The 254,351-nt window shown below is 43.4% G+C and overlaps 4 protein-coding genes and 1 non-coding gene across 8 annotated transcripts; 1 reads left to right on the top strand and 4 right to left on the bottom strand.

The window, feature by feature from the left end:
- Positions 1-15,603: 15,603 nt before the first annotated feature.
- WHAMM (WASP homolog associated with actin, golgi membranes and microtubules) lies at positions 15,604-39,082 on the bottom strand. The gene is made up of 10 exons (XM_070953310.1): positions 38,299-39,082; positions 35,209-35,382; positions 34,349-34,499; positions 32,644-32,813; positions 29,705-29,870; positions 28,635-28,822; positions 26,804-26,890; positions 25,333-25,428; positions 23,206-23,665; positions 15,604-19,440 (listed from the first exon to the last, which is right to left on the bottom strand). Exons 1-10 carry the CDS (start codon positions 38,929-38,931, stop codon positions 19,142-19,144), a joined length of 2,424 nt encoding a protein of 807 aa, XP_070809411.1. The 5' UTR covers positions 38,932-39,082; the 3' UTR covers positions 15,604-19,141.
- FSD2 (fibronectin type III and SPRY domain containing 2) lies at positions 38,385-64,926 on the top strand. Of its 3 annotated transcripts, none has more exons than XM_070953313.1 (15): positions 38,385-38,457; positions 41,078-41,188; positions 42,552-42,590; positions 43,531-43,990; positions 44,417-44,512; positions 45,207-45,440; positions 48,019-48,041; positions 49,688-49,809; positions 50,988-51,152; positions 51,962-52,096; positions 52,878-53,031; positions 61,770-61,876; positions 62,503-62,635; positions 63,698-63,874; positions 64,149-64,926. In XM_070953313.1, exons 4-15 carry the CDS (start codon positions 43,601-43,603, stop codon positions 64,396-64,398), a joined length of 1,986 nt encoding a protein of 661 aa, XP_070809414.1. In that variant the 5' UTR covers positions 38,385-38,457; positions 41,078-41,188; positions 42,552-42,590; positions 43,531-43,600; the 3' UTR covers positions 64,399-64,926. The 3 variants fall into 3 exon arrangements, with proteins under 3 accessions (XP_070809414.1, XP_070809412.1, XP_070809413.1); XM_070953311.1 differs by having other exon boundaries at positions 38,386-38,457; positions 61,770-61,903; XM_070953312.1 differs by lacking the exon at positions 38,385-38,457 and having other exon boundaries at positions 41,061-41,188; positions 61,770-61,903.
- Positions 64,927-81,037: 16,111 nt separating this feature from the next.
- On the bottom strand, positions 81,038-181,800 carry PDE8A (phosphodiesterase 8A). Of its 2 annotated transcripts, none has more exons than XM_070953935.1 (22): positions 181,093-181,800; positions 115,027-115,083; positions 113,897-114,087; positions 112,414-112,470; positions 108,788-108,845; positions 106,142-106,230; positions 105,298-105,367; positions 101,792-101,929; positions 99,189-99,277; positions 96,764-96,815; positions 96,327-96,369; positions 94,772-94,849; positions 94,084-94,154; positions 93,320-93,484; positions 92,263-92,311; positions 90,792-90,927; positions 90,440-90,638; positions 89,779-89,996; positions 88,811-88,943; positions 85,841-86,008; positions 84,552-84,681; positions 81,038-82,575 (listed from the first exon to the last, which is right to left on the bottom strand). In XM_070953935.1, the coding sequence occupies exons 1-22, from the start codon at positions 181,312-181,314 to the stop codon at positions 82,469-82,471; spliced, it is 2,520 nt and encodes an 839-aa protein (XP_070810036.1). In that variant the 5' UTR covers positions 181,315-181,800; the 3' UTR covers positions 81,038-82,468. The 2 variants fall into 2 exon arrangements, with proteins under 2 accessions (XP_070810036.1, XP_070810035.1); XM_070953934.1 differs by having other exon boundaries at positions 81,039-82,575; positions 105,289-105,367.
- Positions 181,801-220,359: 38,559 nt separating this feature from the next.
- GATM (glycine amidinotransferase) lies at positions 220,360-239,279 on the bottom strand. Its single transcript, XM_070953639.1, has 9 exons — positions 239,164-239,279; positions 232,956-233,186; positions 230,309-230,504; positions 226,827-227,017; positions 225,969-226,106; positions 224,077-224,241; positions 221,827-221,890; positions 221,598-221,714; positions 220,360-220,472 (listed from the first exon to the last, which is right to left on the bottom strand). The coding sequence occupies exons 1-9, from the start codon at positions 239,230-239,232 to the stop codon at positions 220,360-220,362; spliced, it is 1,284 nt and encodes a 427-aa protein (XP_070809740.1). The 5' UTR covers positions 239,233-239,279.
- TRNAH-GUG (transfer RNA histidin (anticodon GUG)) lies at positions 228,062-228,133 on the bottom strand. The gene has a single exon. It is a non-coding gene; the product is annotated as a tRNA-His (tRNA).
- Positions 239,280-254,351: the final 15,072 nt, after the last annotated feature.

The following is a 254,351-nucleotide window of genomic DNA, read 5'->3' on the forward strand; positions in this document are numbered from 1 at the left end:
AACTGCTGGCAGTGGATAGTGAGTTAGCCAGCAATACTGCATTCTAACCACTGCGCCACTACGGCAGTCATTAAGCGAGTCACACCCAATTTTATTATCTTTTTGCCACAGATGTTAAGCAAATCAGCGTAGTTGTTAATTGAAAAATGTAATTAAGTGAATCCGGCTTTCCCAGTTGCCTTTCCTTGTCAGAAGTCCCCTAAGAAGGTTGACAGATAGTGATGGTGTGATCCGGGATGCTACATCTTGTCTATTGTATACAATATTATACATATTGTAAATACGGTCCACTCCGGTTGCCAAATAACAGAATTTTGTTCACAAAATCACAGGGGTGCTGCAGCAGTCGTAAATAGGAGGACTGATTGTTAGTCACTTTTTCAGTGCTGTTGAAACTTCAGTTTTAAGAAGAGATTGGACAACCGTTTGTCTGAAATGGTATAGAGCCGTGACGGCGAACCTATGGCACGGGTGCCACAGGTGGCACGTGGAGCCATTTTGGTGGGCACATGAATATTGCCCTAGCTCAGCTCCAGCGTGCATGCGCGCACCGGCCAACTAATTTTCAGGCCTACCAGTCCCACTGGAAGTCAGGAAACTGGCAGTTTCCGGCCTCCGGAAGGCCTCCAGGAGGATGGGGAAGGCTGTTTTTGCCCTCCCCAGGCTCCTAGAAAGTCTCTGGAGCCTGGGGAGAGGGAAAAGTCACCTTCTTAGGGGACTTCTGACAAGGAAAGGCAACTGGGAAAGCCGGATTCACTTAATTACATTTTTCAATTAACAACTACGCTGATTTGCTTAACATCTGTGGCAAAAAGGTAATAAAATTGGGTGTGACTCGCTTAATGACTGCCATAGTGGCGCAGTGGTTAGAATGCAGTATTGCTGGCTAACTCACTATCCACTGCCAGCAGTTCGATCCTGACCGACTCAAGGTTGACTCAGCCTTCCATCCTTCCGAGTTCGGGCCGGGCCATCATGTGCCAAAAGCAGGGGGGAGTGGGGGGGTCCCATGCGCATGCACGGGAGGGCGGGGCACATTGAATTATGGATGTGGGCACCGCGACCCCCCCACGCTCCCTCCGCTTTTGGCACGCGACGGCAAAAAGGTTAGCCATCACTGGTATAGGGTTTCCTGCTTGAGAAGGGGTTGGACTCACTAGAAGACCTCCAAGGTCCCTTCCAGCTCTGTTATTCTGCTCAGTCACTAAATGAATGGTTGTAAGTCAAGGACTCCCTATATATAACTTTAGTAATCAATTTAGAACATGCTTTACTTTTTACTGTTCAGAATAAAGTTTAGTCAATAGCAAATTAATTGACTGTAAGGGAAAATACTATTGAATAAAGCGTATTTTTATCCAGATATATAAAATACGATTAATCAACCTGAAGAAATTATTTCAGGTTTATTGGAGTGAAATTGTCTTATCTTGTTATCTGTTTGTTGTAAGCAAGGTTTTTTTTCTCCCCCATTCCATATTATTAATTATGGAAATTAATTAATTTTGAGCACAAATTTGATCTCTGACTTTCCTATGGTAGCAGTAAATCCTGGGGTTTTATATATTTGAAAAAGCAAAATGTAAGAAAAAAAAATAACCTTTTCTGATTTTTATCTGATTTTATTGTATTATAGAGTTGTTTATGTAAATATATATCTATATAGTTTAAGTTAAAAAAAACAAACAAACTCGTGTATTTATTCTGTCCTGGTTTCATCACTTTTCGGTTTCCTGAATTACACATTCTTGGTTTAACGCAAGTTGGGGAATTCTCTCTTTCTTTTCTTATTAGGAAATCTAAACTAGGGTTTGGCTCAGTGGCTAAGACACTAAGCTTGTCAATCAAAAGGTCGGCAGTTCAGCGGGTCGAATCCCGAATGTTGGGTAACGGGGTGAGCTCCTGTTACTTGTCCCAGCTTCTGCCAACTTAGCAGTTCGAAAGTATGTTAAAATTGCAAGTAGAAAAATAGGGACCATCTTTGGTGGGAAGGTAACAGCGTTCCGTGCGCCTTTGGCATTTAGTCATGCCGGCCACATGATGACCTCTTCAGACAGCGCTGGCTCTTCAGCTTTGAAACAGAGATGAGCACCCCCCTTTGAGTCGGGAACGACTAGCATATATGTGGGAGGGGAACCTTTACCTTTACCTTTATAATATAGTATAATATAATATTATTATATTATAATATAATATAGAACATTGATACCACTGCTGCATTTTTTTGTCCTGGAAAAGTTCTTCGCCATAAGCAGCTCCTTAGCAAGAAAATAGCCTTCGGTGGAAGGAGCTTTTATAGGGAAGACCTGTCTATTTGATCCAGGCTGTGGATCTCTGATGGCTAGTCTAGTGGAGAGAAGGACCAGGGGAGACATGAGCGCAGTGTTCCAAATATTTGAGGGGTTACCACAGAGAGGAGGGGGGTCAAGCTACTTTCCAAAGCACCCAAAGACAAGGAATAATGGATGGAAACTGATCAAGGAGAGATTCAACCTGGAAATAAGGAGAAATTTCCTGACAGTGAGAACAATCAACCCATGGAACAGAAGTTGCCTTCAGAAGTGGTGGGAGGTTCATCACTGGAAGCTTTCAAGAAGAGACTGGACTGCCATCTGTCAGAAATGGTGTAGGGTCTGCTTGGACGGGGGGTTGGACTAGATGACCTACAGAGTCCCTTCCAACTCCGGTGCTTACGGGACCGCCTACTACCATCAATAGCCTCCCACCAACCAGTACGCTCCCACAGAGAGGGGCTCCTCCAGGTGCCGTCGGCCAAACAATGTCGGCTGTCGGCCCCTAGGGGGAGAGCCTTCTCTGTGGGGGCACCGACGATCTGGAACGAGCTCCCCCCAGAGATACGGAGGATTCCGGATCTGCGCACCTTCCGCCACAAGCTGAAGACTCTGTTATTTCATCAAGCTGGCCTCACCTAAATCTTCTCCCTTTTAAGTGCAAATTTTAAATTTTAATGTATTTTAAAATATGGGTATTTTAAATTATGGGTATTAATTCAGCCAAATTTATTTAATTCATTTTATTCGATTTTAAATTTTGTATATGTATGTGTTTTATTTTATGGCTGTTCACCGCCCTGAGTCCTTCGGGAGTAGGGCGGTATAGAAATTCAATAAAATAAATAAATAAATAAATAAATAAATAATCTGTTAATGTGGATTATCCAGTGTGTTACACAGATAGCCCTTGATTTAAAACATGCAATTGAGGGCCAAAGGTGATTTTTGCAAGAGGCAACAGGACTTTCTGGTTTTTCTTTGAAGACCTTTTCTTCTCATCCAAGAAGTTTCATCAGCTCTGAGAAGAACTGAAGAAGCTTCTTGGATAAGAAATGAAACATCTTCAAAGAAAAACCAGAAAGCCCAGTTGCCTCTTGAAGAAGCACCTCTGGGACAACCATGACCTGGATGATGGAGAATCTCCATAGACATAGAACCCAGTCTTCGGTGAGTTTTGAGATTATCCAAACATGTTGTACTGTAGATATACAAAGGTGTGGTCGTGTCAGGTTCTTGGATCAAGTTCTAATTAGTGGTGTATATGCCATCTATGCTAGGGGTGACATGATAGCAGTCTTCCAACATCTCAAGGGCTGACAGGGAGAAGAGGGAGTCAAGCTATTCTTCAAAGCACCTGAGGGCAGGACAAGAAGCAATGGGTGGAAACCAATCAAGGAGAGAAGCAACCTAGAACTAAGGAGAAATTTCCTGACGGTTAGAACAATTAATCAGTGGAACAACTTGCCCCCAGAAGTTGTGAAGGCTCCAACACTGGAAGTTTTTAAGAAGATGTTTATTTATTTATTTATTTATTTAAATTTCTATACCGCCCTTCTCCAGAATAGGACTCAGGGCGGTGAACAGCCAGAGTAAAAAACAATACATACAAAATTTAAAAACAATTTAAAATAATTAAATATTATTGGCCGTAAATTAAAATAACCCAATTTAAAATCAATTTAAAATTAACTCAGGCCAGCCCCGCTAGTTGAAATAAATGGGTTTTCAGGGCCCGACGAAAAATCCGGAGCTCTGTTATTGTACGTATCTCTGGGGGGAGGTTGTTCCAGAGGGTGGGCGCCGCCACAGAGAAGGCTCTCCCCCTGGGGGTCGTCAGCCGACATTGTCTGGCGGACGGCACCCTGAGGAGGCCCACTCTGTGCGAGCGTACTGGCCGGTGGGAGGCTATTGGTGGCAGAATGTTGGATAACCATTTGTCTGAAGTGGTGTAGGGTTTCCTGCCTAGGCAGGGGGTTGGACTAGAAGACCTCCAAGGTCCCTTCCAACTCTGTTATCCTATCAGTCTTGCTGGCTAGGTAGCTGAAAGTTGTACTCTTCAGCAATGTCAGGGAGAAGGGGAATGCAGTGTGTCCCCAAACCTTAAAATTTACCTTAAGATCATTCTTTTGGAGAAATAAAATCCTTGCCAAGGTGTGTGATGTGTGCTGGACAATGCTTTCAAATTTCATTCTACGTATCCAAGGACAGTGCGTGTTTCACAACAGGGGATTGCCTCACATGCCAAACTTTTGCCCAGTACTAAGGCTGGAAGTTCAGTCTGGTATATCTGGCTACGTGGTGGAGCCACCAACTGAAGGAGAAGGAGCCCCTCTAGGGATAGTAAAGAGGCATTCCAGTTTAGAGTTGGTTTAGGAGAGCAAATGTCTGGGGTCAAATCATTAGGCGTGTATCTATCATTTCTCTCGAGAGAAAGCAGACAGTCTGACAAGATTCTTGTAAAATAGGCGATCAGCAATAAACTGTTCAAAAAGTGGTACTGGTTACTTGCACTTGACAGGATGGTCTTGCACCTTTTTTTAAAAAAAAAGGTTTTTTTATTTTTGTTTTCATAAACATATTTAAATATACAGTCTCTTATCCATCATTAATCATTAATCATTAATCATTAATCATTCATCTTATCCTTTTACTTTCATTTGTTAATTGTTCAGGACTGCTCTTTTACCATTTCCTCTTCTTTATTATACCACAATCTTTCCTCTTCCTCTTCCTTTCTCTTCCTTCTTCTATCTCTTTCTACTTTCCTCATTCCTCCTCTCCTTCCCTTTTCTACTTCCTCTCCCCTTTCCCCACTCCTCTCTCCTACTCTTCTTTCCCCTCCCTTTTCTTCCTCTCCTTTTCCCTCTCTTCTATCCCTCTCTCTCCTTTCCTCCCTACTCCTCTCCTTCCCTCTCTCTACTCCTCTCTCCTTTTCCACTCCCTTGTTGTTTCCATTTTCAATTCAATCTAGAATGGTATACGAGCAGCCCCGATTTTCTATTTACATACATCTTCATTTCAAATTCTTGTTTGCTTTATAATTACATCTCTTCTATCATTCCTGTATATCATTAATCATTCCGTGTATCATCTGGGTACAACATTTTTGCAAGTCTTGCACCTTAGGTCAGCAGTGTGTAGTTGTCTGTGTTCACAAGCCTTCCATGCAAATACAGTAAATTGTGGAAACCTTTTGGGAAAAGTGTATTTTCTAAAACTAGCTAATAACACCCCCCCTTTTTTTTTTTGGAGTAGTACGATAAAATGATATATCAATGGAAAGATAATTTAATCAAGAATGTAATGCAATAACTTTTATGAAGGATTTGCTATTGGGATAGCAATTACAGTCTAAAGAAGAAAAGTGAAACACATAGAAAAAATGAGATATACAAAAATTGTCACCATAGAAAAAATGAGATATGCAAAAATTATCACCATGTCAGTTAATCCTTAGTTGGGTAACCTTTAAGCACGAATGACGACCTTATAACGTCTTCCCATGGAGCGAACCAAGTCTTTTAGTTCTGCAGCTGTTCCAATGTGAAACCAAAATTGAAGGATTGCTTCTATTAACTGGGTTTTATTGCTGGGTCGCTTCTGACTAACAAGTTTCTTTAGTCGGCTCCATAGATTTTCAATTGGGTTAAGGTCTGGGCTATTCCCAGGCCATTCCAGCAGTGGACTAGGATTATCTTGAAACTCCAAAAAAAAAAAAAGTGGTGTTATTAGCCATCAAACCTCAAAAATACACTTTCCTCAAAAGGTTTCCACAATTTTGACCACTACTGTATGGCGTGTATCCAGGAAGCCATTCTCTGCCATTTCTCCCTGCCAAATGTTGCGTGGTTGAGAGTTGCCCATTTTAGCCTCCCCAAGTGCTGCATGCACATCTGGATGAACAGTGGGGTTTGCCCATCAGTTGCCTAGGTGTGATGAGGAAAGAGAGTTAGAAGTGCTTTTTTTCCCTTATTTGGTGCCCGCTGATATCTTCTCTTGGATCAAGCATCTTCTGGCTGCTGTCACCGAGTCAGGAATTGCCTTGTGGGGAGGGAAACACTGCTTCAGGAAGAGCCCCCTAAAGCAGTGTTTCTCAACCTTGGTAGCTTGAAGATGGGTGGACTTCAACTCCCAGAATCCCCCAGCCAGCAGCTCCTAATTAGAGAGTATTGCAGGAGGAATCCAGGCAACCACTGTTGCTATGGCTACATCCTACTGGGCGATGGTGTAGGCCTCAGGAACAGTTCTGAAACCGTCTCCTAATTATAGGATGCTAAGTCACCCCCTCAGAACAACAGCTACTCAGTAAGTTTGACAGACAGAAGTCAGTCTGTCAAACAGCCTCCAAGGCAGAAGCCCTGCTCTCCAAACCACTCACATCGTTGATGACATGGATGTGTCATTGGAGAAGACCCAGCAGCCGTATGGCCAGACGCATCCTTTGCTAAACTATGCTCCTGGGCTGTTTTTTCCTCTCTGAAGGGGGCATGTCTTTTCCCATCCCTGTCACAGAATGTATGCGGCATTTGGAGAAGACACAAGAGCTATGCCAATGCCGAAGAAGTGGGCCTATGCTACCTGCAGAGTCAGGTCTAAAAAGTGACTTCAGTCCATGGTTCTAATCAAGTTGCATGCTAGTTACTGTTACTATTACTATTAGTCTTCTCATCGTTCCTATCACCCATCTCCTCCCACTTATGACTGTATGACTGTAACTTGTTGCTTTATATCCTTACGATTTATATTGACTGTTTCCTAGTATGATTCGATTGCTTAGTTGTACCCTATGACTATCATTAAGTGTTGTACCTTATGATTTTTGATGAATGTATCTCGTCTTTTTATGTACACTGAGAGCATATGCACCAAAGACAAATTCCTTGTGTGTCCAATCACACTTGGCCAATAAAGAATTCTATCTATCTATCTATCTATCTATCTATCTATCTATCTATCTATCTATCATCTATCTATCTATCTATCTATCTATCTATCTATCTATCTGTCTATCATCTATCTATCTATCTATTATCTCTATCGATATATTATCTATCTATTATCTCCTCTTATCTATCATCTATCTATCTATCTATCTATCTATCTATCTATCTATCTATCTATCATCATCTATTTCTCTCTCTCTTATCTTTCTCTCTCTCTGTCTCTTATCTCTCTCTCTCTTATCTATCTATCTATTATCTATTATCTCCTTCTCTCTTATCTATCATCTATCTATCATCTCTATATCATCTCTCTATTATCTCTCTCTTCTATCTATCTATCATCTATCTACCTATTATCTCTCTCTATCTCTCTATCTATTATCTCCCTCTCTCTTATCTATCTATCATCTATCTACCTATTATCTCTCTCTCTCTATCTATTATCTCCCTCTCTCTTATCTATCTATCATCTATCTATCTATCTATCTATCTATCTATCTATCTATCTATCTATCATTTATCTATCTATCTATCTATCTATCTATCTATCTATCTATCTATCTATCTATCTATCTATCTATCGCTAGACTTCACTGAATTCCTAGCTTGCAATACAAGCGCTTCAGGAAAAAAAAGAAAAAGAAAGTCCAAACCAAATGGTATTCAGGTTGTTCTGTGCCTCTCAATCAATTATAGCTCTTTAGAAAGGCCTTCTCGCTGTGTACTCCGATGCTAATTTTAATTGGCTTTTTGGGAAGAGGAGGTGAAAGAGGCTGTGTAGGTGAGGAAAGCAGAGGAGCTGATAATTTGCAGTTGCTTCTTCTACCGCTCTTGGGTACCGTTATTAGAGCCGGGTCTGAAGAGGAAGGCAAGGCTGCCATGACTCACCCTTTAATAATATTGATTGGAACTAGAGCCAGCTGTAGCTTTGTAATGAAGAGCAGGAAAGATTGGGTTCCCTACTTGACAGGACTCAAAATCTCTTCCTCCCACTTTGGAGCCCAACTGTACAGTTTCCCCCAAGTCTGATTGATGATTTGAGTAGGATTGTGCGGTATATAAATTTGAAATAAAATAAAATAAATAAAAATTGTTTTCTTGGGTAAACACCAAATCGGGTAGCTCCTTCTGGATGAATAAACCTTCTAGATTGTTAGAGCTTTTATGATATGCCAGATTACTTGCTTCTGTTTTCTTGAATGGTACAGTGGCCTAGAGGTGGAGTTCTCACCCTCACAATGAAGGAGGCTGTGAGTTCGATCCTAGGTAGAGGCTGATATTTCTCTCTCTGGACACAATGAGAATATATCTGCTGAACAAAACTCCGCATTGGTGACAGGAAGGGCATCTGGCCAGTAAACATTCAGCTCCATTCAGTTGCCCTGACTCTACCCCGCAAGGGATTACGGCAGTGGTGGAATTCAATTTTTTTTACTACTGGTTCTGTGGGTGTGACTTGGTGGGCTTGGTGTGGCTTGGTGGGCATGGCTTGGTGGGCATGGCAGGGGAAGGATACTGTAAAATCTCCATTCCCACCCCACTCCAGGGGAAGGATACTGCAAAATCCCCATTCTCTTCCCGCTCCTGGGGAAGGATATTGCAAAATCTCCATTCCAGGGCTGAAATCTACTTACCTTCCCTACTGGTTTGGAAGTGCGCACTCCGTGCGCGCTTGGACCCTCTGCGGATGCGCAGAAGGTCAAAAACAGGTCCGGGCAGGTGGGCAGAGCCTTATGTTGCTGCCGCTACTGGTTCTCCGAACCACCCGCCACCGCAACTACCGGTTCAGCTGACGGTCCAAACCAGTAGCATTTCACTTCTGCTCCATTCCCACCCCACTCTGGGGCCAGCCAGAGGTGGTATTTGCTGATTCTCCAAACTACTCAAAATTTCTGCTACCTGTTCGCCAGAACCTGTCAGAACCTGCTGAATTTCACCCCTGGATTACTGGGTCATTAAACGACAAACAACAGCAACAGCAACTTGCTTCTGTTTTCTTGCAGAAATGAGGCTTCTTCTCTTCCTGGTGTTGGATTCCTGTTGCTGTCTAGGTGGGACTGAGGTGTTCACAGGTCATAAGAGTTCGTCCAGTTTACCCTTTTGTTCCAAAGCTATTCTCTTTGTAGATCAATATGCGGCTTTCATTTTCAAGACATATTTTCTTCCCCTTGAGCAGGCAAGTCTGATTCACTGCTAATCCACTCTCACTGCAAGAAGCTATTTCTAATCCTGTCTGAGCTATTTCCAAGTCATGCCACAGGAAACAGCCTTCAGGATCTTTTTATCATCCGTTTTGATGCAGATTCCCCTGGGATTTGGCAGATGGTAATCCGGTTGGTTGCCTTCAGAAGGTGTGGGTGCCCTGGAGTTTGGCGGAAATGGCCAAACTGACCACTTTGATTAAAGAAAAGAACATATAAGTACTTTCGTGTCCACAAGCAAACCACTTCCGAACTTCGTGCTTGATGTGGAAAAGAATGAAACTCCGACTTTGGATTTTACAGATTAGATCGATAGATCTTTATAGAAAGGACTTGTTCATACGATTATGGAAAAGCAAAAAGCTGTGATTCGATGATAATGCCTTATTTTAATGTAACAGAGAAGTCAACGCTTTTTTTTCTTCTCCCCCTCCCCTATCTTTCCTCACTTCACTTCTCCCTTCCCCCCACTGTTCTTCTATTTACTTTTGTATTTTGTATTTTATAATACTCTATAACCAGGGGTGGGGGTTCGCAGGGGTTTGGGAGAACCTCTAGCTAAGATTCTGTGCAGTTCGGAGAACCCCCAAATCCCACTCTTGGCTGGCCCCGCCCACCCCATACCACCCCTCCCAGGAGTCCCCACGTGGCCCGTTTTGGATGCAGGTAAGTAGAGGGCATGCACAGAGGCTCAGGGAGGGCGAAAAACGGGCCTACCGGAAGTTCAGTAGGGTCCATTTCTGGCCCCCAGAGGGCCTCCGGAGCCTGGGGAGGCCATTTTCGTCCTCCTGGAGCCTTGAGAAAAGCCTCCGGAGCCCGGGGAGGGCAAAAATGCACACACACACACACACACACACACACCCCACTGTGGTGCAGGAGGCCAACTAGGCCACGCCTACCATGGGCACGCCCACCCAGCAACTGGGCAGAAAACCTCTTGCTAAAATTTTTGAAGCCCATCTATAACTTAATTAAAAAATTGATTCGAAAGAAGTTGTAGGTGCCCCATGACTGGAGGTTTTTTTTTTTTTTTTTTTTTTTAAATTTGATTTATATGCCGCCCTTCTCCGGAGACTCAGGGCGGCTTACAATGTGCTAAGCAATAGCCTTCATCCTTTTGTATATATTTATACAAAGTCAGCTTATTGCCCCCACAACTGGGTCCTCAATTTACCTACCTTAGAAAGGATGGAAGGCTGAGTCAACCTTGAGCCTGGCAAGATTCGAACCTGCAGTAATTGCAGGCAGCTGGTCTTAATAACTGGGTGCTTTAGACCACTGTACTACCAAGACTCCTACCAAGGTTTTTAAGAAGAGACTGGACAACTGTTTATCTGAAATGGTATAGGGCCATGATGGTGAATCTATGGCATGTGTGCCAGAGGTGGCACGCTAAGCCCTCTCTGTGGGCATGCGCACCGGCCAGCTGCTCTCTTCCGGGTTCCGGTGCTCCAGCGTGCACGCTCCAGTTTTGGCACTCGGTGCCGAAAAGATTAACCATCACTGGTATAGGGTTAGATTAGAAGACCTCCAAGGTCCCTTCCAATTCTGTTATTCTGGCATAAGAAACAACCAGACACAAAGAGATGCTATCACTCTGTTAAACAACTAATTCCCACAATGCTGTCTATGCACTGGGATGTCAAACCACCTAGTAGGACTGTAGTACTAATTATCCTTCTCACCTGTCCTATTACCTATGTCCTTAGATTCTTAGGACTATAACTTGTTGTATCTCGTGATTTATGTTGATTGCTTTTATTTAGTATACTATTCTGATTTATGTGGATTGCTTTATTATGACTATCATTGAGTGTTGTATCTATGATTTACGATTATTGTATTTTATGATGATGGTTATCACTTGTTGCTTGTATGTACGCCTGAGAGCTTATGCACCGGAGACAAAATTCCTTGTGCGTGTGTGTGTGTGTCCAACCATACTTGGCCAATAAAGATTTAGAATAGAATAGAATAGAATAGAATAGAATAGAATAGAATAGAATAGAATAGAATAGAATAGAATAGAATAGAATAGAATAGAACAGAAAATATGGAATGGAATGGAATGGAATAGAATAGAATAGAATAGAATAGAATAGAATAGAATAGAATAGAATAGAATAGAATAGAATAGAATAGAATAGAATAGGAGAGTTGGAAGGGACCTTGGAGGTCTTCTAGTCCAACCCCCTGCTTAGGCAGGAAAGCCTACACCACTTCAGACAAATGGTTATCCGACATCTTCTTAAAAACTTCCAGTGTTGGAGCATTCGCAACTTCTGGAGGCAAGTTGTTCCACTGATTAATGGTTCTCACTGTCAGGAAATTTCTCCTGAGTTCTAAGTTGCTTCTCTCCTTAATTAATTTCTAGAAATTGCTGCCATATTTTTAAATTTACAAGACCCACTTTACAAGACATATATTTACAAGGCCCACTTCTAGTTTTAGCAATGACATGAAGACATTTCAAGCTTAATCAAATGTTTTACTCATGAGAAGACTAATAGCTTTGTGAAATGTTCTGGCAATGGTTTGGTCTTTCATAACTGTTTTCATTCTTTAGGTTTCAGTTTAGATTTCCCCTGCTTTATTCTAGTTTTACTCAGAGCCACTCGGGGGTTGCCTCAAACTGCTAATGGGAGGCATATAAATTTAATAACTAATAATAAAAAATTAATAGTTACAGTAGCCATTATTCAGTAGCCGCGTCTGAAGCTATGATTTGGAGCTCAGAATGAATGTGATGGTTCATAAAATAATAAAAACAGCGATAACCTATGCAGACATGTGTTTTTCTTCAAATGACACTGAACTGTGGAGTGCAGCATTTTAAAATCACCTCATTTCTCATTAGAAGTTCCAGTATAAGTATTTTTGACCCAATGTATATTCAGGGAAATGGCAGAGTTAAAATCCTAAGGGTCAGCCAGAAAGTATGGAACAAAATTGCTTTTTTCAAAAGGGTTTAATGCTCATATTCCTTAGTCTATCTCCTGTATGATTAATTCAGTATTTTTGCTTCTATCAACAGGAGGTTAAATAAGGCTACAGTTTGTTCTGTATTCTCTGTTTTGGCTATGATGTGTTTCCTAAAAAAACTGATTTACTTCTCAGAGTTGGAGAAATGATTTACATTCTTCATAACCAGAGATGGGTTTCAGCAGGTTCTGACCAGTTCTGGAGAACCGGTAGCGGAAATTTTGAGTAGTTTGGAGAACCGATAAATACCACCTGTGACTGGCCCTGCCCCCATCTATTCTCTTCCTCCTGAGTCCCAGCTGATTGGGAGGAAATGGGGATTTTGCAGTAACCTTCCCCTGGAGTGGGGAGGGAATGGGGACTTTGCAGTAACCTTCCCATGGAGTGGTGTGGGAATGGAGATTTTATACTATCCTTCTCCTGGAGTAGGGTGGGAATGGAGATTTTACAGTATCCTTCCCCTGCCATGCCCACCAAGCCATGCCCACCAAGCTAAGACATACCACGCCCACCAAGCCACGCCCACAGAACCGGTAGTAAAAAAAATTTGAATCCCACCACTGTTCATAACTACCCTCCCAACGTTGTCACTGAATTTAAAAAAAAATAGCTGATCTTCCAGCAGGATATTCTGAGAACTTTCTTATGGTACCTCTGCAGAGTTTTGGGGATACCAAGGAAGGAAACAACTTTCTGTAGTAAAACAACTTTTTATATGGAAACTGACTTTTCTGTAAGTGCAGAGAAGAGCAATAAAAATGATTAGGGGGACTGAAGGCTAAAACAGAGGAACAATGGTTGCAGGAACTGGGCATGGCTAGTTTAATGAAGAGAAGGACTAGGGGAGACATGATAGCAGTCTTCCAATATCTCAGGGGCTGCCCCAGAGAAGAGGGAGTCAAGCTATTCTCCAAAGCACCTGAGGGCAGGACAAGAAGCAATGGGTGGAAACTCATCAAGGAGAGAAGAAACTTAGAACTAAGGAGAAATTCCCTGACAGTTAGAACAATTACTGTATTTTTTGGAGTATAAGACGCACCTCCCCCCCAAAAGGGGGTAAAAATTTAGGTGCATCTTATACACCAAATGTAGCCCTGCCCATCCACTGGCCCCCACCCTTTGGCCTCTGTCTCGCAGCAGTTACCTCCTTTTTTTTTTTTTTTTAAATTGATTTATATGCTGCCCTTCTCCAGAGATTCAGGGCGGCTTACAATGCGCTAAGCAATAGCCTTCATCCTTTTGTATAGTTATACAAAGCCAGCTTATTGCCCCCACAAACTGGGTCCTCAATTTACCTACCTTAGAAAGGATGGAAGGCTGAGTCAACCTTGAGCCTGGCGAGATTCGAACCTGCAGTAATTGCAGGCAGCTAGTCTTAATAACAGGGTACTTTAGACCACTGTACTACCAAGGCTCTTGGTAGCAAACAGCAAGAAAAAAACAGCTCCTTTCAGCTTCAGCACAGCTAATTAGCACAAGTTGATTAGATCGGCCTCTTGACTCTCAGCTGATTTGCTCTCGGCTGTTTTGCGCAGGGCTCTGCTGCTTGCTGCAAAGAGGTAAATTGCTGGAGCAGATTTTTTTTTCCCCTTGTGCTAATCAAGCTATGCTGAAACTGAAACTGAAAGTAAAGCAGGCTGTTTGCTGCAACGAGGCAAAATTGCTCAGAGGCAGAGGGAGATTTCTTTTTCTTCTTTTCCTCACCAAAAAAGGTAGGTGCGTCTTATACTCCGGTGCATCTTATACTCCGAAAAATGCAGTAATCAGTGGAACAACTTGCCTCCAGAAGTTGTGAATGCTCCAACATTGGATGTTTTTAAGACGAGATTGGACAACCATTTGTCTGAAATGGTATAAGGTTTCCTGCCTGAGTAGGAAGAGTTGGATTAGAAGACCTCCAAAGTCTCTTCCATCTCCGTTATTCTGTTATTCCGAATAGCTGCTGGAGTTTCAACCCCATCCTGGGTTTCTACCAATGACTTTTAAGGCTGTTTCGCTTCTATTTTAAACCCTTAACTTAAATAACCTCGGCCCTTACTTCTGTCACTGCTATCCTTCTCGAAAATTGTACTAGGCACTCATTTCTCTGAACCAAAATCCCAGACAAGCAAAACAAGAAGAATGGATGGATGTAGACCAACGGCGGTGGAAGGAAAATCTTGTGAATGCATCACCGAACTTGCCAGGGTGAGTGAATAAAATATTTTTAGAGCTACTCCATCTCCGAGTTCTACAAAGAAAAAAAATCAGCAAGCGGCAGCAGTTTCGTGAATACAGAAGAAAGATTTGCAATGGAGCAAACCGGAGCTTATTTTTTCACATATATCTAATGATGCTAGCTACACACCAGGTTTGATCATATGTTTATCCACCCCTGGAGATGCCCTAAAAATGCCAGTCCTATCATCCACCTGGTTGGAAAGGCAGGGAATGCTTTGCTGGCCTACCCAACCTCTTGCACAAGAATTCCAGTGCTGTTTTCTGACCACCTACAATCTTTGGACCGATTCCTAATGAAGGTAAGTCACTATGAAAAGTAGCATACGTTGAGTAAATACATCGAGTAGTACATGCAACAAGTAAAATGACTAAGCAGCTGCCAATAATTCCCAAGACGTTTATTGGTGCTTACTTTTCAGTAGATACAAGCAGGGGTGGGCTGCTGAGGGTTCGCGGGGGTTCGGGAGAACCTCTAGCTAAGATTCTGTGCAGTTTGGAGAACCCCCAAATCCCACACCTGGATGGTCCTGCCCACCCTGCCCCGCCCCTCCCAGGTGTCCCCACGCAGCCCATTTTGGATGCAGGTAAGTGCAGGGCACGCACAGAGGATTGGGGAGGGTGAAAAACAGGCATACTGGAAGTTCGGGAAGACTGGAAATGGGCCTGTTTCCAGCCTCCAGAGGGCCTCCAGAGCCTGGGGAGGCCATTTTCGCACTCCCAGAGGCTCGACGAAAACCTCCGGAGCCCAGGGAGGGTAACCCCCCTCCCCCTGCCGTGGTGCAGGAGGCCAACTAGGCCACGCCCACCATGGCCATGCCTACCCAGCAACTGGGCAGAGAACCCCTTGCTAAAATTTTTGAAGCCCACCCCTGGATACAAGTACAGTATTTCTTCATCTGAGCATTGTTTGAAAACGACTATGCTGAGAACAACATAACACCGCATTATTCTAGGGTCTTCAAAGATGAAAGTTTATCACCAACGATGTAAAAGAGCATCAAATTAATATGTTTTAACCATATTGGATCTTAAAAGTGATTATTGGTGTACATTTTTTTTTTGTAAATTTAGAAACAAATAACATTATCCTGCACATTATGAACAGGGGGGGAAAGTTTACATTTGCAAAGATCTGAAAGGATTTTCTATCCAAGTTAAATTGGAAAGCTAAATATTTATTACAAGACAAATCCTTTAAAATTAACTTTAAAACCCATGTCTGTTTTAGAAAGTGGTCAAAGAGAATTTTTTCCTCCCCATTATTGCTATCTCCACGTTTTTAGCTAAAGAGATTATGAGAGCTACAGTTGAAATCTCAAGGTCTCGCAATACAGTAGTCCCTCTTATAGATGAGAATACTTGATGGATACAAACAGACCTGTGTTAGAACACTCTGTTGGAAAATGGTTAGTTTTACAACCATTGGCATTTTTTTGGGATGCATTAGAAATTCTGCTAATTTAAAAAAGGATTAAGAATCCATTTTAAGCCTTCTGGTACAAGTTAACACTGGCATTGCAAACAGATGGAAAGCCACAGATCCCGTACAAAAGTCTCAACACAATCGTGTTTGGAACATCCTGACACCGATCAAGAATATATTTAAACAAATAAAAGAGATTTCATGACTGGCACACCGGCAGGGCCACAAGAAATATACAGAAATTTGGCACATGGCAAAAGAGATGAGGTCTGCCGTCTATTCTGACATGGACTGAAGTTGAAGTTCATTTTGGACACGGCCGGAGGTGAAATCCAGCAGGTTCTGGAGAACCGGTAGAGGAAATTTTGAGTAGTTCGGAGAACTGACAAATACCACCTCTGGCTGACCCCAGAATGGGGAGGGAATGGGGATTTTGCAGTATCCTTCCCCTGGAGTGGGGTGAGAATGGAGATTTTGCAATATCCTTCCTCCAGGATTGGGGAGGGAATGGGGATTTTGCAGTATGCTTCCCCTGGAGTGGGGTGGAACTGGAGATTTTGCAGTATCTTTCCCCTGCCATGCCCACCAAGCCACACCCACAGAACCGGTAGTAAAAAAATTTGAATTTCACCACTGGACACAGCTCATTTAAGACTCTGGCCATGGCAAACAATATGTTCTTTCTTATCTCAGCCAATATTCTTAGTCAGTGGGATGGCAGTGAAGGTAATGAAAATGGAATCTGGCAAATGCAATCAGCCTAATGCAAATAAGACCCCTTATTCCTAGGACCCCAATGTTCCTTCATTGAGGCAGCCACGTATAACGTGGAGACACTTCCAGCAGGGTTCCTGGTGTGGTAACATCGAGGTCCATCACCCAGCTCAGGATGCCTTGCTCTCAGCAGCACAAGTGGGTCCTGGAACTCATCCTCTCGATAGCTCTCCTGATCTATTATTTTTCATGATCTGAACTTTATGCTGCAACAAATCAGTGCTTTTCTTTTTACGGATGCAGATCCTAGGTCAGGGTTGGCGAAGATTTTCGGGACTAAGTGCCGAAACGGGGGGCGCATGCCGGAAACCAGAAGAGCAGCTACCCGGTGTGCATGCGCATGCTGGAAAGATGATTTTCTGGTTTCCAGCGCGCACATTTGCACCGGCCACCTGGTCTTCCGGTTTCTGGCACACATGCGAGCGTGAAGAGCAGCTGGCCTGTGCGCATGTGATTGGCGGAAACCAGAAGAGTAGCCGCCTGGCGCACGCATGCGCACTGGGCAGCTGCTGTTCCGGTTTCCTGCGCTCCTGCATGTGTGAAGACCAACTGGTCGGCACGCCGGAACCCGGAAGAGCAACGAGCGATGGCTCTGCATGCCACTTCCAGCACGCGTGCTATAGGTTCGCCATCACGGTCCTAGGTAGAGGCAGATATTTCTCTCTCTGGGCACACTGAGAGTATCTGCTGAACAAAACTCTGCGCTGGCAACAGGAAGAGCATCCGGCCAGTAAACACTCTGCTAGCTTCATTCAGTTGCCCAGACTCCCCCCGGCAAGGGATTGTGGGGTCATTAAATGATGATGATGATCACACTGCTGGCTCATATTTTCCTTGTGGTTGACAAGGGCTCCCAATCCCTCCCACATATATTACCAACAACTCAGGCCTCTCTGTCTTGGCAGTGTTGAAAGAAGCCATTTCTATTTAAACTAAAACCCTTCTAGTCAGCAAATATTCAGTGTAACCAGGACCATAGTTTCGTAGAACAGGTTATTCAATGTGCTCACCTTTCACTGGTCTAAGACTACTCAAAAGAGTTGTTGTTGTTCTTTAAAAAATGTATCCCACAGAGATGATTTATCTCTGTCCAAAGCACCCGAGGAGCAATTTCTGAGGAGTAATCCATTCTCCTGGGACAATTTTAATAATGGTTTTGGAACAGGCTTAATCAAAAGAATAGTGTTTCCATATACCCTGTTTCCCCCAAAATAAGACATCCCCTGATAATAAGCCCAATCCGGCTTTGGAGCACATGGCAATAAGGCCAAGCGCTTTTTATTTTTAATTTGATTTATATGCCGCCCTTTTCCAGAGACTCAGGGTGGCTTACAATGCGTTAAGCAATAGCCTTCATACTTTTGTATATTTATACAAAGTCAGTTTATTGCCCCCACAAACTGGGTCCTCAATTTACCCACCTTAGAAAGGATGGAAGGCTGAGTCAACCTTGAGCCTGGGGAGATTCGAACTAGCAGTAATTGCAGGCAGCTGAATGATAATAACAGGCTATTAGTCTGCTGTGCCACCAGGCTCTTATTTCAGGGTTCAAAAAAATATAAGACAGGGTCTTATTTTTGGGGAAACACGGTAGTAGTGTAAGTTTGGGGTGGAATCAAGAGGGATTTTTAAATTAAATTGTCACTATCCCTGATCCCCCAAGGCAGTGTTTCCCAATGTTTCCGGCTTTGTGGACCGGGGGTGGGTGGGCGGAAGGGATGGTTCATACAAGCAGCTGGCAAGCATGTGTGCGCAGTTGCATTTGGCGAGTGGCGTGCACGTTTGCATGCAAATGGAGCCCACACACATGCACATGTGTGCGCTTGCCCACTGCTCGTGCAAGTGAGGATATGGGTGCGCGCGCATATGCTTGCCGGCTGTTTCTGCAGCCCAGTTGCAAACTCCTCACGGCCCACTCGTGGTCCTCAGCCCACTCAGGTTGCGGACCCCTGCCCTAAGGAGTGCCGATTCCCTTGCAAAAAAAAAAAGAGAGAGAAGGAAAGAAACATGTGCAAACTTCAAAGCATAAAACTCGGTGTCGAGTAAAAGACTTGTCCTAAATTTTTCTTGACAGCTTGGAAACTTCTGACGTCGATCAAGGAGCATTTCCCACACTTCTCCAGCTGCCCCCAAACACCCAGAGTGTTGCTAAGAATTCTGGGATGCCCGATTCATGCAGGACGTTAGCCAACCTGTTGGGCTCCAGACCACGCTTCCTGTTTGGCACTCCTTTACAGTTAGCTGTCTTCTCACTGAAGAATCCTCATGAGCTTCTGAGGAGCTCTTAACCGGTCAACTGCTCTGTTAACTGTTCCATTCTTCATTGCTGCAGTCTCCATTTTCATCATCGTCGGAGTCAGCGGAGACCTTCTTAATCCTCTGGATGGCTGCCTTGATGCTTTGCTCCAGTTCACTGCCCAAACCCTTCGTGACACTTTCCTTGGGCTCTTGACTGACCTTCCGCAGTTTAACTCCCTGCCTAATGGCGGCAAGAATGCTGTCGTTGAGAGAGTTGCCACCGGAGGTTGCCTGTTGGGTCAGGTCCACTTTGCGAAGGAGGACTTCGCCACGCTTGAGGGAAGCCAAGACCTCATCCATGGACCCTGAGGTGGAACAAGTGAAAACAACGTCATTCTTGGATGAAAAGAAAATCCAAGGAGAAAGCTACCTCAGGTGGCCTCAGGTTGACTTACAGACCTGGGTTTTGTCTATGTGGCTGCTTCTTGGTCTATCATTTCCCAGATGTAGCGTTTTTGTTTTATTTCACAGCCAATTATTATGGAATATATTTTTATTTGTTGTTTCTTTTGATGATCTATTTTTTTTTGTATGCCTCCCAGAGTCACCTTCATGAGATGAGTGGCTACATGGATGAATGAATGAATGAGTGAGTGAGTGAGTGAGTGAGTGAGTGAGTGAGTGAGTGAGTGAGTGAATGGGTGAATGACATCCCACCCTCATCCCAAACAACTCTGGGCAGCATGCAACACCAAACAAACATTATCCTCCACCTCATTATGTACATATGCATCTGAATCAGAATAATATCAAAAAATAATTACCAGAGAAAGCAAAGAAAAACCCCAAATAAGCCCCTAAATAGGTAGCCACCATCAGTCAGCTAGCACCAAACCCCAATGGTTTAACCTGGCTTAGAGAATTGCAGTAAAGATGGCCCTGCATGTACTTCTGGGAGAAGGATAGCAGAAAGGATAGTAAAGGTAAAGGTTCCCCTCGCACATATGTGCTAATTGTTCCCAACTCTAGGGGGCGGTGCTCATCTCCGTTTCTAAGCCAAAGAGCCAGCACTGTCTGAAGACGTCTCTGTGGTCATGTGGCCGGCATGACTAAATGCCAAAGGTGCACGGAACGCTGTTCCCTTCCCACCAAAGCTGGTCCCTATTTTTCTACTTGCATTTTTACGTGCTTTCGAACTGCTAGGTTGGCAGAACCTGGGACAAGTAACGGGAGCTCACCCGTTATGCGGCACTAGGGATTCGAACCGCTGAACTGCCAACCTTTCGATTGTCAAGCTCAGCATCTTAGCCACTGAGCCACCGCGTCCCATAGCAGCAAGGCAGGGGCCATTAAAGAAAAGACTCTCTTTTCTGTAATATCATAAGGGATTTTATTCCCTTCAAAAAGCTACAAAAAAAGGTTCTTAAGATACCCGAGGAAATGTTGTGAAGTGTTAATACCACTTTATAATGCCTTGCTAAAGCCACACTTGGAATACTGCATTCAGTTTTGGTCGCCACGATGTAAAAAAGATGTGGAGACTCTAGAAAGAGTGCAGAGAAGAGCAACAAAGACGATTAGGGGACTGGAGGCTAAAACATGTGTAGAACGGTTGCAGGAACTGGGTATGTCTAGTCTGATGAAAAGAAGGACCAGGGGAGACATGATAGCAGCCTTCCAATATCTCAGGGGTTGCCACAAAGACGAGGGAGTCAAGCTATTCTCCAAAGCACCAGAGGGTAGGACAAGAAGCGATGGGTGGAAACTAATCAAGGAGAGAAGCAACCTAGAACTAAGGAGAAAGTTAGACAGTTAGAACAATTAACCAGTGGAACAACTTGCCTCCAGAAGTTGTGAATGCTCCAACACTGAAGTTTTTAAGAAGAGATTGGACAACTGTTTTTCTGAAATAGTATAGTGTTTCCTGCCTGGGCAGGGGGTTGGACTAGAAGACCTCCAAGGTCCCTTCCAACTCTGTTATTCTATTCTATTCTATTCTATTCTATTCTATTCTATTCTATTCTATTCTATTCTATTCTATTCTATTCTATTCTATTCTATTCTATTCTATTTCTATTTCTATTCTACTCCACTCTACTCCTCTACTCTACTCTACTCTACTCTACTCTACTCTACTCTACTCTACTCTATTCTATTCTTCTCTCCAGCTTTTCAGCATGCACTCCCGTTTCCAGAGGCCTTGATCAACATATCCTTTACATTCTCTTTGGGATGCAAGAATGACAGAAAAAGGCTTCGTCTCTGCGCAAGGCCTGCAGCTGCATAATAAAGGCCGTATCTTACATGCAAAGAAGTTCACCTCTCCAAACAGAGCTGGGGAAAAAATCTGTGTGCCACTCAAGGTTGACCACTTCGGAGGGCATCACAGGCAGGAGACGCCGGGTTGCATTCAAATGCAGCCGTGTCAACTGAATCTCTGCATGTTAGTTGTTATGCAGCAAAGTACGCTGGATCTGTAGCTCTTCTAACTTCATTGTCTTTCAATGAGAACTCAAGGACACATTTTTTTTTCCGGATATTATTTGATAGAATATAATATCCTCTAATGCAGGGGTCTCCAACCTTGGGAACTTTAAGACTTGGGGACTTCAACTCCCAGTATTCCTCAACCAGCAAAGCTGAAGAGTTGAAGTCCACAAGTCTTAAAAGTTCCCAAGGTTGGAGACCCCTGCTCTAATGTTACTACAGGTACAGTGGTGGATTGCTCCCGATTCTTTCCGGTTCTTGAGAACCGGTAGTAAAAATGGTGGGAGGCTCCACCCACCCGCCCTGACGTCACATTTGGTGATCTGCGCCCACGTTGCGAACCGGTAGTAAAGATAAGTAGAGCCCAACCCTTGTTGTGGCCCGTCAGCGGCCTGTGCAGCTAGTAGCTGATTCCGACAGCGAGGAGGCTGGTGTGGTGCTGCGCCAGCAGCCTGTGCACGTGGCGCTCGAGTCAGACAATGAGGAGGCTGGAGAAGATGTGGTGCCAGAGGCGGGGATTCAGCCAGGGCCTTCAGAACCTCCAGAAACTCCCATAAGTGAAGAGGAAGAAGAGGAGGAGCCTTTTCTCGATGCACAGGCACGCAGAGCTGCCAAAAGGCAGGAGTGGCTCCTCAGGAGGAGGTCTCCTTGAGAGTAAGGCTTGGGGATAATTGGCCACTCCCTTAGCCTATTTAAGGAGGAACACCGATTGAAGCAATTTGCAGGGAACAACTTAGTTCACTCTCCTTCATGCCTTGATCTTAGTTCTCTGCAAATTGCTTCTGGGCTTTCTGCCAACCATAGTAAGATTACGATTATTTATTCTTTGGATTCTTGCAGGCTGTTAAGAAAGTTAATTAACAGCCTTTGTTTGAAAAAAACTGATTTAATTTAGTAAACTAAGGTTTGTACAGACTTTGTGTGCGCTGCATTCTTTGGGGTCCATAGCTGGGGCAGAACACCCCTGTACAGGTAGTCCTCAACTTACAACAGTTCTGTTTAGTGACCATTAGAAGATACAACGGCATTGAAAAAAAGTGACTTATGGCCACTTGTCACACTTATGACCGTTGCAGCATCCCTCGTGGTCACATGATTGATAGTCGGATGCTCGACTAGCGACTCACATTTATGTTGCCGGATTCCTGTGATCCCCTCTTTGAGGCCTTCTGACCAGCGAAGTCTGGGGGGGGAGCCAGATTTGCTTAATGACCATATTACTCATTTAAGAACCACAGTGATTCCCTTAACAAAAATGTGGCAAGAAAAATTGTAAAACGGGGCAAAGCTCACTTTGTCTCACTTAACAATATACATTTTGGGCTCAGTTGTGGTCGTAAGTTGAGGGAGAGAGAGAGGCAGAGAGAGAGAGAGAAAGAGAGGGAGGGGGAGAGAGAGGGAGGGAGGGAGAGAGAGAGAGGGAGGGAGAGAGAGGGAGGGAGAGAGAGAGGAGGGAGAGAGAGAGGGAGGGAGGGAGAAAGAGAGGGAGGGAGGGAGAGAGAGAGAGGGAGGGAGGGAGAGGGAGGGAGGGAGAGAGAGGAAGAGAGGGGGGGGAGAGAGAGGGGGAGGGAGGGAGAGAGAGAGAGGGAGAGGTGTGTGCGTTTGAGTATGCATGGAAGAAAAAGAGCGCTCCATCTCTTTACCTGTGTAATTCTTGGTGGGACACCTGGACGCAGCTTCTGCTTTCTCCAAGGAAGTAGTTCCTTTAGCCGAGCTGTCACATACAAGAGGCCGTGCCTTATCTTGGGCTCCTGTGCTTTTTAGGCAAACAGTCTGGACACTTGGGGGTGGGGGTGGGGGTGGAAGAGGAGGTGGAGGTGGAGGTGGGGGCACAGATAGTGGTGCCCCCACGCCTTCCTTGGGAGGCTCCGGCCCATGCGGTGGTACAAAAATCTGGACGGGAACATCTCTAGGAGGCTTCTGAGACGGTGCTTTGGAAGTCCTGACTTGTGTCGGATGGAGATTTCTGGATTGTTTGGCAGCTGGACCTTTTCTGATTGAACCAGCCTGTGGGGGAACCGTTGCAGGTCGTCTTGGTCCAGCCTGCTTGGAGTTGACGGGCCGAGAGCGGGAAGTCTTCAGCACAAACTGCGCAGGACATTTCTGCAAGGTGAGAGAAGGCATCCATTTTGAAAACGGCAGGTGAGCTGACTACAATTCATCCCCCATGGCTGTCAAACCCTTGGACACCCCCAAAGGTCCTTTTTCAAAAGACAATTGGAACTTTCTGTGGTTTTTTTTTTCCCCTTGAAAACATTTTGCTTCTCATCCAAGAAGGTTCTTCATGAACTGAAGACTTGAGAACTGAAGAATCTTCTCGGATGAGAACCAAAACATTTTCAGGGGGAAAAAAAATCCCCAAGAAAGTCCAGTTGCCATTTTGGAAAAGCACCTATGGGACAACCATAATCTGGCTGATTGAGAATCTCCATAAAGGTAAAAGGTAAAGGTTCCCCTCGCACATATGTGCTAGTCGTTCCTGACTCTAGGGGGTGGTACTCATCTCTGTTTCAAAGCCGAAGAGCCAGTGCTGTCCAAAGACTTCTCCATGGTCATGTGGCTGGCATGACTCAACACCAAAGGCGCACGGAACGCTGTTACCTTCCCACCAAAGGTGGTCCCTATTTTTCTACTTGCATTTTTTTTACGTGCTTCCGAACTGCTAGGTTGGCAGAAGCTGGGACAAGGAACGGGAGCTCTAGCCATTACGCAGCACTAGGGATTCGAACCGTTGAACTGCCGACCTTCTGATCGACAAGCTCAGCATCTTAGCCACTGAGCCATTGCATCCCTATGGTCCATGGAGAATCTCCATAGACAAACCCATAGGCATGTTTTCCGTATCATGATGTCTTCACATAACGTGTTCAGCCAGCTCAACGAAAGGCCTAACAGTGTCATTTGTTTCAACATGCGAAGCTGGATGAATGTTAACCTTGGGGAGATTTCTCTCTAGCTTCTATGATTCTTTCTCTTTGGTTTATGACTTGATGTACATAACAGTAAAACTAGGTGGAGCTTCAATCTGTTCTAGCAAGTCTCTTTATTTAGATTTATATCTAGAGGGTGTGACAGCAATCCTGCAGCAACTAGTAAAGAGCTCATTTCCCACTACCACTGTTATAGGTAAAGGTAAAGGTTCCCTTTGCACATATGTGCTAGTCCTTCCCAACTCTAGGGGGTGGTGCTCATCTCCGTTTCAAAGCCGAAGAGCCAGCGCTGTCCAAAGACATCTCCGTGGTCATGTGGCCGGCATGACTAAACGCCAAAGGCGCACAGAACACTGTTACCTTCCCACCAAAGGTGGTCCCTATTTTTCTACTTGCATTTTTTACATGCTTTTGAACTGCTAGGTTGGCAGAAGCTGGGACAAGGAACGGGAGCTCCCCCCGTTACGCGGCACTAGGGATTCGAACCGTTGAACTGCCGACCTTTCAATCGACAAGCTCAGCGTCTTAGCCACTGAGCCACCGCATCCCGCTGTTATAAAGCAGCAGTTCTTGTAGAAAGATGACCTTCATCAATTTCCTGTACATGCCACTTCCATTGTCCTTTCATTCTCTTCCAGACCACAAGGACAGAAGTTGTGTCAAGGTGACACTGATTAAATTCTGTGCAAAACCTCCTGGTGCCCCTCCTTGTGGTTTCTAAATCCAGAGTTGTTATCTCATGATTGATGCTGGACCAATAATAATCAATCCTTGTTTCTATTTTGCAAAGCAAAATATTCTGCGAGAGGGCTGAGGAACAAGATAAATGGTGATACTTGCCTCCTTGAACGATTTAAGCCTCTCCAGAGTTTTCTGCCGCTCTTCCTTGATCCAGGCTTTTTTCTTCTTCTCATCTTCTTTTCTCTTCTCTCTTTTCTGCAGTTTGAAGGACAAGCCTTAATGCACACATAGAGGAGTCTGCTTACAGTGGAACTAAATAGCTTCGAACATTGCAAAAATGGTTGGGGGCCTGATAACAGATTGCCTAACTTATGGAATGGGAACGGAGACATGGAAGGGGGAAGGGAAGAGAAAAAAGAGGGGAGGAGAGGAGAGGAGAGGAGAGGGAGGACGACGGGAGAGGAGAGGGGAGGAGGGGAGAGGAGAGGAGAGGAGACGAGGAGAGGAGAGGAGAGGAGAGAAGAGAAGAGGAAAAACTTAAGAGTATTGTGCAGTATTTCTGATCTGAGTCTCAACTCCAATGTGCCACACCTCAACCCGAGTGCCACACCTGAAAGCAGCTGTGAAAGGCAGATGTGCAATCCCAGGAAAAGATGTGGCTGTTTTAAGGAGTTATAGACAGTTGCTATATTTGCAATCTTGCATGAAGCATTTTTTTTTTAAAAAAAAATAAGTGCTGCCCAGCCACAGAATTTATATAGAATTAATTATGAGCCCTTCCTTTAACGGTTGGTTACCTTGTTTAGATTATCGTTTATTGGTCTGGGACCATAAATAAATGTTATCTTTATGATGGTGTTGTTAGAATTTCCCATGAGATTCACCCATTCATAAGCAATCCCAATGTATATTTGCTTGGAGAAAACCAAAGCACACACAATGAAGCTTGCTTACAAATGGACATGAAATAAGATTGTGTTCTTAGCTCCAAATTCCAGGAAACTCGAAGTCTATAACTAAGAGCAACATATAAATGGAACCAACCTAAAAGCGTAAAGGTTTTCCCTGTCCAGTTGTATCCTACTCTAAGGTGCAGTCCCCATCTCCGTTTCTTGGCTAAGGGAGCCAGCGTTGTCTGAAAACATTTCCGTGGTCATGTGACCAGCATGACTACGGTTCCCACCGAAATGGTACCTATTTATCTGCTCGCATTTGCATGCTTTCAAAGTGCTAGGTGAGCAGGAGCAAGGAACGGAAGCTCACCCGTCATGCGGTGCTCGGGTCTCAAACCTGGGCTGCCAGCTCCAGCTGACAAGCTCAGCATCTTTAACAGCTGAACCAGTATGCCAATCTACTGTGTACCCCATATATACCTGTCTGTACCAATCTACACCTCATGAATTTGTGGGGTACTACAGCTTTCAACTAATAGGTGTCTTTCTGGTTTTGAAATAGCAGTAGCCCTCCCTTATTATGAGGGCTACCTAGACTGCCTTCAAAATAAACTAAGATTCTGGGAATGAAGAACAATTCTGCATATTATTGGGTTTTTTGCACACTGACCCACAGCCCTGGAAACAGAACGCTCTCTCTCTCTCTCTCTCTCTACTTTCCACTTCTTAATACGTACAATCTGGATGTTATGATGCTGTTGGAAGTAGCGTGTGGTTTCCTGTGCCTCCTGGATCCTCAAACGCCGGCTCTCTTCACATTGATCCTAAGAGGAAAGAAACCAGTGTAAAAATCCCACTAGCCGGAATCTGAAGATTCAGGCAGAAATCAAATCCACTGAATCGGAATATTGGATTCATAGCTTTTCCACTTTCTGCTGAACTTTCTAAAAAAAAAAATGCAATTCAAGCCCCCGTGCAAAGGATTGTGGGGGAAAAGTCATAATTTAGCATCCTTGGCAAACCAAGTTATTCTAACCCTAAAGGTAAAGGTTCCCCTTGCACATATATGCTAGTTGTTCCCAACTCTAGGGGGCAGTGCTCATCTCCGTTTCAAAGCCGAAGAGCCAGCGCTGTCCAAAGACGTCTCCGGGGTCATGTGGCCGGCATGACTCAACGGCAAAGGCTCACGGAATGCTGTTACCTTCCCACCAAAGGTGGTCCCTATTTTTCTACTTGCATATTTTTACATGATTTCGAACTGCTAGGTTGGCAGAAGCTGGGACAAGGAACGGGAGCTCACCCCATTACACGGCACTAGGGATTCGAACCACTGAAGTGCTGACCTTTCAGTCGACAAGCTCAGCTTCTTAGCCACCGAGCCACCACATCCCCTTTGTTCTAACCCTAAGACCTGCCATCTCCAGGTAGGGTTGTAATTCTGGAGAGTTTCTCCCAACTGATGACAATAAGAAGCTCGGTGGGCCAGCATCATTTTTAGGGGGAAAAGATCTACTGAATCTCTAATGGTCACTTCCAACCAAGAAAAACAGATTCTCAACTGATTCTCATTATTTAGATCTATTGCATGGGGAAAGGGGTTAGATTATGTACAGATTCTTGCTAACTGGTTATATGTACTTTAACCCGTTTATCAGCAGTATGTTAAGCCTTGATGCCTTTGATCCTCTCTCCTGACCCAAGGGAGACGCTGCCCCCTGCCCCCACTTGGCTTAATAATTATTCCTTAATTAAAGGAGTAATTGTACAACCATCCCCAAGGCCAGGCCAAGAGAAATCCAACAAGCCTTCTTTTGCAAAACACATACATTACAGCTCTATAAATTCCATTCAGAAAGAATCAACAATTCCCAAGCCCATATTTTTAGATCGTTTTCTAATGTATGGAACTGAACAATTTGGAACTGAATACACTCGAAACCGTAGAAATGGTGGTAGACTTTAGGAGAAACCCTCCCATACTACCACCTCTTACAATGCTAGACAACAGTATCAACAGTAGAGACCTTCAAATTTCTAGGATCTATCATATCTCAAGACCTAAAATGGACACCTAACATCAAAAACGTCATCAAAAAAAGCACAACAAAGAATGTTCTTCCTGTACCAACTCAGGAAGCTCAAACTGCCCAAGAAGCTGCTGATCCAGTTCTACAGAGGAATGATTGAGTCGGTCATCTGCACCTCTATAACTGTCTGGTTTGGTTCTGCAACCCAACAAGACAGACACAGACTTCAACGGATAGTTAGAACTGCAGAAAAAAACATGGCTACCAACCTGCCTTCCATGGAGGACCTCTATATTGCATGAGTCAAAAAGAGGGCTGTGAAAATATTTGACCAGATTGATGATTCTCACAAAGGGGAATGGTCCTAAAAACTTAGGACCTAGTTTCTTGCACGGCAATTTTAGCTTTTAAGAATTTGGTAGAGAGGTAGAACTTCTCTCCCCTTCCCCCCCTCCCAACATGGAATGGTTTCTGAGACCGGCTGAGGTGGCGTATAACAATGCACACAAACCTCATAAAAGACTTTTCTGGAACTAATTACCTTCTTGTTCCTGAGATAAGCTCTTCTGGAGCAGATAATCCCCCGCTTTGTCTCCAGCTGCTGAGTCTTCTGCCTGAGCTGTGCCACTTCAGAAGAAGAGGCACAGCTTGTTTCCAGGGCCCGATCCATGGCTTCTAATTCCTCAGAGTTTTCACAGGTGTCGTAATAAATGACTTCATTCTGGATCTCTATGGAAGGGGGCAAAAGGATTTCAAGTGAGTAAAATAGGCAACCCATCTCTCCTACCAGCTTTACTGCCTCGCTAGAAAACTCAAGACATTTGCTGATAGTTGTGGTCCTTTAACTCTTGGAGAAACATCAGTTGAAGACTTGGGGTGTAGGGTAAGCAACCAGAAGTCTTGAAGATCAGAGGTGGGCTTCAGATACTGGAGCAACCCATTCGCCCAGCACCGGAAATGCGTGGGCGCGCCATCCACATGTGTGTGGTGTCACAAAACACGGCAATTTACATGCGCATGCTGTCCGCACATGCCTGTGACGTCAAACAACACGGCGATATAGGAAGGAATTGGGTTTTTTTTAAGCCTTTATCCTCTCTCCTCAATAAATACATTTATTGCATCGCAGAACTTGGAGAAATGCAGCAAAGGAAGAATCCTCCTGTTTTAATCCAGTGCCAACATGAAATTTATTTATTTATTTATTATTCATTCATTCATTCATTCATTCATTCATTTATTGGTTCGATTTATATGCCGCCCTTCTCCAGAGACTCAGGGCGGCTTACAATGGGTTAAGCAATAGCCTTCATACTTTTGTATATACCTGCTTAGTAGGGCTTTCGGGCCCCCCTAAGCGGTGTTCTTTTTTATACAAAGTCAGCTTATTGCCCCCACAATCCGGGTCCTCATTTTACCTACCTCGGAAGGATGGAAGGCTGAGTCAACCTTGAGCCTAGTGAGATTTGAATTTGCAGTAATTGCAGGCAGCTGGTGCTACTTAACAGCACTTTAGTCCGCTGCACCACCAAGGCTCTGGTTCGGATTAAAATCACCTGGTTCAGATGAAAATGCAAAGTGCAGCCAATATATCCTGTCTCCAGTCCTCACCCTTGATTTGCCTCTTCAACGTCTCCAGCTGTGTCACCAGCAACATTTCTTCATTTTTCAGGATTTCAAACTGTACCTCGTACAGCTCCAGCTGGGTTTCGTAATATTCTAGCTCCAGTTTTTCCACTTGAGCCATGTCAGTCTTCTGCTCGCTGAGTGTCTCCATCTTGGGGAGATCCCAAACAAAACAGGAAATGTTATTTAAGGCCACAAATATTACATGCAAAAAAATGAGGCATTTTGGAGGAAAGATGGTTGAGATAATAACGGTGTCAGCCCCAGCCCTGCGATCGGTGGTGGGTTGCCCCCGGTTCAGACCGGTTCTATAGAACCGGTAGTAAAACCGGCGGGAGGCTCCGCCCACTGACCCTGACGTCATAAGAAGCGAACTGCGCAGGCGATCTTGTTGCGAATCGGTAGTAAAGGTAAGTAGAACCCACCCCTGCCTGTGATGGTACTTGGGGGCCGCCATTCATGTGGGGATCGCCATTCCGCTGCGGCACACTTTTGCCGACGTCCCTTCCTGTGTGCCTGCTCCCTTGGGTCGGCATGCCTCTCCCTTCGACTTCCCAGACGCATGCTAGATGACGTCAGGGTCATACACTGAAGCAGTTTATCACCACCTATCACTTTAAGGAAAGACGGAGCAGCACGGAACAACTGAAGTGGCTTGTGATGGATTGAGGAGGGAGAGGGAGGATACGGGGTAATTGGATAACTGAGTAATTGCACTGGGGTGTGGCTGTACACTGATTAAAAGGTGATGGGGAGCATGGAGCGTCAGCTCCAACGAAGATTCCTTTCTGTAACAATTTAAGGTGGTCACTTAGTACCGATATTAGGATAAACAGACTTGGTTACTGCTTTTGCGTCCTGAGTTTAGCTTTGTAGCACTCGAGAAGAAATGGGGTGACGGGTTCCTTTACAGTAAGGAACTAGATTCAGGTATAGGACAGAAGTGGCTTTGGGTGCTCCGACATTGTTGGGACCTGAATGGAGGTAGCACATTTCTTCTGCTCCTTTTAGGCTTCTTGATGGTTTTTGATACCATCAACCATGGTATTGTCAAGTTTCGAGGTCGTCTCAAATAAATTGCATTTCAAACAAAGTCTTTGATGAAAAACGTCCATTTATTAAGCACGACATTCTAACTCCGACTCCATCGTAGTCAACACTGGCTTCCTGACCCAAAACCCTCCTTTTCCTTTCCCCACTCCTCTGCACTCATTGGCCATCTTCCAAGTCACTCTACCCCTAATCTACTGCTCCAGCTCAAAGGAATTTCCCCCCTCCCGTCCATCTCCTAGGGGATATTATCTCCAGGGAAAATAAGTAGGTGAAAAATCAAACATCCCTTTCCAGATGCCTCCGCTTCTCCTTCTTATGTCAGCACTAGAGTAAATGCAGCTTGAAGTGCTGACAGGTATCTTGCTGGACTGCCTAGGGCAGATATGTCAAACTCAATTTCATTGAGGGCCACATCAGGGCAGTGGTTGACCTTGGGGGCCTGGAGGGGTGTGGCCAACTGGGTGAGTGTGGCTGACTGGGTGGGCATGGCCAGCTTGACACTATACTCCCCAAACATGTTGAGAGTTGGCTTTTCTCTCCTTTCCTTTTAAGACCTGTATAAGGGAGGTCATCTGGCATGTTGAAGTATGTTGATGACCCTCAATTTTTTTCCAAGAAAGTTTTTTATTTTTATAAACAAACAAACATACAATACATAATCAATCAATCAGTGTATCATCTGAGTACCTCTTTTGTGTCTTCTCCCTACTCCTCAATTGTTTCACATATCCTAATATTTATCATTTCATTTATTATGCCATTTCTCCCACCTTTCTTTACACTATTATTCTATATACAGTATGTATCTTTTCCAACCAATAATAAAATTGCCCCCATATCTTAAAATATTCCGATTCCTCTCTTTCTTTAAGTGTCAAAGTCAATCTATTCATTTCTGCACAATCCAATATTTTCTTAATTATTTCTCCCTCCATAGGGATTTTCTCTGCTTTCCATCTTTGCACAAATACTATCCTCGCTGCAGTTATAACATGTACAATCAAATATCTATTTTTCCTTACTAAATTTCTCTGGTAAGATACCCAATAGGAACAGTCCAGGTTTTAAATCTATATGTTTTTGTATCATTTCTTCTAACCATGTTTTGATTTGATGACCCTCAAATTTATATTGCAATTCTAGGCTGTGAGAAGAGGTGCTCTGAAATAAGTTTCCCGATGGAAATCAGATTGACCTTCTTATTGAGTTTCAAGAAGACCTCTCGTTATTAGGCAATAAATCCCCAGAAATTTCAAAGAAGATGGCGGGATATTAATCCATCGTGAACGCAATAAGGAAAGCTCCTGAGTAATTAAGCTCTGTTATATTATCCCAGATGTACTTTTCTAATATTTTACTGCACCGGTTGTTGTCGATGTTTTATATTGGATTTTGGTCCATGGCCATAAATAAATCTGAATGTAGAGTATTCTCAAGAGAGCATCTGAACATGCTTTTCCTGAGCAATTAATTTTAGCTTAGCAAATCTGTCATTTTTTTTTCACTTTCAATGCCAATACAGCGAGTGGACACTCTCTCTCTGTCTACCACAAAGCCAGAGCAGGGATGCATATGACAGAGTGGTGCGGTGGCCTAGAGGTGGAGCTCTTGCCTCACAATCAGGAGGCTGTGAGTTCGATCCTAGGTAGAGGCTGATATTTCTCTCTCTCTGGGCACACTGAGAATAGATCTGCTGAAAAAAACCTCCGCATCGGCGACAGGAAAGGCATCTGGCCAATAAACACTCTGCTAGCTCCATTCAGTTGCCCAGACTCCACCCTGCAAGGGATTATGGAGTCATTAAAAGATGATGAGGATGAGGATGGATGCATATGACGGAGGGGAACAGGGAGTGGGAGAAATAACCTTACCTGCTTTCTGATGTCGACTCTTTTGTGCTTCAGGCACAATTCTCTGGCTCTCATATGCTGAAGGGTTTCTTTTGCTAGCAGATATTTTAAGTTTTCTAATCTTGGAGAAGCGGAGGCCCAGGCAGCTTGGCCAAATCGCTTTTGATCTTGCTCCATCTGTTTGTGCATTGCTGGTGAACAAGGAAGAAACAAAAAATGAAGCACAGTCTCGAAGTGGCTAAGAAGAATCTTGAAGTTCCTTCTCCGGGAAGAGGAAAGAATGTTTGAGATATATAAAATAGAAGAGGATATGGCCCAATAACTATTCTAAACAACTCTAAGAATTCATTTTAAAAGTCAGGCATGAAGGGAATAGACAAAAAGAGAAGGTCGAAGAACAGGAGGCCGACCCAGAAGAAGATGGAAAGTCAACCTCAAAGAGACACTACGACGGCGTCGATTAACAATGGTTGAGGCTGCAAGAAGGGCAAGAACCAGAACATTGTATTGAGGAGGAAGAGGAGGAGGAAGGAGGAAGAGGAAGGAGAAGGTGGAAGAGGGAGGAGGAGGAGGAGGAAGAAGAGAAGAGGAGGAGGAGAAAAGAAGGAGAAGAAGAAGAAGGAGAGGAGGAGAAGGAGAAGGACGAGAAGAAAGGAGGAAGAGGAAGGTGGAAGAGGGAGGTTTAGGTTTAGGTTTAGGTTTATTTGATTTGTATACCGCCCTACTCCCGAAGGACTCAGGGCGGTGAACAGCCAACAATAAAATACATAAATACAAAAAATTTAAAAACCAGATAAAATCAAATTAAATCATTTTGGCCCAGACAGATTAAAACACCCCAATAATTTAAAAACAGATTAAAATTTACATATTTAAAAAGGGAAGAAATTAGGCCAAGCCCGCTTGATGGAATAAAAAGGTCTTCACAGCACGGCGGAAGGAGCGCAGATCCGGGATCCTCCGTATCTCCGGGGGGAGCTCATTCCAGATGGTAGGTGCCCCCACAGAGAAGGCTCTCCCCCTAGGGGCCGCCAGTCGACACTGTTTGGCTGACGGCACCCGGAGGAGTCCCTCTCTATGAGAGCGTACTGGCCGGTGGGAGGCTATTGGTGGTAGTAGGTGGTCCCGTAAATAACCAGGTCCTAAGCCATGGGGAGGAGGAGGAGGAAGAAGAGAAGGAGGAGAAAAGGAGAAGAAGAGAAGGAGGAGGAGGAGGAAGGAAGGAAGAGAAAAGAAGGAGGAGAAAAAGAGGAGGAGGAGGAAGAAAGAGGAGGAAGGAGGAGAAGGAGAAAGAGAAAAGGAGGAGAAGAAGAAGAAGGAGAGGAGGAGGAAGGAGGAGGAGGAAGAGGAAGGAGAAGGAGGAAGGAGGAGGAAGGAGAAGAAGAGAAGGAGGAGGAGAAAAGAAGAAGGAGAAGAAGAAGAGAAAGAGGAGGAGGGAGGAGGAGAAGGAGGGAGGAAGAAGGAGGAGGGGGAAGAAGAGAAGAGGAGGAGGAGAATGGAACTAGGAGTTGCTGAGGAAAGGAATTATTACAAGTTGCTAAGGAATGAAGCATCTCTTGATTTTAATATATTTAGGAGAAGGTAGCCAACAGATTCAAAAAGCACTGATTTCTCCATATACCATATTTTGGGTTGTACCCACTCTTCCACCCTGGCCTATACTGCCCCCAGGGCCACCCCTTTAGATTTTCTCAATGAAAGTCTCTTTTGCTTATGTCTGGCTCACCCGCGAGCGCAGTCACAGTTTCCTTGAAGTAGCCAACTGTGATGTTTTGAATGGAGCACACGGCTTCCTCCGCCTGATCTGTCCACTCCTTGGCCTCTTTCTGCAAAGCTTCTATCCTCCTGGGACCCAGCCGGTCGGCTTGCAAGGATTTCTGCAAGGAGACACATTTTAACACCCGCCTACCGGAGTGTTGAACAGCTCAGTAAATCATGTGCCGGCAGGTGTCGCACATTGGTGGTTGTTGACGCATATTTTGAGTGACAGGGAGCCGGAGAAGAGAGGTGAAAGAGCCACATGCAGCTCCAGAGCCGCAGATTGCTGACTCCTGGTCTAGTTTGATGAAAAGAAGGACCAGGGGAGACATGATATGTTCCAATATCTCAGGGGCTGCCACAAAGAAGAGGGAGTCAAGCTATTCTGCAAAGCACCTGAGGGTAGGACAAGAAGCAATGGGTGGAAACTAATCAAGGAGAGAAGCAACTTAGAACTAAGGAGGAATTTCCTGACAGTGAGAACAATTAACCAGTGGAACAACTTGCCTCCAGAAGTTGTGAATGCTCCAACACTGGAAGTTTTTAAGAAGATGTTGGATAACCATTTGTCTGAAGTGGTGTAGGGTTTCCTGCCTAAGCAGGGGGTTGGACTAGAAGACCTCCAAGGTCCCTTCCAACTCTGTTTTCTGTTCTGTTCTATTCTATTCTATTCTATTCTATTCTATTCTATTCTATTCTATTCTATTCTATTCTATTCTATTCTATTCTATTCTATTCTATTCTATTCTAAATCCGTACATCCTTAAGTCTTGGGATACGGTTTGTTTTTCTTTTTGTTTTTTTGAAAGAGTAGAAAAAGAAACTTACCAGAATCTCAAGTCTATATAACGTGGCCAGTTCTCTCATGTCTCGGAACGGTAACAATAAATATTGATAGAATTCAGTTGCCACGGTCACCAGCTCCCAATAAGCTTCATCTTCCTCCTTGTACAGCTCCATTAAATCTACCAGCTTATCAGCATCTTTGTGCTTGTGAAGAACCTACCAAGACGATAATAAAGAGAGTTTATTTTGAGAATTAGCCAACAAGTTTTCGTCTTTGCAAGGGAGGCCGGATACTGAGGTTTAAGGAGAAAGACCGTTTACTGTGGTCTTCCTGCCTTTGCTAACTTTTCACAGGCATGGAAAATCTAACAGGGAGAAGATACCAGAGAAGTTCAAATAAAGCTATGCTCAAAGTAACGTTTCTCCCTCATTCTCGCTCATCCCTTCCCCGAGAATTTTGCCTCATGTGTTGAAAACTGGCAAGAGACTCCAGACTAGGGATCGGCAACCTTAAACACTGAAAGAGCCACAAAGGTCCTAACCGGAAGCCCCCGTTCAATTCTGGAACCGACCGGAAGTCCAGTTCCCCCATCATAGTCTCCTCTTAGCGCGGCGTCCTTTTTCCTCTGCTGACCAGAAGTCTGGTTCTTCCATCATAGAGTGTCCTCCTAGCACGGCATCCTTTTTCCTCTACCTGTCCTAACTGAAAACCCTATCAATTGCGGAGCCGACCAGCAACAAGGAGCCGCAGCAGAGGGATGAAAGAGCCACATGCGGCTCCAGAGCCGCGGGGTGCTAACCCCTGCTCCAGACAGTAATAGAATCTTTTGACATGAGCCAAGATGGGGTGCTTGCCAGCAAAGAGAAGGGACTGTCCACTGAAAGAACCAATGATGTTCATGGTTTATAGCAGGGGTCTCCAATCTTGGCAACTTGAAGACTTGTGGACTTCAACTCCCAGAGTTCCTCAGCCAGCAAAGCAAAGCTGGCTGAGGAATTCTGGGAGTTGAAGTCCACAAGTCTTCAAGTTGCCAAGGTTGGAGACTCCTGGTTTATAGGGACTCCTGGCGTAGGAAGTTAGCACCCACCCCTCCTAGAAAAATAAAATATTTGAGGAAATATTAAAAAAGGCAGAATATTATATTTCCTTGGATGAGAAATGGAGAAATGTTTTTTTAGGCAGGAAGCAGACTCACTCTTAATAGCCCCCATCATCCTCAATAGCTCACAGCAGATGTCCCCACTTAAGAGATAAAGAGATAGCTAGGTCTATTCACCCAAGATCCAACAAAGGTAGGATTAGCCCACTACCCACCTAGCAACAGAGTTCACCACATGGCACCTGGGGAGATTGCATCACCCAGCAAGATTCAACCATGCTTGGGACTCAGGACAGCCTACAGAGTTGCCCCTGCATGGCCCCACAGGAGTCTGACAACCAATCAGAACACAAGCTCAAATTCAAAGCCCAACAGAGGGCATAAAACGCAAGCACTCTCAGCATCTCTGCCCCTTTTTCTCCTTCACCCAACATCATCAAGGCATGTCATCCTGTCCACCATTAAAAAGCATCTTTCCAAGCGGTCTCCATGTTTCCAGTGTCTTTTCCCCCACACTTGGAACTGAACCCAGATGGACATTTCTTCCAACACTGGTTTATAGGTTCAAGAGCAGACCACAAAGCTCCAGAGAAACGTTGCTGTTCCAGGAGAGGTTCAAAACATCGCTACATCCAAACCAATCTTCCGTCAGATTTAGTTGAGGGTAAGCCTATCCGCTGATAGCTGCAAGGCGCTTTTCTCTTCCCAAATACTATGCTCTCCCCACAAATGCATGGGGATACTGATTAAGAGGAATTCAAAGTCCAAAGGAACCTGTCAATCAGGGAGGCTTGGACTATGCTCTTAACTAAAGACTTTGACAGGGTCAAAGTCCTGTCCTTTCTTTTTGCTGTGGCTTAGCGTCTGCTTCGTAAAGGTGGTTTATGGCTCATAACCAGTGGTGGGATTCAAGTAATTTAACAACCGGTTCTCTGCCCTAATGATTTCTTCCAACAACCAGTTTGCCAAACTGCTCAGAAAGTTAACAGCCAGTTCTCCCGAAGTGGTGCAAACTGGCTGAATCCCATCACTGCTCATAACCCCCACAGTTTCAACCCTAAACTGTCTACCGTGGACCTCACCCCATTCCTAAGAGGTCCGTAAAGAGGGCGTGCATAAGCGCACCAGCGTGCCTACCGTCCCGGTCCTTCTGTCCCCATTTATTTGTATTCATTTCCTTCGGTCATGTCCATGTTCATATTTAAACCTGTTATCTTGTACATGTTTGACAAACTAATAAAAAACAAGCAAACAAACAAATAAATAAATAATCACAGTGTTTCTCAAGCTTAGGAATTTTAAGAACGGTGGACTTCAACTTTCACCGCCTGGGGGAATCCTGGGAGTTGAAGTCCCACTCCTTATCTAGACTTCCCAAAAGCTGAGAAACTCTTGGCAAGCGCACTAGCGTGCCTACCATCCCGGTCCTACTGTCCCCATTTCTTTGTATTCATTTCCTTCGTTCATGTCCATGTTCATATTCATACCTGCTATCTTGTACATGTTTGACAAACTAACAAACAAACAAATAAATAAATAAATAATCACAGTGTTTCTCAAGCTTAGGAATTTTAAGAACGGCGGACTTCAACTTCCACCGCTGGGGGAATCCTGGGAGTTGAAGTCCCACTCCTTAGCTAGACTTCCCAAAAGCTGAGAAACTCTTGGCAAGAAAGCAAGGGCAAACCGGTAGCACTCCAGACAGAGGTTGCTAAACTACAACTGCTGGCGTCTCTCCGCATTACTCACCATTCCTAAGGATGCCGGGAACTGTAGTTCACAGGTCGGGAAAAGGGCTATACTTGTGCAGCTCGACTCTCCCTCCCCCCCCCACACACACAACAATCTCAGCTGGTTTACTTTCAGCCTGGGTTAACTTTATAGCCTATCTGGGTAGGGAAACCAAAGGCCCCCTCCCACCAAAGCCCCCTACTCCAAGCCTCCTCCTTAAGCCCCTTTTGCAAGGGATGCCTTGTGAAATCATTAACCCTCCTTCCCTCCCCCTCCCTCTTCGTCCTTCAAATTGCCGTACCCCTCTCAAGGTCTCCTTGCCCGCCGTCAGCTGCCCCTTGAGACTTTTCCTGCGGAACTCCTGCAGGTTTTCGAAATACTCCTCTTCCTCCTGCTGATCGTGGGCGAAGAGCGAATCCAGGAGCGTCTTCCGTCCGCAGGCTTCCAAGGCCCAGCCGAAGTAGGCTTCCAAGCGCCGGCACAGGGTCTCCAGCTCCGTCTCCCCCAAAACCGGGCAGCTGGGGAAGAGCAGCGCCCAGAAACCGCTGGGTCCGCTCAGCGCGGGGGGCAAGGCGGGGAAGCAGGGCTCCAGCTGCTGGTTCAAAGCCGCCAGCTGCCGGTGGACCCCCACCAAGGCCTGCGGGGAATACAAGCCGGCCCAGCTCAGCCGCTGCTCATCGCCGGCCTCTTCTTCTTCTTCTTCTTCATCCTCATCATCCTCCTCATCTTCCTCATCCTTCCCTCCCTCCTTCTCCCCGCCGGCTCGTTCTTGTAAAGTCCGGTTGTGACAAGTCACCGCGAATTTGCTCTCCACGCCGTTCCAAGCCACCAAGAAGCGCAGCTTGTGGGGCGGCTCGGGCTGGCCGAAGATGTTTTCCTTGATGGCCACCCAACCTTCCAGGCTGTCCGGCTGGATCTCCTCCACCAGCTCCATGGGCAGGCGAGCCCCCCGTGGGATGCGCGCTTCAGCTGGGGGGGAGAGAGAAAAAAAGGAAAGCGCTTTCCCACGCGCGCCCAGGGAACTTCAAAGCGGCGGCGGGGCGGCGGGGGGTCTCCCAGCGTTCTAGAACGCTGGGAAAACTTTGCCTCCCTTCGAACGAAAGGGAAAGTGTCGGGGTGACAGCCCCGCTGGTTGGCTGGTTGGTTGGCTTCCTTCTCTGACGTCACGCGAGGCTGTCTGGATTCTTCATTGGCTGGCCGGCTTTCGGAGGTGGGGGGTGGGGTTGGGGTGGGGGTGGAGAGAAGCGAGCTTTGAACTCGTGGGGATGCGTGACTCCGCATTTGGTCAGCAAATCACGAGGGTTCAGGCAGGGCTTAGCCTTGGAGGTCTGCCTTTCGGGAGGACTGCCAAAAATGCCTCTTTCTCTCCCCCCCACCTTTTTTTGGGGGGGGGGCTATGATTTTAGGAGGGGGAAGATTTTTTATTTATGATGATGATGATGTATTTGTCAAGCCTGTATAAGATAACAGATATAAGTATAAACATGAATGTGAATACATGAATTCAGAGGTGGGTTTCAGCGGGTTCTGACCAGTTCTGGGGAACCGGTAGTGGAAATTTTGAGTAGTTCAGAGAACCGATAAATACCACCTCTGACTGGCCCCGCCCCCATCTATTCTCTGCCTCCCAAGTCCCAGCTGATTGGGAGGAAATGGGGATTTTGCAGTAACCTTCCCCTGGAGTGGGGAGGGAATGGAGATTGTACAGTATGCTTCCCTTGCCATGCCCACCAAGCCATGCCACGCCCACCAAGCCACACCCACAGAACCGGTAGTAAAATTCTTTGAAACCCACCACTGCATGAACTGGATACGAATAAATGGGGACAGTAGGACAGGGATGGTAGATCTTTAAGATCTTTAAAGTTTAAGATCTTTAAGGATCTCAGTAACAACCCCAGAAATTGTGAAGAACTGGGAAGTAGAGATTTTTCATTCTTTGCTATCAGTTCGTATTTAATGCTCAAATTGGAAATTGGTTCCATTGGGGTCTTGGATCAGATTGGCAGGAAGTGGAAAATATATACCCTCCAACCTTAATTGCAACGGCAGCGCTGAATAAATCAGAAAAGAAACACACCGCTTTTAATGTGCTGGTGTGTCACAGGTGCGTCCCCCTGGCTGTAAAAAATACTCATTTTGGATTCCGTTAATAATGCCAAGCAACTCGATTTTCCAGTGTTAGAAAATGCAAGTTTTTCCACCGTGTCTAGAGGATTTTAAACATTGTCCCCAAAATAGTTTGTAAATTGTAGATGAGTCTAGTAAGATTGTAACATAGAAAATAAGCAAACAATAATAGCTTTTAAAAGCCCAATTGAAATAGAGATACAGTTTTACACAGAGGTTTGTGATACTTTATAGCTTCTCTGGGGAAGGGTTGTGTTTGCTCAAGATCAGACACGGGTACCCCTAGCTTGTGTTAATACAAATATAAAATTGTGGGATCTTTGCTAGTCGCCCACAAATAGAATTCTTCCTCATTGGCCAAGTGGATTGGAATTTGCCTCCGGTGCATAAGTTCTCAGTGTACATACAAACAACAAAGTGATAAATCATAAATCATAAGATATAATAATAAATCATGAGATGCAAAAAACAAAGTGATAAATCATAAAATACCAATTGGAGAAGGAAATAGGAAAGATAAGCCGGATAACAGCAATACAGCCCTACTACATGAATAAATAGAAGATCAGAACCATATATATATATATATATATATATTATATAAATGGCATTCTGTATATAGCCATTCTGACTTTGTCCTCAAAATATGGAGTGTATTAATTCCCAATTCTCTCCATCTTCACAGTTGGCAATTGATGCTACTATACACTCTTTCTTCCAGAAAGGTTTAAAGAAGACATTTTTTAAACGGGTCTCTCTGGGATTCAAAACTTTCAGGCCTCGATGTTTTCGTTAGGATTTGGATGTGACATTTTCTGCCATGACATTTAAGGGAGCTTTAGAGACAGGTGCTGATCTATCTTTGCTCCCTTGCTAATAGCTGGCATGCTATTCATGGGGTAGGTGGTGGTGGGGAAATCTTGTCTAATGTTACAGCACTAAGTTTTCAGTTACAGAAAGATGGCAAGGTTTGGAAAATCAAGTTTGTGATACGGAGGAACCGAAATGCGTCACGATCATTTGACCGTAAGAAGAACTGATGGATCCTTAAACAGAAAAAGGCAAGTATTCTTTTTAAGAACAAAAGGATTCCTCACTTTCAAAACTTTTAAGCTGCTTGAAAGTGCTGCCTCTGCGTTTGCATGTAGTTGTTCCCAGCGCACAATTTTTCCTTAAGATCTCATTGCTGATCAATTTCAATTAGGGGCGATCAAACAGCTGTGGTTTCCTTTACAATGCTACACACAGAGACACACGCATTTTCCCACATGCCTGTAGGAGAGATTTTGAAATCTCCTTGGTGTTTATGTTTAATAAATCAAACGGAAACAAATATATATAGTATGTATAATATACATATTTGTTTCTGTTCGATTATATAGTATAATATATAGTACATATATACTATATATACTATATATTATACTATATATACCAGTGGTGAAATCTGAACTGGTTTACTACCAGTTTAAAAGCATTGCTTTTAAAAGTAAAAAAAAAAAAAAACTCTGACGATCGCACTGGTCAGCTGTCATCGTCAGAGGCTTTTTTTTTACCTTTTAAAAGCATTTCTTTTACAACTTCTTCGGCCGAAGAGGTTGTAGAAAAAAATGCTTTTAAAAGGCTCTGATGATCCCAGCTGAGTTGCCTGATTGTCAGAGGCTTTTTTTTTTTTTTTTTACTTTTAAAAGCATTTTTTCGGCCAAAGAGGTTGTAGAAAAAATGCTTTTAAAAGTAAAAGAAAAAAAGCCTCTGATGATCGCGCAGCTCAGCTGGGCATGTGGGGGTGGGCAGGGATTTTTGCTACTGGTTCTCTGAACCACCCGCCACCATCGCTATCGGATCTGGCGATTTCTTTGACAGCCTGATAGGAGCAACCTTTAATGGAAGGCTACTTGAAAAAGAAGAAGGAAATTTTGCTCTCTATTTCAAACCTGTTTTAAAAATTTATATTATTGGATTCTGTCCCTTGCTGTTGTTATTTACTCTTATTGGTTTTATTTTTCCCGTTGGTCTGAGCAGGGATAGGAGTGCTATGAGATTGCATTCAAAGGTCTCAGACCTCAGTCTTTGTCACACTAAGTTAGTATGCAAAGTTCGGTCAGAAGGAAAGGTTAGCCATATGCTTTCAGCCCTTAAGAGCAAACAAAGTTCTGAGATCACATTGGCTTAGAACTGGTAACCTGGTTTTCTATCATTTCTCTGAAAGAGAAAAGCTACACTGGAAGCCCAAAATGATATGTTTTTTTAAAGGAAAGGAAATTAACCCAAAAAGGAAAAGGGGCTAAAAATACCAAGTCTATCTGCATATATGATAGAACTTCACCTACATAATATCATTGTCCCAACCCAGCAACCTCTGGCTATCAGGAAATTAACAGGGATGTCTGTGGTTTTTTTTGTTCCTGATTATCTGTTTCCTAGGCATCTAATTCTTCCATGGTGCATCCTGATAACTTCCAGGTACTTCTATGCATTTTTCTTGGCAAAAGAATGGAAGTGGCTTGGTGTTTCCAAATGTTATGTCCAGTTCCCAGTATTTCCAATCTCGTTGGATTTCTTGGGATCTCCTGATATCAATCAACTTGAACTGGGGGGGGGGCTTCAAAAATTTTAGCAAGGGGTTCTCTGCCCAGTTGCTGGGTGGGCGTGGCCTAATCGGCCTCCTGCACTACGGCGGGGAGGCGTTTTTGCCCTTCCCGGGCTCTAGAGGCTTTCCTCAAGCTTCTGGGAGTGAGAAAACGGCCTCCCCAGGCTCTGGAGGCCCTCTAGAGGCTGGAAACGGGCCCATTTCCATCCTTCCCGAACTTCCGGTAGGCCGTTTTTTCGCTCTCCCCGAGCCTCCGCGCACGCCCTGCACTTACCTGCACTATCTGGAACGAGCTCCCCCCGGAGATACGGAGGATCCCGGATCTGCGCACTTTCCGCAGTGCTCTTAAGACCCTCCTATTCCAGCAAGCCAGCCTGGCCTAATTTTCTCCCCTTTCTTTTAAATTTTTAAATTGGAATTTTAATTTGTTTTAAATTATTGGGATTTTTAATTGTCTTGGGCTAAATTATTTAATTTGGTTTTAATTATGTTTTTAACTTTTGTATTTATGTATTTTATTTTGTGCCTGTTCACCGCCCTGAGTCCTTCGGGAGTAGGGCGTATATAAATTTAATAAAACAAACAAACAAACAAACCTGCATCCAAAACAGGCTGTGTGGGGACTCCTGGGAGGGGAGGGAAGGGGAGGGGTGGGCAGGAGTGGGATTTGGGGATACTCCAAACTGCACAGAATCTTAGCTAGAGATTCTCCCGAACCCCCAGCAGCCCACCTCTGACTTGAACCTTCTTGGCTTTTTGAGACGTTAAGCATAAATTCCATTGCATGTTGTACTTTTATTGTTTTCTTAACAGGAAGGTGGGAAGCAGCACGCAAGACCTTTTCTTGGCCTGTTGACTTGGTGTCCAATACTCCTTCTCCACCATGGACTCTCCACTGAAAAGGGACGAGCCAGACAGTCCCAGGTTTTATCATTTGGAACTTTACGACTCCCTTGAAGATTTCTTTCCCGAGGAACCGTTTCGAAGGCGAGATCTATCTCCGTGTGAAAAGAGGGCAACCCAAGATGCAGAGAAGGAACCCGCACCTCCTGAGGAGTGTCGGGATCAGCAACCCACAGACCATGAGGGAGAAAATAATGAGAAGGGTGACAGTGATGTTCTTGAGGATAAGGAGGCAAGCCGACAGTCCTACCAAGAGAAAGAACTGTATTGCATTACTTGCTGTGTTCCAGTGACCCCTTTCAATAGCAAGAAGGAGGACCATCAAGAGCACGAAGTCATGTCTCTCGCGGCTGTGGTGTATATCGCAAAGGTGAGGACCGATCGTAAAGCCGATCCAGGTAGGGAAGCAGGATGTCAGGTTTCGATGTCATCTCAAATAAATTGCATTTCCAAACAATTAATCTTTGCTGAAATCTTCCATTTATTGAGTACGACAAATCCGGCCCCGACTTCATCATAGCCGATACTAACCCTCTGACCCCAAACCCTTCCCTTTCCGTTTCCCAATTCTCAGCGTCTCATTGGCCACCTTCCAAGTCAGTCTCCCCACCTCCTGACTTCAACCCACAGGAATGTCCCCCCTCCCTTCCCATCTCCTAGGGGATATTATCTACAGAGAAAATAAGTAGGTGAAAAGTCAAGCCTCTTCGTCTTCTCTTTATGGCAGCATTAGAATGCTGACACAGGACACGTTTGGCTAGGCTGCAAGACTCTGAACCACTTTTTGTTTTGAAAGGATGCGCTCCAGAAAAATATCGGCCAATTGGAAGACCAAATCGCTCACCTGGAGAGTTTTGCTAGCCACTTGGAGGAAATTTTTATTACGGTAGAGGTAAGATGCTCTCGTGAGTTAAGTTCAGGGGGTGGGCTTCAAAAATTTTAGCAAGATGTTCTCTGCCCAGTTGCTGGGTGGGCGTGGCCTAGTCGGCCTCCTGCACCATGGTGTGGGGGCGTTTTTGCCCTTCCCGGGCTCCGAAGGCTATATTAATCAGTGGAACAACTTGCCTCCAGAAGTTGTGAATGCTCCAACACTGGAGGTTTTTAAGAAGATGTTGGATAACCATTTGTTTGAAGTGGTGTAGGGTTTCCTGCCTGGGCAGGGGGTTGGACTAGAAGACCTCCAAAGTCCCTTCCAACTCTGTTATTCTATTCTATTCTAGTAGTGGGATTGAAATAATTTAACAACCAGTTCTCTGCCCTAATGACCTCCCTGAAGCCTCCTGGGAGCGAAAACAGGCCGCAGGGGGGGCACTGCTCCCCCATGCCCCATTTTGGGCCTAGTAGGCCTCCCTGCACTTAGCTGGGAGCCAAAATGGGGCACGTGGGGACTCCTGGAAGGGGCAGGGAGGGGAGGGGCAGCAACTTAACTACCGGTTCATCCAAACCAGCCCAAACCGGCTGAACCCCACCACTTGTATTGGATAAATAAAAGTACATAAAACCTTTTCTTTTCTTAGAGCAATCTCCACATTTGATTGCCAACACTTGTGAGTGTGCTCAACTGAACCCAAAATATTTCCTTCCAGGAGAATTTTACCAGGCAGCAGCAAAACTTCGAGAAGCGTTACGATGACATCATACGGATCCTCGAGCAGCGATACGAAGAAAATATGCAGGCTTTGGGGGAAGAGAAGAAAGAGAAACTGGAAGCTTTGTACAAAGAACTGGTCAACTGTGGGGAGAATCTGGATACTTGCAAAGATCTGATGGAAACCATCGAAAATCTTGACCAGGGTGAAAAAAAATTAGAAGCCCTCAAGGTAAAGGACAGAAAGAATCCAGGAGGAAATGTGACCTCAAATGGGCTCAAAACCATTGCTTTAGGGATTGCTGAAAAATATAAAGGAAGATAACATTGGTGATGTTAGGAGTACACTTATTTGGTAAAAAAAAAAAAAAAAGTTCAGTTACAAGAATGAATATTCAGTGGTACCAGAAATGGTATTCAGTTCCTTGCAGACAGCTGGTCATCTTCATTCATTCATTCATTCATTCATTCATTCATTCATTCATTCATTCATTTATTGGTTCGACTTATATGCCGCCCTTCTCTGGAGACTCAGGGCGGCTTACAATGCGTTAAGCAATAGCCTTCATACTTATGTATATACCTGCTTAGTAGGGCTTTTGCCCCCCCCCAAGCGGTGTTCTTTTTTTTATACAAAGTCAGCTTATTGCCCCCACAATCCGGGTCCTCATTTTAACTACCTCAAAAGGATGGAAGGCTGAGTCAACCTTGAGCCTGGGGAGATTTGAACTCGCAGTAATTGCAGGCAGCTGGCAGCTAAGTGCTACTTAAGTGCTACGTAACAGCGCTTTAGTCCACTGCTCCACCGAGGCTCCTATATCTATATCTAGAGAGTCATTGAGACCACTTGGAGGTCCTCCTGTGTCCTCAGGGTCACCTGAGTAGTGCAAATGGGTGTGGAGCCTCCTTGGAACTGCTGAAAGGACTGTTGTAGACTGGAGATAGATGACGTCATATCCCTCCCCCTCTGTTGAGTGAGGGCTGTTCAATTTAGACATAAATGTCCCTCTTCAACAGAGGGGAAGGGATATGACGTCATCTATCTCCAGTCTACAACACAGTCCTTTCAGCAGTTCCAAGGAGGCTTCACACCCATTTGCACTACTCAGGTGGCCCTGAGGCCACAGATAAAACTCCAAGTGGCCTCAACGTCTCTCTATGAGAATGCAAATGACCAGCTGTCTGCAAGGAACATAAATCCTTCCATTCCCCACCATTCAGTCAGAGCTGAAGAAGCTTCTTGGATGAGAAGCAAAACGTCTTCAAAGAAAAAAGTAGAAACAGTTGCCTCTTGAAAAAGCACCTTTGGGACAATGTTTGTTTGGTACTCAACACAAATGCTAGAACTTGTTGCTGTCAGCTGCCTTGTGACTCACTATATTATTCCTTGTGGGAAAAAATTGTTGGGTACTCATCATTTTTTGTACTCATCATGCCTCCCAGAACCAATGAGTACCAAGGTACCAGTGTAGATCCACAGGTTATTTAGGATTGCATCTAACTTTCAGTATAGAATGAGCTTTTGTTGTATAGGTAATCCTCGATTTACGACCACAATTATGATCAGAGTGATCCAGAGCACCTCCCCTAAACCAGTGGGTCTCTGTAGGAGTCCCAGTTCTGGATTCTCCGCTGAAAGGGCTACAATTTTGTAATTATGAAATTGTTATTATGAAATTATTACCATTATACCTTGCTGTTTAAAAAGGGATGCGGTGCCTCAGTGGCTAAAATGCTGAGGTTGTCGATCGAAAGGTCGGCAGTTCAGCGGTTCGAATCCCTAGTGCCGTGTAACGGGGTGAGCTACCGTTCCTTGTCCCAGCTTCTGCCAACCTAGCAGTTCGAAAGCACGTAAAAAATGCAAGTAGAAAAATAGGGACCACCTTTGGTGGGAAGGCAACAGCGTTCCGTGTGCCTTTGGTGTTGAGTCATGCCGGCTACATGATCACGGAGACGTCTTCGGACAGCGCTGGCTCTTTGGCTTTGAAACAGAGATGAACACCGCTCCCCTAGAGTCAGGAACGACTAGCACATATGTGCGAGGAGAACCTTTATCTTTACTTTTACCTTGCTGTTTGCAGTGGGCTTCTTTTGTCATTTTGCCCCCTTTGGGTTTGCGATGCAAGAGATCTATTCTGCCATTTGATGAGACGACTCGTGACATTTATGAAGACATTATTTCAATCTCTGCTTTGAGATTTCAATTCTTTCTTTTTTTAAAAATTTTTTTTATTGAAAATTATTAAAAAATAACAGAAAAAAAAGTATGACAATATGGATAGAATTGCAGAGAGTAATATAATATATATAGAGCTTTAAAGTATCAATTTTCGCCTAGAGAAAGTACAAACCTCCATTAAACCAACTCATCAAAAGAAATAAAAGTTTATCCAGAAGAAAAAATTCTCAACTGCCATGCAATGCTCCTATAAATATTTACCCACATTCACATTAAGGTTAATATTTTCATTCTTCTTAAGATTTCTTTTTTTGCAGCCAAGCATACCACCTGTCCCAGCTCCTATATAACCCCGATTCTTGTCTATCTCGCAAAAGTCCAGTAAGCTTGTCTGCTTCTGCACAAAGATCATGGACTGTGCAGAGATTTCAATTCTCTAAGGCAATTACTTTGTTCAACGTATTAGGATATACTTTTGAGGAAAGATGCAGAGGCCTTTGCCATGAGGATAACAGCCATTTTAATTGGAGAAAAAAAAGTCAGTACATCATTATTAGACTTGTGTGCGTGCATATATCCGTGTACATATGTAATATGTTAGTGGAATCATCAATTTCTCTTTCTTCAACAGACTGCAGTTGCAACAATTCACAGGTAATACCGAAATACGTATTGTTAAGAGCGTTCCTTTCTGTTGTCATCCCTCTGTAGTCATCCTTTTTGTAGTCATTTCGTCACAAATGTTAACATTGGGCCTTAACGTTAGTTTATTCAGCATACTACTGTTGGGAGCAATAAATATAATTTTGCCTATATAAAATTGTGAAAAGATTTTTCTTAGTCTGGTTTGGTACTAATTTGACTTTCATTTCAGGGCCAAGCAGCTGGGTTTCCATTTTCTTGTCATCTAGCATATTGTTTTTAATTTCTGTTAATAATTATATTGCATTCTGGGGGTAGGGGTTACGTAAATAAATTCAAACATGCTGGTGACAGATTTGCTAGGAGGCTCAATCAACAGGATCTTTTCCAGTTTTTAAGCATTTATTACTGGGCTATGTTATGTTTGGGATAATTAGCTCCATATCAACCTTATGTAAGTTTTTTTTTTTTTAATTTGATTTATATGCTGCCCTTCTCTGGAGATTCAGGGCGGCTTACAATGCGTTAAGCAATAGCCTTCATACTTTTGTATATTTATACAAAGTCAGCTTATTGCCCCCACAAACTGGGTCCTCAATTTACCTACCTTAGAAAGGATGGAAGGCTGAGTCAACCTTGAGCCTGGGGAGATTCAAACTTGCAGTAATTGCAGGCAGCTGAATGTTAATTACAGGCTATTTAGTCTGCTGCGCCACCAGGCTCCTGTTAAAGTTTTAACATTACCAAGGATGTATTGCAACCAGCTGAGCAAATGGGTATATGGGATATGAGGACCCAGATTGTTGGGGGCAATATGCTATTTAGTATACTGTCTTTGGTGTAAGCCGCCCAGAGTCTTCGGAGAGTGGGCGGCATAGAAATATGAATAATAAAAAATAATAATAAATAAAATATGGTGGTCTTGGTGAAGATGCATGCTGTAACAGAATAACAAAATAACAGAGTTGGAAGGGACCTTGGAGGTCTTCTGGTCTAACCCCCAAACCCTATATATTTTCAGACAAATGGTTGCCTAATCTCTTCTTAAAAACTTCCAGTGTTGGAGCATTCACAACTTCTGGAGGCAAGTTGTTCCACTGATTCATTGTTCTAACTGTCAGGAAATTTCTTCTTAGTTTTAGGTTGCTTTTCTCCTTGATTAGTTTCCATCCATTGCCTCTTGTCCTGCCTTCAGGTGGTGCTGTAGAAACTTTTCCATATAATCTTTTAAATAGAAATCAGAAATATTCTTTCCTGTAGTTGTGGAAGGCTCAAACCGTTCAGGATAAAGTGGTCAACAATAGATTAAAAGAACACAGTTTCTGTAGGAAAAGAAGAGACAGAATTGACAGCCGCTTGTCTGAAAGGTATAGGATCTCCTGCTTGAGATGGGGGTTGGACTAGAAGATCTCGAAGGCTCCCTCCCTCTATTCTATGAATCACTGCCTATTGCTTGGAAGTCTGCAATTCTTAATGAACATGTTTAACTTGGGATTTTGATACTGTCTTTACTGAATATTTTTTTTGTAAACAGATTCTGTATAGAATTGAAGGGTGCAGTCCATGCATTAAATGTATAATATAGTAGAAATGTTTGGGAGTAGCATAAAGCTCAACACAAGCCATCTAATGCTGATTTTTTTTGGTGGCATTTTCAGAGTACATGCCTTCTTGAAAAAGGATGTGAGTGTAGACCTATCAACTCCAGCAGAGTTTGAAAACCGAATCATTCATTTCTCAGACATTCAGGAACAAATGGAGTCTGTTAGCTCTTTCCCAAGTAAGTCCGTTAGAGTACCAAATAAGTAGGTTGAGATGGAAGCTGATGACTTTATTTCCTAGACGATGTGCTTTTAATGCATGGTTTAGAACAGGGGTCTCCAACCTTGGCAACTTGGAGACTTGTGGACTTCAACTTTGCTGGCTGAGGAATTCTGGGAGTTGAAGTCCACAAGTCTCCAAATTGCCAAGTTTGGAGACCTCTGGTTTAGAATACTCAAACCTCTCCAGAGAAGAAACACGCCCAAATATATCATTATATATTTGGAAGAGTTTCTTCTGCATGAGTGACTACTGCAGAATTTATATTATGGTTGCTCTAACTTCCTACGCCCATGGCTTACATCATTCTCAACATATCAGCAAATGGGGACAAATCCATCAATTTGCAAAAAGAAAAAGAAAAAGATGAGATCTCCATAAATGAAATCTCCATGCGCTCAGTTGGCTGCAGAATTCTATCAGGCAAGGAAAGGAATGTCAGGGATAAGCAGCATGTTTCATCTGAAAGCCACAGTAGGCTTTTGAGGATGCGATGGAAGCCATGCTTCAAAAAGTAGGCTTAGCCAATCAAGTAACTCTGGCCAAGCAAAAAGTAGACTTGGTCAAGAAAAATCAAGTAGGTCTGGTCAAGACAAGAAAAAAATGATTTGATTTAATGGACGCTGAAGTTGGATGAAACATAGTAAAATAGAGTAGAGTAGAGTAGAGTAGAGTAGAGTAGAGTAGAGTAGAGTAGAGTAGAGTAGAGTAGAGTAGAGTAGAGTAGAGTAGAGTAGAAAAGAGTGGGGAGGTTGGGTAGGGTTGGGTTGGGTTGGGTAGGGTAGGTTAGGGTGGAATAGAATAATAATAGAATAGAATAGAATAGAATAGAATAGAATAGAATAGAATAGAATAGAATAGAATAGAATAGAATAGAATACTTTATTTGGTCAAGTGTGATTAGATACACAAGGAATTTGTCTCCTTGTAACAAATGTAGCTACTAAGATTTCTAGCTCTCAAAATGCATTTCTCCCAAATGTAATATTGATTTTGGTAGAAAAGGAAGTCCATCTTCTCGGTTAAATTCCATCCTGGTGCACGGCAGTTTTCACCAAGGAGTAAATACCCAAGTCTGGAAGTTTCCTGTCCTCTTTTGCAAAATCTTACAACTGATTTCTCCCTTTCTGATTGTAGTTTTTACACCTCCTTGTGCACCAGTGATGAATGCTCAAGATCCCAACTCAGCTACGGGGACATCTGTGAAGGTTTGCTGGAGCTTTTTCTCAGACGATATTGTGGAGAGCTACCAACTCTATTACAAGCGAGTGAGCAATGATGCATCAAGCAAGGAGGAAGAAGGTAAAGAGACTAAAGCCAGATCAGGTAGAATGGGGGGAAAAAACCACGTCTCTAACTAAACTCTTAATGACAACATCCGCCTGGAGGCAGATCTGGCAAGAGAGAAATGAAGGTGGCATTTCCATCCTGGCAACCTGCTGAATTTATGGTGATTTTATCTGCTGCTTTTCTTCTAAGCATCCTGATTGCCCTAATTAAGGTTCCCCTCGCATATATGTGCTAGTCGTTACCAACTCTAGGGGGCGGTGCTCATCTCCGTTTCAAAGCCAAAGAGCCAACACTGTCCGAAGACGTCTCCGTGGTCATGTGGCCGGCATGACTAAATGCCAAAGGTGCATGGAACGCTGTTACCTTCCCACCAAAGGTGGTCCCTATTTTTTCTACTTGCATTTTTTACCTGCTTTCGAACTGCTAGGTTGGCAGAAGCTGAGACAAGTCACGGGAGCTCACCCCATTATGCGGCACTAAGGATTCGAACCACTGAACTGCCGACCTTTCGATCGACAAGCTCAGCATCGTAGCCACTGAGCCACCACATCTCTTTTTTGCTCTAATTAGTAGAAGTTTAATAAATTTTACTTCTTATTTTGCCCTCAGGCCATTAAATCTTTAGAACGTGAGCTCTGGAAATTAGCAAAGAGTCTATCTGGGAACTACCCTCAATTTGTGGCTTGTTTACTCCAAACCAAGTTTAAAAGAGAAAGACCACAACGTAATATGCTGTTACTCTGGCATGAAATAAGCTATGACTTAAGAATCTGTTGCAATTTCAAAGAACTCCTTATAATCGTTGTACTTTCCAATTGCAGAGTTTAAACTAAATGTGAAAGAAACCTACTGCACAGTTGCTCAGCTGATGCCCAACACACAATACGAATTTTGGGTAAAGGCAGTTAACAGAGCTGGGGTCAGCTCAGAGAGCGAAAGAGCCGTGTATATGACAGGTATAAATGGCTTCTGATATTATGTTTTGGTTTAGGAAAACAATAACGTTTTATTGACATTGGCAAAGTGGGAACCAGTCTGTCCAAAGCTAATTTTTTTGTGTGTAAACTGAGAGATTAAGATCACAATCCTATCCTTGAAGGTTTATCCAGATGATGTTGACTTTTGGTACTAATATTTCTCAAAAAGTCAGGTTATTTAATTTTTTAACTGATAGTGTTTTTTTTTAAAAAAAGTTTCACCTTAATTATATAATAAAAATGATCTACATCCTCTACTGTTAGAATAGAATAGAATAGCAGAGTTGGAAGGGACCTTGGAGGTCTTCTAGTCCAACCCCCTGCCCAGGCAGGAAACTCTACACCACTTCAGACAAATGGTTATCCAACATCTTCTTAAAAACTTCCAGTGTTGGAGCATTCACAACTTCTGGAGGCAAGTTGTTCCACTGATTAATTGTTCTAACTGTTGTCTTCCTTTAGTTCTATTAAAAGGTGGAGAAGAAGTTTAAATCAATATTGTCATTTTGTTCGTGGCTTTTAAACAGAGTTTGCTAAATTTCTACTTAAGTCGTTTTAGGATGTCTTTTGGGTTGTTGATTGCCTTGAATTCTCTTCCCAGCTGAAAAGGCAACCCAGAAATCCAAGGCCCAATATTTTATTAATGATCCGAGTCTTCGCAACTTATTGTCTAGATTTTCACTCAACCAAAAAAACCCCAACAAAACAGCTTTCATTTTTTTAATGCTTCAAAAGACTCTTGTACGGTCTACGTTTTCAGCTCCTTTGCCACCTGTTATCAAAGAGAAGGCGATTCAGAGTTGTGAATACTCGGCACTGGTGCGATGGAAATGTGGAAATAGTAATCCTGTGGAATCCTACACTGTTGAATTATCTAAAATGGCCGATGGAGATGGAAGCAAAGTTCTCACTGAGTAAGTTGCACGGGGTTTCATCTTCACGTATCGTACCATATCATGAGTTCATGGCAGTGCTGGGTTTCAAATTTTTTTACTACCGGTTCTGTGGGTGTGGCTTGGTGGGCGTGGCATGGCTTGGTGGGCATGGCAGGGAAAGGATACTGTAAAATCTCCATTCCCACCCCACTCCAGGGGAAGGATACTGTAAAATCTCCATTCCCTCCCCACTCCAGGGGAAGGTTACTGCAAAATCCTCATTTCCTCCCGATCAGCTGGGACTCAGGAGGCAGAGAATAGATGGGGACGGGGCCAGTCAGAGGTGGTATTTACCGGTTCTCCAAACTACTCAAAATTTCCACTACCGGTTCTCCAGAACTGGTCAGAACCTGCTGAAACCCATCTCTGGTTCATGGTCATATTCAGCGATACACTGGATCTTTTGAGTAGAATCATATTTGGGAGCAAACCTAAGAAGCAACACACACTCAACCCTACTAAAAGCTTTGGGACCACAGGTCAAAGGGCGCATTAAAAAAAGTATTCATCCCAGTCCATCCTAGAATTTCTTTTGCCTGTGGTCATTTTCCAAAATGTTGCTCCATTGCATTACAGTGTAAGATATAGCGTGTTTAGAACATGAGCAGGAAGGAGACGCCAAATTATAGACAAAATAGTTTTTTTCCCAATGGTTTTTGCTACCAACAGCATGACTGCTCCAAGCTGTTTCTTTCTTTCTTTCCTTCCTTCCTTCCTTCCTTCCTTCCTTCCTTCCTTCCTTCCTTTCCTTTCCTTTCCTTTCCTTTCCTTTCCTTTCCTTCTTTTTTCCTTTTTTTCTTTCTTTCTTTCTCTTTCTTTCTTTTTTCTCTTTCTTTCTTTCTTACTTTCTTTCTCTTTCTTTCTTTCTTTCTTTCTTTCTTTCTTTCTTTCTTTCTTTCTTTCTCTTTTCTGTCTGCAAACACACATAGAATATTCACTTGTATTTATTGTTAGTAAAAGAAATAAATTATTCCCAGTTTACCAATTTCTCAAAGGAAGCAAAGATGGGGGAAGGGGGCCTAACTCCCTCCCACCATTTCCTTGGTGCTTTGTTTTTCTCTGGTCAGGTTCATAATCCCTTGGTCAATTTCACAGATAGAAGGTTCTTTCAGCCCTGGAGGCCATCTTTTTTTATCTTTGTTGCAATATTTTCAGGATCAGACTCAATAATGATAATAAGAGTTAGAGGTTTAAATATATTTCTCTTTAATTATAACAGGCATTCTATATTCACTGAATATTCACAGATAGAAGCAAGGAAAATGGTGAAGGTGGCTCCTTATATATACAAGGGGTGGAGCCAAGAATGGGAGTGGTGAATTATGAATACATTAGGAACCAAAGAATAAGTTAACCCCCGATGTCCCATATATACATTATTTACACATTAGGGAATAAGGCATTTACATCTCACAAATCCCCCTCTAAATGCCGGTTCGCTATACAACACCAATTACATTCAGATTCAGGACAATATAAGACATATAATTTTGATGTTAAATATTTGTGCTGTTTAGAAGGTAAAGGCTTCGTCAATATGTCAGCTAATTGTTCAGAGGTATCACAATGCACTGCTTTGATAAATCCATCTTGAGACAATTGTCTCACATGCTTAAATTTTATATCTATATGCCTGGACCTTTGTCCAATGGCATCGGATCTGGATATTTCAATGGCTGCTTTATTATCTTCATGCATAACAAAAGGCAAAGCAGGTTTTTTCCAAACATCTGAAATCAAATCATTAAACCATACAAGGTTATTTGCAGCTTTGGACAAACAAACATATTCCGCTTCTGTGGTCGAAGTGGCTACCAGTTCTTGTTTACCAGTGTACCAGTAAACTGGACAGTCATTTAATAGAAAAATATAACCAGAAGTGCTCTTTCTGCATGATATATCTCCAGCCCAATCCGCATCTGCGTAACATGTAAGTTTTGGTTCTTTATCATTACTAGGTTCTAATACTAAGCAAAAGTCTAATGTACTTTTCAGATATCTTAGAATTCTTTTGACTGCTTCCCAATGATACATTGTTGGTTTGCTAACATATCTTGACAATAAGTTGAGTGGTAATGCAATATCTGGCCTGGTCCAATTAGATATATAAAGAAGTGAACCTATGACTGATCTATAAAATGTATTATCCTTGAATTCAGGGGAAGATTCATCAGTGTTTCTAAGGAAATCAGTTTGCATAGGAGTGTCACAGGGTTTGGCATTGTTTAAATTGCATTTGTTCAGAAGTTCAATGATTTTATCTTTCTGAGTAAGTTTGAATCCCCTTCTAGTTTTGTTAATTTGTACACCAAGGTATTTGTTTACTTTACCTAGAGATTTCAACGAGAAATGTTTGTTTAGCTTATTTACAAAGGTTTCTCTTCTCTCCTTGTGTTTTCCTATATATAAAATATCATCTACATAAATTAATACAAATTCAATATGATCATCACTCTTTTTTACAAAGAAACAGTTATCAGCAGTGGTAGCGTTGAAATCCATGGTCTTAAGTACTTTTACCAAGCAATCGTACCATCTTTTGCCAGATTGCTTTAATCCGTATAGACTCTTGTTCAATAGCCAAATTTCATTCTTATTAGTGTATTGACTGTGTGGTGCTCTTACATATATTTCCTTATCTAGTTTTGCGTGTAAATACGCAGTCTGTATGTCATATTGAAATACATCAAGATTGAGTGCAGATGCCACTACTAGAGCTGTTTTAACACTCTCTGTTCTCACTGTGGGGGAGTATGTGTCAGTGTAGTCCTCCGGATATTTTTGTGCATAACCTTGTGCAACCAATCTAGCTTTGTATAGAGTATTGCCTCCTTCTAGATTCTTAATTTTATAAATCCACCTGGTACCTATAATCGTTTTATCTTTAGGTGCAATCGCAGGTGTAAACACATTTAATCCTTGCAAACTTTCCATCTCTTTTTTCATAGCTAGTTCCCATTTTTCTTTTTCTTCACGAGGGAGTTTTAATACTTCCTCATATGTATTAGGTGTCATTTGTTCACCATCCATATGCATTATGTAATCCCTGTATTTATTTGGTACTTGATTTCTATTGTTTCTAATAGCTCTTTCGGGTTTGCTATGGTTATCATGCAAATATCTTGCTTCCTTTTTTGTTAATGTGTCTGTCTTTATTTTGTGCTGACTATTTGTCCAAGTTTTGGTTTTGTTTTTATTTTTGTTGATATTTTGATTTTCTATTGTCCCTTCCTCACAAGATTTTGTATCTTTGCATTTATTTGGAAATATTTCATTAAGATGTAATTTAGACCAATTGGCCTGTTCATGGAACACAGCTGTTCTGGAGACTATAAATTTGTTATTATTATCAATGAATCTGTACCCTTTGGTGCCAGTTTCATATCCCATAAATCTTAATCTTCTGGATACGTTTTCTCCCTTTCTTCTCAACTGCTTAGGTATGTGTACGTCTGCAGTGACTCCAAATATGTGCATGTGTGCTAATTTGGGTTTCCTATTATACATCACCTCATATGGTGTTTTATTCACAATACTGGACCAGGTTCTATTTTGAGTGTAATTTGAATAATGTAAGGCCTCTGACCAAAATTGTTTGCCTAAACCAGCATCCTCTAATGTGCACCTAATCATGGTTTGTAGTGTGGAATTCTTTCTCTCTGCAATCCCGTTTTGGAACGCAGAAAATGGACTAGACGTGAAATGTAGCATTCCTCTATCCTTTAACCATTGGGAGAATTCTTTAGACATGAATTCACATCCCCTATCTGTCATAATTTGTTTTATTCTGATATTATGTTGTGTTTCTATGCGTTTGTAGAATTCCTTAAATTTCTGAAAGGTTTCATCCTTGTGTTTTAATGTGTAAACAAAACCATAGCGACTGTAATCGTCTACTATTGTTAGGAAGTAACGTTTTCTATAAGTGATTGATGGAGTTAATGGACCAACTAGGTCCATATGTACTAAGTCAAAAATTTTGTTAGTTGATCTGTTGGATTTTTTTGGTCTGGGACTAGTTTTTAGTTTAGTGGATTTACATACTGAGCATTCCAAATAATTTTCACAATTTTTTATTTTGACACCTTCTGCGTGTTCAGTCATTTTTTGTACTACAGGAAAACTTGCATGTCCTAACTTCCTATGCAAGATGTGAGCACACTCATCATGAATTGGTTTACCTATTCTTGGTTTCTTCTCATTGTGTGTATTTGCGTGATCATGAGATATTTTACATTCATCATTGTCACTGTTACTAACATTTTCATCATCTGCCTCAATACAATCTTCCATATTTGAATCAATGTTATGTAACCATCTTTCTTTTGTTATTAGATAGGGTAGGCCTCCTTTAATCATCACAGTGCCTACATTTGTTTTGTCCTTCTCTAAAGTTGCTTTCCCCTTTGAGAAAACTATATTAATGTCAGAATCTCTGCTTAGTTTTATGGCACTTAGTATGTTATGAGGTATTTCTGGAATTAACAATACCCCCTCTATTTTTCCTAGGCCAGGCAAGGTCACATTTCCTCTGCCTAATACTTGAACCTTTTCTTGATTAGCTACCTTTATTACAAATTTATCTTCTGTAAATGAAGACAATATATTTTTGTTATTAGTGGTGTGGTTGGTTGCCCCAGAATCAATAAGCCAATTATTGTTCTCATTTTGTTGTGTTTTAGTGCTGTCTTGTTTATTTAGTCCATTCAGTGAACCAGATTTTCTCTCTTTTGAATTTTCTCTACCCCCTCTACTATCTCTGTAATTTGGTGGGCTTCTATATTTATGTCTATCTGTGGAAGACTGTCTATAATTGTATTTGCTCCTATACTCTGACCTATGTCTCTCCTTTGAGATTTTGGGACAGTCTCTTCTATTGTGTTCCCTGGACCCACAATTATGGCATTTAAAAGCTTCATTGTATTTTTCCTGGAAAGCTACCTTCCTAAAAGATTTGTGTTCTGTGTGATTGCTGGAACGATTTTTTCTTGAATTGTCTTCTGCTATCAATTTGTTAGATAGACTTTCTATGGATAAATATCCTAGATTGATGGTGTCTAAGTGTGACATAAAACTATCCCATGATGAATCAAGTGAATTGATAATAACACTTTTCATTGTTTGATCTGAAATCACTTCCCCCCTCAAATGCAGCTCAGCTCTTATTTTGTTTAGAGATATCAAATGCTCACTTATGGAAACCCCTGGTTTTACTCTGGAAGAAAAGAAATCCTTAGACATTCTTGTAGTGGTAGCTACACTATCGCTGTGAAACAGATTAAACATGCATTGAATTATTTCTGAAACAGTTAGGTTTGGTTTGATGCTATGATACATTGTAGGAGACACGCTAAATATTATTAAGAAAAATGCTCTATGATGTAAACAATCTATTTTTAAAGTCCAAGGTCTTCTTGGAGGACTAGTGATAAAGAATAGCAAATTTTCTTTCATAAAGACAACCTGGAGCTGTTGATACCATTCTTGCAAATTAATGCCATCAACTCTAAGTTTTGGGAAGTCACTGGGTAAGTTTCCCACATTATTTTGTTCATTACTTACAACCTGAGGTAGTCCGTGGTCTCGCAAGTGCAGGAAATTGCAAAACGGCATGGGGATGCTCGCAACGAGTCTGCGCGGTTCTCTGGCCAGTTCAAGTCTTTCCGGACCGTCTACGTAGTTTCGCACATGCGCGTTGCTCATTTCTTCTTTGGCGTCGTCGTGGAAGGTTCTCTCCATTGCAGCTCGCTCGCTCCGCTCCTCTTCAGACGAGTCGGTTTCTGGCTCGGTTTTAGGAGTTTTGATGGCGGCGACTGCTCTTTTCTTTCTTTTGTGTGCGTTGGTACTTGATCCGGTCTGCGGTGTAGGGCGGAATCGACATGGCTCTCTGGGCTCGGGCGTCGTCGCTCTCGAAGTCAGGATGGGAGCGTGCAGGTCTTGAGGTATCGGCTTGTTCTCTAGCTTCTTCGTTGTCGCTTTGGAAATTTTTAATTTTGGCCCAAATGCAGCAAAAAGCGTCTTCATTGCTGACTTTACTTGGGATTTCGTTAAGTCGTCTTCGCTTTCTGATTCTGGTTCTTCTGAAGAGTTTGAATCTTCCTTTTCGCTTTCGTTGTCTGATAACGTTTTTCGCGCCAGAAATTTTGAACTGAGCATTTTGATTGGCTCTGCTTCGCTCACTTTGGAGGCTTGTTGGAACCAAGATGGCTGCCATTCAAAATTTCGCGCGGGATCACATCTTTTCTTTTTCATAACGACTTTCTCTGTAGTCATATCACTCACAGTTTTTTGGTCTTTGGGTTTCTCTTTAGCAATGTTTTTCTCTCTCGCTGCTCCGCTGTTTTTCAGCATTTCTTGGAGATTCGCGATGAGGCTTTCATCATTCTTCTGGCTTTTTAATAGTTTTAATATCTCTGACCTGAGTTCGTTATTTTCTATTTCGATTCCCTCCTGGTCATTATTTTCATTTATTAGTTCTTCTTCTTCAGTGGTGTATTCTTCGGATTCTCTCGAAATCGCGTTTGTGGATTCGTTGATTATTTCTTGTTCAGTTTCTATTTCTTTGCTGTAGGCCCTGGTGTTGGGCCTATCTTTCTTAGACATCTTTAAGTATTTATTGAGTCGATTAACCATCCTCTGCTACCAGCTTGTTGCAATATTTTCAGGATCAGACTCAATAATGATAATAAGAGTTAGAGGTTTAAATATATTTCTCTTTAATTATAACAGGCATTCTATATTCACTGAATATTCACAGATAGAAGCAAGGAAAATGGTGAAGGTGGCTCCTTATATATACAAGGGGTGGAGCCAAGAATGGGAGTGGTGAATTATGAATACATTAGGAACCAAAGAATAAGTTAACCCCCGATGTCCCATATATACATTATTTACACATTAGGGAATAAGGCATTTACATCTCACAATCTTCTTATCTTCTTTTTATCTTATTTTGATTTATATGCCGCCCTTCTCCGGAGACTCAGGGCGGCTTACAGTGCGTTAAGCAATAGCCTTCATCCTTTTGTATATTTTATACAAAGTCAGTTTATTGCCCCCACAAACTGGGTCCTCAATTTACCTACCTTAGAAAGGATGGAAGGCTGAGTCAACCTTGAGCCTGGCAAGATTCGAACTTACTTTAATTGCAGACAGCTGGTGTTAAATTACAGTGCCTTAGTCTGCAGAGCTATCCAGGCTCCTTTCAGCCCTGAAGATTCTTTGGATCTTCGGGGCTGCCACACTTAGTGCTGTGGTGAATTGGGAGGGGGGATTGCATGGAGTTGCAGGGATATCTAGCCATAATAACATTATTTTCTCTGAGAGTCAAGGACATCCTGCCCTGCACCTGGAGTGGCGTGACTGGGAGGCATCTCCAGTTGGGACGGTGCATTGATGGGACCATGTGATGGACATGTGGGTGCAGAGGGAAGGGACTTGGGCTTTCTTTTGGGTGGGGAAAACCTGGAAGCTCTCAGATTCGGGTTTTCCCAGATGTGCCAATATGACATCTCTAATAAAATGGAACTTGGAGGAACTTCTAGCCTCGGAGTCTTCTTTTGTTGGGGGTGTTACTTGGAACCCTGACATTTTCCCTATTATGCTACCGTGTTTCCCTGAAAATAAGACCTCCCTCGAAAATATTTAACTGCATGCGCAGCCGGTCCCCGCCATTTCCTCCGGTTAGGGTTAGGGAGACAGAGCTAGAAATCAGGTAAGATGGCAAGAGGATCCCCACCTTGCTCCACTCGCCCCAAAATAATAAGACCTCCCCCAAAATAAGGCCAAGCACTTATTTCGGGGTTCAAAAAATATAAGACAGGGTCTTATTTTCGGGGAAACACGTTATGATGTTTCTGCTATGCGCAGGGATGGTCAGCTCACCCAATGTTGTGGCCCGCCAGCGGCCTGCACAGATCGTGGCTGATCCTGATGACGAGGAGGCTGGTGTGGTGTCGCGCCAGCAGCCTGTGCAGCCGGCGCTCGTGTCGAACAGCGAGGAGGCTGAAGTTGATGTGGTGCCAGATGCAGAGACTCAGCCAGGGCCTTCAAAAACTCCAGAGGCTCCTTCAAGTGGAGAGAGCGAAGTGGAGGAGCCTCTCCTCAATGCTCGAGCACGCAGGGCTGACAAAAGGCAGGAGTGGCTACTCAGGAGGAGGAGGTCTACTCGAGAGTAGGGCTTGAGGATAATTGGCCACTCCCTTCGCCTATTTAAGTCGCACGCAGCTAGTGCTTTCTTGCTGGAAACAACTCGTATTTATTATCAGAGTATTTTGGTTTATCATATCTTGTTTTCTGGGCTGGTTGCCAACCTTTGCTGGTCTTGTTTATTCTTGCTACTTAATAAATTTGATAAGGACCGCTGGTGTGTGTCAATATCCTCGGAAATCCGGAGCTGGGGCAGAACCTCCAAGGAGGCAATCAACTGATAGAAATTTTCAAAGTCATTGTAGTGGGCTGGACACTGGAATAGATTTTCCAGGTGGAAAAAAGCCACGATCGGTATCGTGACTGAGATACTGATACCTTGTAAAGCTTGCTTAGCTCTTCCTTTCATGTTAATCTCTGCTCTCCAATATGGTACAAAATAGAATCAGGAGTGTTACTTCTCAACTCTTTCTGAGGTTCCCAGGATCACCAAAAAACAAAAAAACAAAAATCTTAATCCTCCTTTCAAATGTGATTCTAAACATTTTTTCCACTTTTTTGTTCCCCAGATCTGTTGTTGGAATTCCAAATTGTGAGGCGTTGATTCAGCTGGAGCCAAAACAAAGCTATCTTCTATTTGTGAAGGCCCTCAATATAGGAGGATCAAGTGAAAGGAGTGAGCCTGCTTCTATCCTTAGCAAAGGTAGTAAGAATGCACTCTTAGCAGGTACACTTGGCAAATGGTGGCATCCTATTTTACATTGCTTCTAGCGGGTGCTTTTTAAAATTATTTTACTTCATTTCCAAAAATTAGCAGAAGGGGGGGGAATCAAGAGATGCTGTATGCAGGGGTGGGCTTCAAAAATTTTAGCAAGGGGTTCCCGGTTGCTAGGTGAACGTGGCCATGGGGGGGGGGGCGTGGCTTAGTCAGCCTCCTGCACCACCGGGGGCGGGGGGAGTGTTTTTTCCTTGAGCCTCTGGGAGGACAAAAACAGCCTCCTCCGGAAACCCTCCCGAGGTTGGAAACGAGCCCGTTTCCTGCCTTCCCAAACTTCCGGTTGGCCTGCTTTTTGCCCTCCCGAAGCCTCCACATGCACCCTGCACTTACCTGCATCCAAAATGGGCTGCGTGGGGACTCCTGGGAGGGGAGGGGCAGGATTAGCAGGGCCAACCAGGAGTGGGATTTGGGGGGTTCTCCGAACTGCACAGAATCTTAGCTAGAGGTTCTCCTGAACCTCCGCAAACCCCCAGCAGCCCACTCCTGGACTGAATAGTTACAACCAGATTTCATTTCTCCTACAGGAACTGTATTTACCCTCAATGAAAAGACAGCTCATCCCTTGTTGTCCATCCTGGAAGATGGGCTGACATTGGCCTGCCATGAAACCAAGAGGGCCCGAAGTGACACATCCTTTGGTGAAGACAGTTTTACAAGGTTTGGGTTCTTTATGCCTAGTCTGCATTCTTTTTAATCCCATTTTATTGCTTTTTTTTTTTTTTGCTTTAATTTATATGCCGCCCTTCTCTGGAGACTCAGGGTGGCTTACAATGCGTTAAGCAATAGCCTTCATACTTTTGTTTGTATGTATGTATGTATGTATGTATGTATGTATGTATGTATGTATGCTTATTGCCCCCACAAACTGGGTCCTCAATTTACCTACCTTAGAAAGGATGGAAGGCTGAGTCAAGCTTGAGCCTGGCGAGATTCGATCTTACTTTAATTGCAGACAGCTGGTGTTAAATTATAGTGCTCTGTCTGTTGAGCTATCCAGGCTCCCTTTGTATTCAACCGCCTATCCAGCCTATTCAGCCGCCAGGGCGGTTTACAATGCGTTAAGCAAAAGCCTTCATACTTTTGTATATTTATACAAAGTCAGCTTATTGCTCCCGCAATCTGGGTCTTCATTTCACCTACCTTTGAAAGGATGGAAGGCTGAGTCAACCTTGAGCTTGGTGAGATTTGAACTTGCAGTAATTGTAAGCAGCAGATGTTAATAACAGTGCTTTAGTCCACTGTACTACAGGCTCTTCATGATCCTTTCTTTAAAAAGGACCCAGGACCTCTGAAAATGCACTTTGGACAGTGTTAAAACTGCTTGCCACAGCTCAAAGCAAATGGTAAAAAACAGTCATAGGGGTTGAATTCAAGGGTGAAATCCAGCAGGTTCTGACAGGTTCTGGAGAACTGGTAGCGGAAATTTTGAGTAGTTTGGAGAACCGGCAAATATCACCTCTGGCTGGCCCCAGAGTGGTGTGGGAATGGAGATTTTGCAGTATCCTTCCCCTGGAGTCAGGTGGGAATGGAGATTTTGCAGTATCCTTCCCCTGCCATGCCCACCAAGCCATGCCCACCAAGCCACATCCCACCCACCAAGCCATGCCCACAGAACCGGTAGTAAAGAAATTTGGATTTCACCACTGGGTTGAATTTTAGAGCTTCTGATTCTTGAAAGTTGACCCACGTTCCCTCCCTCCCTCTTTTTTTTTTTGCCAGATCCATTGCTGTGTTGGGATACCCGATCCCATTCCGAGGAAAACATTACTGGGAGGTCGATGTGGATGAGAATACTGAATATTGCATTGGGGTAGCTTCTGAAAATGTACCAAGAGACGATTGCTTGGGCGAAAGCCACTCCTCCTGGTGTATGAAGCACACCATTACTTCCTCCAGGTACAGCTTAATCTTAACTCTTGGGATGACGTTGCAACCAGCTTGCAAGATTTTATACTTCAACTTACCCTTACTTTCTGTGGATTTCCTAAACAGCTGAGGGCCACATCAAGAACTACAAACCTCATAAACTCAAACAATGCCAGGAGAGGTGTTGCAGAGTCCCAGTTCCCTACCAGGGGTGGGCTTCAAAACGATAATAATTTTGTGTCTTCAAGCTGCTAAGGTTGGGCACCCATGATTTCAATCTTCTGATCTCTTTCTCCTTACGCAGCCACCTCTATGAATTTCTCAACGATGGGGTGACACCCGACATCAAGATCACGGTTCCTCCCGAGAAGATTGGCCTTTTGCTGGACTACGATGAAGGGACTCTCTCGTTTTTTAACGCTGATATCGCGCAACACTTGCACACCTTCCACAAAAACTTCCGCGATTTTGTGTGTCCCTGTTTTGCATTGGAAGACATCGGTGTGCTCAGGATTCGAAATGGCATCACAGTACCTCCGCAGGTTGTTTTGTGATTCGGAGTAGCAAGGTGGCATTTGTAATATGCCATGCAGCACACTCTCAGCCCGTCGCAATCTTTTCTCTTTCTCCCCACAAATTGTCTTTATTACTTAGTTATTTATTTGGTTAGTATGGGAGACAAGACCGTATTGTTCATAAAGTGAATTCTGTTGAATACTTTAAAATGTGTTTCTTGTTGTTTACCCACAAAAAACACTTCATCTGACCAGCTGAAATACTAAGGGCTTCATTTACACAAATATTAATTAACCTAGTGATTTGTGAGGGTTTTCCCCCCCCCAGTTTGACTTGCTTTGCAAACCCAGCCTGTTAGAATAGATAATAATTTTGTGTATTGCACACTCCAAGAAAAGAGTTTTTTCTAGTAAGCATCGTAAATATTTTGGATCAACATGATACACTCTTTTTTTTAAAATACTTAGAATAAACTTAAATTCGGGTACAGTAAGGCCGAAGGAAGCATTGTTAATGCAGCTAATGTTGCTCAGTGGGAAGAATACAGCAGCAGAGAGATTGCAAAAATAAAATAATAAGCAATTATTTGGCAAAAGAAGACATGACCTCAACTGTTTCATCTATTATTTATTTTTATTTTTTTAATTTGATTTATATGCCCCCCCTTCTCCAGAGACTCAGGGCAGCTTACAATGCGTTAAGCTATAGCCTTCATCCTTTTGTATATTTATACAAAGTCAGCTTATTGCCCCCACAAACTGGGTCCTCAATTTACCTACCTTAGAAAGGATGGAAGGCTGAGTCAACCTATTTAACTCCTAAAGAAGCAGAAGGGCTCTTACCTATCTCCCAAAGGTGCTTTTTCAAGAGGTAACTGGACTTCCTTGTTTTTCTTTGAAGACGTTTCACTTCTCATCCAAGAAGGGTTCTTCAGCTCTGACTGGATGGTGGGGAACCCTGCGCATATGTGCGCGGCCGCCCTGCATGCAGTCTGCCCCATGCATGTGAGTGTGGCCCCCCGCGCATGCATGGCAGATACCTGAAGACGAACTGGCTGGCAGGAGGAGCGTGCACATGGATATGCACAGCGGAGCTGAACTGGGACGACGGCTCGCGTGCCATCAGAGAGGGCGCTGAGTGCCACCTCTGGCATGCATGTCATCGGTTCGCCACCACAGCCCTATCCTATTTCACACAAACTGTGTCCAATCCTTAAAAACTTCCAGTGCTGGAGCATTCATAATTTCTGGAGGCAAATTGTTCTACTGATTGTTCCAACTGTCAGGATATTGGGGGGGGGAGGAGGAGGAGGAGGAGGTTCTGTGGGCATGGCTTGGTGGGCGTGGCAGGGGAAGGATACTGCAAAATGATCCCATCCTTGCGGTTTTAATTTGTAATTGGTTTTAACTGGATTGTTTTAAATTGATGGCCAAAATTATTTAATGTCTTTTAAACTGCTTTTAAATTTTATAAATTGTGTTTTACCATGGCTGTTCACCGCCCTGAGTCCTGTTGGAGAAGGGCGGTATACAAATTAAATAAAGAAAAAAAAGAAAAAGAAAGAAGAAATAAAGAAAATCTCCATTCTCACCCCACTCCAGGGGGAAGGATACTGCAAAATCTCCATTCCCACCCCAATCGGGGGCCAGCCAGAGATGTTTGTTTTTTTTTTTAATTTGATTTATATGCCGCCCTTCTCCGGAGACTCAGGGCGGCTTACAATGCATTAAGCAATAGCCTTCATACTTTTGTATATTTATACAAAGTCAGCTTATTGCCCCCACAAACTGGGTCCTCATTTAACCTACCTTAGAAAGGATGGAAGGCTGAGTCAACCTTGAGCCTGGTAAGATTCGAACCTGCAGAAATTGCAGGCAGCTGTGTTAATAACAGGGTGCATTAAACCACTGTACTACCAAGGCTGGTATTTGGCAATTCTCCGAACTACTCAAAATTTCCGCTACCGGTTCTCCAGAACCTGCTGGATTTCACCCCTGTTGCTTCCTCTACTGAATTCCCTTGCCCGACGTGGCCAAAATAAGTAAGACTCAGTTTGGTGATTTTTGCCTTCCAGTGACATGTAATCTAATTCAAACCATACCCATTCCCCCAATCTGCTCCTTCTTTGTTGAGCTTTTCAAGCCATTGATTAAGTATGGAGTTTTTCACAGCTTCCTGTTGTCAAAAGTATATTTCAGAACTCAGTGGAAGGAAAAACATTGATTAAGCTGTGTTAGTAATAATATATCAGACGCCAGTGTGAGTTTTCAAATCCAGACCTGTCATGAAAGTGCTTTTCAATTAAAAAAAAAAAAAAAAACTTCCAGTGTTGGAGCAATCCAGTTTAAAGACATTATAGAAGATATTATATGGAATATAAGTTTAAAGTCATTGATTTTATCTATATAAGGGATATCTTTTTTCTTTCTTTCTTAGTTGGGTGGGTAGAAGAATAAAGATATTAAGAATTGTTATTTTGTAGGAAAGTGGGTGGAGATAGGTTAGCTTATTGATGGTTTAGTTTAAGAAAAGGGAAATCTAAGAGATATATTTATGGGAGTGGAGTAGACTAGGAGTTGAATATAAGTAAAATCAGGATTTATTATATAGTTTTATAGTGGAAGGCTGCTTTGAAATGTTATATTATTATATATAAAAGATTAAATATTAAATTAGGATTTATTATATAGTTTTAGTGGAAGGTTGTTATGAAATGTTATATTTATATATATAAAAGGTTTGATTTAAGAGATATATGTATGGGGGAGGAGAAAAAGGCCAGATTATTGCTAAATCAGAATGTTATTTTGAAATATATAGTAAAAGGGAGATATAATATAATATAATAATATAATAATATTATTAGAAAGAAAGGGTCAGTATTTGGGGGATGGAGTAAGGGCATGGTAAAGTTTTATACAACCTGTTATGAATTTGGATTTTACTTTGAAGAAGTCACAGGGGGAGGGGTGGTGAGGGGGGGTTAGGGAGGAGGGGGGGAGAAAAAAGGGGGAAAATTTGTATTTGAAAAACTTTTTCAGTAAAAAAAAGAAAGTGCTTTTCAAATTCTGTTCTCGTACAACCAAAAAGAAACTCCTTCCCACATAGGTCATTTAAACATAAATAGGCCTGTCTCTTCCTTACTCGGTACAATACTTATATTTAGCCAGGGACTTGCTTCATGTGCCGCGCTAAGCTACAATGTGATTTATCTGGTGTGTGCTTAGCATGAGAATAAAGAAGTTGACAAGGAATAGCATTTTTCAGCTCGGTGGAGAAAAATGAAATCCAGCCTCTGTTTCCAATTTAAAGAGCTGAAGCCAAAGATCACTATTGCAAGGGAGTGTTTCAAGTTGCAAGAAAATGTGGCGTCTTCTTGTAATCACACAATTCAAGAGGAATAAAGCTGGCAGGGCTCAAATAATCACAAATTGTGTTTTTCCAGTGTTGTGTCTTCTAACTAAGCTGCTTAGGGACTATGATGGAAAGAGATAAAAGTATGTGCGTATACTGCATGGGCACAGATGAGTTACATTGTGCAATTCCAGAGAGAATTAGAGCAGTAGACGAGAGAAAACAGCTTTTCCCTCCATGCTTTCTTACTATATGAAAAATCAACTTCTACTGGGGGAGAAAAAAAGTGTAGAGGCTGAGCGAGGGGATTATCATCTTTACCATGGATGCTTTCATTAGCCAGGATTCTCTTCCCAAGATCAAAAAAAAATTCAAAATTGAACACAATTGGAGAACTGGATAATATAGTGATGATGTTTTTGCTTTAGGGCATCATCAGAAAGAAAAGAGGCAAGATGGAGGGAAGGAAGGGAGGGAGGGAGGGAGGGAGGGAGGGAGGGAGGGAGGGAGGGAAAGAAAAAAAGAAAGAAAGAAAGAAAGAAAGAAAGAAAGAAAGAAAGAAAGAAAGAAAGAAAGAAAGAAAGAAAGAAGAAAGAGAATCAGCTGAATTGCAAGATGGGCAGCAAATAAATTTGAGGAAGGAAGGAAGGAAGGAAGGAAGGAAGGAAGGAAGGAAGGAAGGAAGGAAGGAATCACCTGAACTGCAAAATAGGCACCAAATAAATTGAACAAGGAATGAAGGAAGGAAGGAAGGAAGGAAGGAAGGAAGGAAGGAAGGAAAGAAAGAAAGAAGAGAAGAAAGAAAGAAAGAAAGAAAGAAAGAAAGAAAGAAAGAAAGAAAGAAAGAAAGAAAGAAAGAAAGAAAGAATCAGCTGAACTGCAAGATGGGCAGCAAATAAATTTGAGGAAGGAAGGAAGGAAGGAAGGAAGGAAGGAAGGAAGGAAGGAAGGAAGGAAGGAAGGAAGGAAGGAAGGAAGGAAGGAATCACCTGAACTGCAAAATAGGCACCAAATAAATTGAACAAGGAAGGAAGGAAAGAAAGAAAGAAAGAAAGAAAAAGAAAGAGAAAGAAAGAAAGAAAGAAAGAAAGAAAGAAAGAAAGAAAGAAAGAAAGAAAGAAAGAAAGAAAGAAAGAATCACCTGAATTGTAAGATGGGCAGCAAATAAATTTGAGGAAAGAAGGAAAGAAGAAGGAAACAAGGAAACAAGGAAAGAAATAAGGAATCATCTGAATTGCAAAATGGGCACCAAATAAATTGAGAATAGGAAGGAAGGAAGGAAGGAAGGAAGGAAGGAAGGAAGGAAGGAAGGAAGGAAGGAAGGAAGGAAGGAAGGATATAGGACAAAATGAAGACATATTTGGATCATCAACAAATAATAACAACATGGTTTGTGTTTTCTATAATGCCTTCACACACAGACCTTAATTTATATATGGTTATGTTGGAGGGAAAACAATGGCCTAAGAGCAAATTCAACTACTTGCACACCAGAGCATAACCTACGCTCCCTCTGCAGAAACAAGGGGTGGACGTTTACTGAAAGCATCAAAACTGCCGAGTTTCTTTCTTAGCTCCAGAGATCCTGCTCAGAGTGAATTGGCTTAAGGAGTCTGTGGTTTGCTGCATCATCGCCAGTCAGAACTTTCGAAGCAACAAACGTCACAACCAGGCAAAGGGCTCTGTACTTCACAAGAGGGTGCTAGTGACTGGATCGTCGCTGAAAATATGCCAACCGACTGCTCTAAACAACAGCATGCAAGATGGGCTTCCAACAGCTGCTTTCTAGAGCTGGATTTACCAAATGGATTGGATTGAAAAACTGGAGTCTATAGGGAACAGCCTTGTCCCATTCCCTGAGACCTCAAGAAGGACTAGGGGAGACATGATAGCAGTCTTCCAATATTTGAGGGGCTGCCACAAAGAAGAGGGAGTGAAACTATTCTATTCAAAGCACCTGAGGGCAGGAGAAGAAGCAACGGGTGGAAACTAATCAAGGAGAGAAGCAACTTAGAACTAAGGAGAAATTTCCTGACAGAAGAATTAACCAGTGGAACAACTTCCCTCCAGAAGTTGTGAATGCTCCAACACTGGAAGGTTTTAAAAAGGTGTTGGATAACTATTTGTCTGAAGTGGTGTAGGGTTTCCTGCCTAAGCAGGGGGTTGGGCTAGAAGACCTCCAAGCAGAGGTGGGCTGCTGGGGTTCGGGAGAACCTCTAGCTAAGATTCTGTACAGTTTGGAGAACCCCCAATTCCCACTCCTGGCTGGCCTTGCCCACCCCTCCTCTCCCCCTCCCCTCCCAGGAATCCCCACGCAGCCCATTTTGGAGGTAGATAAGTGCAGAGTGTGCGTGGAGGCTCAGAGAGGGCGAAAAATGGGCCTACTGGAAGTTCGGGAAGGCCAGAAACGGGCTTGTTTCTGAGCTCCAGAGGGCCTCCGGAGCCTGGGGAGGCCATTTTCACCCTCCCAGAGTCTCAAAGAAAGCCTCTGAAGCAGGGGTGAAATGCAGTTCGGACTAGATCAGCTGATCCAGTAGCGATGGCGGCGGGTGGTTCGAAGAACCGGTAGCAAAAATCTCTGCTCCCCCCCCCCCCCATGCCCAGCTGAGCCATGCAATCAGCAGAGGCTTTTTAAAATTATTTTTAAAAGCATTTTTTCTACAAACTCTTCTAATAGCTGCCAGCCCATTCTTTTCTGCTGATGGGATCTGCAGCATGCCCCTTTTGCTAGATTGGTTTGGATGGGTAGTGACTCTTGGAGAAAAGGCGATCCCTCCGGTAAACCTTCTGTGTTGATTGGTTAAATTGGTTATAGATCCTGATTTTAGGATGTCTACTTTCCAAATACATTCTTATTTTTTTGCAGCTAATACCCAGAGGTCTCCATCAAAAATCCATCAGGAAGAGCATTGCGCCCTAAACTGACAGCTTCCCAAGGTTGATTTCTATGCAAATATACTTTTTTTTTTATAAGTGATATGTGAGAGTGAGACAGAGAGAAAGAGAGAGACACAGAGACACAGAGAGAGAGACACAGAGAGAGAGAGAGACAGAGAGATGGGGAGAGAGAAAAGGAGAAACAGACAAAAAGAGAGACAGAGAGAGACACACACACACAGAGAGAGAGAGAGAGAGAGAGAGATGGGGAGAGAGAAAGGGAGAAACAGACAAAAAGAGAGACAGAGAGAGAGAGATACACAGAGAGAGAGAGAGAGAGAGAGAGAGAGATGGGGAGAGAGAAAGGGAGAAACAGACAAAAAGAGAGACAGAGAGAGACAGCGACAGACAGAAATGGGGAGAGAGAAAGGGAGAAACAGACAAAAAGAGAGACAGAGAGAGACAGCGACAGACAGAAATGGGGAGAGAGAAAGGGAGAAACAGACAAAAAGAGACACACACACAAGAGAGAGAGAGAGGTTATATTTTATGCTGCTGAATTCTGAAATTAAAAAAAATCATAACCACAGAACTAGATTAGGATGGGATTGGATTCATAGGAGCAATTTTAGTGGATAACTTCCTAACCGATGAGTCATTGAATGCCTGAACCAGAGAATAAACATTAGTCTTTCATCTATAATGTTTACAAAATCCATCTCCATGTCTAGCACTGAGTGGCTTCCAATCCATGGGAGGAAATGCAGATGTCAAATTGAGAATCTGATCAGATCGCCTAGATTTTAAAGGGAACCATATGCAAAATACCTGGAAGTATTTTTTTTCCCCTCCTGTTTAAATTCTTTTACGAAGAAGCAATATCATTAAGAAAGAAAAAAAAAGATGAAAAAGAGAATAAACCGTCCTTGTTTTGATCTAAAAAAAAAAAAAAAGAAATAATGCCCTTCTTAGTATCTATGGAGTTCCCCACAATTGTATGGCATGTACAATATATTATCATAATTGAGTCTAATTTTTTTAAAAAAGGAAAAGTTGCTTTAAAAAAGAAGTCAAATGGGTATAATAACATGAACAATCTCGATTTCCCCCCCAAAAAAATTATGACTGGGATTTAGTAGCCAAATCTTTTCACAGTTTTTTTGGTGTCTAACTGTTAGTTGTCTAAAAGGAAAATGCATTAATACCACTGCATTTGAAATAATATAAGAGGCAAAGTATTATGCACTTAATTGAATCTGTCTTTGTACAGCCATGTTGATTAGTTATAGTTAGTCGGCCACAAAGCTTGTTTGAAGCCTGGAGATTGGGTGGACCCATATTTCCCATCTCTTTTGCGGCTCAAGGTTGACTCGGCTTTCCATCCTTCTGAGGTTCGGTAAAATGAGGACCACTGGTGGGTTGCTACCAGTTCGCTCCGGATCGGGCGAATCTGTAGCGGCTGTGGCGGGAGGCTCCGCCCACCTGCCCGGACATCTCTGTGCATGCGCAGGAGTGTCACGCACATGTCCACAAGCAAACTGGTAGCCACGGAAGTTGAAACCCATTACTGATGAGGTATTGTTGGGGGCAATATGCTGACTCTGTAAACTGCTTACAGAGGGCTTTAAAGCACTATAAGGTGGTATATAAGTCTAAGTGCAAAGTGCTACTGCAGGCTAACTCTGCCTACTGCCAGAAGTTCGATGCTGACCAGTTGAAGGTTGAATCAGCCTTCCATCCTTCTGAGGTCAGTAAAATGAGAACCCAGATCGTTGGGGGCAAATACGCCGACTCTTTAAAATGCTTAGAGAGGGCTATAAAGCACCGTGAAGCGGTATATAAATCTGTGCTATTGCTATTTTTTGTTTTAGTGCTGATTTCTGCATTGTGCAAACCAGAACAGCAGATGGCAGGATAGACTTGAAGTTCAGATGTTGTTGAACAGCTTTGTCAAAGGCATGGAATTCTAGGCCTTGGTTCGGCATCAAGATCCTTTGGGTGAATAAATACATTGAAAGAAGTTGGTGACATCATATAGGTCTACCAAAAGCATCCTCCTAAACAAAAATATAGAAGAGGGCCTCTTTGGAAACAATGCCAAATTCAGCTTACCAAAAACATTTCGGAAGATGCTATATCTCTAGGATTTGCTAGTAATAAACACAACAGGGCAAAAGAATTTTTCTTTTAAGACTCTTCCATTCTATCTCCATATTCAGTGCTGGAAACCTTGGGTTAAATCACCCCTTAGTAACGACTGTACAACCTCTGGCTGAAGATCTCCAGCGTGGGAGAGCGAATCTGTTTACTGTACCTCTAGGTCATCAGTTCTGTTTTGACTTTAGTGTCACGTTTCTTCAAATATTAAGGGAAAATCTACCCTTTTGTAATTTAAAGATAAAGGTAAAGGTTCCCCTCGCACATATGCGCTAGTTGTTCCCAACTCTAGGGGGCAGTGCTCATCTCCGTTTCAAAGCCGAAGAGCCAGCACTGTCCAAAGACATCTCCGTGGTCATGTGGCCGGCATGACTAAATGACAAAGGTGCGCGGAACGCTGTTACCTTCCCACCAAAGGTGGTCCCTATTTTTCTACTTGCATTTTTTTTTACGTGCTTTTGAACTGCTAGGTTGGCAGAAGCTGGGACAAGTAACGGGAGCTCACCCTGTTACATGGCACTAGGGATTAGAACTGCCGACCTTTCGATCGACAAACTTAGCATCTTAGCCACTGAGCCACCACGTCCCTATTTTTGTAACTTAAGCTTATTTAATTGAACCTTATTGCTATTTTTTTTTTCTCTGCAGGAATTAAAAGAAAATTAAAGGGGAATACAGATTCACCTCAACTTATGATAGTAAGGGAGCCTGGAATTTCTAGTTGTAAGTTGAGGCATCCACAGGTCCGACCTTATTTTACAACTTTTTAGTGCTGATTGTTAAGGGAATGCTATGGTCAGCATAAGAGAATCCGCGTATTCCTATGAGCATCTTTCCCCAGAAACTAGCAAAGAACATCATACATTGCGGTCACATAATCACAGATTTTTCTGCTGCAACTATTCTAGAATCTGTTCTATTCTATTCTGTTCCCTTCCCTTCCGTTATTCTGTTCCGTTCCGTTCCGTTCCGTTCCGTTCCGTTCCGTTCCGTTCCGTTCCGTTCCGTTCCGTTCCATTCCATTCCATTCCATTCCATTCCATTCCATTATTCTGTTCTGTTCTGTTCTGTTCTGTTCTGTTCTGTTCTGTTCTATCCTACTCTACCCTACCCTACCCTACCTTACCCTACCCTTAACCTACCCTACCCTACCCTACCCTACCCTACCCTACCCTACCCTACCCTACCCTACCCTACCCTACCCTACTCTATTCTATTCTATTCTATTCTATTCTATTCTATTCTATTCTAATCTATTCTATTCTATTCTATTCTATTCTATTCTATTAATTACAATTCCACTGTTTCCTGTCACCTTTCATAGAGTTCAGATGCTCAAATACCAAGAGTTCAAACACTAATAGACGCATGCAATCCTTAAATGGGATCTCTTTTGTCCTTATGGATTTTGTTACCTAAATATTTTTTTTTCTATTTCTGCAAAAACTTTCAAGCACAATAGTTCTCCCCTGTTTCCCAGTACCCTTTTTAAATTGCCTAGTAATATCTTACCTCCGCACCTCAATTTGCCCTCCAGATGTCCTAACTAACACCTATCAAATCCCAGTGTAAAGATGTCCAAAAGCACCAGGTTGGAGAAGTCAGACAGATGCGATCTACGATCAGTGGCTGCTTCTTGACAAATGTCATGAATTACAGGCTTATAGAACCTTCATTGTTCACGAAGGACCGAAGGTCAAAGAAGAGACTCCTGAACTTTTGCACCCCCTGATCCAGCTGGAGTTCATACTTTATTCTTGGAAAATGTCCCTTACTGACCTAGAGAAAAAGGCAGCTGTTTGATTCCCATATATGTAATCAGCTGGGCTAAGAGACAATGTGTGAGCCAATTCTGCTAAGCTTCAATCAATCTTCTGAGAATTCTTGTGTGGGAAAGGGCTCCTATCAATGGCCAGATTTAACACATTCTTGGTTGATTGTGATTTAATAAAATCCATGTCCTGGACTGCTCTTTCTCTTAAATTCCTTGTGTGTCTAACCCCACTTGGCCAAATCAAGTATTATCCTACTCTACTCTACTCTACTCTACTCTACTCTACTCTACTCTACTCTACTCTACCCTACCCTACCCTACCCTACCCTACCCTACCCTACCCTACCCTACTCTACTCTACTCTACTCTACCCTACTCTACTCCATTCCACTCCACTTGTCTCCTTTCCTTTCCTGTCCTGTCCTGTCCTGTCCTGTCCTGTCCTGTCCTGTCCTTTCCTTTCCTTTCCTTTCCTTTCCTTTCCTTTCCTTTCCTTTCCTTTCCTTTCCTTTCCTTTCCTTTCTTTCCTTTCCTTTCCTTTCCTTTCCTTTCCTTTAATCCCTTGGATTAAACAAAAAAATCCAACCAGTCTTCCCATCACTAGTGTTTTTCAGATACATTGATCTTCAATTCCCGGACACAAACATCTGGTTTCTAGCAATGGGTCCAATTTCCAAATACACCAGATTTCTTTGGTTCTTACCGTACTTTTCCCAAAACTAAATTTCATCAGTAAAGGAGATTAGAAGGGAGCATGAAAACTAGAATCCCTCTTCACGTTGGCCTCCCAACTTCAATGGAACCATTTCCCCTTTGTTGCTCTTAAATCTTAGAGTTACTTCAGTTCAAGGAGAACCAGGTGTCCTCCAGAGTCACGCCAGGATCTGGAGGAGGTTTTCCAGAAAAGACCAAACTCCCTCCCCCACACAAACCCCCAGTTGGGGAACCCACAAATCAACAAGTTCTGCTCTCTAGGCTCCATACAGTTCGCCTTGAAAAAAAAATGCATCAGTTCAGCCACCCAAGTCGTCCAATCAGGTGATGTTCTAGCTGCCTATAGGAAGGAGGTTGAATGCCAACGTTCGTTAGCGGTTAATGTATAATGTTGGGACTTTTCAGCTATAAGCAGCACTACATAGTATCGTGAATAAATTCCACTCTGTAAATATTTGCAGAGTCAATACCACAATATGTCAGAGATGTTGAATTACCTTGGGCTCAAGAGTCTGTTGTGGTTCAAAGTAAATTTAGTCCTAACAGTTCAGCTTGGGTTATATTTCTTTCAAGCCCCCCATTTCTCTCTTGCACCCACCCAAGCCGATGAATCACTTGGACTTATTTAATATTTGTTTGGACTTGCTGTCCCTTTCTCCTTCCCTTCCCCATGTTTTTTTTTTTTTGCTAAACGGGCATTCCACTCATGCATTTTTAATTCATCCGCCACTCCTTAACAACTGCTTCATTCTTTGGGGTTGCATTCACACACACCCCACCCCCCCATGTTACCCAGGTCCCATGCTGCAGTGGTAGAAAATGCTAAATTTGATGCGTTTTAACCTTGGTTAGTTGGCGTGTGGTGTGCAGGAATCAGGGGCTGAGCTAATTCAGTCAATTTATGATGCAACTGTTCCAAGCTAGAAAATAGGTCAATTCAGCAATCATGTTAAAAGCTGATTATGTGTGTATGACTATGCCTACGGTTTTTAAAGTTATGATATTTTGGGGGGGTCTCTCCACTCAGTACAATAAGCACGCAAAATGGTTTAAAAAAAAAAATCTGCGATCAAAATACTGGGCATGTCATCCCTTCCCAATCCTAAATTATAATTACAGGTAGTCCTCTACTTACAACAGTCCATTCAGTGATGGTTCAGAGTTACAACATCACTGAAAAAAAGTGACTTATGGCATTTCTCAGGTCACATGATCAAAATTCAGACATTTGTCTCACCTAGCGACATAAATTTTGGGATCAATTGTGATAGTAAGTCAAGGGCTACCAGTAAAGGCTATTTGTAAAATGATGACTGACATCAACCATTATAAAGAAAGCCAGTTTGGTAGGGTGATGAGGGTGCTGGCCTAGAAACCAGGAGTCAGGTAAGTTCTAGTTCTCCCTTAGGCATGAAGGCCAACTGGGTGACTTTGAGCCCATCACAGCAGCTGGTGAGTTCTAGTTCTCCCTTAGGCATGAAAGCCAACTGGGTGACTTTGAGCTCATCACAGCAGATGGTGAGTTCTAGTTCTCCCTTAGGCATGAAGGCCAACTGGGTGACTTTGGAACAGTCCCTCTCTCTCTCTCTCTCTCTCAGCCCAACCCACCTCACAGAGCTGTTGTTGTGCAGAAAATAGCAGGAGACAATATTTTGCACACTGCCTCGAGTTGTACAAATAAGAGATAGTTAATTGTCGTCACCCTGCTTCTTGACTACAATAAAAAGGAGCAACAGAACTAACCATCTGGTAACACACCACGGTGTATTTCAGAAGTTGGTATCACTGAAGTACTTGTAAAATTCCTCGTACAATTTGTAATATTTTAATGGTTTTGAAGGAAAGTCACATCCGGAACCAAGTGTAACTTTAGGGTTACAAATATAGACATGTGAAGCACCTTTTGATGGTTTTGTTTGCGTTGCTTTGTTCAACGCCATTGGCTATTGCCTCTTTGTGGGATGGAAAAGAACACGGCGCAAGGGCACAAGACTCCATTCGTATGTAGGACATCCCAGATGCACGTCACATGGAGGCAAGTGATCAGCAAGTACTCCCACAGCCTCAGCAGATGACACCCATGGGACCCCAAAAATAAATTTCAAACAAAGAGATGAGTTTGTGAGATGTGGTCATCTAAATGAGATTTTGGTTGTATTTGATGTTCTTTGGGTACCTGATGATTCTAAAGGCTGCTGAACCCATGGCAAAGAAAGGTCATAACTCTCATAATTTGCAAACCATAATTAATTAAAGCTCCTTCAACGAGGATTTATAAATCAGGGGCTGAGTTTGTCTCTCAGATGGTTCTGGGCAATGTGTGAATTCCACCAATCAAAGTCAGCTCTGTACAAAAGCCTTACAGCTGAATAACTGCTTTGCAGAATGATTGAAAAAGCAGAAACAAATCATCCCAAACCACTCTGATTAATTATTTCAATGAAGGATGGGAAATCACGCTAATACCACACTATAAAGCCTTAGTAAGACCACACCTAGAATACTGCATCCAGTCACCACACTACAAAAGAGATGTTGAGACTCTAGAAAGAGTGCAGAGAAGAGCAACCAGGATGATTAGGAGACTGGAGGATAAAACATACGATGAACGGTTGCAGGAACTGGGCATGGCTAGTCTAGTGAGGAGAAGAGAAGAGAAGGACCAGGGGAGACAGGATAGCCTCTTCCAATATTTGAGGGGCTGCCACAGAGAGGAAAGGGTCAAGCTGTTTTCCAAAGCACCTGAAGGCCAGACAAGGAATAATGGATGGAAAACTGAACAAGGAGAGATTCAACCTAGAAATAAGGAGAAATTTTCTGACAGTGAGAGAACAGAAGTTGCTTTCGGAAGTTGTGGGAGCTTCATCACTGGAGGCTTTCAAGAAGAGACTGGACTGGCATCTGTCAGAAATGGTGCCGGGGTCTCCTGCTTGGGAGGGGAGGGTGGGACTAAGTAACCTATAAGGTCCCTTCCAACTCGATTAATCTATTAAATCATGCTTGTCTGAATGAGCTGGGACTGCAACTTTAAGGGATTAATGGAGAGCTAGACTTCAGAAGATCCATACTGTCCTATTCTCCTGTAAGTTTCCTGTATTTACTTTCTACAGAGCTTTAACATCCTTGCCCGTATGATTCAGCCGTCCAGGAATGCTTCCAGAGAAATCAAATATTGATCAGGGGATGCTGAAATATTAACTACCATTTTGTTATTCATCATTTACGTATCGCTGCTTTCCTTTCCGTGCAATTCTTACAGACAGGAAAGAGTAATATATGTATTGACTCATCAATATAGGAGCAACAGATTTCTTCAAAAAAAAAAAAAAAAAAAGCAAAAAAGTGCTGTCACTCCAAATAAACTTCTATGCCGCAGAAAGGTTTTAATTAAGGCAACCTGTCAGCAAATTAGATTAATTTGCTTAGGAAAATGATGCCACAATGCTCGGAAAACAACGCCACAAAAAGCTTTGTAGTCACGCTGCTATCTCCAAGGGCAGAAGAAAATAATGGTGAAGTCATGTAATTGCTGGAATCCAGATGCCAGTAAAAGATTGGATGCCAATTCCGCAACCGCCCCCCCCAGCCAAGGATCAGTTCCCCAACAGGCTCAAATAGCTGAAGAGTCCCGTTAGCTCAATAGGAAAGAGCTCCCTGCCTTACTACTACTTTACTAATAATTGTGTTGTTGTTTCTTTTATTTGATTTATATGCCGCCCTTCTCTGGAGACTCAGGGCGGCTTACAATGCGTTAAGCAATAGCCTTCATCCTTTTGTATATTTATACAAAGTCAGCTTATTGCCCCCACAAACTGGGTCCTCATTTTACCTACCTTAGAAAGGATGGAAGGCTGAGTCAACCTTGAGCCTGGCGAGATTCGAACTTACTAATTGCAGACAGCTGGAGTTAAATTACAATGCATTAGTCTGCTGAGCTATTCAGGCTCCTGAATGTGTTTGCACTGAACAACCCAAGACGATTGAAGGCTACCTTCAAGAATTATGCACCCTGTTTTTTTTTCCCCCCAGGCTAAAGAAAAAAGCATTTTAGAGTCTTTTGACAGTTGGGAGATATAATAGCCATGCGGGATCCTGTATCTCTACTACTTCCCCAGTGGTAATTTAGCAGGGGTGAAATTCAGCAGGTTCTGATAGGTTCTGGCGAACCGGTAGCGGAAATTTTGAGCAGTTTGGAGAACCGGCAAATACCACTTCTGGCTAGCCCCAGGAGTGGGGAGAGAATGGGGATTTTGCAGTATCCTTCCCTGCCACGCCCACCTGTGGCATCACAGCTATAGGGTTTCCTGCTTGAGCAGGGGCATGGACTAAACGACCTCCAAGGTCCCTTCCAGATCTATTCTGATTGATTGATCTTGATTTTAGGCATGAAATCCAACTGAGGGACTTGGAGCCAATCACCAGGAGACAGTGAGTTCTAATCCTGCTTTAGGCATGAAACCAGCTGGGTGACCATGAGCCAGTCACTCTGTCTTAGCCCTGGGAACCAGGCAAGGGCAAACCACTTCTGAAACCTTGCCAAGAAAACTGCAGGAACTATCTAGGCTTTTGCCAGCAAACACCCCCCCCGCCCCCCCAAACAAAGGCAGAATTGATGGCGCACACAAATCAAACAAGTGGAAAAAGAGGAAGGCAGAGGGACCTATGGGGAAAAAAAAAAGAAATCTGCAAGAGGAATGAGAAATGACAGCCTTAGACAGAATACCTGTAAATAATGGTTCCTTGAGCCAAAAGAAGAAGAAAAAAACTTTTTTGGGGAGGCGTAATTTCTCTAAAATTAATAGATGACAATGTGGGACTGAGTAAGGGAGCGAAGGAATTTGGAAGTTAGGATATTGTAGAGACATATAAATTTCAGACCAATTTCCCTGCTCCCGTGGAAACCTATGCCTTTTAGTACTATTAATATATACGCATATCCAAATCTAGAGGTAATGGAAAGTTTTCGGGTTTCTCACAACACAGCTGAGCACAACGGGTGTCTGACGCAATTCAACGGCATGTCCTACTTTCTTTCTTTCTTTCTTTCTTTTCTATTTTGCCCAAGGAATGAGGATTAAGAAGGAATAAACATCATTATTATTATTATTATTATTATTATTATTATTATTATTATTATTATTAATTTTCAAAAGCCAAGCTGCGTCAGTAGACACGAAGAACAAAGCAGGAGGAAAGTTTCCACGGTTTATTTTTAAAAGGAAGGGTTTTCATTTCAGAGGCCTATGAAATAGTGTGAGAGATTTGAAAAATAAATAAAGGGAAACGGCCGAGAGGGAATGGCTAAAACTTTACAAAATATACATTTTTAACTCCCCCTTTCCAGCCCACCCGCTCACCCGCCCTTCTGCTATCCACTAGAAGAGTCTAGTCAGTTTGCAAATATCTTGGAAATGTAGCATTTCTATTATTATTTTTCTTTTTTTTCTTTTTTTCTTAAAAATAAAACTTTTCAAGGCAAGACATTTCTCAGGATGGGAACATCATAACATACATTTCAAAGGAAGCCCATCGTCCTCACACACCACCACCTCCCGGGCCTCTGATGGCTACCTTATGTAAGGTTTTGCAGGGTTATTTCCGGAAAACTGCCCCTGTGTGTAGCCTTAGCATAGACAATGGTAAAGGGGATTTGGGGAGCGACGATGTAGAATATGATGAACACCTACAACAGGGCTGGGACAGGGGTAGGCTGCTGGGGGTTTGCAGGGGTTCGGGAGAACCTCTAGCTCAAATTCTATGCTGTTCGGAGAACCCCCAAATCCCACTCCTGGCTGGCCCACCCTTCCCCTCCCCTCCCAGGAGTCCCCACACAGCCTATTTTGGATGCAGGTAAGTGCACACGGAGGCTCGGGGAGGGTGAAAAACGGGCCTGCCTGGGGAGGCCGCTTTCACCCTCCCGGAGGCTTGAGAAAAGCCTCCGGAGCCCGGGGAGGGCAAAAAGTCCCCCCCGCCACCACTGTAGTGCAGGAGGCTGACTAAACCACGCCCACTATGGCCACGCCCACCCAGCAACTGGGCAGAGAACCCTTTGCTAAAATTTTTGAAGCTGGGAATTTTCCAAGAATTTTTTTTTTTTTAAAGAATGGGCTGAGAAATTCAATTAACCTGAAGATCTCATGAGGATGCAGAGTGCTGACCAAGGGTTACTGGCCACTAGTTGGACTTAGTAGCTGGAGCCTAATATCCACAGCGGAGACATCATAACAAGAGCAAAGTTGTGTAATAACCCCTATTCAGTGCCGTAGTAACATCAAAGGGCTGCGGACCAAACGTTCGTAATTTGAGGACTATCCGTCATATATAAAACCAAGGTCGTCAACCTGTCCTCTCCGTGAAATAGAAAGGTTGGATTCGCCGCACGCCCCTTTTTTGCAACCGGAGAAAGAAAGAAAAAAAATGCATAATGAGTTAGGAATCACGAAAAACCGTAATGCCTCTAGAAGTTGGCTTTGGCGTTTGACAAGTCTTTATAAATTTTATAGAAAATATTCAACATCTAACAAAATAAATAAAACATATTTTAATCAGAGGCGCCTAACGATCAGCTTCGAAAAAATCTGCGGGGCTGAAGGGAACGGAGGGGGGGTGGGTGGGGTGTCTATCGGTTTGCTTCCATTTGCTACTAAATTTTTAAGAGAATGTGTTCTCCGTAATGCTCAGGAGCGAGTGATCGCGCTTTCAGCAACGTGAAAAAATACCGCTAAATCCATTTGAGAAGATTAAAAAAAAAAGAAAGCTCCTTCACAAAGAGTCTGTATCGTCTATCTCTGATTGGTCCGTGTAGCTGTTTTCAGTTTCTTTTTATTCTTTTAGTGCTCATGCATCCTCGCGGTGAGGGACATTTTTTTCCCTCCTTCGCTGGCCGCTCTGAAGAACCTCAAGCTGAGATCTTCCAAGAAAAGGGTCTCTCCAAACATCACTTCCCAGCATGCGATAAGGCTCACCCGAAAATTTTCTCCGATACAGGCATCTATCCAGTGTAATTCAGCTTGAAAAGTATGGCCAGCTCCTCAATTGCTAGATGACGGATGGAGAAGAAGGTTCTTCTGATGACCAGGCTCTTCAGATTGTCCAACTTCCCCGTAGTGGAGAACACAAAGGTCTTGTTGTCATGCTGAAGAGACCAAACGAATCTGAAAATCCATAACCAAAGGCAAGTTTGGAGGAACCAGCTTCCCGATGGAAGAGACGCATGTCCAATGGTCTGACAGCTATTCAGGGGGCGCCCGAAGAGTTCTCAGCTTTTTATCATCCAGCCCCTTCCAATACTTGAAGTTGTTGTCTAGGTGCTGCATCAGATTTGGTAGATCTGCAAAAGCTGGAAAAGACAACGGTGAAGTCATTGACACCTCTTGGGAAATGGGTTTGTTTTCTTAATCGTGGGGGAGGCTATGGACAACCTACAGTCCTACAGCTTCAGGGATAGCAATTGCAGTAGCACTTAGACTTATATACCGCTTCACAGTATATGCTTTACAGCCCTCTCTAAGCGGTTTACAGAGTCAGCCTCTTGCCCCCAACAATCTGGCTTCTCATTTTACCCACCTCGGAAGGATGGAAGGCCGAGTCAACCTTGAGCTGGTGCGAATCGAACTGCTGGCAGTCAGCAGTCAGCAGAATTAGTCTGCAGTACTGCACTTTAACCACTGTGCCACCGTGGCTCTTAACAGAAAAGGAGCTGTTCCTCCTTTTTGGTACCCCCAAAGCTCTACCTGACCTTAAGGGCTGAAAACTGACAATGCCATTTTCCATGATTTTGAGCTAGCACGTAGATGAAACTCACCATGTAATAGAAACCATAAAGCGATAAATGGATAAATTAACAATGGAGATCAAAGAAAGAGAAGACTCGGATTATTATAAAGTGTGGAATAGGTTTTATACATGGTTGGAAAATAGAAATCAAATTTAGAAATAAGAATATAAAGTGAAATTTGATATTAACATACTGGATATAAATGTAAATAATGATCCTGCTAACCAAACAGTTAATTATGAATATTTAAAAATAAAGAGAAGGAGCAGGAGGATAAAAGCTAAGAGTAAAGACAAAAGTCGATGCAGAAAGTTGTAAAATTGTATATATCTGTTGTTAGTGTTGTATTTTAACGTCTGATGTGCGTGTGTTTTTGTTTTTTGTTTTTGTCTCTCGGTTTCTTTTGCTATTGTGTGTTTGGTTTTAAAATGTAAAATACTCAATAAAAATTATTTTTTTTTAAAAAAAAGAAGCCATAAAGTAGTCACCCTTTCTTAAAACAACAAAGAACGTTCCATACACTCACCTCAAAGATGGGTGGGGGGGGGGTACCAATGACCAAGTTAAGATCATTTAGACCTGGCACCCCTGTTTTTTTTTTATGTTTCCCACTTCCAAATAGCAGAAAGCAACAACTGCCATTGTTCAGTAGCATATCACCAAGAGAGATAGTTAGAAGGAACTCAGTAGAGGTCACATAAAAAGAAACAACAACCAACCTGAGCAACAGGTTGCCCACTCATGTCCTTGAGTGTGTTGTGGCTCCATTACCTGAGCCTGTGTCATCGTCAGGAGAGGACTCCGAGAGTGAAGGGGAGGAGTTGGCAAGGCCTCCCTCTCCAGGACCCTCCTCTTTGGCAATGCCTTCGGTGTCTGCCGAAGGGCAAGAGATCGGGCCGGGGCCAAGCACGTCCACGCAGCCACAGGTGGACAGTGATGAGAGTAATGAGTCTTGGCTGGATCCACGCCAACGTCGCAGAGATAAGTGCGCGCAACAGAAGAAAAGGCGTGCCCGAGATTAGGCTGAGTCACTGGACCACACCCCACAGGGTATAAAAGGGAGCGTGGTGGCCAGTCAAGCCTTGTGACGAACAAAGCTGAAAGCTTCCACGCCATTCTGCATTGCCGGACTTTTGCTATAGACTTTGCTGGATTATATTTGGACTTGAATTACTCTGTAATTATTGAGCATTTTACTTAGATGCACCAGAAGCGGAGAGAAGTTATCTCTTCCCTTCATAAGTAATAAACTCTTGGCAGGCACCCACTAAGTTGCTGCCAAGTTCCATTATCATAAGGAAAAGGATTTTGTCAGCTGGTTTGGTTTTTAACTCTTGGACGTCTGTTGGTGTGTGTGTGCGTGTGGGACGGGGACAGAACAGAGTGATCCAATCAGGACCATAAATTGCCCTCCCTCCCACAATCCTTCCGCCACCCAGTCCGTATTGAAGATTATGCAAAAAGTGGACAATCCCTACTGGTAGGTCATGAACAGCAATTTTCTCTTTCTTCTGCGTCAGAGAGAAGAAACGGCTTACCATCCCAAGCATCGAACATGTCCGTGATGAAATAATCAATGAACGAGATTTGAGATTTAGGGATACTGCAGGTATTCCTGTCAAAAACCGGCATCACAACAGGCAAACCTTGCCTCTTCTCGTCATCGGTCTGCAAAAAAAAACACCATCAGTGGTGAAATTCAAAAAATTTTCCCTACCGGTTCTGTGGGGCATGGCTTGGTGGTCATGTGACCGGGAAAAGCAACTATCCACACTTTACACAAAAAATAACACAAAAGCTACACAACTGACTCACACACAATGCAAAAGCAGCTGGACTTCACACAAAACGGCCCCTGCAACAAGCAGGAACCTCACAGAGTCACAGAGAGCTCAAAAACAAACGATCACACTTTACACAAAAATACCGGTTTGGGCAATAGGTAGTAAAAAAAAATACTTTAAAAAGTAAAAAAAAAAGTTCTGACGATTGCGCGGCACAGCTGATTGTCACAGCTGATTGTCGGAACTTTTTTTTTTTTACTTTTTTAAAGCCTTTTTTTACTACCTATTGCCTGAACTGATAGCAAAAAATATCCTAAAAAAAGTTTTTTAAAAAATTCCAAGGATCAGCTGTTCTGCATGATCGTAGGAACTTTCTTTTTTTTTTTTTTTACTTTTTAAAGCATTTTTTTTACTACCGGTTCAGGCGAACCAGTAGCATTTTCACTACCGGTTCGGGCGAACCGCCCCAAACTGGTAGCATTTCACCCCTGAACAACACCCAATGCACACAATTATTTGGTTTATTACTGCTAACAATATCTCCTCTAGTTCTGTAAGGGTTGTGTAGCTGTAACCCTGGGGAAATGATGGGGAAATCGCAAATATCCACTTATATATTTCAGAAATAAAACAACAGGACAAGAAAACAAGCTATCTCAAAGGTGCTTTTTCTAGGGGTAACTAGACTTTCTTCTTTCTTTTGAAGACCTTTCGCTTCTCATCCAAGAAGCTTCTTCAGCTCTGACTGGATGATGGTGTGGAATGGAAGGATTTATACTCCTTGCAGACAGCTGGTCATTTGCATCCTTTTACAGAGTCGTTGAGGCCAGTTGGAGGTTTATCTGTGTCATCATGACCTGGAAGACTGAGAATCTCCATAGACATAAACCAAGGTATCATTTTTTTCATTGAGGGGCACCAAAGAGATTTAGAGCCCAGTGAAGTCTGGGCAAAAGTGTCACCTCCATCTCCCTTTTTATCTCTTGGGAAAAATGAAGGCTGACATCCAGCGGGAATTTCTTCAGCTTGTTGTCTTAACTCACCTGTGCAAAATACTCCTCCGAGATCCGACCTGCCCACTCAATGCACTGTTCCAACGAACGGCAGGGGTTGGAAACATCAGCACACTTAATTAGCATCCGTTTGATCAGGATTCGATTCTCAGCAGACGTGAGGACGTTTTTGATGGGATCCCCATCGCCATTGGTACTCTTAGGGAAACAAAATTTACAAATATTATCATACTATTATTATTATTATTATATACTTTATTCATTAAACATGAAACTCAGTCAACTGAACATCCAAAAATGCATTACAAAGACCATTGACTGGTGCTAATGGTTGATACGGGTTGCTGCCAGCGTCCTAGGGATCAACCAAGTACCTTCTTAAAATATATGATGTTCCGAGTAGCGCAGTTTTTTTGTTTTTGTTTTTGCTTTAATTTATATGCCGCCCTTCTCCGGAGACTCAGGGCGGCTTACAATGCGTTAAGCAATAGCCTTCATACTTTTGTATATTTTATACAAAGTCATCTTATTGCCCCCACAATCTGGATCCTCATTTCACCTACCTTAGAAAGGATGGAAGGCTGAGTCAACCTTGAGCCTGGTGAGATTTGAACTTGCAGTAATTGCAAGCAGCAGATGTTAATAACAGTGCTTTAGTCCAGTGTACTACAGGCTGTAGCGCAGTTTTATGCAGTTCTGCTGGTGTTATTGCAGGAAGCTGCAATTTCTTGATGTGTTTTATAACATTCTTGGACATGGTACCAAGTGCCCCGATGACAATGAGTATCACTGTTACATGTTTCATCCATAGCTGTGTAGTTTCGATCAGCTGGGACTCGGGAGGCAGAGAATAGATGGGGGCTGGGCCAGTCAGAGGTGGTATTTACCGATTCTCTGAATGACTCAAAATTTCTGCTACCGGTTCTTCAGAATTGGTCAGAACCTGCTGAATACCACCTCTGGCTCAGCCTCCTCGTGAGCTCTCTCTCTCTCTCTCTCTCTCTCCCCCCTCTCTCTCTCTCTCTCTCTCTCTCTCTCTCTCTCTCTCTCTCTCTCTCTCTCTCTCTCTCTCTCTCTCTCTCTCTCTCTCTTTTCAAATGGTATCTTCAAGAGTTTTCCAACGTTCGTCCAAAAACTGCTGGGATAACTAAAGGAATTGGAACTTCAGCTCCCGTTTTGAAATACTTGGGCTCGGTCCAGTTTTTTGCTGAATAAATGGAAACAGTTCATGGGAAGCTCAAAGAAGCCCTTTGTGACGAGCACAGAAACAGTCTCCTCCTGCGAAGGCTTCTAAAAGCGCTACCAATGCAGAGGAAGCCTTCAATCCACCATGCAAAAGTAAACAGCAGAGTGAAAAAAAGCACCAAAAAAAAAAAAGGCGAAGGGAAGCCGAATTTTCAGCAAGTCTGTTTCTCCCAGAGAAACGGCAAAGATTTCTTTCACGGAGGAGACGACTTCTCAAAGCATCACAGCCTCAATTGGAAACTGGCAAGTTAATTTTTTGGGAAAAGGATACTGTATGGATTACTGTAAGTTCGAATCTTACCAGGCTCAAGGTTGACTCAGCCTTCCATCCTTTCTAAGGTAGGTAAATTGAGAACCCAGTTTGTGGGGGCAATAAGCTGACTTTGTATAAAATATACAAAAGTATGAAGGCTATTGCTTAACGCATTGTAAGCCGCCCTGAGTCTCCGGAGAAGGGAGGCATATAAATCAAATTTAAAAAAAAAACATGCCAAAATCCACATCTCCAGAACCGCGGAGCATTAAGACATAGTAAAAGACATCACTGTTTCAAATTGGAATAAAAATGGGGAAAAGTTCGCTTCCCTCACCCCCACCCCATGGAAAAAGAATACCTGTTCAAACGCCCTTTTTAAATAAAAACAAAGAACAAAACAAAGGCTTCCTCGGAGATTGAACAGACTCACCATGAAGACAGTTTGCAAATTGTCCCTTGGAGCATTCTTTGCCATACAGCCCTACTGATGCTTTACTCACGGAGGTAGCTTAGGTCAGGGGTGTCAAACTCAAAGCCCAGGGGCCGGATTTGGCCCGCAGGGTGCCTGGATCTGGCCCGTGGGACCACACTGGAAACAGCGAAGGATTGGCCTGCAGTGCCTCTGCCAGAGAAAATGGAGCTTGAGAGGGCTGCGGGCAGCCCTCCCAAGCTCCATTTTTGCTGGCAGAAGGTTGCAGGAGGCCGTCGCAGCTGAAAACGGACCTCACGAGGACTGCGGGTGGCACTTCCAAGCTCCATTTTCACTGGCAGAGGGTTGCAGGAGACCGTCGTAGCCGAAAACGGAGCTCACGAGGGCCACGTGCAGCCCTCCCAAGCTCCATTTTCACTGGCAAAGTGTTGCAGGAGGCCATCACAACTGAAACGGGGCTTCAAAAACGGGACGTGATTATGTCCGGGTGGGTGGGCGGAGCCTCCCACCACCACCGGTTTGCCTGAACCGGATAGAACTGGCTGAATACCACCACTGGTTTAGAGGAGGAAAACAAGGAAAAAAAATCGGGCGGAGCCTGAGAGGACCACAGATAGCTGTCCTCTCATGTGCCAGTTCTGCCTATTGACTCCTGCACTGCGGAAAAGAGACAAAAGAGGCAGGCAATGACAAAGAAAGAAGAGGCGGGGTTCAGCACTGTAAAAGGACCCCGCCACTGTGGCCTGGCTGCTATTTACCAAAGGACTGGCACCGGTCCACCATTGGGTCCACCATTGGGGACCCCTGAGGTTATACACTTCATGGTCTGTGATGCAATATTTGCTCCGTAAGACATTTCCACCCACTTTTTTTGGGGGGGGGAAAGTGCGTCCTATGGAGCGAAAAGTATGGTATCTCCCTTTTGCAAAAGGGACAAAACTTTACACAAGTTTATTACTAAACATTTCCCTGTCTTTGATCAACCTGAAATAAGGAGAGGAATTATTCATTTCTAAATACGTAAGAGTCTCTTTTGCTTGCCCTTCTACTTCTTGGTAGGACTTCTTACCCCATTCTCATCAAGGGCAGCCAATGGCTTGTTGATGCTGTTGACAAATTTGTTGACATGCTCAAAATGTTTGGTCATTTCCGTGGCCAAGACCATGTCAATAATGGCTTGTCGAAGAGTTCGGTATTCATTCCTAGATAAAAGAAGACAAAAGGGGAAAAAAAATAGGTGGAGAATTGTGTTATTTTAGTAGGGCTGTCTAATAAATCATATTAATATATAATTTAATGCATAATTAAATTATATATTTAATGTATAAAATGACCCACACTCATGACAGTTAGAATAGAATAGAATAGAATAGAATAGAATAGAATAGAATAGAATAGAATAGAATAACAGATTTGGAAGGGACCTTGGAGGTCTTCTAGTCCAACCCTCTGCTTAGGCAGGAAACCCTACATCACTTCAGACAAATGGTTATCCAACGTCTTCTTAAAACTTCCAGTGTTGGAGTATCCACAACTTCTAGAGGCAAGTTGTTTCACTGATTAATTGTTCTCACTGTCAGGAAATTTCTCCTTAGTTCTAAGTTGCTTCTCTCCTTGATTAGTTTCCACCCGTTGCTTCTTGTCCTGCCCTCAGGTGCTTTGGAGAATAGCTTGACTCCCTCTTCTTTGGGGCAGCCCCTGAGATATTGGAACACTGCTATCATGTCCCCCCTAGTCCTTCTTTTCATTAAAGTAGACATACCCAGTTCCTGCAACCGTTCTTTATATGTTTTAGCTTCCAATCCCCTAATCATCTTGGTTGCTCTTCTCTGCACTCTTTCTAGAGTCTCCACATCTTTTCTACATCGTGGTGACCAAAACTGGATGCAGGATTCCTTATATCTTTCCCCTCGAAATGCTTATCTCCCTCCATCGCTACTCCTCCACATATCATCATGCAGTCAAAACAAAACCCTTTTCAAAACTATGCCGGCAGCGCAAACCCTCTTAAAGAATCTCGGTATTTTAGAAATCTACCTCTCCATGTTTTTAAAAATGTTGCATTTGTCATCCCGGGTGGTGATCTGGAAGGCAAGCGCCGCATGATGGCTCTCCAAGACCGCGATGTCGTTATATAGAATGGCCAGTTCGCTTCCGGCGTTACACAGGAAAGAATTGGTTCTCCCAGGATGATCCACGTCGTGGACGGTGGCAGCGATCAAGGCAGCAACTTCGTCGATGGGATCCAAGGTTTGCTGAGAGGGAGAAGAAGGATACTGCAAAATCTCCATTCCCACCCCACTCCAGGGGAAGGATACTGCAAAATCTCCATTCCCACCCCACTCCTGGGGGAAGGATACTGCAAAATCTCCATTCCCACCCCACTCTGGGGCCAGCCAGAGGTGGTATTTGCTGGTTCTTCGAACTACTCAAAATTTCTGCTACCGGTTCTCCGAACTGCTCAAAATTTCCGCTACCGGTTCGCCAGAACCTGTCAGAACCTGCTGGATTTCACCCCTGAGGCAAGTCGTTCCACTGATTCATTGTTCTCACTGTCAGGAAATTTCTCCTTAGGTTCTAAGTTGCTTCTCTCCTTGAACTGACTCTTCTCTTTCCATCCCTCACTTCTTGTCCTGCCTGCTTTGGAGAAAAGGCCAACCCACCCTCTTCTTCTTGGTGGCAGCCCCTTTAGACTTACTTTTACTCTTTCTTTAGAAAGGAAATAGGCCGTGGCATGAAGCACATCCGCCGAGTGGGTTGAATTGTGATAAGAGTTGGATAAGTGATAATTGGCTTCGATGACTTGCAACCAAGACCTCAGCGTCGACTCCGAGCAACCGAGAAACTCACAGATCCGAAAGCGAGCAAACAGTTTGAGGCCAAGATAAACTAAAGGCCTGGAGCGAAGAAGAAGAAGAAGAGAAAAAAGGTAATTTATTTTCCCCTCTTCTTACTGCACCAAATCAATCTCTCCCAGAATACAGCTCCTGTGTATCCTTTTTTTTTTTTTTTTGCTTTTTTGCTTTTTTGCTTCTGCTTCTCCTACCAACCTTTTATGAGTTGCAGCCTCCAACTCAAAAATATTAAAATCCCAGTCTTGTTCATTTTCCATCGCTTGAGCTATCCTGGGAGGGATGTCGTTCAGGGAGATGGGCGAGATCAAACTGCCCGGTACTTGATGGGTTTCTAAAAAAAACGAAGACAGAGGAACAGGAACATTACAGGAACAGCTGGATCTCTCAGGAGGAAACAGAGCCAGGAACAACCTGCATCTCTTGCCTTACATCTCCTTGTGGAAAAAGTGTATTTTTGAGGTTTGATGGCTAATAACACCACTTTTTGGGGGAAGTTTCAAGATAATCCTAGTCCACTGCTGGAATGGCCTGGGAATAGCCCAGACCTTCACCCAATTGAAAATCTAGGGAGCCGACTAAAGAAACTTGTTAGTCAGAAGCGACCCAGCAATAAAACCCAGTTAATAGAAGCCATCATTCAATCTTGGTTTCACATTATCACAGCTGCAGAACTAAAAGACTTGGTTCACTCCATGGGAAGACGTTGTAAGGCCGTAATTCATGCTTAAAGGTTACCCAACTAAGTATTAGCTGACGTGGTGATCATTTTTGCATATCTTGTTTTTTCTATGGTGATATTTTTTTTAACGTTTTTTTTTATTTTTTACACAAACAAACATACAATGTATTTTTTTCTGAACAGAGTATTGCCCGGTTCAAAAATTTCAACAATTTTAGTCATTTCCAACACAATTTATATATTCCCTTTTTGCCGTAGTATTTATTCTCTCTAATTTTTGTAGACCATATTACCCTTCATCCTAACCTCTGATCTCCTGGGGGAAGGATATTGCAAAATCCTCATTCCCTCCCCACTCTGGGCCAGCCAGAGGTGGTATTTGCCGGTTCTCCGAACTACTCAAAATTTCCGCTACCGGTTCTCCAGAACCTGTCAGAACCTGCTGGATTTCACCCCTGGTTGCAAGTCAAGGACTATCTGTATGATTCTCCTCTTCCAACCAGAAATACCACTTCATTAAACTGGAAGCTTTATGAGAGGGCAAGAATGGAGAGAAATATGATCCGGCTTTCTTTATCACTCAGAGCAGCTAATATGAGGAGATGCTTGTCCTTATAAAACACCAAAAACCTGGAGACCACTTTCTTGGCCAAATGGTTTTTGCTTTAACTTCAAGAACTAATCTCCATATTCTCTTTTTCCTCCTCCTTATGTTTTGTCTGTTAGGGCTGCAAGCTGGCCTATTATCTTCAAAGTATTTACCAAACTTTAAGCCTCTTAGCAAACAAGATACCCTTTCAAAACTCTTTAAAATGGCGCCTTTAGCTTGCTGCCTGACTAACAAGGGTCTGATGATACAGCAGTAATTATACAACTCTTGCTGATTTGTTTGCCCCTCTTCAAAATAATTTTTGACTGTGCTGATATACCCAAAATGAAATTGCTGAAGCTCGCACGATATCTAGTAGGGTAAAGAATGGCACTTACGCTTTGCTGATAATAGGTATTCGTTCCCTGATAATCTTCGGAGTCCATCCTATTGAATAAAGTTGAAAAAGAACATGGAATGAAATAAAGACCCTTCTTCCATTTACACCTTCGGGATAGGTAATGGAATAAAGGGAATATAAATCAGGAGGTGTGGTTTGAACCCTCTATCCACCGCTATCTAATCCAGAAGCAAAAATCAGACTCTCAATCGGTTGGACGCGGTGGCTCAGTGGCTAAGACACTGAGCTTGCCGATCAGAAAGGTCGGCAGCTCAGCGGTTCGAATCCCTAGTGCCGCGTAACGGGGTTAGCTCCCGTTCCTTGTCCCAGCTTCTGCTAACCTAGCAGTTTGAAAGCACGTAAAAAAATGCAAGTAGAAAAATAGGGACCACCTTTGGTGGGAAGGGAACAGTGTTCTGTGCACCTTTGGCATTTAGTCATGCTGGCCACATGACCACAGAGATGTCTTCTGACAGCGCTGGCTCTTCGGCTTTGAAACAGAGATGAGCCCTGCCCCCTAGAGTCAGGAACAACTAGCACATACGTGCAAGGGGAACCTTTACCTTTAAGCAAATTCTATTACCCCTGATCCTAGAGCAATCACACTAGAAAGGAAATCTCTGCTCTGAAGCACTCCTGCTTTTGCCTGTCTTCCTTTGAATGGATAAAATTAGTCGGCCAGGCGGACTTGTTAGCCTGCATTGAGAGAGAAACTTTACCGGGGCTGCCGGCATTCCTAATAAAGGAATCTTTGAGTTCACTTCAGAGGGTATGTCGTGTTTGGGGAGCTGGGTCAGAACAGCAAGATGTTTCTAAACAGGGTTTAGCACAGCTAATTATCCATCTGAAGGCTGAGCTGAATTTTCATCTAAAACCCGTTGGGCTGATCAATGGAAGCTGCAAGAAACTCTTTGTCAATATATTTCCGGACCTGCAGCTGGCACAGAAGCAATGGCTCATGATTTACTATCGTTGCAAGATGGCTGCGGTGAGCAGACCGGGATGCCATCAGCTGTTCCAACAAACAGATTCAAATACTTTGAGATTTTAATTACCGTCATCAAGCCACCGACAAGGTCATTTGTGTGCGGATCTTCATCTTTGGTGCCAAGCTGTGGAGAATACAACTCAGTAGTCCTCAAGATCTCCAGGACTCTATCCAACGCTTCAGCCACTGGCATGGGACTGCTTTCTTGAGCAGCGTTGATAATATTTATTACCTAAACGGGGAAAGAAAAAAGAAATAAACCTTTATTTATTCAAAAGGAATACATTTTCCCTTTCCCTTAACTTGAAGAGTCAAGAAACAATGCCCAAACAATAGCAATAACGCTTAGACTTATATACCGCTTCACAGGGCTTTACAGCCCTCTCTAAGCGGTTTACAAAGTCAGCATCTTGCCCCCAACAATCTGGGTTCTCATTTTACCCACCTTGGAAGGATGGAAGGCTGAGTCAACCTTGAGCAGGATCGAACTGCTGGCAGTTGGCAGAATTAGTCTGCAATACTGCATTCTAACGACTGTGCCAGGGATGGTATTCACTTACTTTCACTACCGGTTCGCAAATGTGAGGGCACGTGCCAACTCCACGCATGCACAGAGCCTTCCGCGCATGCACAGACCGTCAAAAACAGGACATGATGACGTGCGGGCGGGTGGGCAGATCCTCTCGCAGCTGCCGCTATCAATTCGCCCGAACCGGATATAACCGGTTGAATACCACCACTGGACTGCACCTCCATCATCACCAGGCAAAGACATGGGAGTTTTATAACAGGAGAAAGCAAAGTTTCCAACCTCACATGGGAGCACCTTACCTTGGTTATAGGTGCCTCAATCGTCATTGAATGAATGCGGGCCATGGATGAATGCCTCCTCTGAGAACTTCCTATGCAAGGGGGGGGAAAAAATGAAGAGGCGCATGAGTTGCTGGCATTAGCTTCTCCAAACTAACGTTGTTCTTACTGAAGATTAGTTTTCTGTTCACTAAAATATTTTACATTGCAACCCAAAGTCAGCAAACACTGTGTCAGGTGCGCAGAATCAGGACATGATAGGTTCCAGTTAAGCTGGTTTATTGCTCATGCCTGCACACAAGAATTTAGTCAACTAATGGTCAGCACTACACTGGCACTAGGTAAGGGTCACTGGAATTCAAGAGGGTTTAGATTTAGACTGCTTGTGGGAACTTAACGATTCCAAGCTAATTCCTGTTTTGACTCCACCCCCCTAGGCTCTGCCTGATCTTCTGCACATCCAAATTTCACCAGCAGAGTCTGACTGCATTAATAAAAACAGGAGCTGGGGGAACAGAATGCATGCATTTGCTTCAATAGAAACCCAAAGTTTACAACTTTGTCGCTGCAATTCCCCCACCCAACAAGGAAGGCAAGCCCATATCATGGGTTTTGAAGGAAGTACTTGACCCAAGGGTACTGATTATCGAGAAGGTAATTTAAAAAGGTAATTTTACAAAACAAAACAAAACAAAAGGTAATCCTATACCATCACTGCCTCGAGAGGTAGTGGATCGGACATCGAGAGAACCTTTTCTCTTGTCTTTGTGCCTGCAGGTCTGGATATCTGTAAAAACGAAAAAAATTAGATCATGACTACTCTGAGAAAGAGCGCCTCTCTTCCGAAGAGGTAGGAACTCATTTTTGATCACTCCTGAAGCTTCTCTGCTGGCCCCAAATTCTTAACTTTTGTCTTTGGTGTTTGGAATCGGTTGCTTAACCGAGACACTTGGTTCCATCTCAATGGTAAGATCAATTCTGCCTTGAATTAAGAACCCATTGATTTCCACTGCTCTCCTCTCCTTTCTGCCTTCTGCACATCCGTGCATCAGGCACTGGACCCAGTTGTTCCTCCTCTTTCTCATCAGCCACCTCCAGACCTGGGGGCTGTTGACTCTCCATCTGAGGGCTGACGGACGGGCCAGGCTCCGTCTCTGTTATTCTGTTCTGTTCTGTTCTGTTCCTGAATGGACCAGTGACTTGCTTTCGGGTAGATATTTTTTTTCTCTTAAATTTCAAAGAGAATAGCCCTTTTTAAAGAATAAATAAGGAATAAAATAGATCCAAATTTTATTTCCCCAAAAATGGATGAGATTAATGAAATTAGATTTTGCCTGATCTGCGAAAGTCCTACCATACGAATACTAAATACAGCACCTATAGCTTGTCATAGCAGCAGCCAAACAAACATGCCCTTCATAAGTTCTATTTCTAGCCGGGGTAAAATTCAACTTCTGCCCTTTAAGATATTATATCTAAGTTACTGAAGCTTTATCAGCGATTACTACAGGGGGAGAAAGCTAAATTGGAGTCCCACGTAATGTACACATCAAACAGTCAAGCTTTCTTTGATTCTCATCGGTTTTGAAACATGGTTGCGCCCGGACCAGATAGTTTTCTCCTTATTTAGCCTCCCTCCTAGGACATCATTTTATTGCTGGGCAAATGTTATTGTTTTTCTTTAGCCGTTATCACATCTGCTTCAGTCTCCTTGCTACAATTCCTAAACTCAGTGCATCGAAAGCTTCAATTCTCAAACCATGGCTGTGTTGCAGTGGCGGGTTGCTCCCAGTTCGGGCAAACCCGTAGCGGCGGTGGCAAGCTCCGCCCACCCACTGAGATGTCATTGAAAATGCCCTGTGCATGTGCAGAAGCAGCACGCACTCACAAAGTGAGCATGTGCACTCACGCGCTACCGATGGCGAATTGGTAGCGCTGGGATTTGAAACCAACTACTGCTGTGTTGACATAATTTGCCGGGCCCAAACAAAAAACATTGTTTTACACATTAATCCAAAGATAAGCTTAGTTTCACCCAACAAGTTGAATTTCCTGCCACCACAGAACCCTGCACAATTGGGTGTGATTGGTTTATTAAGGTTTTCATTGTTAATATCCCTAATTTGGCTCTTCCAAAATATGCCTAGAAAACACCCTTTTTTTAAGAGAGAGAAAAAACCAAACGCTGACATAAAGTCAATTAGGAGAGAACAACAAAGCAATTATTGAAATGCAACCAATTTTGAGCAGTTGCAACGTTGTACCTGTCTGGGACTCGGCTTGTACCCGTTCGCAGATTCTTTCCGCCTATGAATGAATCAGAGCAAAAAAGTACAATTAACCCAAGTTGTAAGAATCAACCTGGAATTACAATTTTGTAAAATTGTCATTGAGGAGTTGAGTGGCCTTGAAACTGAGTTAATTAAATACATAAATTCATCATGTTTTTTATTATTATTGATCATCGCACAATCAGACTGGTTTGGCATATTTTTGTGTACCTATCAAGTCCTTACCAAGAATCTGGGATAGGCAGATCTGGATATTTGATGGTGTTACAGATATCATCGCAGGTTGAAATGATTATTATTATTATAAACTTTTATTCATTAAACATGAAACTCAGTCAACCGAACACTTAAAAATGCTTTTTATAATTATAATTATTATTGTTGCTGTTGTTATTGCTGTTTTTTCTTACCTTATTGTTGTCATTGCACGGTCTACTAAGTGACACATAGTGTCTGATTTTTCTGCAGGAATGAAACAGAAGAATGGAATGAGAACAATTTGGTCTCTCCAACTTGTCAGCTTGGCTCCATTTGTCATTTGCCTACCACTAAATCTTTTTTTATAAAATAAAATGAAATCTAGACAAGGAAGAGGGGCAGGATTCTGCCTTTTTTGCGATCATTTGGGATCTCTGGATTCCTTGCAATGGGAATGCAGAGAAAGTAGTCTATGAATATTAAGAACAGACGAGCAGGAAAAATAATTATGAAGATGAAGAAAAACATCTCTATACAAGTAGTCCTCAAGGTAGTTATTGAGTTATGTCCAGTTTTATGATGATAGCTAGATAGCTAGATAGCTAGATAGCTAGATAGCTAGATAGCTAGATAGCTAGATAGATAGCTAGATAGATAGCTAGATAGCTAGATAGCTAGATAGCTAGATAGCTAGATAGATAGATAGATAGATAGATAGATAGATAGATAGATAGATAGATAGATAGATAGATAGATCTTCAGAGTTGATAGTATGTATGTACCGTATTTTTCAGAGTATAAGATGCAGTTTTAGTTTTTGGGGAGGAAAATAAGAAAAAAGCTGATTGGCGGGTGGATCGGCCTCCCGGAATACCCCTATTAATCAGCTGTTCCCAGATGTGAATTTTAGCAACAGGTTCGTTGATTGTGAGCTCTGTGCCTTGCTTTTTTTTCTGCCTCTGAAACTTCTGATTCAGAAAAAACTTTTTTTCCTGCCTCTGAAAGCCTCCGAAACAGAGCTTCAGAAAAAAAGGCTTTTTTTTCTGAAGCTCTGTTTGGAGGCTTTTTTTCTGAAGCTTCTTTCAGAGGCTTTTTTTCTGAAGCTCTGTTTCGGAGATTTTTTTTCTGAAGGACTTATCTGTACTCTATTCAATTTCCTTTCTTTGGTATTGGTATATAAATTAACGTCTTCCGATCTGTTGGTTATTGTGCCATTCTCCAGATTTGTTAGCATTTCTTCTAATGTTGCTTGCCATATTATTTTAGATATATTCCCAGCCTTTCTGAGGCTTTTTTTCTAAATCTCTGCTTGGAGGCTTTTTTTTTCTGAAGCTTCTTTCAGAGGCTTTTTTCAGCCTCTGAAATCTCCGTTTGAGAGGCTGGCTGGGGCTACCTTCGGAGTATAAGAGGCACTCAGATTTTCACCCTCTTTTCTGGGGGAAAAATATGCGTCTTATACTCCGAAAAATACAGTATATGTATATGTATATGAGCCCCTGGGGCTCCGGTTGGCCCCTGATCTTCGCACCTTCTGCCGCAAATTAAAAACATGCCTGTTCAAATTGCCCAGCCTGGACTGATGGGGTTTGGATTATTTTAATATGTTTAATATGTTTTTTAACATGTTTTATCTGGTTTGATTTTAACTGTTGTGAGCCGCCCTGAGTCCTATGGAGATAGGGCGGCATACAAATCAAATAAATAATATGTATGTATATGTATATGTATATGTATATGTATATGTATATGTATATGTATATGTATATGTATATGTATATGTATATGTATATGTATATGTATATGTATATGTATGTATTTTGCAAAGATTATTAAGCAATTTTCTGCTGTTAACTGAATCATGTGGTTGTTAAGCGAATCAGACTTCCCCCATTTGACTTTGCTTGGCGTTAGCCAGTTGGGAAGATTTGCAAATGGCGATTGCATGATCTCTGGACATTGCAAATGTTGTATAAATACAGCTCAGATTCTGATCACGTGACTATAGGGATGCTGCAATGGCTGTAAGTTGCTTTTTTTCCCCTCCCAGTTCTGTGGTAGCTTTGAATGCTCTCTGACTGAATGGCTGTAAGTCGAGGACTAACTGGAAGTTTAGGGATGTTTAGCCTCCATTTTTGGATGTGATGGGAAGCAGTGGTGAAATTCAGCCGGATCTATCTGGTAGGGTCAGCGATGGGAGGCTCCGCCCATCCACCCGGACGCCATTACGTCCCATTTTTGACCCTCTGTGCACGCACGGAGGAGGCGCGCACGTGCTCACATTTGCGATCCGGTAGCGAAGATAAGTGCATTTTACCCCTGACGGGAAGCTATTCTCCATAAATGCCTGCCTACTTTTCAGAATAGAGATGCCGCCAATGTTAAGACAAGCTAGAATCGACCCTGTTTGGGACAGGGGTTAAGGTGTCAGGCTAGAAACCAGGAGACTGTGAGTTCTAGTCTTGCCTTGGACACAAAGCCAACTGGGTGACCTTGGCTCAGTTACTCCCTGAAAAGAAGGAATCAAGAGCCAAACCGTGTCTGAAAAATCTTGCCCTGAAAACTGCAGGGCACCTATCCAGGCAGCCAGCGGGAGTCCAAAAACCCGAGTCGAAGTCCCCACTCGAAGACGAGACTTACCCTCCCTGTCCAATGACAGGTATGATCTTCACATTTTGTTGTATGCTCTCGCCGTTTTTCTTTTTGGTATAGTACGTTCCTTGCCATTCCTGTAGATCCAAAAAAAGAAGAATGTTCTACCGCTGATTCCCAAAACCCATCTTTTGACTCCGTTTGCTTGCAACTGACTTTGGAGAGTTGCCTTGTGGGAAAGTTCTGCTTTTGGGAGGGTTGGCCAACTCATTCTTTCCTAGCCTTGGCACAATGTTGTACTGTTCGCCGTAACCTCTTCCTGCGCTTCTGTTTGACTTTGTTGCTTCACTCAAATCTTTCCCCCCTCGGTCTTTACCCACTTGGCATCTAACTGGAACTTTCTGTTGTATACATTACAGCTAATGACCCCTCGCCCCCCCCCCGAAGGCCACCGACATTGAATTAGAATTGTGATGGCATTTTGCACAAAGAGGTTGAAAATTTTGCCAGCTTTTAGCACATGCATGCCGGATGCTTTTCAATGCTTCTTTAGTTCTGGAAACAACAACAACAACAACAAAAATAGAACGTATTTGCTTGAAGCAAATAAAGCTCTCCCTGATAAAGGAGAATATTTGTAGCTCGGGGTTGAAATAAAGAGTCTTTGGTGCTCTCTGAGCTTAGTTCTTTTCTTGCAGATCATTACCCAAACTACGTAACATCATCAGTGCTTGTCTATCTATAGACGAGCACTGATGATGTTACCCAGGGGTAGGCTTCAAAAATTTTAGTAAGGGATTCTCTGCCCGGTTGCTGGGTGGCATGGCCATGGTGGGCGTGGCCTAGTCGGCCTCCTGAATCATAATGGGGGGCTTTTTGCCCTCCCCGGGCTCTGGAGGATTTTTTCGAGCCTCTGGGAGGGCAAAAATGGCCTCCCCAGGCTCTGGAGGCCCTCCCAAACTTCCGGTAGGCCCATTTTTCGCCCTCACCGAGTCTCTGCGTGCGCCCTGCTTGTTCTTAGTTGCAAAGTCATGTATGACTCATAGCGACCTCCATGGACAACGTTCCTCCAGGCCTTCCTGTCCTCTGCCATCCTCTGGAGTCCATTTAAGCTCACACCGGCTGCTTCAGTGACTCCATCCAGCCACCTCATTCTCTATTGTCTTCTTTTGCCCTCAATCTTTCCCAGCATTAGGCTCTTCTCCAGTGAGTCCTTCCTTCGCATTAGGTGGCCAAAGCATTTGAGTTTCATCTTCAGGATCTGGCCTTCTAAAGAGCAGTCAGGGTTGATCTCCTCTAGGACTGACCGGTTTGATCGCCTTGCAGTCCAAGGGACTCAGGAGTCTTCTCCAGCACCAGAGTTCAAAGGCCTCCATTCTTTGGCGCTCAGCCTTCCTTATGGTCCAACTTTCACAGCCATACATTGCAACTGGGAAAACCATAGCCTTGACTGTACGCACTTTTGTTGGCAGGGTGATGTCTCTGCTTTTTACAATGCTGTGTAAAATTGCTATAGCTTTCCTCCCCAGGAACAAGTGTCTTTTAATTTCTTGGCTGTAGTCCCCATCTGTGGTGATCTTGGAGCCCAGGAAAATAAAATCTGTTACTACCTCCATTTCTTCCCCATCTATTTGCCAGGAGTGACCTGCACTTACTTGCATCCAAAGTCGCATGGGGACTCCTGGGAGGGGAGGGGAGGGCGTGGCCAGCCAGGAGTGGGATTTGGGGATTCTCCAAACTGCACAGAATCTTAGCTAGAGGTTCTCCCGAACCCCTGCGAACCCCCCAGCACTCCTGATGTTACCTACTTGGGTAATGAAACATCTGCAAGAAAACAACCAAGCTTTTCCCGTTCCTGCCCACTTCCATAACATCATTTGCAACAATGAGCTGCAACCTTCAAGTAGGAGATGGCCTCAAAAGACCCATAGCTACACTTCCCAACAGAGTCCCAAACTACAGCCACTAGCATTTATCATAGCCCAAACAAGTAACTTAAAAACAAAGACGAAATATAAATAAATTCTCAGTGAAAAGCTTCTGTTTTAGTTGCCTGAGAGAGATATTTTATCACCTCCAGACTTTACTCTTCCAAATGAGAAGAGGCTAGAAATAGGATACCGGGAGTACTAGACCAGAGGTGGGTTTCAGCAGGTTCTGACCAGTTCGGGAGAACCGGTAGGGGAAATTTTGAGTAGTTTGGAGAACCGGCAAATACCACCTCTGACTGGCCCCGTCCCCATCTATTATCTGCCTCCTGAGTCCCAGCTGATCAGGAGGAAATGGAGATTTTGCAGTAACCTTCCCCTGGAGTGGGGAGGGAATGGAGATTTTACAGTATCCTTCCCCTGAAGTGGGGAGGGAATGGGGATTTTACAGTATCCTTCCCCTGGAGTGGGGAGGGAATGGGGATTTTACAGTATCCTTCTGGAGTGGGGAGGGAATGGAGATTTTACAGTATCCTTCCCCTGCCACGCCCACCAAGCCACACCCACAGAACCGGTAGTAAAATTTTTGGAAACCCACTACTGTTCTAGACCCGTATTTGGCAGGGTGACCTTAGACCAGTCACATTCTCTCAGCCCTAGGAAAGAGACAATGGCAAACCACTTCTGAATAACCTTGCCACACAAAACCAGGTCCATGCCTACCTTTTCAAACTTGATGCAAGAATTAATAGTGTCAAGGAAATCAGCTTTTTTTTCATTTATAGGCACTTCTGTTAGTTCCTTTCCTACTAATTCGCCTTTCTGATAGCCCATTACCTCTTCAAACGCAGGATTGACATACTACGAAAAGAGTAAGGGGGAAAAAAAAAAGAGAAAAACAGGTGAGAATTTAAAATCAATCTGAGCATTGATCTAATGTTTAGCCTCGATGCACATTTTCTAAACTGTCTAGAACTGCTTTCAATAAAACAGATCCGGGAACAGATCCAAGCGCAGAGGCCGTCCTATTACGGGGGAACCCTTTTAGCAGAAAGGCTAAACGGATAGTGATGAAATTGTAATGCTTAAATAAATAATTAAACAAGGCATTTAGTGATATGTAATCCCCACTCTACTCTCACCCCTTCAATGGGACTGCGTAACACCCTTAACCATTTCTTTAAATATCTACTGGCTTCATTCACACATGCTGAACTGCAGCGCTCTCTCTCTCTCTCTCTCTCTCCCCCTCCCTCCCTCCATGTGTGTGTGTGAGAGGGGGGGGAGGAGAGAGAGATGGTATTCAGCAGGTTCTGACCAGTTCTGGAGAACCGGTAGCAGAAATTTTGTCTAGTTCAGAACCCGTAAATACCACCTCTGACTGGCCCCGCCCCCATCTATTCTCTGCCTCAAGAGTCCCAGCTGATCGGGAGGAAATGGGGATTTTTATTCTTCCCCTGGAGTGGGGAGGGAATGGAGATTTTACAGTGTCCTGCTCCTGCAGTGGGGAGGGAATGGGGATTTTGCAGTAACCTTCCCCTGGAGTGGGGTGGGAATGGGGATTTTACAGTATCCTTCCCCTGGAGTGGGGAGGGAATGGAGATTTTACAATATCCTGCTCCTGCAGTGGGGAGGGAATGGGGATTTTACAGTATCTTTCCCCTGGAGTGGGGAGGGAATGGAGATTTTTACAGTATCCCGCCCTTGGAGTGGTGTGGGAATGGGGATTTTACAGTCTCCTTCCCCTGCCATGCCCACCAAGCCACACCCACCAAGTCATGCCACACCCACCAAGCCACGCTCACAGAACCAGTAGTAAAAAATTTTGAATCCCATCACTGGGATGTGTGTGTGACTCGTTGGACTCCAATGTTGCATGAATCTAGCCTGTTTGGTTGGGTTATGGTTCAGGATATTGTAGAAACCCTGAAAACGAATGAGTTGATCAACCAGGTAAAGGTTTGCTGTATGGACCCTGTATGAACCCAACCTAGAGTCCAACATCGCTTGTTCTCCAGTATATGACCTTTTTTTTGCCCCCGCAACAGAGTCCATGGATCAGATCAGCCACAGAACATCATCAATGAACAGAATGGGTGGATTTCAACTGCCAGAATTCCTCAGCCTGCACACTGGCTGGGGAATTCTGGGAACTGAAGTCCATCCTTCTGAAAACCACCACGGTTGAGAAACAGCGCAATGGGAGGACTGAAGAATTAATTCGAGATGGGTTATGGGGTAGTGGAGTCCACACTCCAGTGTTTACCTAAAGATATTGAGGAGTAAATAAAACTTGCTTATCGGACATTAATACAATTGAGAGAGTCCAGAGGTATTTCAGGAGAAGATTCCTCCACTCCTCTGCTCGCAACAGAATACCTTATGCCACCGGGCTTCAAATTTTGGGGTTGAACAACTAGAACTATGCCGCCTACGGTCTGACCTAAGCATAGTACACAAAATTATCTACTACAACATCCTACCTGTCAATGACTACTTCAGCTTCAACCACAACAACATACGTCCACACAATAGATACAAACTTAAGGTAAACCGCTCCAAACTCGATTGCAGAGAATACGACTTCAGCAACAGAGTGGTCAATGCCTGGAATGCACTACCTGACTCTGTGGTTTCTTCCCCAAACCCCCATAACTTTTAACCTTAGACTGTCTACTGTCGACCTCACCCCATTCCTGAGAGGTCTGTAAGGGGCCTGCATAAGCGCGCCAGCGTGCCTTCCGTCCCTGTCCTACTGTCCCCATTTATTCGTAGCCATTTCCTGTATTCATAATCATGTTTATACTTATATCTGTTACCTTATAAATGCTTGACAAAAAAAAAGAAATGAATAAAATAAATAAAGCTTAGCCTTCTCTCTCTAGTAGTCTTAAAATCAACCTTTTCTCTTTTTAAAAACTGTGCCGCGTGACTTCAGGTTTCCCAGACCAAATCTAACCCTCGCTGGCCAAAACTGGTTTTGATTGTAAACCAACTGGTCTTGCTACCTTCCAGTCCCACAATCATCTCAACGGCCTTCTGGATGTGGCACAATTATAACCCCCCAGCTATCTCAGAGATCATAGCCGGGAATGAGGCATGCTGGGAGATACAGGTTAGTCCCATCAAGGTAGTAAAATGAAAGCATTTTGCAACCATTCCCCCATTGTTTGAAGCATTAACCAACATTTGTTTGGGTGGTGCTTCGAACTGAATTGCGTCCTGATTCTGCTAAAAAGCATCCTGCTTCTTTCACCCTAGAAGAGATGCATAAAAGACACAAGGATCTTATTTTTAAACTTCCTTCCCCCTTTGAAATGCGTATACCTGACTTTTGAGATGAGCAAGATAAGCATCATTAGAAGTAATTGTAAAACTTTTGCAATAAAAAAAAAGAAGTTTTTTTTTTATTTTATTTTTTTTTAATTTGATTTATATGCCGCCCTTCTCCGAAGACTCAGGGTGGCTTACAATGTGCTCAGCAATAGCCTTCATCCTTTTGTATATTTATACAAAGTCAGCTTATTGCCCCCACAAACTGGGTCCTCATTTCACCTACCTTAGAAAGGATGGAAGGCTGAGTCAACCTTGAGCCTTGGCGAGATTCGAACCCTGCGGTAATTGCAGGCAGCTGGTCTTAAGCAGCTTAATAACAGGGTGCCTTAAACCCTTGTACTACCAAGGCTCTTGGGTTTTTAATGACCTTGGGATAAAATACAAACTGCCCTGAAGCTAAGCAAGACGCTTTGTGAAGATACAGCCTACAAAATTTATTGCTATGTAGAAATGTATAGTGCACAGGGGGGAGAATAGAGGGGTGGTAAAGTATGATAGAATATAATGTGGATGGATTTCACCCTGGGAAAGTCATGGGGAGGGAGGGTTTGGGGGGGTTAGGGAGAGACGGGGGAGGCAAATGGGGGAAAAATGGATGTATGTAAAACTTTTTCAATAAAAAAAAAGATACAGCCTACAAAAACAAAACACTTATTTTAAAACAAAAGGTTCTTAAAATGAATTTTTCCCTCTTTCACGGAAAGGTCAGAAAAACACGTACGGCATTAAGAACAGTTTCTAAGGCAATTCGACACACGCAGATGTATATATTTTATGTCTGTGCATGCCTCTCTGTGCGCCTGAAGTAAGCAAAAGAATCAAATCATACAAAATCACAGGACAATATCGGACACTCGTAAAAAAAACCCAAAAACCGAGCAAACCTGTATTACATGGTCTTCACTTGTAATCTCAGTGGCTTCTTGACTTTTCTCTAATGCCGTAAATATCGAATTACAGGCCCTGAAATGCAAAGGGAGGAAAAAAGAAGCAGATGCATTAGATCGAAATCACATAGACTTTTCAAGATCTAGGAAAAAAAGAATGCGCTAGTACCGTGATGGGAAACCTATGGCACGCGGGCCAGAGGTGGCACACAGCGCCCTCTCTGAATGGCACGCAAGCCGTCGCCTCAGTTCAACTCCATATATATATCAGATTACTATATACCTTGCATATAATGATTTGATTTGCTCCTCCCTAACCCATAATCATGGATAGTCCATGGAGAAGAAATGGTCTGCTTTCTCTGGCCATTTCAGATCAGTTCTTCAAGACACCACTGTAGACTTTCAAAAGGTAAAGGTTTTTCTGTTCAGTTGTGTCCGACTTTAGGACTCGGTGCTCATCTCTGTTTCTCGGCCAAAGGAGCCAACACTGTCCGAAGACATTTTCCGTGGTCATGTGGCCAGCATGACTATAACCCAAAGGCCCACAGAATGCCGTTACTTTCCCACCAAAGTGGTACCTATTTATCTACTCACATTTGCATGCTTTCGAACAGCTAGGAGGGCAGCAGCTGGAGCAAAGAACAGGAGCTCACCCCATTGCACAGAGCACGGGTCTCGAACCGGGGCTGTCAGCTTTACAGCTGACAAGCTCGGCATTTTTAACCCCTGAGCCATCACAAGCCTTACTGTAGACTTCAGCAGGGATCAAATCTCAACCAATTCCTGTGTTAAGTCAGGACAGGTTTTTCCTGTGCCAAGAATATTAAGTTGAGATAAGTAGTATTACCTTAGTTTAAATTGTGCCTGTACTTCTCCAAATTCCAACTGTATGAGTTCATTGTAACAAGCCATGATGTTCGAGTTTTCAACGTATCTCTGGTTGTGGGGGGAAAAAAAGACGTCAACATCAAAAGATCCTCTCTGTTCTATTCATATATTAACAAAAGCTTGACTTGAGGGGAAAAAAGGAGTTTTTATTATTAAAGAAAATTTTAGTTATGAGCAAATTCTTGCTTGATGCTGTATGGGATGTTCCAGAAGATAGACATTCTCTTGATAAGCAGAGGTAGGGATTTTTATTGTTATTTTGGACTTCTTAAGTAAACAAACCCATTTCATGCTCCTAGGATGGATCAATAGTAGTAATCCTTGTCAAAGGCCTGGTCCTTAACAATCATTCAAAGTTTTACTTTCTCATATTTATCTATTTGATCTTTTATATCTTTCTTTAGCTTTTCATCATTTATTTTCTTGAACTCTTGAATATCTTTTGGGATGTCAATACCTAAATATTTGATTTCCTTCTTCTTGAAGGAGACAAATATTTTAATCAACAGCCTTACTGGCAATTCTCTGCCCCGACCTGCTTATGATGGGATCAAAAAAACCCTATGAGCCAAGTCAATCAAACAATAGTTGACTCCGATCTACAAAATAGCAGAGCCAACATCTGATAATGCCCTTATACTGTTCTACATCGACACCGTTTATGCCACACTTTCTATGATACATGCCTTTTTGTGAGATCTGAGGACCAAAGGTAATGAAGAGATTTAACCAGGGGCCTCTTCAAAATCACCATTTCATCTGTTTGGATGCAGAAAATTAGACCATCTCAGATTCTGCCTAAATAATCTCTTGGGTTACACTTGGTGGTGCTAAGAGTTCATCCTTTCCTATTAGCAGTTGCCTTGGCTGGCCACAGAAATTCTGCTTCTTCAGCCAAAGGATCAGCCCAATGTGAAATCATCCTAAAAGTCATATAATTCTGTGCTAATGCCATTGCAATTAGATGACAATGGGTTTGACATGAGTAGCTAATCTAGATAATTCTGATTGACCAAACCCATGCTTACATATTAACATATATACCTAAATATACATAATTTATGCACCCTGTGGTCAAGTGCCAGGAAAATCAGGAGATCCAGACAGTTCAAATGGATATAAAGATTTATTGCAAGCTTAAGCACTCTACAAGAATCTGAACTACTAACAGCCAAGGGAAATTAGCGGGAGATAAGAGTAGAAGGAATTCAAGGTGGGCTGGACTTAGATCTCTTGTGAGTGCGAAGGGACTCATAACTGATGACACATTTGACCGCCCCCCCCCTCAGGCTCATCTTGCATCTGTCTCCCATTCCCTTTCCCCCTTTCAGCCCTTCATCTATGGTCATCAGCTTTCATTTGATCTATGATTTATGAAAATCTATCTGTATGGTCAATCACAGCTGACAACAATTTGATGACATGACATCAACCAATTATGATGGTTATCCTCCCCCTTCCCTCCCTCGTTAAAATTTCTCCTAGAGTAAAAAGGTAAAGGTAAAGGTTCCCCTCGCACATATGTGCTAGTCGTTTCCGGCTCTGGGGGATGGTGCTCATCTCTGTTTCTAAGCCGAAGAGCCAGCGCTGTCCGAAGACATCTCCATGGTCATGTGGCCAGCATGACTCAATGCCGAAGGTGCATGGAGCGCTGTTACCTTCCCACCAAAGTGGTCCCTATTTTTCTACTTGCATTTTTTACATGCTTTCAAACTGCTAGGTTGGCAGAAACTGGGACAAGTAACGGGAGTTCACTCCATCATGTGACACTAGGGATTCGAACCGCTGAACTGCTGACCTTCTGATCGACAAACTCAGTGTTTTAGCCACTGAGCCACCGCGTCCCCTTCTCCTACAGTAGAGAAATATAAAACTAAGCAATCTTCCCTAAATGGTTAGGGATATTCCTGTGAATGCTCCAACACTGGAAGTTTTTAAGAAGATGTTGGATAACCATTTGTCTGAAGTGGTGTAGGGTTTCCTGCCTAAGCAGGGGGTTGAACTAGAAGACCTCCAAGGTCCCTTCCAACTCTGTTATTCTATTCTATTTTAACCTAAACATGCTCTCAGTAATCCTTGAGCTGATGTTCACAAAGTGGGGAAATATTTTCCGCCCAGCCTTTGTCAAAATCAGTCTGAGATTGTCAGCATGCACATGTAGATTCAGGCATTCAGTCAATACAGTATACGTGTGTGTGTGTGTGTGTGTGTGTGTGTGTGTGTGTATTTATTTATTTCTCTTTAGAGAAATAACTTTAGTACTGTACCTTCACAGGGAGGATACATGGGATGAGGGTGTGGCTAACTGATGAGGACTTATAAGTCCGAAATAGATCTATCTTAGTCTTCTTAGTCTCCCAATGGGCATTAGAGTGTTTGCTGGCTGCCAGCAAACTAGAAACTAGTGGACTGTGATTTCACAGAACTAGAGCTAAATAAAAATCTTGGTTTACGTAGGAAGAACCTGGCTAAAGAGAAATACACATAAAGCCTACGAAAAGGAAAGAAAACAAATATATGAACACACACACACACACACACACACACACACACACACACACACACACATATATATGAAAATATGACTATAAATAAGTAGACCTACCCTTGTGAAGCCTGCAGAAAGAAAGGGCAGCAATGATGACTCTTCGCGATCTGCATGTCTGGTGGAAAGGAAAGAAAGAACAGAAAGATGTTAAGAGGATTTTATTTTCCTGGCTCATCCTTGAAATATTAATATCTGCAGATGATGAGAGGCTGTATCGCTGATCAGTATTAAATAAACGGAAATCCTTCAAACTTTAAAATCCAGTGGCTTTTGAAAGGCTACAGAACTTCGGGTAACAATAACAAGAGTTTGTTTGTTTGTTTGTTTTTCATATTTCTATGCCGCCCGCTCTCCTAGGACTCCTGGCGGCTTACACCAAAGACAGTATACTAAATAGCATATTTCCCCCCAACAATCTGGGTCCTCATTTTACCCACCTCGGAAGGATGGAAGGCTGAGTCAACCTTGAGCCGGTGAGATTTGATCCGCTGATCTGCTGAACTAGCAGTCAGCTGAAGTAGCTGCAGTACTGCACTCTAACCACTGCGCCACCTCGGCTCTTAACTTAAGAGTTGGAAGGGACCTTGGAGATCGTCTAGTCCAACCCCCTGCTCACGCAGGAGACCTATACTAGGGATTCGAACCGGCAAACTGCCGACTTTTCTGATCGACAAGCTCAGTCTCTTAGCCACTGAGCCACCTAGCCAGGCCTCAATTTAGAAGAGAGCAGAGGTCCATAGAATTCTTTTCTTTTCTCTTTAATGTGGGAGCATGGAAGTTCTTTTTTCTTCTCTGTCTATTCCCTCTGTTCCCTTCTTCTGGTTTGCTCCCCCTTTGCGTGCTGCTGTTATGCTTAGCACCGGTTTGCAAAATCAAATACTCCAATGCGATTATTCTAAAACGGTCTCTCTCACTGCACCAGCCTTTCAAATTCAGAACTTTTCTAGCCTCTACGCTTAAATCACAGCTACGAGACAGCAATAGTTCCATTTTTTTTAAAAGAAAAAGAAAAAAGAAAAGATCACACCCAAACAGTATTAAAGCAAAGGTCAGGAGCGCTAGCAGAGAAGACAGGAGAAAATGTTAAACACTTTCCCAGCCACTATTTTTTACTCCCCAAAATCAGATATTCTTTTTTTTCCTTCTCCCAGCCAGGATTTGAACTTGGAAATGTACTTGGCCAGAGAAGAACTTCTAGCTTGGCAGCAAACACTCCGTGTTTCGCAAGAATTGCAGGGGTTTTTTTTTTTTTCATAAAGGCACCGCTTTTGCTGGACTGATTTAGAGGGTTGCATATTCGAATGTAAATACAGATGCGAAGTCACCACAATCAACATGAGCAATGCCACAGATCCCTATTTATGAAAACAAGATCACCGTGAATTATCCCCAGCTGGCGCAAAACGAGATGTTTTGATGAAAAGTTGTACCATTGGCTGGCAAAGACCGTGGCCCTTGGTTTTGAGAACGGAGGGAGGAAGGTTTCAAGAGAACGTAGGACAAGAGATGCAAATTGCAGAGTTAATGGGAAACAGCACGCAAGAACAATTTAGAGGGGATAGCTTTATTTACCTATCTGCATGGGCACCAAATATTTTAAGAGACTAAAGGTATATCTCCGTGATGGCGAACCTATGGCATGTGTGCCCAAAGTGGCACGTGAAGCCATGTCGCCCAGCATGCGTGGCCTTGCCTGTTTGTCTTCTGGGTTTCTGGTGTACATGCACACGTGATGATCAGCTGTCCTTTGCACGCACAGCAGTGCCAAAATCCAGTGTGCACATGTGTGCCGGCCAGCTGATTTTTGAGTGTGCATGCACACCAAAACCGGGAAGTTCAGCTTTTCCATGGTGCGATTCCTTCATGCAAGTGGTAGTGCCAAAAACTGGCCTGCGCATGCATGCCGGCTAGCTGATCGTCACACGCACATGCATGCTACAACCTGGAAGTTTGGCTTTTCTGGAGCGCGGCCCCAAAGAGCGCACACAACATTTCCATGTGACGTTTCCAGATGACCTTTTCGGTACTCAGTGCCAAAAAGGTTTGCCATCACTGGTATATCTCCTTCATGGTTCACTGCCTAAGAGATATGACACCAGAAAATGAGCTCCTGTCGTCAGAAGGTGTCCAATATCAGTAAAACAGTGGTGGGTTTCACGTTTTGTTACCACTGGTTCGCTGCGCCTGCGCCCAGCCTTCTGTGCATGCACTTTGCTCGTGCGCGCACCTTCCGCACATGTGCCAGGCCTGAAAAAAAAAATCCTAAATAGGATGGCATACAGCCGGGGCGCGTAGGAAGGTCCACCCACGATTTCTGCTACCAGTTCACCTGAATTGGTCCGAACCGGCTGAATACCACCTCTGCAGTAAAGGTGTCCAATATGTTATTGGGGAAGATTGGGGGACAGCATGCTATAGACCTGTGATGGCGAACCTATGGCACACGTACCAGAGGTGGCACACAGAGCCCACTCTGCTGGCACACGCGCTGTCGCCCCAGGTCAGATCTCCATGGCATTTCTTTCGTCAGCTTCTGTTTCCCTGCAAACGATGAAACAGAAGCTCACAAAAGAAAAAGTTCTTACTTCTTGTTGCGCTGGTGGTGTTGGGATGCCCTGCCTACCGCCGGCCAACTGGTCTTTGGGTCTCTGCTACGCATGTGTGCATGTCTGTGCATGCACACATTTGTGCATGTCCTACGCATGTACACTCGCATGTCTGCACAGGTGAAAGTTCGCGTGCGTGCACACCTTTCAGTTTGGGCATGGCCGCGTGCAGTTTGGGCACTCGGTGTCTAAAAGGTTTGCCATCACTGCTATAGACCATGGGTTGCAAATAGCCGGACACAAGTTAGCAACTAAACAACAAGAAAGAGGTCACAGATAAACCTCCAAATGGCCTCAACGACCTGCTAAAAGGATGCAAATGACCAGCTGCCTGCAAGGAATATAAATCCTTCCATTTCCCACCATCCAGTCAGAGCTGAAGAAGCGAAATGGATGAGAAGCGAAATGTCTTCAAAAGAAAAAACAAGGAAGTCCAGTTGCCTCTTGAAAAAGCACCTTTGGGACAACAGCAACAAGGAGGTATACGGCCCATAAACATGGCGGAATCTCCAGCTAGAGTGAGGGGAGGAGTGAAAAGATTGGTGAGCTTGGAGTCTTTGTAGGGATGGAAGAGATGAAGGCCACATCATCTCATCTCTGCCTGAAAATTCCCGAATTCTTTATCAAGAGAATGTAATCCGTCTGGTGAGATCCTTGTAAATAGGCAGGCAGCAATAAAGAAGCAACTCTGATCAGCTCAAGATGCCATTCCTTGTGCCCGACTGTAATCCACAGCACCTTGTAGTAGGTGGGGAAAATCACCATCCTCTTCTCCCCAACTCTCATATTTTAGCAGGCACACAATTCAAGAAGACACAGGTTTTCTTCCATCACATGTGGCTCCACCCACAGCTGCACATCCAGTCTTGAATTATCTTCAGTCACTCTATTTTGGTCTTTTCTGCCTACCAGCCCCATTCCTAAAACTCGAAAGGCCACAGCTACATAGTCAGCTAAATGTCAGTAACAATCAGAGAGAATGGCTCTTGATTTCCAGTTACACGCTTCCAAGCCTGCCTTTTTGCCTTCGTCTATGTTTTATTCGGATACTGTTAATAATAATATTTCCACACTTACCTCCGCACGACCCCAATAATAACAGTGTTTTCGGATGGTTTTGTTGTTCTAATGGACCTTTTGGGAAAAAAAGGGAAGGTAAAGAAATTGTGGTGGGTTCCATGACGTGCTTGAAATCAACATAAGAATATTTCACTGGCGTTCATAGAGGTCTAAATCGGAAGGAAAACACCCAACACCTAACCATTAAGAAAGGTCAAGAAACTGTTGAGAACTAATGTGATGTAGTTGTGAAAGTGTTGAACTAGGAATGGGAAGACCCAAGTTTCTAGTCCGTCCTTTAGACACAAAAGTTTTTTGAGTGACTGAGCCAGTTAGTTGTCCAACCTAACTTACAGTGTGAGCTGCTGAGAAAACCGTAGAAAAGAGAACATAGAACATAGACTCGTAGGCCTGGAAAGAACCTCAAAGGTGTTCTAGTCCAATGCCATGCTCAAGACAGAAGACCTTATACAGGGGTGGGCTTCAAACATTTTAGCAAGGGGTTCTCTGCCTGGTTGCTGGGTGGGTATGGCTGTGGTGGGTGTGGCCTAGTCGGCCTCCTGCACCATGGTGGGGGGGAGCGTTTTTATTGGTTCGATTGGTTTTTGCCCTCCCCAAGCTCTGGAGTTTTTTCTTCGAGCTTTCGGGAGGACAAAAATGGCCTCCCCAGGCTCCAGAGGCCCTCTGGAGGCGTTTCCGGCCTTCCCGAACTTCCAGTAGCCCCATTTTTCAGTCTTCCCAAGCCTCCGCATGCACCCTGCACTTACCTGCATCCAAAATGGGCCGCATGGGGACTCCTGGGAGGGGAGGGGTGGGCAGGGCAGGGCCAGCCAGGAGTGGGATTTGGGGGTTCTCCGAACTGCACAGAATCTTAGCTAGAGGTTCTCCCAAACCTCTGCGAACCCCCAGCAACTCACCCCTGATCTTATACCGTCCCAGTCAAATGACTGTCCAGTCTATTTCGGAAAAACTCCGGTGATGGAGTACCCACAGCTCTGGGAATTAAGCTTTTTTCCACTGATTAATTATTCTCCCTGGAGCATTCGTTATGCCACTGATCTCTTGAATGAAAGTCAGTGTCAGCGTCCCAGCACTGACATATAATAAAGGGAGGAGAAGCCTGAACTTTTGCCTACTAAATCCCTTTGAAGATTCTGTCTCCTCGGAGATGCGAGAGGGGGGAGACATTCCTGTGATCTGACGAAGAAGGAATCAGGAAAGTGACTTGGAAGATAGGACAGTTTGGAAATTCATTTATTTTGAGATAGCATCGAAACCTGACAGTCAGATTATAAAGCGAATGCATCAAATACTTCCAACGTTATTTCGAATGTAAATACCGAGAGCCAGGGAAGGGTTTAACCCTCATACAAAAGGATCTCCGCACGAAGAGTGGCCAGATGCCAAACATCCCCAGGGCATCATGACCTTGTCAACAAGGCTGGTTAGCGAGTCCCATATTACAAGAGTTTGCTTGCAAAAAAAAAAAAAAAGGACTCACCTGCATAGCGTTTCTGCATCAAAGTATCTCGAATTCCTGTGATCGATAATGATGATTTCATGGTGTTTATCCAAAAAACACTCAAGGACAGATTCAGGTGTCCTGGCAATGCTACAACGGAAGCCTGCTTTTTCACAGGCCCAGCAAAACCCATTGCTCTGGTTGTCTTCTTTGGCAAACACTAAGAGTACCTAATTAAAGGAAAAGAAAAATATATATAGGTATCACAGAAAGAAAGAGGGGCGGGGGAAAAGACTCTTATCAAAAATCTGAAATCTTTTGCACATAACTTTGGTCACAGGATTCATGGACCCTAAGTCCTTATTAAGATGTTTATAGTAGGAATAGCAGTTAGACTTACCCTGTTTCCCCCAAAATAAGACATCCCCTGATAATAAGCCCAATCAGCCAAGTGCTTATTCAGGGTTCAACAAAATATAAGACAGGGTCTTATTTTCGGGGAAACATGGTATATACTGCTTCACAGTTCTTTACAGCCCACTCTAAGCGATTTACAGAGTCAGCCTCTCTAAGAGATTTACAGAGTCAGGCTACGGCTGCACTGATACCTTTGGACCATTTCAATATTCAGCTAAATCGAATATTCTCCAAGCAACTCTTAGCTCTTAGTTCATACTTCTAAGCAATTCCAGGCATTCCAACTGTGCTTATATTTGGATTAGAGCTGCTGGAATGTCAATAAATCTCAACATTTACACCTACCTGTAGGCAGAATGTGTTTATGTGTGTGTGAAAACACACACAGACACACAGACACACTCTGACTAGGTCTACACTTTGGATTAAACCTGCTGGAATGACCATAAATTTCCCAATTTATATACCTACGTATAACTGATACATATGTGCGCTTGCACAAATGCCCCAATTTAACTCAGGAATTTCTCTTTATTAGCTCAATCCTCAGTGAAATGGGCTGTGAATATTGCTCCAAAAGGCACATTTTACCTGGCTTTGTTCCATTCCTTTTTTTACTACTATAGGATGCTATGAAAACATTTCAGCTGAAAATGCTACTGAAGAAGCCAGCAATAAATGTATAGGCATTTCTTCATTTAAGTAACCAATTCCTGGACAAACCAAGAGATGCGTCTTTAACAGAGGCTTACCTGAAGTTGCTCTCGGTGGAGTCTCATAGGGCCAAACTGCACATCGGTTCCCAGTGCCTAGGAAGAAGAAAGGGACAAATTTAAATGATGTTGCAGGAGAAGAGCAGCCTGAGATAGAGGGTGGAGTTAAACGTGTCATCAGTCTGGAATCTTTGCGTTCCCATTCCAGCTCCCTGCAAATTTCCGTTGACCCTTATCTAGAGCCTATTTAACTCTGACAGTTAGTTGGCCAGACTCTTCTGTATAGGTAGCAATGATAAACACTATTGTGCATTGAACTCAGCAAACGCTCCTGGTTATTTGGGCCAGACAGATATGCTGCATTTGGGCAAAGAAACACAGACTTCACTTCCTGGCTTCATTCTTAACTTAGAACACCAAGTGTCAATCTCAAAACCGCATGGAATTTGCAATCAGTTACAACAACTCTAAAAGAGTAAATGAATCAGCTCAGTCCAAAGCTTTTCGGTTGGCCGTGTCTTAAGAGGACTAAAATTACAATAATAATTAATCACAGAACTTGCTAAACCTGCTACCTGTTTGGGTAAAAACGTTTGAAACCAGCCTGACGCAAAAAGGAAAGAAAAAAAAAAAACAGCAATAAGTTTTATAGTTTCTTTCTGTACTTTTAGCTTTTTCTTTTGATTTCTTTTTCCTTTCCTTTCCTTACTTTACATTAGTCCTTGTTATTTTTTTAGTCTCCTTTTTAAATTGTTTAATCAAAAGTATATATATATAAAGAAACCCCAACCTGATGCAAGCAGAATGGGTAAACAATGCATTTTATTTACAGCTAGACAATCATGTTTTTTTTTTTCTATATTGATGTTCTGGGTGCACGGAAATACGTAACAACAATTTAGCAAGGAAACCGTAAGGGGTGATGTCATTCTTTGCTTAAAAATCTTTGAAAAACATTAGACCAATAAAGGACAAACTATCAACAGAAAACAGTAGCTGTAACAGCTGAAAAGGGGCTTACACAATTTAACTCTGAAGTTAGTGAAATTAGTATTATTATTTTTTCGCTCAGCTTCTGATTATTCTGAATCTGAATAGCAACTTCTACAATGTCCTACCTGTCCATGACTACTTCAGCTTCAACCACAACAATACACGAGCACACTATAGATACAAACTTAAAGTGAACCGCTCCAAACTCTATTGCAGAAAATACAACTTCAGCAACAGAGTGGTCAATGCCTGGAATGCACTACCAGACTCTGTGGTCTCATCCCCAAACCCCCATAGCTTTTAACCTTAGACTGTCTACTGTTGACCTCACCCCATTCCTAAGAGGTCTGTAAGGGGCGTGCATAAGTGCACCAGCGTGCCTTCCGTCCCTGTCCTAATGTCCCATTTATTTGTATCTATTTCCTGTGTTCATAATTATGTTTATACTTATATCTGTTATCTTATACATGTTTGACTAAATGTCAAATGAATGAATAAATAAATAAAATAAATAAAAAATAAAAACTGATGGAAGGAGAGCCCGGAAGTAAATGACTGGATTTCTCTCTGATTTTGGCTGACTCCAAACTTTTTGTTGTCTGAAACAAAATATAAGTTGATAGTTCTATGTTTTTTATGCGGCGGTACAATAGTACTAACACCAAGACGTTGTCCTCCATTACTGTGGAAGTCTATCCAAGATGCTCATAGCAGAGATATCCCCCAAAATGTCAATCATGACTATTTGATTGAAGGTTCGTTCATCCCTTTGGTCCTTGAGTTATAACCGGTTGCTTAGTAACAGTTCAAAGTCACAACCAACCCCAAAAGGGGAATTTATGACCTAGATTATGACATCACCACATGGGATAAAACCATGCCAACAGCAAACCATTGATTTGCTCAAAGACCGCTGCAATAAAAGATTGTAAAATCAGGTTGGTCACATGGTCAAGCCATTTTATGATCATTATGACATATGACCGTAACGAGCAAGCTCCATTTACCTTTGTATGTTGAGGGCTACCTGTATTCATTGACAAAGCATATAGCAAGAGACAGACTTTTATCACATAATCAAGGCTACCATCTTGAATATTTTGACACACCCAACCATATGCATAGATGTCTCTTCGTTCTGCCCTGGGCTATGGAGTCCACTACATTGCAGCTATAACTCTAATCCTTAACAAACACCATCACTCTGCTAAACAAATAATTCCCTCAACACTGTCAAACTAATTACCAAGTCTGCACTACTATTAATCTTCTCATCTTCTCATCGTTCCCATCACCCATCTCCTCCCACTTATGACCGTATGACTGTAACCTTTTTGCTGGTATCCTTACGATTTATATTGCTATTACTTATTGGTAACCTATGACTATCATTAAGTATTGTACCTTATGATTCTTGATGAACGTATCTCTTCTTTATTGTACACTAAGAGCATATGCACCAAATTCCTTGTGTGTCCAATCACACTTGGCCAATAAAGAATTCTATTCTATTCTATTCTATTCTATTCTATTCTATTCTATTCTATTCTATTCTATTCTATTCTATTCTATTCATCCTATTTTTCTATTTACATCACGACTCGCCACAAATCCTTGAACGGTATTTCTAGGAACAACATGTTGATTTTGCTTTATCTTAAAATTAAACTGTTGGAAAGGATTTTGATAAGCGCAGCAAAAGAGAGGATTTGAGGCACGTGCATTGGATTTATTGCAAACAGATTCTGATGACTACGAAGCAGGAATTTTTACAATGTTATCTTTCCCAGTAAAACCACAGGTTGTGATCTGGTTTAATCCTCCCACTGTCCAGAACTTGAGGAATTACTCCAATGAGTAGTTTTAAAGAGTCAGCAGACTATCCCGCACACCACATAAAAGTCTGAAAATTACACACTTTCTCCCCAGCTCCATCACTTGGAACACTACTGACCTTAAGACCTTCAGATGCTTTTTCATTTATTACTTTAGAAATCACCCATTTAATTTACATTTTAAAACTGAAACCCCAAAGAGGGAGAATTCAGAATAACAGTTGGAAGGGATCGTGGAGATCATCTAGTCCAACCCCACCCTGCTCAAGCAGGAGATCCTATAAGGCAAATCATGGTCCAATCTCTTCTTGAAAACCTCCAGTGATGGAGCACCTACAACTTCTGGAGGCAAGCTGTTCCACTGGTTAATTGTTCTCACTGATTGTTAATTGTTCTCTCCTTAATTCTAGATTGATTCTCTCCTTGATTAGTTTGCATCCGTTGCTTCTTGTCCTGCTCTCAGGTGCTTTGGAGAATAGGTTGATCCCCACTTCTTTGTGGTAGCCTCCTCAAATATTGGAGCACTGCTATCTTGACACCCCTAGTCCTTCTTTTCATTAAATTAGACATACCCAATTCCTGCAACCGTTCTTGATATGTTTTAGCCTTCAATCCCCCTAATCATCTTTGCTGCTCTTTCTCTTTCTAGAGTCATGGAACTGTTCCATTGCTTAATAGCTCTCGAAGTCCAGAAACTCCTCAAGCTTAAATCTCCCACTGTCTCACCAACTCTCATCGGTTCATGTCTTTATTACACATTCTCTCTTCCTGTTCCTAAGGATTCAGGGGTATGAACTTTACATAGGAGGCTACCAACTATCTCCAACCCAACTCATCTCTTCACCATGCAAAGATTTGATCTGTAAAAGGGAAAGGTTCCCCTCGCACATATGTTTAAAAAAAAAAAGTTGGCAATGCCCACCCAGTCACATTAACCCCCCTCCCCCACCAAGCCACGCCCACAGAACTGGTAGTAACAAATTTTACATTTCACCCCTGCTAAAAGGGCTCCAGTGGTGACTAGGAATTGAAGCTTGGATAGGTAGATGTTTGACGTTTCCGCATGTTTAGTCAGATGAGAGTTGAAAGTTGAAAACTCCCAAATTTTTGGAAGGCTGCCTACTTCTGCCTATGAATACGGAAAGCTTCTTAGGCACGGTACAAAAAAATTAAGGACGAGGAACACAGTTACGTTCCCAAACACAGAGAACAACAGGAAGAAGGGATGGGAAAGAAAAAAACAGACATTCATCTTTCTCCACTTATATAAACACTTCTTGATGAATAATGCTGAAAGTCCCCAATGAACAGAATCAGCTCCAGGATGCCTTGAGCAAATGTTTTATACTATGAGTGGTCCTCCCCTCCATTATTGCTGTTGATGATTAATCTACATCACATGTCCGTTCTTACTCAAGAGAGGACAAGTCAAGGAAGTTGGACAGACAGTTGCTGCTGGGACTGCTGTTTCTCCCTTGTCCTGCAACAGCCCAGCAAGGTTGGCTGAGAGTTAGGGATGGGCTCCCAAATATCCAGAAAGCCAGATGACTGACTTGTCTAGTCTAGAGAAAAGAAGGACTTGGGGGAACATGATAGCAGTGTTCCAATGCAGGGGTGGGCATCATAAAATTTAGCAACGGCTTATCTGTGTGGGCGTGGCCTAGTCGGACTCCTGCACCACGGCAGGGGGGAGGTCTTTTTGCCCTCCCCGGGCTTCAGAGGCTTTTTCTGAACCTCCGGGAGGGTGAAAACGGCCTCCCCAGGCTCTGGAGGCCGGAAACGGGCCTGTTTTTAGCTTACCCAAACTTCCGGTAGGCCCATTTTTCACCCTCCCTGAGCCTCCGCGCACGCCCCACACTTACCTGCATCCAAAATGGGCCGTGTGGGGATTCCTGGGAGGGGTGGGGTGGGCGGGGCCAGCCACGAGTGGGATTTGGGGGTTCTCCGAACTGCACAGAATCTTAGTTAGAGGTTCTCCCGAACCCCTGTGAACCCCCAGCAGCCCCACCCCTGTTCCAATGTTTGAGGGGTTGCCACAAAGAACAAGGGATTAATCTGTTTTTCCAAAGCATCAGAGGCAGAACAAGAAGCAATGGATGGAAACTAATCAAGGAGAGAGTCAACCTAGAACTATGGAGACATTTTGTAAGTTGTGGATGCTCCTTTCCTGGAGGTTTTTAAGAAGAAACTAGATAGCCACTTGTCTGGAATGATATTGGTATAGGGTCTTGTACTTGAGCTAGGAGGGGTGGACCAGAAGACCTCCAAGATCCCTTGCAACTCTGTCATTCTGTTATTTGCACTGTCCCACATCCTCATCCATCATTCTGAATCCCAGCATCATTCTTTCACTAGTGGAATCTGGCTGGTCTCGTAAATGAATATTTATGAGTGCCAGAAAGGAAGCAAAATAGACATTTTGGACTTGCTAGGATCCTGCAGGTCTGTGCTTGTTTCCTTGTTCATAATTTGGAGCAAAGAGTGGTGAGATGGCCCAGATTTATTCAAATTATTCAAAGTACTTATTTTCCTTTAAAAAAAAAAAAGAAGAAGAAAAGGAGACAGGTAAGAAGGCAAAACGTTCTTGATTTGGGTTTTGGTTGTTTTAAGGTGTATTTTTCCCTGTGTGTGTTTTTTTTTTTTACATTATCCAGAATTAAAAATTATGAGAAGGACTTTATAAATCACTACTACAACAACAAATAAAAAAATTAAGAAAAGCATCCAGTCCTACTGCCTTGGTCATCTGCATTGCATAGCCTACCAGCATTCTCAATTCACTCAACGAACAAGTACAATTATTAATGAAGAAAGGATGCAAATAGGAAGCAAATACATGAATCCAGTTGATCAAATCGGCTGGCTGGACATTATGGTCCATTTTAGGCCCAGGGCTTACTTTAGATCAGGAGCATCCAGCCTTGGCAACTTTTAAAACTTGTGGACGTCAACTCCCAGAATTCCCCAGCCGCCCTACAAATACTTGGGATAACCTCTATTTGGTGAGCATCTTTCTGGGTTTAGAAGCGGAGACATTTAAAATCCTCTCTTCGAATTGGAGACATGACTGTATGGAAAACCAAAGTTGTTTGAAAACTGAGCTGGGGAGAGTTTAAATTTGAAATGTTGCTGAGTTACAAGAGGCATCTTACATTGTCTGCTCTTTTTCCTTTTTGCTGACTTGGCCAATTGGGTAACCGAGTTGTTCTTTTTTTAAATAAATAAATAAATAAATAACAACGCAAAGCCAACGTCATTTAGGTCAGGGCATGTTTTTCTGTTTGCAAGTCATGCACACAAAATTATTGACTAACTTGGCACTCTTCTGACAGGCAAGAGGAGAGAGAGAGAGAGAGATACATCTGACGTACTTAAAATTCACAGATTCTTCATAGAATAGAATAGAATAGAATAGAATAGAATAGAATAGAATAGAATAGAATAGAATAGAATAGAATAGAATTGGAAGGGACCTTGGAGGTCTTCTAGTCCAACCCCCTGTCCTGGCAGGAAACCCTACACCACTTCAGACAAATGGTTGCCTAATCTCTTCTTAAAAATTCCCAGTGTTGGAGCATTTACAACTTCTGGAGGCAAGTTGTTCCACTGATTAATTGTTCTCACTGTCAGGAAATTGCTTCTTAATTCTAAATTGCTTCTCTCCTTGATTAGCTTCCACCCATTGCTTCTTGTCCTACCCTCAGGTGCTTTGGAGAATAGCTTGACTTCCCTCTTCTTTGTGGCAATTACACAATGAACTGTTGTAATTTCAAGGACTACCTGTAGAGCAGGGGTGGGTTCTACTTACCTTTACTACCGGTTCGCAGCACGAGCGCGTGCACGCGTCTGCGCATGCGCAGATCACCCATGATGATGTCGTGGTGGGTGGGCGGAGACTCCCACCGGTTTTACTACCGGTTCTATAGAACCGGACTGAACCAGGAGCAACCCACCACTGCTGTAGAGATTGGTTCCCCCTTCCCCACAATTCCATCCCTCTCATTCTCCAGTGCCTGGAAACAAGCTATTTACCCTTTTATTTACTGACGAATTTTAAAAAAAAACAAAACACCCCAGTAACATACATTGGAAAAGATCCTAAAATAGTTATGGCCAAATGAGCATGACTGATTGGAATCAAAGGGCAAATAAACGAGACATTGACCTGACATAACCCATAAAAGCACTTCAAGTTTCTCCTCCTGGCCATGAGTCATTCTGTGCCATCCAGCCACAACCAAAACCTACTTGTGTGAATGTCTGCGTAAACCTAATTCTTTTCTTCTTTTTTTTCCTTTCCACAGAATGCAAAAGCTCCCAATGGCCTTGCTCCAGGGGTGGGGCTGCTGAGGGTTCGCAGGGGTTCAGAAGAACCTCTAGCTAAGATTCTGTGCAGTTCGGAGAACCCCCAAATCCCATTCCTGGCTGGCCCCTCCCACCCCACCGCTCTCCTCCCAGGAGTCCCCACGCAGCCCGTTTTGGATGCAGGTAAGTGCAGGGCATGCGCAGAGGCTCGGGGAGGGCAAAAAACGGGCCTACTGGAAGTTCAGAAAGGCCAGAAACAGGCCCGTTTCCAGCCTCCAGAGGGCCTCCAGAGGGCCTCCAGAGCCTGGGGAGGACGTTTTTGCCCTCCTGGATGCTCGAGGAAAGCCTCTGGAGCCCGGGGACGGCAAAAACACTCCCCCACCATGGTGCAGGAGGCTGACTAGGCCACGCCCACCCAGCAACCAGGCAGAGAAGCTAAAATTTTTGAAGCCCACCCCTGCCTTGCTCTCCAAATACCTGGAGGGAGGGGAGGCAGGAGAGAAGAGCTGCTTGGCATAAAGGTCTCTGTTTCGATCGCTGCCTAATCCCCAAGCTTGAATTCTCAGAAAGTCGCCCCTGCCCATTTGCACCGGGCACAAAGGGATTTTTGCAATGACTGCAATGCACGCCACGTGGGGCTGCCCTTGAAGAGTGTTTGGAAGCTTCAACTGGTCCAGAAGGCAGTTTGGGTAGAGTACATTTAATGGTGTACAGATGATGTTATCTAGTTTGGGTAACGAAAACGTCTGCGACAAAACAACCAAGCTCAGAGAGAGCACTAAGGACTGAGTTACAAATATTCTCCTTTATCGTTCCTTTGGCCCCAAATGCCACGCTATTGTTATCCTATATCCAAGCCCCCCCCCCGTTGCCCCTCCCGTAGCCTTTGCCAGTGTTGTGGTCCGCCAGCAGCCTGCGGAGCTGGCAGCGTAGTTGGACAGCACTGAGGCTGAGGAAGAACGTCGGCCAGTCCTGGAGGCTGGGGAAGGCCTGGATGAGGGCTCTGCGTCAGAGGCAGAGATGGGGCCAGGGCCATCGGGGAGTGAGGTATGGACTCCGGAACCTCCAGAGGCTGATAGTAGATAGGCAGAGGAACAGGAGGAGCCTGTTCCTAATGCACGCATGAGAAGAGCTGCCAGAAGGCAAGAGCAGCTACAGCAAAGAGGACAACTCGGGAGTAGGGCCAAGAGATGATTGGCCCCTCCCATAAGGCTTAAAAGACCAGAAACGACTCTTGGGCTCTTTGTTGGAAAACAACGTTGATAGATTTGTTTCTTGTCTTGCTGTATTTATCTCTGGTCGGCGTCTTCTGCTTCTGAAGTTTTGCCAAGAGAAGCCTTTGGCAGTTTGCCTAATTATACCAAGGTTGGTGATTAGACTGAAGAATTTGTGTTATGAAGAATTTGCTTTAATTTAGTTTGGATTACTCTGAGAATGAGTTAATTCTCAGCTGTTCTAATAAAGTCTGTTTGTTTTGGAACTGTTTATGTCTAATACTACCTACTTGGGCCTGGGTCACAACAGCCAGTAGCTATTTCCATTATTTTTTTAATAACCACCCTGTCAAACCCACAATCCATGTCGTCACTGTTAAATATTGCAACCGCTGAACCAAACTTGAGTGTTCTCCGTCTGGCTTCTCGCCTCTTTTTACAACCAGCAGTGCAATTTAAGTTAATGGATTTACAACTTTTCTTGATACAAAAAAAAAACAGGCGTCCAAGAAAGTTACAAGATGGCTCAGCCGTAATCAGAAGTTAGAACAGGCGAAGAACAAGGAGTCCCAAAGCTGGTTTGCTTTTCTGCTCGCCAGATTAAAAAGGACAAAGGTACAAGTTTTCCCAGAGCTCGTGCTGAATGTTGGCAGTAACATGCTTAACATGAGTTAGTTTTGACTCGTAAGTGACGCTCTGCTAGCCTTACAGATCCCACCTAAATCCCCACACCTCTTCTAACTGTTTTGTCAGGAAATTTCTTCTTACTTCTAGGTTGGTCCTCTCCTTGATTAGAGCAGAGCAGAATAGAATAGAATCAAGGTTGGAAGGGACCTGGGAGATCTACTAGCCCAACCAGGGGTAAAATCCAGCAGTTCTGATAGGTTCTGGAGAACCTGTAGCGGAAATTTTAAGCTGTTCGGAGAATCAGTAGCGGAAATTTTAAGCAGTTCGGAGAACTGGTAGCAGAAATTATGAGTAGTTTTGAGAACCGGCAAATACCACCTCTGGCTGGTCCCAGAGTGGGGTGGGAATGAAGATTTTGCAGTATCCTTTCCCCTGCCACGCTCACCAAGCCACACCCACAGAACCGGTAGTAAAAAAAATTGGATTTCCCCACTGAGCCCAACCCCCTGCTCAGGCAGGAAACCTTATACCATTTCAGACAAATGGTTGTCCAATCTCTTCTTAAAAACCTTCAGTAATGGAGCGCCCACAACTTCTGGAGACAAATTATTCCACTGATTCATTGTTCCCACTGCCAGGAAATTTCTCCTTAGTTCTAGCTTGCTTCTTTCCTTGTTTCATTTCCACACGTTGCTTCTTGTCCTGCCCTCAGGTGCTTTGGAGAATCAGTTTATAGTCTCTTCTTAGTGGCCACCCTTTAGATCAGGGGTGTCAAACTCAAGGCTTAGGGGCCGAATCTGGCCCATGGGGTGCTTAGATCTGGCCCACAGGGCCACCATGGAAACAGAGAAGGACCGGCCCGCCAGCAAAAATGGAGTTTGTGAGGGCTGCGGGCAGCCATTTTCACAGAGCTCCGTTTTCACTGGCAGAGGGTTGCAGGAGGCCATCGCAGCCGAAAATGGAGCTTGGGAGTTCGTTTTCGCTGGCAGAGCACTCAGGCCACCATAGGCGCCCCCGACATGAGTGACATCAAGCTGGCCATGCCCCCCTCCCCCCTCCCAGAGATCAAACACAACCCTGATGTGGCCCTCAATGAAATCGAGTTTGACACCTCTGCTTTAGATATTCGAACACTGCTCTCATGTCACCCCTAGTCTTTCTTTTCACTAGATTAGACCAGGGGTCAGAACCTGCAGCTCCAGAGCCACATGTGGCTCTTTGGACCCTCTGCTGTGGCTCCCTGTCAGGTGATCCCACCACTGGCTGGCCCTCCCCTCTCAGTCACTCCTCGCTTGGCCTGAGAAGGCAAGGGCGATGGTGGGGGATGGAGAAGCGGCCAGGGCACAGACAGAGAGATACAGAGAGAGAAGGAGGGGGGAGAGAGGGAGGGAGAGAGGGAGAGAGGGAGGGGAGAGAGAGATGTGTCAAAAGGATTTTGTGGTTCCTGGTGTTTTTTAACAACTGGTTCTCTGCCCTAATGACCGGCTGGGTAGGCATGGCTGGGGGGGGTCATGTGACTGGTGGAAGTGAGTGACATCGAGTTGGCCACACCCACCCAGGTTTTTGTGACTCCTGGTGTTTTCTTTTCTGTGGGAAACGGGTCCAAATGGCTCTTTGAGTATTTAAGGTTGCAGACCCCTGGACTAGACAAACCCCTCAAGAATCAGTTCCATGGCGAGAGTTTTTTCCATGGATTGGAAAACTTCCATGGAGTGTGGTTTTGTGTACTGCAGATGGGGCTTCGCTTGTTTGCACGGCTTGTTTGCTGGCATGCCGCAGTCCGGTGCCGTTCCCTGGACCGTGGGGTTGGGGACTCCCACCCTAAATTTGCGGGGAGCACTAGAGCACATGAATGAATAAATATTTCTGAAGAACCATAGCTGGAGTGAGATAATGTAGAGGAAAAGAAAGGAGTGGCATAAAAATGGCATTTTTACAGACCATTGGCCCCAAGTAGATATGGAAAGCTTTTGGCCCATATTAGAATACTGTCCTTGTTTGAAGGCCAAGCCATGATTTTAACAACCACATTCCTGCACATGCAAAAAACTTGGCTTTTAAGGCAACTGCACACAAGTTACATTTTAGGAGTTAGGGTAAAACCGCAGCTGCTGCTCTGAAAGATATATTGGCCACGTGAAAAGGAAAAAAAAAAAAACCGTGAATTTTGCTCCTATATTTCTGGATGGAATTGCTGCATCTGAGCCTTCACCGAGAGAAGCAAAAGAGATTCACAAAATCTCTACCACCTTGTGGCTTCCATTTAAACGTATGTTACGGATCGACTAATCCAACTGAAGTCTGGTCAAATTCGAGGGGGAAAAAATGATAAGAAACCAAGCAAACTAGTTCTTGCAACACCTCCAAGATGCCGCATTCAAACAGGAAGTCGAAATAACATCACAAGAGAGCTAAGATTTTAAGAAAGGAAGAGATCGACCATTTTTCCAAGCCCAGGAAGAAAATATTTTGCGTAGAAGTTTCAAAAAAAAGGTAACTAAGCACAGCATTGGCTTCCTTGGGATTCAGCCGGTTCGGGCCGGTTCGGGTGAATTGGTAGTTAAATTGTTGGGTGGCCCCGCCTCTCTTAGCCCCGCCCCTTCTAGGAGTCCCCATGTGCCCCATTTTGGCTCCCAGGTAAGTGCAGGGAGGCCTAGGGTTGCCAGGTGTCCACTATTTGAGTGGACAGTCCACTTTTTTCACATTATGTTCACTATTTTTTTAAACACTATTTTTAAAAAAAATAGCGGACATTTTTTTTATTCAAAAGCTTTATGATGAAATGGTACATAATCTAAAGCTGTACAGTCTAAGAGAATAAGGATAGGAGAATCGCATTTTGTCTTTTTTTTCATAACTTAGAATGAGACAAAGATCGAATGCTCATTGCAATAATCACATTTTACACAACAGCGAAAAAATGCATTAAAGCAGTTATCTTTTGATATCGAAAATGTAGTGCTGAAGGTTTTTGCCGAATTTTCGAATTTTGCGAAGACACGAGAAGAGTTGAAATCATTTTTTGAGTTTTGCGAGTCAGAATTCCATGAAGTTTTAAATTATATATAATTTAATTGTAAAAATTTTTTTTATTTTTTTACTACTTAAACCCCCCCCAACCCCCACTTGTCCGCTATTTTTTGGAAGCAGACCTGGCAACCTTAGGGAGGCCCAAAACGGGGCATGGAGGAGGGGAGGTGCGGCATCCCCCTCCCACGGCCCGTTTTTGTTCCCAGGGGCGTGCAGGAGGCCGAGTGCTGCCTGTCATACCCCCTGGTCACACCCACCATGGGTTCGCCCACCCATGGCCGAAGAAGTTGCAGAAAAAAATGCTTTTAGAAGCCTCTGATGATTCCAGCTGATCCGCGTGCTAATCAAGGCTTTTTTTTTTTTTTACTTTTAAAAGCATTTTTTCGGCTGAAGAGGTTGTAGAAAAAATGCTTTTAAAAATAAAAAAACAATCTCTGGTGATCGCGTGGCTCAGCTGGGCATGGAGGGGGGCTGGGATTTTTGCTAGCGGTTCTCCGAACCACCCACCTCCATTGCTACCGGATCAGGCGATCCGATCCGAACCGGGAGCATTTCACCCCTGATACACACATTCAGTTCATGCTTAAGACATGGATTTGATTCGTTGCCTCCAATGTATGTATGATCGTTCGTCTTCAAATCAAAAATTATTATTTTTTCATTCCATCTCTGTGCTTGTCCCTTTAAATAGTAAAACACAACTGATCACTGCCAAAAGAACTTACTATGGGCTTATGTGCACATCCTGCAAACTACGGCATGAAATCAGCCTACTAACGTTTTTGAAGACACATCCTTACGATGCAATTTAATCTCTAAACTGGAAGCACTTTAAATTAGTCACTCGTGAGAATTGCTGGACAAACGTAATGTCTGAATAGACTTTGCAAAACATATTTAAATAACATGTGAATTCCTTACACACATGAACCTAGCATTCTTCTGGGAGACTACAGGTACAGTAGCCTTACAACCACAATTGAATCCAAAATCTGTGTTGCTAAGCAAGATAGGTGTTAAGTGAATTTTGCCCCATTTTATCACCTCTCTTTCCACAGATGTTAAGTGAATAACGGCAGTTGTTAAGTTAGTAACGAGGTTGATAAGTGAATCTGGCTTCCCCATCGATTTTGCCTGTCAGAAGGTCACAAAAGGTGATCACTTAACCCCGGGACACACTGCAACCGTCATAAATATGAGTCAGTGGCCAAGCATCTGAATTTTGATCACATGACCATGGGGATACAGCAACGGTCGTAAGTGTGAAAAATGGTCATAAGTCACTTTTTTCAGTGCCGATGTAACTTCGAACAGTCACTAAATGAACTGTTATAAGTTGAGGACTAACTGTCTTGAACATGTATTTAATGGTCTTTTGGCCAATGGCCATGCTATCAAATATAATTTTAAGCAATTTTGTTTTTTAAAAAAGAGATCGTCATTTTGTTCTTTTTTCAATTTAGGTAAATCTGCCTTTTTCAAGCTCGGTTATATTTTACTTTAATAAAAGTCATATTGTTGAAGGAAATATTAATCTCTCTGTCACCTATTATTTTTTCTGGGAATTTGCCTTAGGTGGAATTAAAATCGATTTCTTTCGGCGAAATGATATTGGAGCTGTAAGCTTTAATTGATTCAAAATGGGGAGATTATACAACTGAGGCTCTCTTAGTTCATAAATCAGTAGAGCCAATTGTGAATTAGTGAAGCTAAAGTATAATTAGATGAACCACTCGTTTTTAAGTATCTGTGTTGCTTTTTTTCTTTTGCACCCTATCGTTTGCTGAAAGTCCAAAAAGAAATCAAGAAACATTTGATATTAAAGTTGATTAGAGAGAGTGAATGTTCAGACTGAATCATGAAACTTTCTATCCCAAAGTTCTAATGGTGGGATCATAAATTTGCAATAATAAAGAAATGATTTAAAAAAAATTCTTTTAATGATCCTGTAATCTGTTCATCAGAGTAGAGTCAGGGGCGACTGAATGGTGCTCGAGCATTTACTAGCCAGATGCCCTTCCTGATGCCTACATGGAGTTCACAGCAAACAATTATTCATTGCGCCCAGAGAGAGAGAAATATCTATCGCTCTCTAGAATCGAACTCACAGCCTCCTGATTCTAAGGCAACAGCTTCACCTCAGGCAACCACCCTGCTCCAAATGATAAATAAATAAATAAACTTGCAATAATGATCAACCGTTAAGGATCTCAAGGAAAAATTTCGGTTCCGAAGGCGGAATAAAGTGGATGCATTAAAGAGCTAATGGCTCTTACTTATGAAGAGAAACATATCGTTAGTAGATATGTTGTCATCCTTAATGATACTTGGAGCCCCAGCATCTATAGCAACGGTGTTCTCGGAAGACCAGTTTCCCCTCCAGGAGTTCTTATTTTGAACAAACAAACCAGGAACAAAGAAAAACATTTCAGTCAATAGTTCTTTCCGGCAACACTCAGGCTTGCTGGCGGGAGCGATACTTAATAAACTAACATCGTTAATGTCCCATAGTTTCTTAATTTGCATGAGACAAGATATTAGGGTCACAGTTGTCACTGGTTACAGTGCAGTGTTGGCGAACCTTCACAGGGGAGCACCGGAAACCGGAAGAGTAGCTCCCGGTGCACCCGTGCAGGAGCACTCCAAAACCGGAAGAGCAGTTCCCTAGTGCGCATGCATGTGCTGGGAAATTGAGCTTCCAGTTTCCGGCGTGCGCATCAGTAGTGGGTTTCAATTTCATTCGCTATTGGTTCGCTCGTGGGCGTGTGAGCGACACTTCTGTGCATGCACAGAGACGTCTGGATGGGTGGGCGGAGCCAACAACCCACCACTGGTGCGCATGCTCACCGGTCACTTGGTCTTCTGGTTTCTGGTGCGCATGCGTGTGGGAAGACAAGCTGGCCGGCGCACCTGTGCATGCCAGAACCCAGAAGAGTACCGGGCTACGGCTGGCGTGCCCGGAGAGATGGCTCTGTGTGCCACTTCTGGCACGTGTGCCATAGGTTCACCATCACTGTTATAGTGGATCGATGTTTCTGTCTCATTTTTTTTAGGTTTACCATTTTTATTGAGTTATAAGGTAAAATAAGATAGAAAATACGAAAGTAAAGAGGAAAGCAGTGGGGAGGAAGAGGAGGAGGAGAAGCGAGGATGGATTAGGAAAAAGAAAAAGAAGCATTGACTTCCAACTCTCTCAGTCGCAGTAAAATAAGGCGTTAACATCAAATCACAACTTTTTCCTTTTTCATAATAATATAAAACTAGCCATTTCTATAATCTATCTATCAGTCTAATAATCGGTAAAAACCCAAAATCAAAGTTTCATTCTTTTCCACTTCAAGCACAAAGTTCAGAAGCGGTCTGGTCTCCATGTACTCCAAGTACTTCTATTCTTTTCTTTCATCAAAATATAGTCAATTTTGCCATTTCAGCCAACTCCATCAGCTTCTGCTACCATCAACCATATTTCTCAACCTTGGCGACTTCAACGTGTCTGAAAGATCAAAACGATGGCTGGAAGAGATGCTAAATCTAAACATAGATCTAAAGCCAGAACTCTTTCTATTGGGCATCACAAAGGAAAAATATAATAAAGGAACAATACACCTAATGTTGCATATATTAACGGTAGCGAGACTGGTCTTCGCGCAAAATTGAAAAAGTAAGGAGAACCTCCCTGAGGAAGAGATAATAAATAAGATACTGACTTGCGCAGAAATGGACAGGCTGACACTAGAACACAAAGACAAGGGTGAAATGGAATATCATGAAATCTGGAATAAAATGTATCAATGGTTGGAGAGGAGGAGAAATGTCGGGATAGAGAAATATGGATAAATTGAGAGTTGGAGAAATATTATGTTAGTACTATGTGATAGGTAGGATATGTATGAGCCGAGGTGGTGCAGTGGTTAGGGTGCAGTACTGCAGCTAGTTCAGCAGATCAGCGGATCAAATCTCACCGGCTCAAGGTTGACTCAGCCTTCCATCCTTCTGAGGTGGGTAAAATGAGGACCCAGATTGTTGGGGGCAATATGCTATTTAGTATACTGTCTTTGGTGTAAGCTGCCCAGAATCCTCGGAGAGTGGGCGGCATAGAAATATGAATAATAAAATAAATAAAATATTGGTATTGAATGTAATTTTCACAGATGAAGAGATTTATGTAGCTGAATTTTAATAGATTGTACAAAAGTATATACTGAATATGAATCGTAGTTGCTGTAAGGAAAAATTCGATGGAAATGTGGGAACCAGAGAAGTCGCACTATGTCCAATGTGTTTAACTGTATATTTAATAAAAAAAACTTTTTAAAAACAACAAAAAAAAATGTCTGAAAGATGATTGCACTTCAACTCCCAGAATTCCCCAGCCAGCCATGACAGGCTGGGGAATTCTGGGTGTTGAAGATAAGACGTTTTAAAGTTGCCATGATTGATAAACACAATACTAGGTGCTTAGTTATATGAATATCTGGTGGAACCCTTGTTCTTCTCAATGTGAGGATTCCAATGTAACATGGCTGTATTTTTGGTCTTGTCCACTCAGCTCAGTATCATGCAGGATTTATTTTATTTATTTTGTACTTTTTTTATCAAAAAAAAAAATTGGGGAGGGAAAGCCCCAAGAAATAACTACAAAATAAAGAAAGAAAGAAAGAAAGAAAGAAAGAAAATGTAAACCTTAGTGGATAAATGTGGGGGGGGGGATGCCAGTAAACAAACTGGCATGCTAACAAGTGCCTTAAAGTTTAAAGTTCAGTATTCCATTCATTAATTGATCGATTGATTGGACAGAACTAAGTACACTGTATCATAAACTAGAAACTTCTATGAAGTGTGATTGTACTTTGTGTATCTTCAGTTCCAACCCAGAGCTTCCTGAGCATTTAAAGTGAATCCATCTAAAAGGCAGAAGGAAACAAGTTTAACCCACCTAAAAATACAAAGGTAAATACAGGTCTTTCTCGACATACGTCCACAACAGAGCCCAAAATTTCTGTTGCTAAGTGAGAGAGTTGTTAAGTGAGTAATCTGGCCAGTGTTGTTTTGAGAGCTGAGGGGAGGGGGACCTTTGTTCACTAAACGAATGGTTGAAAGTCAAGGACCAATCCGTAATGCCTAAAAAAAAAAGAAAGAAATGAGAGGGGACAACACACAGTTTTGGAAAATACTTAACAGAGAGAGATTAACAGAGTTGGAAGGGACCTTGTAGGTCATCTACTCCAACCCCCCACCTAAGCAGGAGACCCTACACCATTTCTGACAAATGGCAGTCCAATCTCTTCTTGAAAGCTTCCTGTGATGAAGCTCCCACAACTTCCGAAGGCAACTTCTGTTCCATGGGTTGATTGCTCTCACTGTCAGAAAATTCCACATTTCCAGGTTGAATCTCTCCTTGTTCAGTTTCCATCCATTATTCCTTCTCTGGCCTTCAGGTGCCTTGGAAAATAGCTTGACCCCCTCCTCTCTGTGGTAGCCCCTCAAATATTGGAAGGCTGCTATCCTGTCTCCTCTGGTCCTCCTCTTCACTACTAGCCATGCCCAGTTCCTGCAACCGTTCATCGTGTGTTTTAGTCTCCAGTCGCCTAATCATCCTTGTTGCTCTTCTCTGCACTCTTTCTAGAGTCTCAACATCTTTTTTATAGTGTGGTGACCAAAATCTATTTTGGATGATAGAAATCTATCTATTTCTGTAGATAGACCAAGATCTGAGACGCAGAGAGATATGAGCGTCTCAACAAGAAACCAGAGGAAAAACTGAGCTGTCTTGCACTGGAAATCAAAACCTAATGCTAACGAAAGCAGATTAAAGCCCATAAAAATACCATGGAGCAAGACTACAACTGCATTCAGTGTTTAAACGGTTTGTTTAAATGCCCTGAACGGATGAACGAAACACCTACTTTATTGAGTTAAGAGATGCTACATTTAACCACATATCCTCTCTTCTGAAGGCATCTGGCTTGGTGGACCTCCATCGTACGCGGCCTTGAGGGAAGGCGGCAGAGGTCTGACTGCTCCCGTTCCGTTCTCCCACACAAACACAGCAGGAAATTTGATGAAAATATTCAGTGGGGGGAGGAGGTGACGTCAGCAATGAATGAGTAATACCGAAAGCTGAGAATTTCCAAAGAAGATCAGAGCAAGCAAGGAATTGATTGTATAGGCTACCAACTCACTATTTGGCATCTAGGTTTTTCCAGGGATGATGGCCATCCTGTGGCTTTAAGGTTACAACCAACCCTCCATACACCTCTTGGCAGTGGTGAAATCTACCAATTTTACTACCGATTCTGTGGGCATGGCTTGGTGGGCGTGGTGTGGCTTGGTGGGCATGGCAGGGGAAGGCTACTGAAATATCCATTCCCTCCCCATTCCAGAGGAAGGATACTGTAAAATCCCCATTCCCTCCCCACTCCAGGGGTAGGATACTGTAAAATCCTCATTCCCTCCCCATTCGAGAGGAAGGATACTGTAAAATCCCCATTCCCTCCCACTCCAGGGGAAGGATACTGTAAAATCCCCATTCCCACCCCACTCCTGGGGGAAGGATATTGCAAAATCCCCATTCTGTCCCCAGTCCTGGGGGAAGGATATTGCAAAAAATCCTTCCCCCACCCCACTCTGGATAAATCAAGGACTACATATATGCATTAAATAAAAAAATAATGATAAGAAAATTAAATTTAAAAATTAAATTAAATTAATTAAAATAAAATAAAATAAAATAAAATAAATAATAAAATAAAATAAAATAAAATAAAATAAAATAAAATAAAATAATAAAATAAAATAAAATAAAATAAAATAAAATAAAATAAAATAAAATAAAATAAAATAAAATAAAATAAAATAAATAATAAACAAAACAAAACAAAACAAAACAAAACAGTCCTGAGGGAACAGAAACCATTGTCTTATTTAGGGTTTGCTCTTTCGAGGGAGTACTAATAGACCAAATAAAAATTCAACAGAAAAATGAACATTTATCCAACCTTTTATTTTTTTTATTTTTTAAAAAAGGAATAGCCCTCGATTTCCGCTTCAGAAGCAAATCTCTGTCCCAAAGAAATCTTTCTATTTTAAAAGAAATTGTCCGGAACTGCGCAGGGGGAGGGGAGTGACGGAGTGACAGAATGCAAAAATCCTAAAATTAGCTGCACCTACCATCCATTTCTCTACAAAGCGGGAGTTTGTTGGCTGAGCAGTTGCATCACACTGGCGACCTTTGTTTCCACCGAGATTATGACATATGGTCAAAGCCAGACCTTAAATTAGAAGGCTCTTTTAAGAAAGAGAGAGAGAGAGAGAGAGAAGGGGAAAAAATCCACACTGATCTTTTCGTGGAAATGAATAGGAGCATTCAACATGAAGAAAGCTCCCGTTATGTCTCTGTTCATCTTTGGCCCATCAATGTCATTTCCGAGTATTGCTTTTGTGTCATTTTAAGAAGCAGGCAAGGTCAGCCACTGAAGAGGAGGAATGCCTTCAACCACTAATCTCTCTCTACCCTGCTTAGAACGTTGCATAATTTTTAATCAACATATTCCAGTTATTCTTATTATTACTATTTTTTTTAATCAGAAAAATAACCAGTTCTCCACGACGGTTATTATTAATCTCCACCGTAAATATTATTTCTTCTGCTGCTACTTCTGCTACGGGTCCTACCTGTAATACACATAGTAGTAATACACGTAGTAGTAATACACGTACACGACAATAACAGAGAATTCCTGAAATGGAAAATTATCTCTATGTGAAGTTTCCGAAAGATAGTTGACACTCTATTATTATTATTTTATACGCTGTTACCTCTATACCAAGAGTGTCAAACTCGATTTCATTGAGAGATGCATCAGGGTTGGGTTTAAACTCGGGGCGGGGGGGCAGGTGGGGGAGTGGCCAAGGTGGGCATCACCAGCATCATGACACCTGTGTCGGGGGGGGGACCTGTGGTGGCCCAAGAGCTTTGCCAGCGAAAACGGCTCCCGAGGCCCGTTTTCAGCTGCGACGGCCTCTTGCAACCCTCTGCCAATGAAAACGCAGCCCTCACGAGCTCCGTTTTTGGCTGTGACAGCCTCCTGCAACCAGTGAAAATGGAGCTCGGGAGGGCCGTATTTGGCTCTGTTTTCGCTGGCAGAGGCACCGCAAGCCAGTTCTTTGCTATTTCCAGGGGGGGCCCACGGGCCAGATCTAAGCATCCCACGGGTCGGATCCGGCCCCCAGGCCTTGAGTTTGACACTCCTGCTCTACACTCTGCATGCACTGAATATTTTGTAATATATATATATATATATATATATTGCGACTGTTTCCTTCATTATAATATCTGTAAAATCTATAAAATAAAATGCATCAAAATCCTGCATTTGGTAGTGGGAATTCCTCTTAAAGTCCTTTCGGAATAGCCTGGAATTCAATCTTAGAACAGAAGTCGATCCCAAAATCTCAATGCATAAATTTCGCACCTAGTTCAAGCCATTATATTGGAGAGATGCTGACAATAATAACAACAAGAACGGCAACCAGAACCAAAAGGCACACAGTAAGCCACCAATTCAAAACAAAACTGTTAAAAACAGCCAAAGACCATCAGTGAGCTGAAACCTTTACACAAAACATACCAGAAATTACAACACAGCAACTTAATAAAAAAAAAGCAACAACCCAATTACAACACCCCAAAGTATTTCGGCATGGAATTCCACAGCTATGATAATTACTCGTGCAAGAATTCAACTATAGAAAGAAATCATACACAATAAAACACAATAGAAGAGCATATCTGTAGCTCAGGGATGAACTGTTGATCCTTGGTGTTCTCTGAGCTTGTAGATGTTTCGGTACCCAACTATGTACTGTAAATTTATTTATTTATTTATTTATTATATTTCTATACCGCCTTTCTCCCGTAGGACTCAAGGCGGTGTACAGTCAAGAAATTGTATGACCACCATCAAAATGGTGGACTCAGTTATAGTGGTGACTGCACCATTGGACACTTGAATTAGCAGATTAGAGAAAATTATCTATGTGATCCCTAGGAGTCGAAAATGACTCGATGGCCCATAAATCAATCAATCCAAAATTATTAGTCTGTTTACGTGCGAAGGGGACATTTAAGGATAGTAATGAGATTTGTGTTTTTAAGGAATGGTGCCGTAGTCTGGAGGTGGCGCTCTAGCCTCACAATCAGGAGGCTGTGAATTCGATCCTAGGTAGAGTCAGATATTTCTCTCTCTGGGCACAATGAGAATGTATCTGCTGAACAAAACTCCACACTGGCAACAGGAAAGGCATCCGGTCATTCAGTTGCCCAGACTCCACCACGCAAGGGATTATATGGGGCGGTTAAATGAAGATGATGATGAATGAGAATTGGGTTTTTCAATAATAATTTATCTTTTCAGACTCTTTTAAAATGCCGCTCCATTATTAGGGTTTCCAAACATCGCTCTTCTGCAAAGCTTTGAGGAACTTAAGTTACACCCAAGCTGGGGAAGTATTATTTTTGGAGGATTTGTATGGTATTGTACGTTACGTTGAATAACAAACATTGGTACTTTATTTGTATGTTATCTATGTGGTCCCTAGGAGTCGAAAATGACTTGATTTTTTTTTTATTTTTTTATTTTTTTATTTTCAATTTATATACTGCACTTCTCCCTGAGGACTCAGGGCGGTGCACAGCCAGAATTAAAAACATGAAATACAAATATTAAAAACAATTAAAATCTATATAAATTTGGCCCAAAATTTAAAAAACCACAAACCAATTAAACATTTAAAAATTTTTAAAAATTTCTTCCTAAGCCAGCCCGGCTTGCTGGAAAAAGTGGGTTTTAAGGGCACGGCGGAAGGCACTGAGGTCTTGGATTCTCCTTATCTCTGGGGGCAGCTGATTCCAGAGGGTAGGTGCCCCCACAGAGAAGGCTCTCCCCCTGGGGGTCACCAGCCTACATTGTTTGGCTGATGGCACCCTGAGGAGGCCCTCTCTGTGGGAGCGCACGGGTCGCTGGGAGGTCGTCGGTAGCAGCAGGCGGTCTCGAAGATAGCTAGGCCCTATGCCATGGAGCGATTTAAAGGTGATAACCAACACCTTGAAGCGCACCCGGAAGACCACCAGGAGCCAGTGCAGCTCGCGCAGGAGCGGTGTTACATGGGAGCGCCATGCTGCTCCCATCACTACCCGCGCTGCTGCGTTCTGGACCAGCTGGAGCCTCCGGGTACCCCTCAAGGGGAGCCCCATGTAGAGAGCATTGCAGTAGTCAAGGCGAGAGGTGACGAGGGCGTGAGTGACTGTGCACAGGGAATCCCGATCAAGAAAGGGCCGCAACTGGCGAATCAGGCGAACCTGATAAAAGGTCCCCCTGGTTACAGCCATCAGATGTTCCTCCAAGGACAGCTGCATATCCAGGAGGACTCCCAGATTGAGAGCCCTTTCTGTGGGGGCCAAGGACTCACCCCCAATAGTCAGTGATGGAGTCAACTGACTATATAGGGATGCCGGGAGCCACAGCCACTCAGTCTTGGAAGGGTTGAGCTTGAGCCTGTTCCTCCCCATCCAGATCCGCACAGCCTCCAGGCACTGGGACATAGCCAATAATCAATCAATGTATGATTATTAGGCTGCTTACATGCAAAGAGGACATTTAAGAATAGCAGTGAGATTTGCATTTTTAGATAATAATTTATATTTTCAGAGTCCTTAAAATTCTGCTCCGTTATTAGACTTTCCAAGACCAATGAAAATATAGCTCTTCTGCAAAGTTTTGAGGAACTGAGCTACTACACCCAAGCGGAGGAAGTATTATTTTTTGAAGCTTTGTATTTATTTTGTGGTTCTTTTATTGTTTAAATTGTACTTTGTTATTATAAAACACTCAGAGCAGAGGTGGGTTTCAGCAGGTTCTGACCAGTTCTGGAGAACCAGTAGCGGAAATTTTGAGTAGTTCGGAGAACCGGTAGTAAAAATTCTGACTGGCCCCAAACCCTTCTATTCTCTGCCTCCCAAGTCCCAGCTGATCGGGAGGAAATGGGGATTTTGTAGTAACCTTCCCCTGGATTGGGGACGGAATGGAGATTTTACAGTATTCTTCCCCTGGAGTGGGGTGGGAATGGAGATTTTACAGTATCCTTCCCCTGCCACGCTCACCAAGCCATGCCTATCAAGCCATGCCACGCCCACTAAGCCACACCCACAGAACCGGTAGTAAAAAAATTTGAAACCCACCACTGACTCAGAATCTCTGGACTGCAGCAGTGTATAAACTGCAATATATAAAGGAATAAATATTATAAATAAAACAGTTATCCTATCCTAGTTGCCCTGTTGGTGGCCCCGTTCAGTACTTAAGGCTGAAGGACTTGTAGTTTTAAAACCAACCATTATTTAGTCCTGAAGGTTATTTATCAAAGCTTGAGAAATTGCCTTGACAAAGCGGTACTTAATGCATTCCTACACGGCAATTACCGTACACTTACACAAACAGAATTATATTTGATACTTAGTTTTATATTTATAAACAAGAAAGGGCTACTCAGCTGAACTTTGGATATCTAGCTTTTCTCTGGGAGGGGAAAATATGAGGAAACCCAAGTATGCATTGAGTTCCTCTTCTTCCAGACTAAAGTGGCAAAGACCAGGAACAAGACGGAAACCCATCAACAGCTAAAATTTTTGCGTCATCACTTTTGCGTCTAGTAATCTGAATTTGGGCCCAGGATTCAGGAAATACGATGTGTTGTTGAAAATGGTACAAGATGACTCTTTGTGAGCAACACAGTTAGCCAAAATTAAGCCCTACGTCAAAAACCCCGAGGATGCGCGATGATGCCATTAAGCACTAATGGCATTAAAACAGCATTTTAAAAATAAGACGCCCAATTTAAGAAAAATAAAATGAACCGCTAAGATTCCTAGAGCACCTTAATCCTTAAATGTTGCATAAACACACAGGCAAACACAGACGCTGAAGCTTCTTACGACTCTGTTGGCAAAATCACTTGATCATGTTTTTGGAGGCTCGGGTATTTCTTCTAAATTGATGTCAATTGGAGATAAAAGCTTTTATACTCAAAACGCAATAAACGCAGCCTCTGAATGTCTTTACGAAAGAGACAAATCTCAGCGACGCTCAGGGAGTGAACGGATAAAGAATGAAGCGCGCATTTGGTCTGGCAGAAAGATTTACAATATAAGAACGGCGTCAGATCCAGATGGGCAATCTATGAACCTTCATTCTAGATAGAAGAAGCATCTGCAAGCAATATGGTCAGAGAACTGATTCCTTTATGTCACTACTAGTCTATTGAATATAAGAAAATTATCATTGGGGGCAGGGGTCGGTTCTACTTACTTGCTGATCATATGTGTGCACTCGCTTCACGCACGCACAGAAGCTTCTGCGCATGCGCAGATCACTGATGACGACATCCAGGGCAGTGGGCACGGCCTCCCACCAGTTTTACTACCGGTTCTTGCGAACCAGTCCGAACCGGGGGCAACCCACCACTGATCGGGGGCGGGGGGATTCTCTCTGTTTGCTGGCCCAAAGGAACCAGCTTGGTCACAAAATCCTTATGCCAGAGAAGAATAGAGAAAAGCATGGGGCCAAAGAAAGTCGGCTTTGATAAGGCATTAAAAGCAATTAAAAAGCATGGATTAACCCGAATCTTACGGTCTGCAAGAAAATTCTTCTTGCACATTGCAGCAATTAAGCAAGGTAAGGGAAAGAGCTGTGTACGTGCCTCTGTAAAACTCTGCCAAGAACTTCCCCAGAGCTTGTTCAGGCCATCTAATTTATTCCAGCAGCTTCCAGTTCCATTAACAGAGAAGGATATCTACTGCTAAGTACTGGTGCACCAAGGGTGTCAAACTCAAGGCCCGCGGGCCACATCTGGCCCACGATGTGGTCGGATCCGGCCCACAGGGCCATTCTGGAAAATGTAAGGGGCTGGCCCCAGGACTGGTATTCACTTACCTTCACTACCAGTTTGCAAATGCTAGTGCGTGCATGAGCATGCTAGCTCCGCTCACCCGCACCACCTCCACACATATGCAGAGCCTTCCGCGCATGCGCAGAGTGTAAAAAATGGGACGTGATGTTGTCCGGGCAGGTGGGCGGAGCCTCCCGCAGTTGCCACTACTGATTCGCCCAAACCGGATAGAACCGGCTGAATGCTACCACTGGTTGGCCCGTCTACCAGTGTGAAGAGGAAACATGCCAGCAGTTTGGAGAGTGGCATCAAGCTGGCCATGCTCACCCAGTCAGAGAACCCCTAAATCTCATTCCTGGCAGGGCCAGGCCACCCCATCACGCCCCTCCCAGGGGTCCCCAAGAGGCCCGTTTTGGATGCAGGTTAGTGCAGGGTGTGCGCGGAGGCTCAGGGAGGGTGAAAAACAGGCCTACCGGAAGTTCGTGAGGTCCAGAGGGCCTATAGAGCCTGGGGAAGCCGTTTTCGCCCTCCTGGAGGCTTGAGGAAAACCCCTGGAGCCCGGGGAGAGCAAAAACACCCCTCCCACCATGGTGCAGGAGGACGACTAGGCCACGCCCACCATGGCCACGCCCACCCAACAACCGGGCAGAGAACCCCTTGCTAAAAATTTTGAAGCCTACCCCTGATTATAAGTTTTTTGTATTTACAGAAATTCTAGAAACAATGCTTGCTAGTTTGATCCTTAATGAAATATGAATGATTGTTCAAAGGGTGGAGGACTGAATGAGTTGGGAGTAGTGACACAGATATTATTCACACTGCAATTCATTAAATCAGGAAGCCTGGCTGAAAATGACTTCAAAATAACTTCAAAGCCAGAAAGTTAGAAAAAGAGACGTACGCCTGAACATGTTTAATGACCTGAACCACGATATATTCTCTTACTGTTGGCTTTTGTTCTTTGGAATTCTTTTTTTTTTAACACTAGCAATGTTTATTTTTCAAATGGCTCTGTTATGATTTGAGATTTAAAGTTGCATTTTATCATTTTTACGTGAGAAACCTACTTCGCAGATTGTGTAAATATAGAGGGAGGAAATAGTAGTGACTTTGCGTGACAAGAAACTTTGAGGTGCCAACGGGGCTACACAGATTCGATTTTCCATATTTGGAAATTTAATTATGTCACTGAGCTTGTCAGATGAAGAGCTGACAGCCAGGGTTCGAGACCTGCGCACTGTGCGACAGGGTGAGCTCCCATTTCTTGCTCCAGCTCCTGCCCACCTAGCAGTTTGAAAGCATGCAAATGCAAGTAGATAAATAAGTACCACTTTGGTGGGAAGGGAACAGTGTTTCATGTGCCTTTGGCATGTAATCATGCTGGCCACATGGCCACAGAAAATGTATTTGGAAAACGCTGGCTCCCTCAGCCAAGAAATAGATTATCACTGCGCCCTAGAATCGGACACAATTGGACAAGGAAACCTTTACTCTGTGTGTATGTGTTTGTGTGTGTATGTGTGTATACACATACACAAAATTGATAATTGTAGCAGTTGGTGATGGAGTGTAGATAAGAATGCTGTTTTTAATCGACTCTTGCATTTGTTAAACCCAAGTACAACTTTTTGTAAGCAAAAGCTCACATTTTGCCTACGACTACATTTTAAACAATCATGGTTATGGGCAGAATAAAATAAATAAATAAATTTGACTTCATTTCATTTCGAAAACGATTACAATCACGCACTTGATCATTTCCTCCTGGGGCTTACTAAAAACTTACAATTTAGTGCAACTTTTGCAGATTTCCAGGATGTACTGCATCCATTCTTTTTAGCTGAATTTTTTTTTTAAGGCCAAGGGTATTTATTTATTAATTGTGCTCCAATAATTGGAAGTTCTCAGAGTGGTATCCAATCAGTGTAAATATTATTTAATCATTAGCGAGCTACAAAACCAGAGAAATGGAGGGATGAAGAACGGAATGTACGGTCTACTGTAATCAGAGGTAGCTGATAAAAAAAGCCTTCTGTGTTGCTTTATTCAAGTTTAACCGCATCGTTGCCAAATAAAGCTATACTTAGAAAACCCACAGGAAAAAAAAACATCAAATATAAATACAAAGAGATACAGAGAGGAAATCAGATTGTGTTACAAAAGAAATTAAACATTTGTCTGAGTGTACAAAACTAGCCAGATGATCCCAGTTTACTTTGGCATAGCTAAATGTCTGTAGTATGTAGATTCCCAGTCATCCAGGTCATGGTTGTCCCAAAGGTGCTTTTTCAAGAGGCAACTGGACTTTCTTGTTGTTCTTTGAAGACGTTTCGCTTCTCATCCAAGAAGCTTCTTCAGCTCTGAGTTTTCTTTGAAGACCTTTCGCTTCTCATCCAAGAAGCTTCTTCAGCTCTGAGTTTTCTTTGAAGACTGTTCGCTTCTCATCTAAGAAGCTTCTTCAGCTCTGATTTTTCTTTGAAGACCGTTCGCTTCTCATCCAAGAAGCTTCTTCAGCTCTGATTTTTCTTTGAAGACCGTTCGCTTCTCATCCAAGAAGCTTCTTCAGCTCTGATTTTTCTTTGAAGACCTTTCCCTTCTCATCCAAGAAGCTTCTTCAGCTCTGATTTTTCTTTGAAGACCTTTCCCTTCTCATCCAAGAAGCTTCTTCAGCTCTGATTTTTCTTTGAAGACCTTTCGCTTCTCATCCAAGAAGCTTCTTCAGCTCTGATTTTTCTTTGAAGACCTTTCGCTTCTCATCCAAGAAGCTTCTTCAGCTCTGATTTTTCTTTGAAGACCTTTCGCTTCTCATCCAAGAAGCTTCTTCAGCTCTGATTTTTCTTTGAAGACCTTTCGCTTCTCATCCAAGAAGCTTCTTCAGCTCTTCTTAGATGAGAAGCGAAACATCTTCAAAGAATAACAAGAAAGTCCAGTTGCCTCTTGAAAAAGCACTTGGATACTTGTTCTACTAACCATTCATCGGAACAAATTGACTGAAAATTACTGGCGTATCACCAAGTGTGTGCAAGATAGAGATTGCTTGTAGACACTGATGAAAGCAACACAGAAACAATTGTTCCACAGGCTTAAAGCTGATTAATTATGTGCCATCATGTTACGGTCAACTCTTAGCAACTACATAGATAGATTTTTCTCCACGGTTTCCATAACCTGATCCTTCATGTCTCCCAACCACACCACCACCGTGATTAAAATTCATCCATCACACTGCTGGTCATTATCTTCTTCTTTTTCCAAAGAAGTTAGGTCTTTGCATAATGTATTTTGAAGTAGGATCATTTGCGCCTGGTTATTTGTGCCCCCAGTGACAACTCTAGGTTCGTTTGTTCAGTGATTCACGGATTGTTTTCCCTGCCGTCCATGGCATTTTCAGAAGTCTCCAACATCAAAGATCAAAGCATTGATGAAGAAGTTATCCATTCAGTCATGTCCGACTCTGGGCCAGAACTCTCCACAGCTTCTTGATCTTGCATTACTTAGAACCAGCTTTCTAGACTGCTTCTTTACTGTCCTATTCTCACGTCCATAGAGTCCTTCTTACTTGCTTGCATTATTCTGGTCTTAATTGGTGTAGGCACATCATGGTATCTAAATATCATTTCCAAGGATTTCATTGGTGCTAGACTATATCGAGTGCTAGACTGTGGAGTATTTCTTAATTGTTTTCTGTTAACGGTTAATCCAAAAAGACAGAATCTGTCTATCTATTTTTATTGTCAATTCTAAGACCTTTATTTTTCTTTACAGTTACGTTTAGTCCAATTTCTTCACCGTGTTCCTCGACTTTTATTACTAGAGCTTGGAGATCCTTTAATATGTTGCAATAAAAGACAAAGTGTCCCAATTTTCCAGAAGGTTTGAGCTAAACCTCGGGGCTTTAATAGATCTCTTTGACGGGCTTAGTCAAAAAAAAAATAATAATAATTCTTTTTCCAAAATGAAGGAGAGAATGGAAAAGTAGAATCTACCACTGATTTCTCAAAGTAAACACCAGACCTTCGCTCTCATCTCAACTTGCTCTTGGGAGACTAATGGGCGATGCCGAAGGATCGATTTTGTCAATGGAAACTTATTCAATCAACTTTTTTTTTTTTTTTAATTTGATTTATATGCCGCCCTTCTCCGGAGACTCAGGGCAGCTTACAATGCGTTAAGCAATAGCAACTTCATAGCAACATTTGGAGGAGACCAAGTGTTTTCCTTTCATTTCGGACAGTGAGTTCTTGAAACAACTACTGGCATTTCAAATTGACGCATGAAAGTTGGACTTAGTTTCTTTTGTTGCTGCTAACACAAATGGACCCTGGGGAAAATCTGTATGTACAAGAGGATGTTTAAGAAACTTATTTGTTTGCCCTGTTGGGCCAACTGCATCAGCTGGTTGGCCCTGGAGGACATTTTCCCCAAAGATTCTTTGTTCTTCTCAGTGCGATAAACACAGTCAGTTCCTTGTCGCAACAAAATAATGCAGTCAAAAACAACCATCATCACAAGGAAGAAGCAGCACTCAATCGGGGTCGCTGTACCAGGTTGGGAATTCTGGGGAGTTTAATCCCAACCTATCTGGGTGTGTGTCAGCCCAACAAAGTAAACCAGAGAAAGAAAACAATGCTGTCTATAGGTCAAGATTACTTTTATTGTAACGAGTCCAGGTAGGACTCAGCTTGCGACAATTGAGCCCAACATTTCCACGGCTAAACCAGACAATTGTTAAGTGACTTTGGTCCCCTTTTACGGCCTTTCTTGTGCCACGGTTGTTAAGTGAAACACTGCAATTATTAAGTGAGTAACACGGCTGTTAATTGAGTCTGGCTTTCCCGTTGACTTTGCTTGTCAGAAGGTCGCAAAAGTTGATGACGTGACCTCGGGACACTGCAACCGTCATAAATACATGCCAGTTTGCCAAGCATCCGAATTTTGGTCACGTGACCATGGAGGAGATGCTGCAATGGTTGTAAGTGTGAAAAACAGTCATAAGTCATTTTTTTTCACCGCCGTTGTAACTTCGAACAGTCACTAAATGAATGGTTGTACGTCAAGGACTACCTGTTTAGTGACGGGCTCTTGCAGTTCTGAGTGTCCTTCTCATTCCCTCAATATTTCCTCATATAACGTAGGAAGGGGGCTTGTCTGAGATGTTTTCTTGTATTATTTTTCTTGGCCCAGGCTCAAGTCTTGTTCTTGAAGGAGGAAGAGCTGCTACAAGGCTTCTTCTCTTCTGTCCATTGCCTTGGTAGCAGCGCTTGCTCCAAGCAGCTCTTTCTCCTTCAAGACCAGTGGTGGGATTCAGCCAGTTTGGGCTGGTTCAGGCGAAACGGTTATTAAATTGCTGGCTGGCCCCATCCCTTCCCGCCCCACCCCTTCCAGGAGTCCCCACATGCCCCAATTTGGTTCCTATGTAAGTGCAAGGACACCTACTAGGACCAAAATGGGGCACAGGGGGGGTGCTGCGCTGAAGCCCATTTTTGCTCCCAGGAGGCTGCAGCGCGGCCTACTAGGCCCAAAATGGGGCGCGGGAGGTGCAGTGCGACACCGCAGCCCGTTTTTGCTCCCAGGAGGTGCAGTAGACCGAGTGCTGCCTGTCACACACCTCTGGCCATGGCCAACATGGCCACGCCCACCCAGCCAGTCATTAAGGCAGAGAACCGGTTGTTAGATTATTTGAACCCCATCACTGTTCAAGACCATTCCTTCTGCTCCCTACTGAAGAGAAGCAATTTGAGGAAAGGCTGATCTAAATCCTCATGATCCAGAGCAGGGATCTCCAACCTTGGCAACTTTAAGACTTCATCTCCCAGAATTCCCCAGCCAGCAAGATTGGAGACCCCCCCCCCGATCCAAGGCAAGAAAGTCCAGAAGAAGCTTGACCGCAAAGAGCAAAAGATACTCCTTCCCACCACACACACACACACACACACACACAAAACAAGCGACTGGAAACGATTGTAATATCCACGTTGATTTTCGTGTTTTTAGAAATACCGTAGAGCTTCTGGAGATATTTCCAGCGGACGCAGTTCTTCCTGTGGTATTACAGTTGGCAAGCCAAAAGAACATTGCCCAATTGTTTCAACAAAAACACAATCCATTAAAAAAAAAACGGGGATGGGAAGGAAGGAGAAAGAGCATCCATTCCATGATAGATGGAGGGGGGGGGGAGAGAACCAATTCTCCCCGCTCAGGAGCAGAGAATAGAGGGACGAAGGGATGAAATAAAAAAACTGATTTCGAGCAAAAATAGAACTATCAATTTGGTGACGTGAAAGTTGCTTTCCCATTTGTCCCTGCAACTTTGACCAAAATACAAGCTCTGTAATATTTTTTTTTTTTTATGGGTACATTGATCAAAAGAAAGTACATCTGGGAGCAACCTAAACTAAAGAAGTTGCAGAAATTCCATTTCCATTTTGTTCTGCTCTTATAAGGAGCATCACAGCGGCAGGTTGCCCCCCCGGTTCAGACCGGTTCGCAAGAACCGGTAGTAAAACTGGCAGTAGGCTCCGCCCACTGACCCAGACGTCATCATAGGTGATCTGCGCATCTGCGATACAGTAGTAAAGGTAAATAGAACTCACCCCTGGAGCATCACTTGTTTAAGCTAAAGGGGGCAGAATAACAGAATACTAGAGCTGGAAGGGAGCTTGGAGGTCTTCTAATCCAGAGGTCAGCAACCTGCAGCTCTGGAGCCGCATGTGGCTCTTTCATCCTTCTGCTGCGGTTCCCTATCACTCAAAATATCACTCACAGCTGCCAATGTGCGACACTTGCCGGCATGCGATTTATTGAGCTTTTCAACCCCCGGTAGGCCAACCATGGATAAAGCCATGAAAAGAAAAGTTTGAGAAGAAAACAGAACGTTTAATTCAACTACATATGCTAGTTTTGTGGCAGCACAAGAAATAGGCATGGGAAGGGTTTTGTGGCTCCCGATGTTTTCTTTTCTGTGGGAAACGGGTCCAAATGGCTCTTTGAGTGTTTAAGGTTGCAGACCCCTATTCTAGTCAAAGCCCCCCCTGCTTGAGCAGAACTATACCATTTCAGATAAATGGTTGACCAGTCTCTTCTTAAAAGTATATATGGGTCAGTGGTGGAATTCAAAATTTTTTACTACCGGTTCTGTGGGCGTGGCTTGGTGGGCGTGGTGTGGCTTGGTGGGCGTGGCAGGGGAAAGATACTGTAAAATCTCCATTCCCTCCCCACTCCAGGGGTAGGATACTGTAAAATCCCCATTCCTTCCCTACTACTGGGGAAGGATACTGTAAAATCTCCATTCCCTCCCCACTCCAGGGAAAGGATACTGCAAAATCCCCATTTCCTCCTGATCAGCTGGGACTCGGGAGGCAGAGAATAGATGGGGGCGGGGCCAGTCAGAGGTGGTATTTACCGGTTCTCTGAACTATTCAAAATTTCCGCTACCTGTTCTCCAGAACTGGTCAGAACCTGCTGAATACCAGCTGATGATATGGGCTGACGATATGACTTGGGCATCCATGTTAAATTTAAATGAAAAAAAATGCAGCCATTAAGTCTTCGCTTTTACTTCAGTTAATCTAACGATGAAGGCTCCTTGTTGACATTAAATGGCACTTCTCCCTACTTTATGGGTGTTCTCCAAAGATTGCATTGTTTTAACATCCATTTTCTCCATGATCCTGTTATTAATAATACTGTTTTAATTGAAGCTGTTTTTAATCATCATCATCATCACAACTTTATTGTCATTGTACATGTATACACAGTATACCCATACAACGAAATTCACTTAACCCCCAAAGACCAGGTCCAACACGCATAACAATCCCCAAACACACTCCCACCCACCACAAATTCCCCACCTCTAAACCACCCAAACATCCACACAACAGACCAAGTAATGCTGTCCAACAGCTCACTGATAGTGGCCCTTGAGTTCATTGTTGAGTACAATTATAGTTCTGGGATAAAAAACATTTTTTAACATTTTGATTTTATGATTGTTTTTATTCTAAGCCCCCTTGAGTTACGTTACTGTGAGATCGGAGGCTATGTAAATGAGATTGATAGACAAGGAGACAGAGAGCGAGAGACAGAGAGATGATAGATGATATAGACAGACAGACAGACAGAGAGACAGACAGACAGAGAGACAATGCTCAGAATTCCAAACAAGCTGTTGGCTGGATAATCTCTGAATTTTAGCCCTGATTCACCAGGAAATTACGACCTGGGGAAGGGTGTGACAAGACTTGTTTCAACATTAATATACATACGGTTATAAATATAGCTCATAAATATAATTTAGGATTCTCATTTCGCTAGCTCAGCTCCATCTGCCAAATGACAGGGAACTTTCAAGGACTGCAATAAAGGAGAACCTTCAAAAGCATATGACTGTGTTTTACCAATGAGTTTGGGGTCCTTCCAAAAAAATACACGTTCCATCTTCGGTTGAAGAGGTTGTAAAAAAATGCTTTTAAAAGCCTCTGACGATCCCAGCTGACTTGCCTGATCGGCAGAGGCTTTTTTTTCCTCTTAAAAACATTTTTTCTATAACCTCTTCGGCCAAAGAGGTTGTAGAAAAAATGTTTTTAAAAGCCTCTGACGATCCCACTTGACTTGCCTGATCAGCAGAGGCTTTGTTTTTACTTTTAAAAGCATTTTTTCGGCCGAAGAGGTTGTAGAAAAAATGCTTTTAAAAATAAAATAAAAAGCCCCTCTGATGATCGTGGGGCTCAGCTGGGCATGGGGGTGGGGAGGGATTTTTGCTACCGGTTCTCCGAATCACCCGCTGCCATCGCTACCGGATTGGGTGATCAGGTCCGAACCGGGAGCATTTCACCCCTGCCTCAACACCATCATTTTATCAAACCTTCCTTTCTTCATTCCATCTCATTTCCATGGTAGTAAATCTGTAAGAAATTAGTTAAGAAATTGGGAGAATTATTTTGATATGAGTCTTCTCGTAGCCAAAAGTTTCTTAGTTCCAACACAGTTATCATCTGAGCACGAGACTGTATCAGGAGCTCGTGGGTTCTTCAAGGTTTTTCCGAAGAACAGAACAAAACAAAACAAAACAAAAAAACTTTCAGCGAGTTTGCGGGAAGGTTAGCAGAGATACAAAAATACTTTTAGGCCAAACCTAGAGTGGGAAAAGAAACAAACTGGAGTTGGCATGGCTGGTTAGCCAGAAAAAAAGCCCACAGTGTCTTATTACAAGCCCCAAATGTTTCCCCCGTCTAAAAACATTTTTTTTTTAATCACTGTCCAGTTTTTCCAAACTGCAGCTTTGAAAAGCAGAGACAAATCTTTGCACGGAAAGAAAGAAAGAAAGAAAGAAAGAAAGAAAGAAAGAAAGAAAGAAAGAAAGAAAGAAAGAAAGAAAGAAAGAAAGAAAGAAAGAAAGAAAGACAGACAGACAAACCAGGGTTGTTGAACTCCTCCCCAAACAGCAGGCAACATCATGTGACTGTGTTAAAGACGGAAAAGAGCATTTCACGGCGTGTTGGTTTGTTTGGCTATCGATAAAAATGCAGCTCAGTTTCAACTGCACAAAAATCTGCTAATCTGTCCATGAATCAAAAACCTTTAGATGTCTAAATGCAACAACTTAATCAGGTGTTTGCTTCTGTGGGAGCACAATTCATAAAAGAAGTTAAAACCAACGGCGAGATGGAATCACATCCAGGAAAGCGTTGCAGCCAAGATCACAAAAAATTAGAGGAGAGAGAGAGAGCATGAAAGAGAAAGAGAGAGAGGGAGGGAGGGAGGGAGAGAGAGAGAAAGAGAGGGAGGGTGGGGAGAAGAGAGGGAGAGAGAGAGAAAGAGAGAAGGAAAGAGGGAGGGAGGGTGGGGGGAAGGGAGAGAGGGAGGGAGGGAGGGAGGGAGGGAGAGGGAGGGAGAGAGAAAGAGTGGGAGGGTGGAGGGAAAGGAGGGAGAGAAGGAGAGAGACGGAGGGAGAGAGAGAGAAAGAGAGAGAAAGAGAGGGAGGAAGGGTGGAGAGAAGGGAGTGGGAGGGAGAGAAAGAGAGAGAGGGAAAGAAAAAGAGGGTGGGGAAGGGAGGGAGGGAAAGAGAGAGAGAGAAAGAGAGGGAGGGTGGGGGGAAGAGAGGGAGGGAGGGAATGAGAGGGAGGGAGGGAGTGGGAGGGATGGAGAGAGAAAGAGAGAGAGAGAAAGAGAGGGAGGGTGGGGGGAAGAGAGGGAGGGAGGGAATGAGAGGGAGGGAGGGAGTGGGAGGGATGGAGAGAGAAAGAGAGAGAGAGAAAGGGAGGGAGAGAGAAAGAGAAGAGAGAGAAAGAGAGGGAGGGAGGGAGAGAGAAAGAGAGAGAAAAAGAGAGGGAGGGAGGGAGAGAGAAAGAAAAGAGAGAGAAAGAGAGGGAGGGTGCGGGGAAGGGAGGGAGGGAGAGAGAGAGAGAGAAAGAGAAATTTTGGGCTCAACTGTGGACATAATTTAAGAACTACCTGTATGTAGATTTAGGAAACAAAAAAAAAATGAAATTGTTCAAACGCATTTGAGGGTCATTTCTAAATTCCCTTGAAAAATACTTCCTTAACGCTTCCCATTATTCTTGCAATCCTGCTCAAGAATTTACTAAGTGCAAAATTCTATGAACGCTTCATCAAAAATGTAGTTGTGCGTTACTTCTATACTATTTAAGTTGTCCGCGTGGACAAAAATATCACCGGAATATCCATCTAACTGTCTTGTTCAAAAGTAACCCGAATGCAACTATTCTTCTCAATGGTTGACAAGCAGTAGTAGTTACTCTAAGGTCAAATTAACCTTTAATTGTTGAACTCAACGTTTGGAAAGAAACATTTTTATACCCTGTTCCCTTCTGCGTTTAATATACCTTATCAAAAAGTTTTAAGAAAATCCAAATACATGGAAACCGTAACTACACTACACAGTCACAGCTTCCAGAGAATATGCCACAGATCTAGCCCAGAAATTCAGATTTCATTTGAATCTGGTAAAAAATTGGAGCAACAAAACGTTTATTTATTTCGTGCCCATTCAGCTGAGCTGGAAGAGGTGAACCTCAAAAGACCCAATCTGTACTGATCACTCTTTAAATTCCTTCCTTTGATCTTTCAGTGAGAAGCAAACCAAAGCCAACTAACAAAAAAAAAAAATATTGGAAATGTTACAAACACATACTGGATATTTCGAATGCTACTTAGCAGAGTTACCCAGCATTTCATTTTCGACAGAGTGAGAATTCCATTACCGTATCAATCTCCTGTAATTAATATTAATAATTTACCATCTTTTAAAGCTTCTGTGTTTCTATAAACAAGACCTTCTAGGGAGATTCGGACTATTTGAGCGATCGTTCGGCTTATTCCTGGCTCTTTATCAGCTCAATGCAAAAAAAAAAAAACCTGTTGCTTTTTTTAATGGTATCTAGAATAAAAAGAGCAAACAATAATTAGCTATAAAAGGTATAAAAAAAGGGCCCAAAACTGGGTTTGATATATACTATAAAAAAAAAAGTTGGGAAAAAAAACCTCTTAAATCTCTAAATCTCTAAAAAGCTCTAAAACCATCCCTGCCAGGCGAGGCGAGGCGGATTTCTGGATCGGTCTAGCTACCATAAGTCTAGCTACCTCTGGGGCTGAACCAGGAGTGAAATCCAGCAGGTTCTGACAGGTTCTGGAGAACCAGCAACGGAAATTTTGAGTGGTTCGGAGAACCGGCAAATACCACCTCTGGCTGGCCCCAGAGTAGGATGGGAATGGGGATTTTGCAATATCCTTCCCCTGGAGTGGGGTGGGAATGGGGGTTTTGCAGTATCCTTCCCCTGGAGTGGGGTGGGAATGGGGGTTTTGCAGTATCCTTCCCCTGGAGTGGGGTGGGACTGGAGATTTTGCAGTATATTTCCCCTGCCATGCCCACCAAGCCACGCCCACCAAGCCACGTCATGCCCACCAAGCCACGCCCACAGAACCGGTAGTAAAAAAAAAATTGGATTTCTCCACAGGTCTGAACGAGGGCAGAAAAACTACTCCATAGCCCATTCTCCTGATCCATTTCTGCTCATCCTTTCGACCACCTCAGTGCCCCAGAAGAACCTGGTACATACACACACACAGGATTTTAAGAAGGGATTGGACGACCATTTTGTCTGAAATAGTACATAGGGTCTCCTATTCGAGCAGGGGGTTGGACTAGAAGACCTCCAAGGTCCCTTCCAACTCTGTTATTCTTTAATTCCATAAATTAAAATTCTGAGGAGAGAACATAAAGGTCCCACATTTGGAGCAACTAACAAATGCTTCTTGTAATACGTTAGCCTAAAATCACAGGATGGCTTACCGTGACTTATGAACTCAGTTATTGCTATTAGTAAACAGTGTTAAGGCTATACTTTGATCCATAATGTTTCCTTGTACTTGTACAAAAGTTTGACCATAAATAACAATTAGCTTAGTATTAAACAATGGTTTTATTGCTTGAGTGTCATGCAAACCCAGCTAATAATGGTTTACCCTGCCAAACACATTTCCACCCATTATTAGTGCCTAAAGTGGTAAATCCCTCATATACAGTAATGATTCCAGTAATGATTAATCTTGGCATGACTAGCTGGCATTAATTGGATACGTTTTATGGCTCAGGTCAATGTGTTTGATCATTTAAAGTTCTATCTGCATGTTGGTTCTTTCTTGAATTTTATTTTCAGAGTTTGAGAGAGCTTTGAGGATGATGATGACGATGATGATGATGATGATGATTAGTTAATCTTTAGTGAGATTCACAGCCTTTGAGGCTGGTTAATAGCTCAGCAGCTCGAGTCCTAACCAAGGACCTAGGAACTGTTAAGGTATCATCGAAGGATGTAAGCTGTTCCGAGTAAGGTGGTTTTTTGTAGAGTCAAAATGTTCAAGTCTGGCAAATTTAGAATTTCATTATTATTATTATTATTATTATTATTATTATTATTATTATTATTATTATTATTTAATCTTTAGTGAGATTCACAGCCTTTGAGGTTGGTTAATAGCTTAGCAGCTCGAGTCCTAACCAGGGACCTAGGAACTGTTAAGGTATCGTCGGAGGATGTAAGCTGTTCCGAGTAAGGTGTTTTTTTGTAAAGTCAAAATATTCAAATCCAGTAAATTTAGAATTTCTAAATAGCGAGGTAGCCCTTTGGGTATTGCTCTAAGGGCTCCAATTACAATTGGGACAACACACCATTTCTTTTTCCACAGTCACTTGTATATACCTACTAAGCAGGTATATACAAAATTATGAAGGCTATTGCTTAACGCATTGTAAGCCACCCTGAGTCTCCGGAGAAAGGGCGGCATATAAATACATGAAATGAATAAATAAATAAATAAATAAATTATCATTGTTGTTATTTCTCATAATGGTTGAAGTCTGCAGAATGAATCCCTAAGACCACCTAAGGCAGGGATGGCTAACCTTTTTGCCATCGCGTGCCAAAAGCGGGAGGAGCAGGGAGGGGTCACACACGCAATTCAACGTGCCCCGCTCCCCCGCGCATGTGCATGCAACCTCTGCGCTCCCACATGCGATGCACAGTGGGCCCGGTAGGCCCGTTTTTTTTGCCCTCCCCAGGCTCCAGAGCCTTTCTAGGAGCCTGGGGACGGTGAAAATGGCCTTCCCCACCTCCTGGAGCCCTCCGGAAGCCGGAAACAGCCTGTTTTCCGACTTCCAGTGCACGCCGGAGATGAGCTAGGGCAACGCTCGGTGCCCACTAATATGCCTCCGCATGCCACCTGTGGCACGCATGCCAGAGGTTCACCATCACGGACCTAAGGGATCCAGAGGAAGCAGCATCTGCAAGAAGAATCAAAAAATGCAATATGACGCCCATCCTCTCAAAATCTCACCCCCTTGAAGGACTGAGGGATGTTGACACATGTACAGAAGTTGTGACCCAGTTGTGGATGCCATCTTGATTTTTTTAACATGCTCCCCCTCTGCTTTATAGGAGCTCCTGCCTATAGAATTTCCGAAGTTGGAATATTTGGCTTCCCTTGGGGAGGATTTAAAAATAAAATAAAGTCGGCACTTTTCAACTATCAGATTAACCTAACAATTTTACTTCTTATTTTGCCTCTCCTGCTCAAGATGAAAATTATATGGCTGTTATGTGGAGGCTGGCTGCTAGGTTTCAAGCCTGTAACCTCAGAAGGAAGTTCTTGGACTTGCAGAAAAGACTATTTTGTGGGCCACCAGTTCCTCCCTCAGTCTTCCTTCTTTCTTTCTTTCTTTCTTTCTTTCTTTCTTTCTTTCTTTCTTTCTTTCTTTCTTTCTTTCTTTCCTTCCTTCTTTCTTTTCTTTTTCTCTCTCTCTCTCTCTCTCTCTCTCTCTCTCTCTCTCTCTCTCTCTCTCTCTCTCTCTCTCTCATCTATCATATTTATTGGCTGCCCAACTTACCACATGGTAACTTTATCATGAACGATGGTGATAGATCAATTTACCTGATCATCCAAGTGCATTCACTCACTGCCCGTGTGTATCACAAATAATACAAGTAAAGTTATTGGTATTCTTTACAAAATTGCACACATCTACAAGCATTTTTCAGAGAGAGAGGGAGGGAGGAGGGAGAGAGGGGGAGAGAGACAGAGATAGGGAGAGAGGGAGTGGGAGTGGGAGAGAGAAAGATAGGGAGGGAGGGAGGGGGAGAGAGAGATAGGGAGGGAAGGAGGGAGGGGGAGAGAGACAGAGAAAGAGAGAGAGATTGGGAGGGAGGGGGGAGAAAGAGATAGGGAGGGAGGGGAGAGAGAGAGGGAGGGAGGGAGGGAGAGGGAGAGAGATAGGGAGGGAGGAGCGGGAGAGAGAGAGATAGGGAGGGAGGAGGGAGGGAGGGAGGGAGGGAGGGGGAGGGAGAGGGAGTGGGAGAGAAAGATCTGTTAAATGAATTAAAAGATCCTCTTCTCAGGCCACCTGTCTCTGGCTCATAAGCCTTGAAAGGAAATGAGTGTTTAACTAATTGTGCAGTACCAAAGAGCAAGTTGCTTCTAATATCAGATTATTCGGGGGGGGGGTTGGTTTTTTTTAAATTTGATTTATATGCCGCCCTTCTCCGGAGACTCGGGGCGGCTTACAGTGCGTTAAGCAATAGCCTTCATACTTTTGTATATTTTATACAAAGTCAGGTTATTGCCCCCACAAACTGGGTCCTCAATTTACCTACCTTAGAAAGGATGGAAGGCTGAGTCAACCTTGAGCCTGGCAAGATTCGAACTTACTTTAATTGCAGACAGCTGGTGTTAAATTACAGTGCCTTGTCTGCAGAGCTATCCAAGCTCCTCCAGTTTTAAATGGAACAATCCTGGCAGATCAATTGGGGGGGGGATAGGGGGGGTCTTCTGGTTCTGAAGATGTAGGGCCATCAGAAGTCCCACACACAGGCAGAGAAGGTGGCTTTCACATGCACCATGTACCAAGTAAAATAGAGTACAATAGAGTACATAACGGGCCACTGGGAAATGTGGACAACCTCCACACCCTGGGGCCACAGGAGAAGAAGTAGGTACGGTGACATCAACCACACACATTGCTGGGAATGGCCATTCTATTCCCCGACTCTGTGCTATGGAATTAGTCCACTCTTCATAGGCAACAGGCTCAACTATTTAGGGTTACTGATTTATTGCTTAGATCTGTATCTGTGGTGGAATCTCCAGTTTAGACTGGAGGGAAGTGTTAAGAGGGGACTGAGTTTAGAGTCTTTGCGCTACAGAAAGCTGCACAGGTCTGACCTACCGCAGAATCCTTGACCATTCCCAGGGGAATGCAGCCAGTCTGGCAGGAGATCCCGTCTCATCATCCTACCTTTTGTACAGCAGCTCAAAGCAATGGACATAGTGCTCTTCCCTATAAAGTCCCTGCCAGAGCAACTTTATGAGAGCTGAGAGAAGGAGGACGTGAGCGGCCCAAAGTCATCCATGAGCTTCTAGGGCTGAGAGTAGACTAGAATCCTAAATGCTGTATCCTAAATTTAGCCATCTTGGGAGCTCAGATAAATGTTCTCTAAGATACTTAGAATATTTGTAGCATCAGGGTTGAAACGAGGAGTCGTTGGTGCTCTCTGAGCTTGATTGTTTTCTTGCAGACGTTTAGGCTTTAGTGAGGGTGATGAAAATCTGCAAGAAAACAAGCAAGATCAGAGAGCACCAAGGACCCCTCATACCAGAAAATGTTTTCCACCCATCCCAGCTCCTTTCAAGCTGGGGTGGTGCCAAATGAGATATTTTGAGGTTCTACCATCACTTGGATGCATACCCATGACAACACATGCCTTTGGTTTCACCCAAAGGAATCCCTCACCTGATCTATTCATCGAGGATCGCATGAATTGGCCTCATGCAGTTCATGTGACTATCACCAAGGAAGCTTCAAGGGCAATCTTCAAAGGCGATTAGGGGGCTGGAGGCTAAAACATATGAAGAATGGTTGCAGGAATTGGATATGTGCAGTCTAGTGAAAAGAAGGACTAGGGTAGACATGATAGCAGTCTATCATGTCATATTGGTGGGCACGTGAGCTCAGCTCCAGCACACTCCAGGTGATTTTCGGGCCTTCTGGGCCACCCGGAAGTAGGGAAACAGGCTGTTTCCTGCCCTCGGAGGACCTGGGGGGTGGGTGGGGAAGGCCCGTTTTTTTGTTCTCCCCAGGCTCCAGAGCCTCTCTAGGAGCCTGGAGAGAGTGAAAATGTCCTTCCCCACCCCCTGGAGGCCCCCGGAGGCTGGAAATGGCCCGTTTGGCAACTTCCAGTGGGACTGGAAGTCGGCAAATGGACCATTTCCAGCCTCCAAAGACTGACGGTGTGCTGGCAACGTCAACCAAAAACTTAAAAGAGACCGATGGAAAGGAATTTCCTGGTACTTCATTTCACTTGTATCTAGTGCAAGATTGAGTTTCTTTAACCTGTGTTTAAGTCAGGCCTTTGAACTCTGGTGCTGGAGAAGACTCCTGCGAGTCCCTTGGACTGCAAGACAATCCATCCGGTCAGTCCTAGAGGAGATCAACCTTGACTGCTCTTTAGAAGACCAGATCCTGAAGATGAAACTCAAATCCTTTGGCCACCTAATGAGAAGGAAGGACTCCCTGGAGAAGAACGATTGAGGGCAAAAGAAGAAGGGGATGACAGAGATTGAGGTGGCTGGATGGAGTCACCGAAGCAGTAGGCATGAGCTTAAATGGACTCCAGAGGATGGTAGAGGACAGGAAGGCCTGGAGGAACGTTGTCCATGGAGGTCGCGATGGGTCGGACACAACTTCGCAACTAACAACAACAAGACAGAATAAATCCTATCTCTAATAAGAAAGTAAACTGACTGCAACCAGTCTTATTTTGCAAATAAAAAGCAATTAGCAAGAAAGAGGGAGGGAGAGAGGGAGGAAGAGAGAGGGAGAGGGAGAGGGAAAGGGAGAGAGCAGAACTGATGAAGAATCAAATCGTTCTACATAAATCAAGGATCTGCAGAGATCCAGTTTGTCGGGACTTCCAAACACCACAGAAGTATTTTACAGCAAGTAAATTGCTGACAAAAGAAAACATTCAAAACGCATCAAAAACCGAAATGGGAAGAGGCAGATTATGTGAATCACTGGATCTTACTATTCTGCTCTGTTCCCTCCCCTCCCGGCATGGGTCAGTCTGCTAGTGCAGCAACATCTAAAACCCTTTCAGGATTTGGACGACATTCAAAACCTCAAATATTTTCAGCAGGACTGAGCTCACAGCACGGCCTCCCTTCATCGGCGAGTTGACTGAATGTCCTTCTATAGACAAGCATTAGCAGCAAGTAATGAGCTGTTCTTGTTTGCCACTGTCCGGGTTTAGCTAGTTCAGTGTTTCTCAACCTTGGAAGCTTGAAGATGGGTGGACTTCAACTCCCAGAATCCCCCAGCCAGCTGGCTGGGGGATTCTGGAAGTTGAAGTCCACCCATCTTCAAGCTTCCAAGGTTGAGAAACACTGAGCTAGTTAGTCTCCTTGCTAGTGATTAAAATGTTGCATATATCCAGTATTCAAAAAACAAAAACAAAAAAAAACCCTGAATATCAGTTTTAAGAAAAATAAATTTCCAACTATTTATTTGTGTATTTATTTACTTACTTACTTTGTTGTAAGCTGTTGGGAGAGGTCATTTATTAAATCATTAGTATTGTATGCATCTGTCTTATTGGATATATCAGACAGAAAACATGACCAGATGAGTTAATTCTATTGTATTGTAAAGTTACATTGACAGAATCTTGAAAATCTGAAAGTACAATTCTCCCACCCTCTCTCCTTCACAGCCCTAGAAACTAGAGAGGGTCACTTCTGAACCTCTTGCCTCACCTATCATGTCTTGGAGGCTATGTAGCCTCTAATCTGATCATTCTCTAGGCAGCATTTCTTGGCTCTTGTCTTCCAAGATCTTTTCCACATGCCATTAGCAATATGCTGATGATAACCAGTTTGGACATTTCCGCTCTGGGTGGGACAGGTAATGGGTGGAAGTTCTGACCAGCCATTAGAAATAGTTAGGGTTTGGAGAAGGAGGGTAGACTTAGACTGAAGTCTACCAAGAGGGAATGGCTATGGTTCAGAAGGTCTTCTGAGTCCAGAGGTGTTCCATTTGTAGTTCTCAATCTGCTTCTGCATATGTCAGGGGTCTCCAGCCTTGGCAACTTTAAGATTTGTGGACTTCAATTCCCAGAATTCCTCAGCCATCTGAGGAAATTGCCAAGGCTGGAGACCCCTGCCATACGTAGTTGGCTAGCCATCTCAAGATGCTCCTTGATGGTGCTGCTTTGCCCAACTACATTGGCTGTGCCAGTTGCATCCTTTCCAGGGTGAAGAGGCATTGCAAATAATCAGCCAACAGACTACTGCAACTTGCTTGAAATGGGGACACCCTTGTAGATTATTCAGAAGCTCAGACTGGTGCAGAATGGAGCTGAGTGGGGAGTTACTGGCGCATCTAAAATTGCACATGTAATACCATGACTCTACAGGAAGCTACACTGGCAGCCAGTTGGCTTACAGATGCAATTCAGGTGTTTCTCCTTTTGTGCAACATAATATTTTGGAACAGCTAAACAGCCTCCTCCTTCTTGCATTTTCACAGAGCTGGAAAAACGCAGCCTTTGAGAACACATTTTGGGGGTGCTGAATCCTGGCATGCCCTTGGTGATGGTTTTTTTTTTTTTTTTTTTGAGATTGTGCAGTTGCGTTGTGCTTTGTTTTAATGGTTTGATGACTCAGTCTGCGGGAACTGAGTGGCATAGCTTTTCGGTATTCCGGTAAATAAATAAAATAAATAAATACTGAGTTAAAGTACATTTTGCATTCGGGACACCTGCCTCAATCAGAACACGTTTTAGAGCAATAGGATTGGGAATTAAAGGCAGAACTGACTATTTATTTTAATATCCAGTACCGGTTCTTTTGTGCAATTTTATGAGGGAAAGAAAAATAAAACATTAGCGATACCTAGTGATATAGGAGTGCCGGAGAAGACTCCTGCGAGTCACTTGGACTGCAAGGCGAACAAACAAGTCAGTCCTAGAGGATGTGTGTATGTGTGTTTCTAGTGGTACCAGATAATGTCAAAAGTGCGTATAGTCAAGGCTATGGTTTTCCCAGTTGCAATGGATGGCTGTGAAAGTTGGACCGTAAGGAAGGCTGAGCACCAAAGAATTGAGGCCTTTGAACTCTGGTGCTGGAGAAGACTCCTGCAAGTTCTTTGGGCTGCAAGGCGATCCAACCCGTCAGTCCTAGAGGAGATCAACCCCTGACTGCTCTTTAGAAGGCCAGATCCTGAAGAGGAAACTCAAAATCCTTTGGCCACCTAAAGAGAAGGAAGGACTCCTTGGAGAAGAGCCTAATGCTGGGAACGACTGAGGGCAAAAGAAGAAGGGGACGACAGAAAACGAGGTGGCTGGATGGAGTCACTGAAGCAGTCGGCGGGAGCTTAAATGGATTCCAGAGGATGGTAGAGGACAGGAAGGCCTGGAGGAGCATTGTCCATGGGTCGTGATGGATCGGACACGAGTTCGCAACTAACAAAGTGATATAGGATTTTTGTGCATTCTAGGCTAGGATTTTCTAATACTGTAGTCTTAACAGACTATTCCCCCACAGTCATCTGCACTAAAGCATCAGAAATTAGAAGCAATATCTTCATACTGTTTTCTTTTTTTCCATAGAAAAGTCCAGCCCGCAGGCTCCTTGTTCCAGTACAAGGCCCAAGAGCACAGAACAACATATTCCCTGAAAAATTTTTCAGCACAAGAAGGAATTTCAAAACCTTCAAACAAACCATGGCTTAGGTTTGATAGCTCAGCATATCAGCATCCATGTGCTGCTGCCTTACAGGCGAAGCAACGATAATGGTGGTTTAGCGGATCAGTCAACAGGCAAGATTGAAATCTATCACCTCACTTGCAGAAAACGTATCTTCTGCATTTTGTTTATGACTGAACTATAAACCACAGTTTGCCAGTTCAGAAATCATGCGAAGAATAGCTAGTCTTGTTGACTCTGATGTGCAAACTGATCCGGAGATATCAAATTATTTCTACATGGCTTCGTCAAGGCTCGTTCATCCATGCTTCTTGAATAAGCCATAACGGACTGAATTTATCTACTGTATTAAGCCATAAACTATTGATTATTAGATTTTTATTCTGCTTTTATTACATTATAAGTAACTCAAGGCAGCAAATCTATTGGGCTGAGAGAAACAGGGACTGGCCCAAAGTCACCAATATGGCTTTCATATTTAAGACAGTACTAGAATTCACCATCTTCTGGTGATTGGCCCAAAGTAATTTAGCCAGTTTATGGGACTAAAATTCCCAGTCTCCAGGTTTTTAGATGAGCACCTTCACCACAACACCAAAGTGGCTCACTATTATCCAACTAATTATTTACAAATCACCCTAGTGATATTCACACAACATGCTACAACTCAACCAATTGCATTATGGTTTAGCGTGATGTGCAAATCAAGCATATGAGAAGGGAGAAGCTTGTGTCCTCTTCTAAACACCGAATCACGAGTCCTGCACCTTTTCTTATTACTTCATTAGCATGCTGGTTACCCTTCGCACACCAATGCTCTCTCAAGCCTAAAATGGCTTTATTAGCTGACCCCACACAACACAGAAACTCAGACACTCAACTCCATGTGATAACATCATGCAAGAAGCCTCAAATATACAGTTCCCAACCAAGCCAGTCTCGTTGTGATGACTGCCGTTGCAATTCCATTGTGTCATGTTTCTGAATTAAAACCCTCGTTGATAAACCCTCATTCTACAATTTAAGAGTGTGGATGAGCTGGCGAATGCTCCAAAATGCAGCTGGGTAGATTTTCATACAATACATACTGCCATTGTGCAAAAATCACGCAATTTCCTTGGAAATCATCTGCACTGGCATGGTCCCCAAAATAATTTCTCTGCCTTTGCTGCTTCTAAAGATGGAGACTTTGGTTAAAAAAAAGGGAGAACGAGAAGAATTAGAAGTACTGCATAGCTTTCAATTTATTTATTATTTTAGAATTTGCCAAGCTGAGTCCCAAAAGAAGTTGTGTATTTATGATTGGCTTGGAAATCCCTGCGATAAGCAACTACCCCCAATCAGTTTGGACCCGAAACCACAAAGGCCTTGGAAACGGGAGGTGGAAGCAAACCACAAACTGCCAGCATTTTGGGAGTATATGATTTATGTGCCACTTCTGAGTCACAGAAGTCTCATCATAATCCAGAGGCAAAGGATATGAGTTTTCCAGAGAATGCAGGAGACAAAACATTTTTTTCCGAAAGCACAGGATCCGGCAAGCAAGTTAATCGGATATTGTGCATGAATTGTCAAACAAGGGTTTGTGCAAAACAGAATTTTCTCGAGAGGTGGAATTTGAACTGGGCCACCAATTCAGGGGTGGGCTGAGGGTTTGCAGGGGTTCAGGAGAACCTCTAGCTAAGATTCTGTGCAGTTCAGAGAACCCCCAAATCCCACTCCTGGCTGGCCCCGCCCATTCCACCCCTCCCAGGAGTCCCCACACGGGGACATAAGGTAAAGGTAAAGGTTCCCCTCGCACATATGTGCTAGTCGTTCCTGACTCTAGGGGGTGGTGCTCATCTCCGTTTCAAAGCCAAAGAGCCAGCGCTATCTGAAGATGTCTCCTTCGTCATGTGGCCGGCATGACTCAACGCCAAAGGCGCACGGAACGCTGTTACCTTCCCACAAAAAGTTGGTCCCTATTTTTCTACTTTCATTTTTTTATGTGCTTTCAAACTGCTAGGTTGGCAGAAGCTGGGACAAGTCATGGGAGCTCACCCCATTACGCAGCACTAGGGATTCGAACCGCTGAACTGCTGACCTTTCGATCGACAAGCTCAGCGTCTTAACCACTCAGCCACCGCGTCCCTTAACCAATCAGAACACAAGCTCAAATTCAAAGCCCAACAGAGGGCATAAAACCCAGGCACTCTCAGCATCTCTGCCCCCCCCTTTTTTTGCCCAGGATCTCAAGCCATGTGATCCTGTTCATCAATAAACCTTCTTTCCAAGCAACTTCCATGAATCCAGTGTCTTTTCCCCCACTTGGAACTGAACCCAGATGGACATTTCTTCCAACAAACCAAACTAACTTAAAGCTGAAGGGATCCGTGCAGAGGAGTGTTTTGTTAAACCACAATACGTATACAAAAAGTAAAAGGAGGACCCAAATTGTTGGGGGCAAGAGGCTGACTCTGTAAACCGCTTAGAGAGGGCTGTAAAGCACTGTAAAGCGGTATATAAGTGCTATTGCTATTGCTAATACAGATCAACTCCCTACCTATTCCATTGAAAGTTCTCCGTTCAATTTAGAGGAAACCAGCAGTAGATTTGCAAGCAAACCCATTAAGTCCTTGCCTTGCAGTTTCTTATCTTTAGCCGAGCAGACAACCCGTGGAATGGCCTTGTGCAATAAAATATCACTCAAAAGTTAACATTCTTATGTTTGATGATCTGTTTTTCCCAAGCACTGCTGAACCACAAAGGACTAATAAGAGCACGGGGATCTCCAAAGGCAGAGTACTTCTGCGGGCATGAAACACAATTAGCCAAGTTAGTTTACAAAGAATATAACACCCTAGAGAAAGAATTCCCAGTGAAATTGTAAAAATCACTCCTGTCGATTTCATGACGATCGCAGTACCTAACCCGCGATGGCTCTGCTCTTCTGAACTGCCCGTTCAGACTGAAATTAGATACAGGTAGCCCTTGACTAAAGGGACGTGGTGGCTCAGTGGCTAAGACGCTGAGCTTGGCGATCGAAAGGTCAGCAGTTCAGCGGTTCGAATCCCTGGTGCCGCGTAATGGGGTGAGCTCCCGTTACTTGTCCCAGCTTCTGCCAACCTAGCAGTTCGAAAGCATGTAAAAAATGCAAGTAGAAAAATAGGGACCACCTTTGGTGGGAAGGGAACAGCGTTCCGTGCGCCTTTGACGTTGAGTCATGCCGGCCACATGACCACGGAGACGTCTTCGGACAGCGCTTCTCCCCAGGATCAATGAAATAGGGGTGTTTCCTTATAGATTGGCCCTCCCTGTCTTATGCAAGCAAACTGCCCAGCAGAGCCTCACCGTTTTGCTTCTATCATGGAAACCCCATCTGAGCAACAGGCTACACTCCAAGGTAGATGCCATGGTTTCAAAACATCATTTCCGTTGACCCCAGTTTTCCCTGGCATCCGTACTGAGAAAACCATGACCGAGGCAGATTCCTGGATTACTGACTTGAGCCCTTTTCCCTGCACCTAGTGCAAATGACTGATGGCTCTCGGCCCTTCCACAGAGAACAGGATCTCGTGTCTTCTCTAGGAATTCCTGCCCAACATATTGGGCAACAGGATTCCCCTAACATATGCAAGATGTTAAACTAGACTTTAATTAAATGAGGCAGGAGGTCCGTGATTCATAGGATATGAATCACAGCGTCCTCAGCAGAAAGAAAATATTGCCTTGCATTGCATATATGTACACCGGCTAGCATTTTGCAAGCATGGTATTTGAAGGTTACCAATTACGGTAAGTTGGCTTCCCCCCCCCCCATTCTATCAACAGATCATGGTTCCAATAGACAGATTAGATGGCAAAGAAGGCTTTGGGCCTGCTCGTTTCTCACCCACAGTGCAAAAAAAAATATGAGAAAACAGTGCTGCAAATGCTCATTTAGGGAACGTTACACAACAAGGCACATATTTATTATCTCTGTGTTACATAGAATTTAGAATAACAGAGTTGGAAGGGACCTTGGAGGTCTTCTAGTCCAACCCCCTGCCCAGGCAGAAAACCCTTCACCACTTCAGACAAATGGTTATCCAACATCTTCTTAAAAACTTCCAGTGTTGGAGCATTCACAACTTCTGCAGGCAAGATGTTCCACGGATTAATTGTTCTCACTGTCAGGAAATTCCTCCTTAGTTCTCAGTTGCTTCTCTTCTTGATTAGTTTCCACCCATTGCTTCAGGAAAGGCTGCTAGGGCTAATGCAGCTAGTTCTCGATTTACAACTTCATTTAGTGACCGTTTGAAGTCACAATGGCACTAGCCATGCCCAGTTCATGTAACTGTTCGTCATATGTTTTCCTCTCCAGTCCCCTAATTCAAGCAAATACATTCAAGCAAAACCACAGAGGTTATTTTCAGATCTTTTAGGTTAAAGCAGAAAGATCAAGGACAAAAAAGGGAAGTGACAACAGAGCAGGGATATTGGTGGCAGAATCTGCACCCTACAATTAACAGAGTTGGAAGGGACCTTGTAGGTCATCTAGTCCAACCCCCCCCCCCCCACCCTGCCCAACCATTTCTGACAGATGTGTTAGGACTGTTTTTCTACTATAAAGTAAGCTTTTGATAAACCAGTTTGCATAACTCTTATTCATTGCTCTCAGCAACGTTTCCTTGTGCATTTACTCTGCTGGTTGGTAACACAACACCAATATCCTTAACAAGGTGGCAGTCCAATCTCTTCTTGAAAGCTTCCAGTGATGAACTTCTGAAGGCAACTTCTGTTCCATGGGTTGATTGCTCTCACTGTCAGAAAATTCCTCCTTATTTCCAGGTTGAATCTCTCCTTGTTCAGTTTCCATCCATGATTCCTTGTCTGGAATAATGGATTCAGGTGCTTTGGAAAATAGCTTGACATCCTCCTCTCTGTGGCAGCCCCTCAAATATTGGAAGGCTGCTATCATGTCTCCCCTGGTCCTTCTCTTCACTAAATTAGCCATGCCCAATTCCTGCAACCGTTGATCGTATGTTCAATCTTTTGCTATTTCTCTTCGGGCCTTATCAATCCATCAGAATAGAGGTGGAAGGGACCTTGGAGGTCTTCTAGCCCAGCCCCCTGCTCAAGTAGGAGACCCTGGCTCAGGAATTCTGGGAATTGAAGTCCACAGGTCATAAAGAGACCATATTTGCCCACCCCTGCCCTATACCATTTTCTTAAACTAGACTTTAAACAGCTGTTCTTGGAGAGTCGAAGCTACCATGCAGCTGGATTCTCTCCATTTTACACTCCATTCAGCCCTTGCTAAGGTGATGTTTATTTTATTTATTTATTTTATTTTATTTATCAAATTTCTATACCGCCCTACTCCCGGAGGACTTCAGGGCGGTGAACAGCCAAGATAAAATACAGATAATACAAACATTAAAAGTCCATTAAAATTATTAAATATTTTGGCCGAAAATTTAAAGCACCCAATTTATAAAACAAATTAAACGATTTAAAAATTTAAAAGGGAGAGTTAGGCCAGGCCAGCCTGCTGAAATAAAAATGTTTTGAGAGCATGACGAAATGTACGCAGATCCGGGATCCTCCGTATCTCCGGGCGAGCTCGTTCCAGATGGTAGGTGTCCCCACAGAGAAGCCTCTCCCCCTGGGGGCCGCCAGTCGACACTGTTTGGCCGACAGCACCCTGAGAAGCCCCTCTCTATGGGGTACTGGTCGGTGAGAGGCTATTGGTAGCAGAAGGCGGTCTCGTAAATACCCCGGTCCGATGCCATGGAGCGCTCTAAAGGCTCTAAATGTTCTCCAAGTAGGTTTGATGCCTACTCCTGTAGTTGGCCTTCGCTACTTTAGAGAATGTGGGAGTTGCAATTCGGCATTTTGGAAATATGGGAAACTGGAGAAAGCTTCTATAACATTCTTTTATGAAAGATTTTAACATTCTTTATGAAAGTAAATTGGACAAACCAGCACAGTGTGATTAAGGAAGTATTCATACCAATACTCTCTCAGTTTCATTCTTAATTCCACTTTGGGGATAGATGCAAATGTTGTAAGATGGCCATGCACAATCAGTCCCAAAGGTGCTTTTTTTTCAAGAGGCAACTGGGCTTTCTGGTTTTTCTTTGAAGACGTTTCACTTCGCAGAGTGCGGCCGCGCGGGTGGTTATGGGAGCGACATGGCATTCCCATGTAACACCTCTCCTGCGCTAGCTGCACTGGCTCCCGGTGGTCTTCCGTGTGCGCTTCAAGGTCCTGGTTACCACCTTTAGAGCGCTCCATGGCTTAGGACCTGGTTATCTACGGGACTGCCTGCTGCCACCAGTAGCCTCCCGCCCGCCGGTACGCTCTCATAGAGAGGGGCTCCTCCGGGTGCCGTCAGCCAAACAATGTCGACTGGCGGCCCCCAGGGGGAGAGCCTTCTCTGTGGGGGCACCTACTATCTGGAATGAGCTCCCCCCCCCCCGGAGATATGGAGGATCCCGGATCTACGCACCTTCCGCCGCGCTCTCAAGACCTTTTTATTCCATCAGGCTGGCCTGGCCTAATTTTTCCCTTTTTCCCTTTTTAAAACGCAAATTTTAATTCGTTTTTAATTTATTGGGGGTGTTTTAAATCTGTCTTCGTCCAAATTGTTTAATTCAGTTTTATTCTGTTTTTAAATTTTGTATTTATGTGTCTTTATCTTGTGGCTGTTCACCGCCCTGAGTCCTTCGGGAGTAGGGCGGTATATAAATCAAATAAACTAAACTAAACTAAATTTCTCATCCAAGAAGCTTCTTCAGCTCTGACTGGATGGTGGGGAATGGAAGGATATAAATTAGATGAGAAGCGAAACGTCTTCAAAGAAGAATCAGACAGTCCAGTTGCCCCTTGAAAAAGCACCTTTGGGACAACCATGACCTGGATGTGATGGAGAATCTCCATAGACATGCACAATCAGGTGTGAGTTAATGTAAATCAAAGTGGGAAAAGTAGAGGAAGTAAGAGACACTGTCCAGGAAGCGTCGGGGCGAGGGAAAGCAAGTATGCTGGAGTTGTGCAAAGCTTTTTGCGCTGTGTTTTGAAATAAAGAAGCTGTGTTAAGAAACCAGGAAGAGAAATGTTTGCCCAATTTGGGGCAAACCGGTAGCAACCTACCACTGCTTTTCGTCTTGGAGCACCCACAACTTCTGGAGGCAAGTCCGTTCCACTGATTAATTTATGATTTCAAATGACACAACCGACTGAAAGTAACGCCACAAAGTCGGAGGAACTATTGCATCTGGTTGTGGATGGGGTAGATAAGAATCGATACTCGAGGATTTGCTGCCTCTGGAACAAAGAAACATTTGCGAGGACTTCCAATAAATATTTCCGTTGAGGGCTCTATTATTTATTATGGACCAACAGCCTGGGGGGTGAAATAAATACAGAAATGTGCGGCGGTGCAGAGGGAGAGAGGGGAGCGCCCCGTATTTTAGCATCAAAGCCCTTTCAGGGGCCCGTCAGCGGATGATTAACTTCCTCTATCTGCTAGACGACAGAAGCTCAGGCGGTGCAAAAGACAGGAAATAGATCCATCACTAGCAACAGTAGAGAAAGTGCCATTAGAAAACAAAGGAGGCGGTGAGTGAGCAGGGAAACCCTTTTATCAGTGCCTTTCCAGATGAGCTGGATTTTCACAGGGCAGTTGGACAAACGAATAGCCACCAACGAGAAAAGGCAGATTTCTTTTCTTTTTTTAAAAAAAAAAAAGTAGTATGGAAAAGATCAAAGAAGCCAACACAAACCTCTCTGGTTTATACGAAGGCTGCATCTTTACAAATGAAGCAATGTCACCTCTAGGTTTCCCAAAAGAAATCTAGAAAAACGTAGCCCCGTAGGTATTCCAAGGTGGAAACACACTGAGATGGGATATCTTAAAATGTGGCGGTCCTTGATGCTGCTCTCTGGGCTTGGTTGTTTTCTGGCAGATGTCTCATTACCTAACTAGGTAAAGACATCAGTGCTAGAAGGGAGAGGGGCTTGTGGAAAGGAGGAGGGGGGGACTGTGAGTCCTTGGTGCTTTCTGAGCTTGGTGGTTTTCTTGCAGATGTTTCAATACCCAACTAGGTAACATAATCAGTGCGAGAAGGAAGTGGGATTTGAGGAGGAGGAGGAGGAGGAGGAGGAGGAGGAGGAGGAGGAGGAGGAGGAGGACGACGACTGAGATATCTTTGGTGCTTTCTGAGCTTGGCTGTTTTCTGGCAGACATTTCAATACCCAACTAAGTAACATAATCAGTGCAAGAAGGAAGTGGGATTTGAGGAGGAGGAGGAGAAGGACTGAGATATCTTTGGTGCTTTCTGAGCTTGGCTGTTTTCTTGCAGACATTTCAATACCCAACTAAGTAACATAATCAGTGCCAGAAGGAAGTGGGATTTGAGGAGGAGGAGGAGGAGGAGGAGGAGGAGGAGGAGGAGGAGGAGGAGGAGGAGGAGGACTGAGATATCTTTGGTGCTTTCTGAGCTTGGCTGTTTTCTGGCAGGCATTTCAATACCCAACTAAGTAACATAATCAGTGCGTGAAGGAAGTGGGATTTGAGGAGGAGGAGAAGGACTGAGATATCTTTGGTGCTTTCTGAGCTTGGCTGTTTTCTTGCAGACGTTTCAATACCCAACTAGGTAACATAATCAGTGCGAGAAGGAAGTGGGATTTGAGGAGGAGGAGGAGAAGGAGAAGGACTGAGATATCTTTGGTGCTCTCCGAGCTTGGCTGTTTTCTTGCAGACATTTCATTACCCAACTGGGTAATCTTGCTTTAAATCCATTAAAACACCACACAAACACACATGCACACACACACACACACACAGGGACCCTGCCCACTATTGGCACTATTGATATATAGTATATGTCGTATACTGTTCTATGCAGGCCCATCTTAGCAAAGTCGGATGTGCTGGAATTTCACTTAGGAGAGAGAGAAATTGATTTATTTGGATGCACCACATAATGCGAACACAAATCACTGCAATTTCGTTAAACCAATTTTAGGGCTGAGCGTGTCATACGAACCAACTGTTGTTGCTTTTTAAAGCCTCCTAATGGCATTGTGTGGGATGTTATCCCAAAGCAGGCAAAGGTTTTATTTGAAAGGAGACTGATAAATCATCTGGCCCTTATTTGCTGGATGAAAACCAGTACCGTTTAAGTTACAAAAGTCAGAAAGAGTCCATTCTTATACAACATCTGATTCTCTCATCACACACACACACACACACACACAGATAAACACACAGACACACAGAGACACACAGAGACAACCACACCTGCGGGCACACGCACACACACAAACCAAGCTTTCAAATAATGCGGAAAAAGAAAAAAAACCTGGATTTGATTTGTTACGTTCCACAATTTTTTTTAAAAAAAGAAGAAGAACAGGATAAAAACCTGGGAGTTTAATTTTCAGGCCAAAAGTTCAACTGACAGCCGAGAAGGAAGATCTGGAAGAAGACATGCTTCAGATCCTGCTATTTATTACCTCCAATTCGTCAGAAGTTGGTATCAGGCAGAATTTATGATGCTTTTAAATTGCAATTCTAATTCCTTCCAACCAGAATGCAAAAAGCCAACGCCGTAATAAATCGGTCAAACTTTTGTTCCAGCAATCATGTCTATGCTGGTTTCCTAGGCACAGTAATATACAATCTAAATAAGTCTACACATGTGGGTTTTTTTTTTCCTCATTGTGGCTGAAATAGGTAGCATAAACCCATAAGCACCAGGGTTTGAATAATCACGAGTTTGGGCTTGGCACAATGAGAGAACTAGCCAGTCGTGGATTACATTACGACCATAATGGAGCCTGCCCATTCCAGTCGTATGTTATAACCGTTGTAATACAGGTCTGTCATGTGACGAACCTGATTTTATCACCTTTTTGGGGTGGAGTTGTACCCAAACATGGCAAACCTAAAACGAACGTAGCAGTGGTTAAACCAGGAGTCAGCAACCTGCGGCTCTGGAGCCGCATGTGGCTCTTTCATCCCTCTGCTGTGGCTCCCTGTCGCCAGTCGGCTCCACAATTGATAGGGCTTTCGGTTAGGATAGGTAGAGGAAAAAGGACGCCGTGCTAGGAGGAGACTCTATGGTGGGGGAACCGGACTTCTGGTCAGCAGAGGAAAAAGGATGCCACACTAGGAGGAGACTCTATGGTGGGGGAACCGGACTTCCGGTCGGTTCCAAAATTGAACGGGGGGCTTCCGGTTAGGACCTTTGTGGCTCTTTGAGTGTTTAAGGTTGCCGACCCCTGGATTAAACGAACATCGTGGTTGTTAAGCAAAACCAATGAGCTTTATGAGGCTGAGCTTTATTCATCGGTTTGTAAAACAAACTATTTATTTGTTTGTAAAAATGTAATGGCCATCCATCTTACTTCAAAGTAACTCTGGACGGTTTACAAGCACACTAGAATAAGTGTCGTACATGCAGCCGTTTCGTTGACATTCAATTATGTGGCCACAAAAAAAAAGAATCCAACTGCCAGAACTTCGAATCTCGGTCGTAAGTCCCCTTTTTCAGATCCGTCGTAACTTCGAACGGTCACTAAGCAACCGTTCATAAGTGGAGAACTATCTGTAATCAATAAACCACTAACTATATAACATGCAAGCCAATTCTATGAAAGAGCAAAAGGATCAGATGGTGAGAAAGGCCTTTGAGTAAAGTTACTAAGCGTTCCCTAACTTGTTACTCTCCAGATCTGCTAAAACTACCACTGACTTCCTGCATGGTTATTCTGGGTAGGATTTGGGTCATATATACACCGAGTCCTCTCAAAGGAAACCAAACATGATTAAAAAGACAAACACAATATTTACTTTTTCCCCTTATCTTCAACAACTCAAAAATGTTTTTAAAAATCCTCAGTCGATCTAGTTCATTATTGTGCATAATCTACATGAACACATGGCAAATGGGTAATGTTACAGGAGGATGTTTTTTTTATTGGTGAAAAGCCAATTAGGTGAAAAGCCAATTTATAGCTTTCATACCTGCGGCCAATTTATCCAGGAATTTTACAGTACAATTAACTCGGCAACTTTCCACGCAGTTCACATTTTAGAAAAGAGACATCAAAAGAATGCAACCTTACACAGTGGTAAAATTAAAGGGCAGTAAAGCATTGAAGCTTGATTTTCTAAGCATATTTTAGAAACGATATGTTATATTTATATTCTGCTAAAGATGGGATGCCTTGCACAATTATTATTATTATCACTGTTTTTCACCACGATTTAATTCCAGACATCCTTCTAAGGTACAGTTTGTTTAACCACAGTTCGATAACACAAACCACCATTGGCTTGGATATCATACCACATGAAGTCAGAATCAAATAAAACTGTGTTATGGCTGAACACAGTACATGAACCAAGTTTGTTCACTATGGTTTACTCAGGGGTGGGGCTGCTGGGGGTTCGCAGGGGTTCGGGAGAACCTCTAGCTAAGATTCTGTGCAGTTCAGAGAACCCCCAAATCCCACTTCTGGCTGGCCCCTCCCACCCCACCCCACCCCTCCCAGGAGTCCCCACACAGCCCATTTTGGATGCAGGTAAGTGCAGGGTGCATGTGAAGGCTCGGGGAGGGCGAAAAATGGGCCTACCAGAAGTTTGGCCTCCAGAGGGCCTCTAGAGCCTGGGGAGGCCATTTTCGCCCTCCCAGAGGCTCAAGGAAAGCCTCCAGAGCCCGGGGAGGGCAGACACACACACACACACATGCTGTGGTGCAGAAGGCTGACTAGACCACGCCCACCATGGCCACGCCCACCCAGCAACCAGGCAGAGGATCCCTTGCTAAAATTTTTGAAGCCCACTCCTGGGTTTACTACTTATTTGTTTGCATCTCACTTTTATTATGTTTACAAAGAACTCAAGACAGTGAACATATCCAAGACAGGTTCCTCCTCTTATTTTCCCAACAACAACAACAACAACCACAATCCTTTAAGGTGGGTTGGGCTGAGAGAGAATGATTGGCCCAAGAACATCCAGCTAGTTTTCATGGCTAAGACGGGCCTTGAACTCATGACCTCCTGTTTTCTAGCTTGGTACCTCAACCACTAGACCAAACCGGTCAACAGATCTATGATTTTGTGAATGACAAACTCCCACGAGCAATTACAGGTAATCCTTCACGTACGACCACAACTGAGCCCAACATTTCTGTGGCCAAGTGAAACATTTGTTAAGTGAATTTTGTCCCATTTTACGATTTTTCATGCCATGGTTGTTAAGTGAATCACTGCAGTTGTTAAATTAGTCACAAGGTTGTTAAGTGAATCTGGCTTCCCCATTGATTTTGCTTGTCAGAAAGTGACAACAGGTAGACCACCTGACCCCAGGACACTACAACGGACGTAAATGTGAGTCAGTTGCCATCTGGATTATGACCACCTGACCGTGGGGATGTTGCAACGGTCATAACTGTGAAAAACGGTCATAAGTCACTTTTTTCAGTGTCGTTGTAACTTTGACCGGTCACTAAACACACTGTTGTAAATCGAGGTCTACCTGTATTACAATACTCTAAAAGGGAAGTAGCTGGGAATAACGTATTATTCTCAAATGTTCTTATTTACCATTGTTTTCCAAAGTTACCTTATTTATTCTTATTTAGTTGCCAGTTTGGGGCTCTTAAACTTAATTGGATTTTGATTTCTAGTTTTGTTTCTTGGTGGGTTTTTTTTTTTTTTAAAAAAAATCTTGCTGTTTTATCATGTACTGTTTTTATCACTGCATACCATTCTCTATTTTATGTTTGTAATTTACTGGCATGCGACCCAGGGAAGTCTCACCATTAAGCAGTTGAGAAAGAATAATAAGTGAATTAATTATGGCTCCTACAAGGCAGAACATTCTTCTCTGGCCATTAAAACAGACTTTGAGTGACTGCTAAGCTGCAGCCAAGTATGCCTTTTCTCGGTAAGCTTTGAACAAAACCTTTAAGAAAGAAGAAACTCAAACCTGGTTATTAGAAGAGTTAAAACTATGAGCTTACAAAACCAGGATATGAATCATAAACTGGCAAATGACATCATGCCATTTATATATTTGTGGCCAAGGATGGATTATCCGAAAACACAAACATATTAAATTGATAGATACCCAAAAGAAGGGGGAAAGCTGACTCATAATCTTTCTGTATTCCTCCTATTTTCATGGTCAAAATCCCTTCACCAGTTCGCCATTTCATGGTGGGATTCTATTCCAAGTGGACCATCTCAAGGACAATCATTTGGTCAAGATTCACGCACCAAAATTCAACCACATTTGGTAGGGAATTGCATGTGTAAACCTGCCCAGAACTTAGGTAATTTCCTGGTCTAGATCAAAGCTCTCCGCTTATTAAAAAAAGAAAATCCAACAGGAGGTTACTCACATTTGATCACTCAAGTCAAGAACAAAGCTTTTCACGAAATAGAATTCTAATTTAAATTAGTCCTCAACGTACGACCACCATTGAGCCCAGAATTTATGTTGTTCAGGGAGATATTTGCTAAGTGAGTTTGTCCCCATTTTACAACTTCTCTCACCACATTTGTTAAATGAATCACTGCGGTTGTTAAATTAGTCACACGGTTGTTAAGTGAAACTGATTTCCCCATGGATGTCAGGGCTCCAACGAACGCCCTAATTAACTCATGAGACTCGAGCCAAGTTTCAAAAGAAATCCAGTTATTTATTAGGAGCAACATGTCAGCACCTTCCCAAGTGTAGTCAACTCTGCCGCACGTAATTTACAGCTCAATTATGATCCTGTTTTCCCCCGCCTCTCAGGCTGTGTCAGAAGTCACAAAAGGGGTTTGCATGACCCTGGGACAGTACAACCTGTCATAAATGTGAGTCAGGTTGTCAGGCATCCGAATCTAAATCACATGACCACGGTCACGTTGCAACAGTCATAAGTGTGAAAAATGGTCATCGGTCCCTTTTTTCAGTACTGTTGTCACTTGGAATGGTCACTAAATGAACTGTTGTAAGTTGAGGACTACCTGTACAGCACACAATACAGCCTGGGCTTGAAAAGGAGACAGGCTTACCGAGAAATCTCATTGCTAAGGAAAAGGAGATTGCAGAAATCCTGACACTGGAAAGTAGCTACACAAAGCAAATGGGAACATGCGAGTCGTGTTCTTGAAACAGAAACCGTCTCTGTTTCGAAGGCTGCAAATGTGCTGAACGCCACTCATCGTTCTGCAAACTGTGCGCTATCTTCTCAAAAGTCTTGTGACACATTTCTTTCCATCTTAACCATCCGCAATCATCAGAGAAGGAGCAGAAAAACCCAGAAACGTAAGAAGAGAATTGTCGTTACTCATATCCAGTGGTGGGATTCAAATAATTTAATAACCGGTTCTCTGCCCTAATGACCGACTGAGTGGGTGTGGCCATGGTGGGTGTGGCCAGGGGGTGTGACAGGGGAAAAATGGAGATCATGGGGACTCCTGGAAGGGGTGGAACGGGGAGGGGCAAGGGTAGCCAGCAATTTAACTACAGTTCATCTGAACCAACCCGAACCAGCTGAATCCCCCCACTGCTCATATCCTTCTTCTAAGAATTTCTACCTTCTGAAGGCAGAAGAACCTTGCCGAAGAAGGTGGCAACCCCAAGAAAATGCAAGCTATTTATTGGATAATGAATTTAGGATGCCACCTCGTACCATGTCACACAGTTGAGTTTTCGACCTTGGTATGGAACAAGGCCAGTATTTTCTAACTTTAGCAACTTCCAGATGCGGCGACTTCAACTCAGCCATGACCCCATGGATCGGGGAGTTCTGGGAACTGAAATCCACCTCTCAGGAAGCTGTAGAGGCTGAGAAAACGTTGACCTGTTCTAACTGGACAATTCCTCTATAAGGGTCCAGACAGGAGTTGAGCTCAGATCTACTTAAGAGGCACTTCAAAGATTTCACGTTCGATGAATGTTTTGCCAGCTTTTATTTATTTTTACAGAAGTATTTATGGATTACCTACATCCAGAGAACGAGATGACGCTGACTCAAGGCAACAAATAAAAACATAACTTTAAAAAACCTTGGTCATCTTGACTGAAGCTAGCCAACTAGAAGCACAGACTTCACCATTAGGTTTTAAAAAGAAAAGTGTTTTTAAACCAATAAGAAAGGCAAACTTTCTTCTTCTTTTTTTTAAAGTCTTGTTGGTTTTAAATTGCTTTACAAGAAAAGCAGGGCCAGATAAGGAAATTCTTTACTCTATTGGATAATACAGATGTTTGTGGGCAGCTATTAATGGCCAAGTAATATGAAGATGACAGTCGTATCACAGATTTAAGCAGTTCTTCCAAAAACATCCAATAGGAAACGGAAGACAGAAAGATTATCGTTCAAGAAAGAATTGCAAACGGAGAGTAAAATTCTGTTTTGCATACAGGAGTTCACTCTAGTCTAGTGGATATAACCCCAAGTCCTCAATTTTTGATACTATATCCTCAGTTAAATCAAGTGGATAAAAGCTGGGCTTCCTGCCTGGGCAGGGGGTTAGACTAGAAGACCTCCAAGGTCCCTTCCACCCTTCCAACTCTGTTATTCTTATTATAACTACAAAACCTGAAGATCAGTCTATGGTCACAATATGGATTAATATGGTTCTGTGTAAGGCATCACATTTATAATATTACAGGTAATTCTCAACTTGCAAGAGTCCATTTAGTGACCGTTCAAAGTTACAACAGCACTGAAAAAGTGACTTATGGCCAATTTTCACACTTACGACCATTGCAGCCTCCACATGGCCATATGATCAAAATTCAGATCCTTAGTAACTGATTCATATTTATGACGGTTGCAGTGTCCCAGGGTCACATGATCCCTTTTAGTGACCTTCTGATGAGCAAAGTTCATCAGATTCACTTAACAACTGTGGCAAAAAAGGACCCAGTTTGTGGGGACAATAAGCTGACTTTGTATAAAAATATACAAAAAGTATGAAGGCTATTGCTTAATGCATTGTAAGCCGCCCTGAGTCTCCGGAGAAGGGCGGCATATAAATCAAATTTTAAAAAAAAGAAAAAGATTGTAAAATGGGGCAAAACTCACTTAACAACTGCCTCGCTTAGCAACGGAAAAGTAATGCCATCTAACGAGCATCATTTGTGACAAATTAAGTAATTTGTACACCTATTCAAACTGTGCAAATAACTCGACAACCTACTACACTTCAGCAGTTCCTGCACGATGAGCCAGGTAAAATTGTTATAACAGAATAACAGAACACAATATCAGAGGTGGAAGGGACCTTGGAGGTCTTCTAGTCCAACCCCCTGCACAAGCAGGAGACCCTATACCAGTGATGGTTAACATTTTTGCCATCACGTGCCAAAAGCAGGGGGAAGGGGGGGTCGCGCACACACGTGGTGTGCCCACACCCATAATTCTATGTGTCCCGCACATGCGTGCACGACCCCGCTGCACTCCCCCCGCTTTTGGCACATGATGGCACAGTGGGCCCGGTAGGCCCGTTTTTTGCCCTCCCCAGGCTCCAGAGGCTTTCTAGGAGTTTGGGGAGGGCGAAAACGGCCTTCCCCACTCCTCCGGAGGCTCTCCAGAGGCCGGAAACAGCCTGTTTGCGGACTTCCGGTGGAACCGGAAGGCCCATTTTTTTGCTCTCCTCAGGCTCCTAGAAAGGCTCTGGAGCCTGGGGAGACCGAAAAGCAGGCCTTCTCCACCCACCCAGGCCCTCCGGGAGGCCAGAAACAGCCTGTTTCCCTGCTGCCGGTGGGCCCAGAAGGCCCAAAAATCAGCTGCGCTCATGTGCCCACTGATATGCCTCCGCGTGCCACCTGTGGCACGCGTACCATAGGTTCGCCATCACGGCCCTATACCAATTCAGACAAATAGTTATCCGATCTCTTCTTGAAAACGTCCAATGATGGAGCCCCCACAACTTCTGGAGTTCTTCGTAATATTTTCAAGACATCCATTAACCCTCATTTAAATGTCTTTTGAATGGCCCGTGATTGTTTCCTTCAATAAAAAAAATGCCCTTTTTTTTGTCTTGATATGCATTTGAAATCTTTTTGAGTGAACTCCTACGTAAAGATGAAAACTCAATAGCGTACTGTGAATTGAAGTGATAATGCCATAGCATTCAAGAAATGGGAAACAATGCTACATAAATTGTTCCAGATCGTGCAACATCCAAATTCAAAAGACCTTGATTCATAAATAGGAATAAAATAAATATTCTCAGTACTTTTGCCCTTGTTCTGTTTGTCACAACCTGACTCTTAAGTCTAAGTTCTGGCTCAGGTTACATCTCCATCTAAACCCCCAAACCTCCCCTGAAAGTCAGGGTTTATATACAGGTGGTCCTCAACTTACAACAGTTCATTTATAGTGACCATCCAAAGTGACATCACTGAAAAAAGTGCCTTATGTGACATTTTTCACACTTAGGACCATTGCAGCATCCCCTTGGTCACATGATCAAAATTTCAGTGTCCCAGGGTCACATGATCCCCTTCAATGACCTTCTGACAAGCAAAATAGGAGCCTGGATAGCTCTGCAGACAAGGCACTGTAATTTAACACCAGCTGTCTGCAATTAAAGTAAGTTCGAATCTTGCCAGGCTCAGGGTTGACTTAGCCTTCCATCCTTTCTAAGGCAGGTAAATTGAGGACCCAGTTTGTGGGGGCAATAAGCTGACTTTGTATAATATATATATAATAGACACAAAAAGATGAAGGCTATTGCTTAACGCACTGTAAGCCGCCCTGAGTCTCCGGAGAAGGGCGGCATATAAATCAAAAAAAAAAAAAAATCAATGGAGAATCCAGATTCCCTTAACAACTGGATTACTAACTTAACAACTGCAGGGATTCACTTCACAACAAAGATCGTAAAATGGAGCAAAACTCACTTAACACATGTTTCACGTAGCAACATAAATTTTGAGCTCAGTTGTGGTCATAAGTCAAAGGCTACCTCTACTTAATAAGCATCAACAGTACATGTCATCTGGGTAAGTAACGGTATTAATCACAGCTAAAAGTTACCAAATAGGGATGTGGTGGCTCAGTGGCTAAGATGCTGAGCTTGTTGATCGAAAGGTCGGCAGTTCAGCGGTTCAAATCTCTAGTGCCACGTAACAGAGTGAGCTGCTGTTACTTGTCCCAGTTTCTGCCAACTTTTCGAAAGCATGTTAAAAAATGCAAGTGGAAAAATAGGGACCACCTTTGGCGGGAAGGTAACAGCGTTCCGTGCACCTTTGGCATTGAGGCATGCCGGCCACATGACCACGGAGATGTCTTTGGACAGCGCTGGCTCTTCGGCTTTGAAACAGAGATGAGCACCGCCCCCTAGAGTCGGGAACGACTAGCACATATGTGCGAGCAAGGGGAACCTTTACCTTTACCTTTTAAAAGTTACCAGCTTTACTTAAATCCCATAAAAAACCATAGAAGCGTAATTAGACTTTATGTAATGCTAAATACCAGGCATTATTGGATCTCCTCTTGGTATTGTTTTGTTTGAAGTGGGAGAGGAAAGTTTTAATTTCAGTTGAAAGCGGGTTTTTTTTAACCCTTTACCTTGAGCAAATAGCATGTGTAAAAGGGGAAAAATATCACAAATGTACACAAATTAAATCTCTCTTGGTTCAACAGAAGAAAAACTCAGGGCAATATTTTAAGGCCTCAGCTTAATTCATTGGGAGCTCACTTCTTAAAAAGATGTTTAGAATTGCAGTCAGCATCAAAGTCTGATACTGGTGTCTGTTTTATTGCAAATATGCATTTCAGTAGAAATCTGTTGCCGAATAAGATCATATAACGGGAGGTGATAAAACCAAAAATAATAGCAGTAGATGACAGGTAGTCCTCAAATTACAACAGTTCTTTTAGTGACCAAGTTACGACGATGACACTGAAAAAAGTAACTTATGACCATTTTTCACACTTACGACCGTTGCAACATTTCCTTGGTCACGTGGTCAAAATCTGGACACTTGGCAAGTGACTCATATTTATGACGGTTGCAGTTTCCCGAGGTCATGTGACCCCCTTTTGTGACCTTCTCACAAGCAAAGTCAACAGCCTGATTCACTTAGCATCCGTGTTACTAAATTTAGCAACTGCATGGATTCACTTAACAACTGTGGCAAGAAAGGTTGTAAAACAGGGCAAAATTGACTGAACCAATGTCTCTCTCAGCAACAGAAAGTCGTCGTGGTCGTAAGTCGAGAACTATCTATAAATGGACAAGTGAGTCAAGCTGGACTAAAAGATTAGGAATTCATTTAGTTTTCATCTGCACGTTTGGGGCAGTTTTAGCACAACACACAAAATGTACTGTAGGCCTAATGTACCACTGGAAGATCAAAAGCCATTTTCTATCTCAGCCAGTCCTACCTCAAAGGAGTGTTGTAAAACGAAAATACAAAGAATGGGGAACAGCAAGAAAACTATACCTGCAACCCTAGCCCACTTGATGACAATGTGAGATAGAAACGAAGCAAAATAAAACTAATTCAATTTTATCCAACTATACAGGGGCACCTACATTTTAAATTTTGAATCCAACGTTTCTAGAATTATTATTTTTTAAATTATTATTTTGGCAATGCCGTGCATTGATCTGCCTCCATTTTGAGCCACCTTTCACCTGTCATAAACGCATTTGTGTGCAAATTATATAGCATCCTATTCCTGAAAGGTTTTGCGGACTTCATATGCAAATCCGCCAGCTTCTTTGATCAGTAATCCATAGTCCAAAGGCCAAAGAATTTCCTCCATTCTAAAGAAGGAGAAGGGGGGAAAAAATCACTTTTAAATCATTTGTTTTAACTTCCCATGATTTATCCTCCTGTAATATTTGGTTTCTTAAATCAGCCCAGGGAAATACCCATAAATCTTTTGCAGACCTTCATAAAAAGCTGGAATCCTGTATGGGTACATAAAAAAAAAAAAGAAAGAAAAGCAAAGAAAAAGCAACATTATTGTGTCAAGGTTCCTATTCTGTTTCTGCTTGGAAGGGGTTTCAAAACAAACTTTCACTCCTGCAAACAAAAGTTCCAAGAGGAGGCAGAAAGGGAAACCACATAGCTCCCTTAACTCTGGCTTCCACACTGATTTTGCACTGATTTTGCAACAATGTTCCCTTGACTTGCATTCATTTTATGCATTCAATCCACGCTTATACTTATATACATTATCTAATACGTACTCGACAAATAAATAATAAAAAATAAAATATTGGCTGATGCACACCTACAGGCCCAAGGTGACGTTTGAGGTGGGGGTAGATGGGGGATAGGGACAGCACTGAGAGTGATCTGTATATTCCAAATAAATCCGAATTCTCTTTCTTAGACTGATCCAAAATCCACAGAAGAGGAAAAGGGGGAGAGAGAAGAGAGAGAGAGAGAGAGAGAGAGAGAGAGAGAGAGAGAGAGAGAGAGAGAGAGAGAGAGAGAGAGAGAGAGAGACACCTAGGAAATCATTTATTTTTTTAAAAGAAAAAAAGAAAAAAGAGAGTAACGCTTATGAAACTGGCAACTCACCAGCTACAACCGACAGACAGCACTTACCCAAGACAGCTTAAAATCGGTCCTCACCAGGGGCCAGTGACTTGTTTGGTGCGTCAAGTCTTGGTGGACTTCACAAAGTTCTTCTCATCACCCCACCAACCACAACAAGGTCCCCAGATTCCCAAAGGGCACACCGTTTTGTGTGTTTTTTTTTCTTTTTTCCCCCCATTATTTATTTATTTAATTTAATTTAATTTAATTTATATACCGCCCTTCTCCCGAAGGACTCAGAGGCGGTGAACAGCCATAATAAAAACCATGTCCAAAATAGAATTTCAAAGCAGATTAAAATAATTAAATCATAGGCCGAATTTAAAACTCTCCTTACCTTCACGCTGGATCTCTTGGTCCTCGATTCCGCCTCCATGTTGTCCCGCGAGTCCTTTTTCGTTAGGTTGGTTCTCAACTTATACGAGGTGGCGTTGGAAGATTTAATGAATAATCCAGGGACGGGGTTGCCTTGCTGGGACGAATTGGAGTCCTCGGGATCTTTGTTGCTGTGGTAAACCACCCGACTGTCAGATATATGAATGCTGGGAGCGCAACCCATGGCGTTTTTTTTTTCTTTGCGTTTTGTTTTTGTTTTTTTTCCAAGCCGCTAGATCTCAAGGTTATTTCTTTCTCTTTTTTTTTTCTTCCTTCCCCTCGCTTGGGAACGTTGTCCTTTTTATTGTTTGTTTTTTTTCCTTCCAAAAGGGGTTAATAATAGGCCGTTTCTGCTGAAGGGTCCAGGGTCCCCATCCTCACCGCCGGCTGTGTCTCAGGCCCGGCCCCCCAAATCCGGAGAAACATCGTTCTTGGCGCCTCCAAACCAAATCCGGAGGTCCCTCGATCCGAAAAGCGCGCAGCGGGCGTGCGGCGAGGTAGATGAGAGGGGGCTTGAAAATTCCGGCTGTGCACTTAAATTATGACATTCTCTCTCTTTTTTTTCTTCTTTTCTTTTTGCCCCCTCTCCCCTCCACGCAAAAGGGGAGAGGGGAAAATGCTCCCCCACCCACCCACCACCCTCTCCCCAAGGTTTGGGTTGGGGGGGGGATTAAGAGGAGGGGAGGAGACGCATCACTTCTGGGCGGCGCTTCCCCCAGAACCCCCCCTCCCCTCTCTCTCCCTCTCTTTTTGCAAATAGATCTTCTAGTCCGCTTTGCGGAAGGGGCTCAATGGAGCTCGTGCAATGAAAAGGAAGGGTAGGGAAGAAGGGGCGCCCTTAACTCTGCACCCACCGCCCCCAGTCCAACACCTGACCTGGCACACCTCTCCCCCCTCCTTGCCCCCCCACCCGCTCTCCCTGCGCACATAGGCAGCCCTCCCCCGCTCCCCTCTTTCCAAACCTCCTCAACGTGGCTCCCCAGCTGGGCTGGGAGGGGGTGGAGGGCAGAAGCCCCCCCCTCCGGGGTTAAACTCCCGCCTTCATCAAGCGCCCGTCCGAATCATCAGAGTCATCCCCGCGGCCAGACCCTCGCCTCACACCCACCCACCCCTCTCTCTCCCTCTCCCTGCCCTTCCCCACCGCGGCTCTTGCTTGCAAACCACCCCCACTCCCGGGAGCCGGGAAAGCGCATTCACACGTTCTTTCCCAAAGCGGGTTTCCCTTCCACCGCACCTCTAAGCCAGGTCCTGGGGCTGGGGATTCCAGATGTGCCGCCCCCCCAGCTGCGCGCCCTCCCCTCCAAAAAAAGAGGGGAGGGGAGAGAGGACAGAGGGGGGAGGAGAAAAGGGGGACAGCAGCCGTCCAAAAGAGAAGACAGGAGGGATGGTGGAGGGGAGGGAAACGCAGAAAGGGGGGGTGGGGGCCGGAGTGGGGGAATTAAAGAAAAAGGGGGGGACGCTAAACTTTAGAAGGCTCCAGATCCAAAGAAGCAGGTCTGATCGGCGGGGGCGGACCCCCCCGCCGCCGCCGCCGCCACCACCACCCCCAACCCCACCGTCGCCGCCTCTTCTACCCAAAGCACCATCGCTCTGCGCCCTTGGCAAACCTTCCTCCCACCCCCCCTCACCCCCCCCCAGAAAAAAAAGTCTTGCCAAATCCGAGCCCCGGATTTTGGGGAGGGGGGGGGGAAAGGAAGAAAGGAGGGAGGGAAGTCTCGGCAGGGAGGGGAGGGGGCGTCCGATCTGCTGCGGAATGAATTAAAATGGCGAGGCAAAAAAAAGGGGGGCTTGCTCGGTGTCCAAACAAGGCGGAGGCGCGGATCCCAACAAGGGCGCAACCGGCGGCTCCTGGAGCTCCCGGGGAGGCTTGGGCTCTCTGGCTTTTGCAGGGCTGTTGCTGTTGCTGTTGCGGCTCCGGTCCCGGCTGCGGCTCCGGCTGCGGCTCCGTCTCCTGCTTCTGTTTCTGCTTCTGCTTCTGCTCCCCGCCCCAAAGGAGAAAGAGCCCCGGGGCCGTTCAGCGGGCGGCCCCCTTCCAGCCTCCTTCGCTGGCTCTCTAGCAAGCTCGCCAGTCCGCTCCGGAGTTTGACAGCCGCGGCGGGCGCAGCATCGGCGCGGGCGGCGGCGCAAGCCAATAAAAGTCCCCGCAAGGCCTGACCTCCAGCCTTTAGTGGCGTCAATGCAAACGAGCTGGCCGGCCCAATCCAGAGCCACTGGCGGCGGCGGAGCGAACTTCAAACGCGCTTCTGCTCCGCCCGCTGCAGCCCGGCTGCCAAGGGCGCCCTTGCGCGGAGGAACGGCGGGTTGTGGGGGGGAACCCAGCGCGCCCCGGCAGACGCAGCAACAGCCAGAGGGGGGGGGGAAAGTTGCTTGGCTGCCATCCTTGGGGGAGAGAATCCCGCACTTGGGGAGTGGAGGGGGGCAACCCTCCCGCCTTCCCTGCCTTCCTCCCCCACACCACCACCTCGGGAACTCCCCGCGACTGGAACTGGGTACGTCTAGTTTAAGGAAAAGAAGGAGTAGGGGAGACATGATAGCGGCGTTCCAGTATCTCGTACCTTCCGCCGTGAGCTTAAGACCTGGCTGTTTAAACGCCCTAGGCAGGACTGATGGGGTCTACTGTTTTAAATTGGTTTTAGTCTGTTTTAATTTGTATTTATTGGGATTGGTTTGTTTGATGTGAGCCGCCCTGAGTCCTTTGGAGAGAGGGTGGCATATAAATTCAATAAATCATCATCATCATCATCATCATCATCATCATCATCATGGGGCTGCCACAAAGAAGAGGAGGTCAAGCTTTTCTCCAAAGCACCTGAGGGCAGGACAAGAAGTAATGGGTGGAAACTAATCAAGGAGATAAGAAACCTAGAATTAAGGAGAATTTTCCTGACAGAGAGAACAATTAATCAGTGGAACAACTTGCCTCCAGAAGTTGTAAATGCTCCAACGCTGGAAGTTTTAAAGAAGATGTTGGATAACCATTTGTCTGAAGTGGTGTAGAGTTTCCTGTCTGGGGTTGGACTAGAAGATCTCCAAGTTCCCTTCCAACTCTGTTATTCTATTCTAAAGGGGTGCCAGCTTCCATGCCTTTTCCTCCCCCTTCCTGCACTCCGGGATGATCGGGTTCCAGGTGGGAAAATCTTCAGAAATCCCGGAAAAAAGGCAAGATGCTTGGATGTGAAAGTGAGGCTCGGCTGGTGTTGCACACAAGAGAGTACATGCACACACAAGCACAAGAGAACCTGGTCTCCTTCAAGACACTTTGGAAATCACTTCCGTAGCAACATTTTAGGAGCAGCATGATAGACGCTTCGAATTTTGCACGGTAGATTTTAAACCGATTTTATTCAACAGCGGAGCCCCCTGTTACTTCTGTGAATTGTATTCTGTTGAAGAGCAATAGTTGGGATTAAATATTGATATATCTTTGTTTGTTTTTTTGTGCCTTGAGGCCAGGTTGGTTTTTGTTTTTGTTTTTTACGCCTGGATAAGTCTGCAGCTTTTTTGGCAAGGCTTTTCAGAAGCTTTGCCATTGCTTTCTTTCCCAGGGCTAAGGGAGAATGACTGGCCCAAGGCCACCCAGCTGGCTTCTTGCCTCCGATGAGAATAGAACTCATTTCTCTCAGTTCCTGCCCAGTGCCTTAACCGCCACACTGAACTGGCTCTCGGCCCTACTACTATATAAGAATTTAATTTTTTTTTAAAAAATTAGAAGGGTAGTGCCTTAGCCACAGCTAATAAATACATAGGACCAGCTTGCAATGCATAATTATTATTATTAGTTAGCGTATGAAGAGAACGTGACAAAAGAGAGGTAAACATATATACACAATCCACGTAATTATATACAAAACTTCTATGGGGGTATTGGCAGTGGCCGCATAACTGGATGTCCAATTCAGATATCCAGGTGATCGTCTCTGGAATTGCTTCTTAGAATAGAATAGAATTTTTTATTGGCCAAGTGTGATTGGACACACAGGAATTTGTCTTGGTGCATACTCTCTCGGTGTACATAAAAAGACAAGATACATTTGTCAAGAATCCTAAGGTACAACACTTAATGATTGTCATAGGGTAAATAATAAACAATCCGGAAACAATATCAATATAAATCGTAAGGATACAAGCAACAAAGTTACAGTCATACAGTCATAAGCGGGAGGAGATGGGTGGTGGGAACGATGAGAAGATTAATAGTAGTACAGACTTAGTAACTAGTTTGACAGTGTTGAGGGAATTCTTTGTTTAGCAGAATGATGGTATTCGGTGATTGTGATTGTGCGATTGTTCTGGTGTGCAGTGCTCTATAGCATCGTTTTGAGGGTAGGGGTTGAAACAGTTTATGTCCAGGATGTGAGGGGTCTGTAAATATTTTCACAGCCCCCTTTTTGACTCGTGCAATGTAGATCCTCCATGGAAGGCAGGTTGGCAGCCATTGTTTTTTCTGCAGCTCTAATTATCCTCTGAAGTCTGTGTCTGTCTTGTTGGGTTGCAGAACCAAACCAGACAGTTATAGAGGTGCAGATGACCGACTCAATCCGGATTCTTTCTAAGGAATCCCTGAGAATCGGAGAACACACGTCACAGGCAACTTTGCACAATATGTTTAACAGATTAACAGAAAGTTGCATAAAGCAACGCGTCGTAGTTCTGTCTAATAAAATCCAAGTGTTCATGCACACAATAATCTCAATAACATTAAGTCACTTTTTATCCAGAGTCAAAAGAATGTTTTCGAAACATGATGGTTAGGATTTATTTTAGGTGATTGGAACTAGACTGTAAAATATCTGGACATCCAGATTAGGCAGATGAGTTTTGGCACTTATTAATTATAAGGAACAAGATCTCTTTAAATATTTTCATAATCCAGACTCGGTTTTATTTTCTTTTGGGATTTAAAAGAAAGGAGAACAAGAGATTTCTGGGCCGTTTCTAGAAACGAAGCATCAAAACAAGAATATTTACTGATTTAAGCATCCTGAAGGTGCTTTTTTTCAAGAGGCAACTGGACTTTCTGGGTTTTTTTTTTTTTTTTTTGGTCTTTGAAGACATTTTGCTTCTCATCCAAAAAGCTTCTTCAGCTCTGCTGGAGCTGAATGAGAGCTCAAGAAGCTTTCTTGGATGAGAAGCGAAACATCTTCAAGGAAAAGCAAAAACAGTCCAGTCGCCTCTTGCAAAAAAGGACCTTTGGGACAACCTGGATGACTGAGAATCTCCATAGATGTTTATTGAAGTGGTCAAGGATGGCCACCTAGGGAGGAGGGGGGAGGGGGTCCAAAAAGTCAAAATGGCAGATGTGAGATCAAAGCCCCTTCCCTTTGGATCTTGGCTGCTGCATCTTAGGCAAAAGGCCTTCCTTGCCAGAAGTCGCATTACTAAATTAGAAAGGCAAGAGGAGAGGTGATGGCCATTTTAAGCCGACCGCGTTCCTCAAAAGCCATGCTCAGTGTCAACAAGTCACAGCTACAGCGAATATTAGATCTGCAGAGCGTGAAACACTAGACTTTTAAGACAAAGAACTGTACAGAAGATTGTTGTGGCCCGTCAGCGGCCTGTGCGGATTGTAGCTGATTCCGACAGCGAGGAGACTGGTGTGGTGCTACGCCAGCAGCCTGTGCAGCTGGCACTTGAGTCGGACAATGAGGAGGCTGGAGAAGATGTGGTGCCAGAAGCGGGGATTAAGCCAGGGCCTTCAGAACCTCCAGAAGCTCCCTTAAGTGAAGAGGACGAAGAGGAGGAGCCTCTTCTCGATGCATGAGTGCGTTGAGCTGTTAAAAGGCAGGAGTGGCTCCTCAGGAGGAGGTCTCCTCGAGAGTAAGGCTTGGGGCTAATTGGCCACTCCCCTAGCCTATTTAAGGAAGGACGACGACTGATGCAATTTGCAGGGAACAACTTAGTTCACATACCTCCGTGTCTTGTCTTGCTTATCTTATCAGCTTCCTGCAAATTGCTTCTGGGCATTCTGCCAACCATAGTAAGCTTTCAGTAATTATTCTTTGAATTCTTGGTGGCTGTTAATGCAATTAATTAACAGCCGTTGTTGTAAAAGACTGGTTTATTCAGTAAACTAAGGTTTGAACGGACTTTGTGTGTGCTGCGTTCTTTGGGGTCTGTAGCTGGGGCAGAACAGAAGATATTTCAGGAACCTGCCATCTACCAAGCCCAACCTGGTCCTCTCGGCCATTGAGAACATCTGAAAGCCTAGATTTTTTAATTTATTTTTTTCATCCTTCACTGGATGTGTCCAGAACCAAACCTTTGGATGTCAGAGTCACCAATTTTGGGGAGGCAATGACTTGGAGTGATTGGAGATGCTACGTAGAAAGATGGCTCCAGGATAGAGGTAGTCCTCACCTTGTGACCATAACTGAGCCCAAAATGTATGTTGCCATTAGCGAGGAATTTGTTAAGTGAGTTTCGCCCCATTTTTCAGCGTTTCTTGCCACATTTGCTAAGGGAATCACTGCAGTTGTTCATTTAGTGACGCGGTTGTTAAGTGAATCTGGTTTCCCCATGGACTTTGCTTGTCAGAAGGTCGCGAAAGGGGAATCACGTGACCCTGGGATTCTGCAACCGTCATAATGGCGAGTCCGTTGTCAAGCATTGGAATATAAATCACGTGACCACAGGGATTTGGTCATTGACCAAATACATAAATAAATTTCAATTGCAAATTTCAATTTATTAATTAAATTTGTGGGCCGCCCAATTTGTTCCAAGGTTGAGTTTGGCAAGCTTCAAACTGGGTGTACTAGAAGCTGCAAAGAAATATTTGTGAGTGTGTGTGGCCTGAGGATGCTCGCCTCTGAACTAAAGAAAGCAGCTGTAAAAGCATGAATATAAGGTGCGGGGAAATCTTCCTGTTAGATCTTTCGCTGAACACCTATTCCAGGTAAGGAAGCCTTGAGGTTGAAAGAAGTTTAATGAAACCACCCAGAGTCATCTTATAGGGTGGCCCACAGCTTTAATAAATTCTTAAATTGGGGGGGTTTCCCCCTTTTGTTCAATCTGTGTCTGATTCTCAGAGAGCACGTGGACAAGTCCCTGCAGTTTTCTTGCCTTTTTTCTTTCTTTCTTTCCAGGGCTGGGAGAAAGTGACTGGCCCAAGGTCACCCAGCTGACATTGTACTCGGGTGGGCTTCAAAAATTTTAGCAAAGGGTTCTCTACCCAGTTGCTGACTGGGCGTGGCCATGGTAGGTGTGGCCTAATCGGCCTCCTGCACCACAGCAGGGTGATGGTGGTGTTTTTGCCCTCCCTGGGCTCCAGAGGCGAAAACAGCCTCCCCAGGCTCTGGAGGCCCTCTGGAGGCCAGAAACAGGCCAGGAAACATTTCTGACCCTCCCGAACTTCCGGTTGGCCCTCCCCGAGCCTCCGCACATGCCCTACACTTACCAGCATCCAAAACGGGCCGCGTGGGGACTCCTGGGAGGGGAGAGGCGGGCAGGGCCAGCCAGGAGTGGGATTTGGGAGTTCCCTGAACTGCACAGAATCTTAGCTAGAGGTTCTCCCGAACCCCAGTAGCTCACCCCTGATTGTGCCTAAGCAAGTGACTAGAATTCACAGACTCCTAGTTTCTAGCCTGATGCCTTCACCAATACTCAATACTGACTCTTGCAATTAAGTTGTTAGCTTTACCCTGTATCTCCTAGAGTAGCGAGAAATGTTTGCTGCGATCTTTCCAGAGCTTGCTTTTACTTAATTGGGAATAATTGCCGTCTCCTTTCATGTTTTGATCTGCGATAGGTGCTTGTGGTTAGGTTTCCTGGGAAGAACTGCATAATTAAAATGCTAGAAAAGCATTGATGAAAGTAAGCAGGACAACCTATTAATCAGTACTTTGCAAGGATCTTTTTTTTTTTCCCCCTGCTTAAATAGCATGAAAGGACAATGTTTGGTTTACGCACTCTTGTAGCTCTGCATGATTTATAAAGCAGATTTTATGATGCATAAAATCAAGTGTCTTTTTTTTTTTTTTAGCAAGCGGTCCAAGCTGAGTAAAATGGATCGAATCAAGCAGGATTCAGTTCAGTGTGGCTAAGGAACTGTGCAAAATGCAACCTTTTGTTTTTAAGCACAAGGACGCGGTGGCTCAGTGGCTAAGACGCTGAGCTCAGTGGTTAAGATGTTGATCAGAAGGTGTGGCAGTTCAGAGGTTCGAATCCCTAGCGCCGCGTAAGGGGGTGAGCTCCCGTGACTTGTCCCAGCTTCTGCCAACCGAGCAGTTTGAAAGCACGTAAAAAATGCAAGTAGAAAAATAGGGACCACCTTTGGTGGGAAGGTAACAGCGTTCCGTGCACCTTCGGCGTTTAGTCATGCTGGCCACATGACCACGGAGACGTCTTCGGACAGCGCTGGCTCTTCGGCTTTGAAACGGAGGTGAGCACCATCCCCTAGAGTCGAGAACGACTAGCATATATATGCGAGGGGAACCTTTACCTTTACAAATGCAGCAAAATTAAAGAGGAAACAAATGTATGCAGTTTTCCAAAAGTTATGGATTTTTTTCCCACCGAATCCACTCATGGTTTCTTTCTGGTTCCTTTATAAAGCCATCTAACAATGACCAAAGCTGATGCTAACATATTCCATAGTGTGTATTTGTGTGTGTGTGTGTGTGTGTGTATATCAGGGGTGAAATCCAGCAGGTTCTGAGAGGTCCTGGAGAACCAGTAGTGGAAATTTTGAGCAGTTTGGAGAACCGGCAAATACCACATCTGGCTGGCCCCAGAGTGGGGTGGGAATGGAGATTTTGCAGTATCCTTCCCCCAGGAGTGGGGAGGGAATGGGGATTTTGCAGTAGCCTTCCCCTGGAGTGGGGTGGGAATGGAGATTTTGCAGTATCCTTCCCCCAGGAGTGGGGAGGGAATGGAGATTTTACAGTATCCTTCCCCTGCCATGCCCACCAAGCCACACCACACCACACCATGCCCACCAAGCCATGCCCACAGAACTGATAGTAAAAAAAATTGGATTTCACTACTGATGTATGTATGTATGTATGTATGTATGTATAAAAATCTATTCTGACTCTCACTGTATTCAAACTGAGTAAGAGGAGCAACGTAAAGTTTATGATTTTATGCAAAACGCTAACCCATAAAGCGCAGTTCATAAGCCACAGGTTTCACATGTTGCACTAAGCCATATCCGTGTAGTAGTGTTTAAGGTGTTGAGTTAGAATGCAATGATTATCCTTCGTTGACAACCTGCATTTCTTCTATGGTACTCAAGATGGCAGAATTCCTAGACGCAATCTCCGATCCAAGGTTATTCCGATCTGGAGTTACTAACAAGACCGTTTCAGTCTAGGGCTAGCAAAGCCTTTGTACTGGGGATTCACACCAAAGAGGCTGCAGAGCTTTTACAAAGTGGCTGATGGCAAGATTGAAGGCTGCCGATATAATCAATTTTGCAACCTGGTTGAAAGCATGACTGACCAACGAAATTCCAGTCCCAACGGCAGACCTAAATTGAGGATAACCTGTAGTAAAAAAAAACTCAGCTCTGTATGCAGTTACGACATACAGAAAGAAGCAGGTAAGGAGAACTTGTCTCTCATTACTAAAAAGAAAAAAAAAGACAATGTATTTACTTTCCTTTTGTATATGAAAGAAGAAATATAGGGGCAGATTGATAATTTCCTGATATATGCTGAGCTGTAACGTCCTGAATTTTCCATTTAAATGGTGGTAACGGATGAACAGGAAGCCAGAGTTCTTAAAAGTTTCTCTCTCAACTCCCTCCCTATTATAAATAAGTAAATAAATACTTACTTACTTACTTACATACCAAAGGTGGGTTTCAGCAGGTTCTGACCAGTTCTGGAGAACCAGTAGAGGAAATTTTGAGTAGTTCGGAGAACCGGTAGTAACAATTCTGACTGGCCCCGCCCCCATCTATTCTCTGCCTCCCAAGTCCCAGCTGATTGGAAGGAAATGGGGATTTTGCAGTAACCTTCCCCTGGAGTAGGGTGGGGATGGAGATTTTACAGTATCCTTCCCCTGCCACACCCACCAAGCCACACCCACAGAACCGGTAGTAAAAAAATTTGAAACCCACCACTGTTACATACATACATACATACATACATACATACATACATACATACATGAAATATAGAGTGAAATATAGAAAATGCATTAACAGAGTTAATAGAGTTAAATAAATTAAGAAGAGGATTGTCATAGTATTAGATATTTAATGTATTGGTATTAAGCTAAGAACAGATTAAATAATGAATATGGCTGTAAACCTTAACTGTTATTGCAGTTAAGGTTAAGTAGAACCCACCCCTGATACATACATACATTGCTTTGAATAATTCTAGAAAATAAATATCATTTATAGACCTTTTGCCCAAGGGCAGTACCAAAAACGTTGTTTTTCCTGTTAAGGTTAAGACGTTCAGAAATGTTGAGTCAGCTTTCTCTGGGGACAAAGTACAGGTATGCGAGAAAACAGCCAAGTGGAAGGGAAGGAGAAAACAGCATTAAAAAAAGCAATCCGTACTGAACAAATAAGCTTTGGAAACAGAATGGAAATTCAAGACCTCGCATCTGAACTTTCTACATATTTAAACTTGAAAATGACATAAATATATATGTGTGTATAAATATATACATATATTTGCTCCAGTGAAAGAAAACGTGAATCTTTAATCATTGGACTTTGATCTTCTCCAACCGGCGTCCAATTATATGTTGGGGAATTAGAAGGATTGAAGCGCAATGCATCCGAAGGAACAGAAGGAGGAGCTTTACTAGGATGTTTCTACTTATGAACCTGGTTTCTCTACTATCTTTCCAACCCCGAGTTGGAAAGTAGAGTGGCCATTTACTCTGAGTCATCCATCTCTACAAAAAAGGCAATTAACTTTATCTCAAATCTGCTTATAGAAATGCATATAGAATTGTGTACACTTAGATGATAAAGAAGATATAGATGATAGGTGATAGAGACAGGCAGGTAGGTAGATAGATGGGAGAGTAGATAGATAGATAGATAGATAGATAGATAGATAGATAGATAGATAGATAGATAGATAATGATGGATAGATGATGGATGGATGATAGATGATGGATGGATGGATGGATGGATGGATGGATGGATGGATGGATGGATGGATAGATGGATGGATGATTGGTAGATAGATTGATGATAGATATAGGTGATAGATAGATAGATGATTTTTTGATGGATGGATGGATAGATTTATTTATTTATTTATTTATTCATTTATTCAATTTATATGCTGCCCCTCTCCGAAGACCCAGGGCAGATAGATGGTAGATAGATAGATAGATAGATAGATAGATAGATAGATAGATAGATAGATAATGGATGGATGATAGATAGATAGATAGATAGATAGATAGATAGATAGATAGATAGATGGATGATGGATGGAAGATAGATAGATAGATAGATGATGGATGGATGGAAGATAGATAGATAGATAGATAGATAGATAGATAGATAGATAGATAGATAGATAGATAGATGATGGATGGAAGATAGATAGATAGATAGATAGATAGATAGATAGATAGATAGATGATGGATGGAAGATAGATAGATAGATAGATAGATAGATAGATAGATAGATAGATAGATAGATAGATAGATATGAGAGAGAGAGGTGTTCTCCAAAGTGGTTAATATTGACCCTTCCCCCAAGGATCAATCAATATATTTATAAATATAAATATATGGACAATACAAAATAGGACATAGTCTATTAAATTAAGATAAAACCATAATAAAATCCCATACTATGAAGCCACAGAATTGCAATGGGATAGATGTTATAATTCGATATCTAAGGAAGCTAACCCTCTCACTGCTTCTGGTGTGGTTGCGGTGAGATCATCCCAGGTGCCTTGAAATTTCCTGAGGAGACATTTTTGAACTCTGTGTGGTTATATAGTTTGTTCTGGAGCATCAGAGTAGCATTGCGGGCTCTCGGCCATTCCCCTACTCAAAGCGTTTTGCCTTCATTCCGTCATAGCCTGTCCTGATTTTATTCAGGTGGCTCCCTATTTTTCAGGGCAACTCCATTCCTGAAGGTGATTTTTGTTGGATATGTTGAACATCGAACTGACTGTTGATCGAGAATGGAATAAGACAAATACATCAGTGGTGGGTTCCTCCCGGTTCGGTCCGGTTCGGTTGAGCCGGTAGCGGTGACGATATGACATCAGCGAACCGGTTCTCCCCTCCCAGCCCTCCCATCCCCCCACCCACCCACATTAGTCTTACCTTTTATTTGGTCCCACCCCCAATCTATTGCTGCCTCCTGAGTCCCAGCTGATGACTAGAGGGAAAAAAACTGTTTAAACTCTTGCCGCGGGGCTTCAAAGGGCTGCCCTACAGCTGATCAGTGTTAAAAGCAAACAAATGAGTCGGGTTGTAAGTGCGACGACTGGTCGTAAGTGCGAGGACCTTCCAGAAATGACTCTGACCAGCTAGCCATGCCCACCTAGTCACATGACCTCCAAGCCACACCCACAAAATAAGCCACGCCCACAGAACCGATAGTAAAAAAATTTAAAACCCACCCCTGAAACACACCATCAACTCCTAGAGATCTTCCAATACATAAAATATTAGACACTCTCACTCTCACCAGGCTTAAATCTAAGAAGCCAATTCGGAATAACATACCACAGTCTTACAATCTAAACGAAGAAGGGCAATTAAGATGGGCGACTTTTAATAACCACGACTAGGATGCTGAAAGGAAGCGGACAGCTTCAGGGGCTCGTATTCACAGGGAATGTCAAAAAAAAGGCAAGATGGCGGCCACAGCAAACAACCGAAGCTTTCTCCTTTGCATTTTTCCCAAGGCAGGCCTTTTATTCTGAAAGTGTTATATCCCTCCACGGGGAATTACAACAGAGACAAGCTTGTGTTTCTAAACTAAACCGAACTCAATTTCCATGGGTTTTAACTGTACCATTTACATGATCCGTGCGCTTAACATGTTTACATATTTCAGAGAAGACGGTGGAGAATGACCATCTTTGGCGATACAGGGTTCACAGAAAAATAAAAATAACACACGAAATGCATGTGCAGAACCCAGCGTAAGTTTCCCTTCGCTCTCCCCCACCCCAGGCATTTTGAGTGACGCATAACGGATGGGGAAATTGAGAACAGAAAACACGCATCAAGACAAAGCAATGATGTATTTCATCGTGTGATCTCAGCAAGCTGGACAGCTTCCTGAGTGGTACCGCAGTGTTAGAGTGCAGTACTGCAGGCTACTTCTGCAGACTGCCAGCTGCCTGCAATTTGGCAGTTTGAATCTCACCAGGCTCAAGGTTGACTCAGCCTTCCATCCTTCTGAGGTGCGTAAATTGTTGGAGGCAAGATGCTAGCTCTGTAAACTGCTTAGAGAGGGCTGTAAAGCACTATGAAGCGGTATACAAGTCTAAATGCAATTGCTATTGCTATCCAGAGGCAAAAAAAAGCTACACCTGCTTAGGATCGGGCAGGTTCGGGATATGACCCTTAAGGGCAGGGAAAATAGGAGAGTGAAAGGAGAGATTTCTTAAATCTAGCATCTCATTTACAACGTCTGAATTCAAACGATGCCCTAAATTTATGGTGGTTTGTTCATGCTGAGATGAATGAATTGCACATTGAAATTCAACCTTCATAGCCCAAGTTAGGAGAACCTAACCAACAGTTGTTTGTTCAATAAATAACAGTTTTTTAAAAAAAGGGTTACCATGTTGTGTTAGCACAGCTAATAAACAGGAAAGTTGCCTTTGATTTCTGTTACGTTTTAGAGATCACACTTGCATTATTGTTCCATGGAAGAAAGGAATTAATAGTCTCTGGTGAGGTAGAGGTGTCCTGGAATTTTGCAAACATTGAGATGATTTCATAATTTTGTGTCAGGCTACAAAGAATCAGTTGAGTTCAAGTTTATTGCTCAGGTCTACTCACACGAATCTAGTCAATTTAATGGTCTGGGGCTAGATAAGAGTTAATGGAATTCAAGAGGGGTTGAATTTAAACCGCTTGTGGGGATGTAATGATTCCAGGCTGATTCCTCTCTTGACTCCTCCTCCAGTCTCTGCCTATCTTACATTTTGTGCAGCAGTGGGTTTCACAAATTCTTGCCACCGGTTCGCCGCGGGCACCTTTCATCCATGTGCCCGGCCTTCCACGCATGCACTTTGCTTATGCGTGTGCCTTCCGTGCATGCACCCAGCCTCGAAAACATGGTTAAATAGGACGGCATTATGCCGGGGCAGTGAGTGGGGGCGATTGCCACTAATGGTTCGCCCGAACCAGTATGAACTGGCAAAATACCACCTCTGATTTTGTGCCTTCAAGTCAGTCTTGACTCCTGGTTGCAACAGGATAAGGTCCCTGCCATTTTCTTGGTAGGATTTTCTGGATGTGGTTGCCTATGCCACCTTCTTCCTAGAGCTGAGAGACGGGGACAAGCCCAAGTTCACCTTATTGGCTTTGTGCTCAAGAAGTGGTAGAACGTACAGTCTACTAATTTCTGGCCTGGTGCCTTTAAAATGGCTGGGAAGAATACCAGAAACAAGATGTTAGCAACCTTAAACACTCAAAGAGCCATTTGGACTCCTTTCCCACAGAAAAGAAAACACCGGGAGCCACAAAACCCTTCCCGTTCCTGACTATTTCTTGAGCGACCACAAAACTAGCATATGTAGTTGAATTAAATGTTCTCTTTTCTTCTGAAACTGTTCTTTTCTTGGATTTATCTATGGTTGGCCTACTGGATGTTGAAAAGCTCAATAAATCTCGTGCCAGCGGGTGTCACACATTGGTGGTTGTGACGTATAGGTTGAGTGCCAGGGAGCCATAGCAGAGGGGTGAAAGAGCCACATGCGGCTCCAGAGCTGCAGGTTGCTGACTCCTGTGTTAGACCTATACATGGGACTACAACAACCCACAGCTTCATACACTATCTTTAACTACGACATCCCCCCTGTCTTTAGGATCATGCCCTGCAAAACAGCAGCCTTATTTAACAGGGAAAGGAAATGAGCAGTGTGAGTTATGCTGTCTAAATCTAAGGACGTTATAACTCCCACACAGCAGACGTGCCGAAAGAGTTCCCCATCAACTAAAGAACCATGTGAGGCTCAAGGCTGCTGATTTTCTTCCATATTTCAAGACCCTTCAGGAGCTGAAGACAAAAAAATCAGCTCTTGCTCGGGGGTTATTTAATCCCACATACCCGTAGCCTTGGGACTCTTCTAAAACAGTGTTGTTGTTTTTTCAAACGTAGCAACTTTCAGATGTGTGGACTTCAAGTCCCAGAATTCCCCAGCCAGCCTGCAATCCTGGGAATTGAAGTCTAGACCTCTGAAAGTGGCTGGGGAATTCTGGGAGTTGAAGTCCACACATCTGAAAATCGCCGCGTTTGAAAAACACTGCTTCCAAAGATCGCAGACAGCTAGGGGCCATATCTGATAAAGCTCCCCTACATCAATTTGCCAAGGAGGCAAGAAAGCAAAACTAAAGAAAACAAGGAATTCCCAGTTGCCAAAACTCAGGTGTTCTGGAGAGCTAAAAAGTGCTTTTGACAAGGTACCAGACGTTCCCTGAATAACTTGAATGTGCCTCAGTTAAAGGCTGCTACCCACAAAAACATAATAATATCTTTGTGTAGCTTCAAAGATTCTCCTCTCAAAAAGCAGGCAGATCCGGCAACATTTCTCCAACCCCCTAAAGCTGAGAAAATTCTGGCTACCATGAACCGAAGAAGGCAACTTTGGGGCTTACAATAACAGAGTTGGGAAGGACCTTGGAGGTCTTCTAATCCAGGGGTCGGTTTCAAAAAATTTTACTACCGGTTTTGCGGGTGTGGCTTGGTGGGTGTGGCATGGCTTGGTGGGCGTAGCTTGTGGGCGTGGCAGGGGAAGGATACTGTAAAATCTCCATTCCGTCTCCAATCCAGGGGAAAGTTACTGCAAAATCCCCACTGCCTCCCGACAAGCTGGGGACTTGGGAGGCAGAGACTAGATGGGGGCAGGGCCAGTCAGAATTTTTACTACTGGTTCTCCGAACTACTCAAAATTTCCACTACTGGTTCTCCAGAACTAGTCAGAACCTGCTGAAACCCACCTCTGCTCTAGTCCAACCTGCTGCTTAGACTACCGTATTTCAAAAAAACAGTTGTCCAATCTCTTCTTAAAAACTTCAGTGTTGGGGCATTCCCAACTTCTGGAGGCAAGTTGTTCCACTGATTAATTGTTCTAATTGTCAGGAAATTTCTCCTTAGTTCTAAGTTGCCTCTTTCCTTGATTAGTTTCCACCCATCGTTTCTTATCCTACCCTCAGGTGCTTTGGAGAATAGCTTGACTCCCTCTTCTTTGATATTGGAGGACTGCTATCATGTCTCCCCTAGTCCTTCTTTTCAACACACTTGACATACCCAGTTCCAGCAACCGTTCTTTATATGTTTTAGCCTCCAATCAATCCCCTCATCATCTTGGTTGCTCTTCTCTGCACTCTTTCTAGAGTCTCAACATCTTTTTTACATCATGGCGACCAAAACTGGATGCAGTATTCCAAGTGTGGCTGGGCCATATTTGCTTTTTGCATAACAAGAACCTGGAAATGATCACCATCTTGTCTTCTGAGAACAATTCCCCAATAATCATCTAGAGCAGGGGTGTCCAACCGTGGCAACTTTAAGACCTGTGGACTTCAACTCCCAGAATTCCCCAGCTTTGACTTTTGACCTATCAAACAATATTAAGTGTAGTCCAGGGGTGGTATTCACTCACTTTTCCTACTGGTTTGCAAATATGAGCGCGTGCATGCTTCAAAAACGTGCCTAAATAGGATGGCATAAAGCTGGGCTTGGTGCAATTTCCGCTACCGGTTCGGGCAAACCAGTTCGAACCGGCTGAATACCACCTCTGGTGTAGCTTCTCACTACAATACCTAAATCCAGGAATGGGTGAATTTCAATAATTTGACAACTACAATTGAGCGAAGCCAGGATTTTTTTTTAAAAAATGTATTTATTGACAGAAAGGAGACAGCATTGTATTAAAAAGAATGTTAAGCATATTTTATGTTTAATAATTCATATGTTTGGGAAACTCTGCTGCTGAACTTCAGCAACAATGATTGTTCCATATTCTAGAGGTAGCCTTGTAAAGTATGTGTGATACCACCAATTTCGTAATTATTCAAGTTTTAGGGAACATCAATTGGAACAATAGTTGTGTAAGTAATAATGTATCGCAGGCAGACTTTGCAAGAAATGTTGCAAGGTCTTTTTTTTAAAAAAAAACAACTTTGACGTTAATCCAAGAAATGACCTATAACCAAGAGACTATTGTGGCACATCCTTTTCATGTTCTCATTCGAATGTGGACATAACCAAGCTTGTGAAACTGATTTTATTAAATAATTTACTTTTGACTGGTTTTGTTTTTTTTTTCAGATTCCCCAGGCGTCCGAATCACAAATGTGAGATGGATGGTGATAGGAATCAAATAAATAAAGCAGGGGAAATTTAAATTGGCTGGGCAATTTCCAGCAAAATTCAAATGACCAACATAGCATCTTATAAGAAACTTGATTAACACTTGGCTGTGATCAGAACAAGCAAGAGCTACAACAGAGCCTTAGATACAACTAGGGGTGAAATCCAGCAGGTTCTGATAGGTTCTGGAGAACCGGTAGCGGAAATTTTGAGCAGTTCGGAGAACCAGTAGCGGAAATTGTGAGTAGTTCGGAGAACTGGCATATACCACCTCTGGCTGGCCCCTTCCCCTGCCTACCAACCCACGCCCACCAAGCCACACCACACCCACCAAGCCACGCCCAGCAGAGCTCTGCGCAGAGTGAACCGGTAGCGATGGGATTTGAAACCCATGCCTGCTGAACGGTGCAATATTAATGCAGTATCGGGGTTTTCAATTCAATTGCGTAGAATGTGAAGGATGTGTGTTTTTGTTTTATTTTTTTATAGTTTTTCTTATGTATAATGTACACTGAAGATGGCGTTTAATTTCATTGTATGAGGTGCAATGACAATAAAGTACTACTATTACTACCCTGTTTCCCCCAAAATAAGACCTCCCCTGATAATAAGCCCAATTGGGCTTTTGAGCGCATGGCAATAAGGCTAAGCGCTTATTTCAGGGTTCAAAAAAAAATATAAGACAGGGTCTTATTTTGGGGGAAACACGGTACTACTAGCATTTGTATCTCAAAACTCTCTCTCTTTCTCCTTCTCCTAACCTGCCCAAACTAAGTCATCGCCTTCCCCTTTCAGGAGCTGCCAAACGCGTGTTTACATTGCTCTGCACTCTTTTTCTTTGTCTTAAAAAAAAAAAAAAAAAAGCACCACTCAATTAGTTCAGGACTGTAGAGCAAACACAGCAATTGCTTCCTGCAATTGTTTGCAGCAGCTTGCAAGTAAGACAATCATCTGATGATAAAGGTTGGGCAGCCAGTTTGCTTTTTTATTTTTATTTTTATTTTTTTACTGTCCAGCTCCATTAGGGGAGGAGAGGCATATTTCACAACTCCCATTGTCAAAAAAAAAAAAGGGGGGGGTACTCTCGCCTTACTTGAGAGCCTTGATGACAGAGCTGTTTGGAAGGATGTCTGGCCACCCTCAGTAGCGTTTCAAGAATCGAGTTGGCACATTTTTTCATTCTTTTCTTTCTTTCTTTCTTTCTTTCTTTCTTTCTCTTTCTTTCTTTCTTTCTTTCTTTCTTTCTTTCTTTCTTTCTTTCTTATTTATTTATTTATTTTTCAGATTTCTATACCGCCCTTCTCCTTTCGGACTCAGGGCGGTGAACAGCCGAAATAAAACATTTGCACACAAAAGTTAAAATAGATTTAAAATAATAAAATAAAGTTTGGCCCATAGTTTAAAACATTTCAATTAAAATCAATATCAAATTTTAAAAACCAACCATAAAATCAGGACAGCCCGGCTAACTGAAAAAAATAGGTTTTAAGGACCCGACGAAAAGTCCGGAGGTCTGGGATCACTCGTATCTCTGGAGGTAGATTGTCCCAGTGGGTAGGTGCCATCACAGAGAAGGCTCTCCCCCTGGGGGTCGCCAGCCGACATTGTCTGGCCGACGGCATCCTGAGGAGGCCCTCTCTGTGGGAGCGAACTGGCCAGTGGGAGGCAATTGGTGGCAGAAGGCGGTCCCGTTCTTTCTTTCCTTTCCTTCCTTCTTTCCTTTCTTTCCTTTCTTTCTTTTTTTCCTTTCTGTCTTTCTTTCTCTTTCTCTCTCTCTCTTTCCCTTCCTTCCTTCCTTCTTAAACATTTACACCTCCCATTTCGTTTAAGTGTTCTGGACGATTTACCACATAATAGAACAAAATATAAAGAAACAATAAAAGCAGAGATTAAAAACGGGGTTAAGAACAAAGTTAAAATTTACAAGTTAAAAATAAAAATCCAAGTTCAAAAATTCAGAAGGCTAAAATATTATCAAGGCAGCTGGAAGGGCCCTTCCGCCAGGCTGGGCTATGAATGTAAAGATTTTAATTGGTTTTAAATGGGATTTTAAATTTGGGGTTTTATAAATTGGGCCTATTATTTAATAATTTTAATTATTTTTAAATTTTGTCTGTCTTGGTGTTTTTAATTAGGCTGTACACCGCCTTGAGTCCTTCGGGAGAAGGGCGGTATAGAAATAAAATTAATAAATAAATAATATTAAATAAGCCATCAGCCATCCTAATGTAGGTAGGTAAGCGGATCCAGCTGGATGATCACTGAAGGGCCCTCTTTATTTGTAAGAAAAGAAATGTGCTTGTTTGAGGGAAGCCAATTATCTCCAGTTGAAAGGAAAGAATTCCTTTGAAGTAGAAACATTCACAGAGGGGCCCCTCAGTTGTCAGAGATAAGAAACATTTGGTGATATACAGTATGAAGGTTAAAGAGATCAAGTATGACCACATGTAATATTAACAAGAGATAATTTGAATCTATGCTTCAGTAATTGGCAAAAAGAATTATGACTGTTGGCAAAGAATAAATGAAACAGTAATTAGGAAGTGTCAATTAAATATGACAAATGTATATGATCACATAAACTACTGAGTTAACAGAATCCTTTGTCTAGAAGGGTATAAAAACCATTGTAGCTAATTTCTGTCTTTGTTCAACGCTTCATGTACAGAGCTTTGAACCTATTGCGCAATATACATTGTCTCTGATTAACCCAGAAAAGTTGTGTTGGTCTTATTAAATCCACAACAATCCCAAGGATTGCCTCACACTAGCACGATCGCCTTGTGCTAATTCGCAGGCCCAGGTCTTAACCCTCTCCTGGAAAACCAGAAGAATGAAGACTCACCTCACCTCTGAAGGTGTTCCAAAGTAAAGGGGCAACAGCAGAAAAGGCCTAAGCATAGGGATATTCAGCCGGGCGAACCGGTAGCGGCAGCTGCGGGAGGCTCCGCCCACTCACCCGGACATCTTCACATCCCATTTTTGACGCTCTGCGCATGCGCAGAAGGCACGTGCGCACTCACATTTGTGAACCGGCAGCAAAGGTACCGTAAGTGAATACCACACCTGCCTAAGCAGGAGAATTAATTAATTCATACACAGAATGGTGGGGAAACCCCTTTAGTCCCCTGAATTCCTGTTCTGGTTCTCCACCTCCACAACTAATCTTGTGTAAACCTCCTTCCCACTAGCCTAAACTTCTGTTCAACTTAACATTTTTGGAAATCTTCCAAGGCGCTGGGATAAATGAGCTCATCCTGTATATTCTCTGGGTTTGTTCGCAGAAGATTAGATCAGCTACTGGATTTTCACCCCCTGGATTTGAACAGCTGCCCTATGCAAACAACCCATGATCATAAAATGTCAATTTAGTTTTTTCAGACTTTGAAAAACTTGGGTGGAGAAGGTAAAACTAGGGAATATAAGATTTCATTTGCGAGAGTTTCTCAGACATGAAGGTATATGATATGACCCACAGAAGTATTTGCACAATGACCTACTGTATTTTTCGGAGTATAAAACGCACCTTTTTCCCCCCTAAAAGGGGGTGAACATTTGGGTGTGTCTTATACACCGAATGTAGACCCACCCACCCACTGGCCCCCACCCTATGGCCTCTGCCTCCCAGCAATTTACCTCCCTGCAGCAAGCAGCAAGAAGAAACAGCCCATTTCAGCTTCAGCACAGCCTAATTAACACACGTTGATTGTCCTTTGGATCGGCCTCCCGACTCTCAGATGTTTCAGCCTGCAGGGATTGCCACTGCCTATTGCTGCGTAGGCATCTGCTGCTTGCTGCAAGGAGGTAAATTGCTGGGAGCAGATTTGTGCTAATCAAGCTATGCTGAAAACGAAAATGAAAGTAAAGCAGGCTGTTTGCTGTTTGCTGCAATGAGGCAAAATTGCTGGGAGGCAGGGGCAGATTTCTTTTTCTTCACCAAAAAAAGTAGGTGAGTCTTATAGTCCCGAGCGTCTTATACTCCGAAAAATATGGTAAGTCATGGTTTATTGAATAAGCCACAATGATTGGCTTATCTACCAGGCTTAGCAAACACACCACATTATTGTGGATCAGTGAGATACATAAAATATGTTGGCAACCAGTAGCTATCTCATTAGAAACACCCTTAGTCACCTCATCAGGTTATGAACAGATTGTTTTATAGAGCTATGTTCATAGGAATATATTTACATAATCAAATTAAACATCAAACCAACCCAGAAGATTTAAAACCTTGATAAAAACAGCAAAGAACAAGTCAGACATTATCCCAGAGGGGGGGGGAACCTTTGTATTATTGGCAGAAACAACATTAAGAAAAGGAAGACCATTAAATCTGTTGACCAAAGAACTAAATTTGAAACTCATATAATTTTTTTTTAAAAAATAGTCCTGGCAAACCTCCAGGTAGAAAGTCCATTTGGCTGCCTGGAATGTAAAACCAACTGTCAATATTGCATTTTCCTTATCTAATGTTGACAGAGAGTGACCGAGAGAAAGAGTCTGGAACAGGGCTTGGCAAAGAAATCTTGGCTTAGAACGTTCATGAGGTTCTCCAATCCACAGGTCTTCTCCAATCTGTTGATTTCAACTCCCAGTATTCTTTCCACATCAAAACAAATCTTTATTCTGACATTTTTATTAGTCATGGGACCAGCATAGCTACCTCAGTACCTAAGAATTCTGGGAGTTTCAATCCTGACACGTTTTATTTTTATTTATTTTTATTTGTCAAGCATTTATAAGATTCCAGGTATAAGTGTAAACATGTTTATGAATACAGGATATGGATATGAATAAATGGGGACATTAGGACAGGGACGGAAGGCACGCTGGTGCTCTTATGCACGCCCCTTACAGACCTCTTAGGAATGGGGTGAGGTCAACAGTAGACAGTCTAAGGTTAAAGTTTTGGGGGTTTGGGGAAGAAACTACAGAGTCAGGTAGTGCATTCCAGGCATTGACCACTCTGTTACTGAAGTCGTATTTTCTGCAATCGAGTTTGGAGCAGTTTACCATGAGTTTGTATCTATTATTTGCTTGTGTATTGTTGTGATTGAAGCTGAAGTAGTCATTGACAGGTAGGACATTGTGGCAGATAATTTTATGTACTATGCTTAGGTCAGACTGAAGTCGGCGTAGTTCTAAGTTGTCTAAGCCCAAAATTTGGAGTCTGGTGGCATAAGGTATTTTATTGTGGTTAGAGGAATGGAGGACTCTTCCTGTAAAATATTTCTGGACTCTCTCAATTGTATTTATGTCCGATATGCAGTGCGGGTTCCAGACAGATGAGCTGTATTCGAGAATTGGTCTAGCAAAGGTTTTGTATGCCCTAGTTTGCAGTACAATATTACTGGAGGTGAAGCTTTGCAAGTTTAAGTTAACTCTTAATGCCTTTTTGGCAATGCTGTTACTGGCCTGAATAGGTAAGGGTGACAGCGGGTGATGGAGAAGCGGCTGGGGCAGAGACAGAGAGATACAGAGAGAGGGGGAGAGAGAGAGAGACATAGAGAGATAGAGAGGGAGTCATGTCACTGGTGGAAGTGAGTGACGTTGAGTTGGCCACGCCCACGCAGGTTTTGTGGCTCCCGGTGTTTTCTTTTCTGTGGGAAATGGGTCCAAATGGCTCTTTGAGTGTTTAAGGTTGCAGACCCCTGCTTTAGGTTCTCCTGTTTGACCAGCTCTATTCTATTTAATTCTGTGGTGGCATAGAACTATATTACACAATATAATATGAAAGGTGCGTGATTCCCCGGCAGACAATTTTTCTGCCAAGGTCATCCAGTTCTGGAATGCCCTCCGCAAGTCAAACAGACTGGCCATTTACTTTGGTCGCTTTCCACTTGCAAGCAAATATGTGGGTTTTTCCCTCCTTCCCTTTCTTTTCAATCTTTTTTTTTTTTTTTTAACATCGGGTTTGATGCTGCAGTGGGTTTTTTTTTTCTTTTTTAAAAAAAATCTGACACATCACTATTTATTATGGTTACTTACCTACTAAGCGTTGCAGGCTGCTGTTTTTCATTTAAACAGTTTTATCAGTTATATTAAAAGTTGCTGGTAGGAAAATATTCTTTGGAAGGGCAGCATATAATTTAAAAAAAAAAAAATAAACAAAGGATGGTTTGCCAAAGTCCACATGGATTCTGACTGGAGGCTTGTTTGCACAAAGGTTTGAAGGCTTCAGTGGGAAGGCTTCCCAATTAAATTTTCATACCAATACAATTTTATCTTGGGCAGCATTTGAATCAGATGCATACTGGTACTTACTGTAGCTACTGCGCTAACCTACTGACTTGCATAATATAAGACAGGGACAGTTTCATGCCCAAAGGGGGGTGGGGGGGGGGAACGTGGATATTTGGTTAAATTGTGACTTTGAACTAGCCTTGTGCTATTTATAGGTTTGATTAAGCTACTATTACAGATTGGCATTTCAGCAATATAACGGGTTTTATATATTATGATTATTTTGGCTATACTGTTTTATGATCTGTTTTATACATATACATATACATATACATATACATATACATATACATATACATATACATATACATATACATATACATATACATATACATATACATATATATGTGTATATGTATATGTATATATGTGTGTGTGTGTGTGTAAAGCTTCCTGTTGTATGATCTGATATATATATATATATATATATATATTTGGTTATTCAGGTTTTCTCCCACATAAAATTGGAGGTGTCTTGGCAACGTTTCGATGAAGCCTCATTTGTCATCTTCAGGCTGGTGTTTTCGGCTTCGTGCTTCTAGGAGCAATGTGTGTGATCGCAGCTGTTTCTTCCTTTTAACTGCCAGTGGGGGTGTGAACTGATTGGGTGGGAGCTTGGCTGTGTTCTGATTGGGTGGAGGTGTGTTCTGATTGGTTGGGGGTTTGGCTGTGTTCTGATTGGCTGGGTGTGTGTTCTGTTTAGGTGGGGGCTTGGTTGTGCTCGGGTTAGTCTGAGTAGCAGGGGGATTTGAGCTGGTGAGCTGTGTTGCTGTTGTTTGGCTTCGTGTTCGTGGCCGTGCCACCTCTTCATGGTGGGTGTCAGTTTGCTTCATGTATGGATTGGAGGGGTTTAAAGTGGCTAATGATGCAGTTGTGGTCTGGCTTCTGGTCCGCGATGGCAAAAAAGTTAGCCATCCCTGCTCTATTCTATTCTTTCTATTTCTATTTCTAATTGCTGATTTTGCTGCTGCCTAAGCAATCAATCTCTCGCAGGTGTCCTCAGCATCCTCCAACTTTTTGGAAACCCGCTCAAAACCACATGCCTTGCTTTGGATAACTTAACCTGTTTCACTCAGGGAACAGGATAGGATTAATATAAACCCTTGAGCCTGACCCAGCTGGCACTGTGTGATTTTTCTCACCCATAGGAAATAATACGGGGAGAGGCTCTTTTCCTCCTGCCCGCCCCGAGTTTCTTTTTTTAAACTAGATGTACAAATGGCCACTCTAGTAATATGTGAATTGAGGACAAGGTCACCATCAGCAGTCGTGGTAGATTAGAAGCCCGTCCAAAGTAAAGACAAATCTGGCGTCCGTCCAGGTCACTTCTCCTAAAGACGGAAGGTGGAGGGGGGGAGGATTAGAAGGAATGCTGGGTTTTGTTTTTTGTGTGTGTGTTTTTTTTTTTTGTACAGAAGGGTTACAAAATCAAGTCGTGATGATTTTAAAATTATATTTGGCCTAGCAATGTTGTAAGCTGGCATTTATAAACGATCCAGCACCGTGACACAAAAAAATAAACACACACAAACACACACGCACAAAGAAAGAAAGAACCAAGTTTAATAGGTCGTTCTCAATTTACAAACATTCATTTAGTAGAATAGAATAGAATAGAATAGAATAGAATAGAATAGAATAGAATAGAATAGAATAGAATAGAATAGAATAGAATAGAATAAGGAATAGGAATAGGAATAGGAATAGGAATAGAATAGAATAGAATAGAATAGAATAGAATAGAATAGAATAGAATAGAATAGAATAGAATAGAATAAGGAATAGGAATAGGAATAGAATAGAATAGAATAGAATAGAATAGAATAAATAGAATAGAATAGAATAGAATAGAATAGAATAGAATAGAATAGAATAGAATAGAATATCTATCTGTCTGTCTGTCTGTCTGTCTGTCTGTCTACCTACCCACCCACCCACCCATCCATCTATCTATCTCTCCATCCATCCATCCATCCATCCATCCATCCATCTATCTATCTCTCCATCCATCCATCCATCCATCCATCCATCTATCCATCTATCTATCTATCTATCTATCTATCTATCTATCTATCTATCTATCTATCTATCTATCCATCTCACCATCCATCAATCCATCCATCCATCCACCCACCCACCCACCCACCCACCCACCCACCTATCTATCTATCTATCTATCTATCTATCTATCTATCTATCTATCTCACCATCCATCCGTCCATCCATCCATCCATCCATCCATCCATCCATCCATCTATCTATCTATCTATCTATCTATCTATCTATCTATCTATCTATCTATCTATCTCACCATCCATCAATCCATCCGTCCATCCATCCATCCATCCATCCATCCATCCATCCACCCACCCACCCACCCACCCACCCACCCACCCACCTATCTATCTATCTATCTATCTATCTATCTATCTATCTATCTATCTCACCATCCGTCCATCCATCCATCCATCCATCCATCCATCCATCCATCCATCCATCTATCTATCTATCTATCTATCTATCTATCTAATGTTTTTAAAAAAGCAAATAAAATTCACCCTGGTCTGCATCGGCCAGATTCAGCCACTTTGGCCATCCCTGATCCAGATGTCAAAGATGACGTGACCAGCAAGTACAACACACATACACAAACACACACACCCAAAAAAATAAACGAATATCCAGGAATTCAAGCGATTAGTTTTTTTAAGACCTAGAAACCAAAGCCACTTTGCCAAGATTGAGAGCAGACAACCTGCAGTTCCACTACATAACCCATACACTCCTTTCTTGATCCCCCCCACCCTCTGTGATTACAACTGCCCAAACTCGTGGCACAGTTTCTCACTGAGCTCATGGCACAATTCCTCACCAAACTCCGGCTTCTGCTAAGGGCTCCAGAGACAGCACTTGCTGGTGTTCCTAAAAACTTTCTTAAGAACCAAAATCCTTTCATTGTCACATCATACCTCACCGAGTTCTCAAGCTGCACCAAAACAACCCGAGGTGTTTCGTGGCTGTCCTCAGCAGTGACAAAAGATGCATTCAGCATAAGCTGGTTTTCTGGTTTTATTCTTCACCTTAGCTCTCTTTTAAAACCAAACCAAGTTTGCTTGTCTAGCCTGCATCCCAGGAAGAGTGGAAGTTCCCAAAACATAAAGCAAATTCAATAGGTTATCCAGTCCTGTCTTCAGATATTATATGTGTGTTCTGCCTATCAGATGCACGGTTGCTTAGCAACCAATCAGTTTACGTCACTACAGGTAATAAAGTCAACTTACATCCATGAGAGGTATCGGATTGAATAAAGACCATTGTTGGGGTGGGGGAAAAACAACCTCAGGATGGAAAAGAATTTCATTTGGAAACCTCATCTTCTGAGTCCAAGGTGGTGGGGCTCAGCGGAGGTACAGCAGGGGTCCTTCAAGAATTAGCAACTGGTTCCTGCGCTTTCTACCTCATTTGTTATTTAAAGAGGCATAGGTACATCACAACAAACTACATTTTTAGTAGGATGCCATCAGGAAATTTGTAGAGGAGGGAGAATCTGGAGCAATAAACTTCTTCTGCTACTGCGCTGAATCATCATGAAAAAGTATAGAATAACATGAATATATTTGGCACCTTATGTGTAAATACATCCAATTAGTAGGAAGTTCTGGGAGCTTCAGTTTTGAACTCCTGTTTAGAGAAAACTGTGTGGATGCTATTATTTGGTGTCAAATAATAGAGCAATTCTCCAGAGGTAAACAAGCTGCTATGAAAATACAAAGAGTAGTAGTTATTTTTCATTAGTATCTTTGCATTTTAGCCTTCTTGCATTTGGCTAATCTCTGCTGATCAGCCTCTCCCTATATAAATCGCAGTATCTCTCACCATAAGGAAGGCTGAGCGCTAAAGAATGGAGAAGACTCCTGCGAGTCCCTTGGACTGCAAGGCGATCAAACTGGTCAGTCCTAGAGGAGATCAACTCTGACTGCTCCTTAGAAGGCCAGATCCTGAAGAGGAAACTCAAATACTTTGGCCACCTAATGAGAAGGAAGGACTCACTGGAGAAGAGCCTAATGCTGGGAAAGATTGAGGGCAAAAGAAGAAGGGGACGGCAGAGAACGAGGTGGCAGAATGGAGTTACTGAAGCAGTTGGCGTGATCTTAAATGGACTCCAGAGGATGGTAGAGAACAGGAAGGCCTGGAGGAACATTGTCCATGGGGTAGCGATAGGTCGGACATGACTTCGCAACTAACAACAACAACATCTCTCATTCAACAAGGAGGTGTCGGTTTGTCAAGTGGCTGTCCATCCCTCTGTCCATCCATCCCGTGTCTCCAAAGTGGCAAGCGGTAGTTCCTTGGTTGGAAAGAGACTAAAGATCCATCCGCTCATCCTTTCTCATCGTCTCAGAAAAGGTCAGGATTTTTTTTTTTCGTTCAACAACTGCATGTGATTTCAAAACTCTGTGCCGCTTTCAGGACCCATAAAATGATCCGGTGGCTGGGAAAGGTCAATCAGATCTTATGAAGGGTGTGCTTCAAATCGCTTTAATGAAGTGAACATTCAGAGCGAGTGAGAGAAGAACCTTTCATTTAGATTAACCTTCCAAATCTTGGGTTTCCAAATCTAGCAGAAAAGGGAAGGAAAATGAAGCTTGTATATTTTTAACAGGTGTTAAGAGGCAAGAAAAAAATTGGCCACCGTGCAGTTTTTCTCCTTTCTCCCATGACAAGCTGCAAATGATAAAATGTCTTCTAGGTAACACTTAAAGGTGCAGAGTTCAATCATGATCCTATGCATCAATTTTGAGTTACCTGGAACCCTCCAGGCATTTTGGATTCCAACTCCTTCTAACCCCAGACAGCAGAGCCAATAGTCTAGGGTTATAGGAACAGTAGTCCAAAAACATCTGGAAAGCAGCAAGTTGTTTTATCCTACAGTGTGCGGACTCAGTGATTCCTTTCTTAATAAAGGGGATTGATTAATCTGTCAATTAAGGATCACTGAGTGGAAATGTTATGCAGGTGCTGAAGTCCAAGAGACAATTGATGGAAAATAATCAAGGAGAGATCCAACCAGTTGTGAGTTGCCCCCGGTTTGGACCGGTTCTATAGAACTGGTAGTAAAACCGGTGGGAGGCTCCACCCACCAATCCTGATGTCATCAGGAAGCTTCTGCGCACGTGCGGCCCCGTTGCAAACCGGTAGTAAAGGTAAGTAGAACCCACCCCAGGATCCAGAGGTGGGTCAACCTAGAACTAAAAGAAAATTTCCTGATATTTAGAACAATTAATCAGTGGAACAGCTTGCCTCCAGTAGGTGCTCCAACACCAGAGGTTTTTAAGAAGAGATTGGACAACCGTTTTGTCTGAAATGGTATAGGATCTCCTGCTTGAGCAGGGGGTTGGAGTAGAAGTCCTCCAAGGTCCCTTCCAACTCTGTTACTCTGTTAACTGGTGTGGCTAACCCAGACCTGGTTTTCTAATGTTTTGGTAAGTGGTCACTGCTATAATAATCTCCAGTACCTTCCACTAATGTTCTGAGGAGCATTGTGGGTAATTATCATGGTGGTTTCTCATTCCTTGTTACCATCCTAAAGCAGTGGTGAAATCCAAATTTTTTTACTACCGGTTCTGTGGGTGTGGCTTGGGCGTGGTGTGGCTTGGTGGGCGTGGCTTGGTGGGCGTGGCAGGGGAAGAATACGGCAAAATCTCCATTCCCACCACACTCCTGGGGGAAGGATATTGCAAAATCGCCATTCCCACCCCACTCTGGGGCCAGACAGAGGTGGTATTTGCCGGTTCTCCGAACTGCTCAAAATTTCCGCTACCGGTTCTCCAGAAACTGTCAGAACTTGCTGGATTTCACCCCTGTCCTAGAGTGGGGTGCAGAAGCAATTTCATTTCAAAACAATTGACTTCTATAGATGCCTATATTGTAACCACAAGCTTGGGTGATTCAAGAGACAATATTTTATTTATTTTAAATATTTAGGAAATGCTTAGGTCCTCAAAACGCCAAACGAAGGAAGCCCAATGGGTATAGTGTTAAGGTGCTGAATAGGACTAGAGAGATTCATATCTACTATCTACTATCTATCATCTATCTATCTATCTGTCTATCATCTATCTATCTATCTATCATCTATCTATCTATCTATCTATCTATCTATCTACTATCTATCATCTATCTATCTATCTGTCTATCATCTATCTATCTGTCTATCATCTATCTATCTACTATCTATCTATCTATCTATCTATCTATCTATCTATCATCTATCTATCTATCTATCTACTATCTATCTATCTATCTATCTATCTATCTATCTATCATCTATCTATCTATCTATCTACTATCTATCTATCTACTAACTATCTATCTATCTATCTATCTATCTATCTATCTATCTATCTATCATCTATCTAGTTAAACTATCCAGCAGTTCCAGGCCCACCAAATGACATCAAAGCTTCAGATTTTGTAACATTAGCAAATGGGGGAGCCGAGGCTCCCCCAACACGATTGTTACTGTTTTTTTCAGCTTCCTTGAATTCCTGTTTATTATTATTCAACAAAAAGTGGCCATGCTTGTAGGTGATGGTTCATATTAAACCTGTAGCACGAGGCTGTCCCAAAACATCCTGATGCTTCAGGGAACTGCCTGTGTGTGTGTGTGTGTGAGTTTTTCCTTCTGTAATCATAATTGTCTTCTGATTGAAGCGTTTGAAAATATCAGCTGCACAGGAGAAGTGGCTGGTGAGCCTTTTGCTTTGTTTTGACGTAGGCAGAAGCAATTGTAAAATGTGCAATGCGTGTGTGTGAAAGAGAAAAAGAGAGAGAGAAAGAGAGAGAGAAGGAGAGGGAGAAATAGAGGGAGAGAGAGGAAGAGGGAGAGGGAAAGGGAGAGGGAGAGAGAGGGGGAGACGGAGAGAGAAAGAGAGAGGAGACGGAGATGGAGAGAAAGAGAGGGGGAGAGAGAAGGAGAGAAAGAGAGGGAGAGAGGAGGAGAGAGGGGGGAGAGGGAGAGAGAAAGAGAGAGAGGGAGAGAGAAAGAGAGAGATGGAGAGAGAGAAAGAGAGAGAGAGGGAGAGAGAGAAAGAGAAAGAGGGAGGGAGGGAGTGGGAGGGAGAGGGGGGGAAGGGAAAATGGAGGCAAAGAGATAAGTTACTTGCAATTCTAGAACTGAAGTCATACATCTGGCTATGTAAAGAGCCCTCTCCCACAAGAAATAATGAACTCCGGGGTCTAAAATAATTAAATTGTCCCAACAATAGTTGTCCTATTGCCACTCCAGTTTTTGGCTTAAGAATGGGGCTAAGGGGGAGACTCTCCATTCTCTCCCCCCCTCCCCGTGCCCTCCATTCCATGAGGACTTCAGCAGACCTTTCTAGAATAGAAAGCAGCTTTCCCCTGCCCCTCACATCCAGGGCACCTGCAGAGATAATATGGGGCGACTGGGAGACAGAGAGAGAGAGAGGATGGGACGTTGTGTTACCGTCTTTCCCTGCCCCGCCAAAATAGCCTCCCACATCTTGAGGCAAGAAGCTGATAGCCACTGGGGACAACAGAGTTATTATGGGGGGAAAAAAGGCTGAAACTTTGGCCAACTTTTTTTTTTGTTTTCATTTTGTAGCCTCCGCCGGTTCTGAGGAACACCGGCTTCCGAGCAGCAGGGCAGCGAGACCTGGCCTTGAATTGGGGCAATCAGTGATGTCTGAAGAATTTGTAAGGATGGTTGAGCAGAGCCAAAGAGCACGAAGAGCAGTCGTTTCTATGTTCTGGATGTCTCCCGAAGTGAAGATCTTTTTTTTTTCCTTTCTTTCAAGTTTTATTTGTTTTATTGATATAACATTCCCTTTTCATCGAACAGTGTGTGTTCTGGGTACAATTATGTTCATCACCATCACATTAATAATATTACAATATAGTAATATTAACATTAATACTGTAGGAACTTAGCACCCACCCCTTTCCTGGAAGAGTGAAATATTTTGGGAAATATGAAAAAGGCAGAATATTATATTTCCCTGGATGAGAAATGGATAAGCATATTTTGAAGCAGCCCCCATCTTCCTGCCCCTACCCTTTGTCAATAATTTTTTGAGTTTTGCGAGTCAGAATTCCATGAAGTTTTGCGCCATGTTCCAACACGTTGGTTAAGTTTGTTTAAAGCGGTCGAAAGACTTCTTTTAAACTGGATACCTCTAAAATCGTATTTTATTTCTCTTGGATCTGATGAGTGCCATAAGGTTATCTGGAACCTTATTTTGGATCAGGAAAATGAACTCGCAAAGGACGATGAACCAACAATTTCAGAATTGTATTTATATTTCACGCACTTCTTCACGTCAATAATGCAAGACACCCTACTGAAGCTGGAAAGCAAGAAAATTCTTGCATGTGATCTTCACATTATCATGTGTAAGCTGCGTGATTCTTTGCAAAAAAAATACGATGAGCAGTTTTTTGGAATGAAAGTTTTATTTGCCTTACGTAAAAAACATTTGCCTGAGAATGCTGTGCAAAAGTTCAAGAAAGAAGCCATCAACGTGTATCAAAGAGCCATTGCGTACCTAGAAAAGTGGTATAATTTCATTGATTCAGTATATGAGATGCTAAGTTATTTCAATCTAATTGATCGCAATAATCCTCCAACTTTAGAAGAAATGACGAACATCTGGTTATTATCACCATGGCGAGAAGAACTTCCACCCAACACTCTCTTCGATGAAATTTCTGCCTTAGAAGAAGTTTATGTTCATCTGCAAGGCGATTCATCCCTTGATAAGTGGACATACTTTTTCAAGAAAGAGCCAGCTCCGAGTTTACTGAAACTGTTCCAGTATTGTGCATCAATTCCGGTATCAAATGCAAAAGTTGAACGAATTTTCAGCCTCATGGGAAATTTGTGGACTGACGAACGTAACCGACTGCTTGCATCAGTTTGAAGTGAACTTTGTATATTTTTTAATATTTCTCAACGTTGTACTGAAATTAAAGAATTATTCCTTAAACACAAAGAATTGATCAAAGCTGCGCAGTCAAATAAAAAATACACACGGCAGCAAAGTAAAATGTAATTTAATATTTTACATATTATATTTGATGTTTTGAATTTTAAGTAAAGTTTTGAAGTGATTATTTTAATACGTGTTAAAATGTTTGTAAGAAAATATATAATTTAATTGTATTTTTTTTTTACTACTTAACCCTCCCCCCCCCCCGCTTGTCCGCTATTTTTTGGAAGCAGACCTGGCAACCCTATAGGCACTCAGCACCAAAAAGGTTAACCATCACTGCGATAAGTCGCTGGATTCTCACCACTTTGCAATGGAGCAAGATTGTCAATTAATTCATAAAGCCAGCTCTCTGAAAAGCAGCCACGGCTGCTGACCTTGAAAAAGAACCAAAATAAACCAGTTCTCAACAACACAAAGCAATTCGAAATTTCAGGTTGGCTGGCTGCCTTCTTCCTTCCCAGAATGAATGAACCCAGTAGGGAATTGGTGACCAAATTAAAAATGTGGATCCTAAGCTCTTTATAAGGAATGGAAGAAAACTGTGCTCGCATCATCGGGAGATTTGGCTAACACCGCCGATCGTAAAATAGAAGCATCCTTTCTCAAGGGAGCGTGCAAAATTGTTTTATTTAAGGCACAAAATAAAAACAAGTGTGTTTTATTTAAGAACTTACGGAGTTGAGCCTGCTTGTTTTCGTGCAAAGGACTGAGGGAGACAGCGTTCAATCAAATGCTCCTGACCACATTTACGAAAAACTGTGTTTATTTCCCAGGCATAATGCTTATTTTTCCTCATTGGGGATCGCTTGGTAGAAGCATCTGTAGAAGAAAAGTGAGTCTGAAAATATATTAATCAACACCTCTCCTAAGTAGCTATGTAGGCAACAAAGCCCCAATCAGTAGGATAATGTTGAGTGAGTGTCTACAGAGAAGGGCAACCCTACTGATTGAGACCCCTGCTGATAGACTGCCCCTCCCTAAGGAGGCTCATCTGGCCCAACTGTGTAGCTTTTAAAAAAAATTCTACAGCTGAAGCTAAGTCTTTGCTTCCGGTATTTTACATTTTAACAGTTTAATCAATAATGTGAAACAGTTTCCCTGAAGATTTGCTTAGCCCTGTTCAAGCTTTTGCAAATCATATTTATTTATTGCTTGTTTGTTTCAGATGCTGCTCGCCACCAAAGCAGCTCTGGGTAACTTCACAATACAACAAGGAATAAAAAAACACAATACAGAAGAAAACAAGATGGAAAGAGCCTTGGTAGCACAGTGGTTTAATGCACCTGTTATTAACACAGCTGCCTGCAATTTCTGCAGGTTCGAATCTTACCAGGCTCAAGGTTGACTCAGCCTTCCATCCTTTCTAAGGTAGGTTAAATGAGGACCCAGTTTGTGGGGGCAATAAGCTGACTTTGTATAAATATACAAAAGTATGAAGGCTTTTGCTTAACGCATTGTAAGCCGCCCTGAGTCTCCAGAGAAGGGCGGCATATAAATCAAATTAAAAAAAAAATTGCTTGAGGAAAAAAAAAAGAGAGACACAAATCCTTCCCATAAGAGATTCCATCCAGCCTGACCTAAATCTCCTTTTTTTAAAATGGGCCTTTGAGGATTGTGATGCCTAGTGGGTAAAGAGCACTTCTTGCTTTGGGTTGCACTGCATTGCCTCTTTGTCTTTTGAGACGGCTCGGCTGAGCTCACAATACACCCCCTTGTCTCCACGTTAAGAGTGGGACAGGATGGAAATGTGGCTAGTTAATTAACCACAAGAAGTTGCGTTGCCTTGGCACATTTTTCCTGCACTCGAGTTGTCGTTTATCTTCTTAAATCTTCTAATTTGTGATGTGACTCGAGAAGATTCGCTTTGTAAATCAAAAGGCAGCTTGAAACGTTGAACAACGAAAATGACGGGATGTTCCTGCAACATTTGGCGCTACCACACTGCCCTCTAGTGCAATTTCAGCCTGTTTCTTTTTCCCCGGGGTGCAACTTTGCAAAAGAAGTCAAAACGCGACCAAAAAAGAAAAGCAAATACCCACTAGCAAGGGCATCTCTAGGGGGAATCCAAACTTTTACCACCAGGTGAGATTCCACCCGAGGCCAAGAAAAAAAGGTTTTAGACCAAAGTAGGGAGAGAACAGTCAGATTCATACTTTCAATAGTATTCCCCATGCATGCCTGTTTACTCTTTTATAATCCCTTCTTCTCCAATGTAAATACATACATTAATTCCAACTTGCTAACTTTAGAATAAAGTAGGGAGAGAACAGTCAGATTCGCACTTTCAATGTGTATTCCCCATGCATGCCTGTTTACTCTCTTATAATCCCTTCCTCTCCAATGTAAATACATACATTAATTCCAACTTGCTAACTTTAGAATAAAGTAGGGAGAGAACAGTCAGATTCACACTTTCAATGTGTATTCCCCATGCATGCCTGTTTACTCTCTTATAATCCCTTCTTCTCCAATGTAAATACATACATTAATTCCAATTTGCTAACTTTAGAATAAAGTAGGGAGAGAACAGTCAGATTCACACCTTCAATGTGTATTCCCCATACATGCCTGTTTACTCTCTTATAATCCCTTCCTCTCCAATGTAAATGCATACATTAATTTCAATTTGCCAATTATCCCACCATTGGAATGAACATTGCAAAGGGCTGGGTAGTGGAAAGTATGAAAGTGATTAGTTTTGTCACATATCAGCAGGAAGCCCAGTTGCAATCACACACACAATTTCACACTTTGTAACAGCAGTTGCTGGTCCAAAGTCTGGTTGCTAAACAAGGACAACGTGTAAAGTTCTTTTCCAGTCTTACTCTGATGCCAGATCAGTGGTGGGTTGCTAGCGGTTCGCCCCACTTTGGGCGAACCGGTAGCAGCAGTGGCGGGAGGTTCCGCCCACTTGCCTGGACATCGTCAAATACGCTCTGCACATGCGCAGAAGTGGCGCAGGCGTGAACCAGTAGCAAAGGTTAGTGAAACCCATCACAGTGCCAGATGTTAAATTTGAGGTCCGCCACATGCAAAGACATGGCAAAGGAGTTGTTCAGCCTCTGAGCTCCAGTAAAACACAGTCAAAAAATTTTGCCCAGGAAGCAAAAATCAGCCTGCCCATTATACAACCTGGTAGCATACAAAAGAAACAATCTCAAAACTCAGGGTACCGTCAGTCAAATTATGCCGACTGGCGACTCCCAGGGGGAGGGCCTTCTCTGTGAGGGCTCCACCCCTTTGGAATGAACTGCCCCCTGAGATACGAAATATCCCTGATCTCCGTGCTTTCCGCCGTGCCCTCAAAACCCTGATGTTCCAACATGCGGGGCTAAACATATGAACATGTGAATGTTTTTAAAATGTTATCTAATTTTAGGTTCTATTTAATTGGGCCAAACTGTTATAATAATAATTTTAATTAGCAATTTTATGATGTTTTGTGTATCTATATTTTTCTTGACTGTACACCGCCTTGAGTCCTACGGGAGAAAGGCGGTATAGAAATATAATAAATAAATAAATAAATAAAACTGCATGAGTGCAAATGTGTTTTATTGGCATAAAATACATAGAGAAAACCCTTTTAGGTAGCATTGGGTTAATCATGCGCTTTCTGCTGAAAATTATTAAGTACATTTGATTTATGTAAACAGATCCTGCCAAACATCCTGCGTTAGATTGGCACCCATCAAGGAAAGACTGAAACAAATGTGTACAAAATACTCAAAGACTGGAGGTACATTGGGGAAAAATGCCTTTTCAGACTAGAGGCATCTAATCAAAGATTTGGGAAGAAGGAAATTAAACGGAGGCATTTAGGGACCTAATATATAGCAGTGGATATAATTCTTCTGAAGCGTCTAAATGTGATTACTTAAGTTGGGGAACAGATAAACCATACATTTCTAGGACAAATATTTTCCTTGTCCAGCAATGCAAATTTCTCTTTTGATCCATCTAGTAACCACTCATTCTTGGAGGGGACAGGGACAGCTCTATGCATCTGATATCCAGAACATGAGTAATTTTCACTTTACTACTAACAAGCCCAAATCTGACCTTCACTAACCATGTATAATTTCTCATCAAGGTACAGCAATTGGACATTAACCGAAAAACAGGAGTCTGGATAGCTCTGCAGACTAAAAGCACTGTAATTTAACACCAGCTGTCTGCAATTAAAGTAAGTTCGAATCTCGCCAGGCTCAAGGTTGACTCAGCCATCCATCCTTTCTAAGGTAGGTAAATTGAGGACCCAGTTTGTGGGGGCAATAAGCTGACTTTGTATAAAATATACAAAAATATGAAGGCTATTGCTTAACACACTGTAAGCCGCCCTGAGTCTCCGGAGAAGGGCGGCATATAAATCAAATTTAAAAAAAAACAGAAGAGAGTTGGAAGGGACCTTGGAGGTCTTCTAGTCCAACCCCCTGCTCAGCTGGAATCTGTACCATTTCAGACAAATGGTTGCCCAATCTCTTCTTAAAAACCTCCGGTTTTGGAGCATCCACAACTTCGTTCCATTGATGAATGGTTCTAACTTTGGCTGGGAGTAGTGGGGATTGTAGTCTAATACAATCATTGAGTCTAGCAAGGTTTATAAAGGTCACCAGTTCACAAGCCTGGTGTAATTTAAGTAACATCTGCATAAGGATGCATTTTGTAAAAAACAACCCAAAAAATTAGCTTAACCTAAATAGTGTAAAATACAAAAGTAGTAGAAATCTGGGCCCATCACTGTTTGTTCTGTCTTGCCTTAAATTTCACATTTGTGTAGTCTTCAGAACTTAAAAAGACTATTAAACGGGAACGGAAAGATTCACATTCAGTGAAGTTTAATCTTTCTAGCTGCCTTCCTGTAAGAGGTTTAAGCAGAGGTAGATTTGTAATGTCAACCATGAAAACTCAGGAATCTAGTAGATTATCCCAAAAGTTTGTATAGTCTTGGAGTGAAGATTAAAAAAACCAGGGAGAGTCCAGATGTTGTCCAAAATGCCAGCTGGAAGATCCCCTTCACTGCTGAGATAGCAGAATGGGCCTCTGTGGTCTAAGGACCCATTCACCACATATGATTTCAGGAAGGGCCTTGCACATTCTAAGACCAAAGGACCTTTATATTGCTTTCAATGGGATTTACGAGAGGCTTCCAACAAAAAAAGTCAATGGGCGGAAGCCAGATTGGCTTCATGACCATGCAAATTCACTTAACAACCATGGCAAAAAAAACAAAAAAAAAGATTGTAAAATCAAATGTGACTCACTAAAGGACTATATCGTTTAGCAACGGAATTTGCAATCCCAATTGTTTTCATAAGGCAAGGACCACCTGCATAAAGTTACTCTCCTTGGTCCTGAAATGTTGAGCCTATGGGGCTTAGCAGAGCCCCATCACAACTCTTTAAGGGCGCTGATGTCCTGTGCTTATTCTTGCTTGAGCTATCAAGGCCTACATGTCTAAAGTCTTGATGAGCCAAGACTATTCAATGTTGCATGTGACCAGAAGGGGTTTCCCCCCCCCTCCATCTTCACTGATGGCATGTTATCTGTGTAGGCATGTAATAAGACCATGTAAACAGGTCAATTTTGCGAATAAGGCTGCAGCCAGGGGGTGAAATCCAGCAGGTTCTGACAGATTCTGGAGAACCGGTAGCAGAAATTTTGAGTAGTTTGGAGAACCGGCAAATACCACCTCTGGCTGGCCCCAGAGTGGGGTGGGAATGGGGATTTTGCAGTATCTTTCCCCTGGAGTGGGGTGGGAATGGAGATTTTGCAGTATCCTTCCCCCATGAGTGGGGAGGGAATGGGGATTTTGCAGTATCCTTCCCCTGGAGTGGGGTGGGAATGGAGATTTTGCAATATCTTTCCCCTGGAGTGGGGTGGGAATGGGGATTTTGCAGTATCCTTCCCCCCAGGAGTGGGGAGGGAATGGGGATTTTGCAGTATCCTTCCCCTGCCACGCCCACCAAGCCACGCCCACTACAGAACCGGTACTAAAAAAAAAATTGAATTTCACCACTGGCTGCAGCCCTATCAGCTTGTAGTAAGCTAACTCAAAAACACGAACCTCGCTTCTCTATAAATAGTCCCAGTGTCCACTCGGATGTGTCAATCAAAGAATACCTGCCCAAATAATGGAAGCAATCTCTCAAACGCCAACCATTTATCAAGGAGCACTAATTACCTATGGCCCCCGTTCCTTGTTCATAATGTGTGAATAGATCCTTAGGGTGCACTGTCCTGCCCTGGGGATCGGGGACGGGGACCACAAGTTAGGAAGAGGAGGAACCTGATTCAAAGCACAGCAACTCATGCATCTACATTGGTATTATTATTATTATTATTATTATTATTATTATTATTATTATTATTATTATTATTATTTTAAGGAGCCCCGGGGGAAGCTAACCTCTTCATCTTATGACTCATGCATTCCCATTGGATGGTGGCCTGTGCTTCAGACAGACCTCCTGCTAATCAAAATAAGACTTCAAGGTCCCACGGCGACGTATGTCACAGGTCCAGCAGTGGAAGCCTCCTCCCAAAGAATTGGCGTGGCGGATGTTCACTTTGATGGTTGAAATGCCTGCAGGGAAAAGAAGAGAAGGCAATTTCTCGAAGGTAATTTCCCCACCTCCCCCCATGGAATTAATGAGAAGTCAAACATGGGCATACACTGCCAAAAGCAATAGGTTTTCTAATTATGATATTGCACGTAAGCCTTGAATTAGAAGACTCTATGAAGGTCTCAAATCCCACGTCGCCCGCCCCAATGTCTGTCCAATCAGGGAGTCATAGCAATAGCAGTTAGACTTATATACCGCTTTACTGCCCTCTCTAAGTGGTTTACAGAGTCAGCATATTGGCCCCCAACAATCTGAGTCCTAACCTGGGAAGGATGGAAGGCCGAGTCAACCTGGAGCCGCTCAGAATCGAACTTCTGGAGCGAGCAGTGAGTTAAGACTGCGGTACCGCATTATAACCAGTGTGTCCCCATGGCTCCTACATCTTTCATCCTCTTTCCAGGGCTGATCAGAAAGATGAAGTGGTATCTCTTTGAGGGAGACCTCACATCTCTCTAAAACGTGAAGGACATCTAGCCTTCTCTTAACCTTGAAGTGCAGGCAAAAATCTTGAAGGTTAAGGAGGCCAGCCATATCTCCAGATCTCAAAAGGACTGATCAGGTGTAAAGTTCAGCATTTTGTGCCTGCAACAGCTTTCGCTGACTTGGTGGCCTTCTAAGATGTTGAACTTCCAAACTCCAGCTTGAACTTTGGATCTAGAAGAGATTCCAATGCTTCTGGAGGACACTTACTTGGAGAAACACTGAGCTGGAGAAACACTGAGCTGGAGTAATCTGGTTTAAATTATCCTTAGGACAGGGATCGGCAACCCGCAGCTCTGGAGCCGCATGTGGCTCTTTCATCCCTCTGCTGTGGCTCCCTGTCGCCGGTCAGCGCCATAATTTTGAGAGGAGCTTCTGGTGGTGGGCGGAAAGCACAACACGCCAGGAGGAGACTCTTTGGCAAGGGGCGGGTTTTCCAGTCGGCTCCAGAATTGAACAGGGGGCTTTCGGTTAGGACCTTTGTGGCTCTTTTGAGTGTTTAAGATTGCCGATCCCTGCCTTAAGAAAATGTGTGCTCTACAGACACAAACTCTGAAAATAACTGTTCCATGAAATTATGGCCCATCTAACTAAATTGGTCTTACCTAGGCTTTCAAAGAGCTTCTGGATCGGGGTTTCATTGGCATCTACCATCACACGTTTCTCATCCAGCATCAGGACGTTCATGGAAAGCCATTTGGAAGACATCCACAGCGGATGATCTAGAGATGAAAACATGAGCACTCATGGATGTGTCTCAACGTGCAACCATCGCAATAGAACGTTGGCTTCCCAAGTCATGGGAAGTCCATATGGAAACAAAGCCAAACCTACTGTCAGGGATCAGAGGAAGCGGTGGATGAATGATTGTCCAGCCTGCCTTTTTGAAGAGATCAATCTAAGAGAGTCGGGAAGAAAAGAGAGACAGCTTCACACTGGGAAATCATATTGTTTTCTGCGTAGGTTCTCCAGCTGTGCACTCCTAGTAAGTCTATTAGTTTCTCTGCTGTGACATAAAAATGATGGATGAATCAGCAGTTTAATCTGCCCGGCAACCAAGAATAGGATCATAATGGAAGAAGCTTCTCTTCCGATGCCAATTTCAACCTTTGCATCAGGGGTGGTATTCACTTAGGAGCCGAGGTGGCACAGTGGTTAGAGTGCAGTACTGCAGCTACTTCATCTGACTGCTAGTTCAGCAGATCAGCGGATCAAATCTCACCGGCTCAAGGTTGACTCAGCCTTCCATCCTTCCGAGGTGGGTAAAATGAGGACCCAGATTGTTACGGGGCAATATGCTATTTAGTATACTGTCTTTGGTGTAAGCCACCCAGAGTCCTCGGAGAGTGGACAGCATAGAAATATGACGAATAATAATAATAATAATAATAATAATAATAATAATAATAATAATAATAATAATAATAATAATAATAATACCTTCGCTACAGGTTTGCAAATGTGAGCGCACACATGTGCGCAGGACCTTTGCCTGCATGTGCTCACCTCCGCGCCTGTGCAGAGCCTTCCGCACATGCACAGAGCAACAAAAATGGGATGTGATTACATCCGGGCAGATAGGCAGAGCCTCCCACAGCCGCCACTACCAATTCGCCCGAACCGGATAAAACCGGCTAAATACCACCACTGCTTTGCATTTTGTTTGGCGTTAAGATCTTCTTCTTTTTTTTAGCAAAATCTGATTTCTTGCGTGGCTATGTATGTAATGGAATGTGGGGGTGACCTTGGGGAATGAGGGGAAGAGCTGTTGCCTAGGAAACAGATAAGAGAGGCAGGAGCCCCCAGTGGTTTAATGATCAGAGGGAGAAACTTAGGAAGGATTCACCTTCCTAAAGGATCCAAACATTTAAGACTGGCAGTGGGAAGTTGTACTTTTCTATTGGTAAGAACTTGTTAATGTAGCCTTACAATAAAGTAAGAATTAGTTCATTTATTCCTGTTCCCTGTCTGGTTTACCTGGGAGAACTGACAGTATGTTTTTAAATGTTTTTACATTTCTTTTTCATTCACAGTCCAAGTTTAGCTTTCATCTACCCTCCGTTGAAAAGGGGCGGGGTGGCTCAGTGACTAAAATGCTGAGCTTCTCGATCGAAAGGTCAGCAGTTCAGCAGTTCAAATCCCTAGCGCCGCGTTACAGGGTGAGCTCCCATTCCTTGTCCCAGCTTCTGCCAACCTAGCAGTTCAAAAGCACGTGAAAAATGCAAGTAGAAACATAGGGACCATTTTGGTGGGAAGGTAACAGCGTTCCATGCGCCTTTAGCGTTGAGTCATGCCAGCCACATGACCACAGAGACATCTTCAGACAGTGCTAGTTCTTTGGTTTTGAAATGGAGATAAGCACCGCCCCCTAGGGTCAGGAACGACTAGCACATATGTGCGAGGGGAACCTTTACCTGACTCTCCGTTGACACTTTTTTATAGCTGCAGAAAGAATGGGAAAATTGCTGGACTCCTCAGATGCAACCCTCAGTCTTTTAATTGCATTAAGTAGAGATAAGGAGGCTGAAGAACAAATATTGTGTAACACAGTAACCCATAAATCATGGCTAGCAACTCGTACTATCCCCCCCAAATATATATATATATATATATATACATATATATATATATATATATATATATATATATATATATATATATATATAGGCAAGGAAGATTTTTTTTTTAGTGGCATAGATGAGTGATGGCTAACCTTTTTGTCATCGTGTGAAGGGGGGACGGGTTCTGATAGGTTCTGGAGAACCAGTAGCGGAAATTTTGAGTAGTTCTGAGAACTGGCAAATACCACCTCTGGCTGGCCCCAGAGTGGGGTGGGAATGGAGATTTTGCAATATCGTTCCCCCAGAAGTGGCGAGGGAATGGGGATTTTGCAGTATCCTTCTCTTAGAGTGGGGTGGGAATGGAGATTTTGCAGTATCCTTCCCCTGCCATGCCCGCCAAGCCACGCCCACAGAACCGGTAGTAAAAAAAAAAATTTGAATTCCACCACTGCTTAGAATGGTTAGAAAGGTTATAAGTCAAGGACTATCTGAAGTACCCGATTCCTCTGTGAAGCCCGCTTACCTCGTTACAGGGGCGATCTGGATTAGAAAGCACGACTCCAGGGCCAATGATATTAAAAGTAGCATCGATGTGCATCGGGTTTGGGTCTTTGAAAGAAATAGTATGGACTCTATAGTCTGGAGCAAGATGTCTCCTCATCCACTCAATGCCCATGAAATTTGTAACCTGCGACAACAGAGAAAAGGAAAGCAAAAATGCATCTGGTTTCTACTTTAATACAATCTTAAACAAACCTCCAGGGGTGGATTCAGGAGAACTTCTAGCTAAGATTCTGTGCAGTTCAGAGAACCCCTAAATCCCACTCCTGGCTGGCCCCGCCCACCCCACCCCTCTCCTCCCAGGAGTCCCCATGCGGCCCATTTTGGATGCAGGTAAGTGCAGGGCACGCGTGGAGGCTCAGGGAGGGAGAAAAACGGGCCTACTGGAAGTTCAGGAAGGCCGGAAATGTGCCCATTTCCAGCCTCCAGAGGGCCTCCGGAGCCTGGGGAGGCCGTTTTTTGCCCTCCCAGAGGCTCGAAGAAAGCCTCCAGAGCCCAGGGAGGGCAAAAATGCCCAGCCCTCCATGGTACAGGAGGCCCACCATGGCCATGCCCACCCAGCAACCGGGCAGAGAACCCCTTGCTAAAATTTTTGAAGCCCACCCCTGCAAAGCTCCCTCTATGATCCGAATCAAAGTGGACATTTGGACTTTCGCAAATTTTGTAACTTCAGCCCTGTTACTGTGATAATCCCAGTTCAGTGTTCAATTTCTTTTTTTTCTGGGTATCAATGACTAGCCAAGATTAAGATCAATTTATTTAGAGCTAGCACTGGATGCAACCTTTAAACCAAATTTAATGTAACGGTGTGAGGTGTGATGAAAAGGAATTTTGTGTAACGGTTAAGGCATTGGCTTAGAAACCAGGAGACAGTGAGTTCTAGTTCCATCCTAGACAGGAAAGCTTGTTTTAATTTATACTAGTGTGTTCACACATGCTTTCGTTTGGCTGAACTTGTTAACACACTTTGAAAAAAAGGGAGAAAAAAATAACCGTACACTTATAGAACTTATAGCAGTGGTGGGTTGCCCCCGGTTCGCACCGGTTCTATAAAACCGGTAGTAAAACCGGCAGGAGGCTCCGTCCACTGACCCTGACATAATCAAAACGCTTCTGCGCTTGCACAGAAGAGTGCGTGCGCGAGCGAGCAAAGCAAGCACGTGCGCGCGACCCCATTGCAAACTGGTAGTAAAGGTAAGTAGAACCCACCCCTGACTTATAGATATTGTTGTGTCCCCGTCCCACACACGCACCCCCACAGATGGCCCGGAGTTAATAAGCCACACGACAAAGTCTTTGAAGATAAAGCTGGCAGCAACCCAGTGGCTGGCTGCCAATTCAGACTTTACTCACACAAAACAAAGAATAGACTGCAAGCATTCCGATAAAGCAGGCAAAGTTTCAGCAAAACAAGGATTAGTCCAAATGCAGTCCGACAAGGCAGGCAGAAGTCCAGTAACGCAGAGATCATGGATTATTTCTAGTTTTTGCTCGTCACAAACTGAACCGGCCACCACACACACATTTATACCCTGTGGGGTGTGGTCCAGTGACTCAGCTAATCTCTGGCACGCCTTCCCCTCTGCTGCACACGCTTCTCCCTGCGCCGCTGTCGAGGATCCAGCCAGCACTTATCCCCTGCGGGGATGTGCTTGGCTCTGGGCCTATCTCTTGGCCTTCGGTGTCCTCCAGAGGCATTGCCAGAGAGGAGGGTCCTGGAGAGGGAGGCCTTGCCAACTCCTCTCCCTCACTCTCAGAGTCTGCATCTGTCGATAGCCCAGGCTCAGGCAACGGAGCCACAACAGATATATAAGATTTAAGGAAAACTTGAGGGAGGGGTCTGGATTGACTTACCTGACTTCTTTGCACAAAGATATCTCTCCCAGCTCTTATGAAGTCTGCAGCATCAAAGCACGGCTCAAATTCAGTGGTGACAAATTTCCCCTGGGCAGCCAACTTGTGCCTGTCCTCCACGGTGCGGATGGGATAATCCTAATTTTTAAGACAGACATAGCATATGATCCTTGGGACCCAACGGAGGCAAAAAATATACACAGCCTTAAGGGGCTGCAGCAAGGAAATTGCAGTGCCCAGAAGAGAAAAAAGCACTTGTATATAAATAAACCCCATTCTCTCCTAGCACTGATTGTGTTACCTAGTTGGGTAATGAAACATCTGCAAGAAAACAGTCCAGTTCAGAAAGCATCAAAGACCTCATAGTTGTTCTCCTCCTCCTCCTCCTCTTCCTCTTTCCCCTTTCCCTCCTCCTCCACTCCGCAAACCCTACTCCCTTCTAGCAACTCATAATGTTACCTAGTTGGGTAATGACATGTCTGCAAAACAACCAAGTTCAGAAAGCATCAAAGATCCCAAAGTCCTACTACTACTACTACTACTACTACTACTACTACTACTACTACTCTCCACAAACCCTATTCTTTTTTAATACTGATGATATTACCTAGTTAGGTAATGAGATACTGCAAAACAACCAAGTTCAGAAAGCATCAAAGATCCCACAGCCCTAGTCCTAGTCCTCCTCCTCCTCCTCCCCTCCTCCACTCCACAAACCCCCCTCTCTAGAATTGATGATGTTACCTAGACGGGTAATGAAACATCCGCAAGAAAACAACCAAGCTTACAGAGCCCCAAGGACCCCAGTGTTCAAATATTCTCTTCTATTGATTATTTTGGAGAATCAGAAAATGCTACCTGGTCGTAAAGCTCATCAGACATCGTGGGCTTCGGTGCTGTTGTCCATTTGGCTCCCTGGTGAAAATACTCTTTAATGACTCGGCGATACGCTCTATATTCAAAGAACCGGGCTCGCCACGCCATTGGCGCTTCGATGATTTCATTCCCAATGACAAGTAAAATGTCTCTCGGCATAGCTGCGTACATGCCTGCCAGGGAAATCAAGACACACAACACACGCCTGTTATTCCTAGGTAACAGTAACAGAGTTGGAAGGGACCTTGGAGGTCATCTAGTCCAGGGGTCCCCAACCTTTCGGATCTCAGGGACCACTAAATTCATAATTTTAAATCCCGTGGACCACTCATACGATCTGCTTAATGACTGGCTGGGTGGGCGTGGGTAGGTGGTCATGTGACTGGGTGGGCGTGGCCAACTCGATGTCACTCACGTCGAGGGGCACCTCGCCAGCGTCTACTCGCCCCTCCCCTCCCACCCACTCCTCGCCTCCCTGCTCGAGCAACCAGCATGAGAAAGAGTTGGCAAAACAGCTGGCTCAGCTCAAATTGGGCCTGACCGAGAAGGAGGCTCAGCAGAAGCACCTCCCTGAGGACTAGGAGCATAGGATTTCCAAGCAGAGGGAAGACCTGCGGGAGTGCAAGGCCAGGTACCAGCGCCTGGAGGCTCAGTGGGCTGAGATGGTCAGCCAGTTCCAGGCCATGATGCAGTCCCACTAGAATGAGGCCCTCCGGCTCTTCGCCACCAGTGGCGCTTCCCTCCAGCCTTCGCCCAAAGCCCCACACCAGGAGGCCGAAGCAGACCCCAAGTTGGAATTTCTGTCCCCCTCCGACCCACACAAAAAGACCCCGAAGGGGGAGATTCTCTGCAGCAACACAAGCGTTGATTGCACGTATCCGTCCCAGGGGCCGTAGTTTGAGGACCCCTGATTTAGTGCAATATAAAAAAATGCAAATAATTTTCCTGCGGACCGCCAAAATTTTCTCACGGACCACCAGTGGTCCACGGACCACCAGTTGGTGACCGCTGATCTAGTCCAACCCCTTGCTCACGCAGGAGTCCTATACTATGGATTTGAACTGCCAAACTGCCAATCTTCCCGATCAACAAGCTCAACGCCTTAAGCCACTGAGCCACCTAGCCAGGCTCAAAGAATGAAGTTAGTTTTAATATGTTCTATCCTATTTATTAAATGGGACATTTTAGAAGGCTGAGAAAAAAATTGAAGGAGGAACTGCCGTGACTCGGATTCGAACCGAGGTTGCTGCGGCCACAACGCAGAGTACTAACCACTATACGATCACGGCGCGCCACTGAAGAACTGAGTGGCTCTCCATCTCTGTGCTTTAGCATGGCTGTGTACAATGCACACTGTCGATACATGACCACAACATTCAATGTTTCCGGTAAGGTTGCTTTTTGTGAATGATGCAGTTTGAATGAAAATATAGCAAAGAATGTTAAAATCCCAAGGATTATCTTTTTTTTTTTTTCAAGTTATAAAAGAAAACATGATGGCCAGCAACTTACGTGTGCTCTGTGTGCTTTAGAAAAGAAAGTGCCACAATTTATACATTCAATCACACAGGTATGTGCGTGAAATCGATAAGCATCAATTTAGCAGGTAAACTGGCCTTCAAAGAACGGGGTGAGAAGTCAGACCTGTTTCTAGACCCCCTGGTTACCCTACAATATTTCTATCCTGTTTTTATCAACTCCATAATAATTGTAAACAAACTGTAAAATTGTAAAATTGTTTTGTTTTTTTCATTTTGTTTTAAAATTTAATTTTTTTTTTTAATTTGGCCTTCCCTTTCTCTTTCCTGTGCTATTCTCCTAACATTCCTCCTTGCTAATAATTTTCCTTAAAGGTAAAGGTTCCCGTCGCACATATGTGCTAGTCATTCCCGACTCTAGAGGGCAGTGCTCATCTCTGTTTCAAAGCCGAAGAGCCAGTGCTGTCCGAAGACGTCTCCATGGTCATGTGGCCGGCATGACTAAACTCCAAAGGCGCACGGAACGCTGTTCCCTTCCCACCAAAGGTGGTCCCTATTTTTCTACTTGCATTTTTTTACCTGCTTTCGAACTGCTAGGTTGGCAGAAGCTGTGGCAAATAATGGGAGCTCACCCCATTACGCGGCACTAGGGATTCGAACCGCTGAACTGCTGACCTTTCGATCGACAAGCTCAGTGTCTTAGCCACTGAGCCACCATGTCCCTTTAGTAATAATTAAATACTTAATTTAATATTTAATTTTTTAAAATAATTTTCCTTATCTGTTATAATTCCCTTTACTGTTTTCATTTTTTTTTAAAAAAATAATGACTTTTTAAATACAGGTAATCTTTGGCTTACTATAATTCATTTAGTGACCGTTTGCTATTACAACGGCACTGGGAAAAAAGTGATTGATGACCATTTTTCACACTTCCGAGCGTTGCAACATTACCGTGGCCACATGATCAAAATTCAGAGGCTTGGCAACTGGCATGTAATCATGACAGTTGCAGTGTTCCGGGGTCATGTGAGTCCCTTTTGCGACCTTCTGACAAGCAAAGTCAATGGGGGAAGTCAGATTCACTAAACAACCATGTGACCACTTAAAAACTACAGCAAGAAAAGATCATAAAATGAGGCAAAAATAGTCTCGCTTAGCAACAGAGATTTGGGGCTCAATTGTGGTCATATGTGGAGGACTACCGGCTGTAAAAATTGTGTTTCTGGAACATAATGGGTGGCTTTGCAACCCAATATTTAAAACTAGCTGGACGCCCGTGCTTTGCTACAAAATTATGTGCTCGGGCTTGATAAATAGACACTTGCAGCCTGAAACTTAATGTAGAATGTGTAACTCCGTAGCATCAGAGTGTGTTAATATAATGCAACTGGCAGTTGGAACAGAGGGGAAGGGGGAGTAGAATGTCCCAGCCTGCAACATTCATTGGTATTCATCTGGCTAGCGTCCTGTCAGTGTATGAGAGAGTTGAGGGGTGTTTGGAAACTCAAACAGTATTTGCTGCATGAGCAAGGAGGAGACAGGAAGGAGGATGGGTGTGGCTTAGCTCAACTGTTCTGTAGTAAAGCTGCTTGCTGCTGTGAAAGTAAAACTGAAAGTGAAACTCCTCTCCTCTGCTTGTGTTTTGCATTTGGAACAGGTTTCTTTTCAGGTGGGGAGGGGGAGTACAACTCCTTAGCATCAGAGCGTGTTAATAATAATATAGGAAATATTAATGCTCTGATGGTCATTTCAAAAAATCCTTTCTTAGTGAGCACCTAGAAGCCAAGAGGAACATACGTGGCAAATTTCAAGTTTGTAGGCTTTACGGTTCTGGAGATTTCGTGACTAATGCATGAGTGGTTTTCGCTTTTATATATATAGATAATAAATAAGGTGCCTCGATAATCAATAAGTAGGTAGATTACAGAAAATGCACAGGTGTAAAGCACTAAACTTTGTTGAAAGCTATTCAGTAAAAAGTACCAGTAGATTCAAAATCAGGTGTTTTATATCGGGTTGACCAGTTGAGGATTTCTGGCCTCTTCACAATCACTCCCTCCATCTTCAAAATATTGCACATTTCTTCAATCTCAGCGATTGCTTTCTTAATATAATCCTCAGGAAAACTCTGGCCTCCGTACTTCTGATAAAATTCCCAGTACTTATCATAGGTATTAGCCTGGGGAAACAACAAAAAAGAAAGAAAAACCACAAAGTCTTGTGTGAAACAAACTATTTACAGACAATTGCGCAAATGGTTTTTCCAACAGATGAACAAAAGAAGATTTCTCTGTTCTCGCAGAGAGGAATCACCGACTCCCCTAAAAAGGGGAAATTCCATAACACACTTTGTTATGGTTTGTTGAGTAAATCACGACTGGGTTCACAAACATTAATAGCAATAGCATTTAGGCTTATATACCATTTCACAATGCTTTACAGGCCTCTCTAAGTGGTTTACACAGTCAGCATATTTGTGCCCAACAATCTGGGTCCTCATTTTACCGACCTTGGAAGGATATGTTTAATATTTTGTATATCGGCACCACAATCGCAACAGGGGGAATCCCTCCATTCCCACTGATACAAGGCAGAGGTGCTTCTTCTAGTGTCACAACCAGAGGTGGGCTGCTGGGGGTTCGAAAGGGTTCGGGAGAACCTCTAGCTAAGATTCTGTGCAGTTTGGAGAACCCCTAAATCCCACTCATGGATGGCACGGCCCACCCCACTCTGCCCCTCCCAGGAGTCCCCACACAGCCTGTTTTGGATGCAGGTTAAGTGCAGGGCGCGCACAGAGGCTCAGGGAGGGAGGAAAACGGGCCTACCGGAAGTTCCAGCCCGTTTCCAGCCTCCAGAGGGCCTCCGGAGCCTGGGGAGGCCATTTTCGCCCTCCTGGAGGCTCGAAGAAAACTTCTGGAGCCCGGGGAGGACAAAAACACGCCCCCCTCCAATGATGCAGGAGGCAGACTAGGCCACGCCCACCATGGCCACACCCACCCAGTAACCGGGCAGAGAACCCCTTGCTAAAATTTGTGAAGCCCACCCCTGGTCACAACTAATTCTGTTCAATTTCATCCAGACAGAGCAAGGCAGGTGATAAGAGGGATCACTAATGGTCAGGCCACAAGAAGGTACAAGAAGATACACAGCAGTGGAGCCAGGAATCTTTCCTTAGAAGACTTTCCTAGAAACAGTTATAAAGACTAGAGAACAGGCCGTTCCTGCTCCTGAAGGCACTGCCCACAGGTCTCTCAACTCCATGCCCTCCATCGTTGTTGACTCTCAGGCTGTGAGATTTGTGCTGCTGGAATTACCGCAGTAGCAGTTTCGATCACGTGTATGGTTCAAGGGCCAGGACAGATTTTCCAGCGACAAGTAATCGTCCTAAAGCTTCCGAGATAAGTTGGGTGTCATGCGGACTGGATCCCAAACGGCCAGCTCAGCAACTTTCAAGTTGTGTTTTCGTTCATTTGTTTTCGGCTCTTCTAAATGTCATCTGAGACCATCGCTGCATCCAGCAGGTTGGCCACGCTTGCAAAGGTGATGACTTCAGCTTCCACAGTCCATGCCCTCTGTGGACTTGGATCCATGAAAGCTCAGCCAATCATCCCTCTGCGCAGTAATTGCTTTTGCTGCAAAAAATGAATAGTCTGGAGCCTTGGTAGTACAGTGGTCTAAAGCACCCGGGTATTAAGACCAGCTGCCTGCAATTACTACAGGTTCGAATCTCGCCAAGGCTCAAGGTTGACTCAGCCTTCCATCCTTTCTTTTTTTTTTTTTAATTTTAAAACAAAACTTCATTGATTGTTAAAAAACATTTAAAACATACAAGTTTCTCTCAATCAAGAAATAAATTTACATATACAATACATAGACTTCATCTATTGACTGATTTCCGTTATTCTATATACATATATTATATATATTATATATACATATATACAAACATACAGTAACATATTTCATATTCTATCCTTCTGACAGTGCTGTTTTTAATTATATTAATTTCTTCTAAATTTCATCTCTACCCATTTCCTTTCCTCTGGTTTATCCATTGGTACCATCTATTCCATATTGCATAATATTTTGAATCCTCCTTATCCTGTAACTCTAAAGTTAGTTTGTCCATTTCTGCGCATGTGTATATTTTTTGTATTAGTTCCTGGTCAGTTGGCAGTCGGTCGCTTTTCCAAAATTGTGCTAGCGCTAATCTAGCCGCCGTGATTATATGAAGCGTTAGGTATTTTATGTCATTTCGGATGTTCTTTTTAATCATGCCTAATAGAAAAATCTCAGGTTCTAATTCAATTTCATAATCTGTTATTTCTCTTATCCATGTAATAAGATGACTTTGTATAAATATACAAAAGGATGAAGGCTATTGTTTAGCGCATTGTAAGCCGCCCTGAGTCTCCGGAGAAGGGCGGCATATAAATCAAATTAAAAAAAAAAAACTCACATAAGAGTCTAAAACTTTACTTATCTTCTATCTTATGAACAACTCAAGGGCAGAAAACGCCAGTTTTCCTTCCTTCTTCTGAACCAGAAAGCAGGACAAGAAGCAACAGGTGGAAGATTATTAAAGAGATCCAATTTAGAATTAAGGAAACTTCAGAGAGTAAAAACTCACCTTCACCTCCACTGTGAAAGGAGGAACACGGGCGTTTTCGGCTCTCCCCACAATGACTTCTTCCAGTGGGTCCCATTCATTGTAGGCAGAGACAGGACAATTTTCTGGACTAAGGTCAGGAAGTTTGGAGGGTTCAGCAGCAGCAACAGGAGGGCAGGGAGCATTGGAGGCCGCTGCAGCCTGGGTGCTCTGGAAAGTTCGCTGCACCCATCCTGTGACGACTCTTCTAAACTTGAATTGAAAAGCAAAAACAACCATAAGAAGTGGGGGGGGGGAAATCATAGTGGTGTGTGACTAGATGGGGCCTATCATAAGGTTTTCGGTTCCAGGGAAACAATGATTGGACTGCCATTTGTCAGAAACGGGGTAGGGCAGTGATGGCGAACCTTTTCAGCACCGAGTGCCCAAACTGGAACATGTGTGCATGTGCATGTGCATGCAAATGCATGCACCAGAGCACCGGAAACCTGAAGACCAATTGGCCAGCACGCATATGCCTGTTTTTTGGCCATTTTTTGGCTGTTTTCAAGCCATTTTTCAGGCCATTTTCAGGCTGTTTCCAGCCCAAAAAATGACCCGAAAACAGCCTGAAAACGGCCCAAACACGGCCTGAAAATGGCCCAAAAAACACCCTGTTTTTTGGCTATTTTCAGGCCGTTTTCTGGCACTCTGGCACCCGCGAAGACCAACCGGCCAGCTCCAGAAACCAGAAGAGCACGCGTGCCTACAGAGAGGGGTCTACGTGCCACCTTTGGCACGTGTGCCATTGGTTCACCATCATGGGTGTAGGGTGTTTCCTGCTTGGGCAGGGGGTTGGACTAGATTGGGTGTCAGCAACCCGCAGCTCCGGAGCCACATGCGGCTCTTTCGTCCTCCTGCTGTGGCTCCCTATCGGCTGAACCAACCACTAGCTGGCCCCATTCCTCGCTCTCCCCTTCCAGTCACTTAAACAAACCATGGCTTAGCACAGTCTGGGAACCGGGTAACAAAGAGCAACCGAAAGCACGGTGTTGAATCAGCCAGCCTAACTTTCTACATCAACCCAGCATCCATCCATGTTGGGATATCACTGGCTTCCGCACCTTCAAACTAGGGGTGAAATCCAGCAGGTTCTGACAGGTTCTGGAGAACTGGTAGTGGAAATTTTGAGTAGTTCGGAGAACCAGTAACAGAAATTTTGAGTAGTTCGGAGAACCAGTAGCGGAAATTTTGAGTAGTTCGGAGAACCGGTAGCGGAAATTTTGAGTAGTTCGGAGAATCGGTAGCAGAAATTTTGAGTAGTTCGGAGAACTGGCAAATACCACCTCTGGCTGGCCCCCGAGTGGAGTGGGAATGGAGATTTTGCAGTATCCTTCCCCCAGGGGTGGGGAGGGAATGAAGATTTTGCAATATCCTCCCCCTGCCACGCCCACCAAGCCACGCCCACAGAACTGGTAGGGAAAATTTTTGAATTTCACCCCTGCTTCAAACATTCCAGTGTTGTAAGAAGAAGAGATTCAACGTTTAGCTAAGTTCTTCTACTCAAGGCAAACCCCTTTAGTAGAAGAGGCTGCACTTGTTCCCTACCAGCTGTTGGGAAAAACTAGACTGACAAATTGCCTAGGAGCAAGTATGCCCTATCTTCTTGCAGAGTGCAAATGATCAGCATTCCCAGCCCAAAATGGGAGGATAGGCATGTGTGCTGGGTCAGCAGAAGGTTGGAGAAGGGGGAGGAGCCCCTCCTCCCCAGAGAAGGCATGTTGGAGCACAGAAAGGGAAGATTCAAAAGATCTCAAGCTCGTTTTTTTTAGAGTTTGTCCATTTCAGGCAGGTTAGGTCTGACTTGAAGGAAAAAGACAGCTAGATCTACAGAAACCCAGAAGAGGACTGAAACATCAGGTTTCAAAAACCATCTGAATGAACAGGTCCAGTGCAATCCACATTGATGAAAAAAAATGGTATGGATCATAATGTCACAATATAATATAATAACAGAGTTGGAAGGGACCTTGGAGGTCTTCTAATCCAACCCCCTTCTTAGGAAGGAAACCCTACACCACTTAAGGCAAATGGTTATCCAACATCTTAAAAATTTCCAGTGTTGGAGCATGTACAACTTCTAGAGGCAAGTCATTCCACTGATTAATTGTTCTCATTGTCAAGAAATTTCTCCTTAGTTCTAAGTTGCTTCTTTCCTTGCTTAGTTTCCACCCATTGCTTCTTGTCCTACCCTCTGGTGCTTTGGAGAATAGTTTGACTCCCTCTTCTTTGTGGAACCCCTTGAGATATTGGAAGAGTGCTATCATGTCTCCCCTAGTCCTTCTTTTCATTAAACTAGACATACCCAGTTCCTGCAACCGTTCTTCATATGTTTTAGCCTCCAGTCCCCTAATCGTCCTTGTGGCTCTTCTCTGCACTCTTTCTAGAGTCTCCACATCTTTTTTACGTCATGGTGACCAAAACTGAATGCAGTATTTCAAGTGTGGCCTTACCAAGGCATTATAAAGTGGTATTAACACTTCACGGGATCTTGATTCTATCCCTCGGTTTATGCAGCCTAAGAACTGTGTTGGCTTTTTTGGCAGCTATATTTATTAATTAATTTATTAATTTAACTTATATACCGCCCTTCTCCCCAGGGGGACTCTATACTATATACTGTAGCCCAGCCCTTTGCACTAGCAATGCACGGATGAAAGTACCTTAATCCCGTTTTCTAGGGTGATACCATGATATTTACGTCTCACATTTATATGGATTTATGATACACAATTTGTCGCTCCCCACCCTCCATCCTGACACCAAGAAGTGAGATTCTTGAGAAAACAGACCATGGTCTCCTGCCAACTCCGTGGGCAGAAAGTTCCTTACAGATGCAGGCAGGAATTTTTTCGCTTTACGATTGCAGTTGTGTGCAATTCCCATGCCCCTCACAAATCTTGTGTGTCATTTACACAGCCCAACTTGTCTTTCCTCCTGCCCTTCCTCCAAGCATCCCCACTGAATCCTACGTTGGAGTTGCATCTCAGGAAATCTTGTGCCTTTGAATAAAATCTCTGATTTTTCACATATTTTTCAGAGCCTTGGTGGTGCAGCAGACTAAAGTGCTGTTAAGTAGCACCAGCTGCCTGCAATTACTGCAAGTTCAAATCTCACCAGGCTCAAGGTTGACTCAGCCTTCCATCCTTTCGAGGTAGGTAAAATGAGGACCCGGATTGTGGGGGCAATAAGCTGACTTTGTATAAAAAAGAACACCGCTTGGGGGGGGGGCAAAAGCCCTACTAAGCAGGTATATACAAAAGTATGAAGGCTATTGTTTAACGCATTGTAAGCTGCCCTGAGTCTCCGGAGAAGGGCAACATATAAATCGAACCAATAAATAAATAAATATACTCCAGACTTCTGGTTTTTGGCGCTCCGCTAGACTAATGTGCGCCTCTTCCTGCAAAGTCACAGTTTTGGAAGTACACAGGTGAGGTGAGGAATCTCAGCTGGCGGTTAGCACATCAGCTAATAACCATCTATCCAAGTTCAGCATATTTTATCCAGCTCAGAAACCCTGGAAGCTGCCTCTCTAGGAATGAAGAATCCCATGTCAAGACAAGAAAGGAAATGGGAGATCAAGTGATGCCGTTTTTCCTGTCTTTCCACTGCTATCTTCCTGCCTGCGCAGTGAACTTGATTTTTTCCTTCACTTGAAAAATCTCTATGGGCTCTTCACAAAGCAGAAGTTTCCTTGTCCGTTTTTTCTCGCACTGCTGAGCTTGCAGAACGAACAGATGACGATGGACTAGATTTGCCCTCCCCAGTTCTGAAATACCTGATTTGTTTTAACAGATTATCAGGGTTGGAAGGGACTTTGTAAGTCATCTACTCCAACCCCCCACCTAAGCAGGAAACCCTACACCATTTCTGACAGATGGCAGTCCAGTCTCTTCTTGAAAGCCTCCAGTGATGAAGCTCCCACAATTTCTGAAGGCAACTTCTGTTCCATGGGTTGATTGTTCTCAGTGTCAGAAAATTTCTCCTTATTTCCAGGTTGAATCTCTCCTTGATCAGTTTCCACCCATGATTCCTTGTCTGGCCTTCAGGTCCTCTCTGTGGCAGCCCCTCAAGTATTGAAACACTGCTATCCTGTCTCCCCTGGTCCTTCTCTTCACTAGACTTTCCATGCCCAGTTCCTGCAACTATTTGTCAAATGTTTTAGCCTCCATTCCCCTAATCATCCTGGTTGCTCTTCTCTGCACTTTTTGTAGAGTCTCAACATCTTTTTTATAGTGTGGTGACCAAAACTGGATGCAGGATTCTAGGTGTGAACTTACTAAAGGCTTTATATAAAGCTTCAAATGGCATTTGAATGCCATTTCGAGCAGAGGGCTTTTCAAATGCCCAGCATCTCCTTCTCTGTGTGTGCGTAAGTCCACAACTGCATGTTTGAGTCTTGGTTGACTCCTTGGCCTTTGCCTGGGTAAGTTTTCTCGCCAAGATTTCAGAAATGATTTGCCATTGCCTCTTTCCCAGGGCTGAGAGGGAAGGGAATGGCCTAAGGTCACCCAGTTGGCTTTGTGTCTAAAATGGAACTAGAATTCACTATCTCCTGGTTAACCACGACACCAAGCTGCCTCTCTGTTCGTTCGCAGAGCATATAAAGAATGAGTCTGTTGACACCTCCGTCCTGAGATTTAAACTTTGGCACAGAAACACTCACTGTCCCCAAATTTGCCCCGGACAGCAGAGATAGGCAGCTAAATGACATATGTAAATTTAGACTCTGGACTTCAAGGTTCAAGGGGTTGGGGGTGGGGAAGGTGAGTGGAATCTTTTTTCCCAAGGAACAAGTCAAAATCAAAACTTTTATTACAGACTTCAAGCCAGAGAGCCTATGGAACAGATCAGATTTGATGCAAGTGAACAGTTACTTACAGTAAACAGTAACAGAGTTAGGAGGGACCTTGGAGGTCATTTAGTCCAACCACCTGCTCACTCAGGAGACCTGTACTAGGGATTCGAACCGCCGAACTGGCGACCTTTCTGATCGACAAGCTCAATGTCTTAGCCACTGAGCCACCTAGTTCAACAAGGAGCTTAGTTATAGTTAATTTTCACAACTATTTCCCTTGTAGGAATGGAAGGAAGGATTTAACCAAAATTAACCCAAAAGGGATAAAAGATAAGGACAGATGGGAGTTGAAGCTCTTTGGAGAGAAAAGGGAAGACAGGAATTTCAAGGACATTTAAATTTGATTGCCAAAAAGCGCCACATTTTTTTAAAAAATAACATAAAATAAAATCCCTATCTGAACTTTTCCTTCCAAAGTTCCAGACTTTTGCGAATTGGTTGGATCAAAATTGACCTTCCATGCAAAGAAACCCTCCCACCACCCCCCAAAGGCAAGTTTTGAAAGTTTGCTCCGAGGTTTTTCTTTTTCTTTCTCTTTAAATTGATTTTCTATTAAATACATTTCTTAGCGCTTAATAAACATCATATGGTCTGGGTATTTAATTTGCTTAAACAATACAAATGGACATTCTTAATCTCCTTCCCCCCTTTTTTTTCCAACCCTGAGCAAAATAAGATTCCATGTTTGATAATATTTCTACCTCTTCTTTCTGTTTAATTTTTTCAATGCCAATCTATCCATTTCTGCGCAATCTAGTCTCTTCCTGAGTCTGACTATCTTTTCATCTCGTTTTTTCGTTTGGTTTTATTTTGGTTTTTTTAAACTCCCAGGGGAATCCACGGGAAGTAGGATCTCGCCTTCCAGCCGCACCTCCTCAAAATCCCACCCAACGCCAATTCCCTGCGCTCCCCTGACTTTGCGCGTGGAGGAGGTTTCCGCGGCGCACCCTCAAGAGCGATGGCTGGCAATGCTCGGATCGCGCTACCTAGGATCGCTCCCCCTCCTACCCTCGCCTGAATAACAAGCGCTCTGGGCTCCGATCCTCGACGCGCCTCTCCCGCTTGCTATCCAGACTATCCTAAACTTGGTTTGTTGGCACACAACGCGCTGAATCAGATCTGGACAAGCCCCAGCAAGAGTTTGACTATTCAACCCACACGCGCTCAGCTGGAATGAGCTGCGACTTTGGTTTGCGTCGCCCCGAGTTTTCAAGGAGCTGTGCGAATTCAGAAAGCGGCTTCAAGTTTCCTTCCTGCCACCGGATTCAGCGGGTTGTGTGAACGGGACCGGGGTGCTTTCTTTCCCAGCCGGCTGCAAGGGACGCTTACCCTCGACCCAATGTAATGCACGGCTTCGGCCCCTCGACTGCCTCCGCGCAGGCACCGCACGCGCAGCATCCTCGCTTTTTGTTTTTTTGGTTTTTTTTTTCTCCCCCCGGGCTGGTTCGGATCCCCGTCCGGAGCAATCGTGCGCGCAACCGATCCGGCTCGCACCTACAGGTTAACGCCAAAGACAAGCTGAAGCTGTGCGCTTTTGAGCGCAGCTTTGCGCACGCCCCTTGCGCGGTGCCTATTGGCTGGCCCGGCCGGGAGGCTGGGTAGAGGTGAGGGGGTGGGGGGGGGGGCAAGGCGAGCACAGCCCCAACTTAGCCCCGGGCTGCATTCCGCCTTCTTGGTTGCTTTTTATAGCTGGAATGAATGGGGAAGGGTCTCCTGGGCGCTGCCTCCGGTTCCCAACTCCCAGCAGGATGTACGGGGACGACTAACCATCGGTTGAATTCAGTCCTAGCCCAGGGGGGGGTCTCCAATTTTGGCAACTTTAAGGCTGTACCCAGTGGTGAAATCCAAATTATTTTACTGCCGGCTCTATGGGCGGGGCTTGGTGGGCGTGGCCTAGCGAGCTCATCTAGTGGTTATCAGGGAGACAGCCCACGATGTTTTATGCTGTGCTCCCCACCCTCTGTAATGTCTTTCTATTCGCGGCTGTCAAGCCAGCATATCACACCATGGGTGTGAGGACATTTTCTATTGTGGACCGGTAAAAGGAGGTCATCAGTTGTTGTTCCACTTTATTTTTTCACATGACCCTAAGGAAGGTGTTGGCCATGGTGAGTTGGCCATGGTGAGTTGGCCATGGAGAGTTGGCCGTGGCGAATTGGCCATGGTGAGTTGGCCATGGTGAGTTGGCCATGGCGAGTTGGCTGCACTCAGTTGGCTGTGATGAGTTGGCCATGATGAGTTGGCCATGGTGAGTTGGCCATGGTGAATTGACCATAGTGAGTTGACTGCACTCAATTGGCTGTGACAAGTTGGCCATGGTGAGTTGACTATGGTGACCTGGCCATGGTGAGTTGGCTCTGGTGAGTTGGCCATGGTGAGTTGGCCATGGTGAGTTGGCCATGGTGAATTGACCATAGTGAGTTGACTGCACTCAGTTGGCTGTGACAAGTTGGCCATGGTGAGTTGGCCATGGTGAGTTGACTGTGATGACCTGGCCATGGTGACCTGGCCATGGTGAGTTAGCCATGGTAAATTGGCTGCATTCAGTTGGCTCTGGTGAGTTGGCCATGGTGAGTTGGCTGTGGTGGGTTGGCTGTGGTGGGTTGGCCATGGTGAGTTGACTGTGGTGAGTTGGCCATGGTGAGTTGACCGTGATGACCTGGCCATGGTGACCTGGCCATGGTGAGTTGGCCATGGTAAGTTGGCTGCATTCAGTTGGCCGTGGTGAGTTGGCCATGGTGAGTTGGCCATGGTGAGTTGGCCATGGAGACTTGGCCGTGATGAGGTGGCTGTGGTGTGTTGGCCATGGTGAGTCAGCTGTGGTGAGTTGGCTGCAGCAAGTTGGCTGTGGCAAGTTGTCATAGACCCGACGTGGGTGCCAGGTTTAGTACAGACATGGTGCACCATCCTATGCCAGGGATAGAACTTCTGGATGGGCCAATAATCAGATGACCCAGTTCCTGAGAAAAGCTTCATTAGGTAGAATTGTAATCCCATCTTTTCTTTGTATATGTGGATTTGTTTGTTTGTTTTTTAAAAGCATTTTCTTCTTATTTCGGGTTATTTGGGGTATGGTAAATGATTTTTTGGGTCCGTGGTGCTCTCTAAGCTTGCTTGATTTCTTGCAGACGTTTCATTACCCAAGTAGGTAACATCATCAGTGCTAGCAGGGAAAAGAGTGATATAGAAAGTACACCTCTGACCACTGAGGGCTGTATGCTTCTCTGCCAACCCTTTTCTCTCTTGAGTTCCAGAGATGATGACACTATTTTGGGGGGTGGGGTGGGGGGTGTCATTCAGCATTCCTCTCAATGTTTCAGAGGTGCCCAGAATTTTTGTGATGCATATTTTTGATACCTTGGCTTGACATTCATTTCACTTTTCCTGTCATTCTGGAAGGCAGCCCAGGTGAGGGAAGCTGGGAACAAAGCCAGCAAAAACTGACAAAAAATCTTGGCTAGCTTGTGCACCTCTGGGCATAATTGAATTCCAGGGACAGCAGAAGACTGGAATTGAATTAAGAGGCGCTTGGTCATCTCCCTTGATTAAATTTAAATGAACCAGCTTTGATTTAGCAAGTTCTCTGGTTAACATAGGCAAAGGGTCAGCAGGATGAAAGTCCTCAGAGGTCCTTGGTGCTCTCTGAAGTTGGTTGTTTTCTTGCAGACCCAAACTAAACCCTGATGGTGTTACCTAATTTGGGTAACGAAAGGTTCTCAAAGGGTTAAAAAAAAGTTTTTCTCAAACTTCATGGGCAGATCCAAGGATCTTTCTTCTTGTTGTGCCATATCCATCCTCGCATGTTGGCGATCATGTTGGCAGTTCTATTTTTACCAATAGCCGCACGAAAAAGTGCCGCTAAATTTTGTCCAAACCGGTCCCTTAGGTTTTGAAGCCATGATGTTCTTCTTCTGTCTGGATCTTGTTTGCCTTCAATCTCTTCCTGGAGGGTTAAGTGAAGGATGTCGTATTTTTCTGGGTGTCACATCACATTTATTTAGTTAGTTAGTTAGTTAAATTTATATGCCGCCCTTCTCCCGAAGGACTCGGGGCAGCTCACAAAAGGTTAAAAACCAAAGAACAATTAAAAAAAATATAATTAATTTAGCATAATTAAAATCCCACAATTTAAAACCCATATTAAAACTAATTAAACCCCCCCCCCAGATCAGATGAGTTGTTTAAAAAGCCACGTCTTTAGGTCCTTGCATGTCGAAAATATTCTAACTTTTGCTTTTTTTTAAATGGTTTTGATGGTTTTCCCAGGCGGTTTATCACCTCCTCATTTGTGATTTTGTTAACCCAGCTTATACGTAACAGCCGCCTGCAAATCCACATTTCAAATGCTTCTAGTCTCTTCAAGTGGCTTTCTGTCAGAGACCAACGCTCCACTCCGTAGAGCAGGATAGAAAACATGTAGCATCTGACAAGCCAGGATCTTTAGGGTGCTGTTAACACGCTGCCTTGCGTGTTATGAATCACATTTAGGGTATCTGCAGATCTGTGTCTAAAGGTTGAATCATGGCAAGTGGACCAAACTGCCTTCCATTGAGGACCTGTATACTGCACAAGTTAAAAAGAGGGCTGTGAAAATATCTACAGACCCCTCACATTCTGGACATCAATTGTTTCAACTCCTACCCTCAAAACAACGCTATAGAGCACTGCACACCAGAACAACAAGACACAAGGACATTTTTCCAAATGCCATCACTCTGCTAAACAACTAATTCCCACAACACTGTCAAATTAACTACTAAGACTGTATTACTATTCTTCTTCTCATCCTTACAAGTACCTATCTCTTCCCACTTATGGCTATATCCATGTTGCTCGTATCTTTACAAGTTATATTGTTTTTATTGGTTCCTAGTATGATTTGATTGCTTATTAGTATCCTATGACTATCACTAAGTGTTGTGTATTATGATTCTTGACGAATATATTTTATTTTTTCTTTATGTACACTCAGAGCATATGCACCGAAGACAAATTCCATGTGTGTCCAATCACACTTGGCCAATAAAGAATTCTATTCTATTCTATTCTATTCTATTCTATTCTATTCTATTCTATTCTATTCTATTCTATTCTACTCTATGCTACGTTACGCTACGCTATGCTACGCTATTATTCCATGTGTGTCCAATCACACTTGGCCAATAAAGAATTCTATTCTATTCTATTCTATTCTATTCTATTCTATTCTATTCTATTCTATTCTATTCTACTCTATGCTACGTTACGCTACGCTATGCTACGCTATTTTGTGGCCCACCAGCGGCCTGTGCAGCTGGTACCTGATTCCGACAGTGAGGAGGCTGGTGGGGTGATTCGCCAGCAGCCAGTGCAGCTGGCACCCGAGTCAGACAATGAGAAGGCTGGAGAAGATTTGGTGCCAGAGGCGGGGATTCAGCCAGGGCCTTCAGAACCTCCAGAAGCTCCCATAAGAGGAGGAGCCTTTTCTCAATGCACGGATGCGCAGAGCTGCCAAAAGGCAGGAATGGCTCCTCAGGAGGAGGTCTCCTCGAGAGTAAGGCTTGGGGCTCATTGGCCACTCCCCTAGCCTATTTAAGGAATGACGACAACTGAGGCAATTTGCAGAAAACAACTTCGTTCATATTCCTTCGCGTATTGACTCCAGAAACGTCTGATCGGCTCTTGCTTCTCTCTTGTCATTTTTCCTACAAATTGCTTCTGGGCATTCTGCCAACCACAGTAAGCTTACGTTTATCTGAAAGACTGTGCCTCAGAATTGAGTTATTATTCCTTGGACTCTTGTCGGCTGTTAATGAAGTTAAATTAACAGCCTTTGTTCAGAAAAGACTGTACTTGTGTTCCAACAACTACTAAGAAAGCTCATTAGTAGTCCTTAAGTAGTAAAGTAAGGTTTGTACGGACTTTGTGTGTGCTGCGTTCTCTGTGGTCTGTAGCTGGGACAGAACACGCTACGCTACGCTACTCTACTCTACTCTATTCTATTCTTTTTTTTTTTAATGTTTTATTATTAAGAAATTATAATAATACAATTTTTGTCCATCCGGTTACATAGTATGGAAAAAGAAATAAATACAATTTACATATTGTACATATATAGATAATCTTTGCAAACCAGTTACATGGTATAAAAAAATTGTGTTCTCATATCATTCTTAGTGTGTATATATATATATATATATAATAATCTTTAACGATAGATTAGTAAATACATAAGTCATGTCTTTTGCTTACCCATGTAACCTTTCCTTGCCTTATTATATTTCCTACCATCCACAGTACATCTTCTCTTTCTATTTCATTTTACTATTTCTTGTACTTGCTCTGGTCTCTTTCTTTTTTATTTCAATTTCCTCTTCTCTAACCACCCGTACCACTTGTCCCATACGCTGTAACAATCAGAATCTTCTCTGTCATTAATTTCTAATGTTAATTTATTCATCTCGGCACATTCCATTATTTTGCCAATTACTTGTTCCTTCGTTGGTATTTTTTTCTCTTTCCATTGTTGAGCGAAAGCGATTCTTGCTGCTGTTATTATATGCACTGCCAAGTATTTCTTCTTTTTTGCCATTTCCATCTTAAGAATTCCCAGGAGAAGTATTTTAGGATCTAATTCAAAGGTTTCACCTATTATTTCTGAAAGCCAATTGCAAATCATCTTCCAATATTTTTTTGCTTGAGAGCAGGTCCACCAGCAGTGGTAAAAAGTACCTTGCTGGTGTCCACACTTCCAGCACTTTGGGTTTGAGTTAGGGTAAATCTTGGCAATCCTAGCTGGTGCTAGGTGCCACCTATAAATCATCTTGTACTGGTTCTCCTTGTAAGTGGTTGCCTTGGTAAGTTTTATATTGTTGTTCCATATTTGATCCCATTCTTCCAGATTTATATTTTTCCCAATATTTTTGGCCCATGCTAGCATTGGGTCTTTAACCACTTCTTCCATCAGGTCATATTGTACTAAATAGTTGTACAATTTAGCTAATAATTTATTATCTGTACTCATCCAAATCTTATCAAAATCTTTGCTACCCATTTCTATACCATATTGTTCTTTATCTTTTTTATATCTTGATTTTATCTGTGCGTATGTCCACCATTCAACAAAAGTGCCTTGTTCTTTTAATTGTTCTATTGTTCTATTGTTTTGAGGTTCCCTGCCTCATCTAGGATTTCTTTATATTTTACGTTTATATAAGACGTTTGGGTAAATTATCGCCTCCATGGTTGAGAGCCAGCTGGGAATTTTAGTGTAGTGTTTTCGTCTTATTTCTTCCCACGTTGACTTCAATATGTCCCTCAATTTATGTTTGTTGAAATGTGTTTTGGTTTTTTTCCCTGTTTCCCATAAATAGGCATGCCAACCCATCTGGAGATCATGCCCTTCTAGCGTTAGAATTCTTTTGTTCGCTAAAAGAACAAAACGCTACGCTACGCTACTCTACTCTACTCTACTCTATTCTGTTCTATTCTAACTGTGTTAATCTTAGACGTTTCATTGCTCTGACTGTTGCTTAACAGTCCAACAGTTTAGTCCAGTTGCCATGATTCAACCTTTAGACACCTTTTTTTTACAAAAATAGTTTTTATTAAACATTTTCCAACTTTAAAAAAACACAAGTACACAGAAAAAAAAAGAAAAACAATACAAATACAAACAAATTAAAAAACCATCAACACAACAATGTAAGTATAATTTTACAGCTTTAGACACCTTTGGCCTGGATGGTTGAGTTTTCACTGACCTGTTTTTTGCAGACCAACCGGAGTTCTTTTAAGGAGTCAGACTAAGTGAATGAGACTACAGATCCATCTAAGTCCTGCTTTTGGCACGAACAACGTCTCTCCAAGGTTTCAGCCTAATTGAGAGGGGTCTTTCCTCATCCTATTTACAGATGCTGAGGATTGATGAGGCCACGTTCTGCATGCCCAGAAGATGGCCTTTTTCCCAAATGGCTGATATTCATTTCCATAGAGTATAGATGTGCTTTGGGCCATGAATACAGGACTGACATCTTACACCCTGCTATTTCTTAAAGGCAGCCGCGACCCCTGAATAGCACAGTAAGTTGAAGACGACAAATCTGGGGGCAGATTTCATTCATACCAACATCCTCCAGAAAGTTTGATGCAGGCTGCCTAGGAAGAAGACAACCAACACATCAACAATGATTTCCAGCAACACATTTTGCAGGAATAATGTTGTTCCCTTGAAGGGTTTATGCTGTGCAAAAACACTTCTGGTATAAATGCAAAAAGACAACTTGGTAGACTCTTGAAGGTCGCTAGGTATCAAGTGCATGAGGATCAGTTTATCCTTAATAATGTCAAGGAACAACATTATAATGGTGGCGCAGCAGACTAATAGCCTGTTATTATCATTCAGCTGCCTGCAATTACTGCTAGTTCGAATCTCCCCAGGCTCAAGGTTGACTCAGCCTTCCATCCTTTCTAAGGTAGGTAAATTGAGGACCCAGTTTGCGGGGGCAATAAGCTGACTTTGTATAAATATACAAAAGTATGAAGGCTATTGCTTAACGCATTGTAAGCCGCCCTGAGTCTCTGGAGAAGGGCGGCATATAAATCAAAATTAATAATAATAATAATAATGTAATACTGTCCTGAGAGACTTTGGTGACTTCAGGTGATTTTAGTAGAGAGAAGCTGTCAGCTGATTTTATCTTGCTGGAAGCTAAGCAGGATTGAGCTGGGTTACTACCAGGACTGGAGGAGAGTTAACAAGAGCTAAGTAGGGTGAGACTTGGTTAGTTGGATGGGTAACCACCAGAAAAGCTTTGAACATTTAGTTAAATTGAGATATGGACATCTGAGAGTCAAAATCTACAAGGTAGTGGATGTGGCATCCCAGCTGAAGCCCTCCCCCTTTCAGATTTGTGTGTGATGTTGCTGCATATCGTGGTGGCCTTAGTGGTGAAGACACTCGCCTCCCACTCAAAAGCTTGAGAGTTCAATCCTAGGTAGCAGCAGATATTTCTCTCCTAGGGCACAGAGAAAAGAATATCTACTGTGAACTCCACATAGGCATCAGGAAGAGCATCCGGCCAGTAAATACTCGGCTCCATCCAGTCGCCCTGACTCTACCCCGAGTAGGGACTACACAGGGTTGTAAAAAAGGGAGTTTCTGCATATCTACAATGGAAGGGGCTTCACTCCTGACATTGCACGTTTGTAACATGTACATCTGATACACATTTTCCTTCCCCCCTCTCCCCCCACAATCCTGGCATAGAATTATTTGAATAGGTTGCACATGGATGTTACCCAGAAAACTACATGGACTTATCCATCAATATGACTTAAATTCAGAGATGGGCTGCTGGGGGTTCGCAGGGGTTCGGGAGAACCTCTAGCTAAGATTCTGTGCAGTTTGGAGAACCCCCAAATCCCACTCCTGGCTGGACCCGCCCGCCCCACCCAACCCCTCCCAGGAATCCCCACGCAGCCCATTTTGGATGTAGGTAAGTGCAGGGCACGCGTGGAGGTTCAGGGAGGGCGAAAAACAGGCCTACTGGAAGTTTGGCCTCCAGAGGGCCTCTGGAGCCTGGGGAGGCCATTTTTGCCCTCCCGGAGGCTCGAAAAAAGCCTCCGGAGCCTGGGGAGGGCAAAAACTCCCCCCTGCCATGGTGCAGGAGGCCAATTAGGCCACGTCCACCATGGCCACGCCCACCCAGCAACCGGGCAGAGAACCCCTTGCTAACATTTTGGAAGCCCACCCCTGCTTAAGTTCCACGATTCATTTGTATTTGACCTATTGCTAAAACTCAAGAGAATCACTGCTGGGTGTCGAAGGATCGTCTCAAGTCAGCAAGGGAGTCTTGTAACTTCCCCAGGAAAAGAGGGGGAGAGCCTCCCATCAGGAATCCAGTCCAACTACATGCCACATAAGCACTACATGACAGCCAACAAATGCCTTCCTGAGGTGAGACAGTTATTGGAGTAAGCACAATCTCTTTCTGCAAATGGAAGGCTACCTCTTGGCCGTCTTTCTTCTAAACTCAGTGGCTGAACCGCCCGAAATTCTCTTTTAATTGCAGGTTAATAAATAACCAGACAGGTTTTTGTTTTTGTTTTTTAGCTTTCTGGGGTCTCTGGGGACATGCCGTACATGCGGGGAACATTCCAGTTAAACCAATTAAGGAACAAAAGAGAAAAAAAGGATGAGAATGTCAGGGAATAACAAGCCATAAAGTTTTACTTGCGAGGTACAGACTTGATTAGCTTCTTCAAAAATGTGATGTACAAAGAGGAAAAACAGAGAGAAAAGGCTGACGGTTTACCCCTTTATAAATGAATTGATATTAATGTTAGACATGTGTTGATATTGTATTTCACAATTGAATTGCTAATATTGAAAGGAGATGGGATGATGATAATAGAGGAAGATGGGAAATGAAACCTATATTCCAATATTTGTAAACATTCTTCCATTCAAACGTCCTTGACCATGAAATGTGAGTTGAAATATAGCAAGGGAGATACAGTCTTGAGATTATGGTATTGCTGATAAAGGATGTTTTTTCCACCCTTGTGCAACTAGTATCGTTTTTTTCATGGTCATAAAACTGCACCCTATCCATTCCATTGGTTTTGCTTGTTCCCAAACCACTATTTTATGTAGGTAGGTAGGTAGGTAGGTAGGTAGGTAGGTAGGTGTATGTATGTATGTAGGTGTATACATATATATATATATATATATATATATATATATATATATATATATATATATATATATATATGTATGTTTATGTAAGTTTTCACGGGTATATATGTGTGTACAGTTAATATCTCGGGTTTCTTCCCCTGTAATTGTAAACATATCCTTAAAATATATATTTTTTTTTCTTACTTCTTCGTAGGGTTTATGTGTGTTTTTCCTCTAGCCAGGTTTTCCCTATGTAACCAAGGTTTTTCTGCAGCCCTAGCTCAGTAGAATCACATCCACTCGATTCTGGGCTTTTTTCATTTCTGGTAGCCACCACCTAGCAGGAAGAACTTGCTGGCTACCAGAAAAGAAAAAAGCCCAGAATCGAGTGGATGTGATTCTACTGAGCTAGGGCTGCAGAAAAACCTTGGTTACGTAGGGAAAACCTGGCTAGAGGAAAACACACACACACACACACACACACACAGAGAGAGAGAGAGAGAGAGAGAGAGAGAGAGAGAGAGAGAGAGAGAGCACTAGCACTTAGATTTATATACCGCTTCACAATGCTTTTACAGCCCTCTCTAAGCGGTTTACAGATTCAGCCTCTTACCTCCAACAATCTGGGTCCTCATTTTACCCACCTCGAAGGGCAGAAGGCTGAGTCAACCTTGAGCTAGTCAGGAATCAAACTCCTGGCAATATGAGCAGAGTTAGCCTGCGATACTGTATTGTAACCACAAGGAAGGAAGGAAGGAGGGAGGGAGGGAGGGAGGGAAGGAAGGAAGGAAGGAAGGAAGGAAGGAAGGAAGGAAGGAAGGAAGGAAGGGGGGAGGAAGGGAAGGGAAAGCACTTAGACTTATATACCGCTTTACAGCCCTCTCTAAACAGTTTACAGAGTCAGCCTATGGCCCCCAACAATCTGGGTCCTCATTTGACCCACCTCGGAAGGATGGAAGGCTGAGTCAACCTTGAGCCTGGTGAGATTCGATCTGCCAAATTGCAGGCAGCCGGCAGTCAGCAGAAGTAGCCTGCAGTACTGCACTCTAACCACTGCGCTGCCACCACAGCTCATATAGGGCAATTCTGAAGACCAGCTACCACAATCAGTAAATCTTTCAGAATGAAAATGAGATGTGTGAAGGAAAAGAAATCCCCTTCTTTTTTCTTTTTTATAGAAAAAGGGTTAGGGTTAGGGTTGCCTCTTACTTCAATCTATGCATCCATATGATTATTCGTTCTGACTTCTCTTCCTTACTTCCAACCACTGATAAAATCTACCCCAAATCTCATAGTATTCTGCCTCTCCTTTATTCTTCAGTTCTAACGTCAATCATTCTGCACAGTCAAATATTTTCTTTATTATTTCTCTTTCTTTGGGTATGTTTCCACTCTTCCATTGCTGGGCATAAACTATTCTTGCAGCTGTTAAAGTATGTAGTATTAGATAAGCTAACCCTTTGCTTAAATCATCTTTGATAATTCCTAATAGAAATATTTCTGGTTTGAGTTCCAATCTCTGTCCAGTCATTTCTTCCAACCACCTTCGAATCTTTTGCCAGTATTCTTTTGCTTTGCTACATGAGCACCACATGTGGTAGTAGGTGCCCAGGATTTGATCACATTTCCAGCATTTAGGTGATAATTTTTTATATATTTTGGCTAGCCTGGCTGGAGGTAGGTACCACCTATAAAACATTTTGTATAGGTTCTCTTTGTAAGATGTGGCCAAAGTTCTGTTCTTATTCCACAATTTTTCCCATTTTTCTAATTTGATATTGTACCCAAAGTTTTTTGCCCATACTACCATCGTTTCTTTAACATGTTCTTCCTCCATTTTGTATTCTAGTAAAAATTTATACATTGCTTTGTTCATTTTCTCCTCTGTCCCCAATAGAAGTTTATCTAATGGCATTAACTGGTGTGGCTTAGTGGGCGTGGCTTGGTGGGCGTGGCAGAGGAAGGATACTGTAAAATCTCCATTCCCACCTCACTCCAGGAGAAGGTTACTGCAAAATCCCCATTTCCTCCTGATCAGCTGGGACTTGGGAGGCAGAGAATAGATGGGGATGGGGCCAGTCAGAATTTTTACTACTGGTTCTCCGAACTACTCAAAATTTCCGGTACCGGTTCTCTAGAAAATCCAGCAAATTCGCACCAAAAAAAATAGGATTAAAAATCAAGCCTAAGAAAATATACCTTACAAACTCCAGATTTTTATGTTAGCAAGCATTGACACGCTTATCCTTAACATTCAGTTTATCTCGGAGCAATCTAAAAAGTTGTCTTTCAAAAAAAAAAAATATTAAAGGGAAATTGAACACAATCCCACAAAACCAACCTAACCTGCTTAAGACTCTCTCTCTCTCTCTCTCTCTCTCTCTCTCTCTCTCTCTCTCTCTCTCTCTCTGTGTGTGTGTGTGTGTGTGTGTTAAAAAATGACTCACTTTTGGTTTCCTGTTGTTTTACTACTTCCACATGCTGATTACAATACGATTGCTATTGAATGAGGTATTTGTTTAAAAGGAACTGAGACTTCACAGTATTATATTCCCTCTAGTGGACACAATTGGATCATAAGGAAGGCTGAGCGCCAAAGAATGGAGGCCTTTGAACTCTGGTGCTGGAGAAGACTCCTGCGAGTCCCTTGGATTGCAAGACGATCAAACCGGTCAGTCCTAGAGGAGATCAACCCTGACTGCTCTTTAGAAGGCCAGATCCTGAAGATGAAACTCAAATGCTTTGGCCACCTAATGCGAAGGAAGGATTCACTGGAGAAGAGCCTAATGCTGGGAACGATTGAGGGCAAAAGAAGAAAGGGACGACAGAGAACGAGGTGGCTGGATGGAGTCACTGAAGCAGTCGGTGTGAGCTTAAATGGACTCCAGAGGATGGTAGAGGACAGGAAGGCCTGGAGGAACATTGTTCATGGGGTCGTGATGGGTCAGACATGACTTTGCAACTAACAACAACAACTAGCGTTGGAGTAGAGTGAGTGAGAAGAGCCTAATGCTGGGGTCATTAGGCTCTTCTCACTAGACATTGTCATTAGACATTGTCCATGGGGTCAAGATGGGTCGGACACGACTTCGCAACTAATAACAAAAGTGGACACAAAGCATCCATCTATATAGGGCATGCTTTCTATCTTTCATTTTTATTATTCCAGTTTTATTAAATATTTTGACAAGGAAAAGAAAAAAGAAGGAAAGAAGGAAAAAAGAAACAGTGAATTTATACTTCACTGTTCACTTGTAGAAGTTAAAAGAACTACGTTGGTCAAGCATGAATTTTCAGTATTCCACTATTTTACACCATTTTTAAAATTGCAGAGCATTTTAAAATGAAAGTAATAAATAGATCTCAACAGCAATAAGCAGTGGATTATAAACCATAAAATAAGAAATTCATGTAATTTATGTCCAAATAGTGAAAAATCTATCTTTATTTAACAGATCATTGAAAATTAGAATATCAAACCACGTTAAGGGAAATGTACTGTAAGTTTCAGACTTGTTATGAACCCGTATATAATAGAAGCATAATTTTCAAGAATTAAATTCTTTGCCCAGTTTACTTTTCTACAGTAATAATAATAATAATAACTTTATTGTCATTGTACGTGTATACACAGTATACCCATACAACGAAATTCATTTAACACCCAAAGACCAGGTCCAACACACATAACACTCCCCACCACCACAACTCTCCCCCAACCACAAACACACTCCCACCCACCACAATTCCCCACCCCTAAAACCATCCAAAGACGTAGTATGGCCTTCTCCAATTCGAAGAGACACTTGTTCGGCAGGCTGAGGCAAAGAGGCAGTCCCGGAACCAGCGAAATCTGGAGGCTGGGCAGGGGACAGAATGTATCCGCCCTCAGTGTGGAAGGGATTGCCACTCTCGAATTGGCCTTTTTAGTCACACCAGATGCTGTTTTAGGACCTCTTTCCAGAGCACGATACCATAGTCTCTTGAGACTGAAGGATGCCAATGAATGAAAACCATCCACACAACAGACCAAGTAATGCTGTCCTACAGCTCACTGATGGTGGCCCTTGAGTTCATTGTTGAGTGCAATTATAGCTCTGGGATAAAAACTATTCAGAAAACGTGTGGTCCAAGTTTTAATTGTTCTGTATCTTCTGCCAGGAGGCAACAGTCCAAAAAGATTGTAAGCAGGATGGGAAGAGTCTCTGAGAATGTTATGCAACTTCCTCAAACAGTGAGATGCAAAGATGTCATCCAGGGTTGGGAGCTGGAGTCCGATGATATTCTGGGCAGTTTTAATGATTCTCTGTAGAGCTTTTTTGTCCGCTACAGAGCTGCTCCTATACCATGCAAGAATGCTGTATGTCAGGACACTGTCAATGGTGCTGCGATTTTTGTCGTATTGTCAAGTATTGTCAAATTTCAGTAAAACCCGCTGAAGTTTGTAAACTGCAGTTTATTACTGTAACTAGTATATGCAACTAGCTTATTGTGGTTTCGCCAAAAAAATGCTTAGCGTGTTGTGTGAATTCAGAAGGCCCCTGCTCACCGGAAACACCGCCTGCCATCATCACTCCACAACATGGCATGAATGTCATTAGAATTTTGAGTGCAGAGATCTAGTGGTTACATGCTATTTGGTGCATAATTTCCCAACCAAGGGAGCAATTATCAGGGGTGTTGGTAGGGGATCCAAAAAGTCAAGATGGCAGCTACAACATACACCCAAAGAGATGAGTCTTGAATCATGGCATGACTATCGTGACTTGCACCCCTTTCATGTCAACCAGTCAAGCTGCTTGTTACCACCACCCACCAAGCAAGTCCCTGTGGTAGTTGGATTTTGGGTATCTCTCACAGCCAAACCACCTCGCTGAGCAGGCCCAGAGTGACCCACCACAGATCTGCTGCAACAGCTGATGCTCAGAAGTCCACCAAGACAGATCCTAGAAGATAGTCCATATGGAACATCTGGTGCCATCCCAAAGGTGCTTTTTCAGGAGGCAACTGGACTTTCTGGTTTTTCTTTGAAGACGTTTCGCTTCTCATCCAAGAAGCTTCTGCAGCTCTGACTATGCTATGCTAGTGGTTCCTGTAGTCCGCAATTTTTTTTTCTCTGGAAATCCATTCCTACTCCCACACCATTTGAAGGGTGTTCATCCCAAATTGCATAGCTAAAACATCTGTAGAGATTCCCAGTCGTCCAGGTCATGGTTGTCCCAAACGTCCTTTTTCTCAGGAGGCAACTGGACTTTCTGTTTTTTCTTTGAAGACGTTTCGCTTCTCATCCACGAAGCTTCTTCAGCTCTGACCGGATGGTGGGGAATGGAAGGATCTAGTGTCATCTAACACAGGAACATCATCCCATATCGGGGAGCTCCCCCCCTTTTGGGTTATCTTAGAAATGGACCAATCACTTTGGGAAGCCACCTCCTGGCCAACATCGCCTGTCCACAGCTAAACCCGTGAGGCCTTCAAGACTCTGGCTAGGTGGCTAAGACGCTGAGCTTGTCGATCAGAAAAGTTGGCAGTTCAGCGGTTCGAATCCCTAGTATAGGTTTTCTGCGTGAGCAAGGGGTTGGACTAGATTAGTACAGTGGACTAAAGCACTGTTATTAACATCTGCTGCTTGCAATTACCGCAAGTTCAAATCTCACCAGGCTCAAGGTCGACTCAGCTTTCCATCCTTTCAAAGGTAGGTGAAATGAGGACCCAGATTGTGGGGGGCAATAAGCTGACTTTGTATAAATATACAAAAAGTATGAAGGCTATTGCTTAACGCCTTGTAAGCCGCCCTGAGTCTCCGGAGAAGGGCGGCATATAAATTAAAAAATAAATAAAAATAAAAAATAAATCT

The sequence above is a fragment of the Pituophis catenifer genome, unplaced genomic scaffold, assembly GCF_029215685.1.
Source record: "Pituophis catenifer annectens isolate HBS135680 unplaced genomic scaffold, rPitCat1.0.hap2 SCAF_14, whole genome shotgun sequence".
NCBI lineage: Eukaryota > Metazoa > Chordata > Lepidosauria > Squamata > Colubridae > Pituophis > Pituophis catenifer.

Coding starts and splice junctions, on each gene's coding strand:
- WHAMM (XM_070953310.1), bottom strand. CDS start 38,931: ATGGAGCTGGTGGAGGAGATCCAGCCGGACAGCCTGGAAGGTTGGGTG. Junction 32,814..34,348: donor AACTGTGACTGCGCTCGCGG/GTGAGCCAGACA, acceptor CTTGTTCACCAG/CAATGCACAAACAGATGGAG. Junction 29,871..32,643: donor GAGTCGACATCAGAAAGCAG/GTAAGGTTATTT, acceptor GATCTCCCCAAG/ATGGAGACACTCAGCGAGCA.
- FSD2 (XM_070953311.1), top strand. CDS start 43,601: ATGGACTCTCCACTGAAAAGGGACGAGCCAGACAGTCCCAGGTTTTAT. Junction 43,991..44,416: donor CTGTGGTGTATATCGCAAAG/GTGAGGACCGAT, acceptor TTGTTTTGAAAG/GATGCGCTCCAGAAAAATAT. Junction 63,875..64,148: donor CACACCATTACTTCCTCCAG/GTACAGCTTAAT, acceptor CTCCTTACGCAG/CCACCTCTATGAATTTCTCA.
- PDE8A (XM_070953934.1), bottom strand. CDS start 181,314: ATGGGTTGCGCTCCCAGCATTCATATATCTGACAGTCGGGTGGTTTAC. Junction 90,928..92,262: donor ATACCTATTATCAGCAAAGC/GTAAGTGCCATT, acceptor CGTTTTTTTTAG/AAACCCATCAAGTACCGGGC. Junction 90,639..90,791: donor GAGGCTGCAACTCATAAAAG/GTTGGTAGGAGA, acceptor TCTTCGCTCCAG/GCCTTTAGTTTATCTTGGCC.
- GATM (XM_070953639.1), bottom strand. CDS start 239,232: ATGCTGCGCGTGCGGTGCCTGCGCGGAGGCAGTCGAGGGGCCGAAGCC. Junction 227,018..230,308: donor ACCTGATTTTGAATCTACTG/GTACTTTTTACT, acceptor TTTCCCTGGCAG/GCATGTACGCAGCTATGCCG. Junction 221,715..221,826: donor GCTTCCTCTGATCCCTGACA/GTAGGTTTGGCT, acceptor TTTCATCTCTAG/ATCATCCGCTGTGGATGTCT.